At 42.1% G+C, this 285,512-nt stretch overlaps 2 protein-coding genes, 3 long non-coding RNA genes and 2 pseudogenes across 6 annotated transcripts; 5 read left to right on the top strand and 2 right to left on the bottom strand.

Moving 5' to 3' along the window:
- The first annotated feature begins 23,006 nt into the window (after positions 1-23,006).
- Positions 23,007-24,386, top strand: LOC118210041. Its single transcript, XR_004761796.1, has 3 exons — positions 23,007-23,093; positions 23,189-23,324; positions 24,255-24,386. It is a non-coding gene; the product is annotated as an uncharacterized LOC118210041 (long non-coding RNA).
- Positions 24,387-50,419: 26,033 nt separating this feature from the next.
- Positions 50,420-231,716, bottom strand: LOC118210034 (NACHT, LRR and PYD domains-containing protein 3-like). 2 transcript variants are annotated; one of them, XM_035385854.1, is made up of 15 exons: positions 231,625-231,716; positions 227,546-227,691; positions 226,867-226,977; positions 226,496-226,606; positions 225,239-225,308; positions 219,740-220,079; positions 217,627-219,457; positions 215,164-215,337; positions 192,890-193,063; positions 145,242-145,415; positions 127,827-128,000; positions 71,521-71,654; positions 71,394-71,451; positions 67,960-68,133; positions 51,588-51,906 (listed from the first exon to the last, which is right to left on the bottom strand). In XM_035385854.1, exons 2-15 carry the CDS (start codon positions 227,602-227,604, stop codon positions 51,834-51,836), a joined length of 3,657 nt encoding a protein of 1,218 aa, XP_035241745.1. In that variant the 5' UTR covers positions 227,605-227,691; positions 231,625-231,716; the 3' UTR covers positions 51,588-51,833. The 2 variants fall into 2 exon arrangements, with proteins under 2 accessions (XP_035241746.1, XP_035241745.1); XM_035385855.1 differs by lacking the exons at positions 51,588-51,906; positions 67,960-68,133; positions 127,827-128,000; ... (8 more) ...; positions 227,546-227,691; positions 231,625-231,716 and adding exons at positions 50,420-50,459; positions 151,819-151,992; positions 154,067-155,897; ... (5 more) ...; positions 163,239-163,384; positions 167,525-167,780 and having other exon boundaries at positions 71,394-71,654.
- LOC118209491 lies at positions 101,939-112,773 on the top strand (annotated as a pseudogene).
- Positions 220,804-223,386, bottom strand: LOC118210044. Its single transcript, XR_004761799.1, has 2 exons — positions 223,102-223,386; positions 220,804-221,370 (listed from the first exon to the last, which is right to left on the bottom strand). It is a non-coding gene; the product is annotated as an uncharacterized LOC118210044 (long non-coding RNA).
- Positions 231,717-243,727: 12,011 nt separating the features above from the next.
- LOC118209904 lies at positions 243,728-251,127 on the top strand (annotated as a pseudogene).
- A 7,617-nt stretch (positions 251,128-258,744) lies between these two features.
- LOC118210040 lies at positions 258,745-259,165 on the top strand. Its single transcript, XR_004761795.1, has 2 exons — positions 258,745-258,842; positions 259,123-259,165. It is a non-coding gene; the product is annotated as an uncharacterized LOC118210040 (long non-coding RNA).
- A 174-nt stretch (positions 259,166-259,339) lies between these two features.
- Positions 259,340-260,649, top strand: LOC118209903 (echinoderm microtubule-associated protein-like 2). Its single transcript, XM_035385627.1, has 2 exons — positions 259,340-259,501; positions 260,135-260,649. The coding sequence occupies exons 1-2, from the start codon at positions 259,340-259,342 to the stop codon at positions 260,258-260,260; spliced, it is 288 nt and encodes a 95-aa protein (XP_035241518.1). The 3' UTR covers positions 260,261-260,649.
- The last annotated feature ends 24,863 nt before the right edge of the window (positions 260,650-285,512 follow it).

Raw genomic sequence — 285,512 nt, 5'->3', positions numbered from 1 at the left:
ACCCTGGGGCTGCTTTAGCGTGTTTGGTGAGTGGGTGCTCACCCCTGGGGCTGCTTTAGTGTGTTCGGTGAGTGGGTGTTCACCCCCCTGGGGCTGCTTTAGTGTGTTGGGTGAGTGGGTGCTCACCCCTGGGGCTGCTTTAGTGTGTTTGGTGAGTGGGTGTCCACCCCCTGGGGCTGCTTTAGTGTGTTCGGTGAGTGGGTGCTCACCACTGGGGCTGTTTTAGCGTGTTTGGTGAGTGGGTGCTCACCCCCCTGGGGCTGCTTTAGTGTGTTTGGTGAGTGGGTGCTCACCCCCCTGGGGCTGCTTTAGTGTGTTCGGTGAGTGGGTGCTCACCCCTGGGGCTGCTTTAGCGTGTTCGGTGAGTGGGTGCTCACCCCCCTGGGGCTGCTTTAGTGTGTTTGGTGAGTGGGTGTTCCCCCCTGGGGCTGCTTTAGTGTGTTTGGTGAGTGGGTGCTCACCCCTGGGGCTGCTTTAGCGTGTTCGGTGAGTGGGTGCTCACCCCTGGGGCTGCTTTAGTGTGTTCGGTGAGTGAGTGCTCACCCCCCTGGGGCTGCTTTAGTGTGTTCGGTGAGTGGGTGCTCACCCCCCTGGGGCTGCTTTAGCGTGTTCGGTGAGTGTCAGTCAGTTCAGGTTTAGTTCTGTCAGTTGAAAAGGGGGGCATTGGTGGAGATTGAGGAAAAATGTAAATTACCCAAGCGTGTCAGGAAGCATTTTTTATGTGTGGAACAACCTGCCAGGTCATGTAGTAGAGGCACAGACCCTCAGGGGTCTGTGTGCAGGTCTGATACAGCATTTGATAATTTAGTTTGTGACTGGTTAGCACTAGATACTATCTCATTTGTAGGTAAATGGTATAGATGAGCTGAATGGTCTGTTCTCATCATGATGTGTTGTTATGTTTTTGTGTTCCTGTCAGGTATCTGGCCAGATGGTGCTGATGGTACAGATATAACGCCGTGTGCAGGTCACATGACGCCAAGCTCCTGGCCTCTGCCGACAACTTTGGCAAAGTGCGCTTGTTCCCCAACCCCTGCTCACAGCCAAGGGTGAGAGCACCATCCCCAAATCCACAATCACATTACAGCTGTGCTTCCCAACATTCATACCCAAATCCACAATCACATTACAGCTGTGCTTCCCAACATTCATACCCAAATCCACAGTATCATATTACAGCTCTGCTTCCCAGCATTCATACCTAAATCCACAATCACATTACAGCTGTGACTCCCAACATTCATACCCAAATCCACAGTATCATATTACAGCTCTGCTTCCCAGCATTCATACCTAAATCCACAATCACATTACAGCTGTGACTCCCAACATTCATACCCAAATCCACAATCACATTACAGCTGTGCCTCCCAACATTAGCTGCGTTTCCACAGCAGGAACTTTACCCCGGAACTAGGAACCTTTTGAGGAACTCAGTGCATTTCCACCGCAGGAACTAGGGTCTAAATTTAGTTCCTGGGGCTTTATTTTACCCCCCAAAAGGTTCCTGCTTGGGGGGTAGTACTTTCCGAAAGTACAGGAACCTTTTGGGTGGAGCTTGCAGCGCTGAACATTTCTGATTGGTCGAGTACTCGCAGCATTTCTTTTGTATTTATTTTCCGCCATTACCCGCCATGTTTGAAAATATGCAGCCGCAAACCAATTTATTTTCATAATAACTTTGAATCAAACTTGTATGTTATGCGGCGCAGTAGCCTAGTTTTGGTTATAGCCTGCCAACGTCTTGGAATTATAACGTGTGCTCTTCTGTTCTTTTCTTGCTTTAGTATTCGTTTTATAAAATGCTAAGCATTCGTGCTGGGACAGCATATTACGTAGGCTACCAAAACATTAAAACGGATTAATTCGGTTGCTGAATATTTTCTTCCGGATTTTCTTTGTTAGCCCGTTGTAATTGACTCAAAACGTTTGATACAGTTATGTGAGGTATGCGGTAGTTCTGCGTAATTAACATTGGTGATACAGTACAAGCAAACTGGAAATCACCTTCCGCACTTTTTGTCTGGGTAAAATAACAGGTTAATTCTAGTAATTGTCCCTTTAGCTTTTTCAGACTGCTGTAATTTTACTCAATTTTACTGCCATTTTTCAATTCCACGAAAAGACCAGGAAGACTATGGACTATTTAATGTTGCATGGTTCGCATCTGGAGGGCACACTTCGCTGCTCGGCTAGCAGTAACTTTGAAGGAAAGCAAACGGTGGCTGTACCACTACTAATTTAAATTTTCACGCAAGTCCGAGTTTTCGTTCTATTCTTGTCATTTTGCGATTAGCCTATATGGAATTGACGACGAGAAAGTAATCAAACAGCAAATTGTTTACAACGTGTGCATGTTTTCTGCTGTTGTTGCCAGTTATACATATAAATGTGAATGCATTCTGTCGCTTCGGATGTCAAGACATGAAAGCGAATGTTCGCATAAAAACATAATGAATGTGTTTGAGAGGATATATGAAAATCAATAAATACAAAAGTAACCATATATAGTCATTGTTGGTAACCCGTTGTATATAAGTGGAATAAACCCCTCCGGGCTGTCCCGGTTATTAGAAAATAATGTAGGCTACTTCGGTGGTAGTATGGGGTTACAGAAGAAATCATATGACAGAGGGACCGACGACAACGTCGCTTTTTCATACGTCAGTGGGCTAATTTGCCTAATCTTCGTGGGACTTTAGACCACGGTGGAAACGCAGACAACCATGGGCTAAAGGAACCTTTTAGTTCCTGGTAAAGTAGTTCCTGGGACTAAAAGTTCCGGGTAATTTTGGTGGAAACGCGGCTATTCATACCCAAATCCACAATATCACATTACAGCTGTGCTTCCCAGCATTCATACCCAAATCCACATTATCACATTACATCTCTCCTTCCCAACATTCATACCCAAATACACAATATCACATTACAGCTCTCCTTCCCATCATTCATACCCAAATCCACAATCACATTACAGCTGTACCTCAACATTCATACGCAAATCCACAATCACATTACAGCTGTGACTCAACATTCATACCCAAATCCACAATCACACTACAGCTCTGCTTCCCAACATTCATACCCAAATCCACAATCACATTACAGCTGTGCTTCCCAACATTCGTACCCAAATCTACAATCACAGTACAGCTCTGCTTCCCAACATTCATACCCAAATCCACAATCACATTACAGCTGTGCTTCCCAACATTCGTAGCCAAATCTACAATCACAGTACAGCTGTGCTTCCCAACATTCATACCCAAATCCACAGTATCACAGTACAGCTCTGCTTCCCAACATTCATACCCAAATCCACAGTATCACATTACAGCTGTGCTTCCCAACATTCATACCCAAATCCACAATCACATTACAGCTGTGACTCCCAACATTCATACCCAAATCCACAATCACATTACAGCTCTGCTTCCCAACATTCATACCCAAATCCACAGTATCACATTACAGCTGTGCTTCCCAACATTCGTACCCAAATCTACAATCACAGTACAGCTGTGCTTCCCAACATTCATACCCAAATCCACAGTATCACAGTACAGCTCTGCTTCCCAACATTCATACCCAAATCCACAGTATCACATTACAGCTGTGCTTCCCAACATTCATACCCAAATCCACAATCACATTACAGCTGTGACTCCCAACATTCATACCCAAATCCACAATCACATTACAGCTGTGCTTCCCAACATTCATACCCAAATCCACAGTATCACATTACAGCTGTGCTTCCCAACATTCATACCCATATCTACAATCACATTACAGCTGTGCTTCCCAGCATTTGTGTACATGAATGGTCCTATCTGTAAATTTATAAACGCCATTTATTTTGCTGTTAGTGTCAAAACACATAAGCCCTGTGAGGTGTCTAGCATGGTGGCATTTGGTTTGGCAAATTTGGCCGCATGCAGGTGGAGAATCACTGCTTTAGAATGATCTGGAAAGTGCAGAGAAATTATTTTGGTTATTCAGATGAAAATAAAAGATTTTCCCCCTGCGGATTTGGTTTTTATCTTGAGACTTTTTTTATCTGCTAGTTTTCAGGCTTGTGTTAAACCTGTTGAATCTTTGCCTGTCTTCTTTTCTGTCTCATGGGCTCCAAGTCATGTTTACAAAGGCCACAGCAGCCATGTGACCAACGTTGCCTTCCTCCATAACGACAGTCACCTGATCTCTACCGGAGGGAAGGACATGAGCATCCTGCAGTGGTCGGTCGTCTAGGGAACTCTGCTGCACCTTCACTGGAGCCTCCTGTCCACTAGAGGGCATGACTGCTGTGCCTAAAACTGTCTTTACCCTGCTCTCCTACTCCTGGCTGTCTGAGTGTACTGTACTGTACTGTGCTGAGTAGCCACTAGATGGGGCTCTGGCAAAAGAGAAATAGCATGTCAAGAAGAATATTTAAAGCAATTTAAAGAGCTGTAGCTGCTACATGTGCTGTTTACAGAAGTCTATAGCGATAAAGATATATAACCAAGTGGCTGTTGTATTTTAATATTTACTTAATCTTGTTGTGGCACTAAACACTTGATGCGTAAATAGAAGTATGCCAATGCTAGACTTGGCCTCTTTTGTTTTACTAAAGCCGCGTTTCCACCGCAGGAACTATACCCCGGAACTAGGAACCTTTTGAGGAACTCAGTGCGTTTCCACCGCAGGAACTAGGGTCTAAAATTAGTTCCTGGGGCTTTATTTTACCCCCCAAAAGGTTCCTGCTCGGGGGGTAGTACTTTCCGAAAGTACAGGAACCTTTTGGGTGGAGCTTGCAGCGCTGAACATTTCTGATTGGTCGAGTACTCGCAGCATTTGTGTTGTATTTATTTTCCGCCATTACCCGCCATGTTTGAAAATATGCAGCGGCAAACCAATTTATTTTCATAATAACTTCAAATCAAACTTGTATGTTATGCGGCGCAGTAGCCTACTTTTGGTTATAGCCTGCCAACGTCTTGGAATTATAACGTGTGCTCTTCTGCTCTTTTCTTGCTTTAGTATTCGTTTTATAAAATGCTAAGCATTCGTGCTGGGACAGCATATTACGTACTAAAACATTCAAACGGATTAATTCGGTTGCTGAATATTTTCTTCCGGATTTTCTTTGTTAGCCCGTTGTAATTGACTCAAAACGTTTGATACAGATGTGAGGTATGCGGTAGTTCTGCGTAATTAACATTGGTGATACAGTACAAGCAAACTGGAAATCACCTTCCGCACTTTTTGTCTGGGTAAAATAACAGGTTAATTCTAGTAATCCTCCCTTTAGCTTTTTCAGACTGCCGTAATTTTACTCAATTTTACTGCCATTTTTCAATTCCACGAAAAGACCAGGAAGACTATGGACTAATTTATGGTGCATGGTTCGCATCTGGAGGGCACACTTCGCTGCTCGGCTAGCAGTAACTTCGAAGGAAAGCAAACGGTGGCTGTACCACTACTAATTTACATTTTCACGCAAGTCCGAGTTTTCGTTCTATTCTTGTCATTTTGCGATTAGCCTATATGGAATTAACGACGAGAAAGTAATCAAACAGGAAATTGTTTACAACGTGTGCATGTTTTCTGCTGTTGTTGCCAGTTATACATATAAATGTGAATGCATTCTGTCGCTTCGGATGTCAAGACATGAAAGCGAATGTTCGCATAAAAACATAATGAATGTGTTTGAGAGGATATATGAAAATCAATAAATACAAAGGTAACCATATATAGTCATTGTTGGTAACCCGTTGTATATAAGTGGAATAAACCCCTCCGGGCTGTCCCGGTTATTAGAAAATAATGTAGGCTACTTCGGTGGTAGTATGGGGTTACAGAAGAAATCATATGACAGATGGACCGACGACAACGTCGCTTTTTCATATGTCAGTGGGCTAATTTGCCTAATCTTCGCGGTACTTTAGACCCCGGTGGAAATGCAGACAACCATTGGCTGAAGGAACCTTTTAGTTCCTGGTAAAGTAGTTCCTGGGACTGAAAGTTCCGGGTAATTTTGGTGGAAACGCGGCTTAATAAAGTTTCTACTTGAGTTTGAGTTGTGTACACTTTGTTTTTGTTGAGAGTAAAACCTTGTGCCTTATTTCCAGTTCTGTTTTAGTTTACTTCCAGTTGCCTGCAAAAAGTAGGGAATCCAACTGAACATATCATACATTTTGTGTATTTCTGTGGTGTTATGAATTCACTCAGTCCCAGTGAGGAGGTATTCCTATGATGTGTGATTTAGATACAGAGGATTACTATGCTGATTGTGACATGGTCAGGTCTTGGTCATGTTTTCTGGAGGTGTGTTCTCTGAAATGACCTTGTGACCAGCACCATCACCTGCTGCCACTTGCTGTTGACCGTCAACATGACCGGGGCCAAGAAAAGAAAGGATGTGACATCAACCTTCACCTTCTCTCTCGTTCTCCTCTCATCTGCCATGAAATTGGTTTTGGCCCAATGTATTTGCAGGCAATAGCCACATCTTTGGAAGGCCATGGATAAGGTCAACAGGGAAACCTACAGACCTGCACTGCCCTGACTTCTGACTTGTTTATTTGGACATTTTCCAAAGGCGAGGCACAGTGGGAACATGTGATTAGCAAGATTTTGGGGGTTGGACCCAATCAACAGCTTGATCCACCTGCCTGTGAAAAAACAAGTGAAATGTCGCTACTGCATAACACATGCAGCTTGCATTTAGAATGCATTTAATGATTCTGGTAAAGATTTGGTTTGCATTTGGGGGTCTGTTGATCTCAACTTTACGTCTCATTCTGTAGAGAGCTTCTCCTTCACCAGTGTCATTACTCCAGGGGTTCATTCCAATCTCTTATTTTATCCATCCTCATCTCCTCGGTCCTCGCGTAACCTGGAAATCAATCAAGTCCGCCATCTTTAAGGACGTTCCAATCCGTTTAATGCTCCTTGGAGGAGTGAGGAGGCTCCTGGAGGATGCTTCAGTGAGGATACATCTTTTTTGGAGCGTGTGACATATAAATGATCTACCTGTGGTCCACCTCTCCACATTTTCCGACTATAAATGGCCTGGCTTCAAATTGATGCTAAGCAGGGACTCTCCATTTGCCTAACACATGCTGCCTCGATTCCTCCCTCCTCGTATCTCATCCTTGCATCTTTTCTTCACGTCCTTCGTTCAGTGGTGCTAAGAAGCAAGGAAAGGACACTAGGAAGAGATTCAAGGAGTGAAAATAAGTGATTGAAATGAACCCATGGACACTGGTTTTCTACTCGATCAATGAGGAAATACTGCCCCCTACAGCCCCACCAACGCTACTACTCCACCACACTGGCGGCATGTTTAAACAAAAAAAAAAACCATAAAAAAACACAGGAAAAGAGAAAAGGAAAAAAACTCTGCTGGGTCCAGCTCTGGCTGGTTCCTTCTGTCACGTTTTGGAGGTGAGGACCCAGGTGCGGAGTGAAAAACACAGGAAACTCAAAAGGAAAGTTTAAACAAAGTCCTTTACTTGAAAAATAAAAAAAATAACAAACAAAAGGCCATACAGGGCAACACTCTAAAACACAAAAATCTTCCAAAAGGGAAAAAGCAAAATGAACACAGAGCAGGACAAGGGTGATGCAGAACACAGGAGATACAACAGCAGAACATACACAGGCAGAGAACACAGAGGCAGAAACACAGGCAGGCTGAACACAAGCAGAACACACAAGAACACAAGGAACCAGAACCCGAGTCGTCTTCTTCTTCTTCTTCTTCTTCTTCTTATCTCTGGTTTTAATGGCGGTTGGAAAACCTAAATTGGTGCATTACCGCCCCCTACTGTGTACATTGGCATCTGATTTAGTTCTCAAAAAAATAATTAAATAAAACAATAGCCCCACCCTCCCATACCTGAACAACGATTTTTTGCTATTTCGCTATATCCCTGGCATCTGACTCCAAACCCTTTCGCCAAAATTCCCTGTATTTCGTCCCCCTTCACATCCGTTATACCCAAAATCTCTTTCGCTGCATCCACCACCATCCTGATTCTCTCTGATTTTGTTTCTATCTCGCTTGCACCGTTAATCACCATCGCAATAAATGCCAGAAACCTTCTTCTATTCAAATGCATGATTTCTTTGTCACATCTCCCTTGATCTTTTCCCTCTATTCCAGTTCTATTCTGCTCCTTCCTCTCAGTTCCCGCTTCTGCCCTCACTCTCTTCATTGCTTCTGCATGTTATTCTATTCTGCACTCATGTTCTTTCCACCTCACTTTCCCTCTTCCTTCTTTCACACTGCTTTTCTCTCACTTCATGATTTCCCCCACAGTGAAAGCATATTGCCTGTTCTTTAGACACCGTACAATCATCATCAGAACACTGATCTTTCCCACACCTTCTACACCTGTGATCCTTTTTCCTACACACTGCTGCCACGTGTCCATAATCCTGACACCAATAGCACCTCAGTGGAACCCTCTCATATTCCCTCACCCTGTAACAAACATAATCTAAATAGACTCTTTCTAGTAATTCTCCCTCAAATTCTAAAAGTACTGATCCATGTTCTTGTTCTTTTTCCTCCTAATAGATTTTCATCCGCTTTGCCCCTAAAACTCCTTCTACCTCCAAACAACAATCGGCGTTTACCGACAATGAGACCCCACTAATGACACCTTTCCGTAGCGCTCTTTCTCTCATTAAAAAACGAACTACTTTTGTCGATTCAAGTCTTTTTATTTTAAGAGCCTTGTCCCTCAGTCTTTTCGACTGACACTTTTCGACATGATTACAATTCCCCCCCTGGTTACCCTCACTGCTCTTACTTCCCCAATCTCCTTCTTTATGAGTTTCCCTATTTCGTGGGCGTCATTAAAAACGCCATTTGCTTCTCATCCATACCCGGGCCTCACATCCACCTTTATTCCAATTGCATATTTATAATCCTTAACTTCATTTTCAATTCCTTTTCTTTTCTTATTTCCTCCTTCCACCACTTCACACTCCATTTCTTAAAGTCACTTCATCTGTGGTCCAAATTCAATTTTCAACAAACGTATAATTCAAAATCATAGACCAAAACAATCCGTCCTCAGACGCAACCTGGTTCAAACCCCGACAAGAATCCCAGCATTTATTGGTTACTAACCCAGGACCCGAGTCAGGGAAACAAAGAACTTAAATAGATAAGACGCTAACAAGACACAGGAGGACACAATGCACAATCACATCAGAGAGGGAGGGGATAACAAGACACAACCAAAAAACAATAATTGAATAATAGAAAATAATAGTACATTTAAACACAGGGAAAAGCAATGAGGGAGAATGAACAGAACTACAAAACTGAAGTGGCGCCATCTGGAGGCCCAAAAAGGAAAAGCAGAAACAGAACACAGAACCATGACATGAGGTTTGCGTTTGAAACACTTTCACTTTCTCTTTCGACCTTTTTTTAAAAAAAAAATGTTTTACTGGTTCAAGCAAGTCTTTTTATTTTTATTGGCTGCATTTATTGTATTTAATTAGTTACCCATAAGAGACAAACATTCACTGCATTTAGATATTTGCCTAATTGTAACGTATACATGTACTAAGCCTATTGAACAACTCTAGAATTATGCTACTGTTGGGACTTAAATTGTCCCAATATATTGATTGATGTCATCTAAACCCACAAATAAGCTCGTTCGAGTGTAGCAAACATCCCCGTCACTGTAAGAAATGTTATTTTTTCAAGACGCACAATATGGCTATGGACAGCAAATAAAAATAAAGCATCTCACTCTCTCAGTGCCCCTGACACAATCATTGATGCATTCACTTCCTCATGACCAGCTATAGCTGTATATGTGCTAATGTTTGTGGCGAATAGTTTTTGTTTTCACAAGTCTATTTGTTATCTCCAATTCTTAACATTCTAATTTTGTTTATACATTAAGGTGCAAGGTTTTTTATTGTGTTTATGTTTTGGTATATGCCATCTCCAATAGTTGACTGTTAGTCTTTTTTTTAAGTAAATTTGTTAATTGTATGTTTTTAATCAGTCTTTAAACAAGACCAGGTCAAAACCTAGTATATGGCTGGGCCGAACCGGCCGACCAATGGTGTAACATCATCAGTCAGTCACTCAGTCACAGACATGCGCAGTGGAATTGTATCACTCACTCGGTCATTCAGTCACAGACATTCGCGTTTATAGGGCTGGCCCCACTGTTGCGGTCCAGCCAAAAATATAATAAAAACAGGAGCTGAGCATCTGCTCTTTCCAGATTCACTTCCCAGCTATTCAAAACATGTCAGGCAACAGGAGCAGAGTAAACACCATCCTACAGCCCTGCAGCCATGCTGCTTTTCTCTTATGAGTGATGATTCATATCAGCATGTAAGCACACACACATTACAGCATTCCTGCTCTGAACTTCGGCTCATGTTGGTTGATCTGAATGTTCTGACTAAATAGGTATTGTCTGGGTTGTGAGTAACATCTCATGTATAAATATCTGCACAGATGCTTTTAACAACACATTTGAAGGCTTTGTCTGTGCTTCCTGTCTCTCTATGATTTTTTCAGCTATGCTTAGACTCAGGGATTTGAGTCTGGTGCGCAGTGTCGGGGAGGTGGGGGGTGGGGGGGGGGTGCGGGCTGAAGCCCAATGATTGACACTGAGGTTTGACTCTGGATCTGGTTTCACTCACATTAGTGTTTATTTGTGGCTCCCTAGAGAGAAATAAGAGCACTGATGTGTAATGTGTAATCCTGAAATCACACACGGCAAAACAATCTGTGTGACGACAAAAAAAGCCGGGTTCGAGTCCCGGGTTTGCGTCCTCTCTGCATGGAGCTAGCATGTTCCTGTGTTTGTGCTGGTTTCCTCTGGGTACTGGGTCACTGTGTCCATATACTCCTAATAAAGAAATAATTACACAATTCTGTCTACAGATACAAAGTCAACACTGAATCTATAATTTTACACAACATAAAGGGTCCCTTCAGAATAAGAAACATCAGTGTCCATGTTCTTGCTCAACAAGTGAAAACATGCAACCATTTATGATGTCTGCAACAACAACAATTTGATGATACTCGTAGTGCAACAGTAATGCCCAAAAAGCCAAACTTCATGCTGACCAGAGAAAGCTTGTGTAATCAATTTATTGAAGTTATTATTGAAGTTATTACAAGACTAGCTCTCAGAACTCTGCAAAATCATTAGTGCTGCTTAATTTACTTGTCATGCAGATTCTATTATGTTTTCCACAGTCCAAACATGAGATTACAGTTCAAACTATTAAGCGCCCATGAGACAAATAGCTCAGCGTGAAACTGAACTTCCATTACCATCTAGTGGCTGTTTAGAGGAACTACAATATTATTTTTCCAACAGTCTTTTCTAGAACTCCACAGGTGTTCTCATGTCCTAATAAATTGCTGTAGGTGTGACTGTAAACAAAAATATTTTGCAAATAATTAAATGTTTGATTGATCAGAGAAACAGATTTCATGTCTATACGAGTGCACATACTGAATCACTGCCCATTCTTTCACTGCTCTGCCTCAGTTCCTGTAGATTCAGTGGGAAACCTGCAGTGATTAATGCACTTCAGACTGTGTTCTGCAATGTATAGCTGCTTGGCAGCTTAACGTAGTGAAGGGAAGTGTATGTTTCTGTATTTCTGTATGCACTCCTGGCCACTTCTGCCTAGGCCTGTGGCCTTGTCCAGGACTCCACATTCCCAGTTACCGTGTCAATGAGGGAGAAGAGCGATGAAGAGCTACGAGGAGGATGGAACGCAGCTCAGGGCCGTCCCGAGTGCACTCCTGAGAGGACCCGAAAAGCTCTGGCACCCACCATGGGGATATACCACCCCTGTCCCAGGCACTATATTGTGCTGTTGTGTTCTGAGAGACCTAAATACTGATGTAACATCCGTGTGTGACCACAGACAGAGCCTCTATGCTTGTGAGATGTGACCTTATAATGCTTAGAAACTACTATCAAGACTGAGACAACTTAGTGAGTCTTTGGAGAATGCCCCTGCATGCTGTGTAGTGGGTATTTCCCTGGTGCATATTGTACTAAATTCTGTTACAGTGGAAAAATGTCGTCTGACCTGATGATTTCCTGTCTACCTCATGTGCCTGCTTTGAATGGGTCCTATCAATGCACATAGTATTTGGCATTCTGTATGGCAGTCTGTATTTCTTCTGGATGCTGGTAAGGTGTAATTTTATTGAAAGTAGGCTTGGGGCTGCTGGATGGCTCATTCGGTTAAGGCACCACGCTGAGGCGCATGGATGAGCCTCACGGCCTCGGGTCGAATTCGGACCATGCCAGTGCCAACTGTGGCCGGTAGCTCCACAGGGAGACGCACGATTGGTGCCTGTGTTGCCCAGGGTACGGGAGGGTTCAGCCAGACAGGGATCTGCGTTTCACTGCTCTCTAGCGACCCCCCTTGGGCGCTTGTATGACTGCATGTCAGAGCCGCTCATGAAAGGTCTTCCTCTGGTATGAAAAACAGCTTTTCTGTTCTATTCCATTACTAATTATACATGCTCAAAAGCTGAAATGTGGTAAATGTTAATTTTTCTCATCCAAGCAGAGTGAAATAATCTATTAATGTGTAAACTTATTACATTATTAAAGGTGTGATTTTTTTTTTTAAAGCAAAGCATCAAGATTAAACAACGTTTTTTAATTAATTTTTTTTTTCTTTTTTTTTTTTCGCCCAAAGTAAGTGATAAAACAAAAGTATATAACACAAACATAGCAGGGATTGTGCAGGAGATGTAAGAAACCCCAAGGGGCTTATAGTAATAACCTCCACTCTAGGATTTACAATTTATCCTAATACTATGGATTTTTTATTTTTTCATAATGAGATTTAAAAAAAGAAAGAGTAAAAAAACTAATTCATAGCAATAGGAATATTAATTTAAAAAAAGGTCATGTCATGGTTCTGGCTCCATCACATGGGTGTTTGATGTAATTAAAACAGGGAAACATTTACTCAGACAAGCTCACTCCTGTTAATGAAAGTACTGGCATATGGCATTAGAAAACTTCTGAGAATTCCTCTGCAAGCTGTGGCATGTGTACCTCTCTGGTGCTCCTTGTAACAAAACCTGTAACTGTAGAAAATGGCTGTCTGACATGGTATGGTCCTGTCTACCTCGTGTACCTGCTTCAAATTTGTTCCTGTCAATATGTTCAAATAATGCCCTGCCAAACCAGACATTTATATTCTGCGACAGTGAGATTTAAATGGAGCAGCCTGTGCCTTAAAGTACTGCAGTCTTTAATTTGTTCAACTGTCATTTGCACACCTCAACAGTTGTTCTCATGTTTTAAGCATTGCAGGATATATTGCTATAAACTGCTGTGTTTCACAAATGATCCAGATGATGTCTTAACAATCAAGAACAGTTTGTATATTGCTGGGATTATACATAGTCTATCATTGCCCTTTCATTGAGTAATGTTACATTTTGACCACATACTTCTAAAGAATAGTACCGTCAAAAATCATGTTAAAAAGCCAGCATGATCACTCTACATCACTTGCAATAGATTTTTTGGAGAAAATAGTGCTGTCATTTATACTCAATGATACCAAAAACAAGATGGACCCACTGCCCTTTGCAAACAAGGTTAGGCACGGCATTGATGATTCTTTACTTTTTCTCTTTTGTTTACATTGTAATTTACTTTCAGTTCAGTGAACTCTTGAGAATCTGTCAACTTCTGCCTTGAAACTCAACCTCTGGAGCACTTGCAGCATTGTCACATGGCCACCAGGTGACAGAATGCACCTGCTTTGTGTTTACAGTATTCCAACAAACTCACAGATCTGATAGTTGTCAAAAAAATACTCTGATACTTCTGCCCGTTTCCAGCTCCTGCCACGATATATAATGATTTTATTAAATTCCATTTAGCATGAGGATGGAGGTGCAGTTTCAAAGAAATGCACTGGTCGACGCACTGACGATGCTTATTGTTGTATACAGAGCACACACAGCACACTGATGCACACTGCCTCAGACTACATTAACACACAGCCTGCCAGGCCCCAGCCCCACACACACAAACACACACACACGCACACACACACACACACACACACACACATACACACACGCACATGCACAAAGAGATTCAAATACCACACCTCCACAGCTGTTCTGCTATGTTTCACAAATTATTCAGACAATGTTTTAACAAGGCCAAATTACTTGAAAGAATATAGGAAACATTGGGCAGCATTGCTGTGGAATACAGCTTGTTTAATTTGTGTGAGCTAAGATAGCCAATATTGTTTCATGTAACTTGGCACAATTTTAATATTAATACTTTTAATGGCAGGCGTAGATTTGAAGTAATGACTTATAGATCATGCTTTGTATGTGTGAGTAACTTGGCATTTTTGTACATTGAAAACGTGGTTTTCATCAGATGTAATTACAGTATCACATTTTGCAGTAAATTATTGACTAACATTGACTGTACTCAATGTTCAGTCCAAAAACTCTTATTAGAGGCCACTGTTGACCTTTTAAAGTTTGGCTGTACAATCCTTCCAGCTTCTCTCATCGTTAGGCCAGGATTTATAACATGGTCAATCACAGTGGCTCTAAATTCATTTGATCAAGATCTAAATTCGTCCACAAAACCAACTGCATTGGGCTGCTCCATGTTGTCAGAAAGTGCTGAATGTAGTGCTGTAAATCAGCCTTTTATGTAGTGCTGAAGGGATTACCAATCGTGCTGCAATGAAACTCACCTGGGCAATGTGGTTGGAAGTGACGAGATATGATTGCAAACATGTTGACTTCATTTCACAATCTGCATGTCTAGCAATACCAATTTGGACGTCTTAATATGAAGTGACAGTACTGTGAAAACTGAGTGTGCAATTCAGAATTTTGCACGTTGTATGTTGGTAAAGCAATCATATCATACTGTAATGCATTTGTAATGTGTGACTGCAGTTACTAGAAATGCATCTGAAAAAATGAAAAAAACTGTAGGGTCTCAGGAACATCTGAGACTGGATGTCATGCTACACTTCTGCCTTGATTTTGTCTTCGCGGTCTAATCCATTCAACTGACGTGCAGCAGATACAGGTTAAAACGTGCAGGAAAACGATTTATTTGAGAGGTAATATAAACACACCTGCTCAATAGACAAGTAGTGACTTTTCTAAATGTATTGAATTGTGGTTACACTACAGTAACAGAAGCAACCATTCATCAGACACTACACAACTTTTCTTATAATTTATTAAATAATAATTTATTTCCACTACTATAGATGAATATCATTGCTTCAACTGTGCAGATTTTAACCTCATGCTGATCTGCTCATATTGAGCCCAAATATAATCCCATACAGAATATGAAATAAGTACTACTGTGTCACAGGAGTTAAATACATCACACAATAATAAATCATAACACCAACACATTTGATATTTTTTATAATTCAGGTTTAATCATTGAAGATTATTGTCTGAAAATACAGAAAATTAAAGCAAGAGACCCAATAAATAAGGAAACTCAACCCATCATTGTTTAAAGTAATGAAAGGAAATAAGTACACTGCAGTGACCATTCTGCATTCTCCCTATCAGCTGCATTTGCCCACAGAAATTTGCACATTGGAACTCATGTGAAAATGAATGAAAGCAACTATAAAAACTAGTAAAATGCACATTTAAGTGGAGGAGTTTGCCACTGGCTTCTCTTATACAAAGATGCAGATACAGAAGAGAATTATTTCTTCAAAAAGATTTTACACCGCCATATTTTGCCATTATTAAACTCAATGTTATATTAATGTTTTAATAATCAAAAGCACATAAACACACCACGAACATTTGAAATATAAATGTATTAAAATGTAAAAATATAAAATCACATTTAGACAGCAAGTGCTTAACCTGAACCTGCTAAAAGATCACACTCTTATGTACAGGGTTTAAGCTGTACTGAGGTTAATATTGGGTACAGCTGAAAATGCACTGGTAAGGCATTGGTCAAGGAAGGTTGCAAGTGTGTCGACATGTGTGTGTGTGTGTGATTGGGTAAGAGTGTGTTTCTGTGTGTGTATTTGTGAACGTGTGTGCATGTGTGCGTATGTTTGTGGGAGTAACTGTATGTGTGTGCATATGTGTGAGTGCGTGAGCATGTGTGTGTGTGCCCGGGTTGCGTGTGTGAATGGGTAAGACAATGTGTGTGTGTGTTTATACGTGTGTGTGTGTATGGGTATAAGAATGTTTGTGTAGACGTGTATAATGTGTGTGTGTGTGTGTGTGTGTGTGCGTGAGAGTGCACTGGTGAATGTGTGCGAGAGATTGTGTGTGTCCATGTGTGTGGGTGTGGGTGTGTGTGTGTGATAGTGATTGGGTGTGAGAGAGTGTGTATGTGTATGTGTGTGTGTGTGTGTGTGTGTGCACGAGTGTGTGCGTAGGTGTGTGAGTGCGTGTGCATGAGTGTGAGTGTGAGAGAAAGGGTGTGTGTAAGAGTATGTGTGTGTGTGATGGAGTGTATGTCAGAGAGAGTGTGTGTGTGTGTGTGTGTCTCTACTTTAGTGAGCAAAGGGATACTGAGGAGTCACACACTATAAATCCAGCACAGACAGGTGTGTGTTTAGTGAAGTGTGTGTGTGTGTGTGTGTGTGTGTGTGTGTGTGTATCTGAGTAGGTGAGTGTGTGACTGAGTGTGTGTGTGTATGTGTATATGAGTGTGTGTTGTGTGTAAGTGTGAGTGGGTACATAGATAGATTATTGTCATTGCACAGTGTACAACGAAAATGAACTAATATGAATGTGGTGTGTGTGTGTGTGTGTGTGTGTGAGAGTGTCTCTACTCCAGTTGGCAGAGGGACACTGAGGAGGAGCCCCACACTCCAAATCCAGCACAGAGGGGTGCGTGTTGAGTGAAGTGTGTGTGGAATCTGTGCAGGAGGGTCAGTGTGTCAGAGTCAGAGACGCTGTAGAAGGACAGAGTGCCAGCCGGACGGTCCGCACACACTCCTCCTACCCTGTACACACACACTCCTCTACCATCATCATCATCACACACTCCTGCTCTGCGGTAGGGGGAGGTGAGGGCAGGTATGTGTGTTTTGTTATTATTGTGCCAGACAGAGAAACTGAGTTTATCAGAGTAACTGTGTTTAAAGCACCTCAGACTCCAGGAATTTTTATTCCATCCAAACCCACAGTCAGAACCCCATCCTTTCTTGCTGATTTCTTTATATGTCACTGCTATAAAAACCTGTCCCCTCTCAGACACACTGAACTCAGCCTCCTGCTAAACCTGGCCTCTCTCTCCCAAGTGTGTGTCACCTTCCTGTTCCCCTTAGACAGATACAGCTCTCTGTGCGCTGTGTTTGTATCCAGTGTGTGCTGACAGCCGTCTGCACACCAGAGACATTAATGAGATTAATTATCATTATTAATATTCACCTCATTATGTGTGTGAGAGAAAGGACTGTCAAGTACCTCTGTGTGTGTGTTTGTGTACGTGTGTGTTTCTGTTTGTGTGTTTATGCGTGTAAGAGAGAAATCTCTCTCACTCACACACACACACACAGCAGAGTGTGTAAAGTGTGGAAAGTGTTCTGTGTCGATACACACTCACATTTCCTGGGTCCTGGTTTGGGCCTGTTCTCTCTTCCATGGTCCACACTGTAAGAATAGCAGAAGAGAATTTTGAATTTTTACAATCCTTTATTTCCACTCTCAACACACCAATGGAATCTCGTAAATAAAACAAAGACACAATAGAACACAAAACCACGATCATATGAAAAATACACAAATCTGTCACAAAGGAAACTTATTCCATTCCCTCACCCTATTCCATGTGCAAAAATAGCTCCCACCCCTCCACTGAACATAAAACATCCTTATAACACACACACTCTGAAACACACTCAGGCTCTCCATTGCTTTGTAATACTGAAACTCCACCATCACTGTGTCCCTGATCAAACCCCTAACTGCAACAACCACATCTTATTTACTGCAGTGATCCCGTGCAGCACCTTCCACTGGAGAACCCGAACCCTCTTGGGTAACGCTGGTTTGAACAGTGCCCTCCATGCCCCCCCAACTCCTTTTGTGTGTGTGTGTGTGTGTGTGTGTGTGAGAGAGAGGTGCAGTGTGTAAACTCTCTGTACGTACAGCAGTGTGAGTGTGTCCAGTTTAGCAGCAGACAGCGCACTCACTCCTGAGTCTCCTGGGTGATTGTATCTCAGGTCCAGCTCTCTCAGGTGTGTGTGTGTGTGTGCGTGTGTGAGGTGCAGTGTGGAAACTCTCTGTACTTACAGCAGTGTGAGTGTGTCCAGTTTAGCAGCAGACAGCGCTCTCACTCCTGAGTCTCCTGGGTGATTGTATCTCAGGTCCAGCTCTCTCAGGTGTGTGTGTGTGCGTGTGTGTGTGTGAGGTGCAGTGTGGAAACTCTCTGTACTTACAGCAGTGTGAGTGTGTCCAGTTTAGCAGCAGACAGCGCTCTCACTCCTGAGTCTCCTGGGTGATTGTATCTCAGGTCGAGCTCTCTCAGGTGTGTGTGTGTGTGTGTGTGTGTGTGCGTGTGTGAGGTGCAGTGTGGAAACTCTCTGTACTTACAGCAGTGTGAGTGTGTCCAGTTTAGCAGCAGACAGCGCTCTCACTTCTGAGTCTCCTGGGTGATTGTATCTCAGGTCCAGCTCTCTCAGGTGTGAGGGGTATGAACACAGAGCTGAAGCCAGAGAATCACAGCCTCTCTGTGTGACTCTACAGCCTGACAGCCTGCAGAGAGAAGGACACACACACCTTACACACATTAATATAAACTAACAGGGCTGTGTGTCAAACACATATTACATTACATTACATTACAGGCATTTAGCAGGCGCTCTTATCCAGAGCGACGTACAACAAGTGCATCAGTTCAAGGTGCAGAGGCGCAAAAGAAAAACACTAGAGTGAAGTAAAGATCGTAGTGCCAGAAGTGACCACATAGATCAGGACTCCAACCCTGTAGGGTAACCTGTTCAGCAAACAAACAAACAATCCTGCCAAGTACAAACTAGCTCTGAAATCACATTTGCCTAATCAGAATCAGACAAAAACAATCCTGCCAAAATAAAAACTAACGTGATCGCATTAGCCTAACTAGGTACATTGAGCTAAACTATAGGCTAGGGAGGGGTGGAGAGAGGTGCAGCCTGAAGAGATGAGTCTTTAGTCTGCGTTTGAAGGTAGTCAGATTTTCTGCTGTTCTGACCGCCACGGGGAGGTTATTCCACCAGCGAGGGGCCAGGACAGACAGCAGACGGGAGCGGGATGTACAGACACGAAGAGGGGGAGGTGCCAAGCGTCCAGAGGTGGCAGAACGGAGAGGTCTGGCTGGTGTGTAGGGTCTGATGATCCTCTGGATGTATCCTAGTGCTGACCCCTTAGCTGCCTGGTATGAAAGCACCAAAGTCTTAAATTTGATGCGAGCCATAACAGGCAGCCAGTGGAGGTCAGTGAGCACGGGGGTGACATGGGAATGTCTGGGGAGGTTGTAGACCAGACGCGCTGCAGCATTCTGGATGAGCTGCAGGGGTCTGATGGGGGATGCTGGCAGACCAGCCAGCAGCAAGTTGCAGTAGTCCAGGCGGGACAGGACCATCGCTTGAACCAGGGGCTGGGTTGCGTAGGTGGTGAGGAAGGGGCACACATATAAGTGTGTTACACACTTTACAGCACATTAATATAAACCAACAGGGCTATGTGTATCAAACACATAGCAGTATGTTACACACCTTACACACATTAATATAAACTAACAGGGCTGAGTGTGTCAAACACATAGCAGTGTGTTACACACCTTCTACAGCCATTTATAAAATAAAATGGATGTGGAATTAGTCATTATCAAACTAATTTGAGTTTACACCCCACTAAAGTTCAGGAAACAGGACTAATTCATTTTATTAATTTTATTCATTCATGTGTATAGAGTCTTATTCTTCCAAGAGGAAGAACAGGGACATGCTCTTTCAGTTCTGTAGAGTGTCTGTTTTCACATTAGAAACATTAACATCAGTGTTGTATTTAGTCATACTGTAGCCCGCATTTATTGAAGGGGTGTGTGTTTGTACTCACCCCAGTCTCTGCAGTTTACAGTGTGGGTCCTCCAGTCCAGCAGAGAGCGCTGTCACTCCTGAATCCTGCAGCTCGTTGTCTCTGAGCTCCATATCTCTCAGCTCTGAGTGAGGAGAACGCAGGACTGAGGCCAGAACATAACAGCAGCCCTCTGTGAGATTACACCAACCCAGCCTGTGGAGAGACCGCACGCACACACACACACACACACACACACACACGCACACGCGCACAAATTCACAGCTGTGACGCTGTGCACTTTGGCAGTTGATATATATGCACCTACGCACATTGTTGAGGAAGCTACTTTGAAAGCATAGCTTTGCAAGCTACCAATTACTTCGCACTGGAAGAAATTGAACTACAGCAAAGCTACCCTAGGGCGAAATCTAGTTTGGTTAACTAAAGCCACTTAGAAAAAGTAGTTCAAACTACTTTGTAAAACAATGATCAAATTGACAATGTACATGTGTTACGACTCTCGGGTGTCTAGGGGCAGGAGGGAGTACGTAACATATTTATGTGATATAAAATGACTGAACTACCGCCCGGTATCTCTCCTCCCTTTCCTATCCAAAACACTTGAACGTGCTGCATCTAACCAGCTCTCTGCTTTCTTCTCTGAGAACAACCTGCTTGATCCCCACAAGTCTGGCTTCAGGCCTGGCCACTCGACTGAGACTGCACTCCTCTCGGTCAGTGAGTCACTCCATGCCGCACGAGCAGCCTCCCTCTCCTCTGTCCTGATTCTTCTAGACCTCTCCGCTGCATTTGACACTGTGGACCACTCTACCCTCCTGTCCTCCCTGGCAGCAACAGGGATCCACGGCACAGTCCTTGACTGGATTGAGTCCTACCTCTCTGACCGCTCCTTCCAGGTTGCCTGGGCGGGTAAGGTATCACCACCCCGTCCCCTCACCACCGGAGTTCCCCAGGGCTCAGTCCTTGGTCCCCTTCTCTTCTCCATGTACACCAGATCCCTTGGCCCTGTAATATCTGCCCATGGCTTGTCCTATCATTCCTATGCCGACGACACGCAACTCTTTCTCTCCTTCTCCCCATTGGACACACAGGTCCCTGCCCGCATCTCCGCCTGCCTGAGGGACATACAGAGCTGGATGGACAATCACCACCTGAAGCTCAACCCGGGAAAGACGGAGCTAATCTTTATTCCTGCTCTAACCTCTCCCCTCCTCGACTTTTCCATTTCCTTAGGGGACACCGTAGTGACATCATCACCCTGCGCCAAGAATCTCGGAGTGATGATGGACAACAGGCTGTCCCTCTCCAACAACATTGCAGCAGTAACCCGGGCATGCAGATTTTTCCTATACAACATCCGCAGAATCCGCCCCTTTCTCACCACCTACTCAACCCAGCTCCTGGTCCAAGCAATGGTTCTATCCCGCCTGGACTACTGCAACTCTCTTCTGGCTGGACTACCGGCATCTGCCACCAGACCCCTGCAGCTCATTCAGAATACTGCGGCTCGTCTGGTCTTCAACCTCCCCAGACACTCCCACGTAACTCCCCTGCTCACTACCCTCCACTGGCTGCCTGTTATCGCTCGCATCAAATTCAAAACATTGGTCCTAGCATACCAGGCAGTCAAGGGATCAGCCCCAGCATACCTTCACAAGATATTCAAACCCTACATGCCAGCCAGATCCCTCCGTTCTGCTACCTCAGGACGCCTAGCACCTCCCCCTCTTCGCACCTGCACTTCCAGAACACGTCTCCTGTCTGTTCTGGCCCCACAATGGTGGAATGACCTCCCTGTGGAGGTCAGAACAGCTGAGACTGTGACCCACTTCAAACGACGACTGAAGACCCACCTCTTCAGGCTGCACCTCTCCCCATCCCTCCCTTCCCCCCTGTAAATGACTAAACTTAGGGTTGTAACTAGGCAGCTGTTTCATAGGTGACTTAGTTGATGCGCCTGTCTTAACGACTACTTGTATTTTTATTTATTTTTTATTTTTTCCATAGATTGCGTTGTTGCCGTTCTCGTTGTTAGTGTTAATCAGTTTAACTATCAGAGTCCAAGTTGAACTATGCGGTTGTTCCCTGTACTTGGACCGGTACTTCTCTCTAGGGGTTTCGTCATACTTGTTCCTGGTTATGGTTATACACTTTGTTGTACGTCGCTCTGGATAAGAGCGTCTGCCAAATGCCTGTAATGTAATGTAATGTAATGTAATGTAATGGGTGGAAAGGTGTTAGGAAACGTTTAGTGGAAATAATCACGACAGACAAGGTTGCAGGTGCTATTAAAGGTGTTATGAGTGCAAGTGAACTGCTATTTACATTTTTACAAGTTTTTACACAAAACCAAGCCACAACTAGGTCACAAGGCCAAGGGACATGGGTGTCGCCAAATAACTGAAATAAACAAAACCAAACAGAGCTAGAAAGAAAGATAATCTGACTAACTAACTAAACACAACAAAAGACTGCCTATCTAACTACTCTTACAAACAAAATACACGGTTGGCAACCACCCTTTCCTAATGTGTCTATACAAGTTCCTCCGGCGTGTAGCACCGGTGTATAGAGGCCTCTGTCTTACCTGCCCCAGGGCCTGGACCACACACAAACAACCACACATACACACAAGCAGGGGAACAATTACACACACAGGTCTCTAAATCTCTAGTTTAGTGCAAATAGAAATATCACATTTCAGAAACAAATGACCTCAGTTTTCTACATACATCAGTCTATATCTGTACACATTCATATCATGAATAAACAAGATGTTAATATTGTGTTATTTCAGACAGTCCCAATTGCAAACGAATGTAGCGGTTGAAATAGTTAAAGGGGATAACACAGCCTCATTTATGCTTGGCTTTGTTTCTGCTTAATTTTACTTCACAGGGCCACTCCAGTTTTGTGACCCACTTGGACTGGTCTGCTGACAGCCAGTACATCGTCACCAACTCAGGAGACTACGAGATCTTATTCTGTGAGCCTTTTTCTTAGAGAGTCGCAGTCTGGTCAGAGAGCCGGTCACAGTCCGCACACTGCTGCCCACGCCCCCGTTCTTTCCCCACTCCACAGGGGAAGCCGCGAGTGGCAAACACCTGACCACTGCAGACACTGTGCGGAACCTGGAGTGGGCCACCTCCACCTGCGTGCTGAGCTTTGTGTGTTCGGTGAGTGGCTGCTCACCCCTGGGGCTGCTTTAGTGTGTTCGGTGAGTGGCTGCTCACCCCTGGGGCTGCTTTACTGTGTTCGGTGAGTGGGTGCTCACCACCCTGGGGCTGCTTTAGCGTGTTTGGTGAGTGGGTGCTCACCCCTGGGGCTGCTTTAGTGTGTTCGGTGAGTGGGTGTTCACCCCCCTGGGGCTGCTTTAGTGTGTTGGGTGAGTGGGTGCTCACCCCTGGGGCTGCTTTAGTGTGTTTGGTGAGTGGGTGTCCACCCCCTGGGGCTGCTTTAGTGTGTTCGGTGAGTGGGTGCTCACCACTGGGGCTGTTTTAGCGTGTTTGGTGAGTGGGTGCTCACCCCCCTGGGGCTGCTTTAGTGTGTTTGGTGAGTGGGTGCTCACCCCCCTGGGGCTGCTTTAGTGTGTTCGGTGAGTGGGTGCTCACCCCTGGGGCTGCTTTAGCGTGTTCGGTGAGTGGGTGCTCACCCCCCTGGGGCTGCTTTAGTGTGTTTGGTGAGTGGGTGTTCCCCCCTGGGGCTGCTTTAGTGTGTTTGGTGAGTGGGTGCTCACCCCTGGGGCTGCTTTAGCGTGTTCGGTGAGTGGGTGCTCACCCCTGGGGCTGCTTTAGTGTGTTCGGTGAGTGAGTGCTCACCCCCCTGGGGCTGCTTTAGCGTGTTCGGTGAGTGACAGTTCAGGTTTAGTTCTGTCAGTTGAAAAGGGGGGCATTGGTGGAGATTGAGGAAAAATGTAAATTACCCAAGCGTGTCAGGAAGCATTTTTTATGTGTGGAACAACCTGCCAGGTCATGTAGTAGAGGCACAGACCCTCAGGGGTCTGTGTGCAGGTCTGATACAGCATTTGATAATTTAGTTTGTGACTGGTTAGCACTAGAAACTATCTCATTTGTAGGTAAATGGTATAGATGAGCTGAATGGTCTGTTCTCATCATGATGTGTTGTTATGTTTTTGTGTTCCTGTCAGGTATCTGGCCAGATGGTGCTGATGGTACAGATATCAACGCCGTGTGCAGGTCACATGACGCCAAGCTCCTGGCCTCTGCCGACGACTTTGGCAAAGTGCGCTTGTTCCCCAACCCCTGCTCACAGCCAAGGGTGAGAGCACCATCCCCAAATCCACAATCACATTACAGCTGTGCTTCCCAACATTCATACCCAAATCCACAATCACATTACAGCTGTGCTTCCCAACATTCATACCCAAATCCACAGTATCATATTACAGCTCTGCTTCCCAGCATTCATACCTAAATCCACAATCACATTACAGCTGTGACTCCCAACATTCATACCCAAATCCACAATCACATTACAGCTGTGCCTCCCAACATTAGCTGCGTTTCCACCGCAGGAACTTTACCCCGGAACTAGGAACCTTTTGAGGAACTCAGTGCATTTCCACCGCAGGAACTAGGGTCTAAATTTAGTTCCTGGGGCTTTATTTTACCCCCCAAAAGGTTCCTGCTTGGGGGGTAGTACTTTCCGAAAGTACAGGAACCTTTTGGGTGGAGCTTGCAGCGCTGAACATTTCTGATTGGTCGAGTACTCGCAGCATTTCTTTTGTATTTATTTTCCGCCATTACCCGCCATGTTTGAAAATATGCAGCCGCAAACCAATTTATTTTCATAATAACTTTGAATCAAACTTGTATGTTATGCGGCGCAGTAGCCTAGTTTTGATTATAGCCTGCCAACGTCTTGGAATTATAACGTGTGCTCTTCTGTTCTTTTCTTGCTTTAGTATTCGTTTTATAAAATGCTAAGCATTCGTGCTGGGACAGCATATTACGTAGGCTACCAAAACATTAAAACGAATTAATTCGGTTGCTGAATATTTTCTTCCGGATTTTCTTTGTTAGCCCGTTGTAATTGACTCAAAACGTTTGATACAGTTATGTGAGGTATGCGGTAGTTCTGCATAATTAACATTGGTGATACAGTACAAGCAAACTGGAAATCACCTTCCGCACTTTTTGTCAGGGTAAAATAACAGGTTAATTCTAGTAATTGTCCCTTTAGCTTTTTCAGACTGCCGTAATTTTACTCAATTTTACTGCCATTTTTCAATTCCACGAAAAGACCAGGAAGACTATGGACTATTTAATGTTGCATGGTTCGCATCTGGAGGGCACACTTCGCTGCTCGGCTAGCAGTAACTTTGAAGGAAAGCAAACGGTGGCTGTACCACTACTAATTTAAATTTTCACGCAAGTCCGAGTTTTCATTCTATTCTTGTCATTTTGCGATTAGCCTATATGGAATTGACGACGAGAAAGTAATCAAACAGCAAATTGTTTACAACGTGTGCATGTTTTCTGCTGTTGTTGCCAGTTATACATATAAATGTGAATGCATTCTGTCGCTTCGGATGTCAAGACATGAAAGCGAATGTTCGCATAAAAACATAATGAATGTGTTTGAGAGGATATATGAAAATCAATAAATACAAAAGTAACCATATATAGTCATTGTTGGTAACCCGTTGTATATAAGTGGAATAAACCCCTCCGGGCTGTCCCGGTTATTAGAAAATAATGTAGGCTACTTCGGTGGTAGTATGGGGTTACAGAAGAAATCATATGACAGAGGGACCGACGACAACGTCGCTTTTTCATACGTCAGTGGGCTAATTTGCCTAATCTTCGTGGGACTTTAGACCACGGTGGAAACGCAGACAACCATGGGCTAAAGGAACCTTTTAGTTCCTGGTAAAGTAGTTCCTGGGACTAAAAGTTCCGGGTAATTTTGGTGGAAACGCGGCTATTCATACCCAAATCCACAATATCACATTACAGCTGTGCTTCCCAGCATTCATACCCAAATCCACAGTATCACATTACATCTCTCCTTCCCAACATTCATACCCAAATACACAATATCACATTACAGCTCTCCTTCCCATCATTCATACCCAAATCCACAATCACATTACAGCTGTACCTCAACATTCATACGCAAATCCACAATCACATTACAGCTGTGACTCAACATTCATACCCAAATCCACAATCACACTACAGCTCTGCTTCCCAACATTCATACCCAAATCCACAATCACATTACAGCTGTGCTTCCCAACATTCGTACCCAAATCTACAATCACAGTACAACTGTGCTTCCCAACATTCATACCCAAATCCACAGTATCACAGTACAGCTCTGCTTCCCAACATTCATACCCAAATCCACAGTATCACATTACAGCTGTGCTTCCCAACATTCATACCCAAATCCACAATCACATTACAGCTGTGACTCCCAACATTCATACCCAAATCCACAATCACATTACAGCTGTGCCTCCCAACATTCATACCCAAATCCACAGTATCACATTACAGCTGTGCTTCCCAACATTCATACCCATATCTACAATCACATTACAGCTGTGACTCCCAACATTCATACCCATATCTACAATCACATTACAGCTGTGCTTCCCAGCATTTGTGTACATGAATGGTCCTATCTGTAAATTTATAAACGCCATTTATTTTGCTGTTAGTGTCAAAACACATAAGCCCTGTGAGGTGTCTAGCATGGTGGCATTTGGTTTGGCAAATTTGGCCGCATGCAGGTGGAGAATCACTGCTTTAGAATGATCTGGAAAGTGCAGAGAAATTATTTTGGTTATTCAGATGAAAATAAAAGATTTTCCCCCTGCGGATTTGGTTTTTATCTTGAGACTTTTTTTATCTGCTAGTTTTCAGGCTTGTGTTAAACCTGTTGAATCTTTGCCTGTCTTCTTTTCTGTCTCATGGGCTCCAAGTCATGTTTACAAAGGCCACAGCAGCCATGTGACCAACGTTGCCTTTCTCCATGACGACAGTCACCTGATCTCTACCGGAGGGAAGGACATGAGCATCCTGCAGTGGTCGGCCGTCTAGGGAACTCTGCTGCACCTTCACTGGAGCCTCCTGTCCACTAGAGGGCATGACTGCTGTGCCTAAAACTGTCTTTACCCTGCTCTCCTACTCCTGGCTGTCTGAGTGTACTGTACTGTACTGTGCTGAGTAGCCACTAGATGGGGCTCTGGCAAAAGAGAAATAGCATGTCAAGAAGAATATTTAAAGCAATTTAAAGAGCTGTAGCTGCTACATGTGCTGTTTGCAGAAGTCTATAGCGATAAAGATATATAACCAAGTGGCTGTTGTATTTTAATATTTACTTAATCTTGTTGTGGCACTAAACACTTGATGCGTAAATAGAAGTATGCCAATGCTAGACTTGGCCTCTTTTGTTTTACTAAAGCCGCGTTTCCACCGCAGGAACTATACCCCGGAACTAGGAACCTTTTGAGGAACTCAGTGCGTTTCCACCGCAGGAACTAGGGTCTAAAATTAGTTCCTGGGGCTTTATTTTACCCCCCAAAAGGTTCCTGCTCGGGGGGTAGTACTTTCCGAAAGTACAGGAACCTTTTGGGTGGAGCTTGCAGCGCTGAACATTTCTGATTGGTCGAGTACTCGCAGCATTTGTGTTGTATTTATTTTCCGCCATTACCCGCCATGTTTGAAAATATGCAGCGGCAAACCAATTTATTTTCATAATAACTTCAAATCAAACTTGTATGTTATGCGGCGCAGTAGCCTACTTTTGGTTATAGCCTGCCAACGTCTTGGAATTATAACGTGTGCTCTTCTGCTCTTTTCTTGCTTTAGTATTCGTTTTATAAAATGCTAAGCATTCGTGCTGGGACAGCATATTACGTACTAAAACATTCAAACGGATTAATTCGGTTGCTGAATATTTTCTTCCGGATTTTCTTTGTTAGCCCGTTGTAATTGACTCAAAACGTTTGATACAGATGTGAGGTATGCGGTAGTTCTGCGTAATTAACATTGGTGATACAGTACAAGCAAACTGGAAATCACCTTCCGCACTTTTTGTCAGGGTAAAATAACAGGTTAATTCTAGTAATCCTCCCTTTAGCTTTTTCAGACTGCCGTAATTTTACTCAATTTTACTGCCATTTTTCAATTCCACGAAAAGACCAGGAAGACTATGGACTAATTTATGGTGCATGGTTCGCATCTGGAGGGCACACTTCGCTGCTCGGCTAGCAGTAACTTCGAAGGAAAGCAAACGGTGGCTGTACCACTACTAATTTACATTTTCACGCAAGTCCGAGTTTTCGTTCTATTCTTGTCATTTTGCGATTAGCCTATATGGAATTAACGACGAGAAAGTAATCAAACAGGAAATTGTTTACAACGTGTGCATGTTTTCTGCTGTTGTTGCCAGTTATACATATAAATGTGAATGCATTCTGTCGCTTCGGATGTCAAGACATGAAAGCGAATGTTCGCATAAAAACATAATGAATGTGTTTGAGAGGATATATGAAAATCAATAAATACAAAGGTAACCATATATAGTCATTGTTGGTAACCCATTGTATATAAGTGGAATAAACCCCTCCGGGCTGTCCCGGTTATTAGAAAATAATGTAGGCTACTTCGGTGGTAGTATGGGGTTACAGAAGAAATCATATGACAGATGGACCGACGACAACGTCGCTTTTTCATATGTCAGTGGGCTAATTTGCCTAATCTTCGCGGTACTTTAGACCCCGGTGGAAATGCAGACAACCATTGGCTGAAGGAACCTTTTAGTTCCTGGTAAAGTAGTTCCTGGGACTGAAAGTTCCGGGTAATTTTGGTGGAAACGCGGCTTAATAAAGTTTCTACTTGAGTTTGAGTTGTGTACACTTTGTTTTTGTTGAGAGTAAAACCTTGTGCCTTATTTCCAGTTCTGTTTTAGTTTACTTCCAGTTGCCTGCAAAAAGTAGGGAATCCAACTGAACATATCATACATTTTGTGTATTTCTGTGGTGTTATGAATTCACTCAGTCCCAGTGAGGAGGTATTCCTATGATGTGTGATTTAGATACAGAAGATTACTATGCTGATTGTGACATGGTCAGGTCTTGGTCATGTTTTCTGGAGGTGTGTTCTCTGAAATTACCTTGTGACCAGCACCATCACCTGCTGCCACTTGCTGTTGACCGTCAACATGACCGGGGCCAAGAAAAGAAAGGATGTGACATCAACCTTCACCTTCTCTCTCGTTCTCCTCTCATCTGCCATGAAATTGGTTTTGGCCCAATGTATTTGCAGGCAATAGCCACATCTTTGGAAGGCCATGGATAAGGTCAACAGGGAAACCTACAAACCTGCACTGCCCTGACTTCTGACTTGTTTATTTGGACATTTTCCAAAGGCGAGGCACAGTGGGAACATGTGATTAGCAAGATTTTGGGGGTTGGACCCAATCAACAGCTTGATCCACCTGCCTGTGAAAAAACAAGTGAAATGTCGCTACTGCATAACACATGCAGCTTGCATTTAGAATGCATTTAATGATTCTGGTAAAGATTTGGTTTGCATTTGGGGGTCTGTTGATCTCCCAAACACCCCCCCCCCCCTTCCCCAACCACATGGTCTGCTATCACAATGTGAACCCCCACCCCCCACAAACCACAAACCTTCTAAAACCATTTAAAAAAAAATAGATATCATATTTTAACTTAAAAGGGTCTCCTGGAGCCCTTGAGCCTGGGGGGGGGGGGGGGGGGCGGGTCTCTGGATCAGTAAAGGTTGATAACCCCCATGTTAAAGGATGCGGAGTACTCATTTTCTTCAGTTCTGTCTGTATTTCAGTAAATATGTCATATTTATCCACCTCAACCCCCTCCAACCCCCTACAGCTTCTTCAGGAAATTACTTGTGCCTGAGATGAGGGGTAGCTCTTTGTAGCTGTTCAAATGTTATTCTCATAGTAAATTAACTTTTATAAATTTAGACTGATAATTTCCCAAATGCTGTATATAAATAGGATGTACTTAGGCATCTTGTATTATATTAGTCACTCCCATCCTGTACAGATATATAGCACTGCATGGTCCAAGGCAGGATTGTTTTTTTTTTTGCAGAAACACTCTGATGTGGAGAGGAAGAGTTTATTGAGCCAATCAGAATCTGAGGATGGTCAGGGTTTATTGAACCAATCAGAACCTGAGGATGGTCAGGGTTTATTGAACCAATCAGAACCTGAGGATGGTCAGGGTTTATTGAACCAATCAGAACCTGAGGATGGTCAGCGTTTATTGAACCAATCAGAACCTGAGGATGGTCAGTTGCCTGAACTGAGGAAGCCATCCCATCACTTTGAGATAACGTTATGGCCTCAGGGAGCCTGAGTCTCAACTTTACGTCTCATTCTGTAGAGAGCTTCTCCTTCACCAGTGTCATTACTCCAGGGGTTCATTCCAATCGCTTATTTTATCCATCCTCATCTCCTCGGTCCTCGCGTAACCTGGAAATCAATCAAGTCCGCCATCTTTAAGGACGTTCCAATCCGTTTAATGCTCCTTGGAGGAGTGAGGAGGCTCCTGGAGGATGCTTCAGTGAGGATACATCTTTTTTGGAGCGTGTGACATATAAATGATCTACCTGTGGTCCACCTCTCCACATTTTCCGACTATAAATGGCCTGGCTTCAAATTGATGCTAAGCAGGGACTCTCCATTTGCCTAACACATGCTGCCTCGATTCCTCCCTCCTCGTATCTCATCCTTGCATCTTTTCTTCACGTCCTTCGTTCAGTGGTGCTAAGAAGCAAGGAAAGGACACTAGGAAGAGATTCAAGGAGTGAAAATAAGTGATTGAAATGAACCCATGGACACTGGTTTTCTACTCGATCAATGAGGAAATACTGCCCCCTACAGCCCCACCAACGCTACTACTCCACCACACTGGCGGCATGTTTAAACAAAAAAAAAACCCTAAAAAAACACAGGAAAAGAGAAAAGGAAAAAAAACTCTGCTGGGTCCAGCTCTGGCTGGTTCCTTCTGTCACGTTTTGGGGGTGAGGACCCAGGTGCGGAGTGAAAAACACAGGAAACTCAAAAGGAAAGTTTAAACAAAGTCCTTTACTTGAAAAATAAAAAAAATAACAAACAAAAGGCCATACAGGGCAACACTCTAAAACACAAAAATCTTCCAAAAGGGAAAAAGCAAAATGAACACAGAGCAGGACAAGGGCGATGCAGAACACAGGAGATACAACAGCAGAACATACACAGGCAGAGAACACAGAGGCAGAAACACAGGCAGGCTGAACACAAGCAGAACACACAAGAACACAAGGAACCAGAACCCGAGTCGTCTTCTTCTTCTTCTTCTTCTTCTTCTTTTCTCTGGTTTTAATGGCGGTTGGAAAACCTAAATTGGTGCATTACCGCCCCCTACTGTGTACATTGGCATCTGATTTAGTTCTCAAAAAAATAATTAAATAAAACAATAGCCCCACCCTCCCATACCTGAACAACGATTTTTTGCTATTTCGCTATATCCCTGGCGTCTGACTCCAAACCCTTTCGCCAAAATTCCCTGTATTTCGTCCCCCTTCACATCCGTTATACCCAAAATCTCTTTCGCTGCATCCACCACCATCCTGATTCTCTCTGATTTTGTTTCTATCTCGCTTGCACAGTTAATCACCATCGCAATAAATGCCAGAAACCTTCTTCTATTCAAATGCATGATTTCTTTGTCACATCTCCCTTGATCTTTTCCCTCTATTCCAGTTCTATTCTGCTCCTTCCTCTCAGTTCCCGCTTCTGCCCTCACTCTCTTCATTGCTTCTGCATGTTATTCTATTCTGCACTCATGTTCTTTCCACCTCACTTTCCCTCTTCCTTCTTTCACACTGCTTTTCTCTCACTTCATGATTTCCCCCACAGTGAAAGCATATTGCCTGTTCTTTAGACACCGTACAATCATCATCAGAACACTGATCTTTCCCACACCTTCTACACCTGTGATCCTTTTTCCTACACACTGCTGCCACGTGTCCATAATCCTGACACCAATAGCACCTCAGTGGAACCCTCTCATATTCCCTCACCCTGTAACAAACATAATCTAAATAGACTCTTTCTAGTAATTCTCCCTCAAATTCTAAAAGTACTGATCCATGTTCTTGTTCTTTTTCCTCCTAATAGCTTTTCATCCGCTTTGCCCCTAAAACTCCTTCTACCTCCAAACAACAATCGGCGTTTACCGACAATGAGACCCCACTAATGACACCTTTCCGTAGCGCTCTTTCTCTCATTAAAAAACGAACTACTTTTGTCGATTCAAGTCTTTTTATTTTAAGAGCCTTGTCCCTCAGTCTTTTCGACTGACACTTTTCGACATGATTACAATTCCCCCCCTGGTTACCCTCACTGCTCTTACTTCCCCAATCTCCTTCTTTATGAGTTTCCCTATTTCGTGGGCGTCATTAAAAACGCCATTTGCTTCTCATCCATACCCGGGCCTCACATCCACCTTTATTCCAATTGCATATTTATAATCCTTAACTTCATTTTCAATTCCTTTTCTTTTCTTATTTCCTCCTTCCACCACTTCACACTCCATTTCTTAAAGTCACTTCATCTGTGGTCCAAATTCAATTTTCAACAAACGTATAATTCAAAATCATAGACCAAAACAATCCGTCCTCAGACGCAACCTGGTTCAAACCCCGACAAGAATCCCAGCATTTATTGGTTACTAACCCAGGACCCGAGTCAGGGAAACAAAGAACTTAAATAGATAAGACGCTAACAAGACACAGGAGGACACAATGCACAATCACATCAGAGAGGGAGGGGATAACAAGACACAACCAAAAAACAATAATTGAATAATAGAAAATAATAGTACATTTAAACACAGGGAAAAGCAATGAGGGAGAATGAACAGAACTACAAAACTGAAGTGGCGCCATCTGGAGGCCCAAAAAGGAAAAGCAGAAACAGAACACAGAACCATGACATGAGGTTTGCGTTTGAAACACTTTCACTTTCTCTTTCGACCTTTTTTTAAAAAAAAATGTTTTACTGGTTCAAGCAAGTCTTTTTATTTTTATTGGCTGCATTTATTGTATTTAATTAGTTACCCATAAGAGACAAACATTCACTGCATTTAGATATTTGCCTAATTGTAACGTATACATGTACTAAGCCTATTGAACAACTCTAGAATTATGCTACTGTTGGGACTTAAATTGTCCCAATATATTGATTGATGTCATCTAAACCCACAAATAAGCTCGTTCGAGTGTAGCAAACATCCCCGTCACTGTAAGAAATGTTATTTTTTCAAGACGCACAATATGGCTATGGACAGCAAATAAAAATAAAGCATCTCACTCTCTCAGTGCCCCTGACACAATCATTGATGCATTCACTTCCTCATGACCAGCTATAGCTGTATATGTGCTAATGTTTGTGGCGAATAGTTTTTGTTTTCACAAGTCTATTTGTTATCTCCAATTCTTAACATTCTAATTTTGTTTATACATTAAGGTGCAAGGTTTGTTATTGTGTTTATGTTTTGGTATATGCCATCTCCAATAGTTGACTGTTAGTCTTTTTTTTAAGTAAATTTGTTAATTGTATGTTTTTAATCAGTCTTTAAACAAGACCAGGTCAAAACCTAGTATATGGCTGGGCCGAACCGGCCGACCAATGGTGTAACATCATCAGTCAGTCACTCAGTCACAGACATGCGCAGTGGAATTGTATCACTCACTCGGTCACTCAGTCACAGACATTCGCGTTTATAGGGCTGGCCCCACTGTTGCGGTCCAGCCAAAAATATAATAAAAACAGGAGCTGAGCATCTGCTCTTTCCAGATTCACTTCCCAGCTATTCAAAACATGTCAGGCAACAGGAGCAGAGTAAACACCATCCTACAGCCCTGCAGCCATGCTGCTTTTCTCTTATGAGTGATGATTCATATCAGCATGTAAGCACACACACATTACAGCATTCCTGCTCTGAACTTCGGCTCATGTTGGTTGATCTGAATGTTCTGACTAAATAGGTATTGTCTGGGTTGTGAGTAACATCTCATGTATAAATATCTGCACAGATGCTTTTAACAACACATTTGAAGGCTTTGTCTGTGCTTCCTGTCTCTCTATGATTTTTTCAGCTATGCTTAGACTCAGGGATTTGAGTCTGGTGCGCATTGTCGGGGAGGTGGGGGGTGGGGGGGGGTGCGGGCTGAAGCCCAATGATTGACACTGAGGTTTGACTCTGGATCTGGTTTCACTCACATTAGTGTTTATTTGTGGCTCCCTAGAGAGAAATAAGAGCACTGATGTGTAATGTGTAATCCTGAAATCACACACGGCAAAACAATCTGTGTGACGACAAAAAAAGCCGGGTTCGAGTCCCGGGTTCGCGTCCTCTCTGCATGGAGCTAGCATGTTCCTGTGTTTGTGCTGGTTTCCTCTGGGTACTGGGTCACTGTGTCCATATACTCCTAATAAAGAAATAATTACACAATTCTGTCTACAGATACAAAGTCAACACTGAATCTATAATTTTACACAACATAAAGGGTCCCTTCAGAATAAGAAACATCAGTGTCCATGTTCTTGCTCAACAAGTGAAAACATGCAACCATTTATGATGTCTGCAACAACAACAATTTGATGACACTCGTAGTGCAACAGTAATGCCCAAAAAGCCAAACTTCATGCTGACCAGAGAAAGCTTGTGTAATCAATTTATTGAAGTTATTATTGAAGTTATTACAAGACTAGCTCTCAGAACTCTGCAAAATCATTAGTGCTGCTTAATTTACTTGTCATGCAGATTCTATTATGTTTTCCACAGTCCAAACATGAGATTACAGTTCAAACTATTAAGCGCCCATGAGACAAATAGCTCAGCGTGAAACTGAACTTCCATTACCATCTAGTGGCTGTTTAGAGGAACTACAATATTATTTTTCCAACAGTCTTTTCTAGAACTCCACAGGTGTTCTCATGTCCTAATAAATTGCTGTAGGTGTGACTGTAAACAAAAATATTTTGCAAATAATTAAATGTTTGATTGATCAGAGAAACAGATTTCATGTCTATACGAGTGCACATACTGAATCACTGCCCATTCTTTCACTGCTCTGCCTCAGTTCCTGTAGATTCAGTGGGAAACCTGCAGTGATTAATGCACTTCAGACTGTGTTCTGCAATGTATAGCTGCTTGGCAGCTTAACGTAGTGAAGGGAAGTGTATGTTTCTGTATTTCTGTATGCACTCCTGGCCACTTCTGCCTAGGGATTCTGCCTGTCAATGAGGGAGAAGAGCGATGAAGAGCTACGAGGAGGATGGAATGCAGCTCAGGGCCGTCCCGAGTGCACTCCTGAGAGGACCCGAAAAGCTCTGGCACCCACCATGGGGATATACCACCCCTGTCCCAGGCACTATATTGTGCTGTTGTGTTCTGAGAGACCTAAATACTGATGTAACATCCGTGTGTGACCACAGACAGAGCCTCTATGCTTGTGAGATGTGACCTTATAATGCTTAGAAACTACTATCAAGACTGAGACAACTTAGTGAGTCTTTGGAGAATGCCCCTGCATGCTGTGTAGTGGGTATTTCCCTGGTGCATATTGTACTAAATTCTGTTACAGTGGAAAAATGTTGTCTGACCTGATGATTTCCTGTCTACCTCATGTGCCTGCTTTGAATGGGTCCTATCAATGCACATAGTATTTGGCATTCTGTATGGCAGTCTGTATTTCTTCTGGATGCTGGTAAGGTGTAATTTTATTGAAAGTAGGCTTGGGGCTGCTGGATGGCTCATTCGGTTAAGGCACCACGCTGAGGTGCATGGATGAGCCTCACGGCCTCGGGTCGAATTCGGACCATGCCAGTGCCAACTGTGGCCGGTAGCTCCACAGGGAGATGCACGATTGGTGCCTGTGTTGCCCAGGGTACGGGAGGGTTCAGCCAGACAGGGATCTGCGTTTCACTGCTCTCTAGCGACCCCCCTTGGGCGCTTGTATGACTGCATGTCAGAGCCGCTCATGAAAGGTCTTCCTCTGGTATGAAAAACAGCTTTTCTGTTCTATTCCATTACTAATTATACATGCTCAAAAGCTGAAATGTGGTAAATGTTAATTTTTCTCATCCAAGCAGAGTGAAATAATCTATTAATGTGTAAACTTATTACATTATTAAAGGTGTGATTTTTTTTTTTTAAAGCAAAGCATCAAGATTAAACAACGTTTTTTAATTAATTTTTTTTTTCTTTTTTTTTTTTCGCCCAAAGTAAGTGATAAAACAAAAGTATATAACACAAACATAGCAGGGATTGTGCAGGAGATGTTAGAAACCCCAAGGGGCTTATAGTAATAACCTCCACTCTAGGATTTACAATTTATCCTAATACTATGGATTTTTTATTTTTTCATAATGAGATTTAAAAAAAGAAAGAGTAAAAAAACTAATTCATAGTAATAGGAATATTAATTTAAAAAAAGGTCATGTCATGGTTCTGGCTCCATCACATGGGTGTTTGATGTAATTAAAACAGGGAAACATTTACTCAGACAAGCTCACTCCTGTTAATGAAAGTACTGGCATATGGCACTAGAAAACTTCTGAGAATTCCTCTGCAAGCTGTGGCATGTGTACCTCTCCGGTGCTCCTTGTAACAAAACCTGTAACTGTAGAAAATGGCTGTCTGACATGGTATGGTCCTGTCTACCTCGTGTACCTGCTTCAAATTTGTTCCTGTCAATATGTTCAAATAATGCCCTGCCAAACCAGACATTTATATTCTGCGACAGTGAGATTTAAATGGAGCAGCCTGTGCCTTAAAGTACTGCAGTCTTTAATTTGTTCAACTGTCATTTGCACACCTCAACAGTTGTTCTCATGTTTTAAGCATTGCAGGATATATTGCTATAAACTGCTGTGTTTCACAAATGATCCAGATGATGTCTTAACAATCAAGAACAGTTTGTATATTGCTGGGATTATACATAGTCTATCATTGCCCTTTCATTGAGCAATGTTACATTTTGACCACATACTTCTAAAGAATAGTACCGTCAAAAATCATGTTAAAAAGCCAGCATGATCACTCTACATCACTTGCAATAGATTTTTTGGAGAAAATAGTGCTGTCATTTATACTCAATGATACCAAAAACAAAACACTGCCCTTTGCACACAAGGTTAGGCACGGCATTGATGATTCTTTACTTTTTCTCTTTTGTTTACATTGTAGTAAACTTTCAGTTCAGTGAACTCTTGAGAATCTGTCAACTTCTGCCTTGAAACTCAACCTCTGGAGCACTTGCAGCATTGTCACATGGCCACCAGGTGACAGAATGCACCTGCTTTGTGTTTACAGTATTCCAACAAACTCACAGATCTGATAGTTGTCAAAAAAATACTCTGATACTTCTGCCCGTTTCCAGCTCCTGCCACGATATATAATGATTTTATTAAATTCCATTTAGCATGAGGATGGAGGTGCAATTTCAAAGAAATGCACTGGTCGACGCACTGACGATGCTTATTGTTGTATACAGAGCACACACAGCACACTGATGCACACTGCCTCAGACTACATTAACACACAGCCTGCCAGGCCCCAGCCCCACACACACAAACACACACACACGCACACACACACACACACACACACACACATATACACACACGCACATGCACAAAGAGATTCAAATACCACACCTCCACAGCTGTTCTGCTATGTTTCACAAATTATTCAGACAATGTTTTAACAAGGCCAAATTACTTGAAAGAATATAGGAAACATTGGGCAGCATTGCTGTGGAATACAGCTTGTTTAATTTGTGTGAGCTAAGATAGCCAATATTGTTTCATGTAACTTGGCACAATTTTAATATTAATACTTTTAATGGCAGGCGTAGATTTGAAGTAATGACTTATAGATCATGCTTTGTATGTGTGAGTAACTTGGCATTTTTGTACATTGAAAACGTGGTTTTCATCAGATGTAATTACAGTATCACATTTTGCAGTAAATTATTGACTAACATTGACTGTACTCAATGTTCAGTCCAAAAACTCTTATTAGAGGCCACTGTTGACCTTTTAAAGTTTGGCTGTACAATCCTTCCAGCTTCTCTCATCGTTAGGCCAGGATTTATAACATGGTCAATCACAGTGGCTCTAAATTCATTTGATCAAGATCTAAATTCGTCCACAAAACCAACTGCATTGGGCTGCTCCATGTTGTCAGAAAGTGCTGAATGTAGTGCTGTAAATCAGCCTTTTATGTAGTGCTGAAGGGATTACCAATCGTGCTGCAATGAAACTCACCTGGGCAATGTGGTTGGAAGTGACGAGATATGATTGCAAACATGTTGACTTCATTTCACAATCTGCATGTCTAGCAATACCAATTTGGACGTCTTAATATGAAGTGACAGTACTGTGAAAACTGAGTGTGCAATTCAGAATTTTGCACGTTGTATGTTGGTAAAGCAATCATATCATACTGTAATGCATTTGTAATGTGTGACTGCAGTTACTAGAAATGCATCTGAAAAAATGAAAAAAACTGTAGGGTCTCAGGAACATCTGAGACTGGATGTCATGCTACACTTCTGCCTTGATTTTGTCTTCGCGGTCTAATCCATTCAACTGACGTGCAGCAGATACAGGTTAAAACGTGCAGGAAAACGATTTATTTGAGAGGTAATATAAACACACCTGCTCAATAGACAAGTAGTGACTTTTCTAAATGTATTGAATTGTGGTTACACTACAGTAACAGAAGCAACCATTCATCAGACACTACACAACTTTTCTTATAATTTATTAAATAATAATTTATTTCCACTACTATAGATGAATATCATTGCTTCAACTGTGCAGATTTTAACCTCATGCTGATCTGCTCATATTGAGCCCAAATATAATCCCATACAGAATATGAAATAAGTACTACTGTGTCACAGGAGTTAAATACATCACACAATAATAAATCATAACACCAACACATGTGATATTTTTTATAATTCAGGTTTAATCATTGAAGATTATTGTCTGAAAATACAGAAAATTAAAGCAAGAGACCCAATAAATAAGGAAACTCAACCCATCATTGTTTAAAGTAATGAAAGGAAATAAGTACACTGCAGTGACCATTCTGCATTCTCCCTATCAGCTGCATTTGCCCACAGAAATTTGCACATTGGAACTCGTGAAAATGAATGAAAGCAACTATAAAAACTAGTAAAATGCACATTTAAGTGGAGGAGTTTGCCACTGGCTTCTCTTATACAAAGATGCAGATACAGAAGAGAATTATTTCTTCAAAAAGATTTTACACCGCCATATTTTGCCATTATTAAACTCAATGTTATATTAATGTTTTAATAATCAAAAGCACATAAACACACCACGAACATTTGAAATATAAATGTATTAAAATGTAAAAATATAAAATCACATTTAGACAGCAAGTGCTTAACCTGAACCTGCTAAAAGATCACACTCTTATGTACAGGGTTTAAGCTGTACTGAGGTTAATATTGGGTACAGCTGAAAATGCACTGGTAAGGCATTGGTCAAGGAAGGTTGCAAGTGTGTCGACATGTGTGTGTGTGTGTGATTGGGTAAAAGTGTGTTTCTGTGTGTGTATTTGTGAACATGTGTGCGTATGTTTGTGGGAGTAACTGTATGTGTGTGCATATGTGTGAGTGCGTGAGCATGTGTGTGTGTGCCCGGGTTGCGTGTGTGAATGGGTAAGACAATGTGTGTGTGTGTATGGGTATAAGAATGTTTGTGTAGACGTGTATAATGTGTGTGTGTGTGTGTGTGTGTGTGCGCGTTTGTGTGAATGTGTGTGTGACTGTGGACGTGAGTGTGAGTGTGTGTGAGAGAGAGAGAGTGTGTGTGTGAGTGACTGAGTATGAGAGAGTGTGTGTGTGTGTGTGCAGACGGTTATGAGTGTGTGTACGTAAGCATGCATGTGTGTGTGTGCGTGAGAGTGCACTGGTGAATGTGTGTGTTTGTGTGTGCGAGAGATTGTGTGTTTCCATGTGTGTAGGTGTTTGTGTGTGTGAGTGTGTGCATGCGTGGGTATGTGAGTGCGTGTGCATGAGTGTACCTCAGTGTGTGTGTGTGTGTGAGAGAGAAAGAGTGTGTGTGAGAGTATGTGTGTGTGCTGGAGTGTATGTGAGAGAGAGTGTGTGTGCTTGTGTGTCACTTCTTCAGTGAGCAAAGGGATACTGAGCAGTTACACACACTAAATCTAGCACAGACAGGTATGTGTTGAGTGAAGTGTGTGTGTGTGTGGATATGTGTGTAGGTGTGGGTGTGTGTGTGTCTATGTGTATCTGAGTGTGTGTGTGTGACTGATTGTGTGTGTGTATGTGTATATGAGTGCGTGTGGTGTGTGTGTGTGTGTGTGTGTATGTGTATATGAGTGTGTGTGTGTGTGTGTGTGTATGTGTATATGAGTGTGTGTGTCTGTGTGTGTGTGATTGAGTGTGTGTGTGTATGCGTATGTGTATATGAGTGGGTGTGTGTGTGTGTGTGTACGTGTATATGAGTGTGTGTGTGTGTCTGTGTGTGTGATTGAGTGTGTGTGTGTGTGTATATGAGTGTGTGTGGTGTGTGTGTGTGTGAGTGGATATGAGTCTGGTGTGCGTGTGTGTGTGTGTGTGTGTGATTGAGTGTGCGTGTGTGTGTGTATATGAGTGTGTGTGGTGTGTGTGTGAGTGGATATATGAGTGTTGTGTGTGTGTGTGCATGCGAGTGTGTGTGTCTCTACTCCAGTTGGCAGATGGACACTGAGGCGTCACACACTGTAAATCCAGCACAGAGGGGTGTGTGTTGAGTGAAGTGTGTGTGGAGTCTGTGCAGGAGGGTCAGTGTGTCAGAGTCAGAGACGCTGTAGAAGGACAGAGTGCCAGCCGGACGGTCCACATACACTCCTACCCTGTACACATACACTTTTCTACCATCATTACACACTCCTGTTGCGCGGGGGGGGGGGGGGGGGGCAAGTAGGTTTATGGTCTCATTGTGACGGACAGAGAAACAGAATGGAGACAAACACTCCAGACTCCAGGAGTTTTTATAACTTCCAAACTCATACTCATAACCCCCTCCTTTCCCGCTGATTCCTTTATATGTCACTGCTATAAAAACACGTCCCATTAGAGACACACTGAACTCAGCCTCCCAGTAACAGCGCTCACACACACTCTCTCTGCACAGAACCTGCTCCCGGTACTTAAATCTCTCTGGATGATCAGGATATGGCTGTGTCACACACAGAGACAGGAATCTGTTCGCTGGGTTTGGATCCTGTGTGTGTGTCACCCTCCTGTTCCCCTCAGACAGAGACAGCTCTCTGTGCGCTGTGTTTGGATCCAGTGTGAGCTGACAGCCGTCTGTACACCAGAGACATTAATGAGATGAATTATCATTATTAATATTCACCTCATTATGTGTGTGAGAGAGAAAGGGCTGTCATAGTACCTGTGTGTGTGTTTCTGTTTGTGTGTTTATGTGTGTAAGAGAGAAGTCTCTCTCACTCACACACACACACACACACACACAGCAGGGTGTGTATCTATGGAAAGTGTTCAGTGTCGATACACACTCACATTTCCTGGGTCCTGGTTTGGTCCTGCTCTCTCCTCCATGGTCCACACTGTAAGAACAGCAGAACAGAATTTTGAATTTTAACAATCCTTTATTTCCACTCTCAACACACCAATAGCATCACATAAATAAAAAAAAAAACACAATAAAACACAAAACCACGATCATATGAAAAACACACAAATCTGTCACAAAGGAAACATATTCCATTCCCTCACCCTATTCCATGTGCAAAAATAGCTCCCACCCCTCCACTGAACATTAAACACCCTTATAACACACACACTCTGAAACACACTCAGGCTCTCCATTGCTTTGTAATACTGAAACTCCACCATCACTGTGTACCTGATCAAACTCCTAACTACAACAACCACATCTTGTCTGTGCCCTCCTCCAATCATTTTTCTCAACTGTAGAAACAGCTATTCTCGCCTCAAAATTAAATTAATGAGCTGGCACCTATCTGTCTTTGTTTTTATTGGAAATCAAGGATAAAAATATTACTTGTAAATGTTTCCCCTAGTAACCAAAAAAAACTTCCCAAAAAAGAAAAGAGAGGCTGAAGTCTGGCACACCCCGAAAAACAATGATTAACAGTTTCTCTCTCCATGCAGAATGGACAATGGTGGGATCCTGCCGGGTTCATCACAGAAATAAAACTATTTACTGCAGTGATCCCGCGCAGCACCCTCCACTGTAGACCCCCCCCCCCCCCCCCCCCCCCCCCCAACCCCTTCTGCGTGTGTGTGTATGTGTGCATGTGTGTGTCTGTATGTGTGCGTGTGTGAGGTGCAGTGTGGAAACTCTCTGTACTTACAGCAGTGCAAGTGTGTCCAGTTTAGCAGCAGACAGCGCTCTCACTCCTGATTCTCCTGGGTGATTGTATCTCAGGTCCAGCTCTCTCAGGTGTGTGTGTGTGTGTGTGAGGTGCAGTGTGGAAACTCTCTGTACTTACAGCAGTGTGAGTGTGTCCAGTTTAGCAGCAGACAGTGCTCTCACTCCTGAGTCTCCTGGGTGATTGTATCTCAGGTCCAGCTCTCTCAGGTGTGAGGGGTTTGAACACAGAGCTGAAGCCAGAGAATCACAGCCTCTCTGTGTGACTCTACAGCCTGACAGCCTGCAGAGAGAAGGACACACACACCTTACACACATTAATATAAACTAACAGGGCTGTGTATGTCAAACACATAGCAGTGTGTTACACACCTTACACACATTCATATAAACTAACAGGGCTGTGTGTCAAACACATAGCAGTGTGTTACACACCTTCTACAGCTATATATAAAATAAAATGGATGTGGAATGAGTCATTATCAAACGCATTTGAGTTTACACCCCACTAGTCTGACTCACAGGACCCAGACTGTGGATATAAGCCTGCCATTGGCCAACTATTTCAATCAGAAATCACCTCCACTTCTGCTATCTGCGTGTTACTGTTTTCAAAGTCCCCGTCGCTACGTGAAACAACAACAATTTCCAAGCTAGCAACCTGCACGCTGAAAATGGCAAGTTTTGACAAAGATTTGGATCATGCAATAAGGCAGGCCTGCTTGGATCTTTCGGTGAATGGTTGTAAATACAAAGAATATGTTTAGAACATTTGCTGTCTGACAGGGACGTTCTTGCATGTTTGCCCACCGGTTATGGAAAAAGTTTCATATACCAAGCATGGCCTATCGACTGCAGTGAGCTAGCGAGGGTAAACACAGAGACATGGCGTGAAAATGCCATGGTTTTGGTAGTGTCCCCCTTGGTCGCGATAATGGAGGACCAGGTGAAAACCCTGCATTCAAGGGGGTAGCTGCAGCGTACGCCGGGCAAGATCCAGACACGGACGAGAAAATAGCTGCTGGCCAGTACTCCATTACGACACTATTTTGCAAGGGCACCATCACTGCATCCTGGGCTTAGCGCCGCCAAAGACGATTGTGATTGGTTTAAATAAATACAAACAAGCCAGAGCGTTTTTCTCCTCTATAGCGGAATGATAATGGGTTGAGCCAGACCTTTCTCCAGCGCTGGCACAGTGCTGAGACAAAGTGTGGAGATGGGTCTGGCTATGCGAGACTAACACCCCACTACAGTTCAGGAAACAGGACTAATTCATTTTATTCATTCATGTGTATAGAGTCTTATTCTTCCAAGAGGAAGAACAGGAACATGCTGTTTCAGTTCTGTGGAGTGTCTGTTTTCACATTAGAAACATTGACATCAGTGCTGTATTTAGTCACATTGTAGCCCTTATTTATTGAAGGGGTGTGTGTTTGTACTCACCCCAGTCTCTGCAGTTTACAGTGTGGGTCCTCCAGTCCAGCAGAGACCGCTGTCACTCCTGAATCCTGCAGCTCGTTGTCTCTGAGCTCCAGATCTCTCAGCTCTGAGTGAGGAGAACGCAGGACTGAGGCCAGAACATCACAGCAGCCCTCTGTGAGATTACACCATCCCAGCCTGTGGAGACACCACACACACACAAACACACACACAGGCACACACGTACACACACACACGCACAAGTACACACACACACACAATCACACACACACATACACACACAAACACACACACACACACACGTACAAACACACACACACACACACAAATTCACAGCTGTGACAATGTGTACCTTGGCAGTTATATATATGCACGCATTCTTGAGATGTACACACAAAAACAGGGAGGGGGTGTGTAAATTAACTTCATTAAGTATTCTGACTAATTCACAAAAGTCTAAGGCAATTACTGGGCTCTATTCACCAATAAATATGATGAAACCTCAAGGTTGGGAGTCTACTGCAAGGGATTCATTGCCAAATATAAGTTCATATGATGAACTTATACGACTTCCAAACATTCATCTAATATGCAAACACAAGAAACAGCATTTTTGTGGTGCACTTTACCTCACCTGACATGTTCTTCAGTCCATGAACATCTATATGTTTTAAAAACGTTCAATATTCATCCCTATGATAAATATAATTAACGTACACATGAACCCCATTAGCTGAATACACTGCTGTTATCATGATAATATTTTCTTCCTAATCTTGTAACCATCAAGTTATCAAACAATTTGTAGTCAACTAATAGTGTTTTTGGCATTAATTTTAAAAGTTTCACAAAGGTAAAATGAAACCGCATTCAATATAAAATTGCGAATTTTTATTTAATGTGACGGTAACCTTGACGACACTTTAAAATGTGACCGTTAGGAGGGTCGGTTGGTTACCATGGCGATGACAGCTCGCTCTGAGCCGTTTACTGTTACCTCAGCTAGTTATTCTTTGAAAATAAATCTAGAACTACAGTTACATAAAACGATTATAATAACTAATAACACTTTGCAAATATCATTCGTTTATCATTTTCTTCAAACAACATGACCCTCAAGTTGACCATTGTTGCCGTTGTTGTAAATTTAGCTTTGGCTTTGACTCACAGGCACGAGTTAGCTAGCTAGCAGCCCAACCTACCTTAACGTTACTTCATAAACCAACCTAGCTAGTGGAGCCAGTGAAGAACTAAGCAGCGTACTGTCACAGACAACTTAAATATATACACCAGTATATAAAATAACACGAAGGTTTTATCTAAGCAGTCATATCATTGGTCAGACCTGCGATATTGTACCTGAAGCTGTGCCGGACCCGTGCACGAGCTGTGCTACTCTTCAGTTCATCTGGCACGATCTACCAGCAATGCAACTGCGGCATGATCGTTTTCAACTGGAATTACACTGCAGCGCCATCTAGTGGCTGTGTGAGAACACCACAACTGAATATTGCCACTAACTTTTACTGCTGGTAGAAACTTGATTTTTAAAAACGTGGTGTCTTTTGAAAATTCCACACATTGCACCTATTTTCTGCATGTCCTTGCCCTATAATCCATCCATTCATTTTATTCTCGCACGTTTTTGCGAATATAAAAGGCAAATTATTGCGATGCATTTAATTATTATTGTAACAATGATAATAATAATGATAATAAAAGCCTGATGTATTAAGTCATTTTTTTCTTTTAAAATCCCTTAACATGTTTGGCAGACCTTGTGGAGTAATATAAACTGCACAAAAAATTTAATAAGTGGGGACATTTGAAAGCTGTGAAAACTTTCTTGAGGAGTCTCCTTGTTTCCTGCTGCATTATGACCATTTATTACCTCTAACTTCTGCCTAGCAAGAGAAGTAAAGTGGTCCTGAAGAACTATGTTTAGAGAAATTAAGCCCCCACTTTTTTCAGCTTTTATTAAACATTTGTCACTGGCATTGTCCCAATTAAGTTGGTTAAATATGAAATCTGTAAAACATGACAACATTTCTCCACATTTGTTTTTTTTTTTTTGTTTCTAGTTTTGTTTCTGTGGTTACGCGTGACCCATGTTGCTTTAGGCTTGCTCCTGTGGGGGTTTAGGCCAGGGTTGTCTGTGAAGGGTATTGCGACAATTGCTGTGAAATACGCTATACAAATAAAATTTGATTGATTGATGTTCTAGGAATTCTGAACACGAGCGCTGATCTGCTGTCACGGAGAAACCCACTGTACGGGGGTTTAGGATTCAGCTGTGCAGGACCCGCAGAAGTTCTCCTAGAGCGGGCTAAGTATCTGTTTTTTGCCATTAGTGTAGCTAGATTAGACTTCTACCTGTTTTGTAGTTTGCCCAGCATTAGTTTTGGTGTTTGTTTGTGAAGTGTAGTATCTTATTAGCCTCATTTGCTCTTAACTGACTGCATCAAGCAGGTATTGTGTGGAGCTAGTTAGCTGCTGGTTTGTGGGGCAATTGCTTAGTCACCAGCTGCTTTTCATTTGCTAATTAGGGCTTGTAGTCTGGCTTGGAGCGACGCTAGCGTCGCTCCTTCCCAGTTTGCGTCATTGCATCCCTATCCTTCTACCACCACCCTTCCTCTCTCTACTCCCTGTCCTCACTGCTATGCCATGTGTCCATCCCATCCAAACCTGTTCTCTCCCCTACAGAACTCGCTTCTGCAGGCGAGCCCCCCCGCGGCGACGGAACCTCTCCAACCTTCGCTATCCCTCATTGACCCCCCTGTGACAACTTCACGGTCGCAGGAGGGCTATGGAACTGCCAGTCTTCTACGCGGAAGGCTGACTTCATTTCAGCCTACGCGTCCCTCTTCTCCCTACATTTCCTTGCCCTCACTGAGACCTGGATCACACCAGGCAACACTGCAACCCCTGCAGCCCTCTCCTCCTCCTTCTCCTTCTCTCACACCCCCCGCCCATCTGGCCGTGGTGGGGGCACAGGTTTGCTGATCTCTCCCTCCTGGAAATTCTCTATTTGTCCTATCATTGTTATGCCGATGACACCCAACTCTTTCTCTCCTTCCCGCCCTCTGACACTCAGGTCTCTGCTCGCATCTCTGCTTGCCTGAGAGACATCCAGAGCTGGATGGATAACCACCATCTTAAGCTGAACCCAGGCAAGACGGAGATGATCTTCATCCCTGCTCCATCCTCTAACCTTCTCGACTTTTCTATTTCCCTAGGGGACACTGTGGTGTCATCATCACCCACTGAAAAAAACCTTGGAGTGGTGATGGACAACAGACTGTCCCTCTCCCAGAACATCACGGCGGTGAGTCGAACGTGCAGGTTCTTCCTGTACAACATCCGGAGAATCCGCCCCTTCCTCACCACCTACGCAACCCAGCTCCTGGTTCAAGCGATGGTCCTGTCCCGCCTGGACTACTGCAACTCGCTACTGGCTGGTCTGCCAGCATCCGCCATCAGACCCCTGCAGCTCATCCAGAATGCTCCAGCGCGTCTGGTCTACAACCTCCCCAGACATTCCCATGTCACCCCCCTGCTCACTGACCTCCACTGGCTGCCTGTTATGGCTCGCATCAAATTTAAGACCTTGGTGCTTGCATACCAGGCAGCTAAGGGGTCAGCACCAGGGTACATTCAGAGGATCATCAGACCCTACACACCAGCCAGACCTCTCCGTTCTGCCACCTCTGGACGCTTGGCACCTCCCCCTCTTCGCGTCTGCACTTCCCGCTCCCGTCTGCTGTCTGTCCTGGCCCCTCGCTGGTGGAATGACCTCCCCGTGATGGTCAGAACAGCAGAGAATTTCACCACTTTCAAACGCAGACTGAAGACTCATCTCTTCAGGCTGCACCTCTCCCCACCCCTCCCTAGCCTATAGTTCAGCTCACTGTACCTAGCTAGGATAATTTGATTATGTTAGTGTATCTGGCAGGATTGTTTTTGTATGATTAGGTGTGATTCCAGTGCTAGTTTGTACTTGGTAGGATTCTTGCTTGCTGAGCAAGCTTACTCTACAGGGTTGGAGTCTTGATCGATGTGGTCACTTCTGCCACTACGATCCTTACTTCACTCTAGTGTTTCTTTTGCACCTCTACATCATGAACCTATGCACTTGTTGTACGTCGCTCTGGATAAGAGTGTCTGCTAAATGCCTATAATGTAATGTAATGTAATGAATGGTGTCTCCATCCCCAGACTGTGGAAATGTTACTGCAGTGATTATCCCTCTCCTTTATGTACAGCCATGCACACTCCCGCTATGCACGGACCTCCTGTCTCAGATGAACAGGGAAATACACCACCCCTGCCCCGAGCGAGTAGCTCTATGAGCTTGGCCCGTGACAGGCATAACCTCAACGCATTAGGGCTTCCCCCTCACGTGGCTTCAACCATCCAGAGCACGAGAGAGCCCTCTACCAGGCCACTTTATGACAATAAGTGTCAGGTGTTAGAAAGATGGTGTGCCTCTCGTCAGTCAGTGCCTTACCAGTGCTCTGTTACAAATAAAGATAAATCCTTTACTATCATTAAGGTCAACCTGGCAGCTCTCACTGCTTGTCATGTTGGGTTCAGAGACTATGCAGTGGGGCAGCACCCCCTCATTCACAGGTTCATGAAGGGGGCTTACTATTCTCTGCCTGTTGCTAAAAAGCTCATTTCCCCTTGGGATTTATCACTGGAGCTGGAGGCTCTGTCTCTAAGGCCGTTTGAATCTATAAATGAGATTTAAAATGGTCTCTCCAGACAGCGTTGCTGCTCGCACTAGCCTCAGCTAAGTGAGTCAGTGACCTCCACGTGCTCTCAGTGCATCTCATGCACAATATTCTCCCCTAATATGGATTGGGTTTTTCTTAAACTCAACCCAGCATTTATGCCTAAAAGCTTCCCTGCTTTCACATGTGAGATGTTGGAGCTTGCTGCTTTTCATCCACCATATTTCTCCTCTGAAGAGAAGCATGGCTGCATCGTGGGCCGTATTCCATGGGGTATCCTTGCAGGAAATTTATTCAGCTGCAGGCTGGGTTTTGCTAGGTTCTACCACCTGAACGTCACCAGGAGGCCGGTAGCCCACTCAGTTCTGGGGGTGAGCTCTGTGTGAGGCGCACACATCTCCCCTCATCTGCTATGGGTTTCAGTACTTCACATTGTTCCTGGGTCCTGGCTATAGCTTTGGGCGGTGGAATGTCTTTAGTACTTCTCTACATGGGATGTGCCAGACACCACCCTCCCCTCAGGGGAGGAGGCATCCCCTGCTGGCCTGACAGCATCTCAGCTGTGAGCATAAGGCATTCTGGGAGCTGTCTATATCTCCCCATAGGTGTGTCTCAAACACGAGATGATTAAAGAGAAATTTAGCTTACAATCGTAACCTCGGTGGAGAAATCCACCAAGACTGCACTGCTTGCCGTGCATGAGAAGTGCATATGTTCACTGAGGAGTATTCAATTCAGTTTTATTTGCATGGTGCTTTTTACAGACAGACATTTTACAAACCGTCACAAAGACGCTTTACAGCGTAGAAAGGCGGGAAACAGAGCAAACAGAGCAAACACCAGGCGCTGCAGTGTGGCCTCCTTTAGCATTGGACACGCTACTGTCTGTCAGAGCCAGACTTGGTGCAATTGGATGCTTCTGCGAAGGTCAAGACTGGATGACATTCCCCATAGGTGGATCTCTCCACTCATTGTTTCAGAGAACTGGGTTTGGGATAACAAGAGATCAAGTTTTGGGGTAACACCCTTACTGGGGTACTCACTGGGCAAATCGTTAGTTTCACTAGCAGAATGGGCAGCTCCTCTGGGAAAAAATGATTGTATAAGAGAAACAATACACCTAATGATTAAAATTATCTGCTGAAACATTTGGAGAAACAACTTACAGTAGACACCAGAAGTTTGCGTACACCTAGGCTAAAGATTTTCAAACTCAGTTTTTTCACAACTCCACACATTTCATGTTACCATACATTGGCAAGTCAATTAGGGCATCTACTTTATTTCAATAAGAGGTCATTTTAAAACAATCTATTAGAGACAGATTTATTTCAGTGGCATCACAACCTAGCATGTTCCAGGATGGCTGCACCTTCATGCAAAAAAGGGAATTTTTAGCTTTTCTCCAGTAAATACAGGTTGATTTCAGATTTGAAGGCAGGGCCATATCTTTTATAAGGTAAAAAGCAAGCAAACCAGAGCCACATTATGAGTGCTTCTGATCCCTTTTAATACGGTGTCCTTGTCTTAATATTGTAAATTAATATAGCCTCTATTTATTTTAATCAGTTTGAGTTGCATGTTTTGACATGAAGATTGATTCATCAGATTACTCTGTGTGGCAGGGCTTGGTTTGTGAGGGAGGTTCAGGGCAATCAGAGGACCACGCCTACTGGTTAAGTAGGCACACACACCTGGATAACATTACTAATCAGTTCTGGGTTTAAAAGTGTGTTCTTTTCCCAGTAGGTGTCTGAGACCGGGGATTGACTGACGAGTGAGAGAGAGTGTGAGCGTGAAAGCAGCGGCAGAAAGAGCCTTAGCGACAGAAAGGGCTGAGAAGCGTCCCCGTTGTGCTGTCTTGTTCTGGTTATTTCAGTTTGTTATTTTACTACATTATTTTGTTACCTGGAATCCATGAGGGGGGAGGGAGAATTAGTTTGTTTCCTTTAATTATTTTCTATCAATAGTCTCTCTCTCGCTAAGCCCACAGTAAATGCTGGTGAAATCCGGATCTTTTCCCACAATTCCCTGCGTCCAACTCTACGGTCCACAAAAGGGGTGTGTCACGGCATGGGCCTTTCGCTTTCAACAAATTCACCATTTATTAGAAAATAGGTATTTTTGCAAATAATTAGTAAATGAAATCAAATAAAATACATGATAAGTGAGGAGATTTGTATTTGATGCTGCTTATGTTCTGGGTTCAGAACATAAAATGAGAGCACTAGCTCACTAGCCCGACAATTTTACTGCACTTTATTCAGTAGCACTTCACAGTAAGGTCACATGAATTGCCATTGACTAATGCCAATAAAAACATTTAATGTATTTGTTTCTGGTTAAGTTCATCCTGTGTTTTGCTAATGTATAAATAATCATGTAACTATAATAAATTAGTAACATTACTTAACTACTACCTAAAGACAAATTTCTTTCATACTGAAGTCACGTGACCTTATTGTAAAGTGTTAGGCTTTATTCTGACAAGGGAAAAAAGTGTGAAAATATGTGATACAGAGTGCTGTAGCCCAAAGGCTGCCATGGATGCTGGAGTTAGATACTATGTCACATGGGGTGCAGGACGTGGAGCAGTAGATGTAACAGTGTGTGACATCAGCTGAGAAGATCCAGGAGAGAGCAGCACTGAGTCTCGATATACTTGTGGCAGTGCCTGCAGTGCAGCTGAAGCAGTCGGAATAGCTGTGGCTGACACAGCTGCTGGAGGAAACTCTGGCTGCCGAGGCGTGGAATGCTGAGGGTGAGCGGAAGGAAGGGTCTCAGCCTGGTCCATGTCAGAAGTCTGAGGAAGATGCAGGAAACTAGCAGGAGGTAATGGAACATCTGGACTGGCGGATTCAGGGTTAGCGGTGAGTAAGGTGGTGACACGTTTGGCTACCTCCCAGTCACTCTCTGCTTTCTTCAAGCGACGGCTTCAGTTGTATGGTTAAAGATTCTTTAGCCTGGAGAGCCTCCTCCTGAAGACGTTGAGCTTCCTTAGCCTGAGCCTCTAGCCGCTGATATTCAAGGTCCGCATGAGAGTCCTCTAGCTGGTGATGAAGGGTGTCCTACTCCATCTGCTTTATCCTCTCCTCCAGAATGGCAGTTTGGATGTGGGAGAGAGCCTGAGCGGGAAATGCACTGACAGAGACAGAGGAGGATCCTCAGAAGGTCGGTAACCAACTTCATAGTCGGCTAAATAAGGAGGCAAACGATGATCTGTGCGGGGCCTACTCTGGGGCTCTGGTGCATCTGGAACCGCCTTGTCCATATTATTTCATTAGCTGCACTCACTCCGGCTCGAAGGGCCAGTGTAGCAGAGGGTGTAAACCTTCACTTGGAGTTTACTGGTTGAGGAGGCTAATATGGACACGAATGACTCCGATTAGAGAATCTGGCTCCCGAGGAGTGATATATTTTATTCTCTACAAACATGTGCAATGCAATTGCCATTAAGACATAGAGATGGCAATGATGGATTTGAACAGAATTATACCAACTGTGGGAGGTTGGGTAGCATGTGTGTGTGTTTGTGTGTGTGTGTGTGTGGTATTAGTTGCATGAATGCACAAGCAGCAAAACGAAACTCGGGAAAGTTTCCATAAATGCCTACCGCTCTCCCAGCACACATGCCAAACAAAACCAGAAGGCCATTTTACAGAAAAACCACGCCAGGACCCTAGGCACCACTGACATGCTTTCTCACAAGCATTGTCTAAACATTAGTGCAGCCAGCTTGAAGAGCAATGCATGAGGCAGGAAACTGACACAACGCTGTTAGCCAAAATAAACACAAACATAGCCAAGCTGGAAGATAAAATCATATCCGACAATCCCGCTGCAATTGTGAACGGCACGGCATTCAGTAGATTCTGCATGGAATTATGGGTCATAAAATCATGACAGGCAGACAGAGAATGAAAATAAAGAGTGTAAAACTGAAACAGCAAATCACAATTTTGGCTATAGTACAACATCTCGCCGCGAAATAAATATAACTTCTGCACTAATAACGCTACAAATTCATAAGAAATTGTGACATCCTGCTAAATAATTTGCACTTTTGATAGCCTACTATATAATTTGCAAATGACAGAAAGGCTAAGTCGTGCCACCTGTTTGTGTGAGGTTCCTGTAGGAATTCACATACAAAGCACAGTAGATTAAATATTTTTCACTAGGAGTCTGAAGTCGGAATCAGTCACTGCATAACTCTCGTTCTCCTTCGCGGGAGTCAGGGAGAGAGCTATGAAGGAATCAATGAACAAATCCAGGAACAAATCCTTTTAGGGAACAGAGTCAAAGGATCTGTGTCCCTGCAAGGACCTGTAACACCCACCACTACCAGGAATGGACAAATAGCATTTTGCTAATGCTGGCAGTCTAATGCCCTGACTTTCCACCAGTCAAGAAGATTTGTTTCTAATGACGGAGAATCGACTTTCTAATCTGAAGCATAATCACCAGCCTTATGTTATTCATTGAAATATTATATTGAAAATTAATTATTTAATCAATTAAATTGGTCAATCACCATTCTTATTAACGATTAATAGTTAATCGATTAACTGTTAACACCCCTAATTACTATACATAAAACATGTTATATCAGGGAGGGCAATCTTTCCCAAAAACATATTTTGACAGTTTAATTTATATGCATAATGTCATAAATGCTACAGTATAGTCAAATCACAACATAAATCACTAACTTGCCAGAATATAATTAAATTTAGCCGCTTCCCTCAGCATTTAATAACTGTCGTTGGAGGAAAGCGACATTAACCAATATTTAGTGGTGACCGTACAGTAAAACTAATATACTGCATGCATTTACTCATATATATTGTTATGGGATGGAAATTTAATGAAATATCTCAAAACGCTGTAGATGCCAAAATGTCTCAGTTTCAAACCATGGCTTCAAAATTCCATTGCAGTTGGGGACTCGTTTCGACCAGGCTTGTGTCCCCTTTTTCACCAAAATAAAAAAAAAAAACACCCATTTGAAAAACTAAAATGTTTTATACCACAGTGTAGACAAGATCTAGGCAAAGATATATGTAAAAATATTGTTGTTAAATCTAGGTTTAGCTGTCTAGCCATGTCAGTAAACATTTTATAGGGCCTCTTTCCCAGCATAACTTAAACAAATCATAAAGAGGATGATGTCAAGACATGGGTCACAATTTGAATGACATTTCATTTCAGCAATACCAAATCCCTTCTGGGGCTATTTTGAATAGGATGGTTAGCGGCACTTTTTTGTGCCATTTTGCTTCTGAAATGGCTGCACAATTCCCTCAGTCCCTCAGGATGCTGGCAGCTGTAACCTTTTAGGCCACCTAAATATACGAATGTATGAATAAACAGTAACCAATTAACATCTAAAACATTTCAGTATTTCTTGTGATGGAATGTGTAATAATGCCTTCAAATATGGTTAGATTTTTTATAATGGCCCCACTGATTTTTGTGAAGAATTACGTGTAGGCACAAATGCTTGTAAACAGTCAAATTGGCCTAATTTCTGGTTCTAAAGTTAAAAAGTAAAATTTCTGAACTGTCAACACAGTTTTTAACCTCTTAGCACACATGCCAATTCTTGCCCCTTTAGGGGGTACCCTAACTCCAGATGTGAACACCACAGAGACTTGAAAAATGGCTTAAATAAAGGAAGACATTTGTACAATTTACAATACTAATGCAGTTTAATTTATATTCATAATTTTGGAATAAATACAGTGCCACAAATGCAATTGTCTCGACAAAAAATCAAAAATGAATTTGCTCTTTTTTAGTTTGCAATTAAATACTGAGAGATTGCATATATACAGCAGGTTAAACTATACATGCGCTGGATCAAAAACTTCTTGACCACAAGTTCAAAAAATGCAAGGGTGAATATGTAGAACTACTATAGATGTATGAAGCAAAAACTAAGCAGTGTACCCAGCGTCTCCAAATCTATCCAAAATGTCTAAATTATGCATTGCTGTAAATCACAACATATTCACGTATTTCACTACAAACCAACTGTTTTGACTCAAGAAACGCAATGTTGCATCATTTTCAAGTGGGAATTACAAGCTTTCAGTCAGCACAGTGGTCTAAAATATCTAGGGGTCCAGAAGCACATCCAAAATCTCTCCAAAAATTTATAAAATGCATTTTGCCCATTATAAAGCATATAAATGAGCCCCTTATGAAGGTTTAAGATGAAACATTCCTATCAGATTAAAAAATGATGCAAAAAAATTGTCACACAATGCAGTACAGTACCTAAATGTGTAATAATTAACTCTTGTATGCATTTCTATACTCTGTACTCTCGTATGTTTTCTTGTATGGGGATGGGACGACATGAAAACAATTTTCAACCGTCCACCACGTTTTGGCAATGTTCCAATTCTCACGTCATCACTCTTGCCTGCTTCACAAAAAACTATTACACTACTAACTAATGCTTACATTACAGTGTGAAATATCCACATTATATAATACCACTAACCTATTTAAAGACACTCAATTTAAAAAATAACGTATACCAAAATATTTTGAGCAGTAATACTTACATAGCAATGATGAAATCTTATCTACGTTCAGTAGATGGAGACAGAGACAGTACTGTCTCCATAGAAAACGCTATGAAACGCTATTCCTAAAGCAAAATTAGACATGTTATACATCGTTATACAAAGCTTATACTCTCACCAACTGAATAAATGAATTGTCAATCAAGCCAGACTGTACTAAAAGGGCAACAACGCCGTAAACAACACGTGGTATTACGCACAGCTATTTTGGAAGGCACCCAGGCATCACAAATGTGCGTATATTTCTCGAACGGATTGTCCAAGACAATATATGACCACTCAGTCTCAAAAGGGACATCTCTACGCGTAAAACCAACGGTAAGGTGGTATATTTATTCAATATTTAGTCCCAGATATTGACTGTAGAATGACATGGTATCATTTTTTAAAACCTTTTCTCGTTAATTTCGTTATTCAGTGAGCAGCGTTTTCACTGCTGTACTGGTATATCTTAGGGCTATTGTCGGGTTTATCTTGTTGCAATGACGGAATACGATTTTTAGTGGTGAAAGAATATATTTATGAATGCCAACATAGACAATATTGTCCATTATGTCATGGGTGGGGGGTGTAGTTGTAGATGAGACTGCAGGGAGGGGGTGCGTGTTAAATGAACGACCAGAGCGACAATAGTGGCACTGCGAAACTCCGTATTCGGCATAGTTGTCGTGTATCGTCTACTAATGAAACTAAAACAACGCGTTTCTGTTTTTAACTCGTACTTTGGTTGCAGTAGCACCGAATGTCTGAGTTCAGTAATCTCTGCATGTCGGCGTGCCGACCACTAGGGGCTTTCAGCTAAGAGGTTAAATTATTTAATAGCTTTATCTACTCCGATTATGCATACTTCCTTGTTGAATGTCCTGTTAAAGTGAGCCCAGATGCAAATTCTGTTTTATGTTTGTGTGGAACACCCATTGTGATTACACTATAGGCAGAACATTTGACCTCCTAGTAATATGTGAAATGGAACAATGTTTCAGTGTTGAAGAGTGAAATTGAGGATTTTAAGGTTGATGATGCTCTGGGGAAGATGTCTGTGCTACACTCTCCAACAGCAGCACTCTGCACCTGAGAATTAGACGTCCTGTTGGACTAAACTCTGAAAGTTCTACAGATGTTATTCTGACCCAAAATGCCACTTTTCTTATACTGTATGTTCTCTGAACTGGGGCAAAGGACCCATCTACCTTATCTACAATCTCTTCTCTGGGTTTAATCCTCCCATCCCATCCCAGAAGTGTAGCTGCCATCTTTCAGAGTGGACAGTGAGTTAGTTTACAATGCTGTGGGATGTTTGACACAGCTACCACCAAAAGTAAAGATGTAAAAGATACATCTTTCACAGTGGACAGTAAGTTTTCTTTTTACTTTTGGTTTAATGTGACAAACTCCTCACTGCACTGCAAGCTAAAGCTGGCGGTATACTCAGTAAAAAGAAAGAACTTCAGGATTGAGAACCACCGGCGAACATGTCCACGAACACCGTTGTCGGTATACTCAGTGAGAACACCGCACCGTTTAAAGTCACTCTACACCGCTGGGGGGCGCAGAATACTTACGAGGCAGCTATTAAATGGGGCTGGAATCTCGCCCAGACCTCCGTCTCGCGGCTACGCCATGGATGTATAAAGAGAAGGGCTACGCAAGATCAAAACAAAAAGTTTAAAGTGTTCAAAGTGGCTTTAGTTTATCTAGCTATGCAAAAAAAGAAAAAAAGGTGAAGGAGATGGTATGTTCGCCATCTAAATCAGAGTAGGATGGAGAATGGAGAGTTTTGTCTGTACATTCGGCAAATGTGGAGATTAGATGAGGAGGTCCACTTCTCTTATTTCCAAATGTGTGCTAGGCATTTTGATGACTTGCTGAAATGAGTAGCACCATTCATCAAACATGCGGGAACTCACAGAAATCCCATCTCTACAGAAGAGAGATTGGCATTGACTCTCCGTACATTAGCATGTGAAGTCTGCCCTCTGAACTCTCAACCGTGACGTAACCAACCACGTGATATTTGGACCAATAGCTGAGAGGGGAGTTCTCCCTGGGGGCCGTCGCACACTGCACCGTGAGAACACACAACACTGTGTGTTTTTGTTCTTCAGTTGTTCTCATTGCGTCTTTTTGCTCAAAAAATTATACATCTTAATAAGTATACCACCTACTTAACACACAGCTAAAGGCAGAGTCACTTCAGAAACAGGCTCAAATATATGTATGGATGTGATAAAAGTTTATAATAGAAGATGAAGAAAAGTAATTGAAAGTTTCTGTAACTAGTGAAGAAAATGACAGTTAGAAGGACCATCACCACAGGTCCTTGCAGCAGGACATGCAACATATACAGAAATAACAGATTCGATCATAAGGGCATGCCAGTCATACAAAGTCATAAAGGGCCAAATTACTTTAAACTATTCAGGAAACATTGGGTAGCATTGCTTTGGAATACAGCTGTTTAATTTGTGTGAGCTAAGATATTGTTTAATGTAACTTTAATATCAATACTTTTAATGGCAGGCCTAGATTTGAATTAATGACTTAAAGACAGTACACTGTATGTGTAAGTAACTTGGCATTTTTGTATGCTGAAAATGTGTTTTTCATCAGATATCAATTCTTATTGTACTGGGTTTGATATGAGTAAGTGATAATAGCAATTCATATAAATGTAGGCTATGAGAGACATGCATGCACATAAATGCACACAAACACACATTCTAGCTGAAAGAAACACATAGGCATAGATTTAATCTTTTTACTTTACCATTAATGACAAATAAATGAAAGTGTATGTCATTTTTATACACCATCATACACCAGACATCCTCCCTTTTGTCGCCTCCCTCGTGAACTCATCCCTATCTTCTGGATGTTTCCCCTCATCCTTCAAGAAGGCCCACATCACCCCGCTGCTGAAGAAACCCACACTAGATCCTTCAGTCATTCAGAACTACCGCCCGGTATCTCTCCTCCCTTTCCTATCCAAAACACTCGAACGTGCTGCATCTAACCAGCTCTCTGCTTATTTCTCTGAGAACAACCTGCTTGATCCCCACCAGTCTGGCTTCAGGCCTGGCCACTCGACTGAGACTGCACTCCTCTCGGTCAGTGAGTCACTCCATGCCGCACGAGCAGCCTCCCTCTCCTCTGTCCTGATTCTCCTAGACCTCTCCGCTGCATTTGACACTGTGGACCACTCTACCCTCCTGTCCTCCCTGGCAGCAACAGGGATCCGCGGCACAGTCCTTGACTGGATTGAGTCCTACCTCTCTGACCGCTCCTTCCAGGTTGCCTGGGCGGGTAAGGTATCACCACCCCGTCCCCTCACCACCGGAGTTCCCCAGGGCTCAGTCCTTGGTCCCCTTCTCTTCTCCATGTACACCAGATCCCTTGGCCCTGTAATATCTGCCCATGGCTTGTCCTATCATTCCTATGCCGACGACACGCAACTCTTTCTCTCCTTCTCCCCATCGGACACACAGGTCCCCGCCCGCATCTCCGCTTGCCTGAGGGACATACAGAGCTGGATGGACAATCACCACCTGAAGCTCAACCCGGGAAAGACGGAGCTAATCTTTATTCCTGCTCTATCCTCTCCCCTCCTCGACTTTTCCATTTCCTTAGGGGACACCGTAGTGACATCATCACCCTGCGCCAAGAATCTCGGAGTGATGATGGACAACAGGCTGTCCCTCTCCAACAACATTGCAGCAGTAACCCGGGCATGCAGATTTTTCCTATACAACATCCGCAGAATCCGCCCCTTTCTCACCACCTACTCAACCCAGCTCCTGGTCCAAGCAATGGTTCTATCCCGCCTGGACTACTGCAACTCTCTTCTGGCTGGACTACCGGCATCTGCCACCAGACCCCTGCAGCTCATTCAGAATGCTGCGGCTCGTCTGGTCTTCAACCTCCCCAGACACTCCCACGTAACTCCCCTGCTCACTACCCTCCACTGGCTGCCTGTTATAGCTCGCATCAAATTCAAAACATTGGTTCTAGCATACCAGGCAGTCAAGGGATCAGCCCCAGCATACCTTCACAAGATATTCAAACCCTACATGCCAGCCAGATCCCTCCGTTCTGCTACCTCAGGACGCCTAGCACCTCCCCCTCTTCGCACCTGCACTTCCAGAACACGTCTCCTCTCTGTTCTGGCCCCACGATGGTGGAATGACCTCCCTGTGGAGGTCAGAACAGCTGAGACTGTGACCCATTTCAAACGACGACTGAAGACCCACCTCTTCAGGCTGCACCTCTCCCCATCCCTTCCCCCCCTGTAAATGACTAAACTTAGGGTTGTAACTAGGCAGCTGTTTAATAGGTGACTTAGTTGATGCGGCAGTCTTAACGACTACTTGTATTTTTATTTATTTTTATTTTTCCATGGATTGCGTTGTTGCCGTTCTCGTTGTTAGTGTTAATCAGTTTAACCACCAGGGTCCAGGTTGAACTATGCGGTTGTTCCCTGTACTTGGACCGGTACTTCTCTCTAGGGGTTTCGTCATACTTGTTCCTGGTTATGGTTATACACTTTGTTGTACGTCGCTCTGGATAAGAGCGTCTGCCAAATGCCTGTAATGTAATGTAATGTAATGTAATTTTTAAATGAAAGTGGTTTTGATGGGCTATTGTACATGACAGACCTACTAATTGTCTGCATGTCAGTAGAGGATATAAATAGGGCTAGCTAAAATTAATTTAGAAATATGGCGTTGCAGGGTCGCTACAGTAGTCTAGTTAAGAAGTAGTTACAGTACCAGTACTGGCACAATGCCACCATTTTGACTTTTAAAAAAGCGATATACCAGGCATGGAGAAGTCATCATCTTGCGCCAGTTTCTGTACGATCAGTAATGTTACCTACCAGACAGAAATGCATCACTGATTTTAGTGCTTAATGTCAGAGCTGTCTGTAGTAACACTATACACACGATCTGTTGTATCTTTAGCAAGGTAGCTAATGTAAAACTTGAAGGCGAAGGTGGAACTGTCTAATGTGTGGGTGTATTTTATTTGGATATGTGAAATATAAATGAGTTTCCCACAAGGATTTTACAGATGCCAAAGCAATAGTTAAAATTTTTTATTTTTAGTTAGCCATCAATCCAGTGTAATTAGTTACAGGTTCGCGTGAGTCCGAGGGGGGATGAACCTGCATCTGTTACAAAAAGTTCCAACGGCAACCCAGTGAGCTAAAAGATTGCAGACATTATGGCTGCAAAGTTTTGTACTTTTAAACGTGTAAGTGTATATTTGTGTGTGTATCTGATGTTTCTATTGGCTGATATACCTAAATTTCCAATGGGGAGATGTATTCATTGTGGGACTGGAGCATTTATGATGATGCAATCAGGCAGGAAGAAGAAGAAGGAAAAAAACACAAAATCCCCTAAGTTTGGGGCTTTATTGTGCGGACGTGTGACATTGTTTGTGAATTCTGTCTGTTGAAATGAGGTCAGAAGGTACAGAAATGAATGTTTTTAAGGGGTGAGAGTCTGTGGTCATTGCAGTTATTTTTGAAGGGAACCCTGAAAAGTGCCGAACTCTCTGGGCTGTATAGGTATGGGGCATGCCTTCTCTAAACTATTGCTTTTGCATTTGTACAATCTTTGCGGAAAATCCATCCAAATGATTGCTTCTTAGCATTGTTAAAGCTGTCTATTCCTGGTTATTGGCAACTTTCATATTTTGTCATATGATAAACTGTTTTCTCTTACACTGCACCAAACTACATGGCTCACTTATACACTGACTGAAGTGTGCATCTCCGTAAGAACCAATCACTGCACTGGTTTCGTTACTAAATTTTTGGGGTAACACCCTTACTATGTTACTCACTGGGCATATTTGTTAATTTCACTAGCAGGATGTGCAGCTCCTCTGGGATAGCTGCTAGAGACAGTGTCCAGATGGATAAAATAATCTAATAAAAAACACGTTTTCAACGTACAAAAATGCCAAGTTACTCACACATACAAGACCAGTCCAGGCCTGCCATTAAAAGTATTGATATCAAAATGACGCCAAGTTACAGTACTACAAACAATATAGGCTATCTTGCCTCATCGAAATTAAATAAGATGTATTCCAAAGCAATGCTACCCAATATTTCCTCAATTCTTTCAAGTCACTTGGCCCTGTGTGTATAAGCATGCACTACATGCACAGGCCAAACATATGTGTGGATGGCTTTCTCACAGTCAAGATTGATTGAATAGGCGTGTATATGTCCAATTTGTATTGGTATGTATGTATTTCGCTGCCCAGCCTTTCTGTTGCGTGAATGATAGTATGTTTCTTGGTATAAGTCTGTGTTCGTAAATGTGAATGTAACATGCTGCGAGGGAAATGTCCCCATGGGGATAAAGAAGTTCTCTATGTATGTATGTACAATATGTATTTTACATGCAGTATTTATTGTACGTAGCAAATATACAATAACTTGTACATGTACTCAAATTCAGTTCAGAAGCAAGTATAAACATATGTTTTCTGAAGAAATATGCTTCATGTAGTTACTCACCAGCAGTTTTGTACATGAATTTCAATGTGTTCCATGAGGCAATTCGAAATATTTGACACTTTGATCTGACACAAAGTTTGCATGATATTGTAAAATGGTAAGATTACAAAACACAGGGCCAAGTGACTTGAAAGAATTGAGGAAATATTGGGTAGCATTGCTTTGGAATACATCATTTCATTTTGGTGAGGCAAGATAGCCTATATTGTTTGTAGTAACGTAACTTGGCGTCATTTTGATATCAATACTTTTAATGGCAGGCCTGGACTGGTCTTGTATGTGTGAGTAACTTGGCATTTTTGTACGTTGAAAACGTGTTTTTTATGAGATATCATTTCTTTTTGCAAAGCGTTTTATTATGAGAGTGAGAAATGTGAAGTGACCCTGTAAGAAACGGTTGTGGATTATGGCTATCCTTGTGTGAATTTGTACAGTCTGATGAGCGTGTACTGTTTAGCAGTTTCGGTTTGCTATATATGTAAAACAGTGGCTGTGACAAAGGGTGCGGTGGTGTATAAGTGTAAAACGTATCAGAGATGCATGTGAAATATGGCCAGTGTACGTACTCACGGATTTGATGGCCATCCAACGAGCCTTGATTGACAAAAGAATCAGCAAGCCCATAGAATTAGATCTCCCTAGGTCCCAACTTGTGTACCCTGCTGTCCTGCTCCGTTGTCTGTTATTTCGTGGAGATGCACTTTTAGTGTTTGTATGGTTTATAAGGCATTTTGATAGGCTTATCTGCAGATGGGAATCCTCTTCGCTGTTTTGCTAAGCTAGAAACGGAAAACTAATAGTGGAGAATAGGAGCAGAAGTGTATGTCCCAGCAGGCTTTGCATATGAGAAAATAACAACAGTGTGAGAGAAATTAGGATGAAATTATGAAATTGCGTAGTTGAAACAACATGCTTTTTAGCAGAATGGGCATGTAGGTGAAGGGTGACATGATCACAGACTATAGTGCGGAGTAAATGAAGAGACCATGAGCAAGCTTAGTTTCCTTATGGAACGGTATATATAACAGTCGGTATATAACATTAGCTGTTAAAGTGGAGGGTTAAGTAACGTGTGAAAGCTATTGCACTGATGTGCTTTTCTCATGTTCAGTACTAGTAGTTATAATTATGATTAAGTCATGATTTTGAATGTAATGTTTTAATGGGGAGTTGCAGAACGTGCATACGTAGTAATTGTTTGTATGTGGCTACATAGAGAACAGGCGAGGAAACATGAATGTAGAAACGTGGCGTTTGCTGATAAGAAGGTTTTGTACAGTAGCCAAGTGAAGAAATATAGTTAGTAGAAATGGCACAGTGGTGAACTGGTGTAACTTTTTAATAAAAGGAATACATTTGCCGTCATGAAATGCATATGGGTGGCCATGAGTGAGTTTTGGTAAAGCAAATATAAAAGCGTAAGAAAACGTTAGTGTAAAAGAGGAAATGATCTGCCTGAGGGCGAGGCGGGATTCAATCCTTCAACCGGAGGTTTATCAGTCTGTGACTTTGTTAGTGCAGCACCATGCCATAGCTATGCAATGCGTGAAATGTCATTAGCAAACCTGTCCGTGGTTTTAAAGAAGAACACAGGCCAGTAAGCACAGAAGAGCTCCTGTTGAATCCATATGGCTTTGCAATATTGTAGCCGGTTAATAACTGAATGTGCAGACGGTACATCATAATGCAGTGTATACGTTCGGTGAACGGCGGGTAGATATGGTGCAAAAGCAATAATTGAGAAGTAGTAGACAATTATTAGTGATTCAAATTATTCATTATTAAAAGCAGGTTAAAGAAACATGTCCCTAGCTGGGCTTGAACCTAAGACCCCATGTTCCCAAGACTGTAACCTTACCAACTAGGCCACAGGCATATTAACTGTTTAAACTGGAAATGTTTCAGAGTGAAAAGGCATGGGTATTTGGCGTGTGTATGCAAGTTTTTGATTGGGTCGTGTAGGTGAAGATTTGGCTGATGTCGGTAAAATGTCCAATGTTGTTATGGGGCTAGGCGGCAGGAAAAATAAGAATGAGAAGAAGAAGAAGAACAAGAAGAAGAGAGAGAAGAAGAAGAAGAAGAAGAAGCAAAAAACGCAAAATCCCCTTAGTTTGGGGCTTTATTGTGTGGGCATGTGAAGTTGTTTATGAAATCTGTCTGTTGAAATGGGGTCAGAATGTACAGAATTTAATGTTTTTAAGGGCTGAGTGTCTGTGGCTGTTGTGGTTATTTCTGCAGGGAACCCTGTAAAGTGCCAAACTCTCGGTGCTGTATAGGTAATGGGGCATGCCGCCCCGCCAAGGCGTAACTTGTGTTACTCAGTTACTCAGTAACTCAGTGTCCAGATGGATAAAATAATACAGAGGTCATGAATTGCTCACTTGTACGCTGACTGAGGTTTTAGTGTCAGAGAACACTTAGATGGCAGCAGTAGAGTGTCTCTCTCTCCAGGGTGCAGTGTCTAGCGATAATTTCATATGAGCATACCCCAATCAATACGCATATATGCTAAATTGTATTCACACAAACATTCAGGTTACAGGATTTGAAAATGAATGAAATCAGGAAATTTGTTTTCATCCCTGTGACAACATTCAAACCCTTACACAGCCACAACAGTTAAGGTCACACAGTACACAGCACTACTCACCCCAGTCTCTGTAGTTTACAGTTTGGACTCATCAGTCCAGCACAGAGCAGCTTCACTCCTGAATCTCCCAGGTTATTGGAGCTGAGGTCCAGATCTCTCAGGGTAGAGTTTGATGACTGGAGAGCTGAGGCCACAATATCGCAGGACTCCTCTGTGAGGTCACAGCTGTTCAGCCTGCAGAGAGTTAATATAGTATATTAAGAATATTGTTTCTTTACTGTCAATTTTTGCTTAATACCACAATTAAAAATAAAGAAAACATTTCCCCACTTCAACTAAGTTTCATTTATTTCAGACATGCACTTGATAAGATGAATGTGTGCTCACGAGAGAAACAGCTCCACAGCCAACAAGTCCCTGCTCTCTCGTGCACTCTGTGTGCTGTAATCTCTTTATCTCTCCCTATGAAAGTCCTGTAATGTCTACTCTGTGGGGTCTGTGTCACATCCAAGGTGTATGGCTATTTAGTGTATAACACAGCACACCACAAAGAATGCACTGACTTTCTGAGGGCTGTATTTTAATGTACCACCCAACCCTTCCAAGCATCTAAAATACATTTTTAACATTCCAAACGTTTGCTCAATCATTGACCAATAAAACGCAAGTTGGTGGTGTGCTGGCTTAATGTATGGAGAAAGTAGTAAAGGATGAACACTTATTTTTGTCTGTTCCCAGGCTTTTCACTGAAGACTCTCATAGGAAGCACAGTTGTTATAATTACAAATTTCACAAATAATTCATCTTCAGTTTGATGACAGAATGTAATTCATTCAGTATGAGAAATAATCCACTTCACTGAGGCTACTGTGTCAGTTTAGTCACATGATCAGTTCTAAATGACACTGTTAGCTCCATACAGATGCACTGCAAAAATAGCTGCCATTGGACTGCGTAAATGAGCACAGCTTGCATTTGAAACAGTCAAACTGAAACAAAATATTTCTCACATCTGTGTCATGCATTCACATGTGTGCCGCATTCATAATGCCACCAAAATAGCAAAATGTGCTATGAGTTAAGACCTGGTCTGGACTGGTTTAAATGGAAACACATTATTCAACACATCTGGGCATACATGAAAACATTCTTTTACTGCTAAAAATTTGTATTCCATCACTGTAACAAGATAAAGCCAACAATAGCCGAAGGTATGCCAGTACAGCTGTGAGAAATGCTGCTCACTGAACACTTAAATGAAGAAGAGGAATTTTAAAAAAATTATACCATGTCATTCTACTGTCAATATCTGGGCATTGATATGAAATAAATATACAACCTTACCATTGGTTTTACGCGTAGAGATGTCCCTTTCAAGACTGAGTGGTCATATATTGTCTTGGACAATCCGTTTGTGAAATATACACTTATTTATGATGCCTGGGTACCTTCCAAAATAGCGGTGCTATTTCTTTGAATTTGAGTGTAATGTAACTGTAATTTTGATATCAATACTTTTAATGGCAGGCCTAGATTTGAATGAATGACTTAAAGACAGTACACTGTATGTGTAAGTAACTTGGCATTTTTGTATGTTGAAAATGTGTTTTTCATCAGATATCATTTCTTTTTGTACTGGGTGTGTTATGAGTAAGTGATAATAGCAATTCATATAAATGTAGGCTATGAGAAACATGCATGCATATAAATGCACGCAAACACACATTCTAGCTGAAAGAAACACATAGGCATAGATTTAATCTTTTTACTTTACCATTAATGACAAATAAATGAAAGTGTATGTCATTTTTAAATAAAAGTGGTTTTGATGGGCTATTGTACATGACAGACCTACTAATGGTCTGCATGTAAGTAGAGGATATAAATAGGGCTAGCTAACATTAATTTAGAAATATGGCGTTGCAGGGTCACTACAGTAGTCTAGTTAAGAAGTAGTTACAGTACCAGTACTGACACAATGCAACCATTTTGACTTTTAAAAAAGCGATATACCAGGCATGGAGAAGTCATTATCTTGCACCAGTTTCTGTACGACCAGTAATGTTACCTACCAGACAGAAATGCATCACTGATTTTAGTGCTTAATTTCAGAGCAGTCCGTAGTAACAATATACACGCGATCTGTTGTATCTTTAGCAAGGTAGCTAATGCAAAACTTGAAGGCGAAGATGGAACTGTCAAATGTGTGGGTGTATTTTATTTGGATTTGTGAAATATAAATGAGTTTCCCACAAGGATTTTACAGATGCCAAAGCAATAGTTTAAATGTTTTATTTTTAGTTAGCCATCAATCCAGTGTAATTAGTTAGAGGATCGCGTGAGTCCGAGGGGGATGAACCTAAATCTGTTACAAAAAGTTCCAACGGCAACCCAGTGAGCTAAAACATTGCAGACATTATGGCTGCAAATTTTTGTACTTTTAAACGTGTACTTGTATATTTGTGTGTGTATCTGATGTATATATTGGCTGATATACCTAAATTTCCAATGGGGAGATGTATTCTTGTGGGCCTGGAGCATTTTTGATGATGTAATCAGGCAGGAAGAAGAAGAAGGAAAAAACACAAAATCCCCTAAGCCTTGGGCTTCATTGTGCGGACGTGTGACATTGTTTGTGAATTCTGTCTGTTGAAATGAGGTCAGAAGGTACAGAAATGAATCTTTTTTAAGGGCTGAGAGTCTGTGGTCACTGCAGTTATTGTTGAAGGGAACCCTGAAAAATGCCAAACTCTCTGGGCTGTATAGGTATGGGGCATGCCGCCCCGCCAAGGCGTAACTCGGCAGGATGGCATACTGTACCTGCCATCCCAATTAAACATTTAAACTATTGCTTCTGCATCTGTATAATCTTTGTGGAAAATCCATCCAAATAATTGCCTTTTAACATTATTAAAGCTGTCTATTCCTGGTTATTGGCAACTGTCATATTTTGTCATATGATAAACTGTTATCTCTTACACTGCACCAAACCACATGGCCCACTTATACGCTGACTGAAGTGTGCATCTCCGTAAGAACCAATCACTGCATTGGCCTCGTTAATAAAGTTTTGGGGCAACACCCTTACTGTGTTACTCGCTGGGCATATTTGTTAATTTCACTAGCAGGATGTGCAGCTCCTCTGGGACAGCTGCTAGAGTCAGTGTCCAGATGGATAAAATAATACAGAGGTCATGAATTGCTCACTTGTACGCTGACTGAGGTTTTAGTGTCAGAGAACACTTAGATGGCAGCAGTAGAGTGTCTCTCTCTCCAGGGTGCAGTGTCTAGCGATAATTTCATATGAGCATACCCCAATCAATACGCATATATGCTAAATTGTATTCACACAAACATTCAGGTTACAGGATTTGAAAATGAATGAAATCAGGAAATTTGTTTTCATCCCTGTGACAACATTCAAACCCTTACACAGCCACAACAGTTAAGGTCACACAGTACACAGCACTACTCACCCCAGTCTCTGTAGTTTACAGTTTGGACTCATCAGTCCAGCACAGAGCAGCTTCACTCCTGAATCTCTCAGGTTATTGTAGCTGAGGTCCAGATCTCTCAGGGTTGAGTTTGATGACTGGAGAGCTGAGGCCACAATATCGCAGGACTTCTCTGTGAGGTTACAGCAGTTCAGTCTGCAGAGAGTTAATATAGTATATTAAGAATATTGTTTCTTTACTGTCAATTTTTGTTTAATACCACAATTAAAAATAAAGAAAACATTTCACCACTTCAACTAAGTTTCATTTATTTCAGACATGCACTTGATAAGATGAATGTGTGCTCACGAGAGAAACGGCTCCACAGCCAACAAGTCCCTGCTCTCTCGTGCACTCTGTGTGCTGTAATCTCTTTCTCTCTCCCTATGAAAGTCCTGTAGTGTCTACTCTGTGGGGTCTGTGTCACATCCAAGGTGTATGGCTATTTAGTGTATAACACAGCACACCACAAAGAATGCACTGACTTTCTGAGGGCTGTATTGTAATGTACCACCCAACCCTTCCAAGCATCTAAAATACATTTTTAACATTCCAAACGTTTGCTCAATCACTGACCAATAAAACGAAAATTGGTGGTGTGCTGGCTTAATGTATGGAGAAAGTAGTAAAGGATGAACACTTTTTTTTGTCTGTTCCCAGGCTTTTCACTGAAGACTCCCTGCTCTCATAGGAAGCACAGTTGTTATAATTACAAATTTCACAAATAATTCATCTTCAGTTTGATGACAGAATGTAATTCATTCAGGATTACAAATAATCCACTTCACTGAGGCTACTGTGTCAGTTTAGTCACATGATCAGTTCTAAATGATGCTGTTAGCTCCATACAGATGCACTGCAAAAATAGCTGCCATTGGACTGCGTAAATGAGCACAGCTTGCATTTGAAACAGTCAAACTGAAACAAAATATTTCTCACATCTGTGTCATGCATTCACATGTGTGCCGCCTTCATAATGCCACCAAAATAGCAAAATGTGCTATGAGTTAAGACTTGGTCTGGACTGGTTTAAATGGAAACACATTATTCAACACCGAACTTGCACATCTGGGCATACATGAAAACATTCTTTTACTGCTAAAAATTTGTATTCCATCGCTGTAACAAGATAAAACCAACAATAGCCGAAGGTAAGCCAGTACAGCTGTGAAAAATGCTGCTCACTGAACACTTAAATGAAGAAGGGGAATTTTTAAAAAATTATACCATGTCATTCTACTGTCAATATCTGGGCATTGATATGAAATAAATATACAACCTTACCATTGGTTTTACGCGTAGAGATGTCCCTTTCAAGACTGAGTGGTCATATATTGTCTTGGACAATCCGTTTGTGAAATATACACTTATTTATGATGCCTGGGTACCTTCCAAAATAGCGGTGCTATTTCTTTGAATTTGAGTGTAATGTAAATGTAATTTTGATATCAATACTTTTAATGGCAGGCCTAGATTTGAATGAATGACTTAAAGAAAGTACACTGTATGTGTAAGTAACTTGGCATTTTTGTATGTTGAAAATGTGTTTTTCATCAGATATCATTTCTTTTTGTACTGGGTGTGTTATGAGTAAGTGATAATAGCAATTCATATAAATGTAGGCTATGAGAAACATGCATGCATATAAATGCACGCAAACACACATTCTAGCTGAAAGAAACACATAGGCATAGATTTAATCTTTTTACTTTACCATTAATGACAAATAAATGAAAGTGTATGTCATTTTTAAATGAAAGTGGTTTTGATGGGCTATTGTACATGACAGACCTATTAATTGTCTGCATGTCAGTAGAGGATATAAATAGGGCTAGCTAACATTAATTTAGAAATATGGCGTTGCAGGGTCGCTACAGTAGTCTAGTTAAGAAGTAGTTACAGTACCAGTACTGACACAATGCAACCATTTTGACTTTTAAAAAAGCGATATACCAGGCATGGAGAAGTCATTATCTTGCACCAGTTTCTGTACGACCAGTAATGTTACCTACCAGACAGAAATGCATCACTGATTTTAGTGCTTAATTTCAGAGCCGTCTGTAGTAACATTATACACACGATCTGTTGTATCTTTAGCAGGGTAGCTAATGTAAAACTTGAAGGCGAAGGTGGAACTATCTAATGTGTAGGTCTATTTTATTTGGATTTGTGAAATATAAATGAGTTTCCCACAAGGATTTTACATATGTCAAAGCAATAGTTTAAATGTTTTATTTTTAGTTAGCCATCAATCCAGTGTAATTAGTTAGAGGATCGCGTGAGTCCGAGGGGGCTGAACCTGCATCTGTTACAAAAAGTTCCAACGGCAACCCAGTGAGCTAAAAGACTGCAGACATCATGGCTGCAGAGTTTTGTACTTTTAAACGTGTACTTGTATATTTGTGTGTGTATCTGATGTTTCTATTGGCTGATAGACTTAAATTTCCAATGGGGAGATGTATTCTTTGTGGACCTGGAGCATTTATGATGATGTAATCAGACAGGAAGAAGAAGAAGGAAAAAACACAAAATCCCCTAAGTGTGGGGCTTTATTGTGCGGACGTGTGACATTGTTTGTGAATTTTGTCTGTTGAAATGAGGTCAGAAGGTGCAGAAATGAATGTTTTTAAGGGCTGAGAGTCTGTGGTCATTGCAGTTATTTTTGAAGGGAACACTGAAAAGTGCCAAACTCTCTGGGCTGTATAGGTATGGGGCATGCCACCTTGCCAAGGCGTAACTTGGCGGGATGGCATACCGTACCTGCCATCCCAATTAAACATTTAAACTATTGCTTTTGCATCTGTAAAATCTTTGCGGAAAATCCATCCAAACGATTGCCTCTTAACATTGTTAAAGCTGTCTATTCCTAGTTATTAGCAACTTTCATATTTTGTCATATGATAAACTGTTTTCTCTTACACTGCACCAAACTACATGGCTCACTTATACGCTGACTGAAGTGTGCATCTCTGTAAGAACCAATCACTGCATTGGCCTCGTTAATAATGTTTTAGGGTAACACCCTTACCGTGTTACTCACTGGGCATATTTGTTAATTTCACTAGCAGGATGTGCAGCTCCTCTGGGATAGCTGCTAGAGTCAGTGTCCAGATGGATAAAATAATACAGAGGTCATGAATTGCTCACTTGTACGCTGACTGAGGTTTTAGTGTCAGAGAACACTTAGATGGCAGCAGTAGAGTGTCTCTCTCTCCAGGGTGCAGTGTCTAGTGATAATTTCATATGAGCACACCCCAGTCAATATGCATGTATGCTAAATTGTATTCACACAAACATTCAGGTTACAGGTTTTGAAAATGAATGAAATCAGGAAATTTGTTTTCTTCCCTGTGACAAAATTCAAACCCTTACACAGCCACAACAGTAAAGGTCACACAGTACACAGCACTACTCACCCCAGTCTCTCTAGTTTACAGTTTGGACTCATCAGTCCAGCACAGAGCAGCTTCACTCCTGAATCTCCCAGGTTATTGTAGCTCAGGTCCCGTCTCCCTAGTTTACAGTTTGGACTCATCAGTCCACCATAGGACAGCATCATTTTTGAAGCTTCCAGGTTATTGCAGCTGAGGTCCAGATCTCTCAGCGTTGAGTTTGATGACTGGAGAGCTGAGGCCACAATATCGCAGGACTCCTCTGTGAGGTTACAGCTGTTCAGTCTGCAGAGAGTTAATATAGTATATTATGAATATTGTTTCTTTACTGTCAATTTTTGTTTAATACCACAATTAAAAATAAAGAAAACATTTCACCACTTCAACTAAGTTTTATTTATTTCAGACATGCACTTGATAAGATGAATGTGTGCTCACGAGAGAAACGGCTCCACAGCCAACAAGTCCCTGCTCTCTCGTGCACTCTGTGTGCTGTAATCTCTTTCTCTCTCCCTATGAAAGTCCTGTAGTGTCTACTCTGTGGGGTCTGTGTCACATCCAAGGTGTATGGCTATTTAGTGTATAACACAGCACACCACAAAGAATGCACTGACTTTCTAAGGGCTGTATTGTAATGTACCACCCAACCCTTCCAAGCATCTAAAATACATTTTTAACATTCCAAACGTTTGCTCAATCAGTGACCAATACAACGCAAGTTGGTGGTGTGCTGGCTTAATGTATGGAGAAAGTAGTAAAGCATGAACACTTTTTTTGACTGTTCCTAGGCTTTTCACTGAAGCCTCCCTGCTCTCATAGAAAGCGCAGTTGTTACAATTACAAATTTCACAAATAATTCATCTTCAGTTTGATGACAGAATGTAATTCATTCAGTATGAGAAATAATCCACTTCAATGAGGCTACTGTGTCAGTTTAGTCACATGATCAGTTCTAAATGACGCTGTTAGCTCCATAAAGATGCACTGCAAAAGTAGCTGCCATTGGACTGCGTAAATGAGCACAGCTTGCATTTGAAACAGTCAAACTGAAACAAAATATTTCTCACATCTGTGTCATGCATTCACATGTGTGTCGCATTCATAACGCCACCAAAATAGCAAAATGTGCTATGAGTTAAGACCTGGTCTGGACTGGTTTAAAAGGAAACACATTATTCAACACCGAACTTGCGCATCTGGGCATACATAAAAAACATTATTTTACCGCTAAAAATTTGTATTCCATCATTGCAACAAGATAAAGCCAATAACAGCCGAAGGTATGCCAGTACAGCTGTGAAAAATGCTGCTCACTGAACACTTAAATAAAGAAGAGGAATTTAAAAATTTTTACCATGTCATTCTACAGTCAATATCTGGGCATTAATATGGAATAAACATACAACCTTACCATTGGTTATACGCGTAGAGATGTCCCTTTCAAGACTGAGTGGTCATATATTGTCTTGGACAATCCATTTGTGAAATATACACTTATTTGTGATTCCTGGGTACCTTCTAAAATAGCTGTGCTAATTTTTTGAATTTGAGTGTAATGTAACTGTAATGTAAGCGTTCATTGGTTGCTAAGTAGTCATTGTGTTTAATGCATCGGATGTGAGCTGAACTGGAACATAGTGGCGGACAGTTGAATTTGTTTTAATGTCATCCAATTCCCATACAAGGCAACATTACATACTAAGAGTATAGGAAAAGATACGAGAATTAATGATTACACATTTAGGTACTGTTCCACATTGTGTGATAATGTTTTTGCATTGAAAATGATGCAGAGAGTTAAGTCAGATAAAACATTTTTTGATTTGTATTGAAATACATGATTTACAGCAATGCATAATTTAGACATTTTGGATAGTTTTGGAGACACTGGATACACTGCTTAGTTTTTGCTTCATAAATCTATAGTAGTTCTACATATCCACCCTTAGATTTTATGAACTTGTGGTCAAGGAGTTTTTCATCCAGGACATGTATAGCATAACCTGTTCTATATATGGGTTCTCTCAGTATTTCATTGCAAACTAAAATAGAGCAAATTCAATTTGGATTTTTTTGCCTAGATAATTGCATTTGTGGCACTTTATTTCTTCCTACATTATGAATATAAATAAATCTTAGTTAGTATTGTAAATGGTACAAATATCTTTCTTCATTTAAGTCATTATTCAAGTCTCTGTGATGCTCACGTCTGGAGTTATAAAGCTTTAAATAAGGTACCCCGTGAATGGGCAACGATTGGGCAGATTTGGCATGCGCGCAAAGGGTTTAAATGAGGGCACTAACTGTTAAAATGATCTAGAAGTTATCATCTATACCAAATTTTCACTTCCCAGACAATTTTATTGTACTTTACTCTCACTAGAAATATTAAGTGTGAAAATACACTGTCAATCATCTACATTATTAATGACATAATACTCACGTGGCCTTCCTGCAGTTCCTGACTACTGGTACCAGTCTCCAATAACCTGCTGCTGATGTGTTGTAGGCCTTGGAGTCAAACCCATCCAGGACCTCCTCTGACATCAGTAACACAAAGGCCAGAGCTGAACACTGGAGTGGTTCCAGCTCGTTATCAGAAAGTTTTCCTGATTTCAGGGAATTCTGGATTTCCTCCACTAGAGAGTTGTCATTCAGTTCACTGAGACAGTGGAACAGATTGATGGTCCTCTCTGCTGAAGATTCGCTTCTGATCCTCTCCTTAATGTACTGGACTGTTTTCTCAATGCTCTGTGATCTGCTTCCTGTCTGTGTCTGTAGGTCTGGTACAGGTGATCTGCTTCCTGTCTGTGTCAGTAGTCTTCCGAAGAGAATCTGCCTGGAGTCCAGAGAGAGGCCAAGAAGGAATCGGAGGAAAAGGTCCAGGTGTCCATTCTGACTTTCTAAAGCCTGATCCACTGCACTCCTGTATAACTCAGACAGCTGCACTCTGTCACTGTGAGGTTCTGATTCTTCTGCTCTGAGTACATTTCTGTTCTCATTTACACATGAATGAAACACAAATAAGGCAGCCAGATACTCTTGAATGCTCAGATGCACAAAACAGTAGACCTTCTCCTGATCCAACCCACACTCCTCTTTAAAGATCTCTGTGCACACCCCAGAGTACACTGAAGCTTCACTGACATCAATGCCACTCTCTCTCAGGTCCTCTTCATAGAATATCAGATTGCCCTTTTCCAGCTGTAGAAAAGCCAGCCGCCCCAGTTTCAGGATGATTTCTGTATCTGATGCTGACATCATCTTTGAGTCTGTCTCATCAGTGCCATGATACTTCTGATTCTTCACATTAGTCTGAATGAGCAGGAAGTATGTGTACATTTCAGTCAGAGTTTTGGGCAGATCTCCACTCTCTGTTTCACCCAACATTGTCTTCAGAACAGTAGCACAAATCCAGCAGAAGACTGGTATGACACACATGATGTAGAGACTCCTGGATGACTTCATGTGTGAGATAATTCTGTCGGCCTTGTTCTGATCTCTGATTCTCTTCCTGAAGTACCCCTCCTTCTGTGGGTCATTGAACCCGCGTACCTCTGTCACTCGGTGGACACACTCAGGAGGGATCTGATTGGCTGCTGCTGGTCGGGAGGTGATCCAGATGAGAGCAGATGGAAGCAGATTCCCCTTAATGAGGTTGGTCAGCAGCACATCCACTGATGATGATTCTGTTACATCACAGCAGATCTCATTACCTTGGAAATCTAGAGGAAGTCGACACTCATCCAGACCATCAAAGATAAACACCACTTTGACCTCATCACCTTCAACACTTTGGCTCTCTTTCAGTTGTGGAAAGTAGTGCTGCAGAAGTTGCATCAGACTGAATGCTCTTTCCTTCTTCAAATTCAGATCTCGGAAAGGAAGAGTGAAGATGAAATCAACGTCCTGATTGGCTTTTCCTTCTGCCCAGTCCAGAATGAACTTCTGCACAGAGACAGTTTTCCCAATGCCAGCGATGCCCTTTGTAAGCACAGTTCTAATGGGTTTCTCTTGTCCAGGTAAAGGCTTAAAGATGTCATTGCAGAGGATTGCAGTCTCATGTGTGGTGTGTCTCTTGGATGCTGTCTCAATCTGTCTGACCTCGTGTTCATTATTGACCCCCCCACTTCCCCCCTCTGTGATGTAGAGCTCTGTATAGATCTCATTGAGGAGGGTTGGGTTTCTCTGCTTTGCTAAACCTTCAAATATGCATTCAAACTTCCTCTTCAGATGAGCTTTAAGTGCCTTCTGGGCTATTTTTATGGATTCATCTGAAGAGAGGAAATATGAGAAACAATTATGTTTAAACTGTGATAAACATTTCCCATTCAATAACAGATTTTTTTTTTAAACTGCCAATAAAAATATTAATAGACTCATTCTTAACAGCATTTTATGCACATCAGTGTTACATAGGTCTAACAGTATGTTATGCCTCTCACGCAGTTTTGTACATACATCAAACAGTATGTTACACACCTCTCTCACAGTGTGTTACACACTTCTCACACAGTATTACATAACTCTGAAATATGATCCATTATAAATACATCATATCAGCAAGGACACACACACTGTTGCATTTGTCCACTACGGATGAAGGGAAAAAACATTAAAACACTGAAAATGGGTTCAAATGTGCTTCTACACTTCATGTCTCAGGTTTTTGTTACATGGTCATTTTAAAATATAATATTGTTATTCTGAGTACTCTTTAGCTCTGGATACAACCTTGGGGCAGTCTGTCTAATGGGACAGTGGTTTAGTCACTGGCTTTTGAGCACAAGATTCCTGCTTTGAATCCCCCTCAGGGACATTTAATCTCATGTACATTTGCTTACCTCTATAATCACTGCTTCATGCTATAATTTCATTGAAATGCCTTTGTGCGCGCATTGGTTGTGACACTTTCTATATGTAATGTTGTCAATGTAAAACACTATTATGAGAGTGTGGATGCTATAGCTAATTCCAGCATTTGAATGGACACACATTCGTAATGAGAGAAAACTCTTACTGCGCTGCTCATCTCTCTCCAGTGAGTCAGTGAGATCCTTCTGCTTCATGTTCCTCAAGATGTGGAGTGTGATCTTCAGAGACCTCTCACTGCCACAGGTCTCCAGCAACTTCTCAACTATGTACAGGGCCTCAGGATCCTTCTGCTCTCTCTCAGTGCATTCTGGGTAATCTTCAATTTGATGACTTTTGAACAATTCCTTCATCTTCATAAACTTAACCAGTACAGAAGGATCTTCAGACAGAGTCTTAAAGCATTCTGGGCAATCCTGACTCAGATGGCTGTGAAACTGTTTCAACTTCTCATCCTTCTTCAGCTTCATCAAAGTGTGCAGGAGAGACTGAAATAAACACATGTAGAGGTGTGCTGTATCATTGTGAAATAAACACATGAAGAGGAGTGCTGTATCAGAGTGAAATAAACACATGAAGAGGTGTGCTGTATCAGTGTGAAATAAACACATGAAGAGGTGTGCTGTATCAGTGTGAAATAAACACACGAAGAGGTGGGTTGGTGAGTATGTCAATTCCTCATAATTGACCATTAATCATATTATTATCAAATAATAATTAAATAAATGTTACAAAAATGTTACCAGATGGATAGATAGACTGGATAGATAGTCTTGTTTGTTTTTTTCCCTACAAATACATTTATTATTTAGGTTGGCCCAGGGTAAAATAGTTAGTTACATGAATTTGGTAATTTTGTTATTGTATTTGAATATAAAATGTAGTAATATTATTTTATTAATTTTTATTATTATATTTAGAGATTTAGAGAAAAAATAGTGAAAATATTTTCTTGGCAGAATACCTCAATATTAATGTAAGTCAATATTGTCGAATCAAAGTTAATACAACTTATTTATCGTTGCTCAGCCAACATAAAATAACACAGAACCTTGAAGGTACAGCAAACTGAAAAGCGCTATTGTATACAGTTACTTTAAACGTTTTAGTTGGGAGAACCAAACTTTTTTTAAAGCATGTGTTGTATTACAGTTGCTCAAATAAACGCAACAGGATCCTTGTTTTGTGTTGAGTGTTTTTGACAGCCAGAAAAGAGACAAATACAGATACTAGAGATACTACTTGTGCTAAATCATGAATTTCCATATAATAAAGGAGTTGCTCTGTACAGTGCATTTAGTAAATGCTAACTGAACTGAATGCTTCCAGTTCAAAAGTCTCAGTTTGGAGTCCTCCTCTGCTGCCATTTGTGGGACCTGCTAAAGGAATCTGGACTTTCTGTGAGGCAGGGAGGATCAGGCAGCACTCCAGAACTGGATTTGATGTTAAGTTGTGTCTTTAGAGGAGTTAACCCCTTAAACCCCACGGCTTTTAGTAGGAATTCCACTGTCTTAATGAAACCTCATTATCTCCATGCAGTACTGTTATCTCCAAATATGAAACTATATGCAGTCCAGACATGGTTCAAAGCTTGAAATAAAGAGAACATTTCTACCAAAATAACCCCTGATCACACGGGAGTCTCGCTCTGTAAACATACAGGACATATTCATCCTGAAAAACAAAGAAGAATCCAAAAATGTTTTGTATTTTCTTTATTCTGTAATGATTATATATACTTCAGATACTGGATGAAACCAGATTTATTTTTACAATCGTACCCCAGGATGTATACAACACCAATAAAAAAGTGGATTTAACAAAGCAGTAAAATTTGACATGCGTTTTCCCAAAGGTGGGCCCAGATATCCTGAAAACCTCTCCAGATTGGAATATTGTGTGTATCTTTTTTTCCAGCCATGTTCCACCTCCAGATGCTACATTAATATTAAAGCACTAAAATAATACAATGCACCCAAACTTTAGAGAGTTCTGCTTTCTGCATTTTCACCAAGTTTAATATTAGCTATGTAAGGTAAAAATTCACTGCAAAAGGACTCGTCTGGTCTGGTTTCTACTTGTGTTCAACTGCTACACACAGGTGGGGGCCATAAATGCCTAAAGGATGAGACCTGCAGCTAGGAAAGCAATCAATGCATCCTGCATGGGACTGTTTACCACACCGTTTATTGCGGAAGAGCAATCTTCTGCATCCTTCAGCCATCTTGCCCTTTTGAAGATAGGGCTCTGGACATACCAACTTGGGGATCAATGGACATACAGCTCACCCTCCTGCCGCTTGGACATGCCAGGCGGACAAGGCGAGGCTGGACACCACTCACGGACAGTGCCACAGCACCTTCATATGGTGTCATTGGGTCAGGTCACCCTCAAACAGAATCCTAAATAACTCTGGGGCATGACATGTTCTGTAAATACAGTATGAGCTTTTATTAAAACACTTGAGGCAATATAAAATGTAATGAGGTGGAAGAGGCTTGGTTGGATGTGGGTCTGATGGTAATATGGAAAAGATGATAGGAATTAAGGTGTTTGAAGGATTGAGGAGTGAGGGGGATGAATTTGCCTACATAAGTGACTGGATTATAGAAGAACCACCACCTGGGGCCTCCACAAAAGAAAGGTATCAAAATCAATCTTCAGATCACGCGCCATCGTACAAAGTATCTTAATACTATCATTTAGATAATGGCTCCCCTGTAGATACAGGGAAAGAAGGGGGAAGGGGATCTCTGGTTGGTGGAGCCACAGTGCTACTTCTATTCGGCCTTATTTGGGCAAATTGAGGGAAACGTGGAGTTTGGGAGGTATGGTCGGGATGACATTTAAGGGGAGCAAGAAAGCAGATCTGGGAGAAGCCTGCTTATCAGATTCTCCGGGTACCATACTCTTGTCCGTACGGAAACATGCTGGGTATGTGACGTGTTTGTGTTCATTAGAATGTATCTATGTTAGAACTTAAATGTGTGTGTTTATTAGAATGTATCTATGTTAGAACTTAAATGTGTGAGAAGACTCTTATGTTTCTACTTTCCATATATATATATATATATATATAGTAACAATAAACCACTATGTTTTCAGTATGATCCATAATTTCGTGAATAACCTCACTTTGTCCACAGCATCACCGGCCATATGCTAACCCACTAATATCAGTGCATACAAGCTGAGGTGCGGTGTCCCAGGGCACTGGGGTAAGTGTTCTTGAGCCTCGGAACTGATTACCAGAGTACAAGTCTACTAACAAGTTTAAAGGCTTTAGACCTTAATATAAAAACCTCTGAGTACAAGTCTAGTAACAAGTTTAAAGGCTTTAGACCTTAATATAAAAACCTCTGAGTGCAGTAACAAGGTTAAAGGATTAAGTTTCTAGCCTATGAGGAACAAATAAATGTCCAGTGCTAAGCCGGGTGCATAGCCTAGGTTCCTAAATTCCAGCCCTGAAAGCAGAGTCTGATAAGTGCTGATACTAAACCCGGGTGCCTGGGTCCCACGGCGGTACAAGTCTCAACCCCTCAGAGAGTGCAGTTGAGACTGTCTGGTATCTGTCCGGAGGGAACCACACCTTTAAGTCTCAGAGATGGAGGCCGGTACTAGTGGTCACTGGGCCTCTGAGTACCGAGCCCGATGTAACGTCGCAACCTCTGGGTGCCAGATACAAGTCTCCACCCCTCTGATAGTGCAGCCCCAGGCTACAACAAGAATCTGGAATCTGCCACATGTGGAACCCATGTTAAAACCTCTACGACTGGTGCAAAGTGTCATAGCACACAACTTCTGAATTTCTGAGGTGCTGGAACTGAGTCCTCGGGCCTAAACCACCTGTCCCAGTAACTCGGGTTAGAATACAGTATAATTACAATCCTTTGGCATTAGAGTCTGAAAGAAAGTAACTGAATGAGTTCAAGTTCCGAGGCACAAGGATACTGCCGAGCACTGAGGTGTATGTACTGTGTAACTCTAACAACCATAACAAATTGTCCTCTCATAACCCTGCCTCACCAGTAGATACAAAACTTCCTTACAGCTACCTTGCTAACGACTCATCGGATGCACACGCAAAATGACATGTATAGAAGTGCACTTGTTTAAAACCACTAAATTCTGCTTATATATCTCCTTCGCTAGTGGCTCACTGGGTAGCGTGGCTGCCTGCAGCACTTTTGGATGTGTGCAGGCAGCTTCGAGCCCCCCTCTGACTCATGAAAACCTCTCGGTCATTACACTGCCTTGCTGGATAACCAAAAATAAAACATTAAACTATTGTTTTTGCACCTGTATAATCTTGCCGAGAAAGTCATTCATATTTCTGTATTTACACAACTACAAATAAAATATATCCACACATTACACAGTTCCGCGTTCGGCATGTCTGGCATCACAAGGAGGAAAATGACAAATATATAAAATCAAATCATTAACTATTTATAATAATATAGTGCCCTTTATATTACTTCAGTATCTTTTCTGCAAAGCATTTGCCAATAGTCAAAGTTCTACTAAAGTGTGCGCTAAGCTTCCACTCATGCGCTACGTGAAAACGCAAAGTGAAAGTAAGTCAGTACGCAGTAGAATAGCTGAGCTGTAGTTTCAGCTAGAAGGACGGCGTAAGCTACGTTCAAAAGCTACAGTATGTAAATGAGCTTGAAGAACTCAACACTGTATGACTACTGTAACGTATATGGGGATTCCAAACAGGGGTAAAAGTCACGATGGGTAGATCTTAGAGAGGGTAGCTGTAGTTAGCTTTTAGGTCATTTACAGGAATGTCTAATTGCAATGTTTTTTTTTGTTCATAATGTAAAAAGTAATTCTTTTTTTATTTAGAAAAACCACACTTTCTGCTTTTGACATTCTATTTACGTGAATAGCTGAAAACCTGATACAGTACATGAAAGCTGAAATAAATCTGTCTCTTAGCTATTTTCTTGAAAAGACCTCTTATGGAAATGAAGTAGATACCCTAATTGACTTAACACAGGGAATGTATGGTAACATGAAATTTGTGCTGTAGTAAAGAATTGAGTTTGAATGTCCTTACCTTAGGTGTATGTAAACGTTTGGCCACAACTATGTATTCTATATATGGTATATGATACATGCATTATATATTCAAATGAAACTTACAATACAAATGAAACACAAATTAAAAACAATTAAAAAAAACAGAACTCACCTGTCTTGGGGAAGATAATTTCTCTGAACTGTTCTCTTCTAAAGAGCAGGACTGGGGTGACTGCAGTATCCTGCAAACAAAACAGCTTCCAGTTAAATTCATCTTCCTACTGCAGCTCTAACTCACAGCACATGGAGACACAGCTTCCAGTTAAACTCATCCTCTTACTGCAGCTCTAGCTCACAGCACAAATGAATGACAAAATACACCTCACCTACACCTGAATGTGATATAAATCACAAACCTACAGTTATATGTGCAATAATAACCCCCACCTCGATCTGAAAGTCTTAATACACCGACCGACAACAGAAAGGTGCCAGTAACATTGAAGTATAATTAAACAGTACTGTCAATTTGAACCTCTTTAATTACCTTTGGTCACCTGTGACCTTTCCTCTGAATGCGAATGGATGATCCATTGAACGATCACTCTTCATAGACAGACAGCTGGGTACAGGTGACCCAGCTCTTTCCACCTGGACCCTGTGAACAAAACATGGAGACACAACATCCAGTTAAACTCATCTTCTTATTGCAGCTCTAACTCACGGACATGGAGACAGAGCTTCCAGTTAAACTCATCCTCTTACTGCAACTCTAACTCACAGCACAAGAAGACAGAGCTTCCAGTTAAACTCATACTCTTACTGCAGCTCTAACTCACAGCACATGGAGACAGAGCTTCCAGTTAAACTCATCCTCTTACTGTAGCTCTAACTCACAGCACATGGAGACAGAGCTTCCAGTTAAACTCATCCTCTTACTGCAGCTCTAACTCACAGCACAAATGAATGACAAAATACACCTCACCTACACCTGAATGTGATATAAATCACAAACCTACAGTTATATGTGCAATAATAACCCCCACCTCGATCTGAAAGTCTTAATACACCGACCGACAACAGAAAGGTGCCAGTAACATTGAAGTATAATTAAACAGTACTGTCAATTTGAACCTCTTTAATTACCTTTGGTCACCTGTGACCTTTCCTCTGCATGCGAATGGATGATCCATTGAACGATCACTCTTCATAGACAGACAGCTGGGTACAGGTGACCCTGCTCTTTCTACCTGGACCCTGTGAAAAAAACATGGAGACACAACATCCAGTTAAACTCATCCTCTTACTGCAGCTCTAACTCTCAGCACATGGAGATAGAGCTTCCAGTTAAACTCATCCTCTTACTGCAGCTCTAACTCACAGCACATGGAGACAGAGCTTCCAGTTAAACTCATCCTCGTACTACAGCTCAAACTCACGACACAAGACAGAGCTTCCAGTTAAACTCATCCTCTTACTGCAGCTCTAACTCACAGCACAAATGAATGACAAAATACACCTCACCTACACCTGAATGTGATATAAATCACAAACCTACAGTTATATGTGCAATAATAACCCCCACCTCGATCTGAAAGTATTAATACACCCACCGACAACAGAAAGGTGCCAGTAACATTGAAGTATAATTAAACAGTACTGTCAATTTGAACCTCTTTAAATACCTTTGGTCACCTGTGACCTTTCCTCTGAATGCGAATGGATGATCCATTGAACGATCACTCTTCATAGACAAACAGCTGGGTACAGGTGACCCTGCTCTTTCTACCTGGACCCTGTGAAAAAAACATGGAGACACAACATCCAGTTAAACTCATCCTCTTACTGCAGCTCTAACTCTCAGCACATGGAGATAGAGCTTCCAGTTAAACTCATCCTCTTACTGCAGCTCTAACTCTCAGCACATGGAGATAGAGCTTCCAGTTAAACTCATCCTCTTACTGCAGCTCTAACTCACAGCACATGGAGACAGAGCTTCCAGTTAAACTCATCCTCGTACTACAGCTCAAACTCACGACACAAGACAGAGCTTCCAGTTAAACTCATCCTCTTACTGCAGCTCTAACTCACAGCACAAATGAATGACAAAATACACCTCACCTACACCTGAATGTGATATAAATCACAAACCTACAGTTATATGTGCAATAATAACCCCCACCTCGATCTGAAAGTCTTAGTACACCGACCGACAACAGAAAGGTGCCAGTAACATTGAAGTATAATTAAACAGTACTGTCAATTTGAACCTCTTTAAATACCTTTGGTCACCTGTGACCTTTCCTCTGAATGCGAATGGATGATCCATTGAACGATCACTCTTCATAGACAGACAGCTGGGTACAGGTGACCCTGCTCTTTCTACCTGGACCCTGTGAAAAAAACATGGAGACACAACATCCAGTTAAACTCATCCTCTTACTGCAGCTCTAACTCACAGCACATGGAGACAGAGCTTCCAGTTAAACTCATCCTCGTACTACAGCTCAAACTCACGACACAAGACAGAGCTTCCAGTTAAACTCATCCTCTTACTGCAGCTCTAACTCACAGCACAAATGAATGACAAAATACACCTCACCTACACCTGAATGTGATATAAATCACAAACCTACAGTTATATGTGCAATAATAACCCCCACCTCGATCTGAAAGTCTTAATACACCGACCGACAACAGAAAGGTGCCAGTAACATTGAAGTATAATTAAACAGTACTGTCAATTTGAACCTCTTTAATTACCTTTGGTCACCTGTGACCTCTCCACTGAATGCGATTGGATGACCCATTGAATGATCACTCTTCATAGACTTACAGGTGGGTACAGGTGACCCTGCTGTTTCTACTTGGACCCTGTGAACAAAACATGGAGACACAACATCCAGTTAAACTCATCCTCTTACTGCAGCTCTAACTGACAGCACATTGGGACAGAGCTTCCAGTTAAACTCATCCTCCAAGCACAGATTAAAATCGAGCCATTGCTCCCAAACACGCCAGAAATAAAATCTGAAAGCATTTTTAAAACGTTTGAACAGAAGCTGATATATTGTGTTTGTGTGATATTCCACTGTGTATGGTCAAGAGTAATATTTGGCATTGATGCACTAAATTATAAATGTAAAAGACAATCCTGTTACTGCAGCACTAACTCTCAACACATTAAATATCTGGTTCATGCACTTGTACCTCTTCCTCTTAGTGCAGAGGGTTCCTCCTTTGGTGTCTGGCTCCTCTGAGAGACTCATTTTATAAACAGCGCCCCCTATCTCAGGAGACTGGAACACATCTGACCAGTTCAGGCCACACGTGGGTTCTATCCCAAACCAGCCAAGCTGTAAACACACAAAATGAGAACACACTGAACACACAGAGGCACGCATATACAACACGCCGCGGTGTTGACAGTAAGCAATCCAGAACTGAAATAGGCCCTAAACATGTTCTAAACAGCCACCTCAAATGTTTTAGCACCATTGATAATGATGAACAATTGTATTGCATGAATGTCAGTGGTAAACTATATATTGATTGTCCAACTTGCTAAATACTTTTCATTAAGGATTCAATGGAATCATCCAAAATTTTTCAGATCATACATTTATTTCCAGAAAATAAGTGTCACAATTATTGACACCCCTGGGTTCATTGAAATAGTTATTTATTTTCCTTTACATGTTTCACTTGTTTTTATTATTATCACTATATTATGCATACTATGTATACTACACTCACTGGCCACTTTATTAGGTATACCTGTTCAACTGCTCGTTCACGCAAATATCTAATCAGCCAGTCACGTGGCAGCAACTCAATGCATTTAGGCATGTAGACATGGTCAAGACGATCTGCTGAAGTTCAAACCAAGCATCAGAATGGGGAAGAAAGGTGATTTAAGTGACTTTGAACGTGGCATGGTTGTTGGTGATACACGGGGTGGTTTGAGTATTTCAGAAACTGCTGATCTACTGGGATTTTCACGCACAACAATCTCTGTAGGACTTACAGAGCAAGGAAAAAGAGAAAATATCCAGTGAGCGGCAGTTCTCTGGGCAAAAATGCCTTGTTGATGGCAGAGGTCAGAGGAGAATGGCCAGGCTGGTTCGAGCTGATAGAAAGGCAACAGTAACTCAAATAACCACTCGTTACAACCGAGGTATGCAGAAGAGCATCTCTGAATGCACAACATGTCAAACCTTGAAGCAGATGGGCTACAGCAGCAGAAGACCAACCCGGTACTAGCAAGGTGTACCTAATATAGTGGCCGGTGAGTGTATGTACACTATGTATACTATGTATAGTATGTATACTTGGCTTTTTCTGCTTCTTTTGTACTCACTCTCTGCTGCTGTAACACCCGAATTTCCCCCCCTGGGGATTAATAAAGTGTCATCTTATCTTTTCTTATCTTATCAGTAGTTTGTTCACACTCCCCTTGCAAGGATAATGACACAGAGTCATTTTATATAATGTCCAATAAAACTGGAGAACACATTGGGAGAGATCTTTAATACCTCTGGGTCTTTGCTTCAGAACTGTCCTGTTCAATTAAAACTGCAGGTTATCAATATAGTTCAAGTCTGGAGATTGTAGCCATTGCAAAATGTGGCTTAAGTGGTTAATTAATTATTTATTTGTGAATATTAATGTGTGATCGAGGTCACTGTTTTGCTGGAAGATCCACTAGCGACTTTCAGTCTGCTGGCAGAGGCAACCAGTTTTTTTGGCTAAAATGTCCTGGTACCTGGGTAGAGTTCATGATGCTATTGTCCTTAACAAGGGCTCCAGGATCAGTGGGAGCAGAACAGCCCCATAACATTAAGATCCCCCACCGTATTTAACAGTAGGTATGTGGTTTGTTTCTGTACACACCTCCCTAAATCAACACCAAACCCATATCCTTTGTATTATATACCGGCCACTTTATTAGGTATAACTGCCTGTTAACGCAAATACCCTACTCCACCAAACAGTAAATCATGTGACTGCAACTCAATATATAACATATGCAGACATAGTGAAGATGTTCAGTTTTTTGTTTGAGCAAATATTGTAATGGACAAGATGTGTGATCTAAGCGACTTTGACTGTGGCATGACTGTCTGTGCCAGATGGATGGTGCCAGACGGAGTGGTTTCAGCATCACAGAAACAGCTGCCCTCCTGGGATTTTCATGCAGCACAGTCTCTAGAGTTTACAGAGAATGGTGTGATAAACAAAAAAACACCTTGTTAATGAGAGATCAAAGGAGAATGGGCAGACTAGTTCAAGCTAACAGAAAGGCCACAAAAGGAATAACAGCTATGCTTGGCCAAAGAGCTCTAATGTCATCACTCTGGAGCAGAGTAGATGAGACCATTTAGATTCTTGAAACTGTTGATTACTCCCAGTAAAACCATTTTTCCTGAAACCATTCCAAATAGCCTTTTGGCATGGAGGTAGCATCTAATTTTGGAGCACCCGATGCAGCCAAGTTCTGCAATTCTCAAACTGTGGCCACTGGATTGTTCTTTGCTCCCTGAACCATCTACCTCACTGAGCATGGGGCTAAGATACACTAGCGCCCTCTACTGGACAGGTTTAACTATACTCCAGTGGTTTTAAATTGATTAATTTTTGGTCTCACAGTAGTAAGTCGTATATATCTTTGTTTAGTTTTTGACCCATTTCCTTATTTTTGAAGGTCAACAACCATTTTTTTCTTCATTTGTGAGTTTGTTGCTTCTGATGAAATATGGATTTCATAAACAGGTTGCCTCAGTTTTAAACTCCAGTGAAGCAGTGGAAGAGCATGACAGTTCCTTTGGCCTGAGATCAGCATAATGTCTTTTATACATGCGGATGTTGATCAGCTTCATCCCATATCTACATGCTGGTGTAAAGTTCACTCTGTTAGATTTTATTTTTAACAATCTTTAAAGGTGCCAATAATTGTGACACCTATAAAGTCAGTATCTGAGATGCATGTATTTTGCTTGTAGGCGTATACGATATGCTAGCAACAATTTATAGCCGACCGATTATCCCTGCCATTGCGTTTCATGTAAAATTTTAAAGCATTTGGCAAAGTTAACTACCCGTGCTTCCAGTCAGTGTTTCGATCGCACATTTGGATAAACAACCCCCCTTACTTACATTTAACAAACACGAACATGCTCGGGAGAAATCTTTCTTCTTAGGTAAGCCCAATTTATCTCATAAAAGTCATTTTATCATGTAGGCTATTCTCCGTTTCTAAGTAGTTGTAATTCGATTCGAAATCGCTGCAGTACATTTATGTTGTATTTCAATTTCAACTTCAATCCAACTCAGGCAAAACGTAAATTCGGTCTGACGTGGTGGCTTTAAAATCAGACGCTTTCCTGTTTTTAAGTAGACCTACATGCACCGCTACATGCTGCAATCTTGGGTTTCACACAAGAAATTCTTAATGCAACTACAACCGCAGTTTACTATTAAAGTAGTTGCTGAATTTATTATCGTTGAAACTTGTACGAATTCAATAGAACAGAATTAATTGGTAAGGACATGGCCACTAGGTCTTTGTGAATTGAAACTAGTCAGAGTTGGATAGCAAATATGCAAATTAATATCCTTTAAGCATCTTTTTAGCATGCTCTTGTATAGCCTACGGAAGCTAATGTCTCGTTTCAAATAATAGAAGACCAACTATGAAGCTCCATAAGTGAATTAACTACCGACCACCGACTTTAACATGGCAGACATCAAGTTAATTTGTCTTAATCCAAACTGTGTGAATACAGAGCAAAAGTAACAATTTGACTTCTCAATCCGCAGTTAAAATGTTCGGTCTGTTTTTGTTACAGTAGCAGGTGTCATAATGTAGCCGACGACAAGCCTGTGACTTCCGTCATATCCAAACAGGTAAAATAATCATAAAATACCAAATAAATGCTAACATAAACGTAGAACTTTTTAAAATGTATTTGAAAAGGTATTTTTGTTTTTGTTCCCAAATGGGGAATTTGAAAAAAGCATATTAGGCTACTCTTCGTCTACTCCTCAGGCGCCATTTTATTGTTAATTTTATTTCACTAAATTAAGCGTTATTGCGATCATAGTAACAGATTCCTATTCCTCCAAACACCCCTTCTCATCTAGCTTCTATTCTCCCCATCCCAATCCACAACAGACTACTTACTCAGTTCTTTTAACGAATTTAATTCCTTTTTACTGCATCCTCTTTGACCTCCGTCTTTTAAATGACGTTTGAGTTTGAAACAGTTTCACTTTCGATTTTTTTTTTTTTACTTCTTTACTAGTCTGACTCACAGGAACCAGACTGCGGGTATAAGCCTGCCATTGGCCAACTATTTCAGTCGGAATTCGACGCCCCTTCCGCTATCTGCGTGTTACCGTTTTCGCGGGCTCCGCCGATGCATCCTGGGCTTAGCGCCGCCCAAAACGATTGTGATTGGTTTAAAGAAATACAAACAAGCCACAGCGTTTTTTTTGTCTATACCAGAATGATAATGGCTTGAGCTCTGAGCCAGACCTTTCTCCCGCGCTGAAACGAAGTGTGGAGATAGGTCTGGCTATGCGATACTGCTTCTTTACTGGTTCAAGTAAGTCTTGCAGTGACTGAAGCCCAATGTTTCACAGTGAGGCTTGGCTTAGGGTCTGCTTTGACCCACATTAGTGTTTATTTGTGGCTAGAGAGAAATAAGAGCACTGATGTTCTTTAATTCAATTTTGGGCAAAATGTGTTCTCCTGAAGTCAAACACGGCAAAACAATCTGTGTGACGATAAAAAAGTAGGGTTCGAGTCCCGGGTTTGCGTCCTCTAGCATGTTCCTGTGTTTGAGCTGGCTTCCTCTGGTCACTGTGTCCGTATACTCCTAATAAAGAAAGAATTATGCACGTCTGTCTACAGATGTTTAAAAGCCAACACTGAATCTATAATTTTACACAACATAATGGGTCCCTTCAGAATAAGAAACATCAGTGTCCATGTTCTTGCTCACAAGTGAAAACATGCAACCATATATGATGTCTACAACAACAACAATAATTTGATGACACTCGTAGTGCAGCAGTAATGCACAAAAACCCAAACTTAATTCTGATCAGAGAAAGCTTGTGTAATCCATTTATTGACAAGCTATTGCAAGGCTACCTCTCAGAACTCTGCAAGATGATTATTGCTGCTTGTGTATTTGTTATGCAGATTCTATTATGTTTGCCACAGCCCAAACAGATTCAAACTAGGAACCGCCCATGAGACAAATAGCGTGAAATTGAACTTCCATTACCATCTAGTGGCTGCTTAGAAGAACTACAACATTATTTTTCTTCCCAATAGCTCCACAGGTGTTCTCATGTCTTAATAAATTGCTGTAGATGTGACTGTGAACTAAAATCTTTTGCAAATAATTAAATGTTTGATTGATCAGAGAAACAGTTTTCATGTCTATATGAGTGCACACTGCCCATTCTTTCTTCCTGTAGATTCAGTGGGAAACTGTCATGTCTAGGAACCAACAGAATTCAAAGTCCAATCATTAATTTGTATAAAACAACTTCACGAGGGAAAAGATACCACAGCAGCAAGCTCTTCAGAAAAGTTAGACTTTATTTGCACAGGTGCACAAAGCCGGATCAATTCTGCAGAATTGAACCTCGATTGTCAGTTTTACATTCATTTTGTACACTGTGTACCCCACAACTCCCCCTAACACATTCCTTAAAATACCATCTGTCCTTCTTGGCACCACAATGATTTCCTGCTCTTGGGTCGACCTGACCTTCTTGGTACCACAATGATTTTCTGTTCTTAGGTGATAACGTCATTGTGGAATGTTACCCCAACTTTCCCTTAAAAAAATATTTGTCTTTATTCTGTAATTTTCCATTATGCATACAAGTCACAGCCTCCTGTAATTTTCCATTGTATTCAGGTTACATAGGGGTCACTGTAAAATATTAGCCTTCTAGCACATTTATTAGCAGTTGATCAGTTTGAAAATATAAGTGTATGGTTAGTATTTGATTAATGTTTTCTGCTGAGTAAGTGTGGTTTTTTTTAAGCCTTCTGCATTCTCTTGCTTTTTTCCTACAGTTGATACTGTGGTTTCTTGCGTTTCAATAAGCTCAGCTGCAACTAATGATACAGGTTTATTGGATTACATATTGATTATATGAGTGAATAGTCATACATGTGATGTACTTTTATCATGGAGTATTGAGAATTTGGAGGAACCAGTTTGATCAACATTGATGGGAATACCCTAACTTTAACATGTGACGTCATCACAATCATGGGGAGTCTCAAAATGTTCCTACAAAACCTGCAGTGATTAATGCACTTCAGACTGTGTTCTGCAGTGTACAGCTGCTTGGAGGCTTAAGGTAGTGAAGGGAAGTGTATGTTTCTGTATTTCTGTATGCACTTCTGGCCACTTCTGCCTAGGCCTGTGGCCTTGTCCCAGTCTCCACATTCTCAGTTACCGTGGCGATGAGGGAGAAGAGCCATGAAGAGCTACGGGGAGGATGTAATGCAGCTCAGGGCCATCCCGAGTACACTCCTGAGAGGACCCGAAAAGCTCTGGCACCACCATGGGGATATACCGCCCCTGTCCCAGGCACTATACTGTGCTGTTGTGTTGTGTACTGAGAGGCCCATTTACTGATGTAACATTCGTGTGTGACCACAGACAGAGCCTCCATGCTTGTGACCTTATGATGTGCGATGCTTAGAAACTACTATCAAGGATGAGACAACTTAGTGAGTCTTTGGAGAATGCCCCTGCATGCTGTGTAGTGGGTATTTCCCTGGTGCATATTGTACTAAATTCTGTTACAGTGGGAAAATGTCGTCTGACCTGATGATTTCCTGTCTACCTCATGTGCCTGCTTTGAATGGGTCCTATTAATGCACATAGGATTTGGCATTCTGTATGGTAGTCTGTATTTCTTATGGATGCTGGTAAGGTGTAATTTTATTGAAATTAGGCTTGGGACTGCTGGATGGCTCATTCGGTTAAGGCACCACGCTGAGCTGCATGGATGAGCCTCACGGCCTCAGGTCGAATCCGGACCGTACCAGTGCCGACTGTGGCCGGTAGCTCCACAGGGAGACGCACGATTGGTGGCTGTGTTGCCCAGGGTACGGGAGGGTTCAGACAGACAGAGATCTGTGTTTCATTGCTCTCTAGCGACCCCCCTTGGGCGCTCGTATGACTGCATGTCAGAGCTGCGTATGAAAGGTCTTCCTCCGGCATGAAAAACAGCTTTTCTGTTCTATTCCATTACAAAATATATATGCTCACAAACTGAAATGTGGTAAATGTTTCTTTTTCTCATCCAAGCAGAGTAAAATAATCCATTAATGTGTAGGCTTGTTATCGTACCAAAGCAGTATTTTTTTTTTTTGTTAAGATTAAACATAAGGTCATGTCATGGCTCTGGCTCTATCACATGGGTGTTTGATGTAATTACAACAGGGAAACATTTACTCAGACGAGCTCGCTCCTGTTAAGGTAATATACTCCATACAGGTGTGTGGCATTAGCAAACTTCTGAGAATTCCTCTGCAGGCTGTGTGGTGTGTGTCTCCCTGGTGCCCCTTGTATTAAAGCATGTTAAAGGAAACGGGTCTACCTCATGTACAGTGCCATGAAAAATATTTTCCCCTATCCTGCTTTCCTATATTGGTGCATAGTTTCAGATCTTTACAAAAAGTGTTGTTTTAGACACACACACACACACACACACACAAACACACACACACATACACGCGCGCGTGCACACACATAGACAGATGGTTTGATACTGTGGTTTATGTCTTTGGAGGCCCTACTAGACCGAAGGCTTTTCTTTCTGGGGAGGCTACACTCCTTCGGTGTGTGTAGCAGGATGCTGGCCATGTTCTACCAGATCATTGTGGCCGGTGTCCTGTACAACACCAGTGTGTACTGGGCTGGGTGCCTCTACTCCAGGGACACAAAGAGGCTCAAACTGACCCAGAAGGCCAGCGCTGATGGGATCCATAAATTACCCCAGCTTGTAAACTCCATCCACATCTCGTTTTATCATGACTGAAAAAATGGTTATACTTATATTTTCAGGAGCTTTTTGTAATATCAAAAGAATATTCTTATTGTAATAATAGTGTATTTTGTGATTGCATTGCCGCAATTTTCACCACAGTGTCTCAATTTGCAGACTTCAACACAGAATGTTATAGTCCTAATTTTGGGCTCAAAATCTCATAAAGCCAGCAAAAAAAAAACTATCAAGTGAGATAACCAGCGTGATGTCTTATCACAGCATCATAACATTGGACATGTTCAACAACATAATTTAATCATTACCTGATTTTTTAATAAATTGTCAAATTCCTATCAGAACAGAGGATGAAAGCTCATTTTCTGATAATGCAAGTAGCAATGAGGTTTGCTGCCTACATTATAATAGGTATTAGGAATGTTGTACCGTAATCATAACCCTGTGTTCTGTTCTGTATCAATTTACTATAATAAATATATGGAGTCAGACTTTTGAATAAAAAAATCCTGTCTATTGTAAAAGGCAAAACACATACAATGGAGTCCATCATTATGCAAGAAAGACACATGAAGCAAAACTGTGTGGCCAAAACATAAAAATCTGTAGTGACCATACTTCATGACATCAGTTTACATTCTGTGTTCTGCATCTACCTCAAAGCTTGTATTTTACAAAAGACACCAAACACCAAAACATTAGATGTTGTTGTTGTTTACTGAAGTATAATAATTGCAAATACAGGTATGCTGTCAAAAACAAAACAATAACACAAAATGTTTTAATACAAATAATGTACAATACTGAACCAGTTTCTGCAGTAGCACAATAAACATACACAATAAATAAATACATTATATTACAGTATTATTCAGCAAAACAAAGGAAAATAAATACAATGCTGTGATCCTGATCATGCTGTGATCTGGTCTCTCTGCTGTATTTGGCCACAGATTTTCATCCACATCCCGTCTGATGCCTTCATTTCCACGGCAGTGCTGGTTGACTCTTTCTGAGTGCCTTAACCAGTCCTGGCACAGCTGGGCTGTGATGTCATCACAGGGCTCATCGTTCTGCTGGGATGAACAGATAGACCTTATTCTGCTGAGTGTTGCTGTTTGTTGCAGCTCCAGCAGCAGCAGAGAGACACTGCAGGGCCGTCAGCCTGGAGCCACCGATCATTAATATCTCTTTAATCCCAGAGCATCTCCTGGTGGAGAGGCAGTGATGGGACATCTCCCTGCCGCCGCCTGCTGTTGTTTTTGGTGGAGTGGGAGTGTTAACTCATCCCCCCCCCCCCCCCCCCCGGTATCTTTCCTTCTGAGCCAAATCCACCAGCCCCCCTTCTCTGCTTCCTTGGCCAGGCCTCTAGCAGGCCTCCTCAGCCTTGCTCCAGTCATGCCCGTGTTCTCCAGAAGGTGAAGCACTGACTGGCGAATGAAGCCCCAGAGTCCCAACTCCACTGGATATACTGTTGCTCTCCAACCGGCCTCCTTACACTCCTTACACTCTCACACTCCGCTGCCAGGTCGGAGTACTTCAGCTGTTTCAGCTCATAGGCTGCTTCTGTCCCCTCCTCCCATGGGAGGGTGAGCTCCATAAGGAGCACCACCTTCGCCCGAGTAGACCACGTCTCCATATAAGGAGCACCAGCTTCGCCCAAGAAGACCATGTCTCCATATAAGCAGCTCCACCTTCACCCAAGTAGACCACAACTCCATATAAGGAGCACCACCTTCGCCCGAGTAGACCACTTCTCCATATAAGGTGCACCACCTTCGCCCGAGAAGACCACGTCTCCATATAAGGAGCTCCACCTTTCCCCGAATAGACCACTTCTCCATATAAGGAGCTCCACCTTTGCCCGAGAAGACCATGTCTCCACATAAGGAGCTCCACCTTCACCCGAGTAGACCACGTCTCCATATAAGGAGCACCACCTTCGCCCGAGTAGACCACTTCTCCATGTTAGGCCACAGGGACGCTGTGCTGATCTCATTTGGGAAATGGAGCTGTGGATTGAGATCTACACGCATGCTCCACCCTCTGCCTGGAACCAGGACTCTATTCCCACCTTTGTGTCCTACGGTCCCCTCCTCCTCTGCTTGCCTCACAAAGTGGGTTTGATGCTCTTTCACAGGAGAGGCGTCTCTGTTTGCCTGCTGTCTGCTGGTCGTCAGTATTTCCAGAAGCTTCTGCAGCAGCTGGTCATGCCGCCATCTGTAGCACCCCTGTGCTGGACCCGTCTCACAGCCTGACAGAACGTGCCGGAGGCCTGCTCTGTGTCCCTGTGCCGGAGGCCTGCTCTGTGTCCTTGTGCTGGAGGCCTGCTCTGTGTCCCTGTGCTGGAGCCATCTCACAGCCTGACAGACCTGCTCTGTGTCCCTGTGCTGGAGGCCTGCTCTGTGTCCCTGTGCTGGAGCCGTCTCACAGTCTGACAGAATGTGCCACAGGCCTCGTTTGGGGGCAGCACAGAGCGGACGGTCTCATCCGCACCAAACCATTAGCGCAGGTTCTGAGGAGAAGGCAGGGTGTCATAATTGGCCCTGATCAGGAAGCTAAGCCTGGCTTGTGGTATCTTCCACCAGTCTGACCCACTGAGCGATCGGTCCTCCTAACTTTCCTATGCTGTCCATCCTTCCAGACCACCTTAGCAAACTGCTAAAACCTGCTACCTCTCCTGTGCCATCCATGGTGTGATGGCCCAGAGTCTTCATCCACATCCCGTCTGATGCCTTCATTTCCACGGCAGTGCTGGTTGGCTCTTTCTGAGTGCCTTACCCAGTCCTGACACTGCTGGGCTGTGATGTCATCACAGGGCTCATCGTTCTGCTGGGATGAACAGATAGACCTTATTCTGCTGAGTGTTGCTGTTTGTTGCAGCTCCAGCAGCAGCAGAGAGACACTGCAGGGCCATCAGCCTGGAGCCACCGACCCTTAATGTCTCTTTAATCCCAGAACATCTCCTGGTGGAGAGGCAGTGATGGGACGTCTCCCTGCCGCCGCCTGCTGTTGTTTTTGGTGGAGTGGGTATTAACTCATTCCCCCCCCCCCCCCCCCCCCCGGCCTCCTCAGCCTTGCTCCAGTCATGCCCGTGTTCTCCAGATGGTGAAGCACTGACTGGCGCATGAAGCCCCAGAGTCCCAACTCCACTGGATATACTGTTGCTCTCCAACCGGCTTCCTTACACTCTCACACTCCGCTGCCAGGTCGGAGTACTTCAGCCATTTCCGCTCATAGGCTGCTCCTGCCCCCTCCTCCCACGGGAGGGTGAGCTCCATAAGGAGCACCACCTTCGCCCGAGTGGACCACATCTCCATATAAGGAGCGCCACCTTCACCCGAGAAGATCACGTCTCCATATACGGAGAACCACCTTCGTCCGAGTGGACCACGTCTCCATATAAGGAGCACCACCTTCGCCCGAGAAGACCACGTCTCCATATAAGGAGCACCACCTTCGCCCGAGTAGACCACGTCTCCATATAAGGAGCACCACCTTCGCCCGAGTAGACCACGTCTCCATATAAGGAGCGCCACCTTCGCCCGAGTAGACCATGTCTCCATGTTAGGCCACAGGGACGCTGTGCTGATCTCATTTGGGAAATGGAGCTGTGGATTGAGATCTACTCGCATGCTCCACCCTCTGCCTGGAACCAGGACTCTACTCCCAACTTTGTGTCCTACGGTCCCCTCCTCCTCTGCTTGCCTCACAAAGTGGGTTTGATGCTCTTTCACAGGAGAGGCATCTCTGTTTGCCTGCTGTCTGCTGGTCGTCAGTATTTCCGGAAGCTTCTGCAGCAGCTGGTCATGCCGCCATCTGTAACACCCCTGTGCTGGAGCTGTCTCACAGCCTGACAGAACGTGCCGGAGGCCTGCTCTGTGTCCCTGTGCCAGAGGCCTGCTCTGTGTCCCTGTGCTGGAGCCGAACACACAGCTTTTCGTTCGACTGGTTACATGCGTTTCTCAGTACTTTCGCCGTAGCGCCGTACTTCCTCCGTCACCAGTCAGTCCGTCTGCCTCGGCGAACGCCTTTTAAAACACCCAGGCTCACTGTCAAGGTAATCAGCACACCGTTAAACAATTAAACATTTAAAGAGCGGTGCTGATTAGCAGCCTCTGACAGCTGTGGCGCAGAGTCAGAGAGCCGCCCCGCCCACTCTCTCTCTGCAGCCAACGCACAAACCACGCCCCCCCTACCACAATATTAAAGAAAATTGTTAAGCTTTGCAAGAACAGAGTAAAACAAATGTCAGATTAATTTACCTGATTAATTTACCTGACTCTACACAGAGTTTTTGGTTATTTGCTCTGACAGTGGGGGAGGTAGGTATCTGCTCTAAAAAGAGGATTGTCTCAGCTAACATGCAGGAAGCAGTCAGGTAGACGCAAACTGCAAACATAGAATGCATATCAGGCCAGTGCTATATGTACCACAATTAAACCATCAGTGAAAGCCCAGGATATACTGGTATATTTATAAATCAATGACAAACTATGTCTGCAGCATATCCACCAATTACCCACCCAGATATAATTTCTGATTAACAATGTTGTACATTTTCAGTTCTCATAAAATGCCAATAGTACAGATTCTGATGTAGTCAGCTGAAAGGAACTTAGCTTACAAAGGAGATGGTACAGTAGAATGGGCACATCCAATTTGTTCAGGTGCTGGGCATAAACAAGATGTAGAGTAAATAAAATGTCTGATGATTGAACAGACTAGGCAGAATTTGTGTCATTTCAAACAGATTGGAATATGGGTTTGACATCAACATGCCTTTGGAGCTGAGACGCGCAAGTGAGTACGTTTAACATGGTCGGTGAAAATAGCGTGGATGTGTGTTATTCAACCAATCGTTTTAACAGAAACAATTACACTCTAGACATTTGATATGTAAACAGTAAAATAACACATACAAATGTAACATTACAAACTTGCACCAGCAGGCCTTATCTGATAGAAGAACAATAATCACATTATCAGAACAGACAGAACAGACATTGCCACACGAATACCTAACACAAACGCAATTTTCCCCCATGTGGAATAAGCCGACATTTTGGAAAAACAGAGTTGCGCGGTCTCTAATAAAAATGATTAACATGGCTTACAGACTCGTCACGTAACAGAAATAATATTAAATGACACCAACACAACCATCCTGTAGTGTAATTACAGTATCACATTTTGCAGAAAATTACTGACTTATCAATGTTCAGTCCAAAAACTTGCATTGGCATTTTTAAGTTTGGCCTTACAATCCTTCCAGCTTCTCCCATTGTTATGCCTGGATTTATGACACGGTCAATCACTGTGACTCTAAATTCATTCGATACAGCAGGATTTCTGCTACCTGTTTGACCACAACCTCAGACTCAGCCACGACCCGTCCATCAGTACCAACCGCATTGGGCTGCTCCATGTTGTCAGACACTGCTGAATGTAGTGCTGTAAAACAGCCTTTTATGTTGGGATTACCAATCGTGCTGCAATGCGACTCACCTGGGCAATGTTGCTGGACGAGACAGGATTGCAAACATGTTGACTTTATTTTGCAATCTGCATGTCTAGCAATAATAATTTGGATGTCTTAATATGAGGTGACTGTATTGTGAAAACTGAGTGTGATTTAGAGTTTTGTACTTTGTGTAGGTACAGCAATTTGTGTCTTAAGGTAAGAATTTTGCCGGTTGTTGGTTTAGCTCATTGCATTGAGTCAAAGCAGTCATAACATACTGTAATGTATTTGCAGATATTAGAAATGCATATGAAAAAATGAGAAAAACTGTAGGGTCTCAGGAACAGCTCAGAGACTGGATGTCATGCAAACCACACTTCTGCCTTGATTTTGGCTTAGTGGTCTAATCCATTCAACTGATGTGCAGCAGGTCCAGGTTAAATCCTGCAGGAAAACCATTTATTTTGAGAGGTAATATAAACACACCTGCTCAATAGACAAGTAGTGAGTTTTCTAAATGTATTGAATTGTGGTTACAGTACAATAACAGAAGCAACCACTCATCAGACACTACACAACTTTTCTTATAATATATTAAATAATAATTTATTTCCACTACTATAGATGGATATCATTGCTTCAACTGTGCAGATTTTAACCCCATGTTGATCTGCTCATATTGAGCCCAAACATAATCCCATACAGAATATGAAATAAGTACTACTGTGTCACAGGAGTTAAATACAGCACACAATAATAAATCATAACACCAACACATTTGATGTTTATTATAATTCAGGTTTAATTATTGAAGATTATTGAAGATTATTGAAAATACAGAAAATAAAAGCAACAGACCCAATAAATAAGGAAACTCAACCCATCATTGTTTACAGTAATGAAAGGAAATAAGTACACTGCAGTGACTATTCTGCATTCTCCCTATCAGTCGCATTTTCCCACAGAAATTTGCATATTGGAACTCTTATGAAAATGAATGAAAGCAACTATAAAAACTAGTAAAATGCACATTTAAGTGGAGGAGTGGCACTGGCTTCTCTTATACAAAGATGCAGATACAGGAGAGAGTTATTACTTTAAAAACATTTTACCGTGCCATATTTTGTCATTATTACACTCAATGTTATATTAATGTTTTAATAGTCAAAAGTACATTAACACACCTTTAACATTTGAAATAACCTGAACATGCTGAAAGATCATACTCTTATGTACAGGGTTTAAGCTGTACTGAGGTTAATATTGGGTACAGCTGAAATTGCACTGGTAAGGCATTGGTCAAGGAAGGTTGCAAGTGTGTCGACGTGTGTGCGTGTGATTGGGTGAGAGTGTGTTTGTGTGTGTGTATTTGTGAATGTTTGTGCATGTGTGTGTATGTTTGTGGGAGTGACTGTGGATGTATGTGTGTGCATATGTGTGAGTGCGTGAGTATGTGTGTGTGTGTGTGTGTGTGTGTGTGCGTGTGCATGCATGTATGTGTGTATGTCTGTGTGTGTGTACATGAGTGTGAGTGCATGAGTATGTGTGTGTGTGCACACGGGTGCGTGTGTGTGTGGGTAAGAGAATGTGTTTGTGTGTGTTTATACATTTGTGTGTGTGTGCGTGTGTGTGAGTGTGCGTCCGTTTGAGTGAATTACTGTGGATATGAGAGTGTGTGTGCGATTGAGAATGAGTGTATGTATGTGTATGTGTGTGTGCGTGAGAGTGCCTTTGTGAATGTGTGTGTGTGTGTTTATATGTGTGTGTGTGTGTATGGGTATGAGAATGTTTGTGTAGACATGTGTATAATGTGTGTGCATACATGTATGTGTGTCTGTGTGAGTGCGTATGTGTGAGTGCGTGAGTGTGTGTGTGCGCGTGTGTGTGTATGGGCAAGAGAATGTGTGTGTGTTGATACATGTGTGTGTATGCGTATGGGAATGAGAATGTGTGTGTGTGTGTTGCCACGTGTTTGTGTCTCTGCACGCATGTATGTGTGTGTGCGTGAGTGCATGAGTTTGTGTGTGTGTGCGTGCGTTTGTGTGAATCTGTGTGTGACTGTGGATGTGAGTGTGTGTGAGAGAGAGAGGGTGTGTGTGTGAGTGACTGAGTATGAGAGAGAGAGTGTGTGTGTGTGTGTGCATACGGTAATGAGCGTGTGTACATATGCATGCGTGTGTGTGTGCATGATAGTGCACTGGTGAATGTGTGTGTTTGGGTGTGCGAGAGATTGTGTGTTTCCATGTGTATAGGTGTGTGTGTGCGCATGTGTGTGATTGGGCGTGAGAGAGTGTGTATGTGTGTGTAAGTTTGTGAGTGTGTGTGCATGAGTGTGTGCATGCGTGGGTGTATGAGTGCGTGTGCATGAGCGTACACCAGTGTGTGCGTTTGTGAGTGTGTGTGTGTGTGAGAGAGTATGTGTGTGTATGCTGGAGAGTAAGTGAGAGAGTGTGTGTGTGCGTGTGCGTATGTGTCTCTATTTTAGTGAGCAAAGGGATACTGAGGAGTCACACACTCTAAATCCAGCACAGACAGGTGTGTGTTGAGTGAATTGTCTGTGTGCGTGTGTGTGTGTGTGGATGTGTGTGTAGGTGTGGGTGTGTGTGTGTCTATGTGTATCTGAGTGTGTGTGTGTGATTGAGTGCGTGTGTGTATGTGTATATGAGTGTGTGTGTGTGTGTGTGTGTGAGTGGGTATATGAGTGAGGTGTGTGTGTGTGTGCATGTATACATGAGTGTGTGTGTGTGTGCATGCGTGTGTGTGTGTGTGTGATTAAGCGCGTGTGTATGTGTATCTGAGTGTGCGTGTGTGTGTGTGTGTGTGTGTGTGTGTGATTGAGTGTGCGCGTGTATGTGTATATGAGTGTGTGTGGTGTGCGTGTATGAGTGGATATGAGTGTGCTGTGTGTGTGTGTGTGTGTGCCAGAGACTGTAAAAAATATGGACAAAGCTACTGTGACGTCACCCATTGCCTCTCCGTGGGTCTGTAAAACACGTTTTGAAGCTCAATGGTGGGCGCGGCCATGTTCTCGATTTGGAGCCAAAACCATAGAGTTAAGCGGTCTTGTGATTTTTACAATGTGATTGACAGTCCGGTGCGGAAAAGCCTATCAACCTGAACGAACGATTGCAGAACGAACTTTAGGCTAGATGACTGTCTGCCATTATGTTTTAAAATATTTGATCAAATGTTTACGGAGTTTAATTTCCATCCGTGACTGTACTGTGTCATGTTATCACGGTATACGTATGACATTAATAATACAATTATGTTCAGTTATCTTCAATTTATGTTTCTCGGCAAAACGAATATGCTTAGCTAGCATATCAGCTTGCCAGTGAGCTAGGTAAGCTATCCGTGGTTAGCTCACGCATTAGCAATATGAACTACAGGGGAAGAACATCCACTGCACTGATGGTCAATCAATCAGAGATGTGTAGATTACTGGTGATTTGACTAGGCTAATTTTCATATAACTGTCTGGTAGACCTGCTGTTAACCAAGCAAGTTATCGTCGTAGATTTTCGCCACAGTCAGTTAATGAGCCATTAACTGCTACTACCCCATCGCCGTTTGTGGTGTTCACTTGCTGGGTGACGCTAGCTGACCGATCGTTCGCAAGTCACTTTTTACCGAATAAAAATTAACACTGTCAGCGGTGACAAATCTACCAAGTATTTTAATAACTGATTCACAGGCGTGTAAATATGACAACGCACTTTGAAGAGCAAGTTTTCCACCTGTTGCATAAAGACAAAAATAATGTACATTGAATTTCTAATTATTATTTTCTTGCTAGCTTCTAGCTTTGTCACATTCGTGCAGCATAGCCCAGGTAGACATTTACGGAATGTACACGACTGACAAGCCGTCAAACACGTTTGACAGATGGAATATTTGCCGTTTCGGGTTAGCTAGCTAGTCAAATGGCTTGGTAGCCGAAGTTGCGAACTGTTTCAGCATAGGCTACTGGACTACCACATATAGCAAATAGCGTAATTAGCTAACGCTTTTCTGCCAACTAATTATTTGGTTAAGTGGGCTAAAGGAAATAGTAAAAATGACTTGGCTACCGCAAAACTTCAGAGGAGGATTATTTTATGGTCGTCCAGTGCAGCTGTAAATAGCACACGCTATAATGAAACCACTACAAAATGGGATGCCTGCATTTTCTGACTTTGCACAGGTAGACCGTGGTCGGAGCCGCAATGTCAAGGCCAAGAGACGCCACCTCCCACCCCAGTGACCACAGATTGTAGCCCCTACTGTAGCTCAGTCCTCCGCAGTAATCCGGAAGTGACGCAAGCTGTACCTCATTGGTCCAGAACAAATATTGGCACTGTACCCAAATGACGCAATAAATCATGAAATCGACCCATGGACAGTCATAAGACGAATAAAATACACCTATTATGACTATTTGTTCTTGTGAGAAAAAATTATTGACTTTGTATTTTGATCGCATTTGTACCGTAGACTTGCATGGAAACCGGATATGAAAACACCTATACTGGAGCCATCCGTAGTGGCGCTAGTGAGCAACCAGGAACTACAACACCAGGAAATGAGCTTCAAAAACGAAGTCTGGTTTTGGCCGCTTGGTGTGTGCATGCGAGTGTGTGCGCGCACATACGTGTGTGTGTGTCTCTACTCCAGTTGGCAGAGGGACACTGAGGAGTCACACACTCTAAATCCAGCACAGAGGGGTGTGTGTTGAGTGAAGTGTGTGTGGAGTCTGTGCAGGAGGGTCAGTGTGTCAGAGTCAGAGACGCTGTAGAAGGACAGAGTGCCGGACGGACGGTCCACACACACTCCTACCCTGTACACACACACTCCTCTACCATTATCATCATCATCATCATCATCACACACTCCTGCTCTGCGGTAGGGGGAGGGGGGGGCAGGTGTGTGTGTTCGGTTCTCATTGTGCCAGACAGAGTATCTGAGTTTATCAGAGTAACTGTGTTTAATGCACTTTAATGACGCTGAGTTAGCGCTGCGCTAACAGTACTGTGCATTCCACCTGACAGTGCTCCAACGAGTCTGCGCTGGGAGCCTCCTTTCACCCTATGGAGGCTAACCTGATTGTCACCTGTGGGAAGTCCTGCCTCAACTTCTGGACCATGGAGGGGAATGTACTCACCAAGAGGCAGGGCCTGTTTGAGGTACAAACTGAAAGATTAACTGGAGCTGTTCTCTTACCTGTAGTTTCTCACGACTCACACATTCCCGATTTTCTCTTTTAATGTTTATATCTATTTCAGCTAGAAATGCATGCCTCTGGAAGAAAAGTATAAATTAGTTTGGATGCATTCAGGTTTTAAGCACATGCACCAAATTAGTATAGCTATGCAAGCCATTATTATAGATACTCAGTGTGTGCAAGCACAGGCTTGCGCTGACAGATCCGTGGTTTCTTAATGAGGTGGAAGCGCCTGACTGGCCATTAGGCCTGCCTCCAGAACCACTTTAGACTGAGTGACAGGCGCTTGAGCATGCCCAGTAACTTATTCCATTATGGAGCGTGGCGGGGGCTGCCTCCTGATTGGTCCTTGCTCTCGCTACCCAGAAACACGAGAAGCCCAAGTACGTGCTGTGCGTCGCCTTCGCCGAGAACGGAGACGCCATCACCGGAGATTCCAGCGGGAATATCTACATCTGGGGGAAAGGTCAGATTAGTCCCAATTAGCGCCAGTGGTTACTTATGCTGTTCATTGTGGTTGCTAAGTGGTTGTTAAGGCAAAGGCCAGTAATCATTGATTGCAGACCCCAGTTTTTTAAGAATGTTCAAAACATTAATATTTATTGGAATGATGTTTTTGCATCACTTGGTCAATCAACAGGAAAAATGTAAATTTAATGTTTTCTCTTACTAAATATGCTATGAATATTCAGTCACACTGTGACTAGTTAAAGTTGAGCTATGGTGTAGAACATGTTCTGTGGAGGACGTCTTAAATTGTGCATTTTGAGATGAATTGATCTCATCATTTAATGAAATAGATTAGTCCAGCAGTGACACGTTATCCTGTGTTGACCAGTAGAGGATCAGGCTTTTACAGATCATTTATGAAAGGATGTTTAAGGTTAAGAGCTGTACTGATTACAGAGGTGATGGCAGGTCTCTTATGATGAGTTGTCCCTGCCCATACCTGCTCTACCCCTTACCTGCCCCTTTCTGAGCCAGAGAAAGCATGCCTGTTAGCTGCAGGATGAGCGTGATGATGTCAGCACATAAAGGCCGGGGTGAAGCGTGATGATGTCAGCACATAAAGGGCGGGGTGAAGCGTGATGATGTCAGCACATAAAGGGTGGGGTGAAGCGTGATGATGTCAGCACATAAAGGGTGGAGTGAAGCATGATGTCGGCACATAAAGGGCGGTGTGATTGACAGGTGGGAGCCGGATCAGCCAGGTGGTGGGGGGGGCCCACGAGGGTGGGATCTTCTCCCTCTGCGTGCTGAAGGACGGGACGCTGGTGTCGGGGGGAGGGAAGGACCGACGCGTGGTGCTGTGGGACCACAACTACCACAAGAAGAGCGAGCTTGAGGTGAGAGGACCAGGCTTCAAGGGCAAGAGGCTCCTCATGAGAAAAAACTACATTCTAAAGGCTGGAATCTTACTTCTAGTGCCAGAGTTGTGCGGGGTTGTGTGTTTACCCTGCAGGATCAAACGATTGAGAACACAAAGGATTCTCTTATACCGATGGATGGATACATAATATTCTGTATGTGTACACAGTATGAACGTGGACATTTGCATTTTTAGTATTCAGTATTATTCAGTGGTGCTGCTCAGTTTCCAGGTTCCTGTTCACCACTGTTTCTGTGAAGTAAATATTCCTCACACGTAGTATCCAGGGCCACTCATAATATAAAAATCATTGGTGAACTGCATTATAAAATGTAAATTTAGGTTATTTGCTTTACATTCAGCAGGAATACTTGAATACGAAGACAAATGAACTATAATTTATGAGATGGATGTACCAGTCATTCAGACTGTGTTCAGAAATACAGGTGGATATAGAGTAGTCAACCCCCCCCCCCAAAGGAACAGCCTTGGACAACTTTCAGCTTTGGGCCAAGAGGTTAGCTTTAGAGCCTGGCGTTGGAGTAGCTGGGCCACCACAGGCTGGTTGATTAAAGGGTAACACCCCTTAACAGCATCTAGTCTCCAGGTTTTTCATTAAATTAAGCAGAAATTGTTGTTAGTATGGCTGCAAATTTGACAAATTGACCACTCCTGATGGAAACATCCGAAGTCACGCTGGAAAATTACTTCTGTGATGTATGTGTTCTGTGTTCTTTTAGGACTTATTTCTACCTTTGTTTTCAATACAATTATTACTGTACGTTGTTTACTAACATTGTGAATCATAAAATAGGACTTCTTCCATTTGGCTGGTGTATTTCATTTTTTAAATATCTGGTGCTTGCCCTTTAAGACCGTGGGGTTCATTTCATTAAAGAACAGCAAACTGCCCCAGGTGCCCCTGCACCTGTACTGTGCGTGTGGAGCACAGGGCCCTGCCAGACCGGGTCTGCGATAGTTCAGAGTGAACAAGCTCCGCCCCTTCTCCTCCCTCCCCATCTCTCCCCTCTCCTCGTCTCTCCTCTCCTCCCCTTCCCCTCGTCTCTTCTCTCCTCCTCTCTCCTCTCCTCCCCTCGTCTCTCGTCTCCTCCTCTCCCCTCGTCTCTCCTCTCCTCCTCTCCCCTCGTCTCTCGTCTCCTCCCCCTCCCCTCGTCTCTCCTCTCCTCCTCTCCCCTCGTCTCCCCTCTCCTCCTCTCTCTTCTCCTCCCCTCACTCCTCTCCTTCCTCTCCCTCCCTCTCCCCTGCAGGTGTCTGAGATGTTCGGGCCGGTTCGCTGCCTGGCGGAGGGGAAGCAGGACGGGCTGTTTGTGGGGACCACCCGAAACGCCATCCTGCAGGGCTCCTTCTCCGGGGAGCTCAGACCAGTCGTGCAGGTAGATAAGGCCTGGAGTGAGACCTCTCTCAGCCCGAACACTGCATCAGGGGCACGTTTACAGAGAGGTCCACACCCACAACTCTGCCACCCATTCAGAGAAGTACATCTACTGTAGATACGCACACATACACACACGCATGTACACACACCCAGGTTAAAACATATTTGTTATATAACAATATATGAACCTATCAGTATTAGTAATGAACACAGATGATATTGTGTACAGTACCACTCTTAATTTATGACAGGTAGAGACATACTGGGCTGCCTGCCCTATTGCGATATCCTCTTCCCCCAGAAGAAGTTTTCATTTATTTGGTTCTGATAGGTATTCATATAGATTAATTTGTGCAGTGAATTTGGGAAAATATTGGTTACTGATTGGGAGGTACTTGGGGCAGGAAAGCAGGAAGAGGGCTTTTGTCTCCACCTGCCAGCGGCCCAATTTCACTGGCAAGGCTGTGGTCACTGAGTCTGTACATTGTTAATGTGCGCCTTTGTTTTTGGTTTTTAACTCTAGTAAGATATTCTGACTGGGAATAATCTCGGCCTAGAGCACAGTAAATTTCCAGTTTATTGTTTAAATTAGTTTCTTCATGCCAATTCTCAATGTGCAGGTTTTTGTTGGTTGTTTTCTAAATGCAGTGCGTGTGGTATTTTGTTGTGTATTTTGTAAAAAAAATATTTTATGGCCAGTTGGTAACAGTGTGACTCAGCCTAATTCAAATGAACCCAGAATCTCTCTCCCTCTCTCCCTCTCTCTCTCTCTCTCTCTCTTTCTCTCTCTCTCTGTCTCTCTCCCTCCCTCCGTCTCTCTCTCTCCCTCCCTCCCTCTCTCTCTCTCGTGGAACAGGGCCACACGGACGAGCTGTGGGGCCTGGACTCCCACCCCACCCTGGAGCAGTTTGTGACCTGCGGCCAGGACAAGCTCATCCACCTGTGGGACTCTGCCTCTCACCAGCCCTTGTGGAGCAAGTACATAGAGGCGTGTACACCCTCCCCCCCCCCCCCTCCTCCAGGCCTTCATTTCCCTGTTCGGTGTCAGATTTCAGAAAAGGGGGTGAGGGGGACCAAAATCGGCTACACACCATGTCCAGAAAGGACTGCACAAGCCACTCAGATGCCACCTCACCATAAACCTTTCATATGTGTGAACGGTCAAGGTTATAAAAAAAATGGAGGTTTTGATCTGTTTGATAAATGTTTAACCTGGATTTGCTGCCATGAGTTAAGTAATCATTAGCCAGCTTCAGAACTGAGGCGGGGATTGGCAGATTCTTAGCTGTACTCCAGTGGTCAGACTGGCATCGGTGTGTGACAGTTTTTTGCTGAAAGAGGAAGTAGATTGAAACATTTGAACTTTAAATGAAAAAAATTGACTGATTACAAAGTGGGAAAAAATCTATTTTTTCAGTAGCCATGATGACAGTAAGCTTGATTGTAAACTGCTGTCACAGTGTTCTAGGCATTAGTCATGGTGTTTGCACAAGGCTCAACTAATCAAACTCTGAATGAAGCCATGTCCTGCTCTGCGCATTCTGACCCTCCTGCTCTTTCCTTGATGATTGTTTGGCAGGATCCTGCATGATCTGCTGGTTTCCATCCCAACGGAGCTGTTGTTGCTGTGGGAACCATGACAGGAAGGTAGCGACAGAAAAATCTTTTCTGCGTTATGATTCAGTAGAGTTCCTGTGAGATCCGATGAGGAGCCAAAGAAATGTGACCAATCATAAAAGTGCCACACATGCAGTAGTCAGCACACATGCAGTAGCACACAGACAGTAGTCAGCACACATGCAGTAGCACATATGCAGTAGTCAGCACGCAGACAGTAGCACACATGCAGTAGCACACAGACAGTAGTCAGCACACAGACAGTAGTCAGCACACATGCAGTAGCACACATGCAGTAGTCAGCACACATGCAGTAGCACATATGCAGTGCCACACATGCAGTAGCACCCATGCAGTGGTCAGCACACATGCAGTAGCACACATGCAGTAGTCAGCACACATGCAGTAGTCAGCACACATGCAGTGCTACACATGCAGTAGTCAGCACACAGACAGTAGCACACATGCAGTAGTACACAGACAGTAGTCAGCACACAGACAGTATTGAAATATTGCTGCAACGCTGTGGTTTCATTCATATACTGTGAGAGCCATGCAGGAATTGGGAGAAAGCTTTATCTGGATTTCCAGCGAGTCAGATGTTCAGTAACATTTGGGGTGTCCTTTGTTTACTCTCTCGAAGATGTTGAGCATTCATTCCTAGATGGAATTACTCAAGTAAAAGAATATTCTCAGGACATGTACTGTATTTGTTAGGGGGAATTCAGTCTTCCATAGTATTGTTCCATTTGATGAAAGGTTCTATCTCCTGAGCAGACTCCAGAATCCTCTGTAGACAGCAAACAAATGTCAGTTTGCGATCCTAGAAGGCCACAGTGCAGCTGAAACTTTCTAACTCACTTTAAACTGTCCTGGAAAGGGGGAGAATTGTTCAGATTCATCATTCAAATTTTCCTTCGAAGACCCTGTGCAATCGCCCTTTTTCTTATTACATTACATTACATTACAGGCATTTAGCAGACGCTCTTATCCAGAGTGACTTACACAACTTTTTACATAGCACTTTACATTGTATCCATTTATACAGCTGGATATATACTGAAGCAATGCAGGTTACGTACCTTGCTCAAGGGTACAACGGCAGTGCTACACTCCGTCTTACATTTTAACAATTCAATGAGCTGCAAGATATAGGTGTCTACTTCATTTTTTAAATTCACAAGCTGCAAAATAATAAAACTATATAAAGTATGCCGTTTGTACAAACAAGAGCCATAGGTCTGATATGGCATAGCCAATCTGTATGTATATTCACTTCCAGTTCACTTCTGATTGGCAGCCCTCTAAACCAGTGGTGTCAAACTCGTGCCATGGAGGGCCGTGTGCATGCAGGTTTTCATTCCAGCCTCAGATCTTGATTATATAATTAGTTAAATTATTTGCTGAATTAGGGATGCAGGTTTGTGCACAATGTCTATGGTGATCCGCATTGTCTAAATAAAAATTTTCTTATATTCTGTGCTTCAATGCAGTTAAACGCATATGGCTGAATAAGTAATTGGGCTCAATTAAGGCAGTATTAATTGGTTGGAATGAAAACCTGCATACACACGGCCCTCCATGGCATGAGTTTGACACCACTGCTCTAAACAGTATAACTGCTGATTGGCTAAAATGAAAATCTTCATTTTTCTTACACAAAATGACCAGTACAAAATGCTGTTGCAATGGGCAGGGTGAGAGCTGTTTCTTTCAGGGTAAAAAAAAAACTGAATAAAGTCATAACTGAATAAAATAGGCTAAAAACCACAATATTTGTTTTCTTGGGTTCAACAGCTGCGAAAGAATGATTTTGATTGCACAGGGTCTTTTATGAGCGGCAGTCTTTCCAGTCCTGAGGTAGTGATGTGGTTCTGACTTGCCTGTCTCCCTGGTTCTGACCCGTCTGTCTCTCTGGTTCTGACTTGCCTGTCTCTCTGGTTCTGACCCGCCTGTCTCTCTGGTTCTGACCCGCCTGTCTCCCTGGTTCTGACCTGCCTGTCTCCCTGGTTCTGACAAGTCTGTCTCCCTGCTTCTGACCCGCCTGTCTCTCTGGTTCTGACCCGCCTGTCTCTCTGGTTCTGACCTGTCTGTCTCTCTGGTTCTGACCAGTCTGTCTCCCTGGTTCTGACCTGCCTGTCTCTCTGGTTCTGACCCGCCTGTCTCCTTGGTTCTGACCCATCTGTCTCCCTGGTTCTGACCCATCTGTCTCCCTGGTTCTGACCCGTCTGTCACTCTGGTTCTGACCCGCCTGTCTCCCTGGTTCTGACCTGTCTGTCTCTCTGGTTCTGACTTGCCTGTCTCTCTGGTTCTGACCCGTCTGTCTCCCTGGTTCTGACCTGCCTGTCTCTCTGGTTCTGACCCGCCTGTCTCTCTGGTTCTGACGCGCCTGTCTCCCTGCCCCTTCCAGGGGGCTGGTGTTGGATACCGACACCAGGGACCTGGTCTCGACGCACACTGACAGCAACGAGATCATCTCCATCGTTAAATACTCACCAGGTGTGTGGAGCGAAGAGCACCAGCACCACAGAGAAGCACAACAGACACATTTAGAAGCAGCAGTGCCATAAGTGCTTGACTCAATTTCACATATCAGAGATCTGCTCTAGCAGTCTTTCTCAGTTCAGAGGAGGTGAAAGAAAGAAAAAAGTAGTTGAAGAATTTTCAACAGTTTGGCATACTCCCTACATCAGTGAAATGTTGTTGTATACTGAGTCTACTGTTATGTACGCTTAGTGTAAAACATCACCACAGGTGTATGGGTTGATTACACAGGAATTTACAATCAGACGCACTTTTTTTAAAGTGAGATTGTTGATAAGCACTTAACTCATTGAGGCAAATCCAAAAAGTAAATCAATATATTTAAAATATAAATGGATTTCACTTACAGTGCAATGAAGGCATATATAAAGTAATATATATCTATATATCTTAATAATGTATGTAATATTCCTTATATAAGGCTTCCATTCAGTGAAGACATGTTTTTTCTTCATATAGCCTCATATTTAATGATCTTATGAATGTGGTTTCTGAATTTATTTTTATATGGTCATCATTTTTTTAAAGGCTGACATTAGAGCACAGTCCATTTGTGTTGGAAATATTTTCAGTATATACCCATTCCACACAGTCACCTGATCCTCTGCTTCACAGATGGGGCCTACCTGGCAGTGGGATCCCACGACAACTTTGTTTACATCTATGCTGTGACAGAGAATGGCAGGAAGTACAGCCGTGCCGGGAAATGCACGGTGGGTAAAATGCACTGCTTCATGGGATTTGTAGTCTTTTTTTTCTGTTCATTTATTAGTCTTGCAAATAGATATATCACATTTCAAAAACAAATGACCTCAGTTTTCTACATACATCAGTCTATATCTGTACACATTCATATCATGAATAAACAAGATGTTAATATTGTGTTATTTCTCACAGACCCAATTGCAAAAGAATGTAGCAGTTGAAATAGTTAAAGGGGATAACACAGCCTCATTTATGCTTGGCTTTGTTTCTGCTTAATTTTACTTCACAGGGCCACTCGAGTTTTGTGACCCACTTGGACTGGTCCGCTGACAGCCAGTACATCGTCACCAACTCAGGAGACTACGAGATCTTATTCTGTGAGCCTTTTTCTTAGAGAGTCGCAGTCTGGTCAGAGAGCCGGTCACAGTCCGCACACTGCTGCTCACGCCCCCGTTCTTTCCCCGCTCCACAGGGGAAGCCGCGAGTGGCAAACACCTGACCAGTGCAGACACTGTGCGGAACCTGGAGTGGGCCACCTCCACCTGCGTGCTGAGCTTCAGCGTGTTCGGTGAGTGGGTGCTCATCCCCCTGGGGCTGCTTTAGTGTGTTCGGTGAGTGGGTGTTCACCCCTGGGGCTGCTTTAGTGTGTTCGGTGAGTGGGTGTTCACCCCCCTGGGGCTGCTTTAGTGTGTTCGGTGAGTGGGTGCTCACCCCCCTGGGGCTGCTTTAGTGTGTTCGGTGAGTGGGTGTTCACCCCTGGGGCTGCTTTAGTGTGTTCGGTGAGTGGGTGCTCACCCCTGGGGCTGCTTTAGTATGTTTGGTGAGTGGGTGCTCACCCCTGGGGCTGCTTTAGTGTGTTCGGTGAGTGGGTGCTCACCCCCCTGGGGCTGCTTTAGCGTGTTCGGTGAGTGTCAGTCAGTTCAGGTTTAGTTCTGTCAGTTGAAAAGGGGGGCATTGGTGTAAATTGAGGAAAAAAGTAAATTACCCAAGCGTGACAGGAAGCATTTTTTATGTGTGGAACAACCTGCCAGGTCATGTAGTAGAGGCACAGACCCTCAGGGGTCTGTGTGCAGGTCTGATACAGCATTTGATAATTTAGTTTGTGACTGGTTAGCGCTAGATACTCTCTCATTTGTAGGTAAATGGTATAGATGAGCTGAATGGTCTGTTCTCATCATGATGTGTTGTTATGTTTTTGTGTTCCTGTCAGGTATCTGGCCAGATGGTGCTGATGGTACAGATATCAACGCCGTGTGCAGGTCACATGACGCCAGGCTCCTGGCCTCTGCCGACGACTTTGGCAAAGTGCGCTTGTTCCCCAACCCCTGCTCACAGCCAAGGGTGAGAGCACTATCCCCAAATCCACAATCACATTACAGCTGTGCGTCCCAACATTCGTACCCAAATCCACAATCACATTACAGCTGTGCTTCCCAACATTCGTACCCAAATCCACAATCACATTACAGCTGTGCTTCCCAACATTCATACCCAAATCCACAATCACATTACAGCTGTGCTTCCCAACATTCATACCCAAATCCACAATCACATTACAGCTGTGCTTCCCAACATTCATACCCAAATCCACAATATCAGATTACAGCTGTGTTTCCCAACATTTGTGTACATGAATGGTCCTATCTGTAAATTTATAAACGCCATTTATTTTGCTGTTAGTGTCAAAACACATAAGCCCTGTGTGGTGTCTAGCATGGTGGCATTTGGTTTGGCAAATTTGACTGCATGCAGGTGGAGAAGCACTGCTTTAGAATGATCTGGAAAGTGCAGAGAAATTATTTTGGTTATTCAGATGAAAATAAAATATTTTCCCCCTGCGGATTTGGTTTTTAACTTTTTTTTTTAAAGACTTTTTTCATCTGCTAGTTTTCAGGCTTGTGTTAAACCTGTTGAATCTTTGCCTGTCTTCTTTTCTGTCTCTTAGGCTCCAAGTCATGTTTACAAAGGCCACAGCAGCCATGTGACCAACGTTGCCTTTCTCCATGACGACAGTCACCTGATCTTTACCAGAGGGAAGGACATGAGCATCCTGCAGTGGTCGGTCGTCTAGGGAACTCTGCTGCACCTTCACTGGAGCCTCCTGTCCACTAGAGGGCAGGACTGCTGTGCCTAAAACTGTCTTCACCCTGCTCTCCTACTCCTTGCTATCTGAGTGTACTGTACTGTACTGTGCTGAGTAGCCACTAGATGGGGCTCTGGCAAAAGAGAAACAGCATGTCAAGAAGAATATTTAAAGCTATTTGAAGAGCTGTAGCTGCTACATGTGCTGTTTGCAGAAGTCTATAGCGATAAAGATATATAACCGAGTGGCTGTTGTATTTTAATATTTAAAGTACTTAATCTTGTTGTGGCACTAAGCACTTGATGCGTAGATAGAAGTATGCTAATGCTAGACTTGGCCTCTTTTGTTTTACTAATAAAGTTTCTACTTGAGTTTGATTGTGTACACTTTGTTTTTGTTGAGAGTAAAACTTTGTGCCTTACTTCCAGTTCTGTTTTACTTTACTTCCAGTTACCTGCAATAAGTAGGGAATCCAACTGAACATATCATACATTTTGTGTATTTCTGTGGTGTTATGACTTCACTCAGTCCCAGTGAGGAGGTATTCCTATGATGTGTGATTTAGATACAGAGGATTACTATGCTGACTGTGACATGGTCAGGTCTTGGTCATGTTTGCTGGAGGTGTGTTCTCTGAAATGACCTTGTGACCAGCACCATCACCTACTGCCACTTGCTGTTGACCGTCAACATGACCGGGGCCAAGAAGAGAAAGGATGTGACATCAGCCTTCACCTTCTCTGTCGTTCTCCTCTCATCTGCCATGAAATTGGTTTTGGCCCAATGTATTTGCAGGCAATAGCCACGTTTTTGGAAGGCCGTGGATAAGGTCAACAGGGAAACCTACACACCTGCCCTGCCCTGACTTCTGACTTGTTTATTTGGACATTTTCCAAAGGCGAGGCACAGTGGGAACATGTGATTAGCAAGATTTTGGGGGTTGGACCCAATCAACAGCTTGATCCACCTGCCTGTCAAAAAACAAATTAAATGTTGCTTACTGCATAACACATGCAGCTTGCATTTAGAATGCATTCAATGATTCTGGTAAAGATTTGGTTTGCATTTGGGGGTCTGTTGATCTCCCAAACCACCCCCCCCCCCCCGCATCCCTTCCCCAACCACATAGTCTGCAATCACAATGTGAACCTCCACCCCCCACCAACCACAAAACTTCTTTTAAAAATAGATATAATCTTTTAACTTAAAAGGGTCTCCTGGATGCCTTTGAGCTTGGGTGGGGGGGTCTCTGGATCAGTAAAGGTTGATAACCCCCATGTTAAAGGATGCGTAGTACTCATTTTCTTCAGTTCTGTCTGTATTTCAGTAAATATGTCATATTTATCCCCCCCAACCCCCTCCAACCCCCTACAGCTTCTTCAGGTAATTACTTGTGCCTGAGAGGAGGGGCAGCCCTTTGGCAGAAAATGTAGCTGTTCAAATGTTATTCTCATAGTAAATTAATTTTTATAGATTTATACTGATAATTTCCCAAATGCTGTCTATAAATAGGATGTACTTAGCCATCTTGTTTTATATTAGTCACTCCCATCTTGTACAGATATATAGCACTTCATGGTCCAAGGCAGGATTGTTTTTTTTTTTGCAGAAACACTATGACGTGGAGAGCAAGGGTTTATTGAACCAGAACCTGAGGATGGTCAGGGTTCATTGAAACAATCATTACATTACATTACATTACAGGCATTTAGCAGACGCTCTTATCCAGAGCGACTTGCATAGCATTTTTTTTACATAGCATTTTACATTGTATCCATTTATACAGCTGGATATATACTGAAGCAATTTCGGTTAAGTACCTTGCTCAAGGGTACAACGGCAGTGTCCTACCCGGGAATCAAACCTGCAACCTTTCGGTTACAAGCACAGTTCCTTACCCACTGTGCTACACTCTGTCCTACAATCAGAACCTGAGGATGGTCAGTTGCCTGAACTGAGGAAGCCATCCCATCACTTTGAGATAATGTTATGGCCTCAGGGAGCCTGAGTCTCAACTTTAGGTCTCATTCTGTAGAGAGCTTCTCCTTCACCAGTGTCATTACACCAGGGGTTCATTCCAATCGCTTATTTTATCCATCCTCATCTCCTCAGTCCTCGCGTGACCTGGAAATCAATCAAGTCCGCCATCTTTAAGGACGTTCCAATCCGTTTAATGCTCCTTGGAGGAGCAAGAAGGCTCCTGGAGGATGCTTCAGTGAGGATACATCTTTTTTGGAGCGTGTGGCGTATAAATGATCTACCCGTGGTCCACCTCTCCACATTTGCCGACTGTAAATGGCCTGGCTTCAAACTGATGCTAAGCAAGGACGTTCCATTTGGCTAACACATGCTGCCTCGATTCTTCCCTCCTCGTATCTCATCCTTGCATCTTTTCTTCATGTCCTTCGTTCAGTGGCGCTAAGAAGCAAGGAAAGGACACTAGAAAGAGATTCAAGGAGTGAAAATAAGTGATTGGAATGAACCCATGGACACTGGTTTTCAACTCGATCAATGAGGAAATACTGACCCCTACAGCCCCACCAACGCTACTACTCCACCACACTGGTGGCATGTTTAAACAAAAAAAACTCCGCTGGGTCCAGCTCTGGCTGGTTCCTTCTGTCACGTTTTGGTGTTGAGGACCCAGGTACGGAGTGAAAAACACAGGAAACTCAAAAGGAAAGTTTAAACAAACACCTTTACTTCAAAAATAATAAATAACAAACAAAAGGCCACACAGGGCAACTCTCTAAAACACAAAAATCTTCAGAAAAGGAAAAAGCAAAACTTCTCAAAATCCAAATGAACACAGAGCAGAATACGGGCGAGGCAGAACACAGGAGACACAACAGCAGAACATACACAGGCGGAAAACACAGAGGCAGAAACACAAGCAGGCAGAACACAAGCAGAACACACAAGAACACAAGCAGGCAGATACATACACAAGAACACAAGGAACCAGAACCCGAGTCTTCTTCTTATTCTTCTTCTTCTTTTCTCTGGTTTTAATGGCGGTTGGCAAACCTAAATTGGCGCATTACCGCCCTCTACTGTGTACATTGGCATCTGATTTAATTCTCAAAACAAAATTAAATAAAACAATAGCCCCACCCTCCCATACCTGAACCACGGTTTTTTGCTATTTCGCTATATCCCTGGAGTCTGACTCCCTCCAAACCCTTTCGCCAAAATTCCCTGTATTTCGTCCCCCTTCACATCCGTTATACCCAAAATCTCTTTCGCTGCATCCACCACCATCCTGATTCTCTCTGATTTTGTTTCTATCTCGCTTGCACAGTTAATCACCATCGCAATAAATGCCAGAAACCTTCTTCTATTCAAATGCATGATTTCTTTGTCACATCTCCTTTGATCTTTTCCCTCTATTCCAGTTCTATTCTGCTCCTTCCTCTCAGTTCCCGCTTCTGCCCTCATTCTCTTCGTTGCTTCTACATACGTTATTTTATTCTGCACTCGTGTTCTTTCCACCTCACTTTCCCTCTTCCTTCTTTCACACTGCTTTTCTCCTGCTTCATGATTTCCCCCACAGTGAAAGCATATTGCCTGTTCTTTAAACACCGTACAATCATCATCAGAACACCCATCTTTCCCACACCTTCTACACCCGTGATCCTTTGTCTCACACACTGCTGCCACGTGTCCATAATCCTGACACCAATAGCACCTCAGTGGAACCCTCTCATATTCCCTCACTCTGTAACAAACATAATCTAAATAGACTCTTTCTGGTAATTCTCCCTCAAATTCTAAAAGTACTGATCCATGTTCTTGTTCTTTTTCCTCCCAATAGCTTTTCATCCGCTTTGCCCCTAAAACTCCTTCTACCTCCAAAACACAATCGGCGTCTACCAACAACGGGACCCCACTAATAACACTTTTCCGTAGTGCTTTCTCTCATTAAACATCTAACTACTTTTGTCGATTCAAGTCTTTTTATTTTAAGAGCCTTGTCCCTCAGTCTTTTTGGCTGACACTCCATGATTACAATTCCCCTCCTGGTTACCCTCACTGCTCTTACTTCCCAAATCTCCTTCTTTATGACTTTCCCTATTTCATGGGCGTCATTAAAAACGCCATTTGCTTCTCATCCATACCCGGGCCTCACATCCACCTTCATTCTAATTACATATTTATAATCCTTAACTTCATTTTCAATTCCTTTTTTTCTTTTCATATTTCCTCCTTCCACCACTTCACACTCCATTTCTTCAAGTCACTTCATCTGTGATCCAAATTCGATTTTCAACAAATGTATAATTCAAAATCATAGACCAAAACAATCCGTCCTCACATGCAACCTGGTTCAAACCTCGACAAGAATCCCGCCATTTATTGGTTACTAACCCAGCACCCGAGTCAGGGAAACAAAGAACTTAAATAGACAAGACACTAACAAGACACAGGAGGACACAATGCACAATCACATCAGAGAGGGAGGGGATAACAAGACACAACCAAAAAACAATAATTGAATAATAGAAAACAATAATACAATTAAACACAGGGAAGAGCAATGAGGGAGAACGAACAGAACTACAAAACTGAAGTGCCGCCATCTGGAGGCCCAAAAAGGAAAAGCAGAAACAGAACACAGAACCATGACTTGAAGCCCAATGATTGCCGCTGAGGTTTGACTCTGGGTCTGGATTTACCCACATTAGTGTTCATTTGTGACTCTCTAGAAAGAAATAAGAGCACTGATGTGTAATGTGTAATCCTGAAATCACACACGGTAAAACAATCTGTGTGATGATAAAAAAAGCCGAGTTCGAGTGCCAGGTTCGCGTTCTCTCTGCATGGAGCTAGCATGTTCCTGTGTTTGTGCTGGTTTCCTCTGTGTCCATATAGTCCTAATAAAGAAAGAATTATGCAATTCTGTCTACAGATACAAAGCCAACACTGAATCTATAATTTTACACAACATAATGGGCCCCTTCAGAATAAGAAACATCAGTGTCCATGTTCTTGCTCACAAGTGAAAACATGCAACCATTTATGATGTCGGCAACAACAACAATTTGATGATACTCGTAGTCCAACAGTAATGCCCAAAAACCCAAACTTCATGCTGACCAGAGAAACCTTGTGTAATCCATTTATTGAAGTTATTATTGAAGTTATTACAAGGCTATCTCTCAGAACTCTTCAAAATCATTAGTACTGCTTTATTTACTTGTCATGCAGATTCTATTATGTTTGCCACAGCCCTAACATAAGATTACAGTTCAAACTATTAAGCGCCCATGAAACAAACAGCTCAGCGTGAAACTGAACTTCCACTACCATCTAGTGGCTATTTAAAAGAACAACAATATTATTTTTCCAACTGTCTTGTCTAGAACTCCACAGGTGTTCTCATGTCTTAATAAATTGCTGTAGATGTAACTGTGAACTAAAATCTTTTGCAAATAATTAAATGTTTGATTGGACAAAAAAAACGGTTTTCATGTCTATATGAGTGCACACTGCCCATTCTTTCACTGCTCTGCCTCAGTTCCTGTAGATTCAGTGGGAAACCTGCAGTGATTAATGCACTTCAGGCTGTGTTCTGCAGTGTACAGCTGATTGGAGGCTTAAGGTAGTGAGGGGAAGTGTATGTTTCTGTATTTCTGTATGCACTCCTGGTCACTTCTGCCTAGGCCTGCAGCCTTGTCCCAGTCTCCACATTCCCAGTTACTGTGGCGATGAGGGCGAAGAGCGATGAAGAGCTACGGGGCGGATGGAATGCAGCTCAGGGCCGTCCCGAGTGCACTCCTGAGAGGACCCGAAAAGCTCTGGCACCCGCCATGGGGATATACCACCCCCGTCCCAGGCACTATACTGTGCTGTTGTGTTGTATGCTGAGAGGCCTAATTACTGATGTAACATCCGTGCGTGACCACAGACAGAGCCTCCATGCTTGTGAGATGTGACCATATGAGGTGTGATGCTTAGAAACTACTATCAAGACTGAGACAACTTAGTGAGTTTTGGAGAATGCCCCTGCATGCTGTGTAGCGGATATTTCCCTGCTGCATATTGTACTAAATTCTGTTACAGTGGGAAAATGTCATCTGACCTGATGATTTCCTGTCTACCTCATGTGCCTGCTTTGAATTGGTCCTATCAATGCACATAGTATTTGGCATTCTGTATGGTAGTCTGTATTTCTTATGGATGCTGGTAAGGTGTAATTCTATTGAAAGTAGGCTTTGGGCTGCTGGATGGCTCATTCGGTTAAGGCACCACGCTGAGGTGCATGGATGAGCCTCACGGCCTCGGGTCGAATTCGGACCGTGCCAGTGCCAACTGTGGCCGGTAGCTCCACAGGGAGACGCATGATTGGTGCCTGTGTTGCCCAGGGTACGGGAGGGTTCAGCCAGACAGGGACCTGCGTTTCATTGCTCTCTAGCGACCCCCCTTGGGCGCTCGTATGACTGCATGTCAGAGCCGCTTATGAAAGGTCTTCCTCTGGTATGAAAAACAGCTTTTCTGTTCTATTCCATTACTAATTATAAATGCTCAAAAGCTGAAATGTGGTAAATGTTAATTTTTCTCATCCAAGCAGAGTAAAATAATCTATTAATGTGTAAACTTGTTATTACATTATTAAAGGTGTGATTTTTTTTTTAAGCAAAACATCAAGATTAAACATAAAGTTTTTAAATTAATTAATTTATTTATTTGCACAAAGTAAGTGATAAAACAAAAGTATATAACAACAAACATAGCAGGGATTGTGCACAAGAGGTAAGAAACCCCAAGGGGCTTATAGTAAAAACCTCCACTCTAGGATTTACAATTCATCCTAATACTATGGATTTTTTATTTTTTCATAATGAGATAAAAAAAGAAAGAGAAAAAAACAAATTCATAGCAATAGGAATATTAATTTTAAAAAACGATGTCATGGTTCTGGCTCCATCCCATGCGTGTTTGATGTAATTAAAACAGGGAAACATTTACTCAGACAAACTCGCTCCTGTTAATGAAAGTACTAGTGTATGGCATTAGCAAAACTGAGAATTCCTCTGCAAGTTGTGGCATGTGTACCTCTCTGGTGCTCCTTGTAATAAAACCTGTAACTGTAGAAAACTGTTGTCTGACCTGGTATGGTCCTGTCTACCTCGTGTACCTGCTTTAAATTTGTTCCTGCCAAACCAGACATTTATATTCTGCAACAGTGAGATTTAAACGGAACAGCCTGTGCCTTAAAGTACTGCAGTCTTTAATTTGTTCAACTGTCATTTGCACACCTCAACAGTTGTTCTCATGTTTTAAGAATTGCTGGATATATTGCTATAAACTGCTGTGTTTCACAAATGATCCAGATGATGTCTTATCAATGAAGAACAGTTTGTATATTGCTGGGATTATCTATCATTTCCCTTTCATTGATTAATGTTACACTGTGACCACATACTTCTAAAGAATAGTACTGTCAAAAATCATGTTAAAAAGCCAGCATGATCACTCTGACATCACTTGCAATAGATTTTTTGGAGAAAATAGTGCTGTCATTTATACTCAATGATACCAAAAACAAGATGGACCCACTGCCCTTTGCACACAAGGCTAGGCACGGCATTGATGATTCTTTACTTTTTCTCTTTCGTTTACATTGTAATTTACTTTCAGTTCAGTGAACTCTTGAGAATCTGTCAACTTCTGCCTTGAAACTCAACCTCTGGAGCACTTGCAGCATTGTCACATGGCCACCAGGTGGCAGAATGCATCTGCTTTGTGTTTACAGTATTCCAACAAACTCACAGATCTGACAGTTGACAAAAAATGCTGATACTTTTGCCCATTTCCAGCTCCTGCCACGATATATAATGATTTTATTAAATTCCATTTAGCATGAGGATGGAGGTGCAATTTCAAAGAAATGCACTGGTCGACACACGGACGATGCTCATTGTTGTTGTATACAGAGCACACACAGCACACTGATGCACACTGCCTCAGAGTACATTAACACACAGTCTGCCAGGCCTCAGCCCCCCCCCCCCCCCCCCCCCCCCCCACACACACACACACACACACACATACACACACACGCACATGCACATGCACAAAGAGATTCGAATACCACACCTCCACAGCTGTTCTGCTATGTTTCACAAATGATCCTGACAATGTTTTAACAAGGCCAAATTACTTGAAAGAATATAGGAAACATTGGGCAGCATTGCTGTGGAATACAGCTTGTTCAATTTGTGTGAGCTAAGATAGCCAATATTGTTTCATGTAACTTGGCACAATTTTAATATCAATAATTTTAATGGCAGGCGTAGATTTGAAGTAATGACTTATAGATCATGCTTTGTATGTGTAACTTGGCATTTTTGTACATTGAAAACGTGTTTTTCATCACATGTAATTACAGTGTTACATTTTGCAGTAAATTATTGACTAATCAATGTTCAGTACAAAAACTCTTATTAGAGGCCACTGTTGACCTTTTAAAGTTTGGCTGTACAATCCGTCCAGCTTCTCTCATTGTTAGGCCTGGATTTATAACATGGTCAATCACAGTGGCTCTAAATTCATTTGATCAAGGTCTAAATTCGTCCATCAATACCAACTGCATTGGGCTGCTCCATGTTGTCAGTGCTGAATGTAGTGCTGTAAATCAGCCTTTTATGTAGTGCTGAAGGGATTACCAATCGTGCTGCAATGAAACTCACCTGGACAATGTGGTTGGAAGTGACAAGACAGGATTGCAAGCATGTTGACTTTATTTCACAATCTGCATGTCTAGCAATAACAATTTGGACGTCTTAATATGAAGTGACAGTACTGTGAAAACTGAGTGTGCAATTTAGAATTTTGCACTTTGTATGTAGGTACAGCAATTTATGTTTTGCACATTGAGTCAAAGCAATCATATCATACTGTAATGCATTTGTAATGTGTGATTGCAGTTACTAGAAATTCATCTGAAAAAATGAGAAAAACTGTAGGGTCTCAGGAACATCTCAGAGACTGAATGTCATGCAAACTACACTTCTGCCTTGATTTTGGCTTCGTGGTCTAATCCATTCAACTGATGTGCAGCAGATACAGGTTAAAACCTGCAGGAAAACCATTTATTTGAGAGGTAATATAAACACACCTGCTCAATAGACAAGTAGTTTTCTAAATGTATTGAATTGTGGTTACACTACAGTAACAGAAGCAACCATTCATCAGACACTACACAACTTTTCGTATAATGGGTTTTATTTCCACTACTGTAGATGAATGTCATTGCTTCAACTGTGCAGATTTTAACCCCATGCTGATCTGCTCATATTGAGCCCAAACATAATCCCATACAGAATATGAAATAAGTACTACTGTGTCACAGGAGTTAAATACATCACACAAAAATAAATCATAACACCAACACATTTGAAGGTTTTTTATAATTCAGGTTTAATCATTGAAGATTATTGTCTGAAAATACAGAAAATAAAAGCAACAGACCCAATAAATAAGGAAACTCAACCCATCATTGTTTACAGTAATGACAGGAAATAAGTACACTGCAGTGACCATTCTGCATTCTCCCTATCAGCTGCATTTGCCCACAGAAATTTGCACATTGGAACTCTTATGAAAATGAATGAAAGCAACTATAAAAACTAGTAAAATGCACATTTAAGTGGAGGAGTGCCACTGGCTTCTCTTATACAAAGATGCAGATACAGGAGAGAGTTATTGCTTCAAAAACATTTTACCCTGCCATATTTTGCCATTATTACACTCAATGTTATATTAATGTTTTAATAATCAAAAGTACATTAACACACCTTTAACATTTGAAATAACCTGAACATGCTGAAAGATCATACTCTTATGTACAGGGTTTAAGCTGTACTGAGGTAAATATTGTGTACAGCTGAAATTGCACTGGTAAGGCATTGGTCAAGGAAGGTTGCAAGTGTGTCGACGTGTGTGTGTGTGATTGGGTGAGAGTGTGTTTGTGTGTGTGTATTTGTGAATGTGTGTGCATGCGTGCGTATGTTTGTGGGAGTAACTGTGGATGTGAGCATGTGTGTGCATATGAGTGAGTGTGTGAGTATGTGTGTGTGTGTGTGTGTGCCCGGGTTGCGTGTGTGAATGGGTAAAAGAAGGTGTGTGCGTGCCTGTGCACGCATGTATGTGTGTATGTCTGTGTGTGTGTACATGTGTGTGAGTGCATGAATATGTGTGTGTGCACACGGGTGTGTGTGTGTATGGGTAAGAGAATGTGTTTGTGTGTGTTTATACATTTGTGTGTGTATGCGTGTGTGTGAGTGTGCGTACGTTTGAGTGAATTACTGTGGATGTGAGAGTATGTGTGCGATTGAGAATGAGTGTGTGTATGTGTGTGTGTGAGAGTGCCTTTGTGAATGTGTGTTTGTGTGTTTATACGTGTGTGTGTGTATGTATGGGTATGAGAATGTTTGTGTAGATGTGTATAATGTGCGTGCATGCATGTATGTGTGTCTGTGTGAGTGCATGAGTGTGTGTGTGCGTGCGTGTGTGTATGGGCAAGAGGAATGTGTGTGTGTTTATACATGTGTGTGCATGCGTATGGGAATGAGAATGTGTGTGTGTGTTGACACGTGTTTGTGTCTCTGCATGCATGTATGTGTGTGTGCGTGAGTACATGAGTTTGTGTGTGTGTGCGTGCGTTTGTGTGAATGTGTGTGTGTGTGTGTTGACACGTGTTTGTGTCTCTGCACGCATGTATGTGTGTGTGCGTGAGTGCATGAGTTTGTGTGTGTGTGCGTGCGTTTGTGTGAATGTGTGTGTGACTGTGGATGTGAGTGCGTGTCAGAGAGAGAGGGTGTGTGTGTGAATGACTGAGTATGAGAGAGAGTGTGTGTGTGTGTGTGTGCATATGGTTATGAGAGTGTGTACATATGCATGCATGCGTGTGTGCGCGTGAGAGTGCACTGGTGAATGTGTGTTTGTGTGTGCGAGAGATCGTGTGTTTCCATGTGTGTAGGTGTGTGTGTGCATGTTTGTGATTGGGCGTGAGAGAGTCTGTATGTGTGTGTAAGTTTGTGAGTGTGTGTGCATGAGTGTGTGCATGAGTGGGTGTGTGAGTGCGTGTGCATGAGTGTACACCAGTGTGTGTATTTGTGAGTGTGTGTGTGTGTGTGAGAGAGTATGTGTGTGTATGCTGGAGAGTAAGTGAGAGAATGTGTGTATGCGTATGTGTCTCTACTTTAGTGAGCAAAGGGATACTGAGGAGTCACACACTCTAAATCCAGCACAGACAGGTGTGTGTTGAGTGAAGTGTGTGTGTGTGTGTGTGTGTTTGTGCGTGTGTGTGTGTGTGTGGATGTGTATGTAGGTGTGGGTGTGTGTGTGTCTATGTGTGTCTGAGTGTGTGTGTGTGATTGAGTGTATGTGTGTATATGTATATGAGTGTGTGTGGTGTGTGTGTGTGAGTGGGTATATGAGTGAGGTGTGTGTGTGTGTGCATGTATATATGAGTGTGTGTGTGTGCATACGTGTGTGTAGGTGTGGGTGTGTCTGTGTGTATCTGAGTGTGCGTGTGTGTGTGTGTGTGTGAGAGAGAGAGAGACTTCTCTCTTACACACATAAACACACAATCAGAAACACACACGTACACAAACACACACACAGAGGTACTAAGAGGTACTGTGTGTGTGTATGTGTATATGAATGTGATGTGTGTGTGTGTGTGTATGCGAGTGTGTGAGTGTCTCTAATCCCAATGGCAGAGGGACACTGAGGCATTACACACTCCAAATCCAGCACAGAGGGGTGTGTGTTGAGTGAAGTGTGTGCGGAGTGTGTGCAGGAGGGTCAGTGTGTCAGAGACACTGTAGAAGGACAGAGTGCCAGCCGGACGGTCCACACACACTCCTACCTTGTACACACGCAATCCTTCTCTGCGGTAGAAGGGGGGGGCGTTCAGTTCTGCATTGTGGGTTGTTATTGTGCCAGACAGAGCAAATGAGAGAGTCACCGAGATTACAGCACTCCAGACCCCAGGAGATTTTATTCTCTCCAAACCCAGTCAGAACCCTTTCCTTTCCTGCTGATTCCTTTATCTGTCACTGCTATAAAAACCTTTCCCCTCTCAGACACACTGAACTCAGCCTCCCAGTAACAGCGCTCACACACAATCTCTCTGAACACAACCTGGGTCTTGTACTCAAATCTCTCTGGATGATCAGGATATGGCTCCTCTCTCCCCGGTGTGTGTGTCACCCTCGTGTTCCACTCAGACAGACACACCTCGCTGTACCCTGTGTGTAGATCCAGCATGCGTGTCTTCTTCCCGTACCACTCAGACAGAGACAGCTCTCTGTGCGCTGTGTTTCGATCCAGTGTGAGGTGACAGCCGTCTGCACACCAGAGACATTAATGAGATTAATTATCATTATTAATATTCACCTCATTATGTGTGTGAGAGAGAAATGGCTGTCATAGTACCTCTGTGTGTGTGTTTGTGTACGTGTGTGTTTCTGATTGTGTGTTTATGTGTGTAAGAGAGAAGTCTCTCTCTCTCTCACACACACACACACACACACACAGCAGAGTGTGTATCTATCTATGGAAAGTGTTCGGTGTCGATACACACTCACATTTCCTGGGTCCTGGTTTGGTCCTGTTCTCTCCTCCATGGTCCACACTGTAAGAACAGAAGAACAGAATTTTGAATTTTAACAATCCTTTATTTCCACTCTCAACACACCAATGACATCACATAAATAAAAACAAAGACACAATAAAACACAAAACCACGATCATATGAAAAACACACAAATCTGTCACAAAGGAAACATATTCCATACCTTCACCCTATTCCATGTGCAAAAATAGCTCCCACCCCTCCACTGAACATTAAACACCCTTATAACACACACACTCTGAAACACACTCAGGCTCTCCATTGCTTTGTAATACTGAAACTCCACCATCACTGTGTCCCTGACCAAACCCCTAACTACAGCAACCACATCTTGTCTGTCCCCTCCACCAATCATATTTTTCCCAATTGTAGAAACAGCTATTCTCGCCTCAAAATTAAATTAATGAGCTGGCACTTATCTGTCTTTGTTTTTATTGGAAATCAAGAATAAAAATATTACTTGTAAATGTTTAACAGTGATGATTAACAGTTTCTCTCTCCATGCAGAATGGACAATGGTGGGATCCTGCCGGGTTCATCACAGAAATAAAACTATTTACTGCAGTGATCCTGTGCAGCACCCTCCACTGTAGATCCCCCCCCCCCCCCCAACCCCTTCTGCGTGTGTGTGTGTGTGCATGTGTGTGTCTGTATGTGTGCGTGTGTGAGGTGCAGTGTGGAAACTGAGCCTCCTGGGTGATTGTATCTCAGGTCCAGCTCTCTCAGGCGTATGTGTGTGTGTGAGGTGCAGTGTGGAAACTCTCTGTACTTACAGCAGTGTGAGTGTGTCCAGTTTAGCAGCAGACAGCGCTCTCACTCCTGAGTCTCCTGGGTGATTGTATCTCAGGTCCAGCTCTCTCAGGTGTGTGTGTGTGTGTGTGTGTGTGTGAGGTACAGTGTGTAAACTCTCTGTACTTACAGCAGTGTGAGTGTGTCCAGTTTAGCAGCAGACAGCGCTCTCACTCCTGAGTCTTCTGGGTGATTGTATCTCAGGTCCAGCTCTCTCAGGTGTGAGGGGTTTGAACACAGAGCTGAAGCCAGAGAATCACAGCCTCTCTGTGTGACAATACAGCCTGACAGCCTGCAGAGAGAAGGACACACACACCTTACACACATTAATATAAACTAACAGGGCTGTGTGTGTCAAACACATAGCAGTGTGTTACACACCTTAATATACACTAACAGGGCTGTGTGTGTCAAACACATAGCAGTGTGTTACACACCTTACACACATTAATATAAACTAACAGGGCTGTGTGTGTCAGACACATAGCAGTGTGTTACACACCTTACACACATTAATATACACTAACAGGGCTGTGTGTGTAAAACACATAGCAGTGTGTTACACACCTTACACACATTAATATAAACTAACAGGGCTGTGCGTGTCAAACACATAGCAGTGTGTTACACACCTTGCACACATTAATATAAACTAACAGGGCTGTGTGTGTCAAACACATAGCGGTGTGTAAATATATATAAAATAAAATGGATGTGGAATGAGTCATTATCAGACGCATTTGAGTTTACACCCCACTAGTCTGACTCACAGGACCCAGACTGTGGGTATAAGCCTGCCATTGGCCGACTATTTCAATCAGAATTCACCTCCCCTTCCGCTATCTGTGTGTTACTGTTTTCAAAGTCCCCGTCGCTACGTGAAACAACAACAACCTCCAAGCTAGCAACCTGCACGCTGAAAATGGCAAGTTTTGACAAAGATTTGGATCGTGCAATAAGGCAGGCCTGCTTGGTTCGTTCGGTGAATGGTTGTAAATACAAAGAATATGTTTAGAACATTTGCTGTCTGACAGGGACGTTCTTGCATGTTTGCCCACCGGTTATGGAAAAAGTTTCATATGCCAAGCTTGGCCTATCGTCTGCAGTGAGCTAGCGAGGGTAAACACAGAGACATGGCATGAAAATGCCATGGTTTTGGTAGTGTCCCCCTTGGTCGCGATAATGGAGGACCAGGTGAAAACCCTGCAGTCAAGGGGGGTAACTGCAGCGTATGCCGGGCAAGATCCAGACACGGACGAGAAAATAGCTGCTGGCCAGTACTCCATTACGACACTATTTTGCAAGGGCACCATCACTGCATCCTGGGCTTAGCGCCGCCCAAGACGATTGTGATTGGTTTAAAGAAATACAAACAAGCCAGAGCGTTTTTTTCCTCTATAGTGGAATGATAATGGGTTGAGCCAGACCTTTCTCCAGCGCTGGCACAGCGCTGAAACAAAGTGTGGAGATGGGTCTGGCTATGCGAGACTAACACCCCACTACAGTTCAGGAAACAGGACTAATTCATTTTATTCATTCATGTGTATAGAGTCTTATTCATCCAAGAGGAAGAACAGGAACATGCTGTTTCAGTTCTGTGGAGTGTCTGTTTTCACATTAGAAACATTGACATCAGTGTTGTATTTAGTCACACTGTAGTCCTTATTTATTGAAGGGGTGTGAGTTTGTACTCACCCCAGTCTCTGCAGTTTACAGTGTGGGTCCTCCAGTCCAGCAGAGAGCGCTGTCACTCCTGAATCCTGCAGCTCATTGTCTCTGAGCTCCAGATCTCTCAGCTCTGAGTGAGGAGAACGCAGGACTGAGGCCAGAACATCACAGCAGCGCTCTGTGAGTTCACACCAACCCAGCCTGTGGAGAGAGCACAAACACACACACGCATGTACACACACACACACACACACACACACACACACGCACACACACAAATTCACAGCTGTGACACTGAGTTCCTTGGTAGTTGATATATATGCACCTACGTGGTCCTGAGATGTACACACAAAAACAGGGAGGGGGTGTGTAAATTAAGTTCATTAAGTATTCTGACTAATTCAAAAAAAGTCTAAGGCAATTACTGGGCTCTATTCACCAATAAATATGATGAAACCACAAGGCTGGGAGTCTACTGCAAGGGATTCATTGCCAAACCCTTTTCATATGATGAACTTATCTGACTTGCAAACATTCATCTAATCTGCAAACACAAAAAAACGCATTTTTGTGGTGCACTTTACCTCACCTGACATGTTCTTTGGTCCATGAACATCTATACGTTTTAAAAACGTTCAATATTCATCACTATGAATAGATAAATATAATTATTAATGTACACGTGAACCCCATTAGCTGAATACACTACTGTTATCATAGTATTTTCTTCCTAATCTTCTAACCATCAAGTTATCAAACAATTTGTGGTTAACTAATACAGTGTATTTGGCACTAATTTGAAAAGTTTCACAAAGGTAAAATGAAACCGCATTCAATTCGCTTGTTAAGCCGTGACGTATGGACCTTCCGATAATACTGTTTCCAGGTCCAAGCCTCTACTGCAGTGGTTCTCAACTCGGGCCAGAAAGGGCCAGTGTGGGTGCAGGCTTTTGTTCCAACCAAGCAGTTACACACCTGATTCTACTAATCAACCTTTGGAGTCTTTACTAAAGACCTTGATTAGTAGAATCAGGTGTGTAACTGCTTGGTTGGAACAAAAGCCTGCACCCACACCGGCCCTTTCTGGCCCGAGTTGAGAACCACTGCTCTACTGCGTTGGCTGAGGCTCTCGTCTTTTCAACATGTCGCAGTGCTGTGTCCCTTGTTGTTTGAATAGATCTGAGTCCAAAAAAAACTATTCAATTGTCATTATACTGCTTTCCTCGCGATGAGAAAGAGAAGAGGAAATGGCTGCAGTTGATAATTAAGTTCTTAAACGTTTAAGTTCTCCTACGCACCTCCAGGGCCACCCTCCGCGCTGCTGAGAGGAAGTGGGCCAAATCCAGGGACCCATCTGACCTCTCAGCCTATCAGTCTCTCCTGACAGAGTTCTCTTCTTCTGTCACTGCCGCTAAGGCAAAATTCTACCAAACCAAAATTCATAACTCCATTTCTAACCCTCGTCAACTTTTCTCTATTTTCTCTTCTCTCCTCAGCGTGCCACCTCCTCCACCCCAGTCTTCCTTCACTGCAGATGACTTTGCAGCATTCTTTGACGAAAAGATTGCAGACATCCGCAGCTCCTTTGCCCCCTCTGCGTCCTCCGCCCCCTCCGCGTCCTCCGCCCCGTTTCTCCACATTTTCTCTCCTCTCAGACACTGAAGTCTCCCAGCTTCTGCTCACCCACCGCCCTACCACCTGCGCCCTCGACCCTATCCCCTCATCTCTCCTTCAAGCAATCACACCAGACATCCTCCCTTTTGTCGCCTCCTTCGTGAACTCATCCCTATCTTCTGGATGTTTCCCCTCATCCTTCAAGAAGGCCCACATCACCCCGCTGCTGAAGAAACCAGATTTTTGCAGATTTTTCCTATACAACATCCGCAGAATCCGCCCCTTTCTCACCACCTACTCAACCCAGCTCCTGGTCCAAGCAATGGTTCTATCCTGCCTGGACTACTGCAACTCTCTTCTGGCTGGACTACCGGCATCTGCCACCAGACCCCTGCAGCTCATTCAGAATGCTGCGGCTCGTCTGGTCTTCAACCTCCCCAGACACTCCCACGTAACTCCCCTGCTCACTACCCTCCACTGGCTGCCTGTTATAGCTCGCATCAAATTTAAAACATTGGTCCTAGCATACCAGGCAGTCAAGGGATCAGCCCCAGCATACCTCCACAAGATATTCAAACCCTACATGCCAGCCAGATCCCTCCGTTCTGCTACCTCAGGACGCCTAGCACCTCCCCCTCTTCGCACCTGCACTTCCAGAACACGTCTCCTGTCTGTTCTGGCCCCACGATGGTGGAATGACCTCCCTGTGGAGGTCAGAACAGCTGAGACTGTGACCCATTTCAAACGACGACTGAAGACCCACCTCTTCAGGCTGCACCTCTCCCCATCTCTCCCTTCCCCCCTGTAAATGACTAAACTTAGGGTTGTAACTAGGCAGCTGTTTCATAGGTGACTTAGGCGCATCAACTGTCTTAACGACTGGTACTTCTCTCTAGGGGTTTCGTCATACTTGTTCCTGGTTATGGTTATACACTTTGTTGTACGTCGCTCTGGATAAGAGCGTCTGCCAAATGCCTGTAATGTAATGTAATGTAATGTAATGAATGAAGAAAAACAAAGTCTGGCGCCAGTGGGTGCTAACGTTAGCTAGCTGTTTACATCCTACCTGTCCTTATCAGTTCTCATTATTAGTGCACAACCTGTCTACATTACAGTTACAGTTTATTACTGTACACCTGCTACCATATATTCTTACCAATGTATTATATAATAAACCGCGACGGGCTGTCCCGTTATTGGAAAATAATGGTAGTTTCACTATTTGTACCGTTGTTGAGCAAAAACTGGTGGTTAATTCTATGAAACCAACGATTCTAACAAGAAAAAAATAGTTCCTTCTTGTTTTATACCATACAGTTAGCACTACACAAAACCATAACTCAATCAAATTAATCTCCCTAGCTCTGTCTTGCTTTTTAAAATGGTGTGGTCGCGCAGTGTAGACATAACGTCTTTCTAAAACCCTCTGAAACGGGTTTTGAATGCCAGTTAGCTTTATGATAGGTTCACTTGTCACCTACCCAATATTAAAATTCTGGGTTTTAGGTCAGAATGGTCTCACAGCATGCTTGTTATGCCGGTTAGCTAGCTAGCTAACCATTTCATTGTATTCAAAACAGCGGTTAATAAAACACAATCCTTTACAAAGATATGGATGAAAATGCGTCCCGTAGACATGACTTAAATACGGAACGCCTATCTACTGTCAAAATAAGGGACGATTCCGTATTTTTCCGGATTGTTGGCATTCCAAAATGAAGCCAGTAACTAGAACTGTGATTCAACGTTGATATTATATTACATTACATTACAGGCATTTAGCAGACGCTCTTATCCAGAGTGACTTACACAACTTTTACATAGCATTTTACATTGTATCCATTTATACAGCTGGATATATACTGAAGCAATTCCGGTTAAGTACCTTGCTCAAGGGTACAACGACAGTGTCCTTACCCGGGAATCGAACCTGCAACTTTTCGGTTACAAGCCCAGTTCCTTACCCACTGTGCTACACTCCGTCCTATGTCAATTGTGAAATTTGACACTGAAAAGGGGAGGGGACGTAACAACAACTGAAAAGGGAAAAAATAATGTTGCTGTTCTAACTGCTTTAGAACGCTGGATTTTGTAGCGCATTGATTTTATTGGAGTTGAAAGAATTTAGACCCTTTTTAACCCTCAATGGTGCCTCACTAAAGAAGTGATCATGAAAAGGTACACAGGTTCGGGATCTGAAGGAGCGTTTGGACCTTTTCACAGTCTCTGATTTGGACCCGGAAAAGGTCAATACGTCACGAGTGACGTCAGACCTAAAAAGCGGATACAAAATTTTGAATTCTAATTTAATACGACGGTAACCTTGACGACACTGTTTAAAATGTGGCTGTTAGGAGGGTCGGTTGGTTACCATAGCGATGACAGCTCGCTCTGAGCCATTTTCTGTTACCTCAGCTAGTTATGCTTTGGAAATAAATATAGAACTACAGTTACATAAAACAATTATATGATATTAACTATTAACACTTTGCAAATATCATTCTACCTTTTCAGACCGTTCGCTTATGTCTGCCAACATTCCCGTCGAACACAAAACTAACAGAAATAAAGCTCGAAATAGTTTGCAAACATTCGCCTTGTTCGCTGAACTTGAATGCACCTTTGGCAAATATCATTCTTTTATCATTTTCTTCAAACAACATGACCCTCAAATTGACAATTGTTGCAGTTGTTGTAAATTTAGCTTTGGCTTTGACTCACAGGCAGGCGTTAGCTAGCTAGCAGACCAACCTACCTTAACGTTACTTCATGAACCATCCTAGGTAGTGGAGCCAGTGAAGAACTAAGCAGCGTACTATCACAGACAACTTAAACTACACCAGTATATAAAATAACACGAAGGTTTTATCTAAGCAGTCATATCATTGGTCAGACCTGCGATATTGTACCTGAAGCTGTGCCGTACTCGTGTACGAGCTGTGCTACTCTTCAGTTCATCTGGCACGATCTACCAGCAATGCAACTGCGGCATGATCGTTATCAACTGGAATTACACTGCAGCGCCATCTAGTGGCTGTATGAAAACACCACAGCTGATTATTGCCACTTACCTTTACTGCTGGTAGAAACATAATTTTTAAAAACGTGGTGTCTTTCGAAAATTCCACACATTGCACCTATTTTCTGCATGTCCTTGCCCTATAATCCATCCATTCATTTTATTCTCGCGCGTTTTTGCGAATATAAAAGGCTAATTATTGCGCTGCATTTAATTATTATTGTAACAATGATAATAATAATGATAATGAAAGCCTGATGTATTAAGTCATTTTTTTCTTTTAAAACCCCGTACCAAATGTTTGGTAGACCTTTTGGAGTAATATAAAGTGCACAAAATATTTAATAAGTGGGGGCATTTGAAAATTATTCGAAAACTTTCTTGAGGAGTGAGGAGTCTCCTTGTTTCTTGCTGTATTATGACCATTATGCCCTCTACCCTCTGCCTAGCAAGAGAAGTAAAGTGATCCTGAAGAACTATGTTTAGAGAAATTAAGCCCCCACTTTTTTTTGGCTTTTATTAAACATTTGTCACTTGCATTGTCCCAATTAAGCTGGTTAAATATGAAATCTGTAAAACAGGACATTTCTCCACATTTGATTTTTATGCTTTTTTGTTTGTTTTGTTTCTTGTTTTCTTTCTGTGGTAACGCATGACCCATGTTGCTTTAGACTTGCTCCTGTGGGGGTTTAGGCCAGGGTTGTCTGTGAAGCGTATTGTGACAATTGCTGTGAAATATGCTATACAAATAAAATTTGATTGATTGACTGATGTTCTAGGAATTCTGAACACGAGCGCTGATCTGCTGTCAAGGGGAAACCCACTGAATGGGGAATGGTGTCTCAATTCCCAGACTGTGAAAATGTTACTGCAGTGATTATCCCTCTCCTTTATGTACAGCCATCCGCACTCCCGCTACGTATGGACCTCCTGTCTCAGGTGAACAGGGAAATACACCACCCCTGCCCCGAGCGAGTAGCTATATGAGCTTGGCCGGTGAGAGGCATTAGGGCTTCCCCCTCACGTGGCTGCAACCATCCAGAGCACAAGAGCGCCCTCTACCAGGCCACTTTATGACAATAAGCGTCAGGTGTTTTAAAGATGGTGTGCCTCTCGTCAGTCAGTGCCTTACCAGTGCTCTGTTACAAATAAAGAGAAATCCTTTACTATCATTAAGGTCGACCTGGCAGCGCTCACTGCTTGTCATGTTGGGTTCAGAGACCATGCAGTGGGGCAGCACCCCCTCATTCACAGGTTCATGAAGGGGGCTCACTGTTCTCTGCCTGTTGCTAAAAAGCTAATTTCCCTTTGGGATTTATCACTGGAGCTGGAGGCTCTCTCTTTAAGCCCGTTTGAGCCTATAAATGAGATTGATTTAAAACTGCTGTCTCTCCAGACAGCATTGCTGCTCGCACTAGCCTCAGCTAAGTGAGTCAGTGACCTCCACGTGCTCTCAGTGCATCTCTCTGCATCTCTCATGCACAATATTCTCCCCTAATATGGATTGGGTTTTTCTTAAGTTCAATCCAGCCTTTATGCCTAAAAGCTTCCCTGCTTTCACATGTGAGATGTTGGACCTTGCTGCTTTTCACTCACCATCTTTCTCCTCTGAAGTGGAGCATAGACTGCATATGCTGTGTCCTGTGTGTGTTCTCCACACGTATATGGCAAAGACTAAGGCTTTTAGAAAGAGCTCTTAGTCACCTGGGCCCCAGCCTGCAAAGGAAAGGCATCTCTAAGCAGCGACTGTCCCATTGGCTTGTGGAAGCTATTGTTATGGCATATGATCCAAAGAGGATAACGCCCCCCTTGGGCCTGAGGGCTCATTCTACGAGGAGCATGGCTGCATCGTGGGCCCTATTCCATGGGGTCTCCTTGCAGGAAATTTATTCAGCTGCAGGCTGGGTTTTGCTAGGTTCTACCACCTGAACGTCACCAGGAGGCCGGTAGCCCACTCAGGTGTGGGGGTGAGTTCTGTGTGAGGCGCACACATCTCCCCTCATCTGCTATGGGTTTCAGTACTTCACATTGTTCCTGGGTTCTGGCTACAGCTTTGGGCGGTGGAATGTCTTTAGTACTTCTCCACATGGGATGTGCCAGACACCACCCTCCCCTCAGAGGAGGAGGCATCCCTTGCTGGCCTGACAGTATCTCAGCTGTGAGCATAAGGCATTCTGGGAGCTGTCTATATCTCCCCATAGGTGTGTCTCAAACACTAGATAATTAAAGAGAAATTTAGCTTACAATCGTAACCCCGGTGGAGAAATCCACCAAGACTGTACTGCTTGCCGTGCATGAGAAGTGCATATGTTCACTGAGGAGTATTCAATTCAGTTTTATTTGCATGGTGCTTTTTACAGACAGACATTTTACAAACCGTCACAAAGAGAGAGAGAGAAGAGAGAGAGAGAGAGAGAAGTGGCAGAAAGAGCCTTAGCGACAGAAAGGGCTGAAAAGCGTCCCCGTTGTGCTGTCTTGTTCTGGTTATTTCAGTTTGTTATTTTACTACATTATTTTGTTACCTGGAATCCATGAGGGGGAAGGGAGAATAAGTTTGTTTCCTTTAATTATTTTCTATCAATAGTCTCTCTCACTCGCTAAGCCCACAGTACATGCTGGTGAAATCTGGATCTTTTCCCACAATTCCCTGCGTCCAACTCCTCTGTTCACAAAAGGGGTGTGTCACGGTGTGTGACTCTGCCTTTTACTTTCAACAAATTCACCATTTACTAGAAAATTGGTATTTTTGCAAATAATTAGTAAATGAAATCAAATAAAATACATGATAAGTGAGGAGTTTTTGCATTTGATGATGCTTATGTTCTGGGTTCAGAACATTAAATGAGAGCACTAGCTCACTAGCTCAACAATTTTACTGCACTTTATTCAGTAGCACTTCACAATAAGGTCACATGAATTGCCATTGACTAATGCCAATAAAAACAGTTAATGTATTCGTTTCTGGTTAAGTTCACCCTTTGTTTTGCTGATGTATAAATAATCATGTAACTATAATAAATAAGTAACATTATTGAACTACTAACTAAAGACAAATTTGATTCATACTGAAGTCACGTGACCTTATTGTAAAGTGTTAGGCTTTATTCTGACAAGGGAAAAAAAGTGTGAAAATATGTGATACAGAGTGCTGTAGCCCAAAGGCTGCCATGGGTGCTGGAGTTAGATACTGTGTCACATGGGGTGCAGGACGTGGAGCAGTAGATGCTGTAACAGTGTGTGACATCAGCTGAGAAGATCCAGGAGAGAGCAGCACTGAGTCTCCATATACTTGTGGCAGTGCCTGCAGTGCAGCTGAAGGAGTCGGAATAGCTGTGGCTGACACAGCTGCTGGAGGAAACTCTGGCTGCCGAGGCGTGGAATGCTGAGGGTGAGCGGAAGGAAGGGTCTCAGCCTGGTCCATGTCAGAAGCCTGAGGAAGATGCAGGAAACTAGCAGGAGGTAATGGAACATCTGGACTGGCGGATTCAGGGTCAGCGGTGAGTAAGGTGGAGACATGTTTGGCTACCTCCCAGTCACTCTCTGCTTTCTTCAAGCGACGGCTTCAGTTGTATGGTTAAAGATTCTTTAGCCTGAAGAGCCTCCTCCTGAAGACGTTGAGCTTCCTTAGCCTGAGCCTCTAGCCGCTGATATTCAAGGTCCGCACGAGAGTCCTCCTCTAGCTGATGATGAAGGGTGTCCTACTCCATCTGCTTTATCCTCTCCTCCAGAATGGCGGTTTGGATGTGGGAGAGAGCCTGAGCAGGAAATGCACTGACAGAGACAGAGGAGGATCCTCAGAAGGTCGGGAAACAACTTCATAGTCGGCTAAATAAGGAGGCAAACGATGATCTGTGCGGGGCCTACTCTGGGGCTCTGGTGCATCTGGAACCGCCTTGTCCATATTATTTAATTAGCTGCACTCACTCCGGTTCGAAGGGCCAGTGTAGCAGAGGGTGTAAACCTTCACCTGGAGTTTAGTGGTCGAGGAGGCTAATATGGACACGAATTACTCCGATTAGAGAATCTGGCTCCCGAGGAGTGATATATTTTATTCTCTACAAACATGTGCAATGCAATTGCCATTAAGACATAGAGATGGCAATGATGGATTTGAACAGAATTATACCAACTGTGGGAGGTTGGGTAGCATGTGTGTGTGTTTGTGTGTGTGTGATATTAGTTGCATGAACGCACAAGCAGCAAAACGAAATTCGGGAAAGTTTCCATAAATGCCTACCGCTCTCCCAGCGCACATGCCAAACAAAACCAGAAGGCTGCTTTATAGAAAAACCTTGCCAGGACCCTAGGCACCACTGACATGCTTTCTCACAAGCACTGTCTAAACATTAGTGCAGCCAGCTTGAAGAGCAATGCATGAGGCAGGAAACTGACACAACGCTGTTAGCCAAAATAAATACAAACATAGCCAAGCTGGAAGATAAAATCATATCCGACAATCCCGCTGCAATTGTGAACGGCACGGCATTCAGTAGATTCTGCATGGAATTATGGGTCATAAAATCATGACAGGCCGACAGAGAATGAGAATAAAGAGTGTAAAACTGAAACGGCAAATCACAATTTTGGCTATATTACAACATCGCTCCGCGAAATAAATATAACTTCTGCACTAATAACGCTACAAATTCATAAGAAATTGTCACATCCTGCTAAATAATTTGCACTTTTGATAGCCTAGAGACTATATTATCATCAACCCTTCTGTCATTTGCAAATTATATAGTAGGCTAACTTGTGCCACCTATTTGTGTGAGGTTCCTGTAGGAATTCACATACAAAGCACAGTAGATTAAATATTTTTCACTAGGAGTCTGAAGTCGGAATCAGTCGCTGCATGACTCTCGTTCTCCTTCGCGGGAGTCAGGGAGAGGGCTATGAAGGAATCAACGAACAAATCCAGGAACAAATCCTTTTAGGGAACAGAGTCAAAGGATCTGTGTCCCTGAAAGGACCTGTAACACCCACCACTACCAGGAATGGACAAATAGCATTTTGCTAATGCTGGCAGTCTAATGCCCTGACTTTCCACCAGTCAAGGAGATTTGTTTCTAATGACGGAGAATCGACTTTCTAAACTGAAGTATAATCACCACCGTTAGGTTATTCATTGAAATGGTATATTGAAAATTAATGATTTAATCAATTAAATTGGTCAATCACCATTCTTATTAATGATTAATAGTTAATCGATTAACTGTTAACACCCCTAATTACTATACATAAAACGTTGTATCAGGGAGGTCAAACCTATTTTGGCAATCTTTCCCAAAAACACATTTTGGCAGTTTAATTTATATGCATAATGTCATAAATGCTACAGTATACTCAAATCACAACATAAATCACCAACTTTCCAGAATATGATTAAATTTAGCTAAACTAAAATGTTTTATACCACACTGTAGACAAGATCTAGGAAAATATATATGTAAAAATATTGTTGTTAAATCTAGGTTTAGCTGTCTAGCCATGTCAGTAAACATTTTATAGGGCCTCTTTCCCAGCATAACTTAAACAAATCATAAAGAGGATGATGTCAAGACATGGGTCACAATTTGAATAACATTTAATTTCAGCAATACCAAATCCCTTCTGGGGCTATTTTGAATAAGTTAGCGGTGCTTTTTTTGGTGCCATTTTGCTTTTGAATCCTCAGTCCCTCAGGATGCTGACAACTGTAACTTTTTAGGCCACCTAAATATACGAATGTATGAATAAACAATAACCAATTAACATCTAAGACATTTCACAGTGAGTTTTTCTTGTGATGGAATGTGTAATAATGCCTTCAAATATGGTTAGATTTTTTATAATGGCCCCACTGATTTTTGTGAAGCATTAAGTGTAGGCACAAATGCTTGTAAACAGTCAAATTAGCTTAATTTCTGGTTCTAAAGTTAAAAAGTAAAATTTCTGAACTGTCAACACAGTTTTTAACCCCTTAGCGCACATGCCAAATCTTGCCCCTTTAGGGGGTACCCTATTTAAAGCTTTATAACTCCAGATGTGAACACCAAAGAGACTTGAAAAATGGCTTAAATGAAGCAAGACATTTGTACAATTTACAATACTAATGCAGTTTAGTTTATATTCATAATTTTGGAATAAATAAAGTGCCACAAATGCAATTGTCTAGACAAAAAATCAAAAATGAATTTGCACTTTTTTAGTTTGCAATGAAATACTGAGATATTACATATATGCAGCAGGTTAAACTATACATGTGCTGGATCAAAAACATCTTGACCACAAGTTCATAAAATACAAGGGTGGATATGTAGAACTACTATAGATGTATGAAGCAAAAACTAAGCAGTGTACCCAGCGTCTCCAAATCTATCCAAAATGTCTAAATTATGCATTGCTGTAAATCACAACATATTCACGTATTTCAATACAAATCAACTGTTTTGACTCACGAAACTCACTGTTGCATCATTTTCAAGTGGGAATTACAAGCTTTCAGTCAGCACAGTGGTCTAAAATATCTAGGGGTCCAGAAACATATCCAGAATCTCTCAAAAATCTATAAAATGCATTTTGCCCATTATAAAGCATATAAATGAGCCCCTTATGAAGTTTAAGATGAACCATTGCTATCAGATAAAAAAATAATGCAAAAAGAATTGTCACACAATGCGGTACAGTACCTAAATGTGTAATAATTAACTCTTGTATGTATTTCTATACTTTCTGTACTCTCGTATGGGGATGGGATGACATGAAAACAATTTTCAACCGTCCACCACATTTTGGCAATAATCCAACTCTCACGTCATCACTCTTGCATGCTTCACAAAAAACTATTACACTACTAACTAATGCTTACATTACAGTGTGAAATATCCACATTATATAATACCACTAACCAATTTAAAAAATAACGTATACCAAAATATTTTGAGCAGTAATACTTCCATAGCAATGATGAAATTTTATCTATGTTCAGTAGATGGAGACAGAGACAGTACTGTCTCCATAGAAAACGCTATAAAACGCTATTCCTAAAGCAAAATCAGACATGTTATACATCGTTAGAAAGCTTATACTCTCACCAACTGAATAAATGAATTTTCAATCAAGCCAGACGGCGTAAACAACACGTGGTTTTATGCACAGCTATTTTGGAAGGTACCTAAGCATCACAAATGCGCGTATATTTCTCAAACGGATTGTCCAAGACAATATATGACCACTCAGTCTCAAAAGGGACATCTCTACGTGTAAAACCAACGGTAAGGTTGTATATTTATTCAATATTTAGTCCCAGATATTGACTGTAGAATGACATGGTATCATTTTTAAAAACATTTTCTTGTTTATTTCGTTATTCAGTGAGCAGCGTTTTCACTGCTGTATTGGCATATCCTAGGGCTATTGTCGGGTTTATCTTGTTGCTATGACGGAATACGATTATTAGTGGTGAAATTGTCCATTATGTCATGGGTGGGGGGTGTAGTTGTAGATGAGACTGCAGGGAGGGGGGCGTGTTAAATGAACGACCAGAGCGACAATGGTGGCGCTGCGAAACTCCGTATTCGGCATAGTTGTCGTGTATCGTCTACTAATGAAACTAAAACAACGCGTTTCTGTTTTAAACTCATACTTTGGTTGCAGTAGCACTGAATGTTAACCTTCCTCCTGTGTTCCGGTCAAATCTGACCGATTTACAACTTTCCTAAATCATAAATATTGTGTTTTTCATTTGATTGCCTCAAGACCTTATGTTTTCCTCCACACTAGGCATTTTAACATACAAAATTGCTGATCACCACTTTCATTGAATTTTGAGTGGTTTAGTCAACTTTGTTACACCTGTGGTGTTCTGGGTCTACAATGACCACCATAGGAAATGAATGGGTAAGACTATATTATGTTCATCCAGCAGATGGAAAACATCCCCATACACACACCCACTCACCCACACATCCACAACCACAACCCCCTCACCCCCACCCCTCCGCCCCCCACCCTTCAGGTTGTCCTACAAGCGATACAAAAACTCTTTGCATTTGAATGGATCTCTATGGGAATTGGGGGGTGTGACTAGATTCAGTTGTAAATTATGCTGATAATATTTTTTCCATTCAACAGGAAAATTAATCAGGAGAAACAATGCTTGTAGTATCTACTGCATATCTGGCAGCAGCATGGTGGTTTGAGGCTCATTTGATGCCTTGGACCCTTGATGAAGCTGAATCTAGTCCCACCCCCCAATTCCCACAGAGATCCATTCAAATGCAGAAAGTTTTTGTATTGCTTGTAGGACAACCGGAAAATAAAATATCCAGACTCTGATGATGTTGATAGGTCACAGACATCAGGAAGTCATGGCATGCAAATGATATGCAACCAAATACAAAACATGACTATTTTATTTGACATTATGTTAATTTGTCTACCGTATAACTGAATTTCCCTGTTTCTAGCTTTTCCCCAAACAGTTCACTGCAGCAAAAGTAAATGAGCAAATGGTGGCGCAGGAGGTCTCAGGAGTGCATTTTTGAAATTTCTGCTAATTTTCTGACCAATGATTTGTTGTTAAGACCATTAAAAGCTTAATTCTTTGCCATTTTGGGCTTGGCCCATTTTTTTGCCCAGGAGTGTACATTTTCAGTGTCTGTTCTTTGTATATACACTACAGATACTCATGTTAACCATTAGTTGAAGACATTGTTTCACAGCTTAAAAAGGTGTTAAACAAAATTTGGTGATGATTTATAGTTTTTGTGTTAATACAAGAGCAGTTCAAATAGACCGGCCAAATTTGGCCGTGAACACTAAAATAAGGGGGGAGCAACAAACACTGGAGGAAGGTTAACTCGTACTTTGGTTGCAGTAGCACCGAATGTCTGAGTTCAGTAATCTCGGCATGCCGGCATGCCGACCACTAGGGGCTTTGAGCTAAGAGGTTCAATTATTTAATAGCTATATCTACTCCGATTTTGCATACTTCCTTGTTAAACGCCCTGTTAAAGTGAGCCCAGATGCAAATTCTGTTTTATGTTTGTGTGGAACGCCCATTGTGATTACACTATAGGCAGAACATTTGACCACCCTAGTAATATGTGAAATGGAACAATGATTCAGTGTTGAAGAGTGAAATTGAGGATTTTAAGGTTGATGATGCTCTGGGGAACATGTCTGTGCTACACTCTCCAACAGCAGCACTCTGCACCTGAGAATTAGACGTCCTGTTGGACTAAACTCTGACACTTCTACAGATGTTATTCTGACCCAAAATGCCACTTTTCTTATACTGTATGTTCCTTGAATTTGGGCAAAGGGCCCATCTACCTTATCTATAATCTTTTCTCTGGGCTTAATCCTCCCATCCAATCCCAGAAGTGCAGCTGCCATCTTTCAGAGTGGACAGTGAGTTAGTTTACAATGCTGTGGGATGTTGGACACAGCTACCACCAAAAGTAAAGATGTAAAAGATACATCTTTCACAGTGGACAGTAAGTTTTCTTTTTCCTTTTGGTTGAATGTGACAAACTCCTCACTGCACTGCAAGCTAAAGCTGGTGGTATACTCAGTAAGAAGAAAGAACTTCAGGATTGAGAACCACCGGCGAACATGTCCACGAACACCGTTGTCGGTATACTCAGTGAGAACACCGCACCGTTTGATGTCACTCCACGCTGCTGGGGGGCGCAGAATACTTACGAGGCAGCTATTAACTGGGGCTGGAATCTCACCCAGACCTCCGTCTCACGGCTACGCCATGGATGTATAAAGAGAAGGGCGAGATCACAACACAAAACAAAAAGTTTAAAGTGTTTAAAGAAGCTTTAGTTTATCTAGCTATGCAAAAGAAGAAAAAAAGGCGAAGGAGATGGTATGTTCGCCATCTAAATCAGAGTAGGACAGAGAATGGAGAGTTTTGTCTGTACATTCGGCAAATGTGGAGTTTAGACGAGGGGGTCCACTTCTCTTATTTTCAAATGCGCGCTAGGCATTTTGATGACTTGCTGAAATGAGTAGCACCATTCATCAAACATGCGGGAACTCACAGAAATCCCATCTCTACAGAAGAGAGATTGACACTGACTCTCCGTACATTAGCATGTGAAGTCTGCCCTCTGAACTCTCAACTGTGACGTAACCAACCACGTGATATTTGGACCAATAGCTGAGAGGGGGAGGTCGGAGTTCTCCCAGGGGGCCGTCGCACACTGGTAAATTGACTGCATTTATATAGCGCTTTTATCCAAAGCGCTTTACAATTGATGTCTCTCATTCGCCAGAGCAGTTAGGGGTTAGGGGTTAGGTGTCTTGCTCAAGGAAACTTCGACATGCCCAGGGCAGGGTTTGAACCGGCAACCCTACGACTGCCAGACAATCGGTCTTACCTCCTGAGCTATGTCGCCCCTACACTGCACTGTGAGAACACACAACACTGTGTTTTTGTTCTTCAGTTGTTCTCACTGCTTTTTTTTGCTCAAAAAATTGTACTTCTTACTAAGTATACCACCTACTTAACACACAGCTAAAGGCAGAGTCACTTCAGAAACAGGCTCAAATATATGTATGGATGTGATAAAAGTTCATAATAGAAGATGAAGAAAAGTAATTGAAAGTTTCTGTAACTAGTGAAAAAAATTATAGTTAGAAGGACCATCACCATAGGTCCTTGCAGGAGGACATGCAACATATACAGAAATGATAGATTCGATCATAAGGGCATGCCAGTCATACAAAGTCCCAAAGGGCCAAATTACTTTAAACTATTCAGGAAACATTGGGTAGCATTGCTTTGGAATACAGCTTGTTTAATTTGTGTGAGCTAAGATATTGTTTCATGCAATTTTGTTATTAATACTTTTAATGGCAGGCCTATATTTGAATGAATGACTTAAAGACAGTACACTGTATGTGTAAGTAACTTGGCATTTTTGTATGTTGAAAATGTGTTTTTCATCAGATATCATTTCCTTTTGTACTGGGTTTGTTATGAGTAAGTTATAATAGCAATTCATATGAATGTAGGCTATGAGAAACATGCATGCATATAAATGCACGCAAACACATTCTAGATGAAAGAAACACATAGGCATAGATTTAATGTTTTTACTTTACCATTAATGACAAATAAATGAAAGTATGTCATTTTTAAATGAAAGTGGTTTTGATGGGCTATTGTACATGACAGACCTACTAATTGTCTGCATGTCAGTAGAGGATATATATAGGGCTAGCTAACATTAATTTAGAAATATGGTGTTGCAGGGTCACTACAGTAGTCTAGTTAAGAAGTAGTTACAGAAGTTACAGAACCAGTACTGGCACAATGCAACCATTTTGACTTTTAAAAAAGCGATATACCAGGCAGGGAGAAGTCATTATCTTGCGCCAGTTTCTGTACAACCAGTAATGTTACCTACCAGACAGAAATGCATCACAGATTTTAGTGCTTAATTTCAGAGCCGTCTGTAGTAACATTATACACGCAATCTATTCTATCTTTAGCAAGGTAGCTAATGTAAAACTAGAAGGCGAAAGTGGAACTGTCTAATGTGTGGGTGTCATTTATTTGGATTTGTGAAATATAAATGAGTTTCCCACAAGGATTTTACAGATGCCAAAGCAATAGTTTAAATGCTTTATTTTTAGTTAGCCATTAATCCAGTGTAATTAGTTAGAGGATCGCGTGAGTCCGAGGGGGGATGAACCTGCATCAGTTACAAAACGTTCCAACGGCAACCCAGTTAGCTAAAAGACTGCAGACATTATGGCTGCAAAGTTTTGTACTTTTAAACATGTACTTGTATATTTGTGTCTGTATCTGATGTTTCTATTGGCTGACATACCTAAATTTCCAATGGGGAGATGTATTCTTTGTGGGCCTGGAGCATTTATGATGATGTAATCAGGCAGGAAGAAGAAGAAGGAAAAAACACAAAATCCCCTAAGTCTGGGGCTTTATTGTGCGGACGTGTGACATTGTTCGTGAATTCTGTCTGTTGAAATGAGGTCAGAAGGTACAGAAATGAGTGTTTTTAAGGGCTGAGAGTCTGTGGTCATTGCAGTTATTTTTGAAGAGAACCCTGAAAAGTGCCGAACTCTCTGGGCTGTATAGGTAAGGGGCATGCCGCCCCGCCAAGGCGTAACTTGGTGGGATGGCATACCGTACCTGCCATCCCAATTAAACATTTAAGCTATTGCTTTTGCATCTGTATAATCTTTGTGGAAAATCCATCCAAATGATTGCCTCTTTACATTGTTAAAGCTGTCTATTCCTGGGTATTGGCAACTTTCATATTTTGTCATATGATAAACTGTTTTCTCTTACACTGCAACTACATGGCTCACTTATATGCTGATTGAAGTGTGCATCTCTGTAAGAACCAATCACTGCATTGACCTCGTTAATAAAGTTTTGGGGCAACACCCTTACTGTGTTACTCACTGGGCATATTTGATAATTTCAATAGTAGGATGTGCAGCTCCTCTGGGACAGCTGCTAGAGTCAGTGTCCAGATGGATAAAATAATACAGAGGTCATGAATTGCTCACTTGTACGCTGACTGAGGTTTTGGTGTCAGAGAACACTTAGATGGCAGCAGTAGAGTGTCTCTCTCTCCAGGGTGCAGTGTCTAGCGATAATTTCATATGAGCACACCCCAGTCAATACGCATATATGCTAAATTGTATTCACACAAACATTCAGGTTACAGGTTTTGAAAATGAATTAAATCAGGAAATTTGTTTTCTTCCCTGTGACAAAATTCAAACCGTTACACAGCCACAGCAGTTAAGGTCACACAGTACACAGCACTACTCACCCCAGTCTCTGTAGTTTAGAGTTTGGACTCATCAGTCCAGCACAGAGCAGCTTCACTCCTGAATCTCCCAGGTTATTGTAGCTGAGGTCCAGATCTCTCAGGGCAGAGTTTGATGACTGGAGAGCTGAGGCCACAATATCGCAGGACTCCTCTGTGAGGTCACAGCTGTTCAGTCTGCAGAGAGTTAATATAGTATATTATGAATATTGTTTCTTTACTGTTAATTTTTGTTTAATACCACAATTAAAAATAAAGAAAACATTTCACCACTTCAGCTAAGCTTCATTTATTCCAGACATGCACTTGATAAGATGAATGTGTGCTCACGAGAGAAACGGCTCCACAGCCAACAAGTCCCTGCTCTCTCGTGCACTCTGTGTGCTCTAATCTCTTTCTCTCTCAAATTCAAATTCAAATGCTTTATTGGCATGACATATTTAAAAATACATATTGCCAAAACGCAGTGACAACAGCAATCAACTACAGTAAGAATATATAATCAAAAATAAAAAAGAAGCAAGCAGCAACAACAATAACAGCACAAATGATTGGAACATAATGCTTATTATCTATTAAGTTAACTGAATTAAATTAATTGAGAAAAAAAAGTCTTTTCTCATCAAGAGTACCATATATATACTCATACATATGCATATACATAGACATATATATACATGCACACATACACACGCATACATATTTTTATACACACATATATGTACATACATACATACGCACACACACACACACACATACATATATACATACACACACATATACATATACATACAAACACATATGCATATATACACACACATACATATGTTTGCTGGATGCTCACCCACTGTCCCTCAGGCTGTGACAGGCAAAAACGTATTTAGCTGCGAGTGAGGCTGTCGCTCCTTCTCCTAATAGGACTTGCAGCTTTTGGTCATTTGTTAGGGAGGGAAATTTGTTTAGGAATGTTGAATTTTGGATTTTATTAAAATATGTTTCTCTTATCTGTGAATATTTTTCACAATATAACAGGAAGTGCATCTCTGTCTCTACCTCTCCTGTCTTGCAGTGACCACATATACGTTCTTCTTTGGGTAGCCATGTTTTTTTGTGCCTTCCTTTTTCAATTGCTAAGGTGTGGTCACTGAGCCTGTACTTGGTCAGGAAAAAAAAAAAAAAAAACTCTCCCTATGAAAGTCCTGTAATGCCTACTCTGTGGGGTTTGTGTCACATCCAAGGCATATGGCTATTTAGTGTATAACACAGCACACCACAAAGAATGCACTGACTTTCTGAGGGCTGTATTGTAATGTACCACCCAACCCTTCCAAGCATCTAAAATGCATTTTTAACATTTCAAACGTTCGCTCAATCATTGACCAATAACACGTAAGTAGGTGGTGTGCTGGCTTAATGTATGGAGAAAGTAGTAAAGGATGAACACTTTTTTTGACTGTTCCCAGGCTTTTCACTGAAGCCTCCCTGCTCTCATAGGAAGCGCAGTTGTTATAATTACAAATTTCACAAATAATTCATCTTCAGTTTGATGACAGAATGTAATTCATTCAGGATTAGAAATAATCCACTTCACTGAGACTACTGTGTCAGTTTAGTCACATGATCAGTTCTAAATGACACTGTTAGCTCCATACAGATGCACTGCAAAAATAGCTGCCATTGGACTGCGTAAATGAGCACAGCTTGCATTTGAAACAGTCAAACTGAAATTAAATATTTCTCACATCTGTGTCATGCATTCACATGTGTGCCGCATTCATAACGCCACCAAAATAGCAAAATGTGCTCTGAGTTAAGACCTGGTCTGGACTGGTTTAAATGGAAACAAATGAACGCTGGTGCAAAACCGCCCTAGTGAGAGAGAGACTATGCACCAAGGATACTGAACTGCTTTCTGTTTCCATGCGTCCATTCTACCTGCCTCAGGAATTTCCGCAGATTTTTGTGACTGTGGTCTATATTCACCCCAAGGCAAACAAAAGCATCGCCTCTGAACTGATCCTACAGATCAGTGCAGAAACTACAGTTGCTGTCCCCCGATGCTCCTAATTTAATTCTGGGAGACTTCAACCACTGTTCGCTGGACAAAACTCTCCGGAGCTTTTACAAATATGTGTCTTGCCCCACCAGAAATGACAAGATACTAGACCAGTGTTATGGCTCAATTAAAGGAGCTTACAAATCCGTCCTACTCCCCCCACTAGGCACGGCTGACCACAACTGTGAGTAACTTATTCCAGCATATCGCACATGCCTACAGAGGGGGAAAGTGTTCACCAGAAAGGTGAAACTCTGGTCGGAGGAGGCAACGCTGACGCTGCAAGGCTGTCTGGACTGCACGGCATGGGAGGAGTTCATCGAATCATCTCGGGACATTAACAAACTCACAGAAGTGGTCAGCTCATGGGTCTCATATTGCGAGGACATTGTTATCCCTGAAAAGGTAGTTAAGATCTATCCGAACAGTAAACCCTGGGTGAGTAAACACCTTAAAGTGTTATTAAACAAGAAAAAACGTGCATTTAAGCAAGGTAATTTCTCTGAGCTAAATGTTTTACAAAAAGAGATTAGATGTGAAATTAAGAGGGCTAAATTGGGCTACAAAAGAAGGGTTGAATTCAAACTGAGCAAGAACAGTTTAGGCTCAGCCTGGGACAGTGTCAGGACCATGGTTGGGTTAAATGACAAAGTAAAGAAAAGGGTGGCTTTAGAAGGCTTTCTGTCAGATCTGGCTCTGGCTCATGAGTTTAATATGTTTTATTCAAGATTTGATGTGCATGACTGTAGTAACGAAACTGCTGTTTTTAAACACAACCTACTGAACTCTAGTCAATCTGTCTCTTCCTTTTCTGAACACAGTGTTGTGAATACTTTTAAACACTGTAAATCCAGAACTAGCCCTGGCCCTGATAACATTGGTAGCCGTATGCTGTCCCGCTGTGCTGATCAAATAGGCCCTATTTTTAATTATATTTTTACCATGTCATTCTGTCAGCAAACGGTCCCTGAACTATGGAAACAATCTACAATAGTTCCCATTGCAAAAAATAGCCACCCTAAGACTCTGAATGACTACAGGCCTGTAGCCTTGACCTCTCTTGTTATGAAATCATTTGAAAAGTTGATTAAAAAGGAACTTCTGGATAGGACGGAGCATCATCTCGATCCGTTACAGTTTGCATATCGAACCAACAGGGGGGTCCAGGATGCAACTATAACTCTGCTCAACTTCATCTATAAGCACTTAGAGGGTAGTAAGAACCATGCCAGACTGTTGTTCGTGGACTTCTTATCAGCTTTTAGCACCAGACAGCCTCACCTGCTGGTGCAGAAGCTTGCTGAGCATTTTGGGTTGGCCACTAACATTGTTGGCTGGATCTTGGACTTCCTCACCAACAGATCTCAGAGTGAGAGTGAATGGACATTTCTCTGGACCAACTTTTACATCAACTGGCTCTCCCCAGGGCTGTGTCCTCTCTCCTCTCCTATATATCCTGTACACTAATGACTGCCGCAGTGAGTTTGAAAACCATCACATTGTGAAGTTTGCAGATGATACGGTTATAGTGAGCCTGCTGAAAGAGGAGGAAATGTCCCATGGGCCGGTCACAGATTATTTTTTAAGATGGTGTCAAGAAGCCTTTTTAGAATTAAATGTGACAAAGACCAAGGATATGTGTATTGATTTTAGACGTCATCACTCCAACCCTGTCAACACTAAAATTAATGGTCAGGATGTAGAAATTGTTGAGTCATATAAGTACTTGGGCATCATAATTGATAATAAGCTGAGTTTTGACTGTAACACCAATATGTTGTGTAAAAAAAGCCAGCAGCGCCTTTTCTGTCTGAGGACGCTGGCTAAGTTCAATGTTGACAGATCCCTGATGACTTTGTTTTACAGATCTTTTATTGAATCGATTTTTACTTTTTCTTTTATCTGTTGGTATGCTTCTCTTAATTTAAAACAGAAAAATGCATTAACAAAGGTGATCAAGGTCTGTAGCAGTATCACGGGTACTCAACAGAAAAGTCTGTCTGATTTGTATAACAAACAGTTGTTAAAGAAAGCAGAATCCATCCTGTCTGACAGCACCCACCCCCTGCACCTAGAGTTTCAGACCTTGCCTTCGGGTTTCCGCTTCAAATACCCATTAGCCAAAACCAACAGATACAAACACTCCTTCATACTGTCAGCCATTTCACTGCTGAACTCCAATAGAAAAAGGTAATACCAGCTGACCACCCAACCAGGCTTGATAATATTATGCACTTTATGTTTTTACAAAAATGTATTTTTATGTTTTTACTGTATTCTATTTTTTTACTTGAATTCTATGTTTTTTACTGCATTTTATGTTTTTACTTGTATTCTATGTTTTTACTTTTATTATATGTTGTATTAATTGCCTTGGTACTGTTTCACTGCTGCACAACCAATTGCCCCACTCGGGACAAATAAAGTTCTACCTGACTTGACATTATTCAACACCGAACTTGCGCATCTGGGCATACATAAAAACATTCTTTTACCGCTAAAAATTTGTATTCCGTCTTTGCAATAAGATAAAGCCAACAACAGCCGAAGGTATGCCAGTACAGCTGTGAAAAATGCTGCTCACTGAACACTTAAATAAAGAAGAGGAATTTTAAAAAATTGCCATGTCATTATACTGTCAATATCTGGGCATTAATATGGAATAAATATACAACCTTACCAATGGATTTACGCGTAGAGATGTCCCTTTCAAGACTGAGTGGTCATATATTGTATTGGACAATCCGTTTGTGAAAAGTACACTTATTTGTGATACCTGGGTACCTTCCAAAATAGCTGTGCTATTTTTTTGAAATTGAGTGTAATGTAACTGTAATTTTGATATTAATACTTTTAATGGCAGGCCTAGATTTGAATTAATGACTTAAAGACAGTACACTGTATGTGTAAGTAACTTGGCATTTTTGTATGTTGAAAATGTGTTTTTCATCAGATATCATTTCATTTTGTACTGGGTTTGTTATGAGCAAGTGATAATAGCAATTCATATAAATGTAGGCTATGAGAGACATGAATGGATATAAATGCACACAAACACACATTCTAGCTGAAAGAAACACATAGGCATAGATTTAATGTTTTTACTTTACCATTAATGACAAATAAATTAAAGTGTATGTCATTTTTAAATGAAAGTGGTTTTGATGGGCTATTGTACATGACAGACCTACTAATTGTCTGCATGTCAGTAGAGGATATATATAGGGCTAGCTACATTAATTTAGAAATATGGCATTGCAGGGTCGCTACAGTAGTCTAGTTAAGAAGTAGTTACAGTACCAGTATAGCACAATGCAACCGTTTTGACTTCTAAAAAAGCGATATACAAGGCATGGAGAAGTCATTATCTTGCGCCAGTTTCTGTACGACCAGTAATGTTACCTACCAGACAGAAATGCATCACTGATTTTAGTGCTTAATTTCAGAGCCGTCTGTAGTAACATTATACACGCAATTTCTACTTTAAAACGTGTACTTGTATATTTGAGTGTGAATCTGATGTTTCTATTGGCTGATATACCTAAATCTCCAATGGGGAGATGTATTCTTTGTGGGCCTGGAGCATTTATGGTGATGTAATCAGGCAGGAAGAAGAAGAAGGAAAAAACACAAAATCCCCTAAGTTTGGGGCTTTATTGTGTGGATGTGTGACATTGTTTGTGAATTCTGTCTGTTGAAATGAGGTCAGAAGGTACAGAAATGAATGTTTTTTAAGGGCTGAGAATCTGTGGTCATTGCAGTTATTTTTGAAGGGAACCCTGAAAAGTGCCAAACTCTCTGGGCTGTATAGGTATGGGGCATGCCGCCCCGCCAAGGCGTAACTTGGCGGGATGGCATACCGTACCTGCCATCCTAATTAAACATTTAAACTATTGCTTTTGCATCTGTATAATCTTTGCAGAAAATCCATCCAAATGATTGCCTCTTAACATTGTTAAAGCTGTCTATTCCTGGTTATTGGCAACTTTCATATTTTGTCATATGATAAACTGTTTTCTCTTACACTGCACCAAACTACATGGCTCATTTATACGCTGACTGAAGTGTGCATCTCTGTAAGAACCAATCACTGCATTGGCCTCGTTAATAAAGTTTTGGGGCAACACCCTTACTGTGTTACTCGCTGGGCATATTTGTTAATTTCACTAGCAGGATGTGCAGCTCCTCTGGGACAGCTGCTAGAGTCAGTGTCCAGATAGATAAAATAATACAGAGGTCATGAATTGCTCACTTGTACGCTGACTGAGGTTTTAGTGTCAGAGAACACTTAGATGGCAGCAGTAGAGTGTCTCTCTCTCCAGGGTGCAGTATCTAGCGATAATTTCATATGAGTACACCCCAGTCAATACGCATATATGCTAAATTGTATTCACACAAACATTCAGGTTACAGGTTTTGAAAATGAATGAGGAAATCAGGAAATTTGTTTTCTTCCCTGTGACAAAATTCAAACCCATACACAGCCATAACAGTTAAGGTCACACAGTACACAGCACTACTCACCCAAGTCTCTGTAGTTTACAGTTTGGACTCATCAGTCCAGCACAGAGCAGCTTCACTTCTGAATCTGTCAGGTGATTGCAGCTGATGACCAGATCTCTCAGGGTTGAGTTTGATGACTGGAGAGCTGAGGCCACAATATCGCAGGACTTCTCTGAGAAGTAAGAGCTGTTCAGTCTGCAGAGAGTTAATATAGTATATTATGAATATTGTTTCTAATGTCTACTCTGTGGGGTTTGTGTCACATCCAAGGTGTATGGCTATTTAGTGTATAACACAGCACACCATAAAGAATGCACTGACTTTCTGAGGGCTGTATTGTAATGTACCACCCAACCATTCCAAGCATCTAAAATACATTTTTAACATTCCAAACGTTCGCTCAATCGTTGAGCAATAAAATGCAAGTTGGTGGTGTGCTGGCTTAATGTATGGAGAAAGTAGTAAAGGATGAACACTTTTTTTGACTGTTCCCAGGTTTTTCACTGAAGCCTCCCTGCTCTCATATGAAGCGCAGTTGTTATAATTACAAATTTCACAAATAATTCATCTTCAGTTTGATGACAGAATGTAATTCATTCAGGATTAGAAATAATCCACTTCACTGAGACTACTGTGTCAGTTTAGTCACATGATCAGTTCTAAATGACACTGTTAGCTCCATACAGATGCACTGCAAAAATAGCTGCCATTGGACTGCGTAAATGAGCACAGCTTGCATTTGTAACAGTCAAACTGAAATTAAATATTTCTCACATCTGTGTCATGCATTCACATGTGTGCCGCATTCATAACGCCACCAAAATAGCAAAATGTGCTATGAGTTAAGACCTGGTCTGGATTGGTTTAAATGGAAACACATTATTCAACACCGAACTTGCGCATCTGGGCATACATAAAAACATTCTTTTACTGCTAAAAATTGTATTCCGTCATTGCAACAAGATAAAGCCAACAATATCCGAAGGTATGCCAATACAGCTATGAAAAATGCTGCTCACTTAACACTTAAAGAAGAGGAATTTTTAAAAAATGATACCATGTCATTCTACTGATAATATCTGGGCATTAATATGGAATAAATATACAACCTTACCACTGGTTTTACACGTAGAGATGTCCCTTTCAAGACTGAGTGGTCATATATTGTCTTGGACAATCGCATTATGAAATATACATTTATTTGTGATGCCTGTGCTAATTCTTTTAATTTGAGTGTAATGTAACTGTAATGTAAGCGTTCATTGGTTGCTAAGTAGTCATTGTGTTTAATGCATCGACTGAGAGCTGAACTGGAACATAGTGGCAGACAGTTGAATTTGTTTTAATGTCGTCCAATTCCCATACAAGGAAACATTACATACCGTAGAGTACAAGAAAACATACAAGAATTAATGATTACACGTGTATGTACTGCTCCACATTGTGTGATAATGCTTTTGCATTATTTTTAATCTAATATCAATGCTTCATCTTAAACCTTCAAATGGGGCACGTTTATATGCTTTATAACAGAAAAAAAGCATTTCATTTATTTTTGGACAGATTTTGGATATGTTTCAGGACACCAAGATATTTTAGGCCTCTGTACCGATGGAAATCTTGTAATTCCCTCTTGAAAATGATGCAACAGTGAGTTTCTAAAGACAAAACAGTTGATTTGTAGTGCAATACATGATTTACAGCAATGCATAATTTAGACATTTTGGATAGTTTTGGAGACACTGGGTCCACTGCTTAGTTTTTGCTTCATAAATATATAGTAGTTCTACATATCCACCCTTAGATTTTATGAACTTGTGGTCAAGGAGTTTTTGATCCAGGACATGTAGAGTGTAACCTGTTTTATATATGGGTTCTCTCAGTATTTTATTGCAAACTAATGAAGAGTAAATTCAGTTTGGATTTTTTTGCCTATTTCTTCCTACATTATGAATATAAACAAATCTTAGTTAGTATTGTAAATGGTACAAATGTCTTTCTTCATTTAAGCCATTATTCAAGTCTCTGTGATGCTCACGTCTGGAGTAATAAAGCTTTAAATAAGGTACCCCGTGAATGGGCAACGATTGGGCAGATTTGGCATGTGTGCAAAGGGTTTAAATGAGGGCACTGTTAAAATGATCCAGAAGTTATCATTTATACCAAATTTCACTTCCCAGACAATTGTATTGTACTTTACTCTCACTAGAAATATTAAGTGTGAAAATACACTGTCAATCATCTACATTATTAATGACATAATACTCACATGGCCTTCCTGCAGTTCCTGACTACTGGTACCAGTCTCTCATCACACACTGCTGATGTGTTGTAGTCCTTCGAGTCAAACTCATCCAGGACCTCCTCTGACATCAGTAACACAAAGGCCAGAGCTGAACACTGGTCTGGTTCCAGCTTTTTATCAGAAAGTGTTCCTGATCTCAGGGAATTCCGGATTTCCTCCACTAGGGAGTTGTCATTCAGTTCACTGAGACAGTGGAACAGATTGATGGTCCTCTCTGCTGAAGATTCGCTTCTGATCCTCTCCTTAATGTACTGGACTGTTTTCCCAATGCCCTGTGATCTGCTTTCTGTCTGTGTCTGTAGGTCTGGTACAGATGATCTGCTTCCTGTCTGTGTCAGTAGTCCTCCTAAGAGCTTCTGAATGGACTCCAGAGAGAGGCCAAGAAGGAATCGGAGGAAAAGGTCCAGGTGTCCATTCTTACTCTTTGAGGCCTGATCCACTGCAGTCGTGTGTAACTCAGACAGCTGCACTCTGTCACTGTGAGGTTCTGATTCTTCTGCTCCGAGTACATTTCTGTTCTCATTTACACATGAATGAAACACAAATAAGGCAGCCAGATACTCCTGAATGCTCAGATGCACAAAGCAGTAGACCTTCTCCTGATACAACCCACATTCCTCTTTAAAGATCTCTGTGCACACCCCAGAGTACACTGAAGCTTCACTGACATCAATGCCACTCTCTCTCAGGTCCTCTTCATAGAATATCAGATTGCCGTTTTCCAGCTGTAGAAAAGCCAGCCGCCCCAGTTTCAGGATGATTTCTGTATCTGATGCTGACCTCTTCTTTGTGTCCGTCTCATCAGTGCCATGATACTTCTGATTCTTCACATTAGTCTGAATGAGCACAAAGTGTGTGTACATTTCAGTCAGAGTTTTGGGCAGATCTCCACTCTTTGCTTTACCCAACATTGTCTCCAGAACAGTAGCAGAAATCCAGCAGAATACAGGTATGTGACACATGATGTAGAGACTCCTGGATGACTTTATGTGTGAGATAATTCTGCTGGCCTGGTTCTGATCTTTGATTCTCTTCCTGAAGTACCCCTCCTTCTGTGGGTCATTGAACCCGCGTACCTCTGTCACTCGGTGGACACACTCAGGAGGGATCTGATTGGCTGCTGCTGGTCGGGAAGTGATCCAGAGGAGAGCAGAGGGAAGCAGATTCCCCTTAATGAGGTTGGTCAGCAGCACATCCACTGATGCTGACTCTGTTACATCACAGCACTTCTTATTGCTTCGGAAATTTAGAGGAAGTCGACACTCATCCAGACCATCAAAGATAAACACCACTTTGACTTCATCACCTTCAACACTTTGGCTCTCTTTCAGTTGTGGAAAGTAATGCTGCAGAAGTTGCATCAGACTGAATGCTCTTTCCTTCTTCAAATTAAGATCTCGGAAAGGAAGAGTCAAGATGAAATCAACATCCTGATTGGCTTTTCCTTCTGCCCAGTCCAAAATGAACTTCTGCACAGAGACAGTTTTCCCAATGCCAGCGATGCCCTTTGTAAGCACAGTTCTGATGGGTTTCTTTTGTCCAGGTAAAGGCTTAAAGATGTCATTGCAGAGGATTGCAGTCTCATGTGTGGTTTGTCTCTTGGATGCTGTCTCAATCTGTCTGACCTCGTGTTCATTATTGACCCCCCCACTTCCCCCCTCTGTGATGTAGAGCTCTGTATAGATCTCATTGAGGAGGGTTCGGTCGCTCTGCTTTGCTAAACCTTCAAATATGCATTCAAACTTCCTCTTCAGATGAGATTTAAGTGCATTCTGGGCTATTTTTATGGATCCATCTGAAGAGAGGAAATATGAGAAACAATTATGTTTAAAATGTGATAAACATTTCCCATTCAATAACAATTTTTTTTTTAACTGCCAATAAAAATATTAATAGACTCATTCTTAACAGCATTTTACACACATCACAGAGTTACATATGTCCAACAGTATGCTATGCCACTCACACAGTGTTGTACATACCTCATGTACATTTGCTTACCCCCATAATCACTGCTTCATGCTATAATTTCATTGAAATGCCTTTGAGTGCGCATTGGTTGTGACACTTTCTATATGTAATGTTGTCAATGTAAAAGACTATTATGAAAGCTATAGCTAATTCCAGCATTGAATGGACACACATTCGCAATGAGAGAAAAATCTTACTGCGCTGCTCATCTCTCTCCAGTGAGTCAGTGAGATCCTTCTGCTTCATGTTTCTCAGGATGTGGAGTGAGATCTTTAGAGACCTCTCACTGCCACAGGTCTCCAGCAACTTCTCAACTATGTACATGGCCTCAGGATCCTTCTGCTCTCTCTCAGAGCATTCTGGGTAATCTTCAATTCGATTACTTTTGAACAATTCCTTCATCTTCACATACTTAGCCAGTACAGAAGGATCTTCAGACAGAGTCGTAAAGCATTCTGGGCAATCCTGACTCAGATGGTTCTGAAACTCTTTCAACTTCTCATCCTTCTTCAGCTTCATCAAAGTGCGCAGGAGAGACTGAAATAAACACATGAAGAGGTGTGCTGTATCAGTGTGAAATAAACTCATGAAGAGGTGGGTTGGTGAGTATGTCAATTCATAATAATAGGACCATTAATCATATTATCATCAAATAATAATTAAATAAATGTTACAAAAATGTTACCAGATGGATAGATAGAATTTTGTCTTTGTTTTTTTCCCTACAAACACCTTTATTATTTAGGTTGGCCCAGTGCAAAATATTTAGTTACATGAATTTGGTAATTTTCTTACAGTATTTGAATATAAAATGTAGTAATATTTTATTAATTTTTATTATTATATTAAAAAAGAGTGAAAATATTTTGTTGGCTGAATACCTCAGTATTAATGTAAGTCAATATTGTCAAATCAAAGTTAATACAACTTATTTATCGTTGCTCAGCCAACATAAAATAATTGTCGCTGGATCATAGAGTTTGTAGTGCACAGAACCTGAAAAGGGCTATTGTATACAGTTACTTTAAACGTTTTAGTTGGGAGAACCAAACTTTTTTTACAGCGTGTGTTGTATTACAGTTGCTCAAATAAACGCAACAGGATCCTTGTTTTGTGTTGAGTGTTTGTGACAGCCAGAAAAGAGAAATACAGATATTAGAAATACTACTTGTGCGAAATCATGAATTTCCATATAATAAAGGAGTTGCTCTGTGCAGTACAATTAGTAAATGTTAACTGAACTGAATGCTTCCAGTTTGTCTCAGTTTGGAGTCCTCCTCTGCTGCAATTTGTGGGACCTGCTAAAGGAATCTGGACTTTCTGTGAGGCAGGGAGGATCAGGCAGCACTCCAGAACTGGATTTGATGTTAAGTTGTGTCTTTAGAGGAGTTAACCCCTTAAACCCCACTTAAAATACAGGGCTTTTTGTAGGAACCTCCCCTGTCTTAAAGAAACCTCATTATCTCCATGCAGTACTGTTATCTCCAAATATGAAACTATATGCAGTCCAGACATGGTTCAAAGCTTGAAATAAAGAGAACATTTCTACCAAAATAAACCCTGATCACACGGGAGTCTCTCTCTGTAAACATACAGGACACATTCATCCTGAAAAACAAAGAAGAAATCCAAAAATGTTTTGTATTTTCTTTATTCTGTAGTGATTATATATACTTCAGATACTGGATGAAACCAAATTTATTTTTACAATTGTACCCCAGGATGTACACAACACCAATAAAAAAAGTGGATTTAACAAAGCGGTAAAATTTGACATGCGTTTTCCCAAAGGTGGGCCCAGATATCCTGAAAACCTCTCCAGATTGGAATATTGTGTATATCTTTTTTCCCAGCCGTGTTCCACCTCCAGATGCTAAATTAATAAGCACTAAAATAATACAATGCACCCAAACTTTAGAGAGTTCCGCTTCCTGCATTTTCACCGAGTTTAACATTAGCTATGTAAGGTAAAAATTCACTGCAAAAGGACTGTCACGTCTGGTTTCTACTTGTGTTTAACTGCTACACACAGGTGGGGGACATAAATGTCTAAAGGATGAGACCTGCAGCTAGGAAAGCAATCAATGCATCCTGCATGGGACTGTTTACCACACCTTTTATTGCGGAAGAGCAATCTTGTGCATTCTTCAGCCATCTTGCCCTTTTGAAGATAGGGCTCTGGACATACCAATTTGGGGATCAATGGACATACAGCTCACCCTCCTGCTGCTTGGACATGCCTTGTTTTTTTTGTTACTATATATATATATATATAGTAACAATAAACCACTATGTTTTCAGTATGATCCATAATTTCGTGAATAACCTCACTTTGTCCACAGCATCACCGGCCTTATGCTAACCCACTAATATCAGTGCATACAAGCTGAGGTGCAGTGTCCCAGGGCACTGTGGTAAGTGTTCTTGAGCCTCGGAACTGATTACCTGAATACAAGCCTAGTAACAAGTTTGAAGGCTTTAGACCTTAATATAAAAACCTCTGAGTACAAGTCTAGTAACAAGTTTATAGGCTTTAGACCTTAATATAAAAACCTCAGAGTACAAGTCTAGTAACAAGTTTAAAGGCTTTATTTTTAGGCAATATAAAAACCTCTGAGTGCAGTAACAAGGTTAAAGGATTAGGTTTCTAGCCTATGAGGAACAAATAAATGACCAGTGCTAAGCCGGGTGCATAGCCTAGGCTCCTAAGTTCCAGCCTGAAAGCAGAGTCTGATAAGTGCTGATACTAAACCCGGGTGCCTGGGTCCCACAGCGGTACACGTCTCAACCCCTCTGAGAGTGCAGTTGAGACTGTCCGGCATCTGTCCGGAGGGAACCACACCTTTAAGTCTCAGAGATGGAGGCCGGTACTAGTGGTCACTGGACCTCTGAGTACCGAGCCCAATGTAACGTCGCAACCTCTGGGTGCCACGGCAGATACAAGTCTCCACCTCTCGGATAGTGCAGCCCCAGGCTACAACAAGAATCAGGAATCTGCCACATGTAGAACCCATGTTAAAACCTCTAAGACTGGTGCAAAGTGTCATAGCACACAACTTCTGAATTTCTGAGGTGCTGGAACTGAGTCCTCAGGTCTAAACCACCTGTCCCAGTAACTCGGGTTAGAATACAGTATAATTACAATCCTTTGGCATTAGAGTCTGAAAGAAAGTAACTGAATGAGTTCAAGTTCCGAGGCACAAGGATACTGCCGAGCACTGAGGTGTATGTACTGTGTGACTCTAACAACCATAACAAATTGTCCTCTCATAACCCTGCCTCACCAGTAGGTATAAAACTTCCTTATAGCCACCTTGCTAACGACTCATCGGATGCACACGCAAAATGACATGTATAGAAGTGCACTTGTTTAAAACCACAAAATTCTGCTTATATATCTCTTTCGCTAGTGGCTCACTGGGTAGTGTGGCTGCCTGCAGCACTTTTGGATGTGTGCAGGCAGCTTCGAGCCCCCCCTCTGACTCATGAAAACCTCTCGGTCATTACATTGCCTTGCTGGATGACTAAAAATAAAACATGAAACTATTGTTTTTGCACCTGTATAATCTTGCCGGGAATGTCATTCATATTTCTGTATTTACACAACTACAAATAAAATATACCCACACTTTACACAGTTCCGTGTTTGGCATTTTTGGCATCACAAGGAGGAAAATGACAAAACTATAAAATCGAATCATTAACTATTTATAATAATACAGCGCCCTTTATAGTACTTCAGTTTCTTTCATGCAAAGCATTTGCCAATAGTCAAAGCTCTACTAAAGTGTGCGCTAAGCTTCCACTCATGCGCTACGTGAAAACGCAAAGTGAAAGTAAGTCAGTACGCAGTAGAATAGCTAAGCTGTAGTTTCAGCTAGAAGGACGGCGTGAGCTACATTCGAAAGCTACAGTATGTAAATGAGCTTGAAGAACTCAACACTGTATGATTACTGTAACGTATATGAGGCTTCCAAACAGGGGAAAAAGTCACGATGGGGAGATCATAGAGAGGGTAGCAGTAGTTTGCTTTTAGGTCATTTACTTGGCACAGGAATGTCTAATTGTAATGTTTTTTTTTTGTTCATAATGTAAAAAGTAGTTTCTTTTTTATTTAGAAAAACCACACTTTCTGCTTTTGACATTCTATTTACGTGAATAGCTGAAAATCTGATATAGTCTCTATAGTCTCTTAGCTATTTTCTTGAAAAGACCTCTTATGGAAATGAAGTAGATACCCTAATTGACTTAACACAGGGAATGTATGGTAACATGAAATGTGTGCTGTAGCAAAAAATAGAGTTTGAATGTCCTTAGCTTAGGTGTATGTATGTTTGGCCTCAACTATGTATTCTATATATGGTATATGATACATGCATTATATATTCAAATAAAACACAAATTAATTAAAAACAATTGGAAAAAAAAAACAGAACTCACCTGTCTTGTGAAAGATAATCTCTCTGAACTCGTCTCTTCTAAAGAGCAGGGCTGGAGAGACTGCAGTATCCTGCAAACAAAACAGCTTCCAGTTAAATTCATCCTCTTACTGCAGCTCTAACTCACAGCACATGGAGACAGAGCTTCCAGTTAAACTCATCCTCTTACTGCAGCTCTAACTCACAGCACATGGAGACAGAGCTTCCAGTTAAACTCATCCTCTTACTGCAGCTCTAACTCACAGCACATGGAGACAGAGCTTCCAGATAAACTCATCCTCTTACTGCAGCTCTAACTCACAGCACATGGAGACAGACCTTCCAGTTAAACTCATCCTCCAAGCACAGATTAAAATCAAGCCATTACTCCCAAACACACCAGAAATAAAATCTGAAAGCATTTTTAAAACGTTTGAACAGAAGCTGATATATTGTGTTTGTGTGATATTCCACTGTGGATGGTCAAGAGTAATATTTGGCATAGGTGCAATAAGTTATGAATGTAAAAGACAATCCTCTAACTGCAGCTCTAACTCTCAGCACATTGGGACAGAGCTTCCAGTTAACTCATCCTCTAACTGCAGCTCTAGCTCACAGCACATGGAGACAGAGCTTCCAGTTAAACTCATCCTCTTACTGCAGCTCTAACTCACAGCACAAGAAGACAGAGCTTCCAGTTAAACTCATCCTCTTACTGCAGCTCAAACTCACAGCACATGGAGACAGAGCTTCCAGTTAAACTCATCCTCTTACTGCAGCTCTAACTCACAGCACATGGAGACAGAGCTTCCAGTTAAACTCATCCTCTTACTGCAGCTCTGACTCTCAGAACATGGAGACAGAGCTTCCAGTTAAACTCATCCTCTTACTGCAGCTCTAACTCACAGCACAAATGAATATGAAAAAATACACCTCACCTACACTTGAATGTGATATAAATCACAAACCTACAGCTATATGTGCAATAATAACCCCCACCTAGATCTGAAAGTATTAATACACCCACCGACAACAGAAAGGTGCCAGTAACATTGAAGTATAATTAAACAGTACTGTCAACTTGAACCTCTTTAATTACCTTTGGTCACCTGCGAACTCTCCCCTGAATTCGATTGGATGACCCATTGAATGATCACTCTTCATAGACAGACAGCTGGGTACAGGTGACCCTGCTCTTTCTACCTGGACCCTGTGAACAAAACATGGAGACACAACATCCAGTTAAACTCATCCTCTTATTGCAGCTCTAACTCACAGCACATGGAGATAGAGCTTCCAGTTAAACTCATCCTCTAACTGCAGCTCAAACTCACAGCACATGGAGACAGAGCTTCCAGTTAAACTCATCCTCTTACTGCAGCTCTAACTCACAGCACATGGAGACAGAGCTTCCAGTTAAACTCATCCTCTTACTGCAGCTCTAACTCACAGCACAAATGAATATGACAAAATACACCTCACCTACACCTGAATGTGATATAAATCACAAACCTACAGCTATATGTGCAATAATAACCCCCACCTAGATCTGAAAGTCTTAATATACTCACCGACAACAGAAAGGTGCCAGTAACATTGAAGTATAATTAAACAGTACTGTCAACTTGAACCTCTTTAATTACCTTTGGTCACCTGCGAACTCTCCCCTGAATTCGATTGGATGACCCATTGAATGATCACTCTTCATAGACAGACAGCTGGGTACAGGTGACCCTGCTCTTTCTACCTGGACCCTGTGAACAAAACATGGAGACACAACATCCAGTTAAACTCATCCTCTTACTGCAGCTCTAACTCACAGCACATGGAGACAGAGCTTGCAGTTAAACTCATCCTCTAACTGCAGCTCAAACTCACAGCACATGGAGACAGAGCTTCCAGTTAAACTCATCCTCTTACTGCAGCTCTAACTCACAGCACATGGAGACAGAGCTTCCAGTTAAACTCATCCTCCAAGCACAGATTAAAATCGAGCCATTGCTCCCAAACACACCAGAAATAAAATCTGAAAGCATTTTTAAAACGTTTGAACAGAAGCTGATATATTGTGTTTGTGTGATATTCCACTGTGGATGGTCAAGAGTAATATTTGGCATAGGTGCAATAAGTTATAAATGTAAAAGACAATCCTCTTACTGCAGCTCTAACTCACAGCACATGGAGACAGAGCTTCCAGTTAAACTCATCCTTTAACTGCAGCTCTAACTCACAGCACATGGAGACAGAGCTTCCAGTTAAATTCGTCCTCTTACTGCAGCTCTAACTCACAGCACAAATGAATATGAAAAAATACACCTCACCTACACCTGAATGTGATATAAATCACAAACTTACAGCTATATGTGCAATAATAACCCCCACTTAGATCTGAAAGTCTTAATACACCTTCCGACAACAGAAAGGTGCCAGTAACATTGAAGTATAATTAAACAGTACTGTCAGTTTGAACCTCTTTAATTACCTTTGGTCACCTGTGACCTCTCCCCTGAATGCGATTGGATGACCCATTGAATGATCACTCTTCATAGACTTACAGGTGGGTACAGGTGACCCTGCTGTTTCTACTTGGACCCTGTGAACAAAACATGGAGACACAACATCCAGTTAAACTCATCCTCTTACTGCAGCTCTAACTCACAGCACAAGACAGAGCTTCCAGATAAACTCATCCTCTTTGTGCTGCTCTAACTCTCAGCACATTAAATATCTGGTTCATGCACTTGTACCTCTTCCTCTTAGTGCTGAGGGTTCCTCCTTTGGTGTCTGGCTCCTCTGAGAGACTCATTTTATAAACAGCGCCCCCTATCTCAGGAGACTGGAACACATCTGACCAGTTTAGACCACATGTGGGTTCTATCCCAAACCAGCCAAGCTGTAAACACACAAAATGAGAACACACTGAACACACAGAGACACGCATATACAACACGCCGCGGTGTTGACAGTAAGCAATCCAGAACTGAAATGGGCCCTAAACATGTTCTAAACAGCCACCTCAAATGTTTTTGCACCATTGATAATGAACGATTGTATTGCATAAATGTCACTATATATTGATTGTCCAACTTCCTAAATATTTTTTATTAACGATTCAATGGAATCAACCAAAATTTTTCAGATACAGTTATTTCCAGAAACTAAGTGTCACAATTATTAACACCCCTGGGTTCACTGAAATAGTTATTTATTTTATTACTACTTTACATGTTTTACTTGTTTTATTATTACTACTATATTATGTATACTACAGTATGTATACTATGTAGACTATGTAAACTTGGCTTTTTCTGCTTCTTTTGTACTCACTCTCTGCTGCTGTAACACCCGAATCGCCCCCTGGGGATTAATAAAGTCTTATCTCATCTTTTCTTATCTTATCAGCAGTTTGTTCACCCTCCCCTTGCAAGGATAATGACACTGAGTCTTTTTATATATGTATATATATATGTCTAATAAGGACTGGAGAACACATTGGGAGAGATCTTAGACCCTTCCTCCATCCACTTCTTTAATACCTCTGGGTCTCTGCTTCAGAACTGTCCTGTTCAATTAAAACTGCAGGTTTCCAATATAGTTCAAGTCTGGAGACTGTAGCCATTGCAAAATGTGGCTTAAGTGGTTAATTCATTATTTATTTGTGAATATTAATGTGTGATTGAGGTCACTGTTTTGCTGGAAGATCCACTAGCGACTTTCAGTCTGCTGGCAGAGGCAACCAGTTTTTTTGGCTAAAATGTCCTGGTACCTGGGTAGAGTTCATGATGCTATTGTCCTTAACAAGGGCCCCAGGGCCAGTGGGAGCAAAACAGCCCCATAACATTAAGATCCCCCACCGTATTTAACAGCAGGTATGTGGCTTGTTTCTGTACACACCTCCTTAAATCAACACCAAACCCATATCCTTTGTATTATATACCGGCCACTTTATTAGGTATACCTGCTTGTTAATGCAAATACCCTACTCCACCAAACAGCAAATCATGTGACTGCAACTCAATATATAAAGTATGCAGACATAGTGAAGATGTTCAGTTTTTTGTTTGAGCAAATATTGTAATGGACAAGATGTGTGATCTAAGCGACTTTGACTGTGGCATGACTGACTGTGCCAGATGGAAGGTGCCAGACGTAGTGGTTTCAGCATCACAGAAACAGCTGCCCTCCTGGGATTTTCATGCAGCACAGTCTCTAGAGTTTACAGAGAATGGTGTGATAGACAAAAAACACCTTGTTAATGAGAGATCAAAGGAGAATGGGCAGACTAGTTCAAGCTAACAGAAAGGCCACAAATGAAATAACAGCTATGCTTGGCCAAAGAGCTCTAATGTCATCACTCCGGAGCACAGTAGACAATTTAGATTCTTGAAACTGTCGATTACTCCCAGTAAAACCATTTTTCCTGAAACCATTCCAAATAGCCTTTTGGCATGGAGGTAGCATCTAATTTTGGAGCATCTAAATGTAGCAATTAATAGAAACTTGGTGACGCCCCGATGCAGCCAAGTTCTGTAATTCTCCAACTGTGGCCACTGGATTGTTCTTTGCTCCCTGAACCACCTACCTCACTGAGCATGGGCCTGAGATACACTAGCGCCCTCTACTGGACAGGTTTAACTCTACTCCAGGGGTTTTAAATTGATTAATATTTGGTCTCACAGTAGTAAATCGTATGTTTCTTTGTTTCATTTTTGACCATTTCCTTATTTTTGAAGGTCAACAAACATTTTCTCTTCATTTGTGAGTTTGTTGCTTTTGATGAAAAATGGATTTCATAAACAGGTTGCCTCAGTTTTAAACTCCAGTGAAGCAGCAAGCAATGGAAGAGCATGACAGTTCCTTTGGCCTGAGATCAGCATAATGTCTTTTATACATGCTGGTGTTGATCAGCTTCATCCCATATCTACATGCTGGTGTAAAGTTCACTCTGTTAGATTTTATTTTTAACAATCTTTAAAGGTGCCAATAATTGTGACCCCTATAAAGTCAGTATCTGAGATGCATGTATTTTGCTTGTAGGCGTATACGATATGCTAGCAACAATTTATAGCCGACTGATTATCCCTGTTATTGCGTTTCATGTAAAATTTTAAAGCATTTGGCAACGTTAACTACCCATGCTTCCAGTCAGTGTTTCGACCGCACATTTGGAGAAACAACCCCCCTTACATACATTTAACAAACACGAACATGCTCGTGAGAAATCTTCTTGGAAAACATCCAAAAACGACCCAAATCAATAATTCATGAAAGTAAATCATTATTTATTCTTAAGTAAGCCCAATTTATCTCATAAAAGTAATTTTATCATGTATTCTCCGTTTTTAAGTAGTTGTAATTCGAGTCGAAATCGCTGCAGTACAATTTATGTTGTATTTCAATTTCAACTTCAATCCAACTCAGGCAAAACGTAAATGCGGTCTGACGTGTGGCTTTAAAGGAGTACCATGGTGGTTGAACGTGACACTTCCCAGTTGTCTTCAGGCAACAACAAAACAAATGTGCATAATTTTTTTATTCTTCAGTCATTTCAATGTACTTTAAAACGTATTTTTCTAAGCCTAAATTTCCCACTATAAAAATTCACCCGAACCGTCTGGGCGTGGTAATGAGAACTGTCAGTTAGCTATGATTGACAGACCGTTCCCCGTTACCATAGCTACCCCCATGATACGCGCTCTCTTTGGGAGAATGAATATTCACAAGCTAGCTAGCTTAGTAGTATATCAAGTATCGATAGATAGCTAAGGTAAGGACGTTGACTTGTACCCAGTTACAATTTTTGCTATCTAGCTAGCCAAGTTAAGATAAAAGCACAACTATAACGTCCTCATAAAAGCGAACTAGCAAGCTAACGTTATCGATAACATTGCCTTATGAAAGCAAACCTCCTAGCTAGCTAACGTTAGCTAGCTAGCTAAATGCATATAACCAGAAATAATCTAAAGGAACTCTAATTTAAGTGAACCTAACGTTAGTCAAATATTTGCATTGTCTGAACAGCAGGACAGTGTGTCCTGTCAGATTTCTTTACGGGGCGTGGAAATAGGAGTGGTTACTGTATTCGTGACGTAGAAAAATGACAACTTTCTCAACCGGTTGAAAATGGGACGATGAATTTAAAACGCATATTTCTCCAAAAATACAGAACGGACATATTTAATACTTTGCTCATTGTGTTTCTTCAATGCCTCTTGTGCAAATAGCACATAAAACAGAGAAAGTGTGAAAATCACCATGGTACTCCTTTCGTCGTTTTGAGTAGACCTACATGCACAGCTACATGCTGCAATCTTGTGGTTCACACAAGAAATTCTTAATGCAACTATAACCTCAGTTTACTATTAAAGTAGTTGCTGAATTTATTATCATGAAACTTGTACGAATTCAATAGGACAGAATTAATTTGATAAGGACATGGCCACTAGGTCTTTGTGAATTGAAACTAGACAGAGTTGGATAGCAAATAAATATCCTTTAAGCATCTTTTTAGCATGCTCTTTTATAGCCTACGGAAGCTAATGTCTCGTTTCAAATAATAGAAGACCAACTATGAAAGCTCCATACGTGAATTAACTACTTTAACATGGCAGACATCAAGTTAATTTGTCTTAATCCAAACTGTGTGAATACAGAGCAAAAATAACATTTTGACTTCTCAATCCGCACAGTTAAAATGTTCGGTCTGTTTTTGTTACAGTAGGCCTAGCAGGTCTCATAATGTAGCTGACGACAGACCTGTGACACCCGTCATATCCAAATAGGTAAAATGATCATAAAATACCAAATAAATGCTAAAATAAACGTTAAACTTTTAAAAATGCATTTTTTTTGTTTGTTTGTGGTCCCAAATGAGGAGTTTGAAAAAAGCATACTCCTCGGGCGCCATTTTATTGTGTTTTATTTCACTAAATTAAGCGTTACTGAGATCATAGCTACAGATTCCTATTCCTCCAAGCACCCCTTCTCATCTAGCTTCTATTCTCCCCATCCCAATCTACAACAGACTACTTACTCAGTTCTTTTAACGAATTTAATTCCTTTTTATTGCATCCTCTTTGTCCTCCGTCTTTTAAATGACGTTTGAGTTTGAAACAGTTTCACTTTCGACTTCTTTTTTTTTTTTTTTTTTTACTTCTTTACTAGTCTGACTCACAGGACCCAGACTGTGGGTATAAGCCCGCCATTGGCCAACTATTTCAGTCGGAATTCTCCTCCCCTTCCGCTATTTGCGTGTTACCGTTCTTCTTCTCTACTTCTTCTACTTCTTCTTCTTCTTCTTCTTAAAACATAAAAAAAACATAAAACATCTCCTCCCCTGCCCACTAGCACCACACTCCAGTACATTCCTCAATCCTGCTCCTGTTATCCCCAATCTTCCCATCTCCTCCATCATATCCTTCCTTTCCGACCTATATTTATTGCAGTTAATGATAACGTGTTCTACAGTTTCTGGTACCTGACAGATTTCACAAAGACCGGTTGGATGTTTACCTATAAGATGAAGCGTGCTGCGTAAATTGCTGTGTCCTATTCTTAATCTTGATATTACAACCTCCTCTCTTCTGTTTCCTCCCCTCTTTCTTACACTGCCTACTCTGATTTTGATAACTTGATATTGATTTCAACACTTCCCTTTTTGACTGCTTCTTTTGCCAACATATCTGCTCTCTCGTTTCCCAGGATATCTGAATGTGCTGGGACCCACATGAATGTAACATTTTCCCCTTGCCTAACCACTCTTGAATTGGCAAACAAGATTTCATACAGCAGATCCTGGTGATTTCTGGCTGTACCTGTCTTAATACTTGCAATGGCCGACACAGAATCACTACATATTACTATTTAGTTAACCCTATCCCGTTCAGCCCATTCTAATGCCATCAATATGGCAAACAATTCAACAGCATACACACTTAAACAATCCGATGTTCTCTTGCTAATTCCCACTTGGTAACTAGGCACAGCAACTGCAGCCCCTGTCGCATCTGTCTGCGGATCCTTTGACCCTTTTTGTTGGATGACTATCTCCATGCCCCCTTAGATTAACCCAGTAGTTAGCCACCAGCTGTTTCCAATGCAACCTAGTGGCATTTCACCTGCTTCCACTTGGAGTGCACACACTGGGGAAGTTTTAACTGCTCCTAAACACACTCGTAAAGCCCGAGCTTGTATAACATCTAGGTCCGCCAGCACAGATTTTGCTGCTGATCCATATACGATACTTCCATAGTCTAATCTTGATCTAATTAAGGCTACATAAATATATTTCAGAGATGCTATATCAGCTCCCCACTCCAATCCTGCAAGACACCTCATGACATTTATCACTTTTTTTTACATCTACTAACAACATATCTAATATGCTCCCTCCATGTTAACCTCATATCAAAATATACTCCCAAAAAACAAAAACTCACAACTTTCTCTAAATTATTTCCATACAATTTCAAATTGCATTCCCTGAGTTTCTTTCTTGTAAAGAGTATAGATTTTGTTTTTTCAACTGAAAATTTAACTCCCCACTTTGTTCCCCACTTTTCAACTTGATTAATTCCATCTTGCATTTTCTTCACTATCTGTTCAACATTTCTCCCTCTTTTCCACAAAGCCCCGTCATCTGCAAACAATGACTTCCCCATATCCATAGGGATATTCATAAATATGTAATTTATCATGATGGAAAATAAAGTTGGACTTACTACACTTCCCTGAGGTGTCCCGTTTTCCACAATATATTTGGTTGATAACTCTGACCCTATCTTCACCTGAATAGTCCTTCCGTCTAAAAAGTCCATAACCCAATTAAATATTTTCCCTCCGACTCCCATTACGTGCAGTTTGATTAGAAGTCCCTCTCTCCATAGCATATCATACACTTTCTCAACATCAAAAAACACTGCAATCACTCTCTTTATTTACTTGTGCTTTCCTTATTTCATTCTCCAGACACAACATTGGATCCATAGTATTCCTTTCTCTCCTGAATCCACTTTGATATGATGCCACCATACCTCCTTTTTCCAAAAAATACATTAACCTCTCATTTATCATACCTTCCATTAACTTACAAATGTGAGATGTCAAGGCAATTAGTCTATAGTTTCCAGGCCTGCTGGCGTCTTTTCCAGGTTTCCTTATTGGAATAATTATCGCCTCCTTCCAGCTCCTTGGCATTCTCCCCTCTTCCCACACTTTATTATACAGAGACAACAATTTCCCCAGACTTCCTACACTCAGATGTTTTAACATGCTATAACATATCTCATCTTTGCCCGGTGCTGTCTTTCCCGTTTTATCTAGTGCCCTTTTTAATTCTCCCATGCTGAAAGGTACATTTTGTCCATCATCATTACTATCCTTTCTGCATAAAGCCTCCATATTTTCAGACTTTGTTTTCTCTTTGCCTCTTCTTCCTTCTACTGATAAATTATTGGAGCTATGTACCCTAACAAACGTATTTGCCAATAACTCTGCCTTTTCCTTATTTGTTACTGCAGTCTCATCTCCATCGGTCAGAGCCGGATAACTCCACTCCCTCCTGTCCCATTCCCATCTTTTTTATCATCCCCCATACTTCTCCCACCTGAGTTGTGTTTCCAATTGTACCACAGTACTTTCTCCAATGTGTCCTTTTTGTCTGTCTTATTATCCTCCTTACTACTGCCTGGGCCTGCTTGTACTGAATCATATGTTGAAAATTATGAGTTCTTTTGACTAGTTTAAACACTTTATTTCTATTTCTCACTGCTTCCTTGCACTTATCATCCCACCATGGTACCACTTTCTTCTTCACATTACCTTTACTTTTAGGAATGGATTTGAATGCAGCTGTCATTATGCCTTGTTTTATTTTGCTGTCAAGTGACTCTATGTCCATTCTATCATTAACCTGACTTAAATATCTATCACTTCCTTCCAGAAATTTCTCCCAATCAGCTTTCCCAAGGATCCATTTCCCACCTGTGTTCTCTATGGTCAATGAGACAGAAATATTTATCTTACACCAGACTGGGTAATGATCACTCCCTATAGTACCTTCTTGGTACACTGTCCAATCACACACTGCTGCTATGTTGTTTGACACAAGTGTAAGATCAAGCACAGCCTCTCTCCCTGAATTAACATCTGTTCTTGTACTACTGCCATCATTTAAACATACTAAGTTTTTTTCATCTAACAACTCTTCTATCACCTGACCATTAGCATCTGTTCTGTCACTCCCCCATAATGCGTTATGTCCATTAAAATCACCACACCAAACCGTGCTACTACCATTCTGCCCTTCTATCTCCTCAAGCTTGCTTAACTCTAGCCTTTTGCACGGATTATAGTAATTCACAATCACTAACTCTTTCCTTTCTGCCCACACTTTTACTACCACATACTCTTGCTCATTACCTATACCTATTACTCTGTAAGGGATGCCTTGCTTTACAAAAGTGACACATCCTCCTCCTCCCCCCTCTGTCCTATCTCGCCTCACTGCCACATAACCATATAAAACAAAATCCAAGTTAGACTTTAACCAGGACTCTTGAATACACACAATGTCTGGTTTTTCTCTCCTACTGGCTAAAAACTGCTTGAAATCTTGCCCATTAGCAACCAGGCTTCTCGCATTCCACTGAAGAATTTAAATTATTAGTACAATCAACCCACACATGCCGTTTCTTGACTTGACTGTACACTGAGTTCATCCCTTACTTCTTCCCATTTTAAACCTATCATATCCAAGTGGTGTACTGCTGCTTTGACAATAACCTGAATCCTTTCTGTTTTAGATTTTATCTCAGCCATTGCATTTATCACTCCTGCTATGAAAGTCACCAATTTCTTCTTCTCCATTCATGCACTCTTCTTATCTTGCTTTTCTTTTGCTACCGCTTGTTCTTTGCTACATCCTCCCTCCTTATTCCTTTTTTCCTGTCCTGCCATCTTAACTGCCTCAGCAAATGAGACTTTTTCCTTCCTCCTTATCTCCTGCACCTCCACCTCTCTTCTCAACACTTCACAACCCCAATAAGCCACACTATGATTCCCTCCACAGTTACAACATTTTGGTTTCACTCCCTCTCCACACTTCCCATACTCATGGTCCCCACCACATCTAGCACACCTTCTCTTCCCTTTGCACACCTTAGCCACATGCCCAAATTCCTGGCAGTTAAAACACCTCATTGGCTTTGGTATGAACTCTCTAACTCTGTATCTCACAAATCCAAAGTATAATTCCTTTGGGAGAACCTTTGTTTCAAACTCAATCAAAACGGTCTCAGTTTCTTCTTTCTCCACCCCCCTTGTCATTCTTTTAGCACTTTTAACTAACCTATTCCGCACCCTCAAGTTCTCTACCAGTTGCTTCAAGCTAACTACAAGAGGTAATCCAGAAATTACCCCCTTGCACCCACCACCCCTCTGCTCCCCCACTCTTACTACTTTGGCTACTTTAGCTTTTCCAACACTACTCATTTTCTTTGCCTTCTCCATCTGACCTTCATTGTCACATCCTATAAGCAAGTTTCCATCTCCCAAAACTCTTGCATACTTCACTTCTCCACTCTGTCCTCTAATAGTTTTAGTTAGCTTCAGCGGATCGACTTTCTTTACTCCCCCCTCTCCCTCAATCTCACCACTATAGCCGCGTTTCCACCAAAATTACCCGGAACTTTCAGTCCCAGGAACTACTTTACCAGGAACTAAAAGGTTCCTTCAGCCAATGGTTGTCTGCGTTTCCACCGGGGTCTAAAGTACCGCGAAGATTAGGCACATTAGCCCACTGACGTTGTCGTCGGTCCATCTGTCATATGATTTCTTCTGTAACCCCATGCTACCACCGAAGTAGCCTACATTATTTTCTAATAACCGGGACAGCCCGGAGGGGTTTATTCCACTTATATACAACGGGTTATATATTTATCACTCGTGCCTTCGGGTCATCCTTCTCCCTCTCGCTCCCCTCACTATCCGTTCCACCTGAGCTAGCTCCATCCTCTTTTCTCTCTCTTTTACTTCTACTTTCCTTCATGCCTCTGTTCCTACTCACCACCTGCCACTCACTCGCCCCCCTCTCACCTTCCTCCATGCTGTCACCATCCGTCTCCCTCCCCGCCATCCTGTCAGGGATTGTAAGGAGGAGCAGTGCAGGAATACCGTTCCGGACCTATGCAGACCGTCGGTCGATATTCCTACAAAATGCTTCCCCCGACACCCAAACCTATTGCTAACACGTCCCGACGTCCGCAAAACAAAGTCAATATCGTTTAATCACTCAAAATAAAGCCAAACTAAGTAAAAAAACAAACAAAAAACAGACAAAAACAAAACCAGCGTAGCACAATGCACCCTTCCAGAGACAAGTTTTATTTTAAACTGTTGCCCGTCGACTCCGCATTAAGGTTGACGTTGATTTGCAGCTAACCAGCTAAAAGAAATCCCAAGCCGGGATGTGCTCGTCCTTCTCTAAATCCTAATCCTTTCAGAAGTGTTCGCACCTAACAGTCAAAAGAAAAAACAAAACAAAAGCCATAAACTGTTTGAACTTCGCTCCACCAAAACACCACACCGCTCAACAGATCACAGCACCCGGCCTCCCTCCCCTTCCGCTATCTGTGTGTTACCGTTTTCACGGGCTCCGCCGATGCATCCTGGGCTTAGCGCCGCCCAAGACGATTGTGATTGGTTTAAAGAAATACAAACAAGCCATAGCGTTTTTTTTTTGTCTCTACCGGAATGATAATGGCTTGAGCCCTGAGCCAGACCTTTCTGCTGCGCTGAAACGAAGTGTGGAGATAGGTCTGGCTATGCGAGACTGCTTCTTTACTGGTTCAAGTAGGCGTAAGTCTTGCAGTGACTGAAGCCCAATGTTTCACAGTGAGGCTTGTCTTTGGATCTGGTTTTACGCACATTAGTGTTTATTCGTGGCTCCCTAGAGAGAAGTAAGAACACGGGTGCTCTTGAATTCAATTTTGGGCAAAATGTGTAATCCTGAAATCACACACGGCAAAACAATCTGTGTGACAATTAAAAAAAAAAGCCGGGTTCGAGTGCCAGGTTCGCGTCCTCTCTGCATGGAGCTAGCATGTTCCTGTGTTTGTGCTGTTTTCCTCTGGGTACTGGGTCACTGTGTCCATATACTACTAATAAAGAAAGAATTACACAAGCCTGTCCACAGATGTTTAAAAGCCAACACAGAATCTATAATTTTACACAACATAATGGGCCCCTTCAGAATAAGAATCAGTGTCCATGTTCTTGCTCAAAAGTGAACATGCAACCATTTATGATGTCTACAACAACAACAATTTGATGACACTCGTAGTGCAGCAGTAATGCACAAAAACCCAAACTTTATGCTGATCAGAGAAAGCTTGTGTAATCCATTTTATTGACAAGCTATTGCAAGGCTAGCTCTCAAAACTCTGCAAAATAGGCGACGTAGCTCAGGAGGTAAGAGCGGTTGTCTGGCAGTCGGAAAGTTACCGGGTCGATCCCTGCCCTGGGCGTGTCGAAGTGTCCCTGAGCAAAACACCTATCGCCTAACTGCTCTGGTGAATGAGAGGCATCAATTGTAAAGCGCTTTGGATTAAAGCGCTATATATATGCAGTCCATTTACCAAATCATTATTGCTGCTTGTGTATTTGTTATGCAAATTCTATTATGTTTGCCACAGCCCAAACATGAGATTACGGTTCAAACTAGGAAGCGCCCATGAAACAAATAGCGTGAAATTGAACTTCCACTACCATCTAGTGGTTGTTTAGAGGAACTACTATTCTTTTTATTTTCAAGAGCTCCACAGGTGTTCTCATGTCTTAATAAATTGCTGTAGATCTGACTGTAAACTAAAATCTTTTGCAAATAATAAAATATTTGATTGGTAAAAAAAAAACAGTTTTCATGCCTATATGAGTGCACATAGTGAATCACTGCCAATTCTTTCACTGCTCTGCCTCAGTTCCTGTAGATTCAGTGGGAAACCTGCAGTGATTAATACACTTCAGACTGTGTTCTGCAGTGTACAGCTGCTTGGCATCTTAACGTAGTGAAGGGAAGTGTATGTTTCTGTATTTCTGTATGCACTCCTGGTCACTTCTGCCTAGGCCTGCGGCCTTGTCCCAGTCTCCACATTCTCAGTTACCGTGGCGATGAGGGCGAAGAGCGATGAAGAGCAACAGAGAGGATGGAATGCAGCTCAGGGCCGTCCCGAGTGCACTCCTGAGAGGACCCAAAAAGCTCTGGTACCCACCATGGGGATATACCACCCCTGTCCCAGGCACTATACTGTGCTGTTGTGTTGTGTGCTGAGAGGCCTAATTACTGATGTAACATCCGTGTGTGACCACAGACAGAGCCTCTATGCTTGTGAGATGTGACCTAATGATGTGCGATGCTTAGAAACTACTATCAAGACTGAGACAACTTAGTGAATCTTTGGAGAATGCCCCTGCATGCTGTGTATTGGGTGTTTCCCTGGTGCATATTGTACTAAAGTTTGTTATAGTGGGAAAATGTCGTCTGGCCTTTCCTGTCTACCTCATGTGCCTGCTTTGAGTGGTTCCTATCAATTCAGTAATTATTTGGCATTCTGTATGGTAGTTAGCATTTCTTCTGGATTCTGATAAGTTGTCATTTATTGAAATTAGGCTTGGGGCTGCTGGATGGCTCATTCGGTTAAGGCACCACACTGAGGTGCATGGATGAGCCTCACGGCCTCGGGTCGAATTCGGACCGTGCCAGTGCCAACTGTGGCCGGTAGCTCCACAGGGAGACGCACGATTGGTGTGAGTGTGTGAGTATGTGTGCGTGCATGTGTGTGATTGTGTGAGTATGTGTGTGTGAGTATGTGTGTGTGCGTGTGTGTGAGTGTGTGAGTATGTGTGTTCATGTGTGTGAGTGTGTGAGTATGTGTGTGTGCATGTGTGTGTGTGTGTGTGCATGTGTGTGAGTGTGTGAGTATGTGTGTGTGTGTGCGTGTGCACGTGACTCCCCGCATCGTGCCTAACAACGCCCCTTAGCTGTTGTAAAATCACTGTAAACCACAGCCTCTTGTGGCTTATTGCTTTAATATATAAGGAATAACCCGTGAGGTGCTGTCCCGTTATTGGAAAATAATGTAGGAGGGGGGTGGTGATGCGCCCGAGGTGAAGCCGAGGGTCTCTTAACCAGCCCCGAAGTACATTATTTTCCAATAACGGGACAGCCCGGAGGGGTTTATTCCACTTATACAACAGGTTACCAACAATGACTAATATATGGATACTTTAATATTTATTGATTTTTATCCACTTAACTGGCTGTTAGTCATGTTTACCGCAGCAGCCATGTGACCAACGTTGCCTTTCTCCATGACGACAGTCACCTGATCTCTACCGGAGGGAAGGACATGAGCATCCTGCAGTGGTCGGTCGTCTAGGGAACTCTGCTGCACCTTCATTGGAGCCTCCTGTCCACTAGAGGGCAGGACTGCTGTGCCTAAAACTGTCTTTACCCTGCTCTCCTATTCCTTGCTCTCTGAGTGTACTGTACTGTACTGTGCTGAGTAGCCACTAGATGGGGCTCTGGCAAAAGAGAAATAGCATGTCAAGAAGAATATTTAAAGCTATTTAAAGAGCTGTAGCTGCTACATGTGCCGTTTGCAGAAGTCTATAGCGATAAAGATATATAACCGAGTGGCTGTTGTATTTTAATATTTAAAGTACTTAATCTTGTTGTGGCACTAAGCACTTGATGCGTAGATAGAAGTCTAACCTAACTTCCCTAACTTGCCTAACTTCCAGTCCTGTTTTACTTTACTTCCAGTTACCTGCAAAAAGTAGGGAATCCAACTGAACATATAATACATTTTGTGTCTTCCTGTGGTGTTATGACTTCACTCAGTCCTAGTGAGGAGGTATTCCTATGATGTGTGATTTAGATACAGATGATTACTACGCTGATTGTAACATGGTCAGGTCTTGGTCATGTTTGCTGGAGATGTGTTCTCTGAAATGACCTTGTGACCAGCACCATCACCTGCTGCCACTTGCTGTTGACCGTCAACATGACCGGGGCCAAGAAAAGAAAGGATGTGACATCAGCCTTCACCTTCTCTCTCGTTCTCCTCTCATCTGCCATGAAATTGGTTTTGGCCCAATGTATTTGCAGGCAATTGCCACATCTTTGGAAAGCCATGGATAAGATCAATAGGGAAACCTACACACCTGCCCTGCCCTGACTTCTGACTTGTTTATTTGGACATTTTCCAAAGGCGAGGCACAGTGGGAACATGTGATTAGCAAGATTTTGTGGGTTGGACCCAATCAACAGCTTGATCCACCTGCCTGTCAAAAAACAAATGAAATGTTGCTACTGCATAACACATGCAGCTTGCATTTAGAATGCATTTAATGATTCTGGTAAAGATTTGGTTTGTTGATCTCCCAACCCCCCCCCCCCCCCCTCCCCCATCCCTTCCCCAATCATGGTCTGCAATCACAATGTGAACCCCCACCCCCCACAAACCACAAACCTTCTAAAGCCTTTTAAAAAAAAATAGATATCATCTTTTAACTTAAAAGGGTCTCCTGGATGCCTTTGAGCCTGGGTGGGGGGGGGGGGGGTCTCTGGATCAGTAAAGGTTGATAACCACTATGTTAAAGGATGCGGAATACTCATTTTATTCAGTTCTGTCTGTATTTCAGTAAATATGTCATATTTACCCCCCCTAACCCCCTACAGTTTCTTCGGGAAATTACTTGTGCCTGAGATGAGGGGTAGCCCTTTGGCAAAAAAATGTAGCTGTTCAAATATTATTCTCATAGTAAATAAATTTTTATAGATTTAGACTGATAATTTCCCAAATGCTGTATATAAATAGGATGTACTTAACCATCTTGTTTTATATTAGTCACTCCAATCCTGTACAGATATATAGCACTGCATGGTCCAAGGCAGGATTGTTTTTTTTTGCAGAAACACTCTGACGTGGAGAGCAAGGGTTTATTGAACCAATCAGAACTTGAGGATGGTCAGGGTTTATTGAGCCAATCAGAACCTGAGGATGGTCAGAGTTTATTGAACCAATCAGAACCTGAGGATGGTCAGCGTTTATTGAACCAATCAGAACCTGAGGATGGTCAGTTGCCTGAACTGAGGAAGCCATCCCATCACTTTGAGATAACGTTATGGCCTCAGGGAGCCTGAGTCTCAACTTTACGTCTCATTCTGTAGAGAGCTTCTCCTTCACCAGTGTCATTACACCAGGGGTTCATTCCAATCGCTTATTTTATCCATCCTCATCTCTGTCCTCGCGTAACCTAGAAATCAATCAATCCGCCATTTTTAAGTACGTTCCAATCCGTTTAATGCTCCTTGGAGGAGCGAGGAGGCTCCTGGAGGATGCTTCAGTGAGGATACATTTTTTTTGGAGTGTGTGACGTATAAACGATCTACCTGTGATCTTGCTGACTGTAAATAGCCTGGCTTCAAACTGATGCTAAACAAGGACGTTCCATTTGCCTAACACATGCTGCCTCGATTCCTCGTATCTCATCCTTGCATCTTTTCTTCACGTCCTTCGTTCAGAGGTGCTGAGAAGCAAGGAAAGGACACTAGGAGTTTCAAGGAGTGAAAATAAGTGATTGGAATGAACCCATGGACACTGGTTTTCTACTCGATCAATGAGGAAATACTGCCGCCTACAGCCCCACCAACGCTACTACTCCACCACACTGGTGACATGTTTAAACAAAAAAACACAAAAAAAAAACGCAGGAAAAGGGAAATGGAAAAGGTGTGGAGTGAAAAACACAGGAAAGTTTAAACAATAACCTTTACTTCAAAAATAAAAATCAAAAGGCCTCAAGGAAACTCTCTAAAACACAAAAATCTTCAGAAAGGGAAAAAGCAAAACTTCTCAAAATCCAAATGAACACAGAGCAGGACAAGGGCGAGGCAGAACACAGGAGACACAACAGCAGAACATACATAAGCGGAGAACACATAGGCAGAAACACAAGCAGGCAGAACACAAGCAGAACACACAAGAACACAAGCAGGAAGATACATACACAAGAACACAAGGAACCAGAACCCGAGTCTTCTTCTTCTTCTTCTTTTCTCTGGTTTTAATGGCGGTTGGCAAACCTAAATTGGTGCATTACCGCCTCCTACTGTGTACATTGGCATCTGATTTAGTTGTCAAAAAAAAATTAAATAACAATAGCCCCACCCTCCCATACCTGAACCACGATTATTCGCTATTTCGCTATATCCCTGGTGTCTGACTCCCTCCAAACCCTTTCGCCAAAATTCTCTGTAGTTCGTCCCCCTTTACATCCGTTATACCCAAAATCTCTTTCGCTGCATCCACCACCATCCTGATTCTCTCTTTTTGACTTTGTTTCTATCTCGCTTGCACAGTTAATCACCATCGCAATAAATGCCAGAAACCTTCTTCTATCCAAATGCATGATTTCTTTGTCACATCTCCCTTGATCTTTTCCCTCTATTCCAGTTCTGTTCTGCTCCTTCCTCTCAGTTCCCGCTTCTGCCCTCACTCTCTTCGTTGCTTCTGCATGTTATTTTATTCTGCACTCGTGTTCTTTCCACCTCACTTTCCCTCTTCCTTCTTTCACACTGCTTTTCTCCCGCTTCATGATTTCCCCCACAGTGAAAGCATATTGCCTGTTCTTTAGACACCGTACAATCATCATCAGAACACCCATCGTTCCCACACCTTCTACACCTGTGATCCTTTTTCCTACACACTGCTGCCAGGTGTTCATAATCCTGACACCCATAGCACCTCAGTGGAACCCTCTCATATTCCCTCCCCCTGTAACAAACACAATCTAAATAGACTCCGGTAATTATCCCTCAAATTCTAAAAGTACTGATCCATATACTTGTTCTTTTCCCTCCCGATAGCTTTTCATCCGCGTTGCCCCTAAAACTCCTTCTACGTCCAAAAAACAATCGGCGTCTCCCAACAACGGGACCCCACTAATAACACCTTTCCGTAGCGCTCTTTCTCTCATTAAAAAACGAACTACTTTCATCGATTCAAGTCTTTTTATTTTAAGAGCCTTGTCCCTCAGTCTCTGCGACTGACACTCCATGATTACAATTAACCTCCTGGTTACCCTCACTGCTCTTACTTCCCCAATCTCCTTCTTTATGAGTTTCCCTATTTCGTGGGCGTCATTAAAAACACCATTTGCTTCTCATCCATACCCGGGCCTCACATCCACCTTTATTCCAAATGCATATTTATAATCCTTAACTTCATTTTCAATTCCTTTTTTTTCTTTTTTTATTTCCTCCTTCCACCACTTCACACTCCATTTCTTAAAGTCACTTCATCTGTGATCCAAATTCAATTTTCAACAAACGTGTAATTCAAAATCATAGACCAAAACAATCCGTCCTCGCATGCAACCTGGTTCAAACCTCGACAAGAATCCCACCATTTATTGGTTACTAACCCAGCACCCGAGTCAGGAAAACAAAGAACTTAAATAGACAAGACGCTAACAAGACACAGGAGGACACAATGCACAATCACATCAGAGAGGGAGGGGATAACGAGACACAACCAAAAACAATAATTGAATAATAAAAAACAATAATACAATTAAACACAGGGAAAAGCAATGAGGGAGAACTACAAAACTGACGTGCCGCCATCTGGAGGCCCAAAAAGGAAAAGCAAAAACAGAACACAGAACCATGACATGAGGTTTGAGTTTGAAACACTTTCACTTTCTCCTTTTTTTTTTTTTTTTACCTTTTTTCTGGTTCAAGCAAGTCTTTTTATTTTTATTGGCTGCATTTATTGTATTTAATTAGTTACCCAGAAGAGACAAACATCCACTGCATTTAGATATTTCCTTATTGTAATGTATACATGTACTAAGCCTATTGAACAACTCTAGAATTATACTACTGTTGGGACTTAAATTGTTCCAATATATTGGCACCATCTATAGGCTAAACCCACAAATAAACCGGTTTGAGTGTAGCGAACATCCCAGTGCCCACTGAATCTCAGTTCCTGTAGATTCAGTGGGAAACCTGCAGTGATTAATGCACTTCAGACTGTGTTCTGCAGTGTACAGCTGCTTGGCATCTTAACGTAGTGAAGGGAAGTGTATGTTTCTGTATTTCTGTATGCACTCCTGGCCACTTCTGCCTAGGCCTGTGGCCTTGTCCCAGTCTCCACATTCTCAGTTACCGTGGCGATGAGGGCGAAGAGCGATGAAGAGCTACGGAGAGGATGGAATGCAGCTCAGGGCCGTCCCGAGTGCACTCCTGAGAGGACCCGAAAAGCTCTGGCACCCACAATGGGGATATACCACCCCCGTCCCAGGCACTACACTGTGCTGTTGTGTTGTGTGCTGAGAGGCCTAATTACTGATGTATGCCTCTATGCTTGTGAGATGTGACCTTATGATGTGCGATGCTTAGAAACTACTATCAAGACTGAGACAACTTAGTGAGTCTTTGGAGAATGCCCCTGCATGCTGTGTAGTGGGTATTTCCCTGGTGCATATTGTACTAAATTCTGTTACAGTGGGAAAATGTCGTCTGACCTGATGATTTCCTGTCTACCTCATGTGCCTGCTTTGAATGGGTCCTATCAATGCACATAGGATTTGGCATTCTGTATGGTAGTCTGTATTTCTTATGGATGCTGGTAAGGTGTAATTTTATTGAAATTAGGCTTGGGGCTCATTCGGTTAAGGCACCACGCTGAGCTGCATGGATAAGCCTCACGGCCTCGGGTCGAACCTGGACCGTGCCAGTGCCAACTGTGGCTGGTAGCTCCACAGGGAGACGCATGATTGGTGCCTGTGTTGCCTAGCGTACGGGAGGGTTCAGCCAGACAGGGATCTGCATTTCATTGCTCTCTAGCGACCCCCTTGGGCGCTCGTATGACTGCATGTCAGAGCAGGTCTTCCTCTGGTGTGAAAAACAGCTTTTCTGTTCTATTCCATTACTAATTATATATGCTCAAAAGCTGAAATGTGGTAAATGTTAATTTTTCTCATCCAAGTAGAGTAAAATAATCTATTAATGTGTAAACTTGTTATTACATTATTGAAGGTGTGATTTTTTTTTTAAAGCAAAACATCAAGATTAAACATAACGTTTTTCAATTAATTAATTAATTTTTATTTATTTATTCGCAATTAAAACAAATTTATTTATTAAAACAAAAGTATATAACACAAACATAGCAGGGATTGTGCAGGAGAGGTAAGAAACCCCAAGGGGCTTATAGTAAAAACCTCCACTCTAGGACTTACAATTTATCCTAATACTATGGATTTGTTATTTTTTCATAATGAGATTTTAAAAAAGAAAGAGAAAAAAACAAATTCATTGTCATGGTTCTGGGGTGTAGTGGCCTTGTGCTGCCACTAGAAGGCACCCGGCCTTTGAGAATTTCTTAATTTGTTCCAGGTGTCTGATTCCCAATTATTTTCACCTGGGGAGGTGCCTTTATAAGCACTGACAGAACAGCCATCAGCGCTTCTGTGTAAAACCCCTTTATCACAAAGCCGGTACGGTATTGGTATAGGTGCTCGGTGGACGGTTTACAGAATTGTGTTTGTGGTTGGTTCTGTGTCCTCTTTTAAGGCGATTCAGTCTCTTAGCGCAGTGAGCGCATTCTGACGCCTTAAGAGTATTTATACTTTTATTTTGAGCTCGTGTGCGTCGTTGGGTATTGGGACGTTGTCCCTGGTAATGTATTTTGTTTGTGTTTTTCTGAGCTGCATCTCAGGTTTTTCTTTTCGCTGAGTAATTTTTGCTACTCAGTTGTCTATTTTCTTTTAAGACCAGTTTTGGGTTTGGTACCAGGGCTTCGCCTCTGTACCACTGGTCCTCTTCTTTTTCGCCCTGGTTTTCACGGGTCGCTTTTGGTTTCGCGAGCCAGTTTTACGGCTGGACAAGGTGGTCCTTCGGAGTGGCTTTTTACTCCGTGTTTTTTGTTGTTGTTTATGATCCTTTGTGTGCGGGAGTTGCTCTCCCAAGGATCTTATTTGTTTTGTGTTTTACTTTTGGGTGTTACCTTTCCTTTGTCCTTCGGGACTTTGTGGTTAACGCTTCCGGTAGCGTTAGCTTTTCGTTCCCCTATATTAGTCGCTTCTGGTTCTCCAACACCCCCACACCTTTATATTCATAGCAATAGGTATATTAATTTAGAAAAGGTCATGTCATGGTTCTGGCTCCATCACATGGGTGTTTGATGTAATTAAAACAGGAAAACATTTACTCAGACAAGCTCGCTCCTGTTAATGAAAGTGCTGGCATATGGCATTAGAAAACTTCTGAGAATTCCTCTGCAAGCTGTGGCATGTGTACCTCTCTGGTGCTCCTTGTAACAAAACCTGTAACTGTGGAAAACGGTTGTCTGACCTGGTATGGTCCTGTCTACCTCGTGTACCTGCTTCAAATTTGTTCCTGTCAATATGTTCAAATAATGCCCTGCCAAACCAGATATTTATATTCTGCAACAGTGAGATTTAAACGGAACAGCCTGTGCCTTAAAGTACTGCAGTCTTTAATTTGTTCAACTGTCATTTGCACACCTCAACAGTTGTTCTCATGTTTTAAGCATTGCTGGATATATTGCTATAAACTGCTGTGTTTCACAAATTACCCAGATGATGTCTTAACAATCAATAACAGTTAGTATATCGCTGGGATTATACATAGTCTATCATTGCCCTTTCATTGATTAAATTTACATTTTGACCACATACTTCTAAAGAATAGTACCGTCAAAAATCATGTTAAAAAGCCAGCATGTTCACTCTGACATCACTTGCAATAGATTTTTTGGAGAAAATAGTACTGTCATATATACTCAATGATACCAAAAACAAGATGGACCCACTGCACTTTGCGCACAAGGTTAGGCACGGCATTGATGATTCATTACTTTTTCTCTTTTTTTTTACATTGTAATTTACTTTCAGTTCAGTGAACTCTTGAGAATCTGTTAACTTCTGCCTTGAAACTCAACCTCTGGAGCACTTGCAGCATTGTCACATGGCCACCAGGTGGCAGAATGCATCTGCTTTGTGTTTACAGTATTCCAACAAACTCACAGTTCTGACAGTTGTCAAAAAAATACTCTGATACTTTTGCCCATTTCCAGCTCCTGCCACGATATATAATGATTTTATTAAATTCCATTTAGCATGAGAATGGAGGTGCAATTTCAAAGAAATGCACTGGTCAACGCACTGACGATGCTTATTGTTGATAAGATTCAATTGAATTCAATTGATTCAATGATAAGATCTCTTCCTGCCTGGCTGACATCTCCACCTGGATGGCCAGCCACCATCTGAAGCTCAACTTCAACAAAACTGAGCTGCTCTTCTTCCCGTGCAAGACCTCCTTACTTTGTGAGCTCTCAATCACGGTTGATGGCACCACAGTGACTGCCTCTCACTCTGCCAAGAGCTTGGGGGTGGTCCTGGATGACCAACTGGACCTCAAGGAGCACATCAAGGCAACATCACGGTCCTGCAGATTCCTTCTGTACAACATCAGAAGGATTCGACCATACCTGACGACGCACTCCACCCAACTGCTCGTCCAGGCTACGGTGACCTCTCGTCTTGATTACTGCAACTTTCTCCTTGCAAGCCTCCCAGCTTGTGCCATACAGCCACTACAGATGATTCAGAATACCGCTGCCCAACTCATCTACAACCTCCCCAAATTCTCCCATGTCACTCCTCTGCTGCGATCACTTCACTGGCTACCGGTTGCCTCCAGGATCCGGTTCAAAGCCCTGACCCTTACCTACACTGCTGCCAACAGGACAGCTCCCATCTACTTGCAGGACATGACTCAATTCTATGTGCCTGCTCGACCACTCCGCTCTGCAGCAGCAGGGCGCCTTGTAACCCCTCCCACCCGTCCAAAGGGATCAGAGCTTCTCCACCCTAGCTCCCCAGTGGTGGAACGAACTCCCCGTCCCTCTCCGAACCTCCCCCTCACTATCCATCTTCCGCCGTGGCCTGAAGACTCATCTCTTCAGACTATATCTAGACTAACCACCACCATGCTGTATATTTCACCCTTTTATATAAAAATAAAAAAAAACCCTTTTCCTGTCACTGTTACATGTTGCCCCATCCCAACACCTCTTGGTAATTTGTATTTGTCCTAATACTGTAGCTTATTCTTCTGCCTAGTTGGCTTTGCAGATGTTAGGCCAGAATAGTGTTCACCGTTCTCCGCTAGAAATAGCTGTACAAAATAAGTATTGTACCTTACTGAACCCGTGTTCAGCAGTTGTCTACGACCATGAAATGCACTTTTTTGTACGTCGCTTTGGATAAAAGCGTCTGCCAAATGAATGTAATGTAATGTAATGTATTGTTGTTGTATACAGAGCACACACAGCACACTGATGCACACTGCTACAGAGTACATTAACACACAGCCTGCCAGGCTCCAGCCCCACACACACACACACACACACAAACACACACATATACACACACACGCACATGCACAAAGAGATTCGAATACCACACCTCCACAGCTGTTCTGCTATGATTCACAAATGATCCAGACAATGTTTTAACAAGGCCAAATTACATGAAAGAATTTAGGAAACATTGGGCAGCATTGCTGTGGAATACAGCTTGTTTAATTTGTGTGAGTTAAGATAGCCAATATTGTTTCATGTAACTTGGCACAATTTTAATATTAATACTTTTAATGGCAGGCGTAGATTTGAAGTACACTTATAGATTGTGCTTTGTGTGTGTAACTTGGCATTTTTGTAGGTTGAAAACGTGTTTTTCATCAGATGTAATTACAGTATCATATTTTGCAGTAAATTGACTAATCAATGTTCAGTCCAAAAACTCTTATTAGAGGCCACTGTTGACCTTTTAAAGTTTGGCTGTACAATCCTTCCAGCTTCTCTCATCGTTAGGCCTGGATTTATAACATGGTCAATCACAGTGGCTCTAAATTCATTTGATCAAGATCTAAATTCGTCCATCAATACCAACTGCATTGGGCTGCTCCATGTTGTCAGAAAGTGCTGAATGTAGTGCTGTAAATCAGCCTTTTATGTAGTGCTGAAGGGATTACCAATCATGCTGCAATGAAACTCACCTGGACAATGTGGTTGGAAGTGACAAGACAGGATTGCACACATGTTGACTATCACAATCTGCATGTCTAGCAATAACAATGTCTTAATATGAAGTGACAGTACTGTGAAAACTGAGTGTGCAATTTAGAATTTTGCACATTGTATGTAGGTACAGCAATTTGTGTTTTGCACATTGAGTCAAAGCAATCATATCATACTGTAATGCATTTGTAATGTGTGACTGCAGTTACTAGAAATTCATCTGAAAAAATGAAAAAACTGTAGGGTCTCAGGAACATCTCAGAGACTGGATGTCATGCAAACTACACTTCTGCCTTGATTTTGGCTTCGTGGTCTAATCCATTCAACTGATGTGCAGCAGATACAGGTTAAAACCTGCAGGAAAACCATTTCTTTGAGAGGTAATATAAACACACCTGCTCAATAGACAAGTAGTTTTCTAAATGTATTGAATTGTGGTTACACTACAGTAACAGAAGCAACCATTCATCAGACACTACACAACTTTTCTTATAATGGGTTTTATTTCCACTACTGTAGATGAATGTCATTGCTTCAACTGTGCAGATTTTAACCCCATGCTGATCTGCTCATATTGAGCCCAAACATAATCCCATACAGAATATGAAATAAGTACTACTGTGTCACAGGAGTTAAATACATCACACAATAATAAATCATAACACCAACACATTTGATGTTTATTATAATTCAGGTTTAATCATTGAAGATTATTGAAGATTATTGAAAATACAGAAAATAAAAGCAACAGACCCAATAAATAAGGAAACTCAACCCATCATTGTTTACAGTAATGAAAGGAAATAAGTACACTGCAGTGACCATTCTGCATTCTCCCTATCAGCCGCATTTGCCCACAGAAATTTGCACATTGGAACTCTTATGAAAATGAATGAAAGCAACTATAAAAACTAGTAAAATGCACATTTAAGTGGAGGAGTGCCACTGGCTTCTCTTATACAAAGATGCAGATACAGGAGAGAGTTATTGCTTCAAAAACATTTTACCCTGCCATCTTTTGCCATTATTACACTCAATGTTATATTAATGTTTTAATAATCAAAAGTACATTAACACACCTTTAACATTTGAAATAACCTGAACATGCTGAAAGATCATACTCTTATGTACAGGGTTTAAGCTGTACTGAGGTAAATATTGTGTACAGCTGAAATTGCACTGGTAAGGCATTGGTCAAGGAAGGTTGCAAGTGTGTCGACGTGTGTGTGTGTGATTGGGTGAGTGTGTTTGTGTGTGTGTATTTGTGAATGTTTGTGCATGCGTGCGTATGTTTGTGGGAGTGACTGTGGATGTGAGTATGCGTGTGCATATGAGTGAGTGTGTGAGTATGTGTGTGTGTGTGTGCCCGGGTTGCGTGTGTAAATGGGTAAGAGAAAGTGTGTGCGTGCCTGTGCACGCATGTATGTGTGTATGTCTGTGTGTGTGTACATGTGTGTGAGTGCATGAGTATGTGTGTGTGCACACGGGTGTGTGTGTGTATGGGTAAGAGAATGTGTTTGTGTGTGTTTATACATTTGTGTGTGTATGCGTGTGTGTGAGTGTGCGTCCGTTTGAGTGAATTACTGTGGATGTGAGAGTATGTGTGTGACTGAGAATGAGTGTGTGTATTTGTGTATGCGTGAGAGTGCCTTTGTGAATGTGTGTTTGTGTTTTTATACGTGTGTGTGTGTATGTATGGGTATGAGAATGTTTGTGTAGACATGTGTATAATGTGCGTGCATGCATGTATGTGTGTCTGTGTGAGTGCGTATGTGTGAGTGCATGAGTGTGTGTGTGCGCGCGTGTGTGTATGGGCAAGAGGAATGTGTGTGTGTTTATACATGTGTGTGCATGCGTATGGGAATGAGAACGTGTTTGTGTCTCTGCACGCATGTATGTGTGTGTGCGTGAGTGCATGAGTTTGTGTGTGTGTGCGTGCGTTTGTGTGAATGTGTGTGTGACTGTGGATGTGAGTGTGTGTGAGAGAGAGAGGGTGTGTGTGTGAGTGACTGAGTATGAGAGAGAGAGTGTGTGTGTGTGTGTGCATACGGTTATGAGAGTGTGTACATATGCATGCATGCGTGTGTGAGAGTGCACTGGTGAATGTGTGTTTGTGTGTGCGAGAGATTGTGTGTTTCCATGTGTGTAGGTGTGTGTGTGCATGTGTGTGATTGGGTATATGAGTGTGCGTGTATGTGTACATGAGTGTGGTGTGTGAGTGTATGTGTATATGAGTGTGTGTGGTGTGTGTGTGTGAGTGGATATATGAGTGTGGTGTGTGTGGTGTGTGTGTGTATGTGTACATGAGTGTGTGTAGGTGTGGGTGTGTCTATGTGTATCTGAGTGTGCGTGTGTGTGTGTGTGCGCGCACATGAGTGCGTGTGTGTCTCTACTCCAGTTGGCAGAGAGACACTGAGGAGGAGTCACACACTCTAAATCCAGCACAGAGGGGTGTGTGTTGAGTGAAGTGTGTGTGGAATCTGTGCAGGAGGGTCAGTGTGTCAGAGTCAGAGACGCTGTAGAAGGACAGAGTGCCAGCTGGACGGTCCACACACACTCCTACCTTGTACACACACACTCCTCTACCATCATCATCATCATCACCAACATCATCATCATCATCATCATCATCACCACACACTCCTGCTCTGCAGTAGGGGGAGGCGAGGGCAGGTATGTGTGTTGGGTTCTCATTGTGCCAGACAGAGTATCTGAGTTCATCAGAGTCTCTGAGTTTACGGCACCACAGACTCCAGGAGTTTTTATTCTCTCCAAACACACAGTCAGAATCCTCTCCTTTCCTGCTGATTCCTTTATCTGTCACTGCTATAGAAACCCCTCCCCTCTCAGACACACTGCACTCAGCCTCCCAGTAACAGCGCTCACACACACTCTCTCTGCACACAACCTGCTCCCAGTGCTCAAATCTCTCTGGATGATCAGGATATGGCTGCTCTCTCCCCGGTGTGTTTGTCACCCTCCTGTTCCCCTCAGAAAGAGACAGGTTTCTGTGCACTGTGTTTGGATCCAGTGAGAGCTGACAGCCGTCTGCACACCAGAGACATTAATGAGATTAATTATCATTATTAATATTCACCTCATTATGTGTGTGAGAGAGAAAGGGCTGTCATAGTACCTCCGTGTGTGCGTTTGTGTACATGCGTGTTTCTGTTTGTGTGTTTATGTGTGTAAGAGACAAATCTCTCTCACTCACACACACACACACACAGCAGTGTGTATCTATGGAAAGTGTTCTGTGTCGATACACACTCACATTTCCTGGGTCCTGGTTTGGTCCTGTTCTCTCCTCCATGGTCCACACTGTAAGAACAGCAGAACAGAATTTTGAATTTTAACAATCCTTTATTTCCACTCTCAACACACCAATGACATCACATAAATAAAAACAAAGACACAATAAAACACAAAACCACGATCATATGAAAAACACACAAATCTGTCACAAAGGAAACTTATTCCATTCCCTCACCCTATTCCATGTGCAAAAATAGCTCCCACCCCTCCACTGAACATTAAACACCCTTATAACACACACACTCTGAAACACACTCAGGCTCTCCATTGCTTTGTAATACTGAAACTCCACCATCACTGTGTCCCTGACCAAACCCCTAACTACAACAACCACATCTTGTCTGTCCCCTCCACCGATCATATTTTTCCCAATTGTAGAAACAGCTATTCTCGCCTCAAAATTAAATTAATGAGCTGGCACTTATCTGTCTTTGTGTTTATTGGAAATCAAGGATAAAAATATCACTTGTAAATGTTTCCCCTAGTAACCAAAATAAACTTCCCAAAAAAGAAAAGAGAGGCTGAAGTCTGGCACACCCCGAAAAACAATGATTAACAGTTTCCTGCCGGGTTCATCACAGAAATAAAACTATTTACTGCAGTGATCCCGCGCAGCACCCTCCACTGTAGATCCCCCCCCCACAACCCCTTCTGCGTGTGTGTGTATGCGTGCATGTGTGTGTCTGTATGTGTGCATGTGTGAGGTGCAGTGTGGAAACTCTCTGTACTTACAGCAGTGTGAGTGTGTCCAGTTTAGCAGCAGACAGCGCTTTCACTCCTGAGTCTCCTGGGTGATTGTATCTCAGGTCCAGCTCTCTCAGGTGTGTGTGTGTGTGTGTGTGTGTGTGTGTGTGAGAGGTGCAGTGTGGAAACTCTCTGTACTTACAGCAGTGCGAGTGTGTCCAGTTTAGCAGCAGACAGTGCTCTCACTCCTGAGTCTCCTGGGTGATTGTATCTCAGGTCCAGCTCTCTCAGGTGTGAGGGGTTTGAACACAGAGCTGAAGCCAGAGAATCACAGCCTCTCTGTGTGACTCTACAGCCTGACAGCCTGCAGAGAGAAGGACACACACACCTTACACACATTAATATAAACTAACAGGGCTGTGTGTGTCAAACACATAGCAGTGTGTTACACACCTCACACATTAATATAAACTAACAGGGCTGTGTGTGTCAAACACATAGCAGTGTGTTACACACCTTACACACATTAATATACACTAACAGGGCTGTGTGTGTCAAACACATAGCACTGTGTTACACACCTTAATATAAACTAACAGGGCTGTGTGTGTCAAACACCTAGCAGTGTGTTACACACCATACACACAATAATATAAACTAACAGGGCTGTGAGTGTCAAACACATAGCAGTGCGATACACACCTTTCACATTAATATAAACTAACAGGGCTGTGTGTGTCAAACAGATAGCAGTGTGTTACACACCTTAATATAAACTAACAGGGCTGTGTGTGTCAAACACATAGCAGTGTGCTACACACCTTAATATAAACTAACAGGGCTGTGTGTGTCAAACACATAGTAGTGTGTTACACACCTTACACACAAGATAAACGAACAGGGCTGTGTGTGTCAAACACATAGCAGTGTGTTACACCCCTTACACACATTAATATAAACTAACAGGGCTGTAAGGCTGTCAAAAGTGCCATGAAATTGAGTTTGAATATTAGCTTTTGTAATTAGTTAGAATTCAAATATATTTGAATATCATTTGCATATAATTCACAAAAATAAGCTGTTTATTGTTGGGCGCAATATGCACGTGACGCTCCCTCTAAACTGGCCTGCGCGTTATTTTCCACAAGCGGGCAGTAGAATAGAGGACATCAGTGAACTTTCATACTAAGTTGCTACATCTGGGGCCACATTTATAAAACGTATTTTAGATCAACTGTGTTGCGCGTACGTAGAAAATCACGTCAAAGTAGTGATTTATAAAATTTCAACATGACTCGATTTGACCGTGGAAACGGTTGTGGCTCTACGTCAGGTCTTCACTTGACGTATGCACACGCATGTTCATTTTATAAATGAGCCCCCTGCAGTTTCTATAGCCTAATGCGCAAATGACTAAAGCACTTTCTCGTGGATGTAATTTGCCACAACTCGGCATTTATTAATCACAATAATAGGGAAATGATTGTTTATAGGAAATCCCTGTTGATTTGTTAACACAAAAACTATTCAAACAGCTAATAATTGTAGCCTAAAACAACATAAATTACTCTGTTTAGTTTGTTTAACTTTTTTCATCATCCAATTGTATCAAAATCTTCAGAACAGAAAGGAAACATAGCCTGCCATGGGAACATTATTCAGCCTAAATTGTTAAACCAGATCTGTTGAACGAAGTGAAAAAAGAGACTGGCTCGCAAGGCTAGCTGACCAGTAACGTTAGGTGTCCATGGAGCTGAAAGTATCACCGGAGGTTACTGGCAAGGAAAACCAGACGATCCACTTTCCCTGGGTCCAGGGCAGAACGTTTTTTGTTGACAGAGGAAGTAACGTTAGCACAGGAAATGAACTTTGCGTGCATGAACATGATTTGCCGCATTAAATTAAAGCCTGTATATTCATGTTAATTACAAAACGCGGGATCCAAAACTAATAATCGAATGCTCAAATTTAGGTTTGAACTTTAAAAAAAAAAAAAAAAGATTTTCAAACATTTTTCGAACTTTGAATATTTTTTGACAGCCCTACAGGGCTGTGTGTCAAACACATAGCAGTGTGCCACACACCTTACACACATTAATATAAACTAACAGGGCTGTGTGTCAAACACATAGCAGTGTGCTACACACCTTACACACATTAATATAAACTAACAGGGCTGTGTGAGTCAAACACATAGAAGTGTTACACACCTTCTACAGCTATATATAAAATAAAATGGATGTGGAATGAGTCATTATCAAACGCATTTGAGTTTACACCCCACTAGTCTGACTCACAGGACCCAGACTGTGGGTATAAGCCTGCCACTGGCCGACTATTTAAATCAGAATTCACCTCCCCTTCTGCTATCTGTGTGTTACCGTTTTCAAAGTCCCCGTCACTACGTGAAACAACAACAACCTCCAAGCTAGCAACCTGCACGCTGAAAATGGCAAGTTTTGACGAAGATCTGGATCGTGCAATAAGGCAGGCCTGCTTGGTTCTTTCGGTGAATGGTTGTAAATACAAAGAATATGTTTAGAACATTTGCTGTCTGACAGGGACATTCTTGCATGTTTGCCCACCGGTTATGGAAAAAGTTTCATATACCAAGCATGGCGTATCGTCTGCAGTGACCTAGCGAGGGTAAACACAGAGACATGGCGTGAAAATGCCGTGGTTTTGGTAGTGTCCCCCTTGGTCGCGATAATGGAGGACCAGGTGAAAACCCTGCAGTCAAGGGGGGTAGCTGCAGCGTACGCCGGGCAAGATCCAGACACGGACGAGAAAATAGCTGCTGGCCAGTACTCCATTACGACACTATTTTGCAAGGGCACCGTCACTGCATCCTGGGCTTAGCGCCGCCCAGGACGATTGTGATTGGTTTAAATAAATACAAACAAGCCAGAGTGTTTTTTTCCTCTATAGCGGAATGATAATGGGTTGAGCCAGACCTTTCTCCAGCGCTGGCACAGCGCTGAAACAAAGTGTGGAGATGGGTCTGGCTATGCGAGACTAACACCCCACCACAGTTCAGGAAACAGGACTAATTCATTTTATTCATTCATGTGTATAGAGTCTTATTCATCCAAGAGGAAGAACAGGAACATGCTGTTTCAGTTCTGTGGAGTGTCTGTTTTCACATTAGAAACATTGAGATCAGTGTTGCATTTAGTCACATTGTAGCCCTTATTTATTGAAGGGTGTGTGTTTGTACTCACCCCAGTCTCTGCAGTTTACAGTGTGGGTCCTCCAGTCCAGCAGAGAGCGCTGTCACTCCTGAATCCTGCAGCTCGTTGTCTCTGAGCTCCAGATCTCTCAGCTCTGAGTGAGGAGAACGCAGGACTGAGGCCAGAACATCACAGCAGCCCTCTGTGAGACTACACCATCCCAGCCTGTGGAGAGACCACACACACACAAACACACACACAGGCGCACACATACACACACACACATGCACACACGTACACACACACACAAATTCACAGCTGTGACACTGAGTTCCTTGGCAGTTGATATATATGCACCTACGCAGTCCTGAGATGTACACACAAAAACAGGGAGGGGGTGTGTAAATTAAGTTCACTACGTATTCTGACTAATTCACAAAAGTCTAAGGCAATTACTGGGCTCTATTCACCAATAAATATGGTGAAACCAAAAGGCTGGGAGTCTACTGCAAGGGATTCATTGCCAAACCCTTTTCATATGATGAACTTATCTGACTTGCAAACATTCATCTAATCTGCAAACACAAAAAACAGCTTTTTTGTGGTGCACTTTACCTCACCTGACATGTTCTTTGGTCCATGAACATATATACGTTTTAAAAACGTTCAATATTCATCACTATGAATAGATAAATATAATTATTAATGTACACGTGAACCCCATTAGCTGAATACACTACTGTTATCATCATAGTTATTTTCTTCCTAATCTTGTAACCATCAAGTTATCAAACAATTTGTGGTTAACTAATACAGCGTTTTTGGCACTAATTGTAAAAGTTTCACAAAGGTAAAATGAAACCGCATTCAATTCGCTTGTTAAGCCGTGACGTATGGACCTTCCGATAATACTGTTTCCAGGTCCAAGCCTCTACTGCAGTGGTTCTCAACTCGGGCCAGAAAGGGCCGGTGTGGGTGCAGGCTTTTGTTCCAACCAAGCAGTTACACACCTGATTCTACTAACCAACCTTTGGAGTCTTTACTAAGGACCTTGATTAGTAGAATCAGGTGTGTAACTGCTTGGTTGGAACAAAAGCCTGCACCCACCAATAGTGTCCTGTGTGTGTTCTCCACACATATATGGCAAAGACTAAGGCTTTTAGAAAGAGCTCTTAGTCACCTGGGCCCCTGCCTGCAAAGGGAAAGCATCTCTAAGCAGCGGCTGTCCCATTGGCTTGTGGAAGCTATTGTTATGGCATATGATCCAAAGAGGATAACGCCCCCCTTGGGCCTGAGGGCTCATTCTACGAGGAGCATGGCTGCATCGTGGGCCCTATTCCATGGGGTCTCCTTGCAGGAAATTTATTCAGCTGCAGGCTGGGTTTCTCTGCATACATTTGCTAGGTTCTACCACCTGAACCTCACCAGGAGGCCAGTAGCCCACTCAGTTCTGGGGGTGAGCTCTGTGTGAGGCACACACATCTCCCCCCATCTGCTATGGGTTTTAGTACTTCACATTTTTCCTGGGTTTTGGCTATAGCTTTGGGCGGTGGAATGTCTGTAGAACTTCTCTACATGGGATGTGCCAGACACCACCCTCCCCTCAGGGGAGGAGGCATCCCTTGCTGGCCTGACAGCATCTCAGCTGTGAGCATAAGGCATTCTGGGAGCTGTCTATATCTCCCCATAGGTGTGTCTCAAACACGAGATGATTAAAGAGAAATTTAGCTTACAATCGTAACCCTGGTGGAGAAATCCACCAAGACTGCACTGCTTGCCGTGCATGAGAAGTGCATATGTTCACTGAGGAGTATTCAATTCAATTTTATTTGCATGGTGCTTTTTACAGACATTTTACAAATCGTCACAAAGACGCTTTACAGCGTAGAAAGGCGGGAAACAGAGCAAACAGAGCAAACACCAGGCGCTGCAGTGTGGCCTCCTTTAGCATTGGACATGCTACTGTCTGTCAGAGCCAGACTTGGTGCAATTGGATGCTTCTGCGAAGGTCAAGACTGGATGACATTCCCCATAGGTGGATCTCTCCACTCATTGTTTCAGAGAACTGGTTTTGGGATAACAAGAGATCAAGTTTTGGGGTAACACCCTTACTGGGGTACTCACTGGGCAAATCGTTAGTTTCGCTAGCAGAATGGGCAGCTCCTCTGGGAAAAAATTATTGTATAAGAGAAACAATACACCTAATGATTAAAATTGTCTGCTGAAACATTTGGAGAAACAACTTACAGTAGACACCAGAAGTTTGCGTACACCTAGGCTAAAGATTTTCAAACTCAGTTTTTCACAACTCCACACATTTCATGTTACCATACATTTCTTTTGGCAAGTCAATTAGGGCATCTACTTTATTTCCATAAGAGGTCATTTTAAAACAATCGATTAGAGACAGATTTATTTCAGTGACATCACAACCTAACTTGTTCCAGGATGGCTGCACCCTCATGCAAAAAAGGGAATTTTTAGCTTTTTTTCTAGTAAATACAGGTTGATTTCAGATTTGAAGGCAGGGCCATATCTTTTATAAGGTAAAAAGCAAACAAACCAGAGCCACAGAGTGCTTCTGTTCCCCTTTAATACTGTGTCCTTGTCTTAATATTGTAAATTAATATAGCCTCTATTTATTTTAATCCGTTTGAGTTGCAAGTTTTGATATGAAGATTGATCCATCAGATTACTCTGTGTGGCAGGGCTTGGTTTGTGAGGGAGGTTCAGGGCAATCAGAGGACCACGCCTACTGGTTAAGTAGGCACACACACCTGGATAACATTACTAATCAGTCCTGGGTTTAAAAGTGTGTGTTCTTTTCCCAGTAGGTGTCTGAGACCGGGGATTGACTGATGAGAGAGAGAGAGATCAGCAAGAGAGAGGTCATGCTTACAATGAGCTCCTGAACCTCTAAATAATTTGTTTGTTTTAAATCAGATAAACAGTTGGAATATACGGTATAATTGGTTAAAAACTAGTCAAGAACAAATCCAAAACAAAATATAATGACAAATTGAAATTGAGAAAATTGAGACAAAATTATAGGAAAACAACTTTTACTGACCAGACAGCTAAAGGAAGCTAAGAGAAGCTAAAGCCAAAGCTCAAGCTAAAAAAAACCAGAAAGAAAAGAATAAGATTATAAAAGGAAAAGAAAAGAGGACATAAGACCTGGGTAAGCCCCCAAATCAAATTATTTGAAAAAGTACAATTTTATATATTTATTGGAAAAGAAGATAAAGAAAAAAAAGAAAAAAAAAAAGCACTAGCCATTAGCCATTATCATTGTTAGCAGCTAACAATATAGTGTTGATAACTAGCCTCCAAAAAGTGACAGTTGGGCTACCAGTGGCTGTTTAAAATTGTTACATTGTAACAGTTCCTCAGAATGGCTGCAGCAGCAGCAGCAGCAGAGCCCCTCCCCCATCCATTTGAAATTATCTACCCAGAGACACTGACCACTAAAGAGGCCAGAAAGAAGTACAAAGATAAAGTACTGAGAAGCTGCCCTGAGAAACTGGCTGCAGATCACGTACAATACGAAGACAGGAGTGTCATCTCAAACCTGCTGTTTTATACACAGCACACAGACATCTGGCATCATGCTTTTAAGCAGTACTTTAAATTCACTTTGCTGAGAGGCATTTGCAAGGGAAGGCTTGCAAAGACTTTTGAAGATGAGGAAAAAGACCCACAAAATCCTAAATTAGCAATAAATATATATCACAATGGAACCATTCTGATTCAGGGCAGTGAAAAGGCTCTCTGCTCATTTGCAAATGATTTTAAGACCATAGCAAAGAGAGCACACACAGACAAAGCCAAACAGAGACGCCTGAGACACACCAAATCACCCAAAAACTCCATAAAAACCAAGTTTGGCCCCAGCCCCAGAAGCCCAGTCCACCCCCCCCTGCCCGTGCGGAAGATGAGCCCGACCCAGAGAACCCAGCCCAGCGCAGCCTCCACAGCACCATGGCCCAGATGAGGGAAAGCCTTTCCCTGCAGGAGGTGGAGCTGGTGGAGCTGAAGAAGCTGGTGCTGACCCACCTCACTGCCAGCAAGGACACAGAGCTCCTTAAAGAGCAGCTCAGTAAGATGAGCAGGGAGCTGACAGAGACACAGAGAGAGGTGAGGGGGCTGAAAGAGGAGGTGAGGGCCCTGCAGGAGGACAGAGAGACTGTAGAGAGGAAGCTGTCCACAGTGAGGGAGTAGCTGCAGCACAGTGACAGGACTGTACAAAGCCTGGAGGAGCAGCTGCACTCCGTTACCATATCTAATACAGTTCACATGGAGAGCAAAGAGGCCCAGATTGAGAGTCCCCCATCCACAACCAACCCCCCCCCCCCCAGCAGCAGAGTCCCAGGTAAACGCAGAGACAGCCACCAAAACAAGCACGCGTACACCAGCTAGCACTGCACCTACCTCCCCTGACCCACACACCGCTCAGGATACAGTCACAGCTGCACAAACCCCAGCAACACAGAGCAACCAGGGCACAACCGAAGCAACTCCAACCAGCACGGAGATTGCTATATTAATTGACTCGAACGGGAAATTCATAAATGAGGAGCAGTTATTCCCTGGCAGAGCTGTTTCAAAAATCTGGTGCGCCACAACAAGAGAGCCCCTAAAAATACTTTCCCCATCACAGCTCGGCAGCCCCAGCCACATTATAATTCACACAGGGACCAATGACTTGAGAGCACAGCAGGAGAGGGTGGCTGGGTCCATCAGGAGAGTGGCAGAGAGGGCAACAGAGGCCTTCCCAAACAGTAAAATTATCATTTCCACCCTCCTGCCCGGAGAGATTTTCATCCCCTCACAGTCCACAAGGTGAACGCTGAAATTTCACGAGGTTGTGCTCTTATGGCCAACGTACACCTGGCACACCACTCTACCCTCGGAACCAACGACCTCCACGACCATGTTCACCTGCACAAACAGGCAGTTCCCATCTTTGCCAAAATGCTAAAGGACACAGCTTTGGGCAGGCCCTCTATTAACACCCCCCGGAACAACAGGAGGCCACCCAGCACTCATTCCCCTGGACCCCACATCGCTGGACCACCCAGAGGCCAGCGTATCCTTCCAAGGCCTGCTGCAGCTCGGAAACCCCACCTACAGGATCAGCAACACCAGCCCAGCCAACCAGGGATGTCTGGAGCCTACCCATCCCACCCACAACATCAGCAACACCAGCCCAGGCAACCAGGGACGTCTAGAGCCTACCCATCCCACCCACAACATCAGCAAGACCAGCCCAGCCAACCAGAAACATCTGGAGCCTACCCACTGCACCCACAGCATCACCAACATCAGCCCAGCCAACCAGGATCGCCAGAAGCTTACCCACCGCACCCAATACCCTGGCAGCAGAAACTAGGCCAGCCCAGACCTGGGCTAACACAGCCTCCCCCCGGCCCAGCACAGCAGCGGTACCCCAGCTACGCAGCGGCACTCAGGGCCCCAGGGAACACAGAGGACCTGGGTGAGATAAGAAATCTCCTCAGTCTCATCTGCACTAGACTGAATGCATTCACATTTATATGTATAACTGGCAACAACAGCAGAAAACATTCACACGTTGTAAAAAATTTGCTGTTTGATTACTTTCTCATCGTCAATTCCATATCGCAAATCGCAAAATGACAAGAATAGAACGAAAACTCGGACTTGCGTGAAAATTTAAATTAGTAGTGGTACAGCCACCGTTTGCTTTCCTTCGAAGTTACTGCTAGCCGAGCAGCGAAGTGTGCCCTCCAGATGCGAACCATGCACCATAAATTAGTCCATAGTCTTCCTGGTCTTTTTGTGGAATTGAAGAATGGCAGAGTAAAATTACGGCAGTCTGAAAAAGCTAAAGGGACGATTACTAGAATTAACCTGTTATTTTACCCTGACAAAAAGTGCGGAAGGTGATTTCCAGCTATAACCAAAACTAGGCTACTGAGCCGCATAACATACAAGTTTGATTTAAAGTTATTATGAAAATAAATTGGTTTGCGGCTGCATATTTTTAAACATTGTGGTTGAAAATAAACACAAAAAAACTACCCCCCGAGCAGGAACTTTTGGGGGGTAAAATAAAGCCCCCGGAACTAAATTTAGACCCTAGTTAATGCGGTGAGTTCCTCAAAGGGTTCCTAGTTCCGGGGTAAAGTTCCTGCGGTGGAAACGCGGCTATGGTTTGACAAAGACTGCAAAGAAATAAGGAAAAAACTTAGACAATTATCTAATCAGAAACACAGAGATCAACAAAACCCAGATTTACGCCTTGCTTACTTTGAGACATTAAAACACTATAAACACACCCTCAGAACCAAAAAAGAACAGCACAAACAGGTACAACTTACAATAATTGAGGAGTCAATCAATTCCGACAAATTTTGGGAAAACTGGAAAAAACTAAATCAAACAAAACAAGAGGAATTGGCCATCCAAAATGGTAAAATATGGAAAGATCATTTTGAAAACCTCTATAAAAACATACCACATCAAAATCACCTGGAACAGAAAAAGATCTGTGAAAAACTAAACAAACTTGAGTTAAGCATAAAAGACAATCAGAATCCATTAGACACCCCAATCACTGAGCAGGAATTGACTGACAAACTTCACATGCTCCAATCTGGAAAAGCCAGCGGACCAGATGGAATTTTAAATGAAATGCTAAAATACAGCAACCAAAAATTACAAAATGCAATTTTAAAGCTATTCAATTTGGTTCTGAGTGTGGGTTATTTCCCTGAAATCTGGAATCAAGGATTAATTACCCCTATATTTAAAAGTGGAGACAAATTGGACCCCAACAACTACCGAGGCATTTGTGTGAACAGTAATCTGGAGAAGGTTCTATGTAGTATAATAAACACAAGACTCATAGACTTCCTTATTGAGCACAATGTCTTGAGTAAAAGTCAAATTAGATTTCTTCCTAAACACCGTACAACTGATCATATTTACACCCTACACACATTAGTAGAAAAACATAACCAAAATAAAAACAAAATTTTTGCCTGTTTCATAGATTTCGAGAAGGCATTTGATTCAATTTGGCACAATGGTTTGTTCTACACACTTATCCAAAGTGGTGTAGGGGGTAAAGTATATGATATAATCAAATCAATGTACACAAAAAACAAATGCGGAGTCAAAATTGGAAACAAAAGAACAGAATTCTTCTCCCAGGGGCGGGGAGTAAGGCAGGGCTGCAGCTTGAGTCCCACTCTGTTCAACATTTATATCAATGAACTGGCCAAAGCGCTGGAACAATCTGCAGCACCTGGACTCACCCTTGATGACAAAGAAATCAAATTCCTTCTCTATGCAGATGACCTGGTTCTGCTATCGCCCACAGAACATGGACTGCAGCAGAGCCTGGCTCTAGTAGAGAAACACTGTCAAGCCTGGGCCCTGACAGTGAATATGACTAAAACCAAAATTATGATTTTTCAAAGAAGATCCAGATTTCAGGGAAACAAATACAGATTCAAATTAGGAAATAAAACAATTGAACACAGTAACAATTACAGTTATTTAGGTTTAAAAATAAACTCAACAGGAAGCTTTAACTTGGCGGTAAATGAACTGAAGGAGAAAGCACGCAGGGCATTCTATGCCATAAAGAAAAATACTCAAATTATACTGCCTGTCAAAATTTGGCTTAAAATATTCCAATCAGTGATTCAACCAATTGCATTATATGGCAGCGAAGTGTGGGGTCCGCTCACAGATCAAGATTTTACGAAATGGGACAAACACCCCATAGAAACCCTGCATGCAGGACTTTGTAAAAACATCCTCCATGTCTGGAGGAAAGCACCAAACAATGCATGCAGGGCAGAATTAGGCCAATACCCACTATTAATTAACATCCAAAAAAGGGCAGTTAAATTTTGGATTCACCTCAAAAACAGCGACCCCCACTCTTATCATTACAAGGCCCTGAAATACCAAGAGATGAGCCCAAAGAAGAGTCCCCTCAGCCAGCTAGTCTTGAACCTTAGTTCATTAACCCCTACTAACACAAAGCAGCCTCAAAACAGCAACATACAAACAATTAGAGTCAACCAAATTATAGCAAAAGATAAAGAAAATTACATCACCTATTGGGACACACAAACAAAAACACAAAGCAAATTAGAATGCTATCGGGCCTTAAAAAGAGAGAACACTGTGGCAGATTACCTGACCACAGTGAAAGATTTAAAAACAAGGAAAATATTGACAAGATATAGACTCAGTGAACACAACCTGGCTATCGAGACAGGTAGACACCCTCAGGCCTGGCTGCCCAGAGAGGACAGGTTGTGCTCACTTTGTGACATTGAAGAGGTGGAGACAGAGCTTCATTTCCTCACAAAATGTGAGAAATACAGAGAGACAAGGTCACTGTTCTTCCTCAAAATGAAAAACATCTGCCCACAATTAGAGATGCACTCAGAGACAGAGAAGCTGCCATTCCTTTTGGGAGAAAGAAGGGAATGTGTAGATTTGGCAGCACAATACATTGCCACTTGCCACAAACTGAGGGACAGGGAGTAACACTGACACCAGAAAAGTAAAATTATTATAGTTCATTGACATTTTGTATGCGTTATGTTCTAGATGTAGAATTTTATTTCTGTGGATTGTCTGGATTTTATATTTTTTCTGTTTATTGTAGTTAAATTGTTATTGCCTGTCTGTTATGTTTGTCACGTGAGTGAATGCTTTGGCAATGTAAGTGTACCCTTACCATGCCAATAAAGCTTATTGAATTGAATTGAATTGAAAATTGAGAGAGAGAGAGAGAGAGCAGTGGCAGAAAGAGCCTTAGTGACAGAAAGGGCTGAAAAGTGTCCCCGTTGTGCTGTCTTGTTCTGGTTATTTCAGTTTGTTATTTTACTACATTATTTTGTTACCTGGAATCCATGAGGGGGAAGGGAGAATAAGTTTGTTTCCTTTAATTATTTTCTATCAATAGTCTCTCTCTCGCTAAGCCCACAGTAAATGCTGGTGAAATCCGGATCTTTTCCCACGATTCCCTGCGTCCAACTCTTTGGTCCACAAAAGGGGTGTGTCACAGCGTGTGACACTGCCTTTCACTTTCAACAAATTCACCATTTACTAGAAAATTGGTATTTGGTATTGGTGGAGCAGTAGATGCTGTAACAGTGTGTGACATCAGCTGAGAAGATCCAGGAGAGAGCAGCACTGAGTCTCGATATACTTGTGGCAGTGCCTGCAGTGCAGCTGAAGCAGTCAGAATAGCTGTGGCTGACACAGCTGCTGGAGGAAACTCTGGCTGCCGAGGCGTGGAATGCTGAGGGTGAGTGGAAGGAAGGGTCTCAGCCTGGTACATGTCAGAAGCCTGAGGAAGATGCAGGAAACTAGCAGGAGGTAATGGAACATCTGGACTGGCGGATTCAGGGTCAGCGGTGAGTAAGGCGGTGACACGTTTGGCTACCTCCCAGTCACTCTCTGCTTTCTTCAAGCGACGGCTTCAGTTGTATGGTTAAAGATTCTTTAGCCTGGAGAGCCTCCTCCTGAAGACGTTGAGCTTCCTTAGCCTGAACCTCTAGCCGCTCACTCCAGGTCGAAGGGCCAGTGTAGCAGAGAGTGTAAACCTTCACCTGGAGTTTACTGATTGAGGAGGCTAATATGGACACGAATGACTCCAATTAGAGAATCTGGCTCCCGAGGAGTGATATATTTTATTCTCTACAAACATGTGCAATGCAATTGCCATTAAGACATAGAGATGGCAATGATGGATTTGAACAGAATTATACCAACTGTGGGAGGTTGGGTAGCATGTGTGTGTGTTTGTGAGTTTGTGGTATTAGTTGCATGAACGCACAAGCAGCAAAACAAAATTCGGAAAGTTTCCATGAATGGCTACCGTTCTCCCAGCGCACATACCAAACAAAACCAGAAGGCTGTTTTATAGAAAAACCACGCCAGGACCCTAGGCACCACTGACATGCTTTCTCACAAGCATTGTCTAAACATTAGCGCAGCCAGCTTGAAGAGCAATGCATGAGGCAGGAAACTGACACAACGCTGTTAGCCAAAATAAATACAAACATAGCCAAGCTGGAAGATAAAATAATATCCGACAATCCCGCTGCAATTGTGAACAGTTGTGTGGCAGTCAGTAGATTCTGCATGGAATAATGGGTCAATCAAATTATGACAGGCAGACAGAGAATGAAAATAAACAGTACAAAACTGAAACGAATTTTGGCTATATTACAGCATCGCTCCGCGAAATAAATATAACTTCTGCACTAATAAAGCTACAAATTCATAAGAAATTGTCACATCCTGCTAAATAATTTGCACTTTTGATAGCCTAGAGGCTATATTATCATTAACCCTTCTGTCATTTGCTAATTATATAGTAGGCCAACTCGTGCCACCTGTTTGTGTGAGGTTCCTGTAGGAATTCACATACAAAGCACAGCAGATTAAATATTTTTCACTAGGAGTCTGAAGTCGGAATCAATGAACAAATCCAGGAACAAGTCCTTTTAGGGAACAGAGTCAAAGGATCTGTGTCACTGAAAGGACCTGTAACACCCACCACTACCAGGAATGGACAAATAGCATTTTGCTAATGCTGGCAGTCTAATGCCCTGACTTTCCACCAGTCAAGGAGATTTGTTTCTAATGACGGAGAATCGACTTTCTAATCTGAAGTATAATAACCAGCTTTAGGTTATTCAATGAAATGGTATATTGAAAATTAATTATTTAATCAATTAAATTGGTCAATCACCATTCTTATTAGCGATTAATAGTTAACCAATTAACAGTTAACACCCCTAATTACTATACATACAACATGTTATATCAGGGAGGTCAAACCTATTTTGGCAATCTTTCCCAAAAACACATTTTGACAGTTTAATTTATTTGCATAATGTCATAAATGCTACAGTATAGTCAAATCACAACATAAATCACTAACTTGCCAGAATATAATTAAATTTAGCCTCGTCCCTCAGCATTTAATAACAATCCTTGGAGGAAAGCGAAATTAACCAATATTTTGTCACGGTACGGGGGGTGGGACCCAGGCGCAGAGTAAAGAAAGACAAACTCAAAAAAGGGAAAATTAACAAAGACTTTACTAACCAAAAGGCAAACACAAACAGGGAACAGAAAAGGCCACGATGGGCAAAAGCACAAACCTCAAAAAATCTAAGAAGAAAAAAAAAACAGAAAACAAGAGGAACTCAAAACACAGGCAGGGCAGATCACAAGCAGGCAGAGTACCCGGGTAGGTACATACAGTAAGCAACAAACACAAGTCGGGAACAAACACAAGGAACCAGCACCCGAGTCAAGGGGACAAAGAACTTAAATAGACAGGGGGTAACAAGACACAGGTGAACTCAAAAAACAATCAAACCAGAAGAGGGGATCACAAGACACAGGTGTGAACAATGATGGAATAAGGAGACAATTGAAAACAATCATACAATTAACAGGGGGGGAGCAGGACACAAAAAAGAAGTGCCGCCATCTGGCGGCCCAACAAGGGAAACACAGACAGGAAAACACAGAACCATGACATATTTAGTGGTGACCGTACAGTAAAACTAAAGCCGCGTTTCCACCGCAGGAACTATACCCCGGAACTAGGAACCTTTTGAGGAACTCAGTGCGTTTCCACCGCAGGAACTAGGGTCTAAATTTAGTTCTGGGGGCTTTGTTTTACCCCCCAAAACGTTCCTGCTCGGGGGGTAGTACTTTCCGAAAGTACAGGAACCTTTTGGGTGGAGCTTGCAGCGCTGAACATTTCTGATTGGTCGAGTACTCGTAGTATTTGTGTTGTATTTATTTTCCGCCATTACCCGCCATGTTTGAAAATATGCAGCGGCAAACCAATTTATTTTCATAATAACTTCAAATCAAACTTGTATGTTATGCGGCGCAGTAGCCTACTTTTGGTTATAGCCTGTCAACGTCTTGGAATTATAACGTGTGCTCTTCTGTTCTTTTCTTGCTTTAGTATTCGTTTTATAAAATGCTAAGCATTCGTGCTGGGACAGCATATTACGTAGGCTACCAAAACATTCAAACGGATTAATTCGGTTGCTGAATATTTTCTTCCGGATTTTCTTTGTTAGCTCGTTGTAATTGACTCAAAACGTTTGATACAGTTATGTGAGGTATGTGGTAGTTCTGCATAATTAACATTGGTGATACAGTACAAGCAAACTGGAAATCACCTTCCGCACTTTTTATCCGGGTAAAATAACAGGTTAATTCTAGTAATCTTCCCTTTAGCTTTTTCAGACTGCCGTAATTTTACTCAATTTTACTGCCATTTTTCAATTCCACGAAAAGACCAGGAAGACTATGGACTCATTTATGGTGCATGGTTCGCATCTGGAGGGCACACTTCGCTGCTCGGCTAGCAGTAACTTCGAAGGAAAGCAAACGGTGGCTGTACCACTACTAATTTACATTTTCACGCAAGTCCGAGTTTTCGTTCTATTCTTGTCATTTTGCGATTAGCCTATATGGAATTGACGACGAGAAAGTAATAAAACAGCAAATTGTTTACAACGTGTGCATGTTTTCTGCTGTTAATGAATGTGTTTGAGAGGATATATGGAAATCAATAAATACAAAAGTAACCATATATAGTCATTGTTGGTAACCCGTTGTATATAAGTGGAATAAACCCCTCCGGGCTGTCCCGGTTATTAGAAAATAATGTAGGCTACTTCGGTGGTAGTATGGGGTTACAGAAGAAATCATATGACAGATGGACCGACGACAACGTCAGTGGGCTAATTTGCCTAATCTTCGCGGTACTTTAGACCCCGGTGGAAACGCAGACAACCATTGGCTGAAGGAACCTTTTAGTTCCTGGTAAAGTAGTTCCTGGGACTGAAAGTTCCGGGTAATTTTGGTGGAAACGCGGCTTAATATACTGTATGCATTTACTCATATATATTGTTATGGGATGGAAATTTAATGAAATATGTACTCAAAACGCTGTAGATGCCAAAATGTCTCAGGTTCAAACCATGGCTTCAAAATTCCATTGCAGTTGGGGACTCGTTTTGACCAGGCTTGTGTCCCCTTTTTCACCATAATTTAAAAAAAACACCCGTTTGAAAAACTAAAATGTTTTATACCACACTGTAGACAAGATCTAGGAAAAGAGATGTAAAAATATTGTTGTTAAATCTAAGTTTAGCTGTCTAGCCATGTCAATAAACATTTTATAGGGCCTCTTTCCCAGCATAACTTAAACAAATCATAAATAGGATGATGTCAAGACATGGGTCACAATTTGAATGACATTTCATTTCAGCAATACCAAATCCCTTCTGGGGCTATTTTGAATAAGATGGTTAGCGGCGCTTTTTTTGGTGCCATTTTGCTTCTGAAATGGCTGCACAATTCCCTCAGTCCCTCAGGATGCTGGCAGCTGTAACTTTTTAGGCCACCTAAATATACGAATGTATGAATAAACAACAACCAATTAACATCTTTAATCATTTCACAGTGTGTTTTTCTTGTGATGGAATGTGTAATAATTCCTTCGAATATGGTTAGATTTTTTATAATGGACCCACTGATTTTTATGAAGCATTACACAGTCAAATTAGCCTAATTTCTGCTTCTAAAGTTAAAAAGTAAAATTTCTGAACTGTCAACACAGTTTTTAGCCCCTTAGCGCACATGCCAATCCTTGCCCCTTTAGGGGGTACCATATTTAAAGCTTTATAACCCCAGATGTGAACACCACAGAGACTTGAAAAATGGCTTAAATGAAGCAAGACATTTGTACAATTTACAATACTAACGCAGTTTAGTTTATATTCATAATTTTGGAATAAATAAAGTGCCACAAATCCAATTGTCTAGACAAAAAATCAAAAATGAATTTGCACTTTTTTAGTTTGCAATGAAATACTGAGATATTACATATATGCAGCAGGTTAAACTATACATGTGCTGGATCAAAAACCTCTTGACCACAAGTTCATAAAATACAAGGGTGGATATGTAGAACTACTATAGATGTATGAAACAAAAACTAAGCAGTGTACCCATCGTCTCCAAATCTATCCAAAATGTCGAAATTATGCATTGCTGTAAATCACAACATATTCATGTATTTCACTACAAATCAACTGTTTTGACTCAAGAAACTCACTGTTGCATCATTTTCAAGTAGGAATTACAAGCTTTCAGTCAGCACAGTGGTCTAAAATATCTAGGGGTCCAGAAACATATTCCAACACATGTTCCAACTCTCACGTCATCACTCTTGCATGCTTCACAAAAAACTATTACACTACTAACTAATGCTTACATTACAGTGTGAAATATCCACATTATATAATACCACTGTAGACGGGAGTCAAACTGGGACCCAGAAAAGGCTGGCATTTGACGAGCCTGGGGGCTGGGACTCATCCTGTACTTCAAAGGACCCGAGAGCCTTGTGATAAAACAATAGGTTACTCGGACTTCCTCTGAATGAGCAGGCCATTGGCTCTCTGGAATTTTACCCTCTGGACAAGACTGAGATAAGGGGAACTGGACTAGCTGTCTATGGTTGTGTGAGCAGGCCGTTGGCTCTCTGGAATGTTGCCATCTGGACAAGACTAAGATAAGGGGAACTAGGGTCTTTGTCTATGGTTGTGGGTGTGTGTGTTTTGGGGCCATTAAGGGTGAAAAGATCATCAGGCCTCTGGCAAAATGGTGGGGCAACTGCTCTTGACAGTACCACAGTGCCCTTATGTGGGCCCCTCTGTCATTGCACTTTTTATTTCTTTTCTGGATCTGGACTCTAAACCGTCTGTTTATCATATTCACAAACCCCGTAAAACCTTACAAACCATGCACGTTTTCATTATATTGCTGCATTATGCCTTATGTAGTAATAACATGGATTGCATGCAAAATGATTCAACAAAAGGGTATTTTCATGACAACTGCACCATAATATTACATCCCCTTGACATGTTTGGTATGGACGTATTCAGGGAAATTAAGAAATTGAATGAGATATGTTTCATACCAAATAAAATTTTATAAAACATAGTTTCAGAAACTCAGGGAAAAACTATCCCAATGGAATGTCCTCTCTGGTAATCATCTCCTTTTCCCAATTTCCCCACTAATTGACAACAGCCTCCAAACGGTGGGGGCCTAAATTCCAGATTTTATTATTCGTCCAGGTTAATTTATGGCAATGCCGCCTAGATCAAACGCGGGATTTGGCTTAAAAGGAAGGGAGTGTGGGAACTCGATTACGGGGAAGATCGTAATCGACTTCCCACACTGCGCAGACTCTGTGTTCCGTGTGTAGCTGAACAGGCTGGGTAAGAACTTTTTACTGTATTTATGTTTTTAAACCTTCCATATTTTATAATTGACTGAATTCTAAGCTAATGACCTACCTGCCTGTTAATAAATTCTTCTTATTTTTAACTTGCGTGGTCTTCATGACTCTAATCCATTTTATATTCTTTTCAGCCGAAATTCCGATTAAATACTCAGGGGGACAATTCTGACTAAGACCCACTGATCAGGGGTCTAGTACAGTGAAAGTCTTTAGTGAGGTCCTCAAGTTAGATAGGCGACCACGATCTGCCCGCTAACGGGACTGGTGTTGTATTGGTTCTGGTGTTTTGGCTTAAGAGGACCCATGGGCGTTATACGTCGGTTCTTGTGAAATTCGCCTTAAGGAGCCCGATAAATGCACACTGTCCTGGGCTCATAACTGTCTATGCAAAAAGGAAGGCATGTATTATGGTGGTCAGCCTCCTACCCTCCGTAGGCTTCACCGAACTGAGATTTAGCAATAGTGCTAATCCCGGGAGCATATATTGAGGAATGATGGCACAAGATAGAGTGGAGTGTAACCACTTCAAGCTCCAAGTATAGTTAAAACCAAATTTTAAATTATAATTTCATTTGGAGTCAGATCATTACGAGAATAAACCCTAGTAACTGTTACGCTTACTTGCTGTGGTCATGGACATATTTCATGTGTTGTTCCGCTCATTTGTGAGTATTCTGATGCTCCCATTGGAATATTGACAGTCCGGCGACAGATCAGATATATCTCTGATGACAACATAGCCCTGTTTGCGAACGGAGAGCAACAAGAATGTTACTGGTCCGTTTCAGGCCCGTCTTAAGTGGGATATGAAGCAGCGCATTCATATTTGACCCATGGCGACGGATCCAGTGCATTTTTAAGTATAATTGTGCCCTGTTCTTACAAACAGAGGAAAAATAAATAACATCTCCGGTTTTGACTCACACCAGCCAAGGGAAAACACGTGGTGCCTTCCCCTCCAGCTACAAACCCTCATTGGTCTAGCTGTGAGGTGTTTACACCATTAACCTATTTAGACACTCAATTTAAAAAAATAACGTATACCAAAATATTTTGAGCAGTAATACTTACATAGCAATGATGAAATCTTATCTATGTTCAGTAGATGGAGACAGAGACAGTACTGTCTCCATAGAAAACGTCTCCATAGCCTACCGTATTATTTATTTAGACATTAGCAGATAAGAAAAATTTCGGTTACGCTGACCTATAAAACGCTATTCCTAAAGCAAAATCAGACATGTTATACATCGTTAGAAAGCTTATACTCTCACCAACTGAATAAATGAATTGTCAATCAAGCCAGACCTTAGTAAAAAGGGCGAAAACGGTGTAAACAACACGTGGTATTACACACAGCTATTCTGGAAGGTACCCATGCAGCACAAATGCGCGTATATTTCTCAAACGGATTGTCCAAGACAATATATGACCACTCAGTCTCGAAAGGGACATCTCTACGTGTAAAACCAATGGTAAGGTTGTATATTTATTCAATATTTAGTCCCAGATATTGACTGTAGAATGACATGGTATCATTTTTAAACACAATTCATTATTTTCGTTATTCAGTGAGCAGCGTTTTCACTGCTGTATTGGCATATCTTAGGGCGATTGTCGGGTTTATCTTGTCGCTATGACGGAGATACGATTTTTAGTGGTGAAAGAATATTTTTATGAGTGCCAACACAGACAATATTGTCCATTATGTCATGGGTGGTGGGAGTAGTTGTAGATGAGACTGCAGGGAGGGGGTGCGTGTTAAATGAACGACCAGAGCGACAATGGTGGGGCTGCGAAACTCCGTATTCGGCATAGTTGTCGTGTATCGTCTACTAATGAAGCTAAAACAATGCATTTCTGTTTTTAACTCATACTTTGGTTGCAATAGCACTGAATGTTAACCTTCCTCCTGTGTTCCGGTCAAATCTGACCGATTTACAACTTTCCTAAATCATAAATATTGTGTTTTTCATCTGATTGCCTCAAGACCTTATGTTTTCCTCCACACTAGGCATTTGAACATACAAAATTGCTGATCACCACTTTCATTGAATTTTGAGTGGTTTAGTCAACTTTGTTACACCTGTGGTGTTCCGGGTCTAAAATGACCACCATAGGAAATGAATGGGTAAAACTATATTATGTTCATCCAGCAGATGGAAAACATCCCCATACACACACCCACTCATCCCCAACTACAACACCCCCACCCCCACCCATCCGCCCCCCACCCTTCAGGTTGTCCTACAAGCGATACAAAAACTCTCTGCAATTGAATGGATCTCTATGGGAATTGGGGAGTGGGACTAGATTCAGCTGTAAATTATGCTGATACAGTATGGAACACATTTGTGGCTGAATGGCTTTAAGTCATCAAGGGTCCAAGGTATCAAATGAGCCTCAAACCACTGTGCTGCTGCCAGATATGCAGTAGATACTACAAGCATTGTTTCTCCTGAATATTTTTTCCATTGAGTTCAACAGGAAAATCAATCAGAAGAAACAATGCTTGTAGTATCTACTGCATATCTGATGACTTAAAGCCATTTAGCCAACAAATGTGTTCCATACTGTATCAGCATAATTTAAAGCTGAATCTAGTCCCAACCCCCAATTCCCATAGAGATCCATTCAAATGCAGAGAGTTTTTGTATCGCTTGTAGGACAACCTGAAAATAAAATATCCAGACTCTGATGATGTTGATAGGTCACAGACATCAGGAAGTCATGGCATGCAAATGATATGCAACCAAATACAAAACATGACTATTTTATTTGACATTCTGTTAATTTGTCTACCGTATAAGTGAATTTCCCTGTTTCTAGCTTTTCCCCAAACAGCTCACTGCAGCAAAAGTAAATGAGCAAATGGTGGCGCAGGAGGTCTCAGGAGTGCATTTTTGAAATTCTTGCTAATTTTCTGACCAATGATTTGTTGTTAAGACCATTAAAAGCTTAATTTTTTGCCATTTTGGGCTTGGCCCATTTTTTTGCCCAGGAGTGTACATTTTCAGTGTCTGTTCTTTGTATATACACTACAGTTACTCATGTTAACCATTAGTTGAAGACACTGTTTCATAGCTTAAAAAGGTGTTAAACAAAATTTGGTGATGATTTATAGTTTTTGTGTTAATATAAGAGCAGTTAAAACAGACCGGCCAAATTTGGCCGTGAACACTAAAATAAGGGGGGGGGGGGGGGGGCAGCAAACACTGGAGGAAGGTTAACTCGTACTTTGGTCGCAGTAGCACCGAATGTCTGAGTTCAGTAATCTCGGCACGCCGGCGTGCCGACCACTAGGGGCTTTGAGCTAAGAGGTTAAATTATTTAATAGCTTTATCTACTCCGATTTTGCATACTTCCTTGTTAAACGTCCTGTTAAAGTGAGCCCAGATGCAAAGTCTGTTTTATGTTTGTGTGGAACGCCCATTGTGATTACACTGTAGGCAGAACATTTCACCTCCCTAGTAATGTGTGAAATGGAACAATGATTCAGTGTTGAAGAGTGAAATTGAGGATTTTAAGGTTGATGATGCTCTGGGGAAGCTGTCTGTGCTACACTCTCCAACAGCAGCACTCTGCACCTGAGAATTAGATGTCCTGCTGGACTAAACTCTGACAGTTCTACAGATGTTATTCTGAACCAAAATGCCACTTTTCTTATACTCTATGTTCTCTGAATTGGGGCAAAGGGCCCATCTACCTTTTCTATAAACTTTTCTCTGGGCTTAATCCTCCCATCCCATCCCAGAAGTGTAGCTGCCATCTTTCAGAGTGGACAGTGAGTTAGTTTACAATGCTGTGGGATGTTTGACACAGCTACTACTGAAAGTGAAGATGCAAAAGATACATCTTTCACAGTGGACAGTAAGTTTTCTTTTTACTTTTGGTTTAATGTGACAAAATCCTCCCTGCACTGCAAGCTAAAGCTGGTGGTATACTCAGTTAGAAGAAAGAACTTCAGGATTGAGAACCGCCGGCGAACATGTCCACGAACACCGTTGTCGGTATACTCAGTGAGAACACCGCACCGTTTGATGTCACTCCACGCTGCTGGGGGACGCAGAATACTTAGCAGCTATTAACTGGGGCTGGAATCTCGCCCAGACCTCCGTCTCGCAGCTACGCCATGGACGTATAAAGAGAAGGGCTACGCGAGATCACAACACAAAACAAAAAGTTTAAAGTGTTAAAAGTGGCTTTAGTTTATCTAGCTATGCAAAAGAAGAAAAAAAGGCGAAGGAGATGGTATGTTCGCCATCTAAATCAGAGTAGGACAGAGAATGGAGAGTTTTGTCTGTACATTCGGCAAATGCGAGTTTAAACGAGGGGGTCCACTTCTCTTATTTCCAAATGTGTGCATTTTGATGACTTGCTGAAATGAGTAGCACCATTCATCAAACATGCGGGAACTCACAGAAATCCCATCTCTACAGAAGAGAGATTGACACTGACTCTCCGTACATTAGCATGTGAAGTCTGCCCTCTGAACTCTCAACCGTAACCAACCAGGTGATATTTGGACCAATAGCTGAGAGGGGGAGGTTGGAGTTCGCACAATACTGTGTGTTTTTGTTCTTCAGTTGTTCTCATTGCATCTTTTTGCTCAAAAAGTTGTATTTCTTACTAAGTATACCACCTACTTAACACACAGCTAAAGGCAGAGTCACTTCAGAAACAGGCTCAAATATATGTATGGATGTGATAAAAGTTTATAATAGAAGATGAAGAAAAGTAATTGAAAGTTTCTGTAACTAGTGAAGAAAATTATAGTTAGAAGGACCATCACCATAGGTCCTTGCAGCAGGACATGCAACATATACAGAAATAGATTCGATCATAAGGGCATGCCAGTCATACAAAGTCCCAAAGGGCCAAATTACTTTAAACTATTCAGGAAACATTGGGTAGCATTGCTTTGGAATACAGCTTGTTTAATTTGTGTAAGCTAAGATATTGTTTCATGTAACTTGGTGCAATTTTGATATCAATACTTTTAATGGCAGGCTTAGATTTGAATTAATGACTTAAAGACAGTACACTGTATGTGTAAGTAACTTGGCATTTTTGTATGATGAAAATGTGTTTTTCATCAGAAATAATTTCTTCTTGTACTGGGTTTACTATGAGTAAGTGATAATAGCAATTCATATAAATGTAGGCTATGAGAGACATGCATGCACATAAATGCACACAAACACACATTCTAGCTGAAAGAAACACATAGGCATAGATTTAATCTTTTTACTTTACCATTAATGACAAATAAATGAAAGTGTATGTCATTTTTAAATGAAAGTGGTTTTGATGGGCTATTGTACATGACAGACCTACAAATTGTCTGCATGTCGGTAGAGGATATATATAGGGCTAGCTAACATTAATTTAGAAATATGGCGTTGCAGGGTCGCTACAGTAGTCTAGTTAAGAAGTAGTTACAGTACCAGTACTGGCACAATGCAACCATTTTGACTTATAAAAAAGCGATATACCAGGCATGGAGAAGTCATTATCTTGCGGCAGTTTCTGTACGACCAGTAATGTTACCTACCAGACAGAAATGTATCACTGATTTTACTGCTTAATTGCAGAGCCATCTGTAGTAACATTATACACACGATCTGTTGTATCTTTAGCAAGGTAGCTAATGTAAAACTTGAAGGTGAAGGTGTAACTGTCTAATGTGTGGGTGTATTTTATTTGGATTTGTGAAATATAAATGAGTTTCCCACAAGGATTTTACAGATGCCAAAGCAATAGTTTAAATGCTTTATTTTTAGTTAGCCATCAATCCAGTGTAATTAGAGGATCGCATGAGTCCGAGGGGGGATGAACCTGCATCTGTTACAAAAAGTTCCAACGGCAACCCAGTGAGCTAAAAGACTGCAGACATTATGGCTGCAAAGTTTTGTACTTTTAAACGTGTACTTGTATATTTGTGTGTGTATCTGATGTTTCTATTGGCTGATATAACTAAATTTCCAGTGGGGAGATGTATTCTTTGTGGGCCTGGAGCATTTATGATGATGTAATCAGGCAGGAAGAAGAAGAAGGAAAAAACACAAAATCCCCTAAGTTTGGGGCTTTATTGTGTGGACGTGAGACATTGTTTGTGAATTCTGTCTGTTGAAATGAGGTCAGAAGGTACAGAAATGAATGTTTTTAAGGGCTGAGAGTCTGTGGTCATTGCAGTTATTTTTGAAGGGAACCCTGAAAAGTGCCAACTCTCTGGGCTGTATAGGTATAGGGCATGCCGCCCCGCCAAGGCGTAACTTGGCGGGATGGCATACCGTACCTGCCATCCCAATTAAACATTTAAACTATTGCTTTTGCATCTTTATAATCTTTGTGGAAAATCCATCCAAATGATTGCCTCTTAACATTGTTAAAGCTGTCTATTCCTGGTTATTGGCAACTTTCATATTTTGTCATGATAAACTGTTTTCTCTTACACTGCACCAAACTACATGGCTCACTTATACGCTGACTGAAGTGTGCATCTCTGTAAGAACCAATCACTGCATTGGCCTCGTTAATAAAGTTCTGGGGCAACACCCTTACTGTGTTACTCACTGGGCATATTTGTTGATTTCACTAGCAGGATGTGCAGCTCCTCTGGGACAGCTGCTAGAGTCAGTGTCCAGATGGATAAAATAATACAGAGGTCATGAATTGCTCACTTGTATGCTGACTGAGGTTTTAGTGTCAGAGAACACTTAGATGGCAGCAGTAGAGTGTCTCTCTCTCCAGGGTGCAGTGTCTAGCGATAATTTCATATGAGCACACCCCAGTCAATATGCATATATGCTAAATTGTATTCACACAAACATTCAGGTTACAGGTTTTGAAAATGAATGAAATCAGGAAATTTGTTTTCTTCCCTGTGACAAAATTCAAACCCTTACACAGCCACAACAATTAAGGTCACACAGTACACAGCACTACTCACCCCAGTCTCTGTAGTTTACAGTTTGGACTCATCAGTCCAGCACAGAGCAGCTTCACTCCTGAATCTCCCAGGTAATTGTAGCTGAGGTCCAGATCTCTCAGGGTTGAGTTTGATGTCTGGAGAGCTGAGGCCACAATTTCGCAGGACTTCTCTGTGAGGTTACAGCTGTTCAGTCTGCAGAGAGGTAATATTGTATATTATGAATATTGTTTCTTTACTGTCAATTTTTGTACCACAATTAAAAATAAAGAAAACATTTCACCACTTCAACTAAGTTTCATTTATTTCAGACATGCACTTGATAAGATGAATGTGTGCTCACGAGAGAAACGGCTCCACAGCCAACAAGTCCCTGCTCTCTCGTGCACTCTGTGTGCTGTAATCTCTTTCTCTCTCCCTATGAAAGTCCTGTAATGTCTACTCTGTGGGGTCTGTGTCACATCCAAGGTGTATGGCTATTTAGTGTATAACACAGCACACCACAAAGAATGCACTGACTTTCTGAGGGCTGTAATGTACCACCCAACCCTTCTAAGCATCTAAAATACATTTTTAACATTACAAACGTTTGCTCAATCATTGACCAATAACACGCAAGTTGGTGGTGTGCTGGCTTAATGTATGGAGAAAGTAGTAAAGGATGAACACTTTTTTTGACTGTTCCCAGGCTTTGCACTGAAGCCTCCCTGCTCTCATAGGGGTGAGCGCAGTTGTTATAATTACAAATTTCACAAATAATTCATCTTCAGTTTGATGACAGAATGTAATTCATTCAGTATTAGAAATAATCCACTTCACTGAGGCTACTGTGTCAGTTTAGTCACATGATCAGTTCTAAATGTTAGCTCCATACAGATGCACTGCGAAAATAGCTGCCATTGGACTGCGTAAATGAGCACAGCTTGCATTTGAAACAGTCAAACTGAAATTAAATATTTCTCACATCTGTGTCATGCATTCACATGTGTGCCGCATTCATAACGCCACCAAAATAGCAAAATGTGCTATGAGTTAAGACCTGGTCTGGATTTGTTTAAATGGAAACACATTATTCAACACCGAACTTGCACATCTGGGCATACATAAAAACATTCTTTTACCGCTAAAAATTTGTATTCCATCATTGCAGCAAGATAAAGTCAACAATAGCTGAAGGTATGCCAGTACAGCTGTGAAAAATGCTGCTCACTGAACACTTAAATAAAGAGGAATTTTAAAAAATTATACCATGTCATTCTACTGTCAATATCTGGGCATTAATATGGAATAAATATACAACCTTACCATTGGTTTTACACGTAGAGATGTCCCTTTCCAGACTGAGTAGTCATATATTGTCTTGGACAATCCGTTTGTGAAATATACACTTATTTGTGATGCTTGGGCACCTTCCAAAATAGCTAATATTTTGAATTTGAGTGTAATGTAACTGTAATGTAAGCGTTCATTGGTTGCTAAGTAGTCATTGTGTTTAATGCATCGGATGTGACCTGAACTGGAACATAGTGGTGGACAGTTGAATTTGTTTTAATGTCAAATTCCCATACAAAAAAACATTACATACCGTAGAGTACAGGAAAACATACAAGAATTAATGATTACACATTTAGGTACTGTTCCACATTGTGTGATAATGTTTTTGCATTATTTTTAATCTAATATGAATGATTCATCTTAAACCTTCAAAAGGGGCATGTTTATATGCTTTATAACAGAAAAAAAAGCATTTAATTAATTTTTGGAGAGATTTTGGATATGTTTCAGGACACTAGATATTTTAGGCCTCTGTACTGATGGAAATCTTGTAATTCCCACTTGAAAATGATAACAGTGAGTTTCGTCAGATAAAACAATTGATTTATAGTGAAATACATGATTTACAGCAATGCATAATTTAGACATTTTGGATAGTTTTGGAGACACTGGGTACACTACTTAGTTTTTGCTTCATAAATCCATAGTAGTTCTACATATCCACCCTTAGATTTTATGATCTTGTGGTCAAGGAGTTTTTGATCCAGGACACGTATAGTGTAATCTGTTTTATATATGGGTCCTCTCAGTATTTCATTGCAAACCAAAAAAGAGCAAATTCAATTTAGATTATTTTGCCTAGACAATTGCATTTGTGGCACTTTATTTCTTCCTACATTATGAATATAAACTAATCTTAGTATTGTAAATGGTACAAATGTCTTTCCTCATTTAAGCCATTATTGAAGTCTCTGTGATGCTCACGTCTGGAGTTATAAAGCTTTAAATAAGGTCCCCCGTGAATGGGCAACGATTGGGCAGATTTGGCATGCGCGCAAAGGGTTTAAATGAGGGCACTAACTCCAGAAGTTATCATTTATACCAAATTTTCACTTACCAGACAATTTTATTGTACTTTACTCTCACTAGAAATATTAAGTGTGAAAATACACTGTCAATCATCTACATTATTAATGATACAATACTCACGTGGCCTTCCTGCAGTTCCTGACTACTGGTACCAGTCTCTGATGACCTGCTGCTGATGTGTTGTAGGTTTTCAAGTCAAACTCATCCAGGATCTCCTCTGACATCAGTAACACAAAGGCCAGAGCTGAACACTGGTGTGGTTCCAGCTTTTTATCAGAAAGTTTTCCTGATCTCAGGGAATTTTGGATTTCCTCCACTAGGGAGTTGTCATTCAGTTCACTGAGACAGTGGAACAGATTGATGGTCCTCTCTGCTGAAGATTCCTCTCTGATCCTCTCCTTAATGTACTGGACTGTTTTATTAATGCTCTGTGATCTGCTTTCTGTCTGTGTCTGTAGGTCTGGTACAGGTGATCTGCGTCCTGTCTGTGTCAGTAGTCCCCCTAAGAGCTTCTGAATGGACTCCAGAGAGAGGCCAAGAAGGAATCTGAGGAAAAGGTCCAGGTGTCCATTCTTACTCTTTAAGGCCTGATCCACTGCAGTCCTGTGTAACTCAGACAGCTGCACTCTGCCACTGTGAGATTTTGATTCTTCTGCTCTGAGTACATTTCTGTTCCCATTTACACATGAATGAAACACAAACAAGGCAGCCAGATACTCCTGAATGCTCAGATGCACAAAGCAGTAGACCTTCTCCTGATACAACCCACACTCCTCTTTAAAGATCTCTGTGCACACCCCAGAGTACACTGAAGCTTCACTGACATCAATGCCACTCTCTCTCAGGTCCTCTTCATAGAATATCAGATTGCCGTTTTCCAGCTGTAGAAAAGCCAGCCGCCCCAGTTTCAGGATGATTTCTGTATCTGATGCTGACATCTTCTTTGAGTCTGTCTCATCAGTGCCATGATACTTCTGATTCTTCACATTAGTCTGAATGAGCAGGAAGTGTGTGTACATTTCAGTCAGAGTTTTGGGCAGATCTCCACTCTCTGTTTTACCCAACATTGTCTCCAGAACAGTAGCAGAAATCCAGCAGAAGACTGGTATGTGACACATGATGTAGAGACTCCTGGATGACTTTATGTGTGAGATAATTCTGCTGGCCTGGTTCTGATCTTTGATTCTCTTCCTGAAGTACCCCTCCTTCTGTGGGTCATTGAACCCGCGTACCTCTGTCACTCGGTGGACACACTCAGGAGGGATCTGATTGGCTGCTGCTGGTCGGGAGGTGATCCAGAGGAGAGCAGAGGGAAGCAGATTCCCCTTAATGAGGTTGGTCAGCAGCACATCCACTGATGATGATTCTGTTATATCACAGCAGATCTCATTACCTTGGAAATCTAGAGGAAGTCGACACTCATCCAGACCATCAAAGATAAACACCACTTTGACCTCATCACCTTCAACACTTTGGCTCTCTTTCAGTTGTGGAAAGTAGTGCTGCAGAAGTTGCATCAGACTGAATGCTCTTTCCTTCTTCAAATTCAGATCTCGGAAAGGAAGAGTGAAGATGAAATTAACGTCCTGATTGGCTTTTCCTTCTGCCCAGTCCAGAATGAACTTCTGCACAGAGACAGTTTTCCCAATGCCAGCGATGCCCTTTGTAAGCACAGTTCTGATGGGTTTCTTTTGTCCAGGTGAAGGCTTAAAGATGTCATTGCAGAGGATTGCAGTCTCCTGTGTGGTTTGTCTCTTGGATGCTGTCTCAATCTGTCTGACCTCGTGTTCATTATTGACCCCCCCACTTCCCCCCTCTGTGATGTAGAGCTCTGTATAGATCTCATTGAGGAGGGTTGCGTTGCTCTGCTTTGCTAAACCATCAAATATGCATTCAAACTTCCTCTTTAGATGAGCTTTAAGTGCCTTCTGGACTATTTTTATGGATTCATCTGAAGAGAGGAAATATGAGAAACAATTATGTTTAAAATGTGATAAACATTTCCCATTCAATAACAGATTTTTTAAAAACTACCAATAAAAATATTAATAGACTCATATTTAACAGCATTTTACGCATATCACAGTGTTACATAAGTCTTTGTGTGCACATTGGTTGTGACACTTTCTATATGTAATGTTGTCAATGTAAAACACTATTATGGAAGTGTGGATGCTATAGCTAATTCCAGCATTTGAATGGACACACATTCGCAATGAGAGAAAACTCTTACTGCGCTGCTCATCTCTCTCCAGTGAGTCAGTGAGATCCTTCTGCATCATGTTCCTCATGATGTGGAGTGTGATCTTCAGAGACCTCTCACTGCCACAGGTCTCCAGCAACTTCTCAACTATGTACCGGGCCTCAGGATCCTTCTGCTCTCTCTCAGTGCATTCTGGGTAACCTTCAATTCGATGACTTTTGAACAATTCCTTCATCTTCATAAACTTAAGCAGTACAGAAGGATCTTCAGACAGAGTCTTAAAGCATTCTGGGCAATCCTGACTCAGATGGCTCTGAAACTGTTTCAACTTCTCATCCTTCTTCAGTTTCATCAAAGTGCGCAGGAGACACTGAAATAAACACATGACGAGGTGTGCTGTGTCAGTGTGAAATAAACACATGAAGAGGTGGGTTGGTGAGTATGTCAATTCCTCATAATTGACCATTTATCATATTACTATCAAATAATAATTAAATAAATGTTACAAAAATGTTACCAGATGGATGGATAGAATTATGTCTTGTTTGTTTTTTCCCCTACAAACACCTTTATTATTTAGGTTGGCCCAGTGTAAAATATTTAGTTACATGAATTTGGTAATTTTGTTATTGTATTTGAATATAAAATAATTTTTATTATTATATTTAGAGATTTAGAGAAAAAATAGAGTGAAAATATTTTGTTGGCTGAATACCTCAATATTAATGTAAGTTAATATTGTTAAATCAAAGTTAATACAACTTATTTATCGTTGCTCAGCCAACATAAAATAATTGTCGCTGGATCATAGAGTTTGTAATGCACAGAACCTTGAAGGTACAGCAAACTGAAAAGTGCTATTGTATACAGTTACTTTAAACGTTTTAGTTGGGAGAACCAAACTTTTTTTACAGCGTGTGTTGTATTACAGTTCAAATAAACGCTACAGGATCCTTGTTTTGTGTGGAGTGTTTTTGAGACAAATAGAGAATAGACTACAGATACTACTTGTGCAAAATCCTGAATTTCCATATAATAAAGGAGTTGCTCTGTGCAGTACATTTAGTAAATGCTAACTGAACTGAATGCTTCCAGTTTAAAAGTCTCAGTTTGGAGTCTTCCTCTGCTGCCATGTGTGGGACCTGCTAAAGGAATCTGGACTTTCTGTGAGGCAGGGAGGATCAGGCAGCACTCCAGAACTGGATTTGATGTTAAGTTGTGTCTTTAGAGGAGTTAACCCCTTAAACCCCACTTAAAATCCAGGGCTTTTGTAGGAACCTCCCCTGTCTTAAAGAAACCTCATTATCTCCATGCAGTACTGTTATCTCCATACACGAAACTATATGCAGTCCAGACATGGTTCAAAGCTTGAAATAAAGAGAACATTTCTACCAAAATAACCCCTGATCACACGGGAGTCTCGCTCTGTAAACATACAGGACACATTCATCCTGAAAAACAAAGAAGAAATCCAAAAATGTTTTGTATTTTCTTTATTCGGTAGTGACTGTATATACTTCAGATACTGGATGAAACTAGATTTCTTTTTACAATCGTACTCCAGGATGTATACCAATAAACACCAATAAAAAAGTGGATTTAACAAAGCAGTAAAATTTGACATGCGTGTTCCCAAAGGTGGGCCCAGATATCCTGAAAACCTCTCCAGATTGGAATATTGTGTATATCTTTTTTCCCAGCCGTGCTCCACCTCCAGATGCTAAATTAATAAGCACTAAAATAATACAATGCACCCAAACTTTAGAGAGTTCTGCTTTCTGCATTTTCACCGAGTTTAACATTAGCTATGTTACGTCCCTCTACTTTGTATTAGCACTGCTTCCTTTTTCCTTTTGGTTTTGCGTGCTGCTGTGTCTCTTTGTGTGCCCCCTTTAAGTGTTGATGACGTCACGGGCCTGCTGGAGCGAGACACGTGGTTTCCAGGGGAACCCTGCTGTCTACGTGACACGATGAGGACATCGCTAGGCAACGTCACTGGAGAGACACATGTTTACAAATTCTGACTACCATCGCCGAGGAGAAGCTAACTGCGAGGCTGTAAGGCAAACATTCACAGCAGAAGGACTTTATCATAAAATTCCACTGCAAAAGGACTCGTCTGGTGTCTACTTGTGTTCAACTGCTACACACAGGTGGGGGCCATAAATGCCTAAAGGATGAGACCTGCAGCTAGGAAAGCAATCAATGCATCCTGCATGGGACTGTTTACCACACCGTTTACTGCGGAAGAGCAATCTTGTGCATTCTTCAGCCATCTTGCCCTTTTGAAGATAGGGCTCTGGACATACCAGCTTGGGGATCAATGGACATACAGCTCACCCTCCTCCCGCTGGACATGCCAGGCGGACAAGGCGAGGCTGGACACCACTCACGGACAGTGCCACAGCGCCTCCATATGGCGTCATTGGGTCAGGTCACCCTCAAACAGAATCCTAAATAACTCTGGGGCATGACATGTTCTGTAAATACAGTATTTATTAAAACATTTGAGGCAATATAAAATGTAATGAGGTGGAAGAGGCTTGGTTGGATGTGGGTCTGATGGTAATATGGAAAAGATGATAGGAATTAAGGTGTGTGAAGGATTGAGGAGTGAGGGGGATGAATTTGCCTACATAAGTGACTGGATTATAGAAGAACCACCACCTGGGGCCTCCACAAAAGAAAGGTATCAAAATCAATCTTCAGATCACGCACCATCGTACAAAGTATCTTAATACTATCATCTGGATAATGGCACCCCTGTATCTACACGGGAAGAAGGGGGAAGGGGATCTCTGGTTGGTGGAGCCACAGTGCTACTTCTGTTTGGCCTTATTTGGGCAAATTGAGGGAAACGTGGAGTTTGGGAGGTGTGGTCGGGATGACATTTAAGGGGAGCAAGGAAGCAGATCTGGGAGAAGCCTGCTTATCAGATTCTCCGGGTACCATACTCTTGTCCGTATGGAAACATGCTGGGTATGTGACATATATGTGTGTTCATTAGAATGTATCTATGTTAGAACTTAAATGTGTGAGAAGACTCTTATGTTTCTACTTTCTATATATATATATATATATATATATATATATATATATATATAGTAACAATAAACCACTATGGTTTCAGTATGATCCATAATTTCGTGAATAACCTCACTTTGTCCACAGCATCACCGGCCATATGCTAACCCACTAATATCAGTGCATACAAGCTGAGGTGCGGTGTCCTAGGGCACTGTGGTAAATGTTCTTGAGCCTCGGAACTGATTACCTGAGTACAAGCCTAGTAACAAGTTTGAAGGCTTTAGACCTTAATATAAAAACCTCTGAGTACCAGTCTAGTAACAAGTTTAAAGGCTTTAGACCTTAATATGAAAACCTCTGGGTACAAGTCTAGTAACAAGTTTAAAGGCTTTAGACCTTAATATAAAAACCTCTGAGTACAAGTCTAGTAACAAGTTTAAAGACTTTAGACCTTAATATAAAAACCTCTGAGTACAAGTCTAGTAACAAGTTTAATGGCTTTAGACCTTAATATAAAAACCTCTGAGTACAAGTCTAGTAACAAGTTTAAAGGCTTTAGACCTTAATATAAAAACCTCAGAGTACAAGTCTAGTAACAAGTTTAAAGGCTTTAGGCCTTAATATAAACACCTCTGAGTGCAGTAACAAGGTTAAAGGATTAGGTTTCTAGCCTATGAGGAACAAATAAATGACCAGTGCTAAGCCGGGTGCATAGCTTACGCTCCTAAATTCCAGCCTGAAAGCAGAGTCTGATAAGTGCTGATACTAAACCCGGTTGCCTGGGTCCCAAGGCGGTACACGTCTCAACCCCTCTGAGAGTGCAGATGAGACTGTCCAGTATCTGTCCGGAGGGAACCACACCTTTAAGTCTCAGAGATGGAGGCCGGTACTAGTGGTCACTGGACCTCTGAGTACCGAGCCCGATGTGACGTCGCAACATCTGGGTGCCACGGCAGATACAAGTGTCCACCCCTCTGATAGTGCAGCCCCAGGCTACAACAAGAATCTGGAATCTGACCCATGTGGAACCCATGTTAAAACCTCTAAGACTGGTGCAAAGTGTCATAGCACACAACTTCTGAATTTCTGAGGTGCTGGAACTGAGTCCTCGGGCCTAAACCACCTGTCCCAGTAACTCGGGTTAGAATACAGTATAATTACAATCCTTTGGCATTAGAGTCTGAAAGAAAGTAACTGAATGAGTTCAAGTTCCGAGGCACAAGGATACTGCCGAGCACTGAGGTGTATGTACTGTGTAACTCTAACAACCATAAGAAATTGTCCTCTCATAACCCTGCCTCTCCAGTAGGTATAAAATTTCCTTATAGCTACCTTGCTAACGACTCATCGGATGCACACGCAAAATGACATGTATAGACGTGCACTTGTTTAAAACCACAAAATTCTGCTTATATATCTCCTTCGCTAGTGGCTCACTGGGTAGCGTGGCTGCCTGCAGCACTTTTGGATGTGTGCAGGCAGCTTCGAGCCCCCCTCTGACTCATGAAAACCTCTCAGTCATTACACTGCTTTGCTGGATAACTAAAAATAAAACATTAAACTATTGTTGTTGCACCTGTATAATCTTGCCGGGAAAGTAATTCATATTTCTGTATTTACACAACTACAAATAAAATATACCCACACATTACACAGTTCCGTGTTTGGCATATTTGGCATCACAAAGAGGAAAATGACAAAACTATAAAATCGAATCATTAACAATTTATAATAATATAGTGCCCTTTATAGTACTTCAGTATCTTTTATGCAAAGCATTTGCCAATAGTCAAAGCTCTACTAAAGTGTGCGCTAAGCTTCCACTCATGCGCTACGTGAAAATGCAAAGTGAAAGTAAGTCAGTACGTAGTAGAATAGCTAAGCTGTAGTTTCAGCTAGAAGGACGGCGTAAGCTACGTTCGAAAGCTACAGTATGTAAACGAGCTTGAAGAACTGAACACTGTATGATTGCTGTAACGAATATGAGGCTTCCAAACAGGGGCAAAAGTCCCGATGGGTAGATCTTAGAGAGGGTAGCAGTAGTTTGCTTTTAGGTCATTTACTTGGCACTGGAATGTCTAATTGCAATCTTTTTTTTTTTGATCATAATGTAAAAAGTAGTTTTTAAATTTTTTTTTTTATTTGTTTAGAAAAACCACACTTTTTGCTTTTGACAATCTATTTAAGTGCATAACTGAAAATCTGATATAGTACATAAAAGCTGACATAAATCTGTCCCATCTATTTTTTTTAAAAGACCTCTTATGGAAATGAAGTAAATACCCTAATTGACTTAACACAGAGAATGTATGGTAACATGAAATGTGTGCTGTAGTGAAAAATAGAGTTTGAATGTCCTTAGCTTAGGTGTATGTAAACGTTTGGCCTCAACTATGTATTCTATATATTGTATTTGATACGTGCATTATATATTCAAATGAAACTTACAATACAATTAAAACACAAATTAATTAAAAACAATTGAAAAAAAACAGAACTCACCTGTCTTGTGAAAGATAATTTCTCTGAACTGTTCTCTTCTAAAGAGCAGGACTGCAGTGACTGCGGTATCCTGCAAACAAAACAGCTTCCAGTTAAATTCATCCTCTTACTGCAGCTCTAACTCACAGCACATGGAGACAGAGCTTCCAGTTAAACTCATCCTCTTACTGCAGCTCTAACTCACAGCACATTGGGGCAGAGCTTCCAGTTAAACTCATCCTGCTACTGCAGCTCTAACTCACAGCACATGGAGACAGAGCTTCCAGTTAAACTCATCCTCTTACTGCAGCTCTAACTCACAGCACATGGAGACAGAGCTTCCAGTTAAACTCATCCTCTTACTGCAGCTCTAACTCACAGCACATGGAGACAGAGCTTCCAGTTAAACTCATCCTCAAAGTGCAGATTAAAATCGAGCCATTGCTCCCAAACACACCAGAAAAAAAATCTGAAAGCATTTTTAAAACGTTTAAATAAAAGCTGGTTTATTGTGTTTGTGTGATATTCCACTGTGGATGGTCAAGAGTAATATTTGGCATAGGTGCAATAAGTTATAAATGTAAAAGACAATCCTCTTACTGCAGCTCTAACTGACAGCACATTGGGACAGAGCATCCAGTTAAACTCATCCTCTTACTGCAGCTCTAACTCACAGCACAAGGAGACAGAGCTTCCAGTTAAACTCATCCTCTTACTGCAGCTCTAACTCACAGGACATGGAGACAGAGCTTCCAGTTAAACTCATCCTCTTACTGCAGCTCTAACTCACAGCACATGGAGACAGAGCTTCCAGTTAAACTCATCCTCAAAGTGCAGATTAAAATCGAGCCATTGCTCCCAAACACACCAGAAAAAAAATCTGAAAGCATTTTTAAAACGTTTAAATAAAAGCTGGTTTATTGTGTTTGTGTGATATTCCACTGTGGATGGTCAAGAGTAATATTTGGCATAGGTGCAATAAGTTATAAATGTAAAAGACAATCCTCTTACTGCAGCTCTAACTCACAGCACATGGAGACAGAGCTTCCAGTTAAACTCATCCTCTTACTGCAGCTCAAACTCACATCACAAATGAATATGACAAAATACACCTCCCCTACACCTGAATGTGATATAAATCAGAAGCCTACAGCTATATGTGCAATAATAACTCCCACCTAGATCTGAAAGTCTTAATACACCCACCGACAACAGAAAGGTGCCAGTAACACTGAAGTATAATTAAACAGTACTGTCAATTTGAACCTCTTTAATTACCTTTGATCACCTGTGACCTCTCCTCTGAATGCGATTTGACAATCCATTGAACGATCACTCTTCATAGACAGACAGCTGGGTACAGGTGACCCTGCTCTTTCTACCTGGACCCTGTGAACAAAACATGGAGACAGAGCTTCCAGTTAAACTCATCCTCTTACTGCAGCTCTAACTCACAGCACAAATGAATATGACAAAAAACACCTCACCTACAACCCGAATGTGATATAAATCACAAACCTATAGCTATATGTGCAATAATAACCCCCACCTAGATCTGAAAGTCTTAATACACCCACCGACAACAAAAAGGTGCCAGTAACACTGAAGTATAATTAAACAGTACTGTCAATTTGAACCTCTTTAATTACCTTTGGTCACCTGTGACCTCTCCTCTGAATGTGAATGGACGTTCTATTGAATGATCACTCTTCATAGACTTACAGGTGGGTACAGGTGACCCTGCTGTTTCTACTTGGACCCTGTGAACAAAACATGGAGACACAACATCAAGTTAAACTCATCCTCTTACTGCAGCTCTAACTCACAGCACATGGAGACAGAGCTTCCAGTTAAACTCATCCTCTTACTGCAGCTCTAACTCACAGAACATTGGGACAGAGCTTCCAGTTAAACTCATCCTCTTACTGCAGCTCTAACTCACAGCACATGGAGACAGAGCTTCCAGTTAAACTCATCCACTAAGTGCAGATTAAAATCGAGCCCTTGCTCCCAAACACGCCAGAAATAAAACCTGAAAGCATATTTATAACGTTTAAATAAAAGCTGGTTTATTGTGTTTGTGTGATATTCCACTGTGGATGGTCAAGAGTAATATTTGGCATAGGTGCAATAAGTTATAAATGTAAAAGACAATCCTGTTACTGCAGCTCTAACTCACAGCACATGGAGACAGAGCTTCCAGTTAAACTCATCCTCTTACTGCAGCTCTAACTCTCAGCACATGGAGACAGAGCTTCCAGTTAAACTCATCCTCTTACTGCAGCTCTAACTCTCAGCACATTAAATATCTGGTTCATGCACTTGTACCTCTTCCTCTTAGTGCTGAGGGTTCCTCCTTTGGTGTCTGGTTCCTCTGAGAGACTCATTTTATAAACAGCGCCCTCTATCTCAGGAGACTGGAACACATCTGACCAGTTCAGACCACACGTGGGTTCTATCCCAAACCAGCCAAGCTGTAAACACACAAAATGAGAACACACTGAACACACAGAGACACGCATATACAACACGCCGCGGTGTTGACAGTAAGCAATCCAGAACTGAAATGGGCCCTAAACATGTTCTAAACAGCCACCTCAAATGTTTTTGCACCATTGATAATGATGAACAATTGTATTGCATGAATGTCAGTGGTAAACTATATATTGATTGTCCAACTTGCTAAATACTTTTCATTAAGGATTCAATGGAATCAACCAAAACTTTTCAGATCATACATTTATTTCCAGAAAATAAGTGTCACAATTATTGACACCCCTGGGTTCATTGAAATAGTTATTTATTTTCCTTTACATGTTTCACTTGTTTTCTTATTATTATCACTATATTATGTATACTATGTATACTACACTCATCGCCCACTTTATACACCTGTTCAGCTGCTCGTTAACGCAAATATCTAATCAGCCAATCACGTGGTAGCAACTCAATGCATTTAGGCATGTAGACATGGTCAAGATGATCTGCTGAAGTTCAAACCAAGCATCAGGAAGGGGAAGAAAGGTGATTTAAGGGACTTTGAATATGGCATGGTTGTTGGTGCCAGACGGGCTGATTTGAGTACTTCAGAAACTGCTGATCTACTGGGATTTTCACGTACAACAATCTCTGTAGGATTTACAGAGCAAGGAAAAAGAGACAATATCCAGTGAGCAGCAGTTCTCTGGGCAAAAATGCCTTGTTGATGGCAGAGTTCAGAGGAGCATGGCCAGACTGGTTCGAGTTGATAGAAAGGCAACAGTAACTCAAATAACCACTCGTTACAACCAAGGAATGCAGAAGAGCATCTCTGAACGCACAACATGTCGAACCTTGAAGCAGATGGGCTACAGCAGCAGACCAACCAAGGTGTACCTAATAAAGTGGCTGGTGAGTGTATGTATACTATGTAGACTATGTATAGTATGTATACTTTTCTTTTTCTGCTTCTTTTGTACTCACTCTCTGCTGCTGTAACACACAAATTCCCTCCCCTGGGGATTAATAAAGTGTCATCTTATCTTATCTTATCAGTAGTTTGTTCACACTCCCCTTGCAAGGATAATGACACTGAGTATTTTTATATCATGTCTAATAAGACTACAGAACACATTGGGAGAGATCTTAGACCCTTCCTCCATCTACTTCTTTAATACCTCTGGGTCTTTGCTTCAGAACTGTCCTGTTCAATTAAAACTGCAGGTTTCCAATATAGTTAAAGTCTGGAGACTATAGCCATTGCAAAATGTGGCTTACTTGGTTAATTAATGATTTATTTGTGAATAGTAATGTGTGATTGAGGTCACTGTTTTGCTGGAAGATTCACTAGCGACTTTCAGTCTGCTGGCAGAGGCAACCAGTTTTTTTGGCTAAAATGTCCTGGTACCTGGGTAGAGTTCATGATGCTATTGTCCTTACCAAGGGCCCCAGGACCAGTGGGAGCAGAACGGCCCCATAACATTAAAGATCCCCCACCGTATTTAACAGTAGGTATGTGGCTTGTTTCTGTACACACCTCTTTAAATCAACATCAACCTCATATCCTTTGTATTACATACCGGCCACTTTATTAGGTATACCTGCTTGTTAATGCAAATACCCTACTCCACCAAACAGCAAATCATGTGACTGCAAATCAATATATAAAGTATGCAGACATAGTGAAGATGTTCAGTTTTTTGTTTGAGCAAATATTGTAATGGACAAGATGTGTGATCTAAGCGACTCTGACTGTGGCATGACTGTCTGTGCCAGATGGATGGTGCCAGACGTAGTGGTTTCAGCATCACAGAAACAGCTGCCCTCCTGGGATTTTCATGCAGCACAGTCTCTAGAGTTTACAGAGAATGGTGTGATAAACAAAAAACACCTTGTTAATTAGAGATCAAAGGAGAATGGGCAGACTAGTTCAAGCTAACAGAAAGGCCACAAATGAAATAACAGCTATGCTTGGCCAAAGAGCTCTAATGTCATCACTCCGGAGCACAGTAGATGAGACAATTTAGATTCTTGAAACTGTCGATTACTCCCAGTAAAACCATTTTTTTCTGAAACCATTCCAAATAGCCTTTTGGCATGGAGGTAGCATCTAATTTTGGAGCATCTAAATGTAGCAATTAATAGAAACTTGGTGACGCCCCGATGCAGCCAAGATCAGTAATTCTCCAACTGTGGCCACTGGATTGTTCTTTGCTCCCTGAACCATCTACCTCACTGAGCATGGGGCTAAGAGACACTAGTGCCCTCTACTGGACAGGTTTAACTCTACTCCAGTGGTTTTAAATTGATTAATATTTGGTCTCACAGTAGTAAGTCGTATATTTCTTTGTTTAGTTTTTGACCCATTTCCTTATTTTTGAAGGTCAACAACCATTTTCTCTTCATTTGTGAGTTTGTTGCTTTTGATGAAAAATGGATTTTATAAGCAGGTTGTCTCAGTTTTATACTCCAGTGAAGCAGCAAGCAATGGAAGAGCATGGCAGTTCCTTTGGCCGGAGATCAGCATAATGTCTTTTATACATGCGGGTGTTGATCAGCTTCATCTCATATCTAAATGCTGGTGTACAGTTCACTCTGTTAGATTTTATTTTTAACAATCTTTAAGGGTGCCAATAATTGTGACCCCTATAAAGTCAGTATCTGAGATGCATGTATTTTGCTTGTAGGCGTATACCATATGCTAGCAACAATTTATAGCCGACTGATTATCCCTGTTATTGCGTTTCATGTAAAATTTTAAAACATTTGGCAACGTTAACTACCCATGCTTCCAGTCAGTGTTTCGACCGCACATTTACCCATAAACAATCCCCCTTACATACATTTAACAAACACGAACATGCTCGTGAGAAATCTTCTTGGAAAACATCCAAAAACGACCCAAATCAATAATTCATGAAATTAGATCATTATTTCCTCTTAAGTAAGCCCATTTTCGTCTCATTAAAGTCATTTTATCATGTATTCTCCGTTTCTAGGTAGTTGTAATTCGATTCGAAATCGCTGCAGTACAATTTATGTTGTATTTCAATTTCAACTTCAATCCAACTCAGGCAAAACGTAAATTCGGTCTGACGTGATGGCTTTAAAATCAGACGTCATTTTAAGTAGACCTACATGCACAGCTACATGCTTCCATCTTGTGGTTCACACAAGAAACGGCGTCTTAATGCAACTATAACCGCAGTTCTTTTCAGTTCTTGCTACTATTAAAGTAGTTGCTGAATTTATCATAATTGAAACTTGTACGAATTCAATAGAACAGAATCAATTGGTAAGGACATGGCCACTAGGTCTTTGTTAATTGAAACTAGTCAGAGTTGGATAGCAAATATGCAAATTAATATCCTTTAAGCATCTTTTTAGCATGTTCTTGTATACGGAAGCTAATGTCTTGTTTCAAATAATAGAAGACCAACTGTGAAAGCTCCATACGTGAATTAACTACCGACCACCGACTTTAACATGGCAGACATCAAGTTAATTTCTCTTAATCCAAACTGTGTGAATACAGAGCAAAAAACAGTTTGACTTCACAGACCGCACATTTAAAATGTTCGGTCTGTTTTTGTTACAGTAGCAGGTCTCAATGTAGCCGACAACAGGCCTGTGACATCCGTCATATCCAAATAGGTAAAATGATCATAAAATACCAAATAAATGCTGAAATAAACGTCAAACTTTTAAAAATGTATTTGAAAAGGTATTTTTTGTTTTTGGTCCCAAATGGGGAATTTGAAAAAAGCATATTAGGCAACTCATCTACTCCTCGGGCGCCATTGTATTGCCTGTTTTATTTCACTAAATTAAGCGTTATTGCGATCATAACTACAGATTCCTATTTCTCCAAACACCCTTTCTCATCTAGCTTCTATTCTCCCCATCCCAATCCACAACAGTCTGCTTACTCAGTTCTTTTATCCAATTGAATTCCTTTTTACTGCATCCTCTTTGTCCTCCGTCTTTTAAATGACGTTTGAGGTTGAAACAGTTTCACTTTCTCTTTTAACTTAATTTTTTTTTTTTTTTTTTTTACTTCTTTACTAGACTGCCTCACAGGACCCGGACCATAGACATATATACATAAGCCACGTTTCCACCGCAGGAACTTTTCCCAGGAACTAGGAAAGTTTTGAGGAACTCAGTGCGTTTCCACCGCAGGAACCAGGGTCTAAGTTCCGGGGACTTTATTTTGGGGTAAAATAATAAAGTCCCTGCTCGGGGGGTAGTACTTTCGAAAAGTACAGAAACGTTTGGGGTGGGGCGCAAGCACTGAAAAATTCTGATTGGTCAAGTACTCGCAGCATTTTATTTCAACCACCATTTTTAAAAATCTGCAGCTGCAAACCGATTTATTATTTTCAAAATAATGTATCTATTCAAACATAGATGTAAACAAAGTTGTCGTGGGATCCCACTGCCAGGTAGGCCCCATCTGTGAAGCAGGGGATCAGGTGACTGTGTGGAATGGGTATACACTGAAAATATTTCCAACAGAAATGGACTGTGCTCTAATGTCAGCCTTTAAAAAAATGATGACCATATAAAAATAAATTCAGAAACCACATTCATAAGATTATTAAATATGAGGCTATATGAAGAAAAAACATGTCTTCACTGAATGGAAACCTTATATAAGGAATATTACATACATTATTAAGATACATAGATATATATTACTTTATATATGCCTTCATTGCACTGTAAGTGAAATCCATTTATATTTTAAATATATTGATTTACTTTTTGGATTTGCCTCAATGAGTTAAGTGCTTATCAACAATCTCACTTTAAAAAAGTGCGTCTGATTGTAAATTCCTGTGTAATCAACCCGTACACCTGTGGTGATGTTTTACACTAAGCGTACATAACAGTAGACTCAGTATACAGCAACATTTCACTGATGTAGGGAGTATGCCAAACTGTTGAAAATTCTTCAACTACTTTTTTCTTTCTTTCACCTCATCTGAACTGAGAAAGACATACTTCGTAATGTATTAGAGAGAACTGGACATCGTTACCAATTAAAATGGAAGTCCTGTAAAGATACACATAATAAACTGTCTAAATGTGGAAAAACCAACTTCATACATATACATTTAGTTATATTAATACAGCCTTATTTTTTATATCAACTTTAAGACAAGCAACACGCTCAGAATTATCTCATCACGACCCACTAAACCCAATGGCGCAGACGTTGCTTCCTAATTTCAAACTGCTTTCCTAAAGGCTGTTTTGCATCCTGCGACTTGGGTTACGACTGTGAATATGTAGGGATTCCTGGACGTGCCGATAGCGACCACCCTTTCTCATATTAACCTCAAATACACAAGACCTGTTAGTTTATATTAATGTGTGTAAGGTGTGTTACACACTGCTGTGTGTTTGACACACACAGCCCTGTTAGTTTATATTAATGTGTGTAAGGTGTGTGTGTCATTCTCTCTGCAGGCTGCCAGGCTGTAGAGTCACACAGAGGCTGTGATTCTCTGGCTTCAGCTCTGTGTTCAAACCCCTCACACCTGAGAGAGCTGGACCTGAGATACAATCACCCAGGAGACTCAGGAGTGAAAGTCCTGCCTACTGCTAAACTGGACACACTCACACTGCTGTAAGTACAGAGAGTTTCCACACTGCACCTCTCACACACACACACACACACACCTGAGAGAGCTGGACCTGAGATACAATCACCCAGGAGACTCAGGAGTGAGAGCGCTGTCTTCTGCTAAACTGGACACATTCACACTGCTGTAAGTACAGAGAGTTTCCACACTGCAACTCACACACACACACACACACACACCTGAGAGAGCTGGACCTGAGATACAATCACCCAGGAGACTCAGGAGTGAGAGCGCTGTCTGCTGCTAAACTGGACACATTCACACTGCTGTAAGTACAGAGAGTTTCCACACTGCACCTCACACACGCACACATACACACACACACACACACACACAAAAGGAGTTGGGGGGGCATGGAGGGCACTGTTCAAACCAGCGTTACTCAAGAGGTTTCGGGATCTCCAGTGGAAGGTGCTGCACGGGATCACTGCAGTAAATAAGATGTGGTTGTTGTAGTTAGGGGTTTGGTCAGGGACACAGTGATGGTGGAGTTTCAGTATTACAGAGCAATGGAGAACCTGAGTGTATTTCAGAGTGTGTGTGTTATAAGGGTGTTTAATGTTCAGTGGAGGAGTGGGAGCTATTTTTGCACATGGAATAGGGTGAGGGAATGGAATAAGTTTCCTTTGTGACAGATTTGTGTATTTTTCATATGATCGTGGTTTTGTGTTTTATTGTGTCTTTGTTTTTATGATGCTATTGGCGTGTTGAGAGTGGAAATAAAGGATTGTTAAAATTCAAAATTCTGTTCTGCTGTTCTTACAGTGTGGACCATGGAGGATTAGGACAGGACCAAACCAGGACCCAGGAAATGTGAGTGTGTATCAACACAGAACACGTTCCATAGATACATACTCAGCTGTGTGTGTGTGTGTGTGTGAGTGAGAGAGACTTCTCAATTCAATTCAATTCAATTCAATAAGCTTTATTGGCATGGTAAGGGTACACTTACATTGCCAAAGCATTCACTCACATGACAAATATAACAGACAGGCAATAACAATTTAACTACAATAAACAGAAAAAATATAAAATCCAGACAATCCACAGAAATAAAATTCTACATCTAGAACATGACGCATACAAAATGTCAATGAACTATAATAATTTTACTTTTCTGGTGTCAATGTTACTCCCTGTCCCTCAGTTTGTGGCAAGTGGCAATGTATTGTGCTGCCAAATCCACACATTCCCTTCTTTCTCCCAAAAGGAATGGCAGCTTCTCTATCTCTGAGAGCGTCTCAAATTGTGGGCAGATTTTTTTCATTTTGAGGAAGAACAGTGACCCTGTCTCTCTGTATTTCTCACATTTTGTGAGGAAATGAAGCTCTGTCTCCACCTCTTCAGTGTCACAAAGTGAGCACAACCTGTCCTCTCTGGGCAGCCAGGTCTGCCGGTGTCTACCTGTCTCGATAGCCAGGTTGTGTTCACTGAGTCTATATCTTGTCAATATTTTCCTTGTTTTTAAATCTTTCACTGTGGTCAGGTAATCTGCCACAGTGTACTCTCTTTTTAGGTCCCGATTTGGGAATTTGATTTCTTTATCATCAAGGGTGAGTCCAGGTGCTGCAGATTGTTCCAGCGCTTTGGCCAGTTCATTGATATAAATGTTGAACAGAGTGGGACTCAAGCTGCAGCCCTGCCTCACTCCCCATCCCTGGGAGAATAATTTTGTTCTTTTGTTTCCAATTTTGACTCCGCATTTTTTTTTGGTGTACATTGATTTGATTATATCATATACTTTACCCCCTACACCACTTTGGATAAGTGTGTAGAACAAACCATTGTGCCAAATTGAATCAAATGCCTTCTTGAAATCTATAAAACAGGCAAAAATTTTGTTTTTATTTTGGTTGACATGTTTTTCTACTAATGTGTGTAGGGTGTAAATATGATCAGTGGTACGTGTTTAGGAAGAAATCCAATTTGACTTTTACTCAAGACATTGTGCTCAATAAGGAAGTCTATGAGTCTTGTGTTTATTATACTACACAGAACCTTCCCCAGATTACTGTTCACACAAATGCCTTGGTAGTTGTCGGGGTCCAATTTGTCTCCACTTTTAAATATAGGGGTAATTAATCCTTGATTCCAGATTTCAGGGAAATAACCCACACTCAGAACCAAATTAAATAGCTTTAAAATTGCATTTTGTAATTTTTGGTTGCTGTATTTTAGCATTTCATTTAAAATTCCATCTGGTCCGCTGGCTTTTCCAGATTGGAGCACGTGAAGTTTGTCAGTCAATTCCTGCTCAGTGATTGGGGTGTCTAATGGATTCTGATTGTCTTTTATGCTTAACTCAAGTTTGTTTAGTTTTTCACAGATCTTTTTCTGTTCCAGGTGATTTTGATGTGGTATGTTTTTATAGAGGTTTTAAAAATGATGTTTCCATATTTTACCATTTTGGATGGCCAATTCCTCTTGTTTTGTTTGATTTAGTTTTTTCCAGTTTTCCCTAAATTTGTTGGAATTGATTGACTCCTCAATTATTGTAAGTTGTGCCTTTTTGTGCCGTTCTTTTTTGGTTCTGAGGGTGTGTTTATAGTGTTTTAATGTCTCAAAGTAAGCAAGGCGTAAATCTGGGTTTTGTTGATCTCTGTGTTTCTGATTAGATAATTGTCTAAGTTTTTTCCTTATTTCTGTAGCGATGCGTGGGGGGTAGGACCCAAACGCAGAGGGTGGAAAAAAATGCAAAACTCCAAATGAAGAACAAAAGACTTTACTTGACACAAAGGGAACAACAGGGAACAAAAAGCCTCGCAGGGTGACCTTCTACAACGAAGGAAAACTACAAACGCAGGAACAAAGGAAATCAAGAAAATACAAAAACACTAGGAAACCAGGACATAGCAGGAGCACATGGAGTAGGTACATGAACAGGGCACACAAACAACCAGACTTTACCACATAACCACAAGGATCCAGCACCTGAGTCAAGGGAGGGGGAAACTTAAATAGAACACACTGACGAGACACAGGAGGGCACCATGAACAATCAGGCCACAGAGAGGGAAGGGAAAACGAGACAATTGAAAACAATGATTGGACAATTGAAAACAATCATACAATTAACACAGGGGGAGCAGGACACAAAACAGAAGTGCCGCCATCTGGCGGCCCAACAGGGAAAACGCAGACAGGAACACAGGAACATGACAATTTCTTTGCAGTCTTTGTCAAACCATATTTCTGCTTTGATCTTTTTATGGGCATTACGCTTTTTCTTTAAATTTGATATTAAAGCTGCCTTTTTAAATATATTGTTTACATTTTTGACTGCCATTTTTAATCCTTCTTTACTTTGAGGGTATGTAGTGACCAGAAAGGTATCTAATAGTGTCTGGATTTCTTGATTATTGATTGCTTTCTGGTATTCCTCTGTGCTGTTTGTCTCCCATCTGTATGATTGGTTGATGTTGTACAGCTTACTGGGAGGGTTGTGGGTGCTGGTGTTAGGTTCTGTCCTTTTGAGATAGACTGTGATTTGGCTGTGGTCGGACAGAGGGGTTAGTGGCTTGACGGTAAATGCTCTGAGAGAGAATGGATCTAGGTCTGTGACCACATAGTCTACTGTACTGTTACCAAGAGGTGAGCTGCAGGTGTATCTTCCCAAAGAGTCGCCTCGTATCCTACCCTTGACAATATATAGACTCAGGTCGTGACAGAACTGCAGTAGCTGTCTTCCATTTTTATTTATATGGTGGTCGGAGTTATTTCTGGGTAGGTTTGTTACATTTTTTAGGAGATTTTGTCCAAATATGTGCTTGTTCCCGTCTTCATTGATGAAATCAGGCTGTGTGCCTGTTCCGGCATTTAGGTCTCCACAGATCAGCACAGTTCCCTGGGCCTGGAAATGGCTGATTGCACTGTGGAGGTTGGGGAACATGTCCTCCTTGTAATAAGGGGATTCAGAGGGTGGGACATAGATTGCGCATAAATATAAATCATTTTTGGATGCAATTAATTTTTTGCTTATTTTAAAACAAATATGTGATTCCATTTTTTTTATTGCTGTGATGTCATTTTTGAACTCTGATTTGAACCAAATTAGTATACCACCAGAATCTCTTCCATGCTTAGTTAGGGGCATTTTAATTGATGGGACAATTGTTTCTTGGTATTCTGGGGGACAGTGAGTAACGGTATCGGCTCTACACCAAGATTCCTGAAGGATTATCATGTCGATGTTTTTTATCCTCTCTTGGAATTCCAGGGCTGAACTTTTAAGCCAAAAACAGAGGAGTTCAGGCCCTGGATATTCCACATGCTAATGGAAAATGATTTCTGCATTTATTTTACTTATGGAACTTATTTGTTTTAAAACAGACAAACAATGTTGGAATATATGAATTATTTATATAATTATTGATATGGTACTAATATTTATACTAAACTAATCTACTTAAAATATATTTTTACATTTGTGATTTTAACAATTAGAAAGAAAATTGGTACATTACAGACATCAATTTATTTAGCTCATCAGTCTGGTGCAGATGAGACTGAGGAGATTTCTTATCTCACCCAGGTCCTCTGTGTTCCCTGGGGCCCTGAGTGCCGCTGCGTAGCTGGGGTGCCGCTGCTGTGCTGGGCCGGGGGGAGGCTGTGTTAGCCCAGGTCTGGGCTGGCCTGGCCTGGTTTCTGCTGCCAGGGTATTGGGTGCGGTGGGTAGGCTCCTGGCGATCCTGGTTGGCTGGGCTGATGTTGCTGATGCTGTGGGTGCGGTGGGTAGGCTCCAGATGTTTCTGGTTGGCTGGGCTGGTCTTGCTGATGTTGTGGGTGGGATGGGTAGGCTCTAGACGTCCCTGGTTGCCTGGGCTGGTGTTGCTGATGTTGTGGGTGGGATGGGTAGGCTCTAGACGTCTCTGGTTGCCTGGGCTGGTGTTGCTGATGTTGTGGGTGGGATGGGTAGGCTCCAGACGTCCCTGGTTGGCTGGGCTGGTGTTGCTGATCCTGTAGGTTGGGTTTCCGAGCTGCAGCAGGCCTTGGAAGGATACGCTGGCCTCTGGGTGGTCCGGCGATGTGGGGTCCAGGGGAATGAGTGCTGGGCAGCCTCCTGTTGTTCCGGAGGGTGTTAATAGAGGGCCTGCCCAAAGCTGTGTCCTTTAGCGTTTTGGCAAAGATGGGAACTACCTGTTTGTGCAGGTGAACATGGTCGTGGAGGTCGTAGGTTCCGAGGGTAGAGTGGTGTGCCAGGTGTACGTTGGCCATAAGAGCACAACCTCGTGAAAATTCAGCGTTCACCTTGTGGACTGTGTGGGGATGAAAATCTCTCCGGGCAGGAGGGTGGAAATGATAATTTTACTGTTTGGGAAGGCCTCTGTTGCCCTCTCTGCCGCTCTCCTGATGGACCCAGCCACCCTCTTCTGCTGTGCTCTCAAGTCATTGGTTCCTGTGTGAATTATAATGTGGCTGGGGCTGTCGAGCTGTGATGGGGAAAGTATCTTTAGGGCCTCTCTTGTTGTGGGGCACCAGATTTTTGAAACAGCTCTGCCAGGGAATAACTGCTCCTCATTTATGAATTTCCTGTTCGAGTCAATTAATATAGCAATCTCCGTGCTGGTTGGAGTTGCTTCGGTTGTGCCCTGGTTGCTCTGTGTTGCTGGGGTTTGTGCAGCTGTGACTGTATCCTGAGCGGTGTGTGGGTCAGGGTAGGTAGGTGCAGTGCTAGCTGGTGTACACGTGCTTGTGCTGGTAGCTGTCTCTGTGTTTACCTGGGACTCTGCTGCTGGGGGGGAGTTGGTTTTGGATGGGGGACTCTCAGTCTGGGCCTCTTTGCTCTCCATGTGAACTGTATTGGATATGGTAACGGAGTGCAGCTGCTCCACCAGGCTTTGTACAGTCCTGTCACTGTGCTGCAGCTCCTCCCTCACTGTGGACAGCTCCCTCTCTACAGTCTCTCTGTCCTCCTGCAGGGCCCTCACCTCCTCTTTCAGCTCCCTCACCTCTCTCTGTGTCTCTGTCAGCTCCCTGCTCATCTGCCTGAGCTGCTCTTTAAGGAGCTCTGTGTCCTTGCTGGCAGTGAGGTGGGTCAGCACCAGCTCCTTCAGCTCCACCAGCTCTACCTCCTGCAGGGAAAGGCTCTCCCTCATCTGGGCCATGGTGCTGTGGAGGCTGCGCTGGGCTGGGTTCTCTGGGTCGGGCTCATCTCCCGCACGGGCGGGGGGGGGGGTGGACTGGGTTTCTGGGGCTGGGGCCAAACTTGGATTTTATGGAGTGTTTGGGTGATTTGGTGTGGCTCAGGCGTCTCTGTTTGGCTTTGTCTGTGTGTGCTCTCTTTCCTATGGTCTTAAAGTCATTTGCAAATGAGCAGAGAGCCTTTTCACTGCCCTGAATCAGAATGGTTCCATTGTGATATATATTTATTGCTAATTTAGGATTTTGTGGGTCTTTTTCCTCATCTTCAAAAGTCTTTGCAAGCCTTCCCTTGCAAATGCCTCTCAGCAAAGTGAATTTAAAGTACTGCTTAAAAGCATGATGCCAGATGTCTGTGTGCTGTGTATAAAACAGCAGGTTTGAGATGACACTCCTGTCTTCATATTGTACGTGATCTGCAGCCAGTTTCTCAGGGCAGCTTCTCAGTACTTTATCTTTGTACTTCTTTCTGGCCTGTTTAGTGGTCAGTGTCTCTGGGTAGATAATTTCAAATGGATGGGGGAGGGGCTCTGCTGCTGCTGCAGCCATTCTGAAGGGGCAGGGTAGGGCAGGTGAAGGTGGTTGTGGAGGCAGGGTAGGGCAGGTGAAGGTGGTTGTGGGGGTAGGGTAGGGCAGGTGAAGGTGGTTGTGGGGGTAGGGTAGAGCAGGTAAAGGTGGTTGTGGGAGTAGGGTAGGGCAGGTGAGGGTGGTTGTGGGGGCAGGGTAAGGCAGGTGAAGGTGGTTGTGGGAGTAAGGTAGGGCAGGTGAAGGTGGTTGTGGGGGCAGGGTAGGGCAGGTGAGGGTGGTTGTGGGGGTAGGGTAGGGCAGGTGTAGGTGGTTGTGGGAGTAGGGTAGGGCAGGTGAGGGTGGTTGTGGGGGCAGGGTAGGGCAGGTGAGGGTGGTTGTGGCAGTAGGGTAGGGCAGGTGAGGGTGGTTGTGGGGGTAGGGTAGGGCAGGTGAAGGTGGTTGTGGGAGTAGGGTAGGGCAGGTGAGGGTGGTTGTGGGACAGGGTAGGGCAGGTGAAGGTGGTTGTGGGAGTAGGGTAGGGCAGGTGAGGGTGGTTGTGGGGGCAGGGTAGGGCAGGTGAGGGTGGTTGTGGGAGTAGGGTAGGGCAGGTGAGGGTGGTTGTGGGAGTAGGGTAGGGCAGGTGAGGGTGGTTGTGGGGGCAGGGTAGGGCAGGTGAAGGTAGTTGTGGGAGTAGGGTAGGGCAGGTGAGGGTGGTTGTGGGGGCAGGGTAGGGCAGGTGAGGGTGGTTGTGGGAGTAGGGTAGGGCAGGTGAGGGTGGTTGTGGGAGTAGGGTAGGGCAGGTGAAGGTGGTTGTGGGAGTAGGGTAGGGCAGGTGAAGGTGGTTGTGGGAATAGGGTAGGGCAGGTGTAGGTGGTTGTGGGAGTAGGGTAGGGCAGGTGAGGGTGGTTGTGGGGGCAGGGTAAGGCAGGTGAAGGTGGTTGTGGGAGTAGGGTAGGGCAGGTGAAGGTGGTTGTGGGGGTAGGGTAGGGCAGGTGAAGGTGGTTGTGGGGGCAGGGTAGGGCAGGTGAGGGTGGTTGTGGGAGTAGGGTAGGGCAGGTGAGGGTGGTTGTGGGGGCAGGGTAAGGCAGGTGAAGGTGGTTGTGGGAGTAGGGTAGGGCAGGTGAAGGTGGTTGTGGGGGTAGGGTAGGGCAGGTGAAGGTGGTTGTGGGGGTAGGGTAGGGTAGGTGTAGGTGGTTGTGGAAGTAGGGTAGGGCAGGTGAAGGTGGTTGTGGGGGTAGGGTAGGGCAGGTGTAGGTGGTTGTGGGGGCAGGGTAGGGCAGGTGAGGGTGGTTGTGGGAGTAGGGTAGGGCAGGTGAGGGTGGTTGTGGGGGTAGGGTAGGGCAGGTGAAGGTGGTTGTGGGGGTAGGGTAGGGCAGGTGAAGGTGGTTGTGGGGGCAGGGTAGGGCAGGTGAGGGTGGTTGTGGGAGTAGGGTAGGGCAGGTGAGGGTGGTTGTGGGGGTAGGGTAGGGCAGGTGAAGGTGGTTGTGGGGGTAGGATAGGGCAGGTGAAGGTGGTTGTGGGGGTAGGGTAGGGCAGGTGAAGGTGGTTGTGGGGGCAGGGTAGGGCAGGTGAAGGTGGTTGTGGGGGCAGGGTAGGGTAGGTGAAGGTGGTTGTGGGGGTAGGGTAGGGCAGGTGAGGGTGATTGTGGGGGCAGGGTAGGGCAGGTGAAGGTGGTTGTGGTGCTGAGGATGTGCTGGTCAGTACTGGTAGGCACTGAGCTGGGGGTGCTGTCCAGGGTGCTGTAAACATTATGCAGAGAGAGAGAGAGAGTGGGGAGGGGACTAGTGGAGAGAACAGGCCAGACACTGTTCAGGTTACAGTAGTGTACATAGTTTTGACAAGATAGCAAATTAGTTTTATATCATTTGCGTTGCCAGTACCCCCGCAAACTGTTCATGAACTTCTTTTTTTATTGTACTATTTTAGAAAATCGTATTGTGGCCTATTGTGTTACAACCACTATCAATGTATGCAGCCTTGTCAGGTTGTTTCACCGCTGCATGCTTAGCCTTACTCTGGTGTAAAAGTACATGTTCGTTTAGACCGACCAGAAAGCACCTGAAGGCATTATTCAGCATGCTCACTTCCTTTGCTCAGGGATCAGGATTGCATCCATTATTGCTTCTAAAATCTGAATAATGTGAGCTGGATATAATTTTGAATATGATATAATCACATGCTATGTAGGCTCTGTAACCTGGGGCTGTTGTATACTTCTGTGCCACATCCATCGGTGTGTGAATGGCGGAAGGGTAGCTGTGTTGTTGAGAAATAACCATTTGATGTTCTGTTCTTGTGTTTTCGTGACTGAATGACCTGAATTGTTACCTCTACCAAGGAGGTTATGTAATGTCTGTCTGTCAGTTTGTCCACTCGTCCATGACAGATATATCTGGAAAGGTAATGGTTATATATCTAGAAATGAAATTTGTTGTGCACATTATCATTCCCAAGATTAATAAGTCTATGTCTATGCCCCCGTGACCTTTCCTCTTGTGCTACCATCAGGTCATTCTTTCAGTTTGTGATTGGCATATTTCAGAAAGTAGCGGCCAGATTGCCGTGACATGTGCTGTGCATGTTCATCTTCCCTAGCAGAAGAAACTGTCATGATTCTGTGTTTCTGTCTTTGTCTTTCCTTGTTGGGCCGCCAGATGGCGGCACTTCTGTTTTGTGAAGTGAGTTTGTGTTTTTGCCCATCGTGGCCTTTTCTGTTCCCTGTTTGTGTTTGCCTTTTTTGTTAGTAAAGTCTTTGTTAATTTTCCCTTTTTGAGTTTGTCTTTCCTTACTCTGCGTTTGGGTCCTCCGTACCCGTTACGTGACAGAAACCTATTGGATTTGATGATCCCATGCCCTTTCCTCTAGCGCCACCATCAGGCCAAACATATCTTTTTTCAAGACCTTTGCTGTGTACATTCATGTGAGGGGAGATGTGTGTGCCTTTGGCAGGGGTCTGCACTGTGCTGAGTGTATTCTTTCTAGTTCAGGTCTTTTTTGAACAGATCTTTTGTCTCTGAGGTACAATGAGTGTTATACCAACAGGGGCATAGCCTACATGTCTGTGAGGGTTAGAAGTTTGGTAATGACTTATCTTTTTGAAAATGGAGGGAGGGCCTTAGGCTATGTGAAATGGGCCTTTTCAGTATAGCAGGAGATCAGAGTAAATTGTGATTGCTGCAGGGAGCAATAGGGCTGTCTTAGTTATGTAGAAGAGGAGTGAACCTTTATCTGTGAATAACCATTCGTTTTGTTACTTTTTGAATCTTAATTTTTTCATAAATTCCTTAATTACATTCATTAGTATTTTTTTCCCCACTGTAAATATTCATCCACTCTGACTTCTGTAAATAAACTGACTGGGCCAAAAGTTATGTTCCTATACCTCACTATTACCTCCTATGTCTATGTGATACATTTAGAGGCCGTGTCTCTTATTTTAAAAAATATAATGATCCTGTAACATGCATACAGTTCATTCACAATTTGATATTTCATTAGGGGCGACATAGCTCAGGAGGTAAGACCGATTGTCTGGCAGTCGGAGGGTTGCCGGTTCAAACCCCGCCCTGGGCATGTTGAAGTGTCCTTGAGCAAGACACCTAACCCCTAACTGCTCTGGCGAATGAGAGGCATCAATTGTAAAGTGCTTTGGATAAAAGCGCTATATAAATGCAGTCTATTTACCATTAAGTAGTAAGTGAATTCACAATACCACAGTCATGCTGTTTTTAAAAAAATGTTTAAATCCAAAACACTGTGCAATCTTTCTTTTCCAGATTCTGCCTTCAACCCACACCATTTGTTGTGTAATGCTGTGTCCAATGTCATCTGTTCCATCGTCTTTGGCAAGAGGTTCGAATACGATGACCAGCATTTCAAGTTCCTCCAGCAGATCATTGATGCTTACTTCCATTTTCTCAGCAGCTCCAAAGGACAGGTAGGTCACTGCAGGGCTGTTCTGCTTGTGTAAGGCTTGTTATTACTCTACAGGGCTATTCTGCTTGTGTAAGGCCTGTTATTACTCTACAGGACTGTTCTGCTTGTATAAGGCTTGTTATTAATCTACAGGGCTGTTCTGCTTGTGTATGGCTTGTTATTAATATGCACATCTGGCTGATGTGGCTGATTTGCTGAGGTGTGGAAGGGCAGGGGTGTGGTGGTAGGATCACCCAGACTGTCCTATCTGAAAGCTGACAAATTAATGTATTAAAGTTGCATTTAAGCAGGGCTAAACGCTAATTCCTGTTAGCATTAGCTGTATGTGCTTTTGATGGTTACAGTCTCTCTGTGTGGCAGTCCTGTAGCATGGATTAATATCAGTGCTTCCTGCCTGTTTCTCCCACAGTTCTTCAACATATTTCCCAGACTGGCCTGGTACCTGCCCGGCCCTCATCATGAGGTCTTTCAGCACCTCGAGAAGGTCAGAAATTACATTGAACAGGAAGCCAAGCAACGCCTCAGCCACCTGGACATCAACTCCCCTCAGGACTACATTGAAGCATTTCTGGTCCGGATGCTGGAGGTATTCAGGAAATTTAGGAAACCCGCAAACACATGCTTGGGCACACCTGCTTACGGCTGCCCATCCAATGCAGATGATGATGCTTCCATGAGAGAAACTGTTCTGGAATTTCATTTTTTGCCATGTGACTGCAGTTTGTAGTGTTGATGGGTTGGTTGGGGGGGAGGGTGGGGCTCTGCACACTGCTGCTGTAATAGCTGTAGGTAGAGTGCTGTTCTGGAACTTTCTGGGCCTCAGGCAGCAGCCCTTGCACCTGTACAGGAGTAATGTTTCACTGTCTGTCCAGTTTGGGAAGTTCTTTGTGCTGCAGAATGCCATGTTGATCAGTTTACCCAGTTAGTGCATATGGCACTGATGGCGTTGCATGGGCCTCTTCTTGTTCAGCAGGACGCTTGAAAGCCACTCCATGCAGCCAGAGGAAGCTTTCTGGAAGCCCCTTGTGTTTATGAATGTAATTGAAATGCCAGTCCTCACCATGGAATTGCATTTCACTTAAAGCCACAGGGTCATGTGGTTATAGTGAGACATCCAGTAATCCCCACACTGCTTTGGTTTTAACCTCTGAGAGGGATTACCTCACAGCGAGAGCAGGCTCTGGCAGATTATTTTTTCTTTAAAGAACTTTGACGCAATGTGGACCTGCGTGTATTCAGTTCCCACCCTAAAGTGAAATGTGTAATGTTTAATCGCAGCGTAAACACCACTGGCGATTCTGGAGAGCGTAGATATCACGGTTCTCCTCTGAAACGAGGTGTTCCCAACTGCTTCATTTCACACTGAAGACTACCGTCGAGCTTCCACTCAAGCTTGAGTGGGCTCGGAGGCAGACCTTTCATATGCAGCTTTGAGAAGCTGTACACGGACACCCAATGGGCCAGTGGAGTGATGAAACGCTAACTGACTTGCGAAAGAATTTAATTTAGGGTGACTTGCTTAGAGTATATTTAGTGCCTTTTCATGGTTTCCTGGCAGCTCGAGATATAGTTCAGCCATGTTGCCTAATATGTTACCTCCCATGTTTAATTAGTTCCCTTAGAGAAAGAACTATTGTTGTTCCTTATCTCTGTTTAAGAACTGTAAGTTTCTCTGACTGTCTAGGAGGTATAAAACTGGGTGAATAAGCTGTATTTTCAGAGAAACCGCAGGTGTTGTATTCCTCTCCATGATATCATCTATTAAAGCTTCTCAACCTTAATTTAAGTCTTTATGTAGAACTGAATTCTTCGACATGACTGAGCCCTCCCATACCCTGGGCAGCACAATCGGCAGTTGCACATCACCCTGTGGAGCCACTGGCACGGTCCGGATTTAATCAAAGTTTCAGAGAAATTTTTGAGTTGGAATTTAAAAGTTGTAAAAAAATCTGAAGAAAGCACACACGAGAACTTTTTTTCCTCGGACGTCTAATGAGAAAAAGCACCACACCTGTCAGTGGCTTATCCTTTTAGTCAGAAACATAATGTAGGAGAGTGAAGGAACCAAAGATGGTCTTGAGTTAGTACATAAGAAGTAGCAAGTGAGAATGGGGCAGTTAAAACATGAGCTTTCCTAAGGGGGTGGTAATAGAACAAGAAAACAATGTAAACACCCATGCGAAGTAATTTAATAGCATTCTGGGCCTCCATATGTGGCCTGTACGGTGTGTGTACAATGCAATCGTGTTTTCTCATGATTTGAATTCCAAAGGAGAATTTGTGATACTATTCTTTCAGAAGAAAACTGCGTAACTCATGTTTAGTTGATGGAAGTTACACACTGTCTCAGGAATCAGTCCAGAATATCCCATGAACACTAGATTTGGTTCAGGTCGAGTGACTGAGCAGGAAGTGGCATGGACTCTGTCAGTGTCATGTTCCCCAACCCACTCGGCAACTAGGGTTCAGTGTAAATTTTGTTACTGTTTTGTTTAAGAAACCTTTCTCTGCAGGAAGGCAATACTTTAACATTGGGTGAAGGCAGTCAGTACTGTTAAGTGGCCTTGCCTTCTAAGAATACAAGTGTGAACAATTCTGGGTGTCCACAGTCAAACACTGTTTTGTTCACATTTTTTGTTCACTAGCTCTAACTACCACTTACTGCCGTGTATTTACCTTGGGTTGTCAGCAGAATGTTACTTCCTTGTTCTCTCCACAGCAAGAACACAAGCCTGGCAGCGAGTTCCACTTTGACAACCTGGTGAGTTCCATTTGGAACCTGTTCTCCGCAGGGACGGAGACCACCTCTTCCACGCTGAGGCACGGCCTGCTGCTCATGATGAAGTACCCTCACGTCCAAGGTACCTGTGGCCAGTGAACCTGGCGGAGGCAGTCCACCTTAATCCTGGAGAGCTGCAGGGTCTGCGCAGTTGTGTTTCTGTGCTGAAGACACACTGTCCTTGTTTCTCCAGAGCGGATTCAGAAGGAGATTGATGAGGTGGTAGGGTCCTCCAGAAGCCCCTCAGTCCAGGACAGACAGAACATGCCCTACACTGATGCTGTCATTCATGAGGTCTATGGACCTCACCCCCACTTCCGTTCCTCACAAAACGATGAGGGACACAGAATTCAAGGGCTACTTCCTCCCTGAGGTGATGTCATGCGCAGTCCTGGGGACCAGACATGTTTGACGAATCAAACGCACGATTGCTGCATGCTGTTTGTTTGTTTTTTCCAGGGTACGATGGTCCTCACTCTGTTGTCCTCTGTTCTCTCTGATCCAAAACTTTGGAAAAACCCTGACGCTTTTGACCCAGAGAACTTCCTGGATGAGAACGGAAGCTTCAAGAAGAATGACGCGTTCCTGGCATTTGGACTGGGTTGGTTTTCTTTGAATTATTACTGACTCTGAGCCATAAATTTGATTGCTGTTTTTACCCAGTGTCACTGCAACCCTCCAATCAAATCAATTTTATTTGTATGGTACCTTTTACAGAAAACTGTAACAAACACACTTAGCAGAGTAGCATAAATACAGCCACAATAAAGGGAGAGAAACAGCTCATTCACTACTCAGACAAGGCCTGTCTTGGTACTATGATGCTGTATAAAACCAGACTGGAACCTGTCATACACCTTGTTATCCTGTAAGACTGAAGAGAGCCGTTGGTTCTACAGGCTGCAGTGACTCCTCATGGAGTCACAATGAAAATGATACTAGCCTAGATTCATTACTTTGAGTTTTTTTCAGCTCTGTCTTTATCATGTATGCAGAAGCCAACACACATTGATGTCTCCAGCTCCTTGTTCAGTGTAAAACCTTCCGTGTTATTTCAGCCATAACAGTTAATATGCATCAACACTGCATAGCAGGCACTCTGTCAGTATAAAATGTACTCAGTCACAGTTTATAGTTGAACATTTTGCAGTGTTCATTTTAGGTTACCTGCTATGTAGTAAACTTGTAACTAAGCTGCCATTTTGACTTTTTGACACTGGCAGTGATGTAGCTACAGTGGATATAAAAAGTCTACACACCCCTGTTAAAATGGCAGGTTTTTGTGATGTAAAAAAATGAAACCAAGATAAATTATGTCGGAACCTTTTCTACCTTTAATGTGAAATTGCAACCCTTAAAATTCAAGTGAAAAATAAACTGAAACATTTTAGGGAAAATAAAAATAAAAAACTTACAGTAACCTGGTTGCATAAGTATGCACACCCTTTTATAATTGGGGATGTGGCTGTGTTCAGAATCAACCAGTCACATTCAAACTCAGGTTAAATAGTAGTTAGTATACACCTGCCATCAATTAATGTTGCCATCAATTAATGACTCTGATTAACCCCAAATAAAGTTCAGCTGTTCCTGTAGGATTTTCCTGACATCTTCTTGGTTACTGCAAAAAAGCCATGGTCCACAAAGAGCTTACAAAGCATGAACAGGATCTCATTGTTGAAAGGTATCAATCAGGAGAGGGTTAAAAAATAATTTCCAAGACATTAGACATACCATGGAACACAGTGAAGACAATCATCAACAAATGGAGAAAATATGGCACAACAGTGACATTACCAAGAACAGGACGTCCCTCCAAAATTGATGAGAAGACAAGGAGAAAACTGGTCAGGGAGGCTGCCAAGAGGCCTACGGCAACAGTAAAGGAGCTGCAGGAATTTCTAGCAAGTACTGGTTGCTCCCTACATGTGACAACAATCTCCCGTATTCTTCATATGTCTGGGCTATGGGGTAGGGTGGCAAGACAGAAGCATTTTCTCACAAAAAAAAACATCCAAGTCCGGCTAAATTTTGCAAAAAGATACATCCAGTCTCCCAAAACCTTGTGGAAAAATGTGTTATGGTCTGACGAGACCAAGGTTGTACTTTTGGCCATAATTCCAAAAGGTATGTTTGGCGCACAAACAACACAGCACATCATCAAGAGAACACCATACCCACGGTGAAGCATGGTGGTGGCAGCATCATGCTTTGGGGTTGCTTTTCTTCAGCTGGAACTGGGGCTTTAGTCAAGGTGGAGGGAATAATGAATAGCTCCAAATACCAGTCGATTTTGGCGCCAAACCTTCTGGCGTCTGCTAGAAAGCTGGAGATGAAGCGGAATTTCACCTTTCAGCACGACAATGACGCAAAGCATACATCCAAATCAACAAAGAAATGGGTTCACCAAAAGAAGATCAACGTTTTGGAATGGCCCAGCCAGAGCCCAGACCTCAATCCAATTGAAAATCTGTGGGGTGACCTGAAGAGGGCTGTGCACAGGAGATTCCCTCGTAATCTGATGGATCTAGAACGTTTTTTCAAGGAAGAGTGGGAAAATATTCCCAAGTCAAGATGTGACAAGTTGAGAGAATCTTACCCAAAAAGACTGTAATGAAAATCAAAGTGCTGTAATAAAAATCAAAAGGTGCTTCAACAAAGTATGAGTTTAGGGGTGTGCACACTTATGCAACCAGGTTATTGTAAGTTTTTATTTTTTATTTTTCTTCCCTAAAATGTTTCAGTTTGTTTTTCACTTGAATTTTAAGGGTTGCAATTTCACATTAAAGGTGAAAAAAGTTCTGACATGATTTATCTTGGTTTCATTTTTTTACATCGCAAAAACCTGCTGTTTTAACAGGAGTGTGTATACTTTTTATATCCACTGTACACTGGTGTTCACCGTGTTTGTCCTCCTGGTCTCTAGGGAAACGGGTCTGTCTCGGGGAGGGGCTGGCCAGGGTGGAGCTCTTCCTCCTCTTCTCCTCCCTCCTCCAGCGATTCAACTTCAGAGCGACGCAGCCCCCGGAGGAGATCGACACCAGCCCTGCGTGCTGCAGCTTCGGACGACTGCCACGCACCTACAGCTGCTATGCGCAGCTCCGAGAATAAGCCTGACGCCAGGGTTAGCCTCCTGAACACGATACTGATACTGGCAGCTCAGAGAATAAGCCTGACGCCAGGGTTAGCCTCCTGAACACGATACTGATACTGGCGGCTCAGAGAATAAGCCCGACGCCAGGGTTAGCCTCCTGAACACGATACTGATACTGGCAGCTCAGAGAATAAGCCCGACGCCAGGGTTAGCCTCCTGAACACGATACTGATACTGGCAGCTCAGAGAATAAGCCAGACGCCAGGGTTAGCCTCCTGAACATGATACTGATACTGGCAGCTCAGAGAATAAGCCCGACACCAGGGTTAGCCTCCTGAACACGATACTGATACTGGCAGCTCAGAGAATAAGCCCGACGCCAGGGTTAGCCTCCTGAACACGATACTGATACTGGCAGCTCAGAGAATAAGCCAGACGCCAGGGTTAGCCTCCTGAACATGATACTGATACTGGCAGCTCAGAGAATAAGCCCGACACCAGGGTTAGCCTCCTGAACGCCATACTGATACTGGCTATCTCCTTTAAAATTAACGATTTTTTACATTGTCATACAGTGATGACAGGACTTGACCAACGTGGTTTGATGCACAAAGGAAATCTTTAAAGATTCTCTAACTGAATATGTGGAAAATTGATACAAGTGATACAAGTGAATCTGGGTCTCATCTGTCCACAAGACCTTTTTCCAGAACTCTTTTAGGTACTTCTTAGCAAACTAACCTGGCCATCCTGTTTGCATCGTGCAGTATAGCCCCTGTAGTTCTGTTTGTGAAGTCTTGTGCAGACAGTAGTCACTGACACATCCACACCTGCCTTCTGAAGAGTGTTTCTGATCTGTTGGACTGGGGTTTTTTCATCAATTGTAGAGATCTTCCTTGGCACCAGGCCCTTTGTGATTACTGAGCTCACCATTGTTCTCTTTCTTCTTAATGATGTTCTAAACAGTTGATTTTGGTAAGCCTATGTTTGGCCTGTGTCCGTGACTGTTTTTTCTTCTTCTTATTTCCCAGCCTCATAATGGCTTCCTTGATTTCACTGGCACAACTCTGGTCCTCTTGTTGGAAAATGGCAATGACAGTCTCCAGAGGCAATCAACTGGACTAGAACCAAGAAGAGATATGAAAAACTCTCTTATAGTTGCAGCAAGAAAGCAATTGAACACATCTGACTAATCAGAAACACCCATGAAGCCATTTGTCCCAAATATTATGGTTTCCTGAAATGCTGGGAGGATGTATACAAAGTTCTGTAATTTCTAAATGGTGCAAAAATACCCTTTAATAAAAGCTGAGAATCTGAACTTTAACCAATTGTACATAATTTGATTACAAATTTGAAATTGTGGAGTACAGAGCCAAATTAAGAAAATGTCCCAATATTATGGAGCTCACTGTATATGTATAATGTATGTATATTTCACATGGGATAGTGCAGTTTATACCTCAGCCATTTTTACTGATGTGAATAGACACGTCTCATCTCATTTTGTGTATTTAATTTCATATTTTTGAGTTCAACACGGAAAAGCTATGCACTTCAGAGATTATGGAGATCACGTAAAAGACATTTAAACGACACTCAGGCAAGTTTGCCTTCATTATATGCAATGCCTTTAGAATCCACTAGATGGGACTAGAAGGTACAACTACAGTTGTACCTTCTCAGTAGTTGATTTGAAATCTCTTCATTGTATCATGGATAACGCTGCTTACACAGTTCACTGCTACCATGTGTACTGAACTATCACCCTGAATGTCTGGAAATGACACAACCTATCATAATTTAAACTTTTGATGATGAAAAATTGCTGGTAAAAAGTCACTAGCTCAAAACTCCGACCCTAAACCCAAGACTATTCCTACATATGTGATTTTTTTCCCATTCAAAAATCATCTGTTTCTTCCAAAATATGTTTCTTCATCTGTGACTTCCAAAAATTTAGCAATCAAAAATATGTGTTTTTTCCATTCTGGGGATTGAAAAAGAAACTAAACCAAAGGGGAACCCAAAGTGCAGGATGAAAAGATATCTCCCAATTTATGAGTCTGTCATTCTTCATTCCGTTTAGGCATTTTAAAGTGTTTAAATGCAATTGTGTTAACTCTAAAAAGCAGACAGACTTCTTATATATTTTAACATTGTAAAGACACAAAACTGTCTTGGTCAAATTTGAAGTGAAATTTTAATTGCATATAATTTACTCTTTTTACACAAAGCATGTCAACATTAATTGGAAGAGATTTTTTTTGTCTTAATTGGAAGAGATTTGATTTCCACTTACAGTCCACTAATAAGTGACTTTATATCTGGCTCTGATCTTCCTTGTAGCACACTGATCATTTGTAAGCAATTAAAGGATACATATTCGTGTGAACATTTTCCTAAAATGTTATTTCTGAGCTAATGGCTCCTCCTGTTTTTGTCGGTGGATTTTCATTGGGCAGCAGTTTTCCTACCAGTGTAGCAGATCTTTTAAATGTGCTGTTTGATCAGTTGTAAAGACGGTACTTGGACAGAGTGAAAATGACCAATCGCTGCCTTTGTTTTACCATGTATCAGTATCTGCAGGGGTAAGTAGTACCCCTTGTTGTGAGAAGGAGCTGCTCCAAAGGGGAGTGGCCTAGCTCCAGATGGGGTGGGGTTTAGGGTAACCCTAACCGAACCCACATTTGAGCCCTACAACCTAATTGTAGCTGTAGAATTACTCAATTAAAATTGATCAACTTGAGGAACTTGAGCGAGTAAGACATGTGTTGTGGTAGCTCCCTAACCTTTTGGTAAGTTTCATCTCAGAGCGAGACAAAAACCTAACATAGCCACATATTAGTGTGGTATCACACTTGCAGTTACTCAATTAGGCATAAACTTTGAAATATCTAAACGAACAACAACAAAAAATGCCGACAGCCAAAAAAGACGCTGCAGAGGAAACAGGCCTCAAGGAAACACCGAGCTACCCTGAGACCCGGCACCCCAATGAAGATGTACCGTCTGCTGCTGATCCTGCACTCTGAGCAATGGATTCCCTCCAGTCAGAGTTAGACTCGATAAAAAAGGAAATGTGCGCCAGAATTGACTCTTAAGATTGAAGATGTTGTCGAATCACTGAGAGGAGAGATTACGGTACTGAGGGACACCACGAATTCCAAGATGGAGGCTATACAACTAGCAGCGACCGAACAAGAGTCGGCCATAAAAGACATGGAGCACTCTCTTACATCTACAGCCAGTGAAATAACGAAACTAAAGGGTCAAGTGGATCATCTCACTACCGAGGTCACTCAACTAACAAAGAAATGCACAGACCTAGAAGGTAGATATAAAAGGTAGAGGTAGAGACAAAACATACAAATTTCCGGAGTTCGGGAAGGTAAAGAATACGGCCAAAGCACAAGAGCCCTCTGTTTCAGATTGCAAGGCTTCTGCACAGACATTTTCTGGATTTTTTAGGGAGATTGTAGGGATGAACATAGACCCAGATACAATGTTAATTGTTTTAGGAATATCTGGAAGGGCCCAGAGCCTAAGCATAGCTCAGTGTCATTTTATATCATATGGACTAATGACAGCCAAAAAACTCATACTCATGTTTTGGAAAAAGGTAGAGGCACCATCGTCTGAACTATGGCTTACCAAGCTATATGTACTGCACCTCGAAAGACTTAGATATCTTTTAAAAGATAGGTTAAAAGATTTGAAAGAATCTGGCTCCCTTTTATTTCCTACTTGGACAAATAGCCCATTCACTTGCAACATGCTTCATCACCTATCTGGTAGACCTGCTCAGGGGTGGGGGGTGGGGGGTGGAAAGGGGGACTTGGGAGTTTGCTCTGGTTGTCTAATTGTTTTTTTTCTTCTTCTTTTTGTTTCCTTGACTTATGTGTGATGTCTAATATAAAATAATAAAAATACACTTGAGGAAAAAAAAAAAAATGATCAACTTGAATATCATGAAATGCAAAGTAATATGTTTGAAGTCCTTTATTTTGAAAAATGTATTTCACTGAAAGAATGTATTTGTATTGTGAGCTTCCTGGCCAACTGAGGTTGCGGTTGCCAAACCAGTACAAGAACCAGTACAGCGAGTCCCGGGGTCAGTTAACACAAAAGGAATTTATTGAGATTAAATTCTGGGGAAGGGGAAGGGGAAGCAAAAAATAACTGAAATTCTTCCCAGTCGGGGTATTAATCGTCCTCTCCAGGGCAAGTACGCTCCTCCTGGAGATACAAAGGGAACAATAGTTAGGAGCGTGATTGGGTACAGGCCAGCCCGGTCCCGGTCCAAGTCTGTCTCCTCTCTCCTTCCGGCCTTGTAGTAATTGTCCTCCAGCCCTCTGTCCTTTAGGTGCGAGGAGACCACTCCCACAGTCAGACAGTGTGCCAGCCCTTTACCCCCAACCAATTCCACAGTCCTTTACCCTTGACAGTTTCAATCCTGAAATTCGTATATTTTTAAGTTGGCCCACAGCCGCTTACCGCCCCAGGAACAGGTGAGGAGAGAAGCCAGGCGTCGTTTCTCTCTCCAGCCCCAGCCTGCCTCTCACTCCTTTGTTCTGCTCCTTATAACCTGTGAGGCAATCTGCTCAAGCAGCATCAGGTGTGCTGCAGCAGAGTGGAAAATTCCACATACCTGCACTCTGCTGTAGCCTTGTCCGTGGTGCTGATCGGTGGAAGCTCACCTGCTCTGCGGATTGCTGTCCCTGGTCCTGAAATCTTCCAAAATGTTGTTTGGGAGGTAATGCCCACTCACCACTTGCCCCAGTAGTCGCCGGTGGCGGTAGGCCTGGCCGCCCTGGTGCTTCTTGTGTTCTCCTGTGGAGCACCGACAGGGCCTTGGGGCACCACAACACACACACATACATACACACACACACACATACATACACTCATTCTCAATCGCACATACACACACACACACACACATACATACACTCATTCTCAATCGCACACACACTCTCACATCCACAGTAATTCACTCAAACAGACGCACACATTCATTCACAAATGCACACACCCACACACACACACACACACGTATAAACACACACAAACAAATTATCTTACCCATACACACAGGCACCCGTGTGCACACACAGACATACACACATACATGCGTGCACACACACACATACTCACATACTCACACACATGCACACACGCATATACATGCACTTGCACACACATACTCACATCCGTAGTCACTCCCACAAACATACGCACACATGCACACACACACATTCAGAAATACACACACACAAACACACTCTCACCCAATCACACACACACACACACAAACACAAACACACACACACACACGTTGACACACTTGCAATCTTCCTTGACCAATGCCTTACCAGTGCAATTTCAGCTGTGCCCAATAATAACCTCAGTACAGCTTAAACTCTGTACATAGGAGTATGATCTTTTAGCAGGTTAAGGTTTATCACATCCTATCTAAATATGATTATATTTCTTATTACATTTGAATACATTCATATTGCAAATGTTCAAGGTGTGTTTATGAACTTTTTATTATTAAAACATTAATATAACATGTGTAACGAGTGTAATAATGGCAAAAGATGGCAGGGTAAAATGTTTTTGAAGAAATAATTCTCTCCTGTATCTACATCTTTGTATAAAAGAAGCCAGTGGCAAACTCCTCCACTTAAATGTGCATTTTGCTAGTTTTTACAGTTTCTTTCATTCATTTTCATGCTTTCATTTGAGTTCGAATGTGCAAATTTCTGTGGGTAAATGCAGCTGATAGGGAGAATGCAGAATGATCGCTGCAGTGTACTTATTTCCTTTCATTACTGTAAACAATGATGGGTTGAGTTTCCTTATTTATTTTGTCATGGTTGTTTTGTTTGAACCAGTTGCTGTAATTTTCTGTATCTTTAGACAATAATCTTCAGTGATTAAACCTGAATTATAAAAATATCAAATGCTTTGCTGTTATGATTTATTATTGTATGATGTATTGAACTCCTGTGACACAGTAGTACTTATTTCATTTGGGCTCAATGTGAGTAGATCAGAATTGGGCTGAAATCTACACAGATGAAGCAATAAAATTCATCTACAGTAGTGGAAATAAAATCCATTATAAGGAAAGTTGTGTAGCGTCTGATGAATGCTTGCTTCTTTTACTGCAGTGTAACCACAACTCAATACATTTTGAAAAGTCACTGCTTGCCTATTGAGCAGTTATGTTTCTGTTACCTATCAAAGAAATCATTTTCCTGCAGTTTGAACCTGAATCTGCTGCACATCAGTTGAATGGATTAGGCCACTAAGCCAAAATCAAGACAGAAGTGTGGTTTGCATGACATCCAGTCTCTGAGATGTTCCTGAGACCCTACAGTTTTTCTCATTTTTTTATATGCATTTCTAATATCTGCAAGTACGATACAGTATGTTATGACTGCTTTGGCTGCTTTGAATGCAATGAGCTAAACCAACAACCGGCAAAATTCTTACCTTAAGACACAAATTGCTGTACCTACACACAAAGTACAAAACTCTAAATCACACTCAGTTTTCACAATACAGTCACCTCATATTAAGACTTCCAAATTATTATTGCTAGACATGCAGATTGTAAAATAAAGTCAACATGTTTGCAATCCTGTCTCGTCCAACAACATTGCCCAGGTGAGTCGCATTGCAGCACGATTGGTAATCCCAACATAAAAGGCAGTGTTACAGCACTACATTCAGCAGTGTCTGACAACATGGAGCAGCCCAATGCGGTTGGTACTGATGGACGGGTCGTGGCTGAGGCTGAGGTTGTGGTCAAACAGGTAGCAGAAATCCTGCTGTATCAAATGAATTTAGAGCCACAGTGATTGACCATGTCATAAATCCAGGCATAACAATGGGAGAAGCTGGAAGGATTGTAAGGCCAAACTTAAAACTGTCAATAAGAGTTTTTGGACTGAACATTGATAAGTCAGTAATCTACTGCAAAATGTGATACTGTAATTACATTACAGGATTGTTGTGTTGGTGTCATTTTATATTATTTCTGTTACGTGACGAGCCTGTAAGCCATGTTAATCATTTTTATTAGAGACCGCGCAACTCTGTTTTTCCAAAATGCCGGCTTATTCCACATGGGGGAAAATTGCGTTTGTGTTAGGTATTCGTGTGGCAATGTCTGTTCTGTCTGTTCTGATAATGTGATTATTGTTCTTCTATCAGATAAGGCATGCTGGTGCAAGTTTATAATGTTGCATTTGTATGTGTTAATTTACTGTTTACTGTAATGTCTAGAGCATAATTGTTTCTGTTTAAATGGTTGGTTGAATAATACATATCACCGCTATTTTTACCGACCATGTTAAACGTACTCACTTGCGCGTTTCAGTTCCAAAGGCATGCTGATGTTAAACCCATATTCCAATCTGTTTGAAATGACACAAATTCTGCCTAGTCTGTTCAATCATCAGACATTTTCTTTATTCTACATATTATTTATGCCCAGCACCTGAACAAATTGGATATGCCCATTATACTGTACCATCTCCTTTGTAAGCTAAGTTCCTTTCAGCTGACTACATCCGAATCTGTACTATTGGCATTTTATGAGAGCTGAAAATGTACAACATTGTTAATCAGAAATTATATCTGTGTGGGTAAATTGGTAGATATGCTGCAGAACATAGTTTGTCATTGATTAATAAATATACCGGTATATCCTGGGCTTTCACTGATGGTTTAATTGTGGTACATATAGCACTGGCCTGATATGAATTCTATGTTTGCAGTTTGCTTCTACCTGACTGCTTCCTGCATGTTAGCTGAGACAATCCTCTTGTTAGAGCAGATACCTCCCTGCCCCACTGTCAAAACATTAAAAACTATAGCCAAATATTTTTCACAGGTGAGCTGACAATCCAGCTTCCTGGAATACCCGAGACCTAAACCTGTCCTAAACAAAACAATCCCATGATCCTGTATCGACCGCCCCATATAAATTAATGTAACTTGACATAAATTTGCTAGCATGCTGTTATAAGTGTCCTGTCTTGTGTATTTGAAGTTAATATGAGAAAATGTGGTCGCTATCAGCATGTCCAGGAATCCCTACATATTCACAGTTGTAACCCAAGTTGCAGGATGCAAAACAGCCTTTAGGAAAGCAGTTTGAAATTAGGAAGCAACGTCTGCCCCATTGGGTTTAGTGGGTCGCGATGAGATAATTCCGAGCGTGTTGCTTGTCTTAAAGTTGATATAAGAAATAAGGCTGTATTAATATAACAAAATGTATATGTATGAAGTTGGTTTTTCACATTTAGACAGTTTATTATGTGTATTTTTACAGAACTTTCATTTTAATTGGCAACAATGTCCAGTTCTCTCTAATAAATTACGAAGTATGTCTTTCTCAGTTCAGAGGAGGTGAAAGAAAGAAAAAAGTAGTTGAAGAATTTTCAACAGTTTGGCATATTCCCTACATCAGTGAAATGTTGTTGTATACTGAGTCTACTGTTATGTACGCTTAGTGTAAAACATCACCACAGGTGTACGGGTTGATTACACAGGAATTTACAATCAGACGCACTTTTTTAATGTGAGATTGTTGATAAGCACTTAACTCATTGAGGCAAATCCAGTAAATCGATATATTTAAAATATAAATGGATTTCACTTACAGTGCAATGAAGGCATATATAAAGTAATATATATCTATTTATCTTAATAATGTATGTAATATTCCTTCTATAAGGCTTCCATTCAGTGAAGACGTTTTTTCTTCATATAGCCTCATATTTAATGATCTCATGAATGTGGTTTCTGAATTTATTTTTATATGGGCATCATTTTTTTAAAGGCTGACATTAGAGCACAGTTCATTTGTGTTGGAAATATTTTCAGTGTATACCATTATGCAGTCATCTGATCCTCTGCTTCACAGATGGGGCCTACCTGGCAGTGAAATCCCACAACAACTTTGTTTACATCTATGCTGTGACAGAGAATGGCAGGAAGTACAGCCGTGCCGGGAAATGCACGGTGGGTAAAATGCACTGCTTCATGGAATGTGTTGTCTTTTATTATGTTAATTTATTAGTCTTGCAAATAGAAATATCACATTTCAGAAACAAATGACCTCAGTTTTCTACAAACATCAGTCTATATCTGTACACATTCATATCATGAATAAACAAGATGTTAATATTGTGTTATGTCTAAAAGTCCCAATTGCAAAAGAATGTAGCAGTTGAAATAGTTAAAGGGGATAACAGAGCCTCATTAATGCTTGACTTTGTTTCTGCTTAATTTTACTTCACAGGGCCACTCCAGTTTTGTGACCCACTTGGACTGGTCCGCCGACAGCCAGTACATCGTCACCAACTCAGGAGACTACGAGATCTTATTCTGTGAGCCTTTTTCTTAGAGAGTCGCAGTCTGGTCAGAGAGCCGATTTAGTTTGTGACTGGTTAGCGCTAGATACTCTCTCATTTGTAGGTAAATGGTATAGATGAGCTGAATGGTCTGTTCTCATCATGATGTGTTGTTATGTTTTTGTGTTCCTGTCAGGCATCTGGCCAGATGGTGCTGATGGTACAGATATCAACGCCGTGTGCAGGTCACATGACGCCAAGCTCCTGGTCTCTGCCGACGATTTTGGCAAAGTGCGCTTGTTCCCCAACCCCTGCTCACAGCCAAGGGTGAGAGCACTATCCCCAAATCCATAATCACATTACAGCTGTGCCCCCCAACATTCATACCCAAATCCACAATCACATTATAGCTGTGCCTCCCAACATTCATACCCAAATCCACAATCACATTACAGCTCTGCTTCCCAACATTCATACCCAAATCCACAATCACACTACAGCTCTGCTTCCCAACATTCATACCCAAATCCACAATCACATTACAGCTGTGACTCAACATTCATACGCAAATCCACAATCACATTACAGCTGTGACTCAACATTCATACCCAAATCCACAATCACATTACAGCTGTGCTTCCCAACATTTGTGTACATGAATGGTCCTATCTGTAAATGTATAAACGCCATTTATTTTGCTGTTAGTGTCAAAACACATAAGCCCTGTGTGGTGTCTAGCGTGGTGGCATTTGGTTTGGCAAATTTGGCCGCATGCAGGTGGAGAAGCACTGCTTTAGAATGATCTGGAAAGTGCAGAGAAATTAGTTTGGTTATTCAGGTGAAAATAAAAGATTTTCCCCCTGCGGATTTGGTTTTTATCTTAACACTTTTTCATCTGCTAGTTTTCAGGCTTGTGTTAAACCTGTTGAATCTTTGCCTGTCTTCTTTTCTGTCTCTTAGGCTCCAAGTCATGTTTACAAAGGCCACAGCAGCCATGTGACCAACGTTGCCTTTCTCCATGACGACAGTCACCTGATCTCTACCGGAGGGAAGGACATGAGCATCCTGCAGTGGTCGGTCGTCTAGGGAACTCTGCTGCACCTTCACTGGAGCCTCCTGTCCACTAGAGGGCAGGACTGCTGTGCCTAAAACTGTCTTTACCCTGCTCTCCTACTCCTTGCTGTCTGAGTGTACTGTACTGTACTGTGCTGAGTAGCCACTAGATGGGGCTCTGGCAAAACAGAAATAGCATGTCAAGAAGAATATTTAAAGCTATTTGAAGAGCTGTAGCTGCTACATGTGCTGTTTGCAGAAGTCTATAGCGATAAAGATATATAACCGAGTGGCTGTTGTATTTTAATATTTAAAGTACTTAATCTTGTTGTGGCACTAAGCACTTGATGCGTAGATAGAAGTATGCTAATGCTAGACTTGGCCTCTTTTGTTTTACTAATAAAGTTTCTACTTGAGTTTGATTGTGTACACTTTGTTTTTTAAGTTGTGCCTTACTTCCAGTTCTGTTTTACTTTACTTCCAGTTGCCTGCAAAAAGTAGAGAATCCAACTGAACATATCATACATTTTGTGTCTTTCTGTGGTGTTATGACTTCACGCAGTCCCAGTGAGGAGGTATTCCTATGATGTGTGATTTAGATACAGAGGATTACTACGCTGATTGTGACATGGTCAGGTCTTGGTCATGTTTGCTGGAGGTGTGTTCTCTGAAATGACCTTGTGACCAGCACCATCACCTGCTGCCACTTGCTGTTGACTGTCAATATGACCGGGGCCAAGAAAAGAAAGGATGTGACATCAGCCTTCACCTTCTCTCTCGTTCTCCTCTCATCTGCCATGAAATTGGTTTTGGCCCAATGTATTTGCAGGCAATAGCCACGTCTTTGGAAGGCCGTGGATAAGGTCAACAGGGAAACCTACAGACCTGCCCTGCCCTGACTTCTGACTTGTTTATTTTGACATTTCCCAAAGGCGAGGCACAGTGGGAACATGTGATTAGCAAGATTTTGGGGGTTGGACCCAATCAACAGCTTGATCCACCTGCCTGTCAAAAAACAAATGAAATGTTGCTACTGCATAACACATGCAGCTTGTATTTAGAATGCATTTAATGTGTAAGGGAATCAAGATGTTACCAAAAACAGGTAAAATGACCGTTAGCCCAGGAAGAAGCAGATCAAAAGTTTGTAGTAAAAACAGGAAGATTTATTACGCAGCCGGCTACGGGAACAACTCAGCAAGGAAGTTCAAAATAGTATTGGTGGGTGATCAGATTTATACAGTTTCCAGTAGACTGGTATTTGCATATTGTGGAATTATATTGTTAAAAGGGAGCACTGCCTCTGATTGGTGATAGAGGCTGTGCTTCCTTCCGATTGGACCATTCAAATTCAAATCCATCCTACCTATTCAAACAGGTACCATTCACATTGAAATTGAATACAACAGGGGGGCTCACCCCCTTCCCCACCCGGGGCCCAGCGGAAACTTCCCAAACGCAGAATACACAAAACTGTCTGTTTCCCAACAGTCCCTCCTTTTTGACCCAACATAAAGCATATGGTCAGGTCAACTTGCTTACAGGAAATCAGAACAGTATTGTCAATTGGTCAGTTACACCTCCCACATATAGAACCCAGGCCTAAAATCCCCTTGTGGCACGCCTATGGCAACCGTGGCAAGGAAAAACTTCCAGATTTTAATATGAAGAAACCTTGAGCAGAACCCGGCTCACAAAGGAGAAGCCCATCTGCTGCTGGCCGGCACTGGGCAGACAGTAAGAGAGGTTGATCAATATTCTAAAAGTGTAGTAAGCATGATATATGAGAACCCATTGATATGGGTAAGGCCGGCTGAATAATGTTAAAGAAAACAAAGGAAAGAATTCTACAAGCGTCGTGTACAAGGCCTATTACCAGGTACAGGCACCTCTACTTACAATGTGACAATACACACAAATACCACCTTCTAGCCACTGGGCCATTTGTTGCCTTTTTTCTGCATTTGTTATTAGGGTTTAACACCCAGCTATGAAGTGCTGGAGCAGAGGTGTTTACTGGTGACATCAGGAGTGATTAGAATAGAGATAGTGGTAGAGGTGTCAGTTAGATTAGTGCAGTAGGAAATGTTAGGCATTGAGTAGTTTGGTTAGAAAGTAGTCCTCCGTTTGTCACCAATATTGTGCCATTCGCTATGGACCCAGTGGCTACCTTTCACTATATACCATACAACATTACAACAAAACACCAAAAATGTACAACATTAAAACAGGACACCAAAAATGTACTACATTAAAACGGGACACCAAAAATGTACAACATTAAAAATGTCTTTTGTGGGGCCATCATCCAGGTTCAACTTCCGCCTGCCGTGTTGGTGCACATGTCCTGGAACTATGTGTCTGAATGGAGATATGGATAGCCCCCAGGGGCTATAAGGGTAGACAGGGATTATTGTGCCCCATGTTGGGTCTCACCCTTGTATTTTCCTAACTATGTAAAAAAGTTAACCCTCGGAAGTCACCAGGGCCAGATGGCATTCCAGGCCGTGTCCTCAGCGCGTGTGCCGACCAGCTAGCGGAGGTATTCACCTCTATATTCAACCTCTCCCTGAACCAGTCTGCAGTCCCCACCTGCTTCAAACAGACCATCATTGTTCCTGTACCTAAGAAACCTGCCATCTCCTGCTGGAATGACTACCGCCCTGTAGCACTGACCTCCATCATCATGAAGTGCTTCGAGCGGCTAGTCAGGACCCACATCTGCTCCCTTCTTCCTGACACCTTGGACCCCCTCCAATTCGCATACCGCCCCAACAGATCTACAGACGACGCCATCGCACTGACAGTGCACACCGCCCTCTCCCACCTGGATAAAGGAGACACCTATGTGAGGATGCTGTTTATAGACTACAGCTCAGCATTCAACACAATTGTGCCTGCTAAGCTCGTTCCCAAGCTCAGGAACCTGGGTCTGAACACCTCCCTCTGCAACTGGATCCTGGACTTCCTGACGGGCAGACCCCAGGTGGTGAGAATGGGTAACCTCACCTCTTCTGCACTGACCCTGAGCACCGGAGCACCTCAGGGCTGCGTACTCAGTCCCCTCCTGTACGCCCTGTTCACGCACGACTGTGTGGCCACACGCAGCTCCAATGCCATCTTCAAGTTTGCAGACGACACCACCATCCTGGGTCTCATCTCCAACAACGATGAGACCGCCTACAGAGAGGAGGTCAGTGTCTTGGCAACATGGTGCCAGGACAATAACCTCTCCCTCAACGTCTACAAGACTAAGGAGATGATCGTGGACTTCAGGAAGCGACAGGGGGGGGGTCACGCCCCCATTCACATCGACGGAGCTGAAGTGGAGAGAGTCTCCTGCTTCAAGTTCCTCGGTGTGGTCATAAATGATAACCTCACCTGGTCCAGGCAATCAGACGCAGCAGTGAAAACTGCCCAAAAGCGCCTATACTTCCTGAGGAGGCTCAAGAAGTTTGGAATGTCTGCTAAGACCCTCATCAATTTCTACAGGTGCACCATCGAGAGCATCCTCACTGGCTGCATTACTGCCTGGTACGGCAGCTGCTCCGCTGCTGACCACAAAGCCCTCCAGAGGGTGGTGAAGACAGCGGAGCGCATCATTGGCTGCCACCTCCCATCTGTGCAATGCATCTACCACACACGATGCCTCAGGAAAGCACAGAAAATCATAACAGACTTCAGCCACCCAGGCTATGGTCTGTTCTCACTGCTGCCGTCTGGCAGACGCTTCCGGAGCATCCGGGCACGGACGACCAGACTCACAAACAGTTTTTTCCCTCAGGCCATCAGGCTTCTCAACCAGCAACATAAATCCCTGGGATCACATTGATCACATGTCCTCCTGTGAATGCTATGTACGTTCAATGTACAATCTTATGCACATATCCATCAGCACTCCTGCACTTTATATATGGTTAATATTTAAATATTTAATACTCCTATTCCCACTGTCCATATCCCCCATCTGTACAGGCTGGTACTTATTTGCTGTTAATATTTAACACTATGTTTAATATTATGTGTATTTTTATTATGTGTGATATTTCTTTGATATATTTTAGATATTTTCGATATTTTGCTCTTGCTTCTACGTAGTTGCTGCCTGCCATGTCACAAGAATTTCTTTGCTCAGAATGACCTGTGTTATACTGTGCACTTGACAAATAAAAACACTTTAGGACCACACCAGAGTTCCAGTCACTGGAAGCAGCTGATGGAATCATGAGCCTGTGTGGTCCAGACCAAATTTGGATAAAATGTCGTCCAATTATGTTTTTCACCAGGATCCAGGTTCAACCAGGAATGTTGCTTTGTCCTCAGCCGGGTCAGGTCCAGTTCTGTGATCCTGTGAAAGACACGTGGGACACAAGCCTGCAATATTCACTCAAAACAAATGATTAGTCAGTTTGAATTGATTAGTTGGTTTCTTGTACCAATCCCCCATTTTGTATTGGGGGTTCCTGCACTAGTTAGGAATCTCCTATTCACCCACAAGCTCAAATATCACCAGTCATTTAAAATCCTTCCTCCATCTCTGGTGTATTTACACGGCCTCAGTTGCCCTTGGTAACCCCACAGATCACCCACAGTTACATTTTAATATTGTATAATATTTATAAATATATGTAGGGCTGATAGCCCTATAGGATGATACCTTATTTATTTATTTATTTATTTATTTATTTATTTTTACTCCCTTATCTTGGGCTTATAAATTAAGAATATTTAGGGGTTTATGGTGACCACATCCTTATGCTATTTCTTAATATATATATATGCAGCCCATGCCCAATAGATCACTACAGTCTCTTAAAGTGTAATCATTTCTCCACAATGCTTTGTTTCTAAAAAATGGGAAGACTACCATCAATTACCATGGTCAGGAAATCACCACTGCCTCTACTCAATTCATTCCCTGAATTACCATAAGATAGCAGCGTATCCCTAAAGGCCCGTTCTCACCTTTTTCCTTAGCAGAGAACACATAGCAGCCTTCCTAACCTTCTTCACTTAACCTGTCTTTCACCATTTTTAGTCCCCACAATTGAAAAACTCTTCAGAGATCTGTAGATTAGTCATTATTAACCTTACTCCATTATTTCAGGTTCATATAGGGTCCGCAGTCCTTAGGCTAATAGACCGGAACCTCAATCAGTTTATAATACTATCTATGATTCTATTATATTACTTAGGTAATATAATCTGTCAACTATATTGTGTACACTTCATATCAATCTGTATCTAGATATAATAATATATAAGTATAAATGCGCGTTACTGGCCAACACTTAACAAACTATCAAGAACAATACGAACACGAAACAATAAAGACTCAGAACAATGTCAAACAACAATAATGACCCAAAACAGTATCGAAAACACAACAATGACGTGATTCACGTCGGACACGAGTAAGCTTCTTAGGAAGAGCGGCTATAATAGCCCACTCACCTAATACTGCAGGTACGGTACAACCTTCGTCCCCTGGACTGAGGGCCAAAAACTCAGCCTGCCTCAGCACAGACTCACAAAAACCTAAGTGAGAGACTACTCCCTTGTCTCTCACTCTAGGCCGAGGCGCAAAAACTCAACTCTCCTCGGGACATAAAAACACAGACAAGAGTACGCTTCGTAGGTATTTCTAAACCTACTACCCAAGATATGAAAATAGTTTGTCACCTTGGACTGCGGGTTGAAATGTCAACGTGCCGCGGTAACGTACTCACAGATACTCAAGTTAGAGACACTCCTTTGTCTTTAACTCTGAGCCGGGGCGCAAAAACTCAACTCTCCCCGGGACATGAAAACACAGACACGATATACGCTTCTTCGATCCACACAATCGAATAACCAGGCGTGAAAATAATTAGTCACTCTGGGCCGCGGGCCAAAAACTCAGCCTGCCGCAGCTACGCAACCACGTATTCACCTTTTTGGCGTGAAAACTCACTCTCCTCAGGTTAGGATGAACCTCACCCTGTCACAATATAGCTATATTCCAAAACATAAACAGCGCTGGTACATTCAAACATTACCTGATACAAAATCAGTTAAAACATAACATCACAATAGACACAAAAAGACGCAGTTTTTAACTACAAACAATTAATTGCCTCTACACCGGTCAAGTTACAGTATAGGTTACATACCACTGGGTGGAGCGTTCCAGACCTCCGCAAGCTTGCCTTCCAATCGCCTAACTATATGGTGGTAGAACAAGGTACTCACTCCTCTTGCATTGGTCAGGGAACCCACGGAGGTCAGGAATCGAATCCACCCTGCTCGCAGCGCCAATTTGTAAGTGAATCAAGATGTTACCAAAAACAGGTAAAATGACCGTTAGGCCAGGAAGAAGCAGATCAAAAGTTTGTAGTAAAAACAGGAAGATTTATTACGCAACCGGCTACGGGAACAACTCAGCAAGGAAGTTCAAAATAGTATTGGTGGGTGATCAGATTTATACAGTTTCCAGTAGACTGGTATTTGCATATTGTGGAATTATATTGTTAAAAGGGAGCACTGCCTCTGATTGGTGATAGAGGCTGTGCTTCCTTCCGATTGGACCATTCAAATTCAAATCCATCCTACCTATTCAAACAGGTACCATTCACATTGAAATTGAATACAACAGGGGGGCTCACCCCCTTCCCCCCCGGGGGCCCAGCGGAAACTTCCCAAATGCAGAATACACAAAACTGTCTGTTTCCCAACAAATGATTCTGGCAAAGATTTGGTTTGCATTTGGGGGTCTGTTGATCTCCCAAACCACCCCCCCCTTCTTCCCCAACCACATTGTCTGCAATCACAATGTGAACCCCCACCCCCCACCAACCACAAACCTTCTAAAACCTTTTTTTAAAATAGATGTCATCTTTTAACTTAAAAGGGTCTCCTGGATGCCTTTGAGCCTGGGTGGGGGGAGGGGGTCTCTGGATCAGTAAAGGTTGATAACCCCCATGTTAAAGGATGCGTAGTACTCATTTTCTTCAGTTCTGTCTGTATTTCAGTAAATATGTCATATTTATCCCCCCCAACCTCCTCCAACCCCCTACAGCTTCTTCAGGAAATTACTTGTGCCTGAGATGAGGGGTAGCTCTTTGGCAAAAAAATGTAGCTGTTCAAATGTTATTCTCATAGTAAATTAATTTTTATAGATTTAGACTGATAATTTCCCAAATGCTGTATATAAATAAGATGTACTTCGCCATCTTTTATTTTAGTTTTATATTAGTCACTCTCATCCTGTACAGATATATAGCACTGCATGGTCCAAGGCAGGATTGTTTATTTTTTTTGCAGAAACACTCTCACATGGAGAGGAAGGGTTTTTTGAACCAATCAGAACCTGAGGATGGTCAGTGTTTATTGAACCAATCAGAACCTGAGGATGGTCAGTTGCCTGAACTGAGGAAGCCATCCCATCACTTTGAGATAACGTCAGGGAGCCTGCGTCTCAACTTTACGTCTCATTCTGTAGAGAGCTTCTCCTTCATCAGTGTCATTACACCAGGGGTTAATTCCAACCGCATATTTTATCCATCCTCATCTCGGTCCTCGCGTAACCTGGAAATCAATCAAATCCGCCATCTTTAAGGACGTTCCAATCCGTTTAATGCTCCTTGGAGGAGCAAGGAGGCTCCTGGAGGATGCTTCAGTGAGGATACATCTTTCTTGGAGCGTGTGACATGTAAATGATCTACCTGTGGTCCACCTCTCCACATTTGCTGACTGTAAATGGCCTGGCTTCAAACTGATGCTAAGCAAGGACGTTCCATTTGCCTAACACATGCTGCCTCGATTCCTCCCTCCTGGTATCTCATCCTTGCATCTTTTCTTCACGTCCTTCGTTCAGTGGCGCTAAGAAGCAAGGAAAGGACAGGAAGAGTTTCAAGGAGTGAAAATAAGTGATTGCAATGAACCCATGGACACTGGTTTTCTACTCGATCAATGAGGAAATACTGCCCCCTACAGCCCCACCAACGCTAATACTCTACCACACTGATGGCATGTTCAAACAAAAAAAACTAAAAAACGCAGGAAAAGGGAAAAGGAAAAAAAAACTCCGCTGGGTCCAGCTCTGGCTGGTTCCTTCTGTCACGTTTTGGGGGTGAGGACCCAGGTGCGGAGTGAAAAACACAGGAAACTCAAAAGGAAAGTTTAAACAAAAACCTTTACTTCAAAAATATAAACAAAAGGCCACACAGGGCAACTCTCTAAAACACAAAAATCTTCAGAAAGGGAAAAAGCAAAACTTCTCAAAATCCAAATGAACACAGAGCAGGACAAGGGCGAGACAGAACACAGGAGACACAACAGCAGAACATACACAGGCGGAAAACACAGAGGCAGAAACACAAGCAGGCGGAACACAAGCAGAACACACAAGAACACAAGCAGGCAGATGCATACATAAGAACAGGAACCAGAACTCAAGTCTTCTTCTTCTTCTTCTTTTCTCTGGTTTTAATGGTGGTTGGCAAACCTAAATTGGTGCATTACCGCCCCCTACTGTGTACATTGGCATCTGATTTAGTTCTCAAAAAAAATTAAATAAAACAATAGCCCCACCCTCCCATACCTGAACCACGATTTTTTGCTATTTCGCTATATCCCTGGCGTCTGACTCCCTTCAAACCCTTTCGTCAAAATTTCCTGTATTTCCTGTATTTTCGTCCCCCTTCACAAGATCCCAAGATCTCTTTCGCTGCATCCACCACCATCCTGATTCTCTCTAATTTTGTGTCTATCTCGCTTGCACAGTTAATCACCATCGCAATAAATGCCAGAAACCTTCTATTCAAATGCATGATTTCTTTGTCACATCTCCCTTGATCTTTTCCCTCTATTCCAGTTCTATTCTGCTCCTTCCTCTCAGTTCCCGCTTCTGCCCTCACTCTCTTCGTTGCTTCTGCATGTTATTTTATTCTGCACTCGTGTTCTTTCCACCTCGCTTTCCCTCTTCTTTCTGTCACACTGCATTTCTCCTGCTTCATGATTTCTCCCACAGTGAAAGCATATTGCCTGTTCTTTACACACCGTACAATCAGAACACCCATCTTTCCCACACCTTCTACACCTGTGATCCTTTTTCCTACACACTGCTGCCAGGTGTTCATAATCCTGACACCAATAGCACCTCAGTGGAACCCTCTCATATTCCCTCACCCTGTAATAAACATAATATAAATAGACCCTTTCTGGTAATTCTCCCTCAAATTCTAAAAGTACTTATCCATGTTCTTGTTCTTTTCCCTCCCGATAACTTTTCATCCGCTTTGCCCCTGAAACTCCTTCTACCTCCAAAAAACAATCGGCGTCTACCGACAATGAGACCCCACTAATAACACCTTTCCGTAGCGCTCTTTCTCTCATTAAAAAACAAACTACTTTTGTCGATTCAAGTCTTTTTATTTTAAGAGCCATGTACCTCAGTCTTTTCGACTGACACTACATGATTACAATTAACCCCCTGGTTACCCTCACTGCTCTTACTTCCCCAATCTCCTTCTTTATGAGTGTCCATATTTTATGGGCATCATTAAAAACGCAATTTGGGCTGAAGCCCAATGCTTGACAGTGAGGTTTGACTCTGGGTCTGGTTTAACTCACATTAGTGTTTATTTGTGGCTTCCTAGAGAGAAATAAGAGCACTGATGTGTAGTGTGTAATCCTGAAATCACACACGATAAAAAAAATCTGTGTGACGATAAAAAAATGCAGAGTTCGAGTCCCAGGTTCGCGTCCTCTCTGCATAGAGCTAGCATGTTCCTGTGTTTGTGCTGGTTTCCTCTGTGTCCATATAGTCCTAATTAAGAAAGAATTATGCAATTCTGTCTACAGATACAAAGTCAACACTGAATCTATAATTTTACACAACATAAAGGGTCCCTTCAGAATAAGAAACATCAGTGTCCATGTTCTTGCTCACAAGTGAAAACATGCAAACATTTATGCAACAACAACAATTTGATGATACTCGTAGTGCAACAGTAATGCCCAAAAAGCCAAACTTCATGCTGACCAGAGAAAGCTTGTGTAATCCATTTATTGAAGTTATTATTGAAGTTATTACAAGGCTATCTCTCAGAACTCTGCAAAATCATTAGTACTGCTTAATTTACTTGTCATGCAGATTCTATTATGTTTGCCACAGCCCAAACGTGAGATTACGGTTCAAACTATTACAGTTTTTCCCAATCGTTTAAACATGTTTCCTGAAACTATAGCTCAATTTCTCAAAACTCTAAACACAAAACTGAAAAGAGTTAACCATTTTGGCAAAACTCCACAAATCTCTTGCAAAATGAAACACTGCACTCAAAACCATGTTCTCTCTTCTCAAAACGGATTCATTCCACCAAAACAATACACACAGCTATCATATGAATATCTCTTACAGAGCATCAATTACAGTTTTTCTCAACTGTTTAAATACGTTTTCTGAAACTATAGCTCAATTTCTCAAAACTCTACACACAAAGCACAGCAACAGTTAACCTTTTGCCAAAACTACACAAATCTCTTGCAAAATGCATTCATGCATTCAAAACCATGTTCTCTCTTCTCAAAACTGACTTTTTCCATCAAAATGATTCACACAGGCCTCATATGAATAGGTCTTATTGAGCATTGATTTCACATTGGTGCGATAAATTTAAAAACACAACCATCAAAATACAGTATATATGTTCTGGCCTCATGAGGTCATGTTACATATTCAAGTGTATAAAATCGTGTAAAAATTGCTTCTTTTTTATCCTTTTTTGAAGTTTTAGTTTTCTTTTCAGGGGGTCCCCAAATAGGCTGCAATTTTACAGTAAATATAAAGACTGTTGCCATGATACAATACAGTAAATTTCTCATCAAATAAATAGTGCATTTGCTAGGCCACATTATTTTTTCCCTTTTCAGTTGTTGTTACGTCCCCTCCCCTTTTCAGTGTCCAATTTCACAATTGATATCAACGTTGAATCACGGCTCTAGTTACTGGCTTCGTTTAAGAATGCCAACAATCTGGAAAAATACGGAATCGTCCCTTATTTTGACAGTAGATAGGCATTCCGTATTTAAGTCATGTCTACATGTCTACGGGACGCATTTTCATCCATATCTTTGTAAAGGATTGTGTTTATATTATCCGCTGTTTTGAATACAATTAAATAGTTAGCTAGCTAGCTAACCGGCATAACATTACATTACATTACAGGCATTTAGCAGACGCTCTTATCCAGAGCGACTTACACAACTTTTACTGCAGTCTTTAATTTGTTCAACTGTCATTTGCACACCTCAACAGTTCTCATGTTTTAAGCATTGCTGGATATATTGCTATGAACTGCTGTGTTTCACAAATTACCCAGATGATGTCTTAATTAACAATCAAGAACAATTTGTATATTGCTGGGATCATACATAGTCTATCATTACCCTTTCATTGATTAATGTTACATTTTGACCACATACTTCTAAAGAATAGTACCGTCAAAAATCATGTTAAAAAGCCAGCATGATCACTTTGACATCACTTCCAATAGATTTTTTGGAGAAAATAGTGCTGTCATTTAGACTCAATGATACCAAAAACAAGACCCACTGCCCTTTCCACACAAGGTTAGGTACGGCATTGATGATTCTTTACTTTTTCTCTTTTTCTTACATTGTAATTTACTTTCAGTTCAGTGAACTCTTGAGAACCTGTCAACTTCTGCCTTGAAACTCAACCTCTGGAGCACTTGCAGCATTGTCACATGGCCACCAGGTGGCAGAATGCATCTGCTTTGTGTTTACAGCATTCCAACAAACTCACAGATCTGATAGTCGTCAAAAAAATACTTTTGCTCATTTCCAGCTCCTGCCACAATATATAATGATTTTATTAAATTCCATTTAGCATGAGGATGGAGGTGCAATTTCAAAGAAATGCACTGGTCGACGCACTGACGATGCTTATTGTTGCTGTATACAGAGCACACACAGCACACTGATGCACACTGCCTCAGAGTACATTAACACACAGTCTGCCAGGCCCCAGCCCCCCCCCCCCCCCCCCCACACACACACACACATATATACACACACGCACATGCACATGCACAAAGAGATTCGAATACCACAGCTGTTCTGCTATGTTTCAAAAACAATGTTTTAACAAGGCCAAATTACTTGAAAGAATTCAAGAAACATTGGGCAGCATTGCTGTGGAATACAGCTTGTTTAATTTGTGTGAGTTAAGATAGCCAATATTGTTTCATGTAACTTGGCACAATTTTAATATTAATACTTTTAATGGCAGGCGTAGATTTTAAGAAATGACTTATAGATCGTGCTTTGTGTGTGTGTAACTTGGCATTTCTGTACGTTGAAAAAGTGTTTTTCATCAGATGTAATTACAGTATCACATTTTGCAGTAAATTATTGACTAATCAATGTTCAGAACAAAAACTCTTATTGGAGGCCACTGTTGACCTTTTTAAGTTTGGCTGTACAATCGTTCCAGCATCTCTCATCGTTAGGCCTGGATTTATAACATGGTCAATCACAGTGGCTCTAAATTCTTTTGATCAAGATCTAAATTCGTCCATCAATACCAACTGCATTGGGCTGCTCCATGTTGTCAGAAAGTGCTGAATGTAGTGCTGTAAATCAGCCTTTTATGTAGTGCTGAAGGGATTACCAATCGTGCTGCAATGAAACTCACCCGGGCAATGTGGTTGGAAGTGACAAGACAGGATTGCAAACATGTTGACTTTATTTCACAATCTGTATGTCTAGCAATAACAATTTGGACGTCTTAATATGAAGTGACAGTACTGTGAAAACTGAGTGTGCAATTTAGAATTTTGCACTTTGTATGTAGGTACAGCAATTTGTGTTTTGCACATTGAGTCAAAGCAATCATATATTACTGTAATGCACTTGTAATGTGTGACTACAGTTACCAGAAATGCATCTGAAATAATGAAAAAAATTGTAGGGTCTCAGGAACATCTCAGAGACTGGATGTCATGCAAACTACACTTCTGCCTTGATTTTGGCTTTGTGGTCTAATCCATTCAACTGATGTGCAGCAGATACAGGTTAAAACCTGCAGGAAAACCATTTCTTTGAGAGGTAATATAAACACACCTGCTCAATAAATAGACAAGTAGTTTTCTAAATGTATTGAATTGTGGTTACACTACAGTAACAGAAGCAACCATTCATCAGACACTACATAATTTTTCTTATAATGGGTTTTATTTCCACTACTGTAGATGAATGTCATTGCTTCAACTGTGCAGATTTTAACCCCATGCTGATCTGCTCATATTGAGCCCAAACATAATCCCATACAGAATATGAAATAAGTACTACTGTGTCACAGGAGTTAAATACATCACACAAAAATAAATCATAACACCAATACATTTGAAGGTTTTTTATAATTCAGGTTTAATCATTGAAGATTATTGTCTGAAAATACAGAAAATAAAAGGAACAGACCCAATAAATAAGGAAACTCAACCCATCATTGTTTACAGTAATGAAAGGAAACAAGTACACTGCAGTGACCATTCTGCATTCTCCCTATCAGCTGCATTTGCCCACAGAAATTTGCACATTGGAACTCTTATGAAAATGAATGAAAGCAACTATAAAAACTAGTAAAATGCACATTTAAGTGGAGGAGTGGCACTGGCTTCTCTTATACAAAGATGCAGATACAGGAGAGAGTTATTACTTAAAAAACATTTTACCCTGCCATATTTTGCCATTATTACACTCAGTGTTATATTAATGTTTTAATAATCAAAAGTACATTAACACACCTTAAACATTTGAAATAACCTGAACATGCTAAAAGATCATACTCTTGTGTACAGGGTTTAAGCTGTACTGAGGTTAATATTGGGTACAGCTGAAATTGCACTGGTAAGGCATTGGTCAAGGAAGGTTGCAAGTGTGTCGACGTGTGTGTGTGTGATTGGGTGAGAGTGTTTGTGTGTGTGTGTATTTGTGAATGTTTGTGCATGCGTGCGTATGTTTGTGGGAGTGACTGTGGATATGAGTATGTGTGTGCATATGTGTGAGTGCGTGAGTATGTGTGTGTGTGCACACGGGTGCGTGTGTGTATGAGTAAGAGAATGTGTTTGTGTGTGTTTATACATTTGTGTGTGTGCGTGTGTGTGTTAGTGTGCGTCTGTTTGAGTGAATTACTGTGGATGTGAGAGTGTGTGTGCGATTGAGAATGAGTGTATGTATGTGTGTGTGTGCGTGAGAGTGCCTTTGTGAATGTGTGTGTGTGTGTTTATACGTGTGTGTGTGTGTATGGGTATGAGAATGTTTGTGTAGACGTGTATAATGTGTGTGCATACATGTATGTGTGTCTGTGTGAGTGTGTATGTGTGAGTGCATGAGTGTGTGTGTGCGTGTGTGTGTGTGTGTGTATGGGCAAGAGAATGTGTGTGTGTTGATACATGTGTGTGCATGCGTATGGGAATGAGAATGTGTGTGTGTGTGTGTTGACACGTGTTTGTGTCTCTGCACGCATGTATGTGTGTGTTTGTGAGTGCATGAGTTTGTGTGTGTGTGCGTGCGTTTGTGTGAATCTGTGTGTGACTGTGGATGTGAGTGTGTGTGAGAGAGAGAGGGTGTGTTTGAGTGACTAAGTATGAGAGAGAGTGTGTGTGTGTGTGTGCATACAGTAATGAGCGTGTGTACATATGCATGCATGTGTGTGTGCGCGTGAGAGTGCACTGGTGAATGTGTGTGTTTGTGTGTGCGAGAGATTGTGTGTTTCCATGTGTGTAGGTGTGCATGTGTGTGATTGGGCGTGAGAGAGTGTGTATGTGTGTGTAAGTTTGTGAGTGTGTGTGCATGAGTGTGTGCGTGCGTGCGTGGATGTATGAGTGCGTGTGCATGAGCGTACTCCAGTGTGTGCATTTGTGAGTGTGTGAGTGTGTGAGAGTATGTGTGTGTGTGCTGGAGAGTAAATGAGAGAGTGTGTGTGTGTGTGCGTGTGCGTATGTGTCTCTACTTTAGTGAGCAAAGGGATACTGAGGAGTCACACACTCTAAATCCAGCACAGACAGGTGTGTGTTGAGTGAAGTGTGTGTGTGTGTGTGTGTGTGTGTGTGTGTGCGGTTGTGTGTGTAGGTGTGGGTGTGGGTGTGTCTATGTGTATCTGAGTGTGTGTGTGTGCATGCGTGTGTGTGTGTGTGATTGAGCATGTGTGTGTATGTGTATCTGAGTGTGCGTGTGTGTGTGTGTGTGAGTGGATATGAGTGTGGTGTGTGTGTGTGTGTGTGTGTGTGTGCATGCGAGTGTGTGCGCGCACATGCGTGTGTGTGTGTGTCTACTCCAGTTGGCAGAGGGACACTGAGGAGTACTCCACTCTAAATCCAGCACAGAGGGGTGTGTGTTGAGTGAAGTGTGTGTGGAATCTGCGCAGGAGGGTCAGTGTGTCAGTGTCAGAGATGCCGTAGAAGCACAGAGTGCCGGCCGGACGGTCCACACACACTCCTACCCTGTACACACACACTTCTCTACCAGCACCATCACACACTCCTGCTCTGCGGTAGGAAGTGGGGGGGGCAGGTATGTGTGTTTGGTTCTCATTGTGCCAGACAGAGAAACTGAGTTCATAAGAGTAAGTGGGTTTATCAGAGTCTCTGTGTTTACAGCACTCCAGACTCCAGGAGTTTTTATTCTCTCCAAACGCACAGTCAAGACCCGCTCCTTTCCTGCTGATTCCTTTATCTGTCACTGCTATAAAAACCCTTCCCCTCTCAGGCACACTGAACTCAGCCTCCCAGTAACAGCGCTCACACACACTCTCTCTGCACACAACCTGGGGCTCGTACTCAAATCTCTCTGGATGATCAGGATATGGCTCCTCTCTCGCCCGTGTGCATGTCAACCTCCTGATACACTCAAACAGAGACAGCTTTCTGTGTGCTGTGTTTGGATCCAGTGTGTGTGTCACCCTCCTGTTCCCCTCAGACAGAGACAGCTCTCTGTGCACTGTGTTTGGATCCAGTGTGAGCTGACAGCCGTCTGCACAACAGAGACATTAATGAGATTAATTATCCTTATTAATATTCACCTCATTATGTGTGTGTGAGAGAAAGGGCTGTTATAGTACCTCTGTGTGTGTGTTTGTGCACGTGTGTGTTTCTGTTTGTGTGTTTATGTGTGTAAGAGAGAAGTCTCTCTCACTCACACACACACACACAGCAGAGTGTGGAAAGTGTTCTGTGTCGATACACACTCACATTTCCTGGGTCCTGGTTTGGTCCTGTTCTCTCCTCCATGGTCCACACTGTAAGAACAGCAGAACAGAATTTTGAATTTTAACAATCCTTCATTTCCACTCTCAACACACCAATGACATCACATAAATAAAAACAAAGACTCAATAAAACACAAAACCACGATCATATGAAAAATACACAAATCTGTCACAAAGGAAACTTATTCCATACCTTCACCCTATTCCATGTGCAAAAATAGCTCCCACCCCTCCACTGAACATTAAACACCCTTATAACACACACACTCTGAAACACACTCAGGCTCTCCATTGCTTTGTAATACTGAAACTCCACCATTACTGTGTCCCTGACCAAACCCCTAACTACAACAACCACATCTTGTCTGTCCCCTCCACCGATCATATTTTTCCCAACTGTAGAAACAGCTATTCTCGCCTCAAAATTAAATTAATGAGCTGGCACTTATCTGTCTTTGTTTTTATTGGAAATCAAGGATAAAAATATTACTTGTAAATGTTTCCCCTAGTAACCAAAATAAACTTCCCAAAAAAGAAAAGAGAGGCTGAAGTCTGGCACACCCCGAAAAACAATGATTAACAGTTTCTCTCTCCATGCAGAATGGACAATGGTGGGATCCTGCCGGGTTCATCACAGAAATAAAACTATTTACTGCAGTGATCCCGCGCAGCACCCTCCACTGTAGATCCGCCCCCCCCCCAACCCCTTCTGCGTGTGTGTGTATGCATGCATGAGTGTGTCTGTATGTGTGCGTGTGTGAGGTGCAGTGTGGAAACTCTCTGTACTTACAGCAGTGTGAGTGTGTCCAGTTTAGCAGCAGACAGCGCTCTCACTCCTGAGTCTCCTGGGTGATTGTATCTCAGGTCCAGCTCTCTCAGGTGTGTGTGTGTGTGTGTGTGTGTGTGTGTGAGGTGCAGTGTGGAAACTCTCTGTACTTACAGCAGTGTGAGTGTGTCCAGTTTAACAGCAGACAGCGCTCTCACTCCTGAGTCTCCTGGGTGATTGTATCTCAGGTCCAGCTCTCTCAGGTGTGAGGGGTTTGAACACAGAGCTGAAGCCAGAGAATCACAGCCTCTCTGTGTGACTCTACAGCCTGACAGCCTGCAGAGAGAAGGACACACACACCTTACACACATTAATATAAACTAACAGCGTTGTGTGAGTCAAACACATAGTGGTGTGTAAATATATATAAAATAAAATGGATGTGGAATGAGTCATTATCAAACGCATTTGAGTTTACACCCCACTAGTCTGACTCACAGGACCCAGACTGTGGGTATAAGCCTGCCATTGGCCGACTATTTCAATCAGAATTCACCTCCCCTTCCGCTATCTGCGTGTTACTGTTTTCAAAGTCCCCGTCGCTACGTGAAACAACAACCTCCAAGCTAGCAACCTGCACGCTGAAAATGGCAAGTTTTGACGAAGATTTGGATCGTGCCATAAGGCAGGCCTGCTTGGTTCTTTCGGTGAATGGTTGTAAATACAAAGAATATGTTTAGAACATTTGCTGTCTGACAGGGACGTTCTTGCATGTTTGCCCACCGGTTATGAAAAAAGTTTCATATACCAAGCATGGCGTATCGTCTGCAGTGAGCTAGCGAGGGTAAACACAGAGACATGGCGTGAAAATGCCATGGTTTTGGTAGTGTCCCCCTTGGTCGCGATAATGGAGGACCAGGTGAAAACCCTGCAGTCAAGGGGGGTAGCTGCAGCGTACGCCGGGCAAGATCCAGACACGGACGAGAAAATAGCTGCTGGCCAGTACTCCATTACGACACTATTTTGCAAGGGCACTGCATCCTGGGCTTAGCGCCGCCCAAGACGATTGTGATTGGTTTAAATAAATACAAACAAACCAGGGTGTTTTTTTCCTCTATAGCGGAATGATAATGGGTTGAGCCAGACCTTTCTCCAGCGCTGGCACAGCGCTGAAACAAAGTGTGGAGATGGGTCTGGCTATGCGAGACTAACACCCCACTACAGTTCAGGAAACAGGACTAATTCATTTTATTCATTCATGTGTATAGAGTCTTATTCTTCCAAGAGGAAGAACAGGAATATGCTGTTTCAGTTCTGTGGAGTGTCTGTTTTCACATTAGAAACATTGACATCAGTGTTGTATTTAGTCACATTGTAGCCCTTATTTATTGAAGGGGTGTGTGTTTGTACTCACCCCAGTCTCTGCAGTTTACAGTGTGGGTCCTCCAGTCCAACAGAGAGTGCTGTCACTCCTGAATCCTGCAGCTCGTTGTCTCTGAGCTCCAGCTCTCTCAGCTCTGAGTGAGGAGAACGCAGGACTGAGGCCAGAACATCACAGCAGCCCTCTGTGAGATTACACCATCCGAGCCTGTGGAGAGACCACACACACACACAGGCGCACACGTATACATACACACACACACACACACACACACACACACACACAAATTCACAGCAGTGACACTGAGTTCCTTGGCAGTTGATATATATGCACCTACGCATTCCTGAGATGTACACACAAAAACAGGGAGGGGTGTGTAAATTAAGTTCATTAAGTATTATGACTAATTCACAAAAGTCTAAGGCAATTACTGGGCTCTATTCACCAATAAATATGATGAAACCACAAGGTTGGGAGTCTACTGCAAGGGATTCATTGCCAAACCCTTTTCATATGATGAACTTATCTGACTTGCAAACATTCATCTAATCTGCAAACACAAAAAACAGCATTTTTGTGGCGCACTTTACCTCACCTGACATGTTCTTTGGTCCATGAACATCTATACGTTTTAAAAAACGTATAGATGTTTCAATATTCATCACTATGAATAGATAAATATAATTATTAATGTACACGTGAACCTCATTAGCTGAATACACTACTGTTATCATAGTATTTTCTTCCTAATCTTGTAACCATCAAGTTATCAAACAATTTATGGTCAACTAATACAGCGTTTTTGGCACTAATTGTAAAAGTTTCACAAAGGTAAAATGAAACCGCATTCAATTCGCTTGTTAAGCCGTGACGTATGGACCTTCCGATAATACTGTTTCCAGGTCCAAGCCTCTACTGCAGTGGTAGTCAACTCGGGCCAGAAAGGGCCGGTGTGGGTGCAGGCTTTTGTTCCAACCAAGCAGTTACACACCTGATTATACTAATCAACCTTTGGAGTCTTTACTAAGGACCTTGATTAGTAGAATCAGGTGTGTAACTGCTTGGTTGGAACAAAAGCCTGCACCCACACCGGCCCTTTCTGGCCCGAGTTGAGAACCACTGCTCTACTGCGTTGGCTGAGGATCTCGTCTTTTCAACATGTCGCAGTGCTGTGTCCCATGTTGTTTGAATAGATCTGAGTCCAAAAAAACAATTCAATTGTCATTCTGCTGCTTTCCTTGTGATGAGAAAGAGAAGAGGAAATGGCTGCAGTTGGTAATTAAGTTCTTAAACGAATGAAGAAAAACAAAGTTTGGCGCCAGTGGGTGCTAACGTTAGCTAGCTGTTTACATCCTACCTGTCTTTATCAGTTCTCATTATTAATGCACAACCTGTCTACATTACAGTTTATCATTACTGTACACCTGCTACCATATATTCTTACCACTGTATTATATGTAAGGAATAAACCGCGACGGGCTGTCCCGTTACTGGAAAATAATGGTAGTTTTACTATTTGTACCGTTGTTGGGCAAAAACTGGTGGTTAATTCTATGAAACCAACGATTCTAATACCATACAATTAGCACAATGCGAAACCATAACTCAAACAAATTAATCTCCCTAGCTCTGTCTTGCTTTTTAAATGGTGTGGTCGCGCAGTGTAGACATAATCTCATAAAAAACACGTTTTCAACGTACAAAAATGCCAAGTTACTCAAAAGTATTGATATCAAAATGACGTCAAGTTACGATACTACAAACAATATAGGCTATCTTGCCTCACTGAAATGACATAACATGTATTCCAAAGCAATGCTACCCAATATTTCCTCAATTCTTTCAAGTCACTTGGCCCTGTGTTTTGTAATCTTACCATTTAACAATATCATGCAAACTTTGTGTCTGATGAAAGTATATTTCGAAATTGCCTCATGGAACACATTGAAATTAATGTACAAAACTGCTGCTGAGTAACTACAGGAAGCATATTTCTCCAGAAAACATGTTTGTACTTGCTTCTGAACTGAATTTGAGTACATGTGCAAGTTATTGTATATTTGTTACGTACAATAAATACTGCATGTAAAATACATATTGTACATACATACATAGAGAACTTCTTTATCCCCATGGGGACATTTCCCTCGCAGCATGTTACATTCACATTTACGAACACACACTTATACCAAGAAACATACTATCATTCACGCAACAGAAAGGCTGGGCAGCGAAATACATACATACCAATACAAATTGGACATATACACGCATATTCAATCAATCTTGACTGTGAGAGAGCCATCCACACATATGTTTGGCCTGTCCATGTAGTGCATGCTTATACACACAGGGCCAAGTGACTTGAAAGAATTGAGGAAATATTGGGTAGCATTGCTTTGAAATACATGTTATGTCATTTCAGTGAGGCAAGATAGCCTATATTGTTTGTAGTATCGTAACTTGACGTCATTTTGATACCAATACTTTTGAGTAACTTGGCATTTTTGTACGTTGAAAACGTGTTTTTTATGAGATATCATTTCTTTTTGCAAAGCGTTTTATTATGAGAGTGAGAAATGCGAAGTGACCCTGTAAGGAACGGTTGTGGATGATGGCTATCCTTGTGTGTATTTGTACAGTCTGATGAGCGTGTACTGTTTAGCAGTTGCGGTTTGCTATATATGTAAAACAGTGGCTGTGACAAAGGGTGCGGTGGCGTATGAGTGTAAAACGTATCAGAAACGCATATGAAATATGGCCAGTGTATGTACTCACGGATCTGACGTCCATCCAACGAGCCTTGACTGACAAAAGAATCAGCAAGCCCGTAGAATTATAACTCCCTAGATCGCAACTTGTGTAGCCTTCTGTCCTGCTCCGTTGTCTGTTATTTCGTGGATATGCACTTTTAGTGTTTGTAAGGTTTGTAAGGCATTTTGATAGGCTTATCTGCAGGTAGGAATCCTCTTCGTTGTTTTGCTAAACTAGAACCGGAAAACATGATAGTGGAGAATAGGAGCAGACGCATTTGTCCCAGCAGGCTTTGCATATGAGAAAATAACAACAGTGTGAGAGAAATTAGGATGAAGTTATGAAATTGCGTAGTTGAAACAATATGTTTTTAGCAGAATGGGCATGTAGGTGAAGGTTGACATGATCACAGAGTATAGTGGGAAAGTAAATGGAGTGACCATGAGCGAGCTTATATTCCTTATCGAACGGTATATATAACAGTCGCTATAAAGCGGCAGCTGTTAAAGTGGAGGGTTAAGTAACGTGTGAAATCTATTGCACTGCTGTGTTTTTTTCATGTTCAGTACTAGTAGTTATAATTATGAGTGAATCATGTTTTTAAATGTAATGTTTTAATGGGGAGTTGCAGAACGTACACACGTAATAATTGTTTGTATGTGGCTAGATAGAGAACAGGGCGAGGTAACATGAATGTAGAAACGTGGCGTTTGCTGATAAGAAGGTTTTGTACAGTAGCCAAGTGAAGAAATGTAGTTAGTAGAAATGGCACAGCTGTGATAACTTTTTAATAAAAGGAATACATTTGCCGTCATGAAATGCATATGGGTGGCCATGAGTGAGTTTTGGTAAAGCAAATATAAGCGTAAGAGAACGTTAGTGTAAAAGAGGAAATTATCTGCCTGAGGACGAGGCGGGATTCAATCCTTCAACCGGAGGTTTACCAGTCTGTGACTTTGTTAGTGCAGCACCACGACATAGCTATGCAATGCGTGAAATATCATTAGAAAACCTGTCCGTGGTTTTAAAGAACACAGGCCAATAAACACAGAAGAGCTCCCGTTGAATCCATATGGTTTTGCAATATTGTAGCCGATTAATAACTGAACGTGCAGACGGTACGTCATAATTCAGTGTATACGTTCGGTGAACGGCGGGTAGATATGGTGCAAAAGCAATAATTGAGCAGTAGTAGACAATTATTAGTGAAGGTAAAAGCAGGTTAAAGAAACGCGTTCCTAGCTGGGCTTGAACCTAGGACCCTGTGTTCCCAAGACTGTAACCTTACCCCCTAGGCCACAGGCGAACTAACTGTTTGTACTGAAAATGTTTCAGAGTAAAAAAGTATGGGTATTTTGCGTGTGTATGCAGGTTTTTCATTGGGTCGTGTAGGTGAAGATTTGGCGGGTGTCGGTAAAATGTCCAATGGGGAGACATGTTATTAGTGGGATAGGCGGCAGGAAAAATAAGAATGAGAGGAAGAATGAGAAGAAGAAGAAGAAAGAGAAGAAGAAGAAGGAGAAAACGCAAAATCCCCTTAGTTTGGGGCTTTATTGTGTGGACATGTGAAGTTGTTTATGAAATCTGTCTGTTGAAATGGGGTCAGAATGTACAGAATTTAATGTTTTTAAGGGTTGAGTGAGTCACTTGTCACCTACCCAATATTAAAATTCTTAGTGTTCGGTCAGAATGGTCTCACAGCATGCTTGTTATGCCGGTTAGCTAGCTAGCTAACTATTTAATATTGTTTTCGAAACAGCGGTTAATATAAACACAATCCTTTACAAAGATATGGATGAAAATGCGTCCCGTAGCCATGACTTACATACTGTCAAAATAAGGGACTATTCCGTATTTTTACGGATTGTTGGCATTCCTAAATGAAGCCAGTAACTAAAACTGTGATTCAACGTTGATATCAATTGTGAAATTGGACACTGAAAAGGGGAGGGGACGTAACAACAATTTAAAACCGAAAGAATAATGTTGCCGTTTTAACTGCTTTAGAATGCTACAGCGCATTGCGCATTGATTTTATTGGAGCTGAAAGAATTTAGACCCTTTTTAACCCTCAATGGTGCCTCACTAAAGAAGTGATCGTGAAAAGGTACACAGGTTCGGGATCTGAAGGAGCGTTCGGACCTTTTCGCAGTCTCTGGTTTGGACCCGGAAAAGGTCAATACGTCACGAGTGACGTCAGACCTAAAAAGAGGATACAAAATTGCGAATTCTAATTTAATGTGACGGTAACCTTGACGACACTGTTTAAAATGTGGCCGTTAGGAGGGTCGGTTGGTTACCATAGCGATGACAGCTCGCTCTGAGCCCTTTTCTGTTACCTCAGCTAGTCATTCTTTGAAAATAAATATAGAACTACAGTTACATAAAACAATTATATGATATTAACTATTAATACTTTGCAAATATCATTCTACCTTTTCAGACCGTTCGCTTATGTCTGCCAACATTCGCGTCGAACAGAAAGCTAACGGAAAAACGTTTGAAATAGTTTGCAAACGTTCGCCTTGTTCGCTGAACTTGAACGCACCTTTGGCAAATATCATTCTTTTATCATTTTCTTCAAACAACATGACCCTCAAGTTGACAATTGTTGCAGTTGTTGTAAATTTAGCTTTGGCTTTGACTCACAGGCAGGCGTTAGCTAGCTAGCAGACCAACCTACCTTAACGTTACTTCATGAACCAACCTAGCTAGTGGAGCCAGTGAAGAACTAAGCAGCGTACTATCACAGACAACTTAAATATATACACCAGTATATAAAATAGCACAAAGGTTTTATCTGAGCAGTCATGATATCATTGGTCAGACCTGCGATATTGTACCTGAAGCTGTGCTGGACCCATGTACCAGCTGTGCTACTCTTCAGTTCATCTGGCACGATCTTACAGCAATGCAACTACGGCATGATCGTTTTCAACTGGAATTACACTGCAGCGCCATCTAGTGGCTGTATGAGAACACCACAACTGATTATTGCCACTAACTTTTACTGCTGGTAGAAACTTTTAAAATTTTAAAGAAACTTTTAATTTTTAAAAACGTGGCGTCTTTTGAAAATTCCACACATTGCACCTATTTTCTGCATGTCCTTGCCCTATAATCCATCCATTCATTTTATTCTCGCGCGCTATTGCGAATATAAAAGGCTAATTATTGTGCTGCATTTAATTATTATTGTAACAATGATAACAATAATGATAATAAAAGCCTGATGTATTAAGTCATTCTTTTTCTTTTAAAACCCCGTACCAAATGTTTGGTAGACCTTGTGGAGTAATATAAACTGCACAAAAAATTTAATAAGTGGGGGCATTTGAAAATTATTTGAAAACTTTCTTGAGGAGTGAGGAGTCTCCTTGTTTCTTGCTGTATTATGACCATTATGCCCTCTACCCTCTGCCTAGCAAGAGAAGTGATCCTGAAGAACTATGTTTAGAGAAATTAAGCCCCAACTTTAATTTCGCTTTTATTAAACATTTGTCACTTGCATTTTCCCAATTAAGCTGGTTAAATATGAAATCTGTAAAACAGGACATTTCTTCACATTTGATTTGTATTGTTTTTTGTTTGTTTTGTTGTTTTCTTTCTGTGGTTACGCATGACCCATGTTGCTTTAGACTTGCTCCTGTGGGGGTTTAGGCCAGGGTTGTCTGTGAAGTGTATTGTGATAATTGCTGTGAAATATGCTATACAAATAAAATTTGATTGATTGATTGATGTTCTAGGAATTCTGAACACGAGCGCTGATCTGCTGTCAAGGGGAAACCCACTGAATGAGGAATGGTGTCTCCATCTCCAGACTGTGGAAATGTTACTGTAGTGATTATCCCTCTCCTTTATGTACAGCCATGCACACTCCCGCTACGCATGGACCTCCTGTCTCAGGTGAACAGGGAAATACACCACCCCTGCCCCGAGCGAGTAGCTCTATGAGCTTGGCCCGTGAGAGGCATAACCTCAACGCATTAGGGCTTCCCCTTCACGTGGCTGCAACCATCCAGAGCACGAGAGCGCCCTCTACCAGGCCACTTTATGACAATAAGTGTCAGGTGTTTTAAAGATGGTGTGCCTCTTGTCAGTCAGTGCCTTA

The sequence above is a fragment of the Anguilla anguilla genome, chromosome 12 (assembly GCF_013347855.1).
Source record: "Anguilla anguilla isolate fAngAng1 chromosome 12, fAngAng1.pri, whole genome shotgun sequence".
Taxonomy (NCBI): domain Eukaryota; kingdom Metazoa; phylum Chordata; class Actinopteri; order Anguilliformes; family Anguillidae; genus Anguilla; species Anguilla anguilla.
This window is presented reverse-complemented; position numbering and strand designations above follow the sequence as displayed.

What these genes read in the sequence shown, in the direction of transcription:
- LOC118210034 (XM_035385854.1), bottom strand. Translation starts at nt 227,604, where the DNA reads ATGAGTCTCTCAGAGGAACCAGACACCAAAGGAGGAACCCTCAGCACT. An exon ending in GGAGAGAGATGAGCAGCGCA is followed by an intron (nt 219,458 to 219,739) that starts GTAAGAGTTTTC and finishes TCCTCTCTTCAG; the next exon opens with ATGAATCCATAAAAATAGTC. An exon ending in TGTAAACTACAGAGACTGGG is followed by an intron (nt 51,907 to 67,959) that starts GTGAGTAGTGCT and finishes TGTCTCTGTCAG; the next exon opens with TGCATTTCCCGCTCAGGCTC.
- LOC118209903 (XM_035385627.1), top strand. Translation starts at nt 259,340, where the DNA reads ATGTGTTGTTATGTTTTTGTGTTCCTGTCAGGCATCTGGCCAGATGGT. An exon ending in ACCCCTGCTCACAGCCAAGG is followed by an intron (nt 259,502 to 260,134) that starts GTGAGAGCACTA and finishes TCTGTCTCTTAG; the next exon opens with GCTCCAAGTCATGTTTACAA.